General features: G+C 39.2%; 1 protein-coding gene and 2 long non-coding RNA genes across 4 annotated transcripts in view; 1 reads left to right on the forward strand and 2 right to left on the reverse strand.

Annotated features, from left to right (window-relative positions):
- Window positions 1–5119: 5119 nt before the first annotated feature.
- Window positions 5120–223626, reverse strand: LOC145980758 (transmembrane protein 151B-like). The gene is made up of 2 exons (XM_083113821.1): window positions 222807–223626; window positions 5120–11196 (listed from the first exon to the last, which is right to left on the reverse strand). The coding sequence occupies exons 1-2, from the start codon at window positions 222840–222842 to the stop codon at window positions 9547–9549; spliced, it is 1686 nt and encodes a 561-aa protein (XP_082969947.1). The 5' UTR covers window positions 222843–223626; the 3' UTR covers window positions 5120–9546.
- A 41422-nt stretch (window positions 223627–265048) lies between these two features.
- LOC145981104 (uncharacterized) overlaps window positions 265049–288358 on the forward strand; it is a 34505-nt gene continuing 11195 nt past the window's right edge. Inside the window, exons 1-3 of one of the 2 annotated variants that reach the window (XR_014440929.1) lie at window positions 265049–265093; window positions 284370–284462; window positions 285159–285465. This is a non-coding gene — a long non-coding RNA (uncharacterized LOC145981104). Of the gene's footprint in view, window positions 265094–284369; window positions 284463–285158; window positions 285466–288358 lie in introns of those variants that run through there. The other variant, XR_014440930.1, reaches the window with a different exon arrangement.
- Window positions 285360–288358, reverse strand: part of LOC145981103 (uncharacterized) — a 9953-nt gene continuing 6954 nt past the window's right edge. The window contains exon 3 of the long non-coding RNA XR_014440928.1: window positions 285360–288358. This exon is cut by the window's right edge and continues 461 nt beyond it. This is a non-coding gene — a long non-coding RNA (uncharacterized LOC145981103).

Genomic DNA, 288358 nt, shown 5'->3' on the forward strand with positions numbered 1-288358 from the left:
GTGTACATTTGGAATGTGTGACTTATGTCTCGACTAAATTTGTAATTTCATGCTTCATTACCATCCTTGTTTCATGTATTAATTGTAACACTAAACAAGTGTTGACGAATTACTAGGGGTTGCATCTGTGGTATTGCCTTCATTCTATTTGTGTATACATTTCAGGGGATCCCTTCCTTTGTTGGACCTTCCTTTAAAAATCACAGATTGAAATATTACAATTATTCGTTAGAATGTTATGTTCCATAGCCTACACTTCTTCTACGCATGAAAGAAGAAAATGACTTACTTAAATCATGAATATAGTATTCTTCACTCCCCCCCTTCCCCCGTCTCTCTCTCTGGTGGAGAGCTACATAAACCTATATAAACTCTGTTTTGAAATGTGCTCCAAAAAAGTACGTGTTGAAGGTACGTGTGTGCTATGTCGTTCAGAAACAAAGTTCGATTTATTTTGAGTTCTTTAATGTGTTCCCTAAGTGTATGATGGAATTGGTAGCATCAAAAGGGAATCTAATAATGTCTAAAAAAAACAGTCCTAGTAGAACGTACTTAGAGAACGTGGCTTAAGCATTTGATTGCAACAAGATTTAAACTAATTAGGTTATTTTCTTAACGGTTTGGATCATTTCTGTGGAGGCAGCGGCTCACATTTAATAATTTTGATTTGTGCAGTACATATCTAAATAGAATATAGATAAATGGGTGGACTGGAAATGCATTGAAGATGGAGATAAGAAAAAAAATCGTCACGATGGAAGAGAAGTAGATACGGGGAAAGGTTATGAGGATTAATTTAGAAGGTTGAAGAATCCTTGAAAATCTCAAAAGCGAGTAGATAGGCAATGTCGTACGACTTAAAGAATATTACAATGAATTCAGGGGCCGAGAAGAATAAATATAAGCTGTCTTGAATATACAGTTACACCGTTGTAGGAAATGAAATCACATGTACTATCACATCACAATATATTTGCGAATGAAGTAAGAAGTCTAAATTCCTCTTCGAATATTTCTGTATGCTACATGTGGCAACGTTGAAGGAGACATTCAAATAAGTTAGCTGATGTGATTGGCTACTGGAAATTAATGTCTAGATAAGGACTTACGAATAATGAACTATCAAAATCTTTAATAGCAAAAATCCAAGCAGTGAACTCTTTTAGCGTAACTGACCATCTAAAATGCAAGCTGAAGAAGTGGTCCATTTGGAGAAACGGATCCATCAAGAACATCGCATTGGATTGGAAACACATCCGTTCTGTCTCTCTTCTTACTGCTATTGGTAATCGCAGTCTACATTAATCATCGCGTTGTCAAGTGTGGGGAAAGGGAATCAGGATTTTCCCGTTTAATCTCTTTCCTGTCCATTTCACTTCGGACATCCAGGTTATCAATCAGTTGTAAAGGGGCAATCGGAACGTTCCTTCGGCGAGCAAATAAACTCACAAAGCAGCTGCGATTGGACCCCGGCAGAAGATTGGTGTGGTTAGGTCGTGTTTTTTAGTCACGTGGGTTAGTTTTTTTCACCTCGCAGAGATTCTACTGTATTAACAGTCAGTGAGGGAATGCCTTGTAATGTTGTACCAGTATTTTATGAGTATTTTACAACTGTTATACAAACGCGCGCTATCCTGCGCACGTGCTTGGGAAAAATGATACGGATATAACATTCTTTCCTTGCATGTTATAAAACAGTGTGATTTTTACTGTTGTGTGGGTTGAATAATAGTAGAAAGTAAAACGAAAGCTGCTGGTATGTGAATTCTCCGTACATAGACAAGCGATATCCTTAGTGCACACTCGCCGGCAATAAAATGGGACACACAGATCCTGAAATACTCGCTTTTCTGCAAGGCGTTATGTGTATTACCTAACTCTACTGCCGCTGACTGTACGTACAAAACAATGTGTGTTAGAGTAATTAGCTATGGTTGGCACCACTGCTTCGTTGTGTGGATCTTTGGAAGCAACCAAATAGGTGCATGTATCAGAAAACCCTACCTAAGTATAGATCGAGCCCTGTCTTAGACAACAAATTATGACGATTCAGGCTTTTTAAAAAGAAAGTTGTCAAAAAGACTTACACAATGTCTGTTATGTGATGAAGGAACGTAAGAGTCAGACATACTTCCCACCCTTATACTTTCTTTAACTTATTTCTCGCTAACAATTTGAGATAGGCATATTTATTTTGTACTCTTATTGAAATATAAAACTTCGAAGTAACAGGATTCCCTTTGATATATTGAGAACTTTCATTATCCCGTTTCCTCTTTTGTTGTTCGGTTTTAAGTCAGTTCCAGGTCGTTCTGGGCAATTTTCTCTTTCTTGCTTGTTTTTACTTTCAGGAGGAGCACGGAAGATTTTGATTTTCTCCGGTTATTTTGCTTCCGGGATCACTCTCCCTTCCCTTTTATTTTCTCAAACAATTTTCTTCCCAGCTATTCTGCTTGAAATGTAGATTTCCGTGCATTCCTCGCTGATGCAAAGTGCAGTTCTGGAGGGAAAGGAGCGGCTGGAAAGTTCCTCCTTCTACGGCGGACTCAAGGAGATTAGTTTCCCCTGGCAACCGTTCTCGTCCGCCAGTTGGCAGGACCCAGAAAGATTACGAGTTGTCGACATGGGAACTTGAAACAAGGGCAGCGTTTCCCCTCCACTAGGGACATATTTCCTTAGCTGAAGGGGAAATTTTTGCAGGACGGGAAAATCCCCTCTTTGGCGATGCATTTCCCTCATTCGGTAGAAAATTTCCCTCTGATGCTGAAATTTTCCCAAGAACGAGAAAATTACTTTGGCGGAACTGAAGGAAAAATTTCCCCCTTTACCGAAAGGGCTTCCCGAATGGTGTAGAGGTAACGATGTTGCCTTCTAATTAAAGGACATGTTTACCAGTGGTTCGGATTCAATTACAACTGTAGTTCCAGTCCCGATTAGCCTATCTGACCACAAGTAGACTTAAAACAAACTTTGTAATTTGTTCCTCTTTTATGGAAAATTGTACTCATCGGAGTAATATTTGGTAAAACATTCCTTGGACATTTGTCTGAGTATTTGTGAAGACTGACAAAGCACACTTCAAGAAGTGAAACGGTTGCTACGGATTTTACACAATAAACCTTACTTTTCGAAAATACTTCGCTTAAAAAAAGAGTTCGATATCCGGTGTAGGCACATTGAACAGTGGAACAGGTCTTACTTTAAACTGAAGGTCCAGTCCCGATTAGCCTATCTGACCATGATGTGGTATGAAAATCAATGTTGTCCTTTGCCGAAAATTTCCCCTATTGAAAGAAAGATCCTTAAGAAACGAAAAAGTCCTCTTCTATGGAGCAAAATTTCCCTCAGGAAATTAAAGTTCATTGGCATTTGTCTGATTTGTGAACACTGACAAAACACTGTGCTTCAAGGACTTTTAAGGCTGAACCTTACTTTCCGAGCACCCCTCACTTTTCTTAAAACCACCCGATGAAAGCTTTGCAGAGTGTCTGGGTCGTTGTTTTCGAAGAGGACCTAGGCCCGCTCCCTACTACGTCGTAAGTGATGGGCGCAGTTAAGTTTTTGCTTCACGATGGCAGGTGCTGGAAGAGCCTTTCATTAACCTGCCCATAATTTTGGGCCATTATGCACGTACCTCCACAGGACCACCTAAAGCAGAACATTAACCAGGAGTTTCTCCTCGCCTCTGGCCAGGTGATTCTCGTCACCAAACGAGGCGATCCATTTCACCTAGATTAACGGAGACAACTTAAAAGGGTGAGGTTTATTTCGACTGTTTGCTACGTTAATTTCTTCCACATGCCTTCTTGGAAGTCTCTTCTGTTTCAGAAGTACAGTATATGCAAGGAGCTGAGAAGATCAGTACAGGGGGATCTCAGCAGTGAAAGCGCAAGAAAAGTCGGAGGGAATCAGGGGGTTACTTCTGCGGGGTGGGAACCAGTGCCGGATCTACAAGCCGCAAAACCCCGCAGTGCGTGGGGGATGGGCGGAGACAGGTAAGCCTTTAGGGGGCCCTCAGTCATTGACATAGTAGAGAGTTCGTTTATGCGTATGTAAAAAATAAACTTAGTTATTCAGGGGTACAGATATGAATATACAATATACTGGAAAGGTAAAGTTAATGTTCCCTGTGCATATAGCACGGTGCCATGAAGGTACATTTGGGCATGTGGTCGTAGGGCCCCCAGATATTTTCTTTGTCGGCTATCTTGGAGGTGATGTGATCAGCACCACGCTGCCGCCGCCTTTGCCTTCCCCCTAGATACAATTTGATTTTAGACTGGGTGGGCTCCAGAGCCGCTTTATACGGGGACAAAGCCGGAGAAATTCCGACCTTAGGTCATCCAACCCAGGTTTCCTCCGTGGCAATCCGACTAGAATCAAATATGGCTAGAATTTTTCACAAAAAATGCAGTGGTGAAGGTTTCTTCCAACCTATCTTTAATCAGGAAAAGTAATGATTGCATGATTGTAACAAATGTATCATTTTCCAGGAGTGAGAAAACAGGATCATATATAATTATATATATATATATATATATATATATATATATATATATATATATATATATTTGTAGAGATATGGAGATTATTAAACCGAGAAAACATCGTCATGAGATTATAAAAGCAAGCTCCTACCCGGAGCTCGCTCTCTTTTGGATTTTGACACTCATCGACGTTACATGGATAATTAGTCTGATAACTTTACAACACATTACACTGCTGAACTACGACGATGGAACACGGAGTTACCGGTGCCTAGCATGCTACCAGTCGCAAGGGATCGCTCGGTTTGGTGAGCTGAGGGTCGAAGGATAGAACCTTGGCACCTGTCACGATTCGGTCTGCAAGAAGGATCAGGACAAGACACCACACACCTACCAGGTATGAACAAGCGTGAATAACCTTTACACCAACTTTCCATATCTCTACCCTCCTAATCGGAGCAGGTTCAGCCAACAGATATTATTAAGCTCTACCTAAATGTTTAAATGAAACTTCCCTGTGACCTCAGATCCCAGGTAAAACGGGATTACAACAATATATATATATATATATATATATATATATATATATATATATATATTATCACCCCTTCCCATTTCAAAATTTTAAATTTTGAGTTAAATTCAATATGGCGGACGTCCGGTTGGAGCACACCTATCTGTTTCTATCATGACCAATTGTACCTAGCCTAACTCCATTACTTTTTATAAGGGACTTTTGAATCATCCTGTAGGCCCTTATATGTGACTTTTTCAACACTAGATCAAGAATTACGCGCATACACACATACACATATACGTATTATATATGTGTCTGTGTGTGGTGTGTAAAGGTAGGTAGGTAGAATCCTTTGGTAATATTTTGCGGGGGGCGAGATTTGTAGATCCGTCACTGCTGGGTGTTACATTTAGTATACACCCTAATGCCATACAAAAATGCATATTTAGGCCAAAATAGCAAAAAAATTATATAGTTTTTCTTGTTTACTGGAGGACGGAATGGATTTGGCGCAAGGACGTTTCCATAACGTTGTGCAGAGAGACGTGTACTGCTGTCGGATTAAAAATTATGGATAGTCGAGTTCAGACTTAAATAACCAGTAGACCTATATAAAAAGGACTCACATCAAAATTTAGGTTATTCAATTCTTAGTTATTCTATGGCAACGATTTCTTTTCTCAATTATGCCGTCAATTTTTTTTATCGTAGTGAGATCAAAAAATGCCATTTTTTGGGGTATTCCAAACGACTGCTTTCTTTGAAATTCTATAAATAGAAAACATGTGCTCCGATCGTTATGAAATTTGTGTACGGTTCAGGTAGAAGGTTATAAATATAATTTTAATTTTTAGATTTTCTTAATCTGCAAAAAAAAGTTATTAATTTTGTGATACATTTTTTCTTAGTATTGGCGCTATCCGACTTGAAGTGACAGTCCCCACGGTTTAACGCACATCGCTGTTGAATCTGTACGACTTCTTACTGGTAAGAAGATTTATGAGGAGGCTTTTCGCCGAGTCCTCACTTGCTTGCTAGAAGTTTGTCGCAACGGTGGTCATGCTGAAATGAATTTCCAAGTACCTCAGAAATTGTAGTTAAATTTACAATAACTTTCAGTGCAAATTAGAGCTGCAAGATCTTTGATTTTGCGTGAGCAACCCTAGGTCAATAGCGCAAGGTTTGGTTATCCTGCAGCCGAAATATGACATACAGGGACCACTGCATAATTCGGACGCCACAGAAGTGCCCAGGCAGGAGGGAGGAGACCGCAATATTCCAGATAATATTGTACCATTTGCATGTCAAAGGCTCCCTCGCCTCCTAATTACATTTACCCTAGACGCACCACTGTATGCTTTGGCTTACAAGCTCTCGCTGCTCCACCTTCATGTTCCTTGCTCTAATGCTCGACCCTATTCAGCCGATTGAACAAGGGCCGGACTTTTGCTTCAGATTAATTGCTCCTTTGCTTCAGAGACCATTGTTGCGGCTGGAGTTCCTACGAAGGCGGAAATTCCTCCATGCTCTCATAACTAGAGTAGACAATTCCTAGTTATTAATTATTATCTGCAGTACCGCGGGAGATGAGCGACATTAAACTTAGTTGGTGAACAGACAACTAAAATGACAATGCGGTTTGCATGATATTTGATTCGAGAAAATAACACATATTATAGAATGGTCAAGGGAAGGAGAAAATGAGAGGAAGAAGAAGATACCAAATGATTGACGTCACGCTGCCATAAAGAGAAGGGCTCAAGATCGAACAGCATGGAGGTTGCAAGGGAAGACCTGCCCTGCCCTGCCCTGCCCTGTGTTTATCTCGTTCTTTGAGATAGTTACATGATGTTAGTTTTAGCCTTCCTCCTATTTCTCAATGGATAGTTCTTGTAAATAGTTTTTCAAATCTCTCTTAGACCAGACTTCATACGTTAAACCACACCTGCTAAAAGAGCAGAATATTCAATTTCATAACCTTATACCTACTTTTGTAAGCAAGTCTACTCAAGAGCATCACTTGTATCTTATTTAAAGAGTGAGAGCTAGTAAACTTGTAATTCCACGGGCATGTTTTAAATACCGTAACAGATAGATTATTAGAAAATAGTAGAAGATGAAGAAAATACAGGTGTGTTGCAAACAATGCAATATCTTGGAAACGGCAAGACGTACTGCAGCAATGAAACTACGTAGATTACATGCCAGTTCTCCCAAAACTGTAATAACAAGCTGCTTCTTGTTGGATAACTGTATCTAAAAGTACTTTATAATGTAAAAGTTGGAATGTTTTTATTAACGGAACTGCCAAATTGTTAGTAAGGGGTTTTCCCATACTTCTATTTTAAATCTAGATTGTGCAGATTATATAGTAATTTTCAGAAACTTCATATAATAAATATTGTAGAATTTGTATATACAGAAATGTCTACAAATTTACTACCCTAATCGGGATGATCATAGATTGTTAGCTAAATTTTCTCTGACGTTGGCATATATTCCAATAGTGGAAAACTTTTCCTAAGAATAATTATTACACTTCTTACATTACACCAATTTTATGTCACTGTCCCTTGCTTTCTGAATTGTGACTTGTGTATTCAGCTACTCTTCATATGAATTTTTTATGTGTTTTAGTTATGCTATATTTACTCTATGTATTCAGAAAAATAATTGTTTCTCAGTGCCTAGAAATACATGAATAAATAGGATGAATGAAGAAATGAATACTGTTAATAATATCACAACTGTGTATATTTTTAGGTTATCATTAAACAGTTGTTCCAAAGAATTGTTTCTAAAGGATAGCTTGTATTGATAAATTCGAAAATATAATATGGCAATTCCAATTGCGAGAAAGTGCTGACAAATACTTCAATCGAGACATTTAAAGAAGACGTGACAGTTCCTCAATTACATCAGTGGAAAAGCATGGCTAAAGTAAGTCAAGGTAGAAAGCCGACGACCTCACATTCTGGAAAGTAAAGCGCCATGGGGAACCCAAGTTATAGCTGCGAAAATTGAAAAGATAAGATGAATTCTGACGCGAGAACCATGCAAAGTAGCTTTCAGATGCAGGAGAAAAGTAGGGAGAAGAATCCGACCGTCTCTCCATGAGTTTCCAAAGACACGAGAAAGATTCGAATTCCTCTTTCTTCGCAGTCTTCTTCTTTCTTTACATTTCCTTCGCATATTGGGTGTTGCCAGTCGCTTTTAATAATGATATCAAAGGGAATGTCGGCACGGTTTTAATATCATCTCCCCCACTGACTCAAAGTGTTTTCTTTCAGCCGGAATTTCTGGCAGGTTAAGACGTCTCTGAGTAAGAGGCATTACAGAGAGAGAGAGAAAGGACGCGAGACATCTCTTTGGCAAATCTAGTAAAATTCAGTGTTGGCAGAGCTTATTGATTTTATGCCGAAAACAAGATATTATTGTTTGGAATCAGCTCTATTTATTTGTACTATTCTATTTTACATTTTCATTGAAAATTGACATTATTTCTTTATATTTAATATAGGTACTGTTTGGTAAAGCAACTAAAAAAATTGTATTAATTTCATTTCATGTTTTGATATAGCGCAAATATCGGTATACCTATTTTCACGGAAAGTAAACTCTCTGTTATATCGTTTATATGTTTCACATGCTATTGATTGATGATGGTGTATCATGTATGATGCGGATATACAAAATCATTTGTTTCATGTTGCGTTGGCATTCTGCGCAAACAATAATTTGATCGTGCCAACTGAGGAATTGGATTTCAGACTAAATCCGTGTACAGTGGAAAACATGCTAGCACTGGTATCGATTGAATAAGGTTGTATTGGTTGAATTAATTTTCGTTTATTAAAGGGCTTAAAGGGAATATTTGTGCCGTGCGAGATAGTCTTTGTGGCACAAGGTTTACCTTACTTTTAATTTCTTTGAGGTATTTTCCAAGTTCACACATGTTCAAAATACGTGTATGCATCATATTTCGCATCCTGTACGATGTTATTCATGTACTTCATATCTGTTGCATTACAACAGTTCAAAACCTAGACATACTTGCTGACTGTACTACATGAAAATAGATCAAATTATCGGCAACCTCATCTATGAAGTTAATGAAGTCAGAAAATTTATATTTGAGAATTGGAACTGACATAGTAACTGAAGATTATACCTGCACATTCTTTGTAATCTTTGTGCCTGGTTTCCCAAATGAAATGGCACATATCACTAAATTGGAAGTTAAACTATTGTCGGAAGGAGGACAAAGAGGATTTTCCGCAGCACTTTTTATAACCAAATCGTTGTTCTTTTTAAAAAAATTATATAGAAAATAATTTTAACTTGTCGAGTTCTCTGTGAGTCGAACATGCTTGAGCTGATTCTATTTGATGCGATTTTTTAAAACTATTTCGCTCACGACGTACAGAAAAATTTGTGCGTCCCGACTGAAGTGCGAAGTCCGTTTCTTCAATACTGAAACTAGATAATAATTCAGTTTCGGCACGACCTTTTCACTGTCCTGATGCACTAGCGAAGCCTTTGCTACAAACTCGTCTCTATCGCGATAACAGCGTGCCCCCTTCTGCTGGCGGTGACCGGAGGACTGTCCTCCTCCTGCAAGTCTTGGAACTGCGTGGTCTCTATGCACGATCTCCGCTGTTCCCTCAGGCGTCTGCAAATGTCCCTGTCCGTCAGGGAGCGTCGCAGCCTCGACAGCGCCGGGAACGGGGCGCTGGTTCTGAGGGCTTCCTCGTACGTGGGCGGATCTTCCGTCGGCGTCGTCACCGTTCGACCTTGGAAGGGATCCGCCGGAAACCTCTCCATGAGCGGCGTCGGGTAGTACAGGATGAGGCGGGTTTGGGTGGACGACCTCGATATCGGCGCCTGGCTCTGGCTGACCTGCGCCACGCTCCTGGACAGGGAGGACCTGCTGCTGAAGAACCCCCAGGAGCGGCGGTTGCTCTTGTTCTTGTTGCTGTGGAGGATGTGCGACCTTGTGGAACTTCCGCGGCAGAAGGCACTGGCCGACGTGCAGTCCTGTCGGATGCTGTACGACGAGCACGTCACTGGGATATGACCGTTGGGAATGTTCCCGTTGGGGTCGGGGGTCAAGGGCAACTGCCCGTTAGCACCACCACTGTCGTCTCTGTTCTCTGCGTTGATAAGACTCCTGTCTTCGCTGTCCATCAAGAGGGCTTCGGAGTAGCTGGGTACGATCGTGTAGTTATCGCCGATGCACCACTCGAGGTCGCCGCTGTCAATCGTGCTGCCGTGCGAGAGTTGCCCTCGGGATTGCGACAACCCCGGAGGAGTCATGTAATTGACACCGAAGAGCTTTGTCACCTGGTAGTGCACGTGCGCGGTGTTGTACTCGATGAGCACCCTCAGCGGCCAAGACAGGAGGAAGAAGCTGAAGATCCAGAACACCAAGTTGTTCGAGTACCAAGGCAAATGCTCGGGATCCGCGTAGGCGATCATGTACTCCTTGAAATTTACGTTAGACAGATCTAGACCCTCCCGCATCTCCATGTAGTCGTCGTAGCGTTCGTGCTCCTGGAAGAACCTGGAGCGCTGGTCCTCGAATTCCGTGGCCGCCTCCAGGTTCGCGAAGGCGAAACCTTTGCTGAACCTTATCTTGGTGGCCGGGTGCTTCCCGAGATCCACCAGGTTCTTGGAGATGTCCTTCACCCCGCAGTACGTGAACATGAAGCACGCCCCCGCCGCGTGCGAATTGATCCTCTCGTAGTACACCTGAGTCGTCGTGTAAGAGTCGCCGTTCCTGTACCGCGTCACCTGCCGCGACCTCCTGACGTAATGGTAGCAGATGGCCTTCCACCAGATGATCGGCTGGGCGTCCCTCATCTGCTGGATCTTCTCGTACACGGTGCTCACGTCCACCTTGTAGCTGAGCTCTATGCGGGTCGTGCAGTGCCAGCACTCGACCAGATACACCATGTACAACATTACCATGAAGGCCACTGGGATATAAATGTACCCGTCGTCGCACGGAGACATGAGTTTCTTGCTCGTGATGGGGTAGTTGGAGAAGTTGAGGATGACCTTGGTAACCTCCGTCGTCCGGCACCACGTGATGGCACCCAGGCACCCGTAGATCAGGAGGGTCAGAATGAGGCACTTCCAATTGGTTCCACGCTGCAGTGTTCCACATAGCGTCTGTTGAATTGGCCGTTGCTGGAACGACAAAGAACAAAACAATTGCATCAGTATTTTCAGTACCAGTAGCTTTTAGACCCAAGATTAAACTAGACAAGTAAGCGACAACATTTACAATTTTCCATCTGTTATAGTAAGAAGCACATTTTGATTCACTCCAATAGAGTGAGGTCTTAGTGATTCAGTTGGTAAGTGTTGGTGAGCCGGATTAGAATTTCGGGTAACCAGTAAAGAAACTCCGGTTAAGAAGAGTTTCTGCAAATTTGAACAATTTCGCACAACTTGACACGTATATGTGTGCGTTGTGTGCAGAATTAATAATATTAGACTGCTCAGCGGTGAATGATAAGACTTACTGAAGTACGCAGACTCCTCTCAGGTACTGGGATAGTGTTCAGGCACAGGCAATATTAAATGCACAGATAAATAAAAGGTGGATATTATGTGATTTGAATAACACCAAAGAATTCATTATCGTATGATATACGAGAAATGTACATACAGCTTAGGAAAGCAGGAATTAAAACTTACAGGAAGGGAGGAAGAAGCATCTTAGGAATAGCGAGGAATGCTAACAAGAAAAAGGAAAACAGAGAAGAGGAAGAAGAAGGGATTATCTACGAAGTAAAATGTAAAGAATGTCAGAGTGTGTACATAGGAGAAACGAAAAAAAGGCTGAAAGACAGGTTGAAACAACATAGGGATGATGTACGACTTAAGAGAGAGAGAAATGCAATATTTAAACACACGAGAGAAACAGGACATGACATAGAGTGGGATGAGGCTAAGCAGATAGGAAGGGAGAAGAGAATGCTAGTGAGAAAATGGAAGGAAGCCAAGGAAATAGAGAAGAAAGGCGAAGAAGACACAATGAACTGGAATGGGGGACTGAAGTTAAACAAAGAATGGAAGAAGATGTTGGAAAGAGTGGAAAGGACAAGAGAAAAAGAGGAGAGGAGAAGGAAGAAAAATGAAGGGAAAAGAGCGTGAGATTAAAAAGTCCAACCACATTCTATATGGAAGTGTTTTGCCTTTTAGGTGAAAGTAAAGTTGGAAAGTGAAAGTCATCTGCTAGAAAGTTCCAAACAACTTTCTAAATAGTCTGGAGGGAGTAATGTTTGTGTATATATATTACCCTTCTTGTTGTATCTGGTTACTTTTGTACTTGATACAGAGTCTGAAGAAGACCTTGCTAGAAGGTTGAAACGTTACGTTAGTTTATGTTTTTTAATAAAATAAATTACTGCCTTGGTCAGCATATTTAGTTTTTCATAATCATGGAAACAAGGCTTAATGGAGTTATAACATTACCATGTTTTTTAAGGTGCAAATTCAACTTTCGATATATATAAAAGAGATAGCAGAACTGTTGATTTAGTATATGTGGTCTTTTGTGTCTGCTTGATGTTTATCCATTAAAATATAAGCAAACTCAAGGTCCAGGGTATCACCATACAAGATTTCGAGCGATTAAACACATGTACTAGCACATATTACTCTTTATACACGTATACGTAATTTTTGAAGAATATGCAATACAACCAAGTTAATATTTTATAAGCAACTCATTGGAACTGCTTTTTCTGCTATATCCTGGTCATACGCGTATCTGCGACGTTCTGATAAGCTCGAGCGAAACCCGTTTTTTATACTGTTCAAGATTAAGTTGGATGTATTTATTCTGAACATAAAACGTACTCAAAACAAGTCTGATATCTACATAACTTTCAGTCCAAGAGATTGCATAAATTAGTAGAAAATTCTATTCTATTAATTCTATATTAAACGAAAGAAATTAAAATTAAATGCAAAAAATAAGACAACACGGAAAAGAATCAATTTGGTAACATTGTATACCAGTAGCAGGCAGGGGTGCGTCGATAGTAGCAAACTACGAATGACGACGTCATAGAAACATCCACGGCTTACCCAGATGTCTATCTTATCTTAGGATTCCCAATACATTAGCCTTTATTAACATATTGAGGACGGCTTTTGAGAAGAGTATTACACCTCTTTCTTTTCATTTTATGATACCATCTTATGAATTTTGTAATATATATATATATATATATATATATGATGAGTTGTTGTCTGCCTGAAGGCAGGTCTTTTGACCGGAAGGTTGCTGGGCTACGTGAACCCATGGGGGTTTGCCATTGCCTTCCATGGATGAGCAGGATTCGAACTCGGGACCCCTATCGTCGCAGCGCCATGTGCTAACCATATATATATATATATATATATATATATATATATATATATATATATATATATATATATATCACCGTTCAGTATAGTTATTTCCTACATTAATTCTTCTTAAAATTTTAAGATTTTTTCGGTAAAGATATGATTTGGATATCAAATCTACTCACATGTAGATAGAATGAAAAGAATAGCGATGTAAGAAAACTGAAAATCTCGCAACATATGTAAATGATACAAAACATTATGTAATAATATGTTGATGTTGCTTACATTTACTTTTTCATATCTGAATTAGTTTTGCTTTATTCGCCACAAATTGCCGTCAATGCTATCGGATATCCAACATGCAGCTGTCCTACCGTACGTGTCTGAAGTACCTTGGTGACGTGGAGTAGGTCTGAACCTCAAATATCGAATCGCTGGTGTTGTCTGGTCTGCCGACACACACTCCAGGGACTTGGAAGCGATTCAACTTCTCATCTGGAAACACATCTTCTGGCAACGGAGGGCCGTTACTGCAAGCTGGATGCAGCGGATCGTATTTCACTTCTTCCAGTTCGAAACTTTGTGTTTGATGACAATAAAATGAGGTCGCCTGGAATCGGTGGTGAGATGGCAACCTGCCAGTTATCTCCCCCTACTTCGACTCTCATTCGCAGCTTCGGCGTATCTTGGATTCCTTCATTTTGACAACACGATTCACAAGAATATCGGAGATGATGTTAGAGCCCGATACGAAGCAGCACATAGAACTGAAGTTTTGAAGCAGCCAAATATGATAGTAATAAGTAACAGCAACCATACCGAGGATAGATCTGTGTGCGTGGTCTAATGTAATATCACGTTGGCTCAAACTCGGGCCTGCCCTGTTGAACGGTAAATTTGGTAATGGGAATTTTTTATCGGCATCATTCGAATATGTAATCATCACCAGTATGAAGAAAGAGAACATTAGTCCGCCAACAACTCGTATTGTACCTTCACTTTGCACGTTGAAGATGGGCAAATTTTACTCTTCAAGTTTTATTTGAAGTACCAAGTCACAATTGCCATAATTGTTTAAAGGTCATTTTACGTCAAGAAAAATGCCGCCCGTTAATGCCATATTTTAACTGAGAATGCAAAGCTTCTTCCTGCCATGCGTGTAACACACAAATCAAATTTTTAAAAGGAGAGAGATTTAGGTTAGTTTACGTTTCTTTTTCTTCGTTGTTTTAGAAACTTTAACTTGATCTCGTGAATATTATTTTTATGCATTTTTCTATTTTCCCATAATTGTTCAACTGATCAACTCTACACTCTAAACAAATGAACATGAAGTGTTACTCACACTTGATTTAGTTGAACAAGCCATTTTATGTTAATGTGAAATTGGTGCTTTTCACTACCATCTTCATTACCATGTATTGTTAAACAATTGACTGTTAAACGACACCAATTTTGCATGCATTTAACAAGCAAATAGTGTCTGTCTTACAACAGTTATGGTGGCTACTCAGGACTGTATTACTTAGGTCGTTGTCTATTACAACATGAAGAAACCCCTAGTTTAAAAAAAATCATTTTTGCAATTGATCTTTGTACGAAACGATCTAGTCGGGATATCAGTTAATCGGGTTGTTGGAAATTCAGTTGGTAGGCTCATGCCTACTACTGAATCTACTTGAGTATCCGTGAGGACCTTTAGTTTAGTAGGCAGTCTCATATTCTCAGAGCCTAGTCATTTTTGAGTATTGTTCGTTCTACAAAAGTCTCAAAACTCGCATCAAAGACACATTGCTAACGAAGTGAACTGATCAACTGCACTACCTCCGTGAACTTGTTTAAACGAATAATTTTTGGAACTTTTGAGAGTCTCCTGTTGTAAGCGTCAAACGCAGTGTTTTGTTTGTGGAGAGAGACGTATGTAAATTTCACCGCAAACGTTGCACGCTTTTATCGAAAAACTATGAAGGAGAGTCTCGGTTCATGGATTCTCTAAAGTAATTCATAGCGTTTACTAGAGGGCTTGTAGAGCGTTCTGTTGGGAAAATTGTCCTTTGATGCTCCATTATCCTGATTCTTATGAAACCCACATTGCGTTGTGACAAAATGCTGGTTGCTAAAAGTAAGGGACACGTGAATACCTTTTCTCCCCTTCAAAAATGGACAACGAATATGCAATAAACTCCATGGAAAAAGGCCTGAATGTTATAATAAAAAGCGGGGACCTCTGCACAGTGTATTGAACTTAACTAAACCTGCATAAAAGCCGCTGAATACTTTTGAGGAAACGTTTAATTTGGGGTAACTTGCAGTACATCTGAGAAGCTTCAGAGCACTGGAAATGACATGGCACCGACCACTTCTTCAAGACTAAGAAAACGTGGCATTCCAACCCTAAAGTAGATCAGTCTCTAGCGTACGATTACGTTTCTCATTAATTAGTAGTAAGTCTCGAAAATACAATCCAAGTATTTCTCATCCATGATGCTTAATGTCAGCTCATTCTGTTCCATAGATTGTCTGCCCCTTGATTAGCCAATGACATTAATACATAGTAGAAATAGTATTCATTGAAAGGCAATGATTGTAAACATGTGACTGGGTCGAATAAACATTAAAAATTATAACGCACTCGTGTGCATGCGATGACCGACGCGAGGAGCTGCGAAGAGAAACTTGGAGGGTTCACTTTGATAGTGTGGCAAATCACACGAATTTTGGAGATAGCTTTAGCTCTACGTGTATCAGGATACACACACACACACACACACACACACACACACACACACACACACACACACACACACACACATATATATATATATACACAAAGTTTATGTAACTCTGGCCCCCAATACTATACCAGTTAGCAAAAGCTGCAAAAAATACCAAAATACATTTACGTGGCGTAGTGCCCGTACCCAATTACTGACATATTGACACTATTCGAACTTTAAAATTAGGCTAATAACACTAATACACAATATCTCAGTGTAACATCAATTATCTCAATTGGTCGTGACAGACAATGACCTCCTGTGGGACCGCCTTGACGCGGCAAGGGAGCTTAGTGGGGAGGTCCTTATCATCCTCCTTATGTTAGTTATAGGGAACCAAATATACGAAACGTACATTCGGTACTACTACAGGAGACAAACCTCAAAAGAAAAACCCTATTCCAAGGTAGTTCTTTCACGTGCCGATGGGACAGTGTTGGCTGCAGAGGCAGTTGTAGTCGCGAACGTGGCAGCAGTGCTTTCGGCTTGGACCTTGCGTAGCCTTATTTTTGGAGGTAGACCTTCCTCTGCATACAGGGCCTGTCGAGGCGACTTCTTATGGTCCCTGTTTAATAATATGTGTATGTATATAGGTACAAACAACATTTCGAACCAGGTGAATCCCCCCCGAAACGTTTGAAGGCCTTGAGCTCACCTAGCATGGAAGACAAGTAACGTCACATCAGTGCCACGTTATCTTGTGATTAGCATAGTAAAACGACTGACTGTAACAATCTATCTATTTACACAAAAAACAATGAAGCTGCTACACTGAACTGCAAGACGGAAGTCTCCTTATAAAGGCAAATACAGGTCGCCAGACACACAACCTTTTGAAGCTAAAATCTTTGGGCGACTTTCCTGTTCAGGTTGAACCCCACCGTCAACTGAACAGTTGTAAAAGTATAGTATCCCTCTGGGATCTGCTGAACGCCACAGAGGAAGATATTCTTCACCAGTTTTGCGACCAACATGTCATTGCAGTGCAGCGAACTAAGATGAAGAAGTCCGGATAACTTGTGGCCATGGTTTCACTCATTCTCATCTTCAGTACGACCTCTCTCTCCCGGGTAAACTACCAGCTGGATATTATAGCCTTAATGACAGACCGTACATTCCCCCCTCATGAGGTGCTTTAAGTGCCAACACTATGGACATACTCACCCGTCCTGCAAGGCCACACTACTGCCATCTGTGACAGGTGCAGTCAAACCGATCTGCTGATGGGATGGACACAATGGCACATACATGCCCGACCAGGTTCTAATCTGATTCTAATCTAATCTGGCTTCTTAGCGGGTTATGCTGATCATTCCGCCACGGAGGCCTGCAAAACTACTCGACATTTGCCTACAAAGATAACATTTATGTATTCGAAGATTTACCAAATACTAATTTATCTAAATTACTTGAGAATTATAGTTAATGTATTTGCTACTTTTTACTTAGATCGATCGAGCATGTTGATGTACACGATAAATAAACTCCAAAGTAATTTTTACTTTTGGGTACCTATCTACTTACTTAGAGAATATTTTAGAAGGCGGAATGAAAGTACGTATCCTACTAATACCAATATGCTTGAAGTGAATCAACATGATCCTAGAGAAAATAGTACATTGTTGTTAGCTGAACTTAAGCAAAAATAATATGTTTTTGCAAGACTTAAATTTCTTATCTAGAAAGGCTGAATATTTAGAAAGTGTAATGATGTGGTATTATCCTTCTTCTTTGGATTCTAGTTGTTATTTTGGCTGTGTATATGTTTCATTAGGATTCAGTGATTATCTTTCTTATACATTTTATTATCTTTTATGCAAATTTCAGGGTTTCCTTGTCTCTGTTCATTATCAATTTGATTAAATGTTTTATTCGCAGTTTCTAGTATGTCTGGCATCTTGTAATTGTATGCTACGTGTAGGGACATTGAATTTTCGCGATGCGCGAAATCGCGAAATGTGAAAAAAGATGAATTTTGAACATTCTGCACGTACCTACACCCACAATGATGAAATATGCATGAGTTTTATTCGCGAAGTAATGTGAAATGTGTACTTTTCCACGAAATGAACGCTTTTTCGCGAAATAACCGTGAAATATCATCAAATTAAGTAGAAAACACGCAAAAACTGGCAATCGAGGTTGTGCGCGCAAACTGTCGATTTGTAACGAAACGTTTAGTTTCCTACCCCTTGCAGCTGAAGAACGTTTTATCTTCGATCACACCAGGAAGACGCTGCAAATTGGGATTTCCCATGCACATAAACTCAGTTCGAAAACTTCGCTCCCTGTCAAGCTGCATTCCTTTCTTCCCCCAAATGTCTACTCAACTTCCAGTTTCATCGAACTTGCTAGCTGTGGCAGCGATAAGATTAGTCTGTTCCCGCACATCAAGGGAAACAATGGTGTCATTTGTGTTCAGTCATGAATGCATTTTGTTTATCATCATGTGATTTTCAACATGTGTTTGTGTATATGCAGTAGGACAGCAAGGATATCCTTTAAATACATACAATGAATAAATCACTTGAGATATGCAATTTAGAAATGAAGTGATTTTGTGTTGATGTTTTCTTTTTGGTTGGACAGCTAAGTACTTGTGTATGTGCACAGTATATAAAAATGAATTAGTTTATCAATTTATATCTGTTTTGTATGTTGTTTCCTCTCATAATGAAAAAAGTGTGTGCCAATTTTTTTTCCACCGCTGGTATATACCGCTGATCTAACATTTTATTTACCGCTCTCCTCAGTTTTTATTTACCATAAATTTGTCTCCCTAGCTATGTGTAATAAGGATTTACTGTTGTCAGCAGTAAACTCCTACAATAAAAGATAAAATAAGTAACAAATAATCATTCAAACAGTTCGATTTTGAAAGTTCGTTCTTTGTTACCGATAACTAATTGAAGATTTATACTCATCGGACCGTGCCTGGGCAAAACGAACTCAGATTTCTAGTCCAGCGTGCTAATTGCACCTAAACCCTAGTGGAAAATGCCGCATTGATCTGATAACAAAATTAGAATTGGAAGCTCATGGCGCTGCGGTTCTCTGATCAAGGATTCCTTTGGAAGCCGCCCAAGAGCCTAGTTTCACCTGGCAAGCCTCACTTGCCACCCCTCAAGGACCCTAGGTTTTCGGAGAATGGAATAAGTTATAGCGGAAGATGTAAGGGGATGGATAAATCAGATCACGTGTTGGTTTCTTCTTTGCAGAAACTCACTTTTATCATGCAAATTTTCTCATAGGAGGGAGCCTCCACAATCGACCCTACCGTAACGTGGAACTTCACTGTAGGATTAAAGGTATTTTAGGGAGAAGAGGCGCCGCATTTTATCTTCTTCTTAGAATAGTCTTGTACACCTTTCAAGCATTGTGAATCTCTTTGCAACGTAATATTATTTCAGCTGAATGTCTACCCTTGTATACACTAGAGTTTTTGTTTGGCGGGAAACCGTGAGATCTTTGATTATTTCGCATGGATATATAATATTGTATAAACTAAAGAAGGCTTGTTTGGAGAAATTTTTCAGATATTTGATCAAGCTGGACAAATAATCTTGTATGCCCAAAATACTGCTTTGGTAAACATATTCGAAATTTTGTTATTTCAGTTGAATCATGTCGCGAAAATCTTTTGGATCCTTCAATATTTCACCTGGATACGGATTGATTGATTGTTTTAGTTTATTTTACTTCGCTTTTGTGACACTTTTGGCTAATCGCGAAGATGAGGATCAGTGATGATATCGTCGGTCGGATGACATAAATACGTATCTCAACTTTTTAAAGTTTTCAGGAGAAGTAAAAAATGTTTTCGCACACACTGTGGTAGATAGTTACGAGAATACTATTTGCCCTCAAGAAATTTTATTTTGTCACAAAAGTGTTTCGGCAATCAAGTAATGTGGTTGAATGTTGCTGGTGTTGCTTTACATGTGTGAAATTTCATAATTTGTTGATATACGTCGGTATATCAGATCGTAATTATTAAACACTCAGAAATATCTTTGAGAAACGCCATGCAAATGAGTATCAAGTTGCAGCTGCACGATTTGACAAATCTTTTTTTTAATCAAAATGTGAACAGAATCATACATATAATATTCATGATGTTATTGTCTGTGAATTCTTTTTGTTTTTACATTTATTTTGAAAGTGAAGAGTTATTTTTATTTTGAAGTTTACAAAACTTTCACTAGTTAGTACAAGTAAAGAACAAAAAGTTGAAAATTACTTCATAACAATACCACAAAATTGAGAGATAATTTGTCTACATGACATTAGCTTCAAGAAAGAAAATGTGAAATGCGGTGGCCTGAAACACGTTGTTTCTGTAACAGATCAATTCAGTGGTTCTAATTTGCGTAATTTCCTTGCAGTCGCTATCGAACCACGGGAAAAGGACCATCACACAATGACAATAACTCCACACACTTCACAGGTCCTTTATTCAATGGAGGTGGCATATCTCTTCACTACGATTTTTGTGGGATCCTCTTACAGTAAACTTGTTTTCTTGTAGATACTGTTCGGCTTGCCTGAAATCGTAGTTGAGGAATATATTTCCAACTAAACATAAAACCGTCATTAGTCTTCTTAAGCTGGAAAAGCCTCAGATCTTCATCAAGGGTATGACATTTTCAAACGACGCTCTTTCCTCGGCTTACTGAATGACACGGTCGTGGTCATATATTTTTTAAAAAGGAACTGAAGAAAATTGTTTTATATTTCACATCATAAGTTACCTAAAAATTCAACTCAAAATTTATGCATCAACTTACTGTACAAATAACTGTATTAATTTTCGAAGTAAGAAAGAAAATTACCACATGTCAAGAATTAAAGAACAGTGTATTTTTGAAAAATAACAAGTACGAAATATACGTTCATACACTTCTTTCAGCATGCATTCATATTATGAAGCAAGATTATACATATCGTCATCATTTTTACATATTTTAGGTTTTTCTTCACGTTAATCACATCAAGTCAATTTATTACCACTTAGAAATACTTCCAATCCTGCGAAGATTTTTACGAGAAAATCGGCACGAAACGCTCGATTATCACCAGTAGAAACTAAGACAAATTAAGTATATTTATATGTTCAATAGACTTTCCACATTCAGAGTAGACACTTTTTTCATATTATCAAACTAGGCCTTTCATTTATGTAGCTACATACATGTCGACAATACTTATCTGAAATTCAGTTTCAAGAGAAGATGGCTGCCATTATTACGTGATTCCATCGGGTCACTATTTTAATGTCCTTTGGACCTTTCATGCACTTTACGACATTTTTTCAAGTTCGGATTACAAATAATATACTTATCTGCATTGCAATATCACTTTTCACGGACAAATCTTCATGTTATATTCAAATAGTTCCAATTTAAGTTTCCGAAAATTTTAGCGACTCCATAGTACTCGTCGGTGATCTTTTAGATGAAGCAGTGTATCCAAACTCACACTGTTACAACTTTACGCACAGAATACAAACTTGTTATAATTTTTCAAATGACATTTATAGAATTGTACAGATATAATACATGAAAATGCTTGTAAAAGAAATTAGATACAATAAAACAGATATTACAATACTCTATTACTTGTTTACGTATTTTCTTTTTACCATTTACAGTTATTTTAAGTTTTATAATTTTGGTGGGAAAAAGGTTATTTACGCACAACTTAGATTTTTCCCTTTAAGTGAGTTGGCTATGTTTCACAACTTTACAACTTTAGGATTACTCTTCAAGGCGCTCCTTGCAACTAATCGAATTTTATCGTCGAAATTCTACCAAAACTCATTTCAAATGGTTTGTACGTGTTAGTAATACATATTAAATACATGTTCGTACCCATATACTTATGAATGAGTAAGTAAAACCGGTTGAAACCAAACATATGTGCGATTTTGCATAAATTGGCAATCTACGGTAAGCACATTCTTGATACATCCCAAACCAAATTACATCGCTGAGATATTAAAATATTTTAAATGTTTGACGTTTACATATGTACTTCGATTAGAACAAAGCCAAAGTGATGCAAATTAATTTTATACAAATATAAACTACCAAATACGAACTTAAATCGTAGATTTCAAGTGACAGAATTATTTTATTTTTCACGTTATGATGGTACTCATTATGGTACCGTCATAAGGGCCTTAAAATTTATAAAATCTTCCATCTGCATTGTGTGCACGATGTAAGCAAGGTTTCTCTGTGCCAGAGATGTACGAGCTGAGATGGGACAAATATTTCTGCAACTTGCTTTAGTGATCTGGAGACGACACTGTGGTCAGAGTCTCCCTTGTATTGCTCATGATGTGGATCTAAGAAACTCAGCTAACAAATTTACTAACTAACTCTCAAGCCTTCTTAAACTCGAAGATTAATGGCTGCAGAAACACAAGCCTTCCATCTGTTCCTATCAAGAAACAGCAACAAGAGGCTAAAAAATCTCAGCACAATTTACTTTTTATTCTCGGCTGTTAATATTACACATCAATGCAGGCAATACAATCCTATTCTTGTTTTGGCCAACACGACTGTAGCTGAACTGACGTAATCATAGCCTTCATTACGTAACTTCCTACTCAGTTTTTCTACCCTCCTTTTCGAGAAGTCGTTCACCTTCTTTTCGTGAATCGTCGACATCAAAATGTTAAGGGATTTGTTGCAATGTGGTCTGTAGTGATGGCAATGCTCTCAGTATCAAAGAATTGTCATGCATTTTGTTTACCTCACATTTTGTATTGTCAATAAGCAACCGTTTCTTGTGAAACGTAAGGCCACTATCTTGAACGAAATTTATTTATTTATTTATTTCGTCTTCTTTTACATGGCGAAGTTAAGGCTGTGGAGCCTTTTCTTCCACTTGACCATGTTTACAAAAAAATTGAATATGAAATAATTAAAATATTGAAAAAAAAGGAAGAAAAAAAATATATAAAAAATTACAGAGAAATAAAAAATACAAAGAGAAATTACATATAAGAAAGGTAATCTAACCTATAGATACGGGCACACACACTCACACTCACACATACATATTTTTGCCCTTACACACGTATAAGCAAATACATTACACTACACTTACTTAAGCACAGTCCAATATTACACATACTTAAAACACAGTCCAAAAGGGTATACTTTGACGATAATTCATCTTAACTATTACTCTAATTCATTTTAGTGCCTTACGTCCTTCTATCATTCTCTGCACCCGCCATATTAATAGGGAAATCAAACATTTAATTTTCATTGTATAATATGTGTAACTTTAACAATTTTTTGAACGTCACAATTGAGGAAGAGACATGAATTTCAGGTGGCAACTTGTTCCAAAGGCCTGCTGAGGTAACACTAAAAGAATTTGCATAAAAGTTGGATTTGTGGAGTGGAATGGACAGCAGAGACCTTTCGCGCGATCTGGTGTTGTGGCTGTGAAAGTCGGAAAGATGTTGAAATCGGTTATAGAGATATTGCGAGTGTTTTATTTGGAGGATTTTGTACAGTAAAATTAACTTATGAAAATTACGTTTATCGCTTAATTTAAGGCACTCGACCTTCGCAAAGTACGATGTCAAATGGTCTGAATATTTTAGGTCGAAAACGAAACGAATGCAGGCATTTTGAATTCGCTGCAGTCGTTTAGCTTGCTCGTGATTGACATCCAAGAAAGCAATGTCGCAATAGTCAACAATGGGAAATACAAGAGACTGGACCAGTTTAATTTTTATGCGTTCAGGGAGGAAGTTTTTGAGCCGATAGAGTGAATGCAATGCACCGAAAGCTCTTCTAGATACAGAGTTAACTTGCTCTGCCCAGGTGAGATGTTGGTTGAGTATCACACCCAGATTCTTAACAGTAGTGCAGAAGGGCAGATGAATATCATTTATGTTGAGTCTAGGGAGGCTAGATTTATCTATTTTGCTCAAAATTCTAGGGGAACCTACAAGAATACACTGGGTTTTAGTCGGGTTTAGATGTAAGCCATGGTGTGCAGACCAAGTACTTATTTGTTTAAGGTCATTGTTCACAATTTCTATTGCATGCAGTATTTCTTGCGGGGGGAAAGAGAAATATAACTGAAAATCGTCAGCATAGATATGGTATTTACAGCCGTTAAGCACCGTCGGGAGGTCGTTTATATACAGAGCAAATAAGAGGGGGCCGAGTACGGTGCCTTGAGGGACACCACATGGAATGTTTTTCCACGACGATTTTCCATATAGGTCAACGACACATTGTCGACGTTCTTGTAGATAGGAGCAGAACCAATTAACCGCGGAGTCGGAAAAATTGAAAATCGATGATAATTTAGCGAGTAGAATTTCATGATCAATTGTCTGAAAAGCTTTTGTAAAGTCTAGAAGTACCAGAATCGTAAGTTGTTTATTGTCCATGGCTAGCCTCATGTCATCGGTTACGTTGACAAGAGCCGTGCAAGTGCTGTGGTTACTTCGAAAGCCAGACTGAAGAGGATCTATTAAATTATTTCGCGTTAGAAAGTCCCGGGTTTGATCGCTAACGAGATGCTCTAGGACTTTAGACAAGGCTGGGAGGATGCTGATTGGTCGGTAATCGTTGACGTTTATTATGTTGTTTGTTTTAGGTATAGGGCGTACCAGGGCGAGTTTCCAAGACGAGGGAAATGCGCCGATAATTAAAGAAAAATTAAAAATATGAGTGATAGGAGCAAGTACGTGGTAGAGAATTTTTTTAATCATGAGGATAGAAATTTCATCTACTCCTACGGCCGATGACTTTATCTTCTGAACGATTTTCTGACCTGTTCCGGCGAAAAATAAGAAAAACAAAATTTTGGAGCAATTGTGGAGCGTGTTTCAATGTTACGAATCGTTTCGTGTTTCACATTATCATCGACGATCGGAAGATCACAAAAGTGATCGTTCAATACTTCCGGTGGAAATTTATTCACGGATTCGTGGTTTCTCCGTTTCCCAACTCCCAGTATTTTCAATTTTTTCCAGAGGACGTCAGGTTTGCTTTCGTATGTTAGTAGTTCAGACGCGAATCGACGCTTTGATTTTCGTACTTCCTGGGTGCAACGGTTCCTCAGAATTCTGTAATTTTCAAAGATGGATGTGTTATAATCACCGACCTTGATCGCCTTCCTATATTTGGTGTACGCTTTGTCACGCATCGCCATAAGCCGGTGCAACTCGTCCGTCAGCCAGGGAGCAGGGGGACGCGAAACACGCTTCTTCCTGACTGGAGCATGTTTATTGTACAATTGGAGGATAAAGGTATTTAACAATAAGACTTGCTCATCCACTGTAGGTAACGTACTGATTAAATGCCATGGTACAAGGGCAGCGTCTTCATTTAGGCGGGCTTCGTTAATGTTTTTGAGGTCTCTATATGAAACTTGTTTTGCTTTGTATTTAGGAATGCGAAGATAATAGGACACGTAAATTAAATCGTGGTAGGAAATTCCAGGCACTGGTATTTGGCCATGGCGCGTTACACGATTTTCGTCAGAAACCAAGATGACGTCAAGCCACGAGTCGAAAGTGGCCGTGTGGTGGGTTGGATTTAAATGGCAAATGGAAAGATTTAAAGCAGAGAACGTATCACGGAAATCTATAACCTTTTCTTTTTTGCTACATAGGTCGGTATTCATATCTCCCAGAACGATCGTGTGTGAATATTTTGGTAGAAAGTTTGCAACGTCGTTCTCGAAGTTATCAAGGCGAGTGCAAGGTGGACGATAGACTACCGCCAGGAGGAGTTTTTGTTGAGAGATACTGATTTCGAGGATTATATATTCCGATGAACCTTCATAGGCATCGGGCGACTTTGAGAGAATTTTGGCAGGGACGTCCTCGCGCAAATAAATTGCCACTCCCCCTCCCCTCTTTCCGATTCTGTCTTTCCTAAATAAACGAAATCCCGGAAGATGCACCAGATCGTCCGAAAGACTCTCCTTCAACCACGTTTCCGAGACCAGTAAGGCATGTACGTCTTTGTTTATTTGAATTATATTTTCTACTTCTAGGAAATGAGCGAGAATACGTTGCGCGTTGATATGAATTGCGTTAAAGCTGCCGGGTGGAAGATTCAGCTGCGGCCCAGAATATGGATAAACCGTTTCCGTTTGTAGCGCTGCAGTTGAGTAGGAAAGGCCATTGTTGCTGTTTGTTGGAGAGGTACAAATGTTGCAAAGTTGGTTGAAAAAGTTTGACGTCGGCGTTGCCGAATTTACAGTACACAAATCGTCTCTATCAGCCATAATATTTCTTACGGTTTTTAAAAGTGCTGACAAATGGATGGAAAGCACTCATTTTAAACGAGATTACATATATAATTAGTTTAAAAAAGATTTGACTTACCATAAAAGTAGCGTTGATGAAAGGCAGGTGCAGTGAACACAGAAATAACACACTTCCATTAGATTTAAATTTAAAGACACTCAAATGGACGGAACGTATGCACAAGGAAGAAAAATTGATACGCAAAGAAAAAATAGTTCCACGCGCTTGTACACAATAAAAACGCATAACACACAACACACACACAATTGCATTATTTAAACATACACTCATGAATCCTTATTGCAAATTTACTTTTCATCCCGCATTTATTTCATGTTGTCAAGTGCCGCTAGTGTTGTGACGGATACTTTTCGGCCAGTCGGTAAGAGGATGATAATTCTTCCATCTTGGGTCCACACGTTCCGTTGGCCGTGGCGGTCTTTTGCCCTCCGCAACACATCTTGTCGCACGGACGTCAGGGATTCGGTAATGAGCAGCTTCGTCCCTTTCAGAGATTTCTTCCGCCTCCAAACTTCGTCCCTGGTGCGGTAGCTTGTCAGACGAAAGATGATGGGCCTCCTTCCTTCACGGACGGCATCGGCGGCGGTTCTTCTTTGAGGGCCAAGGCGGTGAGATCTTTCGATGTGCTCCAGGGTGATGTGTTGTAGGTTTAGATTCCGGTGGAGAACGTCAAGTACCAGGGAGTCTGTATTTTCGTTTGATCTTTCAGGAATTCCATGCAGGAGGAGGCAGTTTCTCCGAGAGTACGTTTCGAGGTCGTCGATTCTGATGGCATTTTCTGCCGCTTCCTTCCTTAAAATCTGCAGGTCGGACTTCACAACTTTGAACGTGTCTTCAACCTCCTCCTTGAATTTCTTGAAGGAAGCGCAGAGATCTTGCAACGGTGTAACGGCGCTGCTGTCCACGCTGTTAGGGGCTGGCTGCTGCTCGACGATCTCTTGCAGGCGGCTCTCGAAGTCCCGTAGCATCGACTCCACACCATCTACCCGAGTTGAAACTGTATTGATAGATGGCTTCGACATTGTAATCTTTGATTATTCAATTCCTGGTATCACAACACTTCACGACGCTTATGCAAATAGTTGCAAGTTGCCGGCGAGTGGAATATATAAAGTTCTAGATATAAATATCTCAATGAGCCAGGCTAAATTCGGGAGAAATTGCGGAGCTCCAACTACGCGTAGACCATACGGTCCGCCATCTTGAGGTCGCCCAGCAAAGCAGGATGTGACACCTGAAACACGAGGAGAACACTGCATCCTTACATCCTCTTGATTCACAATGTTGCGATTTTCCTGGCACATAATCGGGATCATTTGGATCACTGACATCTTAAAATAATTCACTGTCGATATCAAAGTCACTCTCGCCCTGTTCTTGCGTAGGGGATGATATACCTTCCATTTGCACAGCAGCTGAGACAGAGGTATATCTTCATTAGATGATACAGCAGATTCTTCATTAACTGTTTGAATAACAGTCTCTTTGTACATACCACTTCCTTTCTGGGGCAGTAAAATTTTACAGATATCCCGCCTTCAATGTTCTTTTTCTTTCCAAGAACAGGAGTTCTATTGATGAGACAATACTTCTTGAGCCATCTTCCCAGAGTACTAAGACATCCATCTTCTTCCTAAGGTGGCTGATCGCAAAATGATCGGGGCCAATTTGAAAGCTTTGATAATTTTTTGCCTCCATTGCCTAATAGAGCTTACAAACAAGTTTATTTAACATATAGCTTTGATGCTTCTTCGGAAAACTGTGCCGCTGTTGTTGAATTGTGATATTTGCAACTTATGAACAGTTCAGTATATGTGTGTGTTGGTAAACATCTGATATTTCTTCAACAAAACAAGGGCGATTCCTCCATGTAGGAAGTGAGGAACTTCCTACAGTTCATTTTTACTTATTTCCAGTTCTCTACTTTTTGTGTTATAAAATTATGAGTGCAATGTACGTACAATTGCCTAGGTTAGCTACTGTCAAGAGTTGACTGCTCTCGGTCGCTCCAGTAGAAGTCCAAACACGATGGACACGGGCTTTTCTGCCGCTCGCTGAGGAACTCGGCGGTCATCCTACAGACAGATGGGTGGGGAGTGAAGGGAGTGGGGAAAAGGTTACGAAGATCGGCGAGGATCGAGGAACCAGCAAGATTTTCCTCAATCAGCGATGCCAACTCCAACAAAATGTTACTAAACCAAGCACAATTTGATCTTTGTTGGCACTTAGGACCGTTTCTAGGATAATCTGCAAACGCCAATCCCTGGGAGAGGAAAATCGAATTCAAAGGAATATGTTTTCAGGAAATGAAAATAAAATTATGTCCAAATCTTATTTCTATTTCACCAGCGGACATGTTTCAAACGAAAGGGAGTATGCCGATCCAGCAGAAAGCTTTTATACAACCATGTTACAATCCATCCTCTATCTTTTCTTCATCGTGCCCCATTTAGTTCTTCAGGAGATTTTATGTTAGGAAATCGGTAGAAAGTTGGGGGTAAACAATTTTCTCAAACTTATTTATGTTCGATGTTGAACCCATGTCATTTGTTGCACCATTTTAAACAATTTGGGGGGGATATACACTATTACATAACTGTTAAAAACAAGTAACGCAAGTTCAAAACTCTAGAAAAGCATATGCAGAATTATAATTATCCGAAAAAAATAAGTAATTAATAACAAATCCTACCACAGTTTCGGAGCCTTTAGCATAATTTCGAAGTTTAAGCAACACTTTTTATTATCGTCAATTCACACGATAGGGAGGGGGAAGAAAATATATATTCTTGGAAAATCTGAAATATCGTCAATGTTATTTTCACCGATTTTTATAGGTTCACATTTAAATATTTCGTAGTTCAAAGTGAGGAGCAAGGGCCCCTTGCCACACCTTGAGCATGGGCCTGCAGCTGACATTCTAAATGCAATGGATAGTACAAGCAGAACATGTAAATGTGATTGAACCCATTTTTCAAACCTTCCTCGGTTTACCATAACTACTTCCTACACTCCGAAAAGGCCACGAGTTTCCACTGCAACAAAAGGTGCCAATGTTCATTTTACCTCTTGCTTTCATTAGCCCTTGTCAGACTGTGCTGCTATTGTTAGATTGTGACTTCGCCGATTTGATAACATTGAAATATACATTTCTCCGTGACTTTCTCTTTATTTTTTGTGTGTATTTTCTCCTATTGTCTCATTTTGCTACTGTAAACAAAACGAGATACGCCAAATTGTGATACAGTTTTGGATTTACTTTGTCTGACATAACGACGCTAACTCAAGATGCGCCACTATGTCGTACCAAATTCTTTAACAAACTGAGATACACCAAATTAAAAAAAATATCCATAACTTCTTTATTAGTTTGATTTGAGCTATGCCTCTTCGTCAGGTGATGCAAGGCACAGGTACGACAACAAATATGTCAATAACACAATTTCGAAAAAAAAATTAGATACGTCGTTATGTCATCCGACCGACGAATAATGAACTTGATGAAGGGACACTCATTCCAATGCCGGGATTCGAATCTTGAACCCCTGGCTTCGTAGCGTGCTGTTAACCATTATCCAACGCAGGTCGGTTTTAGATACGTTAATAAAAACTCCGATCTGCGGGCAAGCACTCAATGATCCTTGGTTTGAATACTGTGCAAGTAATGGGGAAATTTTAATTCGAGTAACTGAATTGTTCAAATAAGGAGATGCATCAGTGGTAGATAGGTTTGTAGTGTATCGACGCGCTAGCTACGTTAACGACCGGCTGGCTTTGAAGTCGCATTCAACGCAAAGTGTTGCCACACATCTACTCTACGCCACCTTGTCTCTCCGCGCACAAGAACCTTCCCACGGTCTCCACATTGAAGTTGCAAAGTACGGCAACAGCGTATCCGCAGTCATGTGACTGAGACTCCACGTGGAGTAGACGAGCAGAATGACAGCTGCGCCCATTGGCTCAAGGACTCCACGTGGAGTAGACGAGCAGAATGACAGTTGCGCCCATTGGCTGAAGGTTGAGTGTGATTGGACGAAAACAACTCGCCCGCTATTTATCCCCACCCACGTTTGTGGCGGCGGCTTTCTTTAGTTCTTCGACGTTAACGAAGTAAACTCATGGGCTATAACAACATGCTAAACAAATAATATTTCAGAAATATTGTCACAATCAAGTGTTCTTAATTGTTTGAGGTTTTCCGTTTTTCCTGAATAATTATTTGATGTATTTGAATGTGCTAGAATACTATATATATTACATATTTTTGCGTCTGCGCCATAGTGTAGTTGTTGCTAACTCAAGTTTTAATTGGGAGCCAAGTCTTGATTATCATCTTTGAACGTAAAGTGGACTTAAAATAATTTTATGATTAAAAAAATGCAATGAGTTTGAAATGGGAAAATGGGAAATTTAGCATATTCATTGCGATATTTTGCAATTTAAATGTTACAATATAATGCTTTATCGCTGTGAGGTATTTTAATTTCACACCCTTTCTTTGCTGTATCTTTCTAACCAGACAATAGAGCTCAAAAGTTGAACGTTCTAAAATTGCTTCTGCACGTGGCGCCCGTTAACCCTTTCATAGCTGGCTTTAAAGCAAAATAATTTACAAAATAGCCGCTTCATGGAGAGAGCGCCACCGTAGCAACACGCGTGTTTACCGAACGCGGTTCAATGCTCGCTCAATAATTGCGTTTCCTTGTCGCTCTCCGCCGGAGATGATGGGAGGCTGTGTCTGTAGCTTTCCCTGAAACGGAAATCACGTTTTGCTTTCCCCTTCCTTTGCAATATATCCTCCTCTCTTTCCTCTGACTGAGCGGGAAAAAAATGAGTGATCATTTGCTGCGTTTCTCCCTTTTTCACCCGCACACCCTTTTTCTTCTCTCCCTTGTTGAACCAGCGTTGCCATCCATGAATACATTGCTTTGCGCCTAGAGATTTTGCATCATATTTTGCTAGCTAGGGTAATGAATTTACTGAAAAAACATCGAATGTTAGTATGGAAGAATATCAATTTGTTATTATGCAAGAATCCGTGAGAGCTCAGAGTAATATTTTGAGATCCAATCTTATTATTGGAAGCGGAGTGGAGTTGGGGTCCTCGGTTCGAGCCCTGACTAAGGCACGTACGTTTCACTGTGTTTGTTTATTCATCTGCGTCACAAAATCATCACATATCCTCAATGTATACATGGTAGAGAACATGCAATACATGCAAGCGCAGCTGACTGTTTAGCGTATTTAGAATGGAAATCTTCAACAAATTTCCGAGGAGATTAGAACGCAGTCATTCAAGAACAATGAAGGCATATACATTCAGTTAGAATTCGATCCATACTAAAGTTACACAAGAAAAGCCTGTTTTAAATCAACAACAAGCATTTTTAGTAACTGAAAATGCAAGAAAGAAGCTTGTTTGTGTATTGTGAATGTTTTTTTTTCAGTATTTGGCATGTAAGAGGCCCCTCTTTTGATTCCAGAGTTTCTTCGGTGGACACGACAATTGCCCGGTCGAGGGATATTTTGTCATTGTAGGGACATTTATCATAACAGGCTGGCAACACTGTGTTGAGTTTGAGAGGCGTAAAAACAGCGACGTGGATGTAATTTTTGGAAAACTCGAGAGAGGGAGATGGAGATTTTGCGGTCGTTGCTTCTTTCTTTCGAGTAGCAGCTGTTTTATTCGCACGGTTTATTTGCAATCGACAGTTCGCGTATCCCACAACTTTCTCCCATACATGGCATGTTTTCGCGCGCACGAGTGTCAACCCAAGTGTTATGTCCCATAAAAACATACACGTATACGCGTGGATCATTTTGCGCCCGTAAAAGTAAGGGAGAAATGGCCCAACGAGAACCACTTGTTAATTTGAATCGTCGGTTGAATACTCTCATAAATTTCGGCACAAATTGGTTTCTCTGTCGTTATTTTTACATAGCACACTGGGACAGCTGGCTCCCACGTATTCTTTTACTATTTAGTAACGTGAACCAACATTTAAAGCGATAAAAGTTCGCGGTAAATTCAGTGACATTTACCAACTTTATGGTCATATATCTTCTGCTTCTCAGTTAGATTGTGGTTCCAGTACCATATCGCTTCCAGTTGCCTCGGTGGTCCAGCGAAGATTGTAGGTTCGTCTCCTGACCTCACCATGAGTGAATTGTCCCTCCATAAATTTCATGCCATCATCATTCGTTGCTATTAGTGGAGAGAAGCAACGTAAAATAAGAATAAAAAAGACCAATACATTCGATTTGTATTTACTATTGGTGAAATTCAAGATTTGGATAAAGTTATTATAGAATGATTTTGGTTCATTATATTTAACTCCATCTTTCTACTACTATTGGTTAAACTCGATGATGAGAATGAATTATAACAAGTTAAAGTGGATCCAAATCATGTGAAATGAATTAACCTGATTAAAGCATAAAAACATTCAAGTATGCAAAAATCCGCCCCTATTCATTCGAGTTGTCGTTCTTAGAAAGAAGACATACAAGAGCCAGTACAGAAATGATCACAAATTGTAAACGAGATTGTGTGTATGACACAAAGTGGACTCTCTTTTATTAAGGCGGGAAATGGTCGATGAAGGGAATTGCCCTCTTATGATTCTTTCTTTTTTGGGTTGCACATAGCTATTCCTGTCCCATAATTGGAGGAAATTTATAGTAATTCATGGAAATGATGGTAATCTAATTTTACATCCTTCATAACTCTTTTGAATCATTTTCCTATAGTATGAAGAAATTTGCAATTCATGATATTTATACCTGTCACTTTATGAATACTAAATCTCTCATTGATTAAGCAAATTTTGAACCTACCATTTGGCATCTGAAAATTTTATTATATTTTGTAAATCAATCGGACGAGTTATAAAGGGCAAAATGTAACACAAATTGATTTTGTCTTTTGTCACACGCAGTGAATAATGTGATTTAAAATTGGTCGAACACGTCTATAAACTTGTACAATTTCTGGAATTTGAGGGAAGAGTAGCTAAAGTCAATTAGGGGAAGCAAACATATAGTCATAGAAGGGTTTGTTTTAAACATTTATACATTGAAACCTATTTTCAATAAGCTCCAATTTATTAATCAGGACACGTAGTCTTCATAGGTAAATTGAGCATTGGTAACCAATGTAACCAATAGTTACACAGTGGTAGCAATAGTGACATAGGCAATGCGAATCCACCAATCCAACATTGAGAGCCGTTTCAATTTCTCCGCCAAATAGACTCTTCAAACTCAAACATCGAAACCCATTGGGCGTATAATTAAATTTTGATGAGATCGGTTGCACTGGAGAACTCTGGACACTTCTCCAGTGCTGCTTTTTTGATTGCTTCCGTTCAATGGACTCTTTGTAGAACATTATTGAGCCAGGAAAATAATTTCGCTCCAAGGTGTATTGTATGTTGTGGATTAGACTGTAACGGTTTTCAAGTGATGTCACCTTTCTCCAACCCTAGTGCTGTATGCATGGACGATCTAAGAACTAAGGACCACTCATCCCTTTATCAAATAACATGGAGCCGAACTTGGATTTAAAGCATCATATGCCTTGGTCTTTGACAATGATTGAGGCACATGACTAGTTTATTCAAGGCAGAACTACCGAACTTCAAATTCTAGTGTGCAACATCTTTCAAATTAAGCTTGTTCTGACTTCACTGCTGAAATTGTTTCATGGTTTCTAGCAATGCTTGTCAATGTTACTCATCCCTAAAACACTTTTAATTGTAATTAATGTAATTTAAATTAATTAACGATGATCACACAGTACCGGAGATGACTAACATTACTTTAACTTGCTCAGTTGTATCTGACATATTTCTAATCATGGCCGGCCTCCTTTAAATCATGAAAACCAATATATAATATTTGCCATGTAAAACTTTCTTAGGTGTATGATATAAATTTGTTAAAGCGATTACCTTTTCTGCAAGCCTGAATATGAAACCGGAATAGGTTAGGCCATCTACATAGCCTATTATTTCAATTCGTGATAAGTGTCCGGATTTAATCTGGATTCTGCTATAGCCTATTCAGCGACTTATCACGCAGATTGGAACAAGTACACCCTGTATAGCCAGGACTCATTATTTTTTTTTTGTTTAGACTTTGCAGCGTGTTCCATATCAAATTAAACGAAGTCAATTTTATTATTTTATTAGGTACGGTATGCGCCAAAATATACAGTACTGAAACTCGCGCATCTCGAACACGTGGTTGCGTTTGTCGACGGAGCATAGCTCCAGCTGCACGTGTTCGCAGTAGTGAAAAGGAAGTTGTGTTGTGCAGTTGTTTTTCGAAATGGGTCTCTCGACGGAGGAAAATGTATTCATAGTTGAGCATCATTTCCGCTCATACGGAAGCGGTCGTGAAGGTGGACCGAGTTTGAAAAAGGTGACTGGTCTATATGTAACCCAAATGACAATCGTCCACTTCACATGCCCTAACCTAACCTAACCTAACCTAACCTAACCTTAGGTTTCCTGACAGTTATGCAACCCAAAAGGCACGATTGTTATTTGGGTTGCATATAGACCAGTCACTATATTGTAACATGTCTTATGCTTTTGTTCATCTTTTCATTTCAGTACTGTATATTTTGGCGCATACTGTATCTTCCTTATTAATTTCATTCCTTAAAGTACTTTTTATCGCTTTCATCTCATCCTAAATGTATATGCTGGCTTACTTGCTTTTTTAGACGTCGAACAGGAGGCCAAGCAGGCGGACATGTTTCGACTTGCTGTGATTGGAATCCAGAGTGGCAATTTGAGAGGATCCAATCAATCTACTCGCTCGTGGCTCCCAGGAGGACAATCCCCACCCAACTTCCACCGGAGAGTTTCGGAATTTTAGTCTGGGCGGAGCCTAACGGACACGGAACAGAAGGAAAAGATGAATCCGTATGTAGTGATTTGCTCTCCCTTCCAAGTACCGTTTGACCGAGACTAGTCCTGTGAAAATCGTTTTTTCCCGGCTGCATTGACATTTGCAGACTGTTCGATTCGCACCCTTCCCCTTTTGCACCGGATTTCCATGTACCTGCTAGTAGGTGCAAATTCGAAAAAGCGAAAAAGAGAGAAAGGGAATTGAAAAAAAAATCTACTTGGATTTTCTGGCGCCTCAAGGTAGGGACGATGCTGCCGTCGACGGCCGTGAAGTGCATTTGAAACGAGCTTTGAAAAGCAGCTGTTTTCATTGAATTTCCTGTCACACGTCTGCTGTTTGAATAACGCGGTTTCTTGTTTAATATTAACGTCGCCCCGCGTGCAAGGCGGACCATTCTTTTTGATTCTATTACAATGCATTCACCTCACCCTCTGCCTCACGAGCTGGTGTGAAGTTATCACACAGAGTATTCTGTATGAAACCCTTGACGACCGATGTACCCGATGGATTTATTGATTTGAAGCTGGACGCGCACGATCGTTATCCTAATTGGCACAATTTTAAAATGAAATCCTAACCACTGTGTGGTTGGAAGGTTCAACGTTAACCACTACACCATCGGGAAAGTATCCTTTTACGTAAATAATAGGATACATACACTTCCTTAATTAATCTTCCCGTTGTCTATCTCTCCAAATTAACTTTCAAAATCTTGGGTATCAAACACCTGACGAATTCACACTATTTTTTCTATATCGCCCTATACATAATTAATTTTTATAATATTATGGTGGCCAAAGCGTTCCATTGGTCGACCCGAACCTTCTAACTACATTTATTGGCAATGGGTGTTCCTTTGAGTGACCTTCCATCAGTTCCACCCACTCATCGTTCATTATTATTCTCATCGTCACTATTAGCCAAAAGATGATCAAAGCAAAGCAAAATAAAAAAAATTAAAAAGTTCCTTGTTTCATCTTTGATATTCTGATATATACAGGGTGACTTGTAATTAGATGTATTCGCTGAAAGGGGTTAAAGTAGAGACAATTTGCAATAAATTTGACCATATGACACTCCGTCCGAAAATTAGTAGTTTTCGAGATAATCGAATTTCTATTGTTTTTTTTTTAAAAAATGACAATTTTCCACATAAAAATACGAATTCAGAAAAACAACCCATTGGAAAAAAGTTTGTCCCAAATAACAAACACTTGTAAGTAACGGGTGGGTCAAAACTTACAAGTGATGATAAAAAAATGCACTCTTAGTTTACTTGGCAACGTCTTAATAACAAAAATGGTATGACGCAAAGCGTACAAATTATATACTTATATTACTTCCTTGTGTCATCAGCTATCCAACAAGGTACAAATGTTGCTAACATTCACATTTGTGTACAAGAAATAATACTTCATTCATCTTAATGTGAATGGAATCAATGAACAATACAATTAAAGCACATTACACGTCTTGCTCAAAGTGGGCACCTCCGTTACGAATGCAGGCACGCAGGTTTTTACGGACATTTGGTCTCGTAACTCGTGATGTGATGGTGTCCTTGATGTGTTGACCAGCTGTTAAGATCCTCTCCCTGAGCTCTTCTTGCGAGTTTACCGGTGTCTTGTAAACTAAGTCTTTCATGTGGCTCCAAATGTAAGAGTCGCAAGGCGTCAAATCGATCGAGGGATCGAGCTGTGGGCAGTCATCATGCTGGTAAGTCATGTCACGTCTTGTACATCCTCCAACAACATTGCCATCCATTCCTCAAGAAATGTTCATAAGTGATGCCATTTAAGATTTGGGGCAGGAAAGATGGCTCGATCAAAAGATTGTTGATGACGCCCATCCATACTTCTGCCTGGGCGTACGACAGTGGCTGGATGAAAATTACCCAATTTACCTGATTCCCTGGCCGGCTCGATACCCTGATTTGAAGCTTTGCGCACCTTGAGCAAGACGTGTAATGTTCTTTAATTGTATTGTTCATTGATTCCATTCACATTAAGATGAATGAAGTATTATTTCTTGTACACAAATGTGAATGTTAGCAACATATGTACCTTGTTGGATAGCTGATGACACAAGGAAGTAATTTAAGTAATTTGTACGCTTCACGTCATACCATTTTTGTTATTAATACGTTGCCAAGTAAACTAAGAGTGCATTTTTTTATCATCACTTGTAAGTTTAGACCCACCCGTTACTTACATGTGTTTTTTCCAACCAACCACTTATTTGTTAGCTATCAGAAAACGCTGAAATATGTGCCATACAATGAGTTGTTTTTTTCTCAATTCGTATTTTTATGTGGAATATTGTCATTTTTTAAAAAAAAACAATAGAAATTCGATTATCTCGAAAACTACTAATTTTCGGACGGAGTATCATATGGTCAAATTTATTGCAAATTGTCTCTACTTTAACCCCTTTCAGGGAATACATCCAATTACAAGTCTGTATATAATCGAATTTACTTTGGGTTCAATATTTGGCAAATACATTTTAAATATTTACAATTTTATACAGGGAAAGTGTGGGAGATTTACAGTGTATTTTCCAGCGATTCATCATTCTTATGCACGCTATAAACTTTAGTGTCTGAAATGGAACGAATAATACATGAACAAACAAATTTTCCAATGAAAATACCGTCATTAGGATGTCAGGGGCACTGCTACACTATCCGCATTATTCAGTGCCCATTTAACATTTACCAACGCAAGATCAATGCAGTATTGCACCACATGCGGGTTTGATTGTGTTTCGCTTTTCGGTTAGCAAAAAATACATTAATTACTGGTTTCTGTTTGTATGCATCGCCTGGGGGATTTGTTGCTTCCGGGTGGACTTCACCATATCGATTAATACTAATACGCCATTGTTGGAATTTCCGCTTCCTATTTCCTCATTGTCTCATTGTTTGCCGGATCCTTGTTGTCGCGTTTGATAATAATTGATCAGAGTTACACAGAAAACAATGACTTGTTTGAATTAACAAAAAAATGTTCGGTAGGAGTTTTTAATAACCGTAGAAACCTTCTCTAAATTTGCTAATTTTGCCTATATTGGTGATTCCAACGAAACGGGTTAGATTTGGTCAGAATTACTAAAAAAATGGGCATTGATGAAGAATATTTTTTGTCGGCCATTTAAACAATTGCTCACTGTCAATTATATTTTAGTTATTCCAACTAAACATTTAATTGCGCGGGAATTTAGGGTATATAGCATACTCACCCGTACTGATCACAACGCTGTTGATCTGGGCAATGCATTTTCAAGCAGAAAGAGTTGCAGTTTTAGACCCAGACACAATTTGCAAATTACTTGCGAACATTTGCTGTAGGACAATTCGTAAACGAAAGCAGGTCAATGGATTCTTCTGAAGATGCCGACATTTGGCAACGTTTTGAAAGGGAGGAGTTACTCTTCTTCGCGTTGTGCACATTGCAGATTTTTGGCGACAAACTTATGTTTTTGTGCTTTCATGGAAAATTTCTAGAAATCATTATTCAAAAAGAAAAAAATGAAAATATGCGTATTTACGTAAACTAAAATTGGTGTTTCCAATATATTTATTTCAGTTTCATTCACGTTTATACAATGTTACATAATGTCTCAGGTACATAACATATACGTCATTGTTATGTTTCTGTGTCTTGTAAATCATGCTCTATACCAGCAGACACGATAGTAGACTTCTGAGCAGAAATGCACTGTTGCCACATATAAGAAAGGCAATGCGAAGGAGAATCAAGGATCGTTGGTTCTCGTACACCATGTGGCAACGTTCACCATGCAGCGTTGCCTAGTCCAAGCGTCAATCCTCCCTTCCAAAGGGAAAGAGACCGTTGCAATTTCGGATATTTCCAGCAAATGCTGATGCCCTTTTGCATCACAAAGACCGACTGCAGAAGAAGAAGATACATTGTCGTAAACTACCGTACATTTTTTATACGATTTAGTCAAAAACGAATACAAAATAATCTCTTTCCACGAAATCGAGTGTTCAAAAGTGACAACCAGCTTGTAGCCAATATTTTACTATCATCGTCTGTATCTTTCCATTATCACTACCAGATTATCGCCGTGGGATTGTTCCACAAAAATTATTTCCCACCTAACTCACTATTCGTTCCATCAAAAAACCTCCCGTTTTACAGCAAACAACACTTCATATCTTTGTATTTCACGTGTTTGAAAAATATAAATGCGAAAATATAATTATAAGAAAACGAGGAACTAGATATAATTAATTGAGAGAATCATCAAAATATTCCGAAACGAGTATTCGAATATGAGTAAATAGTGTGTGAATTTATAGATTTAGTCAACTTTGAGTGAGTAAGTCATTTTTAACAGCGTACAAATGTAGTTGTGCGCAGATGTGATAGCACCTATTTGATAACAGCGTAGATTGTATCAACAGTCTACTTTCATGTCCCTGACTTTACTTATCACATTCAGCATTTGCAACTTACTGTAGTTGCGAAATGCAGAAATTATTTCCCTAAATTAAATTCCAACCCCGAAATCTGAAGTTACCTTTTATACTGTACAGCTTTGCCAAATTTGATCCTATTGAAACAAGCGTTTCGTATAATTACCGTTATCGTTTAATGCTACACCCAACATCTCCTCTGCCTCCTTAAACCATTAACGTCATCTGTGGAAGAGGGCTGACATTGTTTCCTGCAGATGAGCCACTTTTTTTTATATCAAAGCGGAATACCTCGAAGCTGGAAGCCACCTCCCGTGCCGTGGCACATCTTTATCGATTGACCCAATGGTATTGACCTATCGTGGTTCTTTTTCTCGCTCTCCGTTGGAGGAAAAGGCGGTGGGAGCCTGTACCAAAAGCCTATTATATTCCAAGGCATTGACCTTTGTGCTCCGCGGAGTGGAAATGGGAAGACGCCTGCGTTCGAAACCGCTGGAAACCCATCGAGGCTTTTGTGGCATGGAAATGCGCCTCGCTGGAACGGAGCGGAAAAGACGCTGGAAAATGGCTGGAAGGATTCTCATAGACAACCCCTGTAGTAAGCTCCACAATGCATGTTCTTTCATCCCCCTCCCAGCTCTCCCTTTCTTAAAAGCAAGAGTAAATTTTCATTTCTGTCAGAGATATTTGTAGCATAAAAATATGAAATTCTCTCCCATGCACTGTACTATGTCAGGACCTAGAGGGTGTGGAGGTTGGTATGGCTCCAGACATTCTATATTTCGGCCATAGTGGAGGTAATGTAATCAATGTCTGCTTCTAGTGAGAGTCTGATATCCGATGGATACACATAAATTTTCGGATCCCGCTATAAACTGTAGGGTACTTAAAACAAAATTTCAAAAACAAAATGGTGAGAGGCTTGTACTACACGATAATTAACGGAAAATTCTTGAGCTCACCCACTACAGGAATCTAACCCAGATCTCTCGCGTGCCAGTCAGAAGCCACACAGACTGGACCACAGCTGATTCTCCATATTTGTGGGATAAACTTCGTAGGCTTCCACGATAGTGTGACGGTTAACGTCGTTCCCTTGCAACCACATAGTGATTCCAATTCCACTTTTAAAGTGATTGGTTGGTTGGTTGATTTAGTGTTTTAAGTCCACTTTATGCACATTAAGGCTAATCGGGATTGGACCTACAATTTAAAGTGGAATCCGAACTATTATGTGCCTCCACCGGGTATCGAACCCGGGACCCCTTGATTACAAGGCGACGACGCTACCACTGCGCCACCGGGGAGGCCTATTTTAAATTGATGTTCCATTCCAATTAGCATATGTGTTCATAAAGTTCACAAACTTTTAAACAAAAGTTCTTCAAACATTAAACGTTTCCTGATTTACTGATGAAAGGTGATATGATGAAATTGATGAAAGGACAATCACAAACACACATGGCCATGACACAATGTAAGCTCTACAGACGATTATGTTGATCGCGTCTACAGACACTAGAGCCTCGTTAGTCTGCAAGGGTCCATCGCTGCTGTTTCGAAGCCGCTAACTAATATATACCACTGCAAATACATCATTAGACGTCGTTAATAGATTGCCAGAAGGTTTTTCCAGTCAATGGAACATCGACGGCATGAGGAAAACCGCTACTGCCCCCTTCTTACCTTCGTAAAACGCCTCAGTTCGCTATGAAATTGCAATAGACACCGCATCAGTAACACATGAAACTTCTAATTCCGTGCCTAGATTGCATGATTCCATGAATACATCTAACACAAAAAGGAAATAAGATTGGATAGGAGAGAATAATGGAATTTCTAAATGGTTTTCTTTATTCGTTCAGAATCACTTTGCGATACCAAGAAGCGGAAAATTGAAATCAAGAGACTACAACATAAAAAGAAAGATTTATTCTATTTCTCGTTACTTTCCACCCGTCCGAATTTATAATGTTGGTGAAAAATCTGTGAGATGATCTCGATGTTTATCTGTTTATTCAGTTTGGTAAACAAAAAAGAGAGATTCTTGAAGAAAGTGAGGAACTAAGGAGAAATTGCGGGTAGAAAGAAAAGAACGAAGAAAGTGTGCTGGTAGACAGAAAGCAACTAAGAAGATATATGGGTAGAAAGTGAGAACGAAATAATAAATCGTTCATGAAATTGAAACAAGGAGAAATTATGGAAGAAAATGAAGAACTAATAAGAAGAGACTGGGGTATTAAGTAAGAAACAGCAATTACTTAACTTTCTAGAATGTCAGGTACAGCAGCAGTTATGAAGTTGGAACTAGTATTGATATTGATATTTATTGATATTGATACGAGCCCTTCGGCAGTCCGTATCCTACAATATTGTTATATAAACACCCCGCCTTAAACATACACACCATTGATCATACATTCAGAAACATTTATAAACAGAAACATTTGGAAAAGAATTACATACTATGTACAACATTTGAGATTGTTCATTATCACTACCTTCACAACACTGCACTACACGCTCCACCTATGCCTGAGCCCCTGCTGTTCCATACCCTTCACTTTCACTGACTCCTTGCAGCATTTTCCTGCGCTCCCTTCAAATCGCATGTAAATAAGAGCCCAGGGCTTTGATGTTTGCGTTCGTTATATCACTTCTATCCTCCCTACATACAGCCTGGATGGCCTGCTCAATGCTGTCCCTTGCACTGCCCGCCTTTTGCGTTGTCTGAGGGGTGCCGACCAAGCACACTCATGTAGGATGTGAGCCCGTCTCCTCTTCAGATGGCACGACCGTCCGGCACCTTGAGTTTGTGTTGCATCCACCCACTAGCAGGAACCAGGCGAATCCACTTCTTTGCTGGTACGTACACGTATCAATGTATCGTTTTCTCCCCCATTCCACCCACACCCCTGGCGGTTGTGCGGCGGCGAGCGTTACATCCTCCCTACATTCTGCCATGATGTCTTGCCTGCTACTGTCCACCAACCTTTCCCTTATAATTTGCAACATCCTCTCATGCCCCGTGGGAAAATCAGTTGTACGGCGACAGTAGATTGTGATCCATTCTTAGGAAAAGGCTTCTTCGAAGCCGTAGTGCAAACGTCGTCTCCTTGTAATCAAGTGGTTCCGGGTACTGTACGCAGTGCGATTTCAAAACTCAAAAACTCTGGTTCCATTATTAAGAAGTTCAATGGGTGATGACAACACTTCTAGCTGTCAACTCTAAGCTCGTTAGCTTCAGACATCTTCATGATGGTGTACTCTTAATTTTAGAAGCCATATGCAGAGTTGTGGCTTTCATATAGTTCTAAAAAGGTAATCACTGTATATTCTTAGGAAAACTGTACATTTACTGTTAGTTTTAGATTTTTGGGTAAGTTTTCAAAAGGGTATCAAGGAAAGGGGAAAATTATCAATAACACTCATATGTGTACAATATAGACTTATGGTTTAGTTTTAGAAATATTGAATGATCATCACTTATTGAACGACATTTACTCTACGTTAATTACCTTCCTGATAGCGTAATGGTATGTTGTCAACTTGTAATCAATGGGTCCTGGGTTCGTTACCCGGTGGAGGCTCACGGTACTTCGGGCACTACATGAAAACTGTAGATTAGCCTGTCTCGGAATAAAGTGGACTTCAAACACAACTAAAAAACAACAACCTCTATGCCAATTTATTCTAAATTTAGGATATTTCGATAGGTGCAATTGCTTCCTAAGACTTCACCCTTAAGTCTCCGGCTGCACCTTTGGCGAATGCAAGAACAGTTTTTTCAAAATTTTCTTCTCCTCTCGAAAAACTGCTATGATATTCCAAATTCCGAAGAATTACATATGTTTAGAATTTCTTTGGTAGCATTCACATAAATCTTCATGTGGTTTGTTTTTGTTATTGCCTAGATATTATCAATAGTTTCGGGGCTTCGTAAGACTATTAAACTATTAATAATATTATTACACCATTAAGCCTTGTTTCCATGATATAAAAGACTCAATATGCTGACCAAGGCAGTAATTTATTTTATTATAAAACATAAACTAAACGTAACGTTTCAACCTTCTAGCAAGGTCTTCTTCAGACTCTGCACCAAATACAAATGTAACAAGATACAAAAACAGACGAATATATATATATACACAAACATTACTCCCCTCCAGACTATTAGAAAGTTGTTCTGGAACATTCTAGCAAGTGGCTTTCCCTTGTCAACTGTACTTTCACCTAAAAGGCTAAAAATATTTACTTCCATCTAGAATGCGGTTGGACTCTTTATCTCACGCTCTTTTTCCTTCATTCTTCTTCCTTCTTCTCTCCTCTTTCTCTCTTGTCCTTTCCACTCTTTTTAACACCTTCTTCCATTCTTTGTTTAACTTCAGTTCCCCATTCCAGTTCATTATGTCTTCTTCACCTTTCTTCTCTATTTCCTTGGACTCCTTCCATTTTATCACTAGTATTCTCTTCTCCCTTCCTATCTGCTTAGCCTCATCCCACTCTATGTCTTTCTAATAGTCTGGAGGGGAGTAATGTTTGTGTATATATGTATATTCGTCCTGTTTTTGTATCTTGTTACATTTGTACTTGGTGCAGAGTCTGAAGAAGACCTTGCTAGGAGGTTGAAACATTACGTTTAGTTTATGTTTTATAATAAAATAAATTACTGCCTTGGTCAGCATATTGAGTTTTTTATATTAATAATATGTATACAAGATCGAAAGCAAACCACATGAAGAGTTGTGAATGCTCTAGGAAAAATTCTAAGCTGATGTAATTTTTCGAATTTTGGAGTATCGTAGCGATTTTTCGAAAGGAGAGGAAAATTAAAAAAAAAAAACTGCTCTTGCGTTGGCCAAAGGTTTAGCCGAGCCTTCATCTGACCACGGAAAGTTCCAATTCCATTTGAACAACCGATTCAGTAAGCTACAAAGCAACCGAAAAACAAATTTAACAAAATACAAGTCAAGGAAACCTCTCCAGCTGCTTCTGCAAAACGCAACGCATCGCATCGCGTCGCCATCGCTTACAGAGGAATTCGTCGAGAAGCCACACCCGCCCTGACGATCCCTCCATAACATTTACAAATTTCGGTCTAACTCGATTACGGGTGGAAACTAGGTTGGCGACGAGTCCAAATAGAATTAAGCAAGTTGCGTTAGTTATCCATTGCGCCACTTCGTTGTTAGAACTGTGCTCCTCAAGCATAGAGCCATGACGTACCACCCTAGCCACACCCGCACAATTTCCCGTCTGTTTTTCGTTCTGTGATGAACATCATGCAAAAATGTCTGAATGACATAGTCACGTACATATATTTTTTTAGTGTAACCGAAAAAGTTATGATGATCTGCTTGGTTATGTGTTTTGTTTCCAAGGACTTAATATTTTGTCAGCATATTTTACCAGCATGCATTATCTGACACCATTGAGGATTTATCGGTTTCGTTGCGAGAAGTTTAATTCTCCTCTTCTTGTAATAATTGTTCCTAACCTCGAAGAACATTATGAAACGCAGTGTACAGGGTGTACCAAACGTCCCATTCCCCCCTTTGAATTGTAGACAAACCTGCAAAATGTTATTTTAACAGCATGCGTATGATGAGAGGATGGTATACCATTAAATCAAACCCATGACCACCATTTACTCCAGAGGATCTGTGTGCATACCGTCATTTTCATGGCACAGTATTATTCGCCTCCAGGTGCGATGTGAAATCCTTCGTAACATGGCTGGCGTGAGGGAAGCAAACGCACTGCGAACAGCTTCTTGAAGTTCCCCAGTTGTCTGATAACGATTATATGGGCGACTTTCTGTTTGATGTGTCCCCATAGCGCATTATCACAAGATGTCAGATTTGGACTTTGGGGGTGGCCATTTTAGAGGTGCTGGTAAATTTGGCGATCCTCGTCCAATCCATTTGTCTCTGAACAGATCATTGAGGTATTCTCTTAAAATGGCCACCTGAAATCCAGATCTGACATCTTACGTTACGGATGGTGGTCATTGGTCTGATTTAATGGTATACCATCCTCTCATCATACGCATGCTCTTAAAATAACATTTCGCAGGTTTGTCTATAATTCAGAGGAGGGGCGGCGGGTAATGGGACTTTTGGTACACCCTGTATATAATGATCGCGGGTCTAACTGGTGGCTGACCTACTTTTTGCTACATAGCTCCATCTGTCCACCAATTGTCTTCATGGCTGTCAACAAACTCAGTAAAAGCTGTAGGGGTAACATCGCTCTTTTTACAACGTTTCCAAGCGTACGTCTGTTTTTGTCAGTTGTTTTCTTTAGCTTGTTTTGTACAGTGTTTGGGTATTTTGTGTACTAATTTTCCGTGCTTCGTGTACTATTGTACAACTTTTATCCAGTAACGGCGTTGTCCAACTCTCTCTCTCCCCCTTTTTACAGTACGTTTGACAACATGCTTTGTATCCGACGCTCATCTGTTTCGTCCCTCCAGGAACTTTCGGTGTCTTGTAACACTCAAGTATCCGATGTCAGTCGAAGAGAATTCAACTGATCGCTGATTCGTTGTTTCCCAGCCGCCAGCTGGAAATGCGAACAGTGGTTGCCCTTGAACGGCTCTCATTGCAGCTCTTACAAAGCATTCCAATTTTAGCTCATTGTCCTTCGGATTCCTGAACAAACCAAGAAGACCTAAAAACACACTACCACACATTCGAACCTCTTTCTACTAGTTCTAGTTCCTAAGTGTCTAGGATGGCATAAGCACGAAGGATCCTGAAGTGTTTACGACCCTTTAGAAGAGCATAATGGCTGTTGCTAGGAAACGATGCAAGTGAAACTTGATGAAACTAAAATTACCGCGAAACGTGGAGCGAAGTGTGCAGAGAAACGATAATATACATCAAAGAGAAACATCAAGTTCTTGTCGCAAATTATCCACGAGTGGAAGCTTCTCGTGTTGACGGAACGTTGGAACTTGCAGTGATCTACGTACATGATACACATGCTTTCCCTTTGATCCCGTTAACCGTTTCCGCCTCTGAGAGAAACGTCACTTGAAATGAAGCCCGGTGTCTTGCTTCTCACACGTGGCAACCGGGAGATGAGAATAGGTGTCACATAGCGTCTAAGAACTTCTGCTGTGAATTTGCTGATTACGGCTGTTATTTTTCATACTTCTGCACAGAGCACAGTATCTCGATTTGAAACAGTCCTGGATGCCGCCTCGTTGGCCGCACCTCATAAAATTCTGAGTCCCGGACATGTCATAGATGTTGTTTTGTCCTTGTCCTTTCATCTACTCCATAATCATTATTTATCCTAACTGTCTCTATGAACTTTTAAAGGGGGGGATCTATTTTTAAGTAAGTGAAACTAGAGCTGAGCCGATGTATCGGTACCGACCGGGTATCAGTGCTGGAAAGTATCGGTTTTGGTTATTTTTTACCGATACCAGCCGATACGTTGCAGTTTTTATCGTTCGAGGGGTCCGCAAAAATGAAGTGCCACACTCTCGCGGAGCATAATTATCCTGTACGTTTTGTAAAATTTGAAAGTTCCATTGATTTTGCCGGTGACTTCCCAGTTCACAGATTCCCAATTCACAGACTGCCTGAATTCCTTCCCGATCCACCGATCATGGCCTCCCGGCGCAGTGTGCATATTTTCTTGATTCTGTCCTCCATATGCAAACAAGAAAAAGGAAAAAAGAGAAGAGGAAGAGGAAGGGATCATCTACGAAGTGAAATATAAAGAATGTCAGAGTGTGTAGATAGGAGAAACGAAAAAGAGGCTGAAAGACAGGTTGAAACAACATAGGGACGACTTAAGACAGAGAGAGAAATGCGATATTTAAACACACGAGAGAAACAGGACATGACATAGAGTGGGATGAGGCTAAGCAGATAGGAAGGGAGAAGAGAATGCTAGTGAGAAAATGGAAGGAGGCCAAGGAAATAGAGAAGAAAGGTGAAGAAGACACAATGAACTGGAATGGGGGACTGAAGTTAAACAAAGAATGGGAGAAGGTGTTAGAAAGAGTGGAAAGGACAAGAGAGAAAGAGGAGAGAAGAAGGAAGAAGAATGAAAAAGAGCTTGAGATAAGAGTCCAACCACATTCTATATGGAAGTAAATATGTTTAGCCTTTTAGGTGAAAGTATAGTTGACAAGGGAAAGCCACCTGCTAGAATGTTCCAGAACAACTTTCTAATAGTCTGGAGGGGAGTAATGTTTGTGTATATATATCGTCCTGTTTTTGTACCTTGTTACATTTGTATTTGGTGCAGAGTCTGAAGAAGACCTTGCTAGAAGGTTCAAACGTTACGTTTAGTTTATGTAAATAAATTACTGCCTTGGTCAGCATATTTAGTTTTTCATAATCATGGAAACAAGGCTTAATGGTGTTATATATAGGACGTGGAAGTAACGCAGTTTACAATAAAACTTACCACCATCATTATTTCTTCCAGGGTTCATATCGCATAAACCAAACAACTTTCACTTGGATCACAAAATGTTCACATCGCACAACCACGTCCATTCGTGTGTGTTTATTGAATGTATCCGTGAATGTGCTTGTGGGGGAGTGGTAAGGCACTTCTCCGAGGAGGTGGGCGCGTATTGTGGACGGGGGAGGGGATAAATCTGTGAATCTGGAAGAGTTTCGATAATACTGCACGTGTCACACTCCGCCGGGGTCATGATCGTTGAATCGGGAAGGAATTCAGGCAGTCTGTGAATTGGGAATCTGTGAATTGGGCATGAATCGATTTTGCCACGGGACCTAAATACAAGAATATAAATTTTCAAAAAGAAAAAAATGTGAAATCATTCGTAGCCACCAAAATAAATGCGAAATTTAGGGCTGAGCCGATTCCACTTTGAACCTATACTCTTACCGGGTCATACCGATACCAATACCAATGCTTGGAAATGTAACAATTGAGAGTAATTAAAAATATTGATTAATATAATCGTATGTGAATATTGCAGTTAGCATCAATTTACCAGAATTTTGCGTTAAATTATTATAAAATTACATCAAAATTTAAGAATACGTGCTATGTAATCACAAAATACAGTTTTTTCAAATATATTAGTGCAAAATCACTACGAATATTTTTATGTATGCTTGATGGCTTATACGATGCGCATTTCGAAAAATACAGTAGTTGTTAACAACTGCAATCTTCAACAAATTTGTGAATACTATTTTTATGAATAATTTTACTTTTTCATAACAGGGTTTACTAACAATATTGCAATGTTCGTTACTCTTTCCCCCTTTTTTCAGGAGTATACATTAAAGCAGTAAACTTCTCAGTAACTTTCCAATAATTTACGTTTATGTTTGTAATGATTTGAAGCGTTTCTGCACGTTTATACGTTCTCGGGTCTTTCGTTGAACTCTTTGCATGCTTTCAAATTGTTTCTTTCTCCAGCAAAATCGAGATATTTCTTGTGCTTCCTACACGATATTATGATGCCATTCTATTTTCTGGCAAAATGATTGTAAATGACAACCCCAATACTTCGTGAAGTGCGTATATGGAAGTTTTATCTAATTTTTGGAAGCATCTACATCACATCTTGCAGCAAAAATATTTTTTAAAAAACGCTTCGGTCTGAAACCGGCCTAACGCTAAAGTACGTACGTGTCAGTGCTTACTGATAAAAGAACATAATGGAAATTGTCTTTCATTGTTTTTCCTATACCACTGCTGCTTTCAGTTTTAATTGGAAATGTCAATCAACGACGCTTTGTCGGATCAGATGTCGCACGGATCGGTGATCAACGCGACCTTCGGGTCAGGGGGCAGAACGGGGTGATCGCATGACCTGTGAAAGGTAATAACGTTACCAAACGTTTTGTTTTGTCCGAGTCTGTTTATAGTGTGTTTGTGCACCTCTAAGTTCATCAAGTCGTGTCGAATATGCACTTTCACATTCCTCATCACGATGTAATAAGCGAAAATAGCCAAGAGATAGATGAGAACAAGCACAGGATGATGTGTGTAAAATTACGTCGAGTGCTTGAAAATATGTAAAAACACAGTAGACACAAGCCAAATAAGTAATATCTCCCATTCACACCGTTGAGATGGCACTATACCTTCAAAAATAGTTTCTTGCAGTTCTTTGAATATGCTGCAAGGCATTGGACTGCCTTCAAAAAATGGTCATCTCACTCCGCTTCCCACCCACTGGCGTCATAGAAGAAAACTGCAACTCCAACAGTTCTCGCACACAGGTACACATACATGTCTTCGAAGACGTCAGAGAATATAGGCTTGATAATATGGCTTCGATCTCTCAACCGTGCTCAAGTAGTATTGGAAGAAAAAGCACCAAGCCAAACATTTTGGAGAGAGGACGAGAAAAATGCGCATTTTTTATTTTGAAATCGTTTTCCACATTCGGTCACCGCCCACCTCGAAGAGCACGCAGGGAGAGAGAGATTTTCTTGAATCCTTCATCCCGGAATACATACAAACATTATATTGACAAGGTGAGGCATCCCTCCTTCTCGGATGTTTTCCTTCTCCTCTTCCACAGAATCCATTATGCAGGATCCAATATCAACATCACGTTGACGTATGGGGGATCTGGTTCGAATGCTTGATGTATGTACAGACTATAAATATTCCATGGGTACACCGCATAAGAGCATCTTTCACAGTGCATCAACCGCCTGATGTATAGACAAGCAAAATACACCTTTGGGATGCCACTGTTTGGATATTGTTTGCTTCTGAAAAAAAGATAGAGTTCGGAAGATAGTGCCTGAACACAGCCAGGGAAAGATCTCTCGCTTCTTACGGTGAATTATTAATAGCGCTTTTTGCATATTCACGATCTTTTTTGTCAGTTTTATTCCTTCCGGAAAGGAAACATCCTACTGTTTCTTCCCTCCTGCGTAAAAACTTCCCCCACCTGGAATTCTCTTTAAATGGGGTGTCGAGAGAAGAGGAAATTCCCTGGGAAAGCGCTACGACAACTACAAAGTTTTCATCCATTTCTGAGTGAAATTTGAATCATACTCAAGTTTGTGCCACATGCATCTAATGTTTTTGGACTCATAATACGAACACATAAAGCGTAGAAAGTGCACATGATACCCATTTCACTTCCTCAGGAACGGTGTAGATCTGCAAATCTTGCAAGTCACCAGTAGTGCCTTTCCTTTAGAACATGTTGTGCATTCTTATTCTCAACTGTATATAGGCATTACTAAAACATTTCTTGAATATTATGCACCCACATTAATGTAATATGTCAAATAGGATTAAGAAAAAAAACAAATTCATTTTCCTTGCAAATTTCTGGAAAGGAACTTCATGGTAATAATTCTATGACTATATACACGTTAGAAAGAACTTTTAAGATTCTAATCGCTCACTTAACTTTAGTTTGCAATAGTCTTGTCGACTTCGAATAAATTTTGAGGGACAAGACTGACGTAAACAACAGTTTATGTTATATGCTCTTGTTGGGATATTTTCTTTTTCGGGGGAGGGGCAGACATTGTCTGCCCCCTCAAAGTTAGCGCCTATGTTTTGTAAAGATGTGCTGGATAATAAGAAGTCCAGAAGTCTAGCATGATCATGGCCACTTCCAAAACGTATCAGGTATAAATCCTGAAATTAAGAAACGTACAATCGACTCCATAAGTGTTCATAAAAGCAACAACAACAATAGTTTCGATTTCTCTTTTATAACGCATGAAAAGGTCCAAACTACAATTAATAAAATCAAATCCAATGCAACCGGAGCAGACGAAATTTCTATTAACATGTTAAAGTATATCGCTACCCACATCTCACCCGCAATTGCAGATATTTTCAACACATCCCTGTACACTGGCACATTCCCAAGCATTTGGAAACTCGCTCACATACGCCCCCTGGCTAAAAGCACCAACCCAGTAAGAGCTGAAGATTTTCGACCGATCAGTATTCTCCCAACTTTGTCAAAAATATTTGAAAACATCGTTCACGAGCAAATTTTTAACTATGTGCAATCGAAAAAATTGTTAAACCCCTTCCAGTCCGGTTTCCGCCCACATCACAGCACCAGCACAGCGCTCATTAAAGTGGTGGATGATGTAAGGTCGGCGATGGATAAAAGATATTTGACAATGCTAGTTCTCCTCGATTACAGCAAAGCCTTCCAAACCGTAGACCACGATATCCTTCTGGCGAAATTGTCATTTTATTTCAACTTTTCCCAACCCGCTGTTGACTGGGCTCGCTCATATTTAGCAACCAGACAGCAACGCACATTCGTTTCTGACAATAAGTCGTCGTGGCTGCCGACGAATTGCGGTGTACCCCAAGGTAGCGTCCTGTCTCCGCTGCTGTTCTCCATGTACGTAAATGATATATCTGGAAACTTTCAATCAACAAATTACCATCTGTACGCTGATGACGTCCAATGTTATTTGTCGTTCCCTAAAACAAGCATCAATATGGCCATCAAAGCCCTAAACGATGATATTATGAACGTCTGCAAGTGGTCTCAGGCAAACGGTCTGCGAGTAAATGCTGAGAAAACGAAATGTATTTTAATTGGCTCACGTCAGCTCATTTCCACAACAGAGAAGTCCTCCATCCCTGACATTCTTGTCGAAGGAAACCCCATTTCGTTGTCACTTTCGGTCAAAGATCTGGGAGTCGTTGTGGACGAAAACCTCACCTGGAGTGACCATGTGAAGGCCATATGTAAAAAATCCTACGCAGCATTACACTCGCTGTACCGCCTTAAAAATATTTTACCACAAGAAGTAAAAAAAACACTCGTGGAGTCCTTAGTTCTGTCTCATATAGACTACTGCGACTTGACATATATTGACCTCAACGGTGAACTAGCAAGACGTCTACAGCGAATACAAAATGCATGTGTGCGCTACATTTATAATATCAAATTTTTTGACCACCTGACCCCGGCTTTCAAGGACCTAGGCAGGTTCGACCTTTCCACTCGCCGTCGCTTTCACGCTCTTACAGCGCTCTACAAAATGGTAAACTCACGAGAGCCGTCCTACCTACTTTCTCGATTTCAACCCCTAAGTTCAGCACACACCTTTGCCACCCGTTCGAGAGACAACTCTCTGCTGGCCATCCCCTCCCACAAGACAACGTTTTATGGAAATTCCTTAACGGTCACTGCTACCAGAGTGTGGAACGACCTCCCCAACGACATAAGAAACTCTTCTTCTCTTCTCCAATTCAAATCAAAATTAACAAATTATCTTCTGGAGTCAACTTACCAGAACTGAAAACAGGGAAATAAAATTAAACCTTCGTGTAAATTGGTAGGACCAACACCCACCGACTTTTTCTGTCATTTGAGTATGTTTGTTGTGTGTGTGTTTATGTTTTACGTGTATTTTTTTTTTTACTTTTCTTAGTGTGTATGTATTTTTGTCTTTATTTTTTATGTTTTTTGCGTCTTTCTCTTTTATTTTTTCTTGTGTTTTTCTTTTTTTTTGGTATCTCAATGTTCTTAGTTTTTTATAGATTTCATTTCTTGGTATCTTAAATATTTAGTTTTTTATATATTTAACATACAGTTAGCTATAAATATAAATTTATAAAATGTAATGTAGAGATGGTTAAGTGGAAGAAAAGGCTTGTGCCTTAACTTCGCCATCCAAAACAAGGAATAAATAAAATAAATAAAATAAAATAAAATAATCGACGAAATTGCTAAAACTTAACTTGATGGCATGACAGTGCTTTGAGAGATAAGCCTATGCAGCAGGTTGGCTGATGTATGGTCAGATATCGAGTACAATCCGCGCTGTTATTTGTCGTTTTGGGTATTAGCTCTTAAATTACTATCACGATGCTTTGTTCACGCCTAAACTTTCGTCCCCCACCGGATCTGAATTTTCTGCAAATCCAAATTGTTTGAGGCGTGTCTTATTTTTGACCTTGCCTCCCAGCACAGTTGAACCAAGTGTAATAGGTTATGCTTGGCTGAACCACCTTCTTCTTCTCCTTCGTGACCCTCACCGCCGGGTATGTCTCAGTCTTGGTCAAGAATCTGTGGGTGTAGAACATTGGGGATTGGGGAGCACAATAAAATCAAAGTCGTAGCAGCAGTTGTGGGTGTAGAGATATCGTAACATTATACTTCTCTTCACTGTACTGTAACGCACTGATCACAAACTTGCATATACGTACACACAAAACTATCTAACATCCTCATTGTGCGAGGGGAAGGAGACGGTAAGAGGGAGGGTAGGGATACAGGAGATATTATCTTGGCTGAACCACCACAACATTCATGCATGGCGTAAGTTAGCGACGTGATTGGTCGTTACGTCAGCGTGTTTGCTGCACACGACATCAGGTTCTTCGAGTAGCCAATCGGATTCATTCAACGTTCTTGTACATGTCGAAAAAATATTCACCACTGCAGTATAGAAAGGAGATCCAAGCTTCGACAATTGAACTTGAGATTGTGTGGCACTATTTTTATGTTGGTTGGTTAAATTGGTGTATTTTATGTACAGTAAGGCTAATTGGGACTGGACCTACAGTTTAAAGTTGGATCCGAAGCACTATGTGCCTCCAGCGGGTATCGAACCCGGGACCCCTTACTATTTGTATGTAATCAAGGTCTGGACTGGCAATGAATTCCAGCGATCTCCAGTTATTCTTTATCAGCAACAATCACACAGCAACAGCTTGAGTTAGAACATCGCCATTGTTCGTATTGGCTTTGTTGTCCTGAGACAATGGCATCATCACCAATCCTTAATTGGAACGACTTGAAGTCGTTTTTTTGTTCTTATTCCTGTTGTCCATGGGTTGGCATCCATGAGCATCACCACGACGAATGCCTGTCACGTCTAATAAAGCTTAAGACTGTCAAGTTGGCAACTCTGGACGTCGCCTCGCTGTACCCATTTTGACGATGGCTTGGGATGGTAGAAGCTGTAAATCCTCTCTGAATAAAAGCCAGGGAGGCGCCACACAAGTTGATTACTCCACGCGGAATGGACTTAACATTTTACCACCCTCAGACGCGGGAGCGGTTTTGCAGATTATGGATGCGTTCCAGCCTTGAGACTTGCCAAAAACAATGGGATGTCAAATAATCCTCACGTAACCCAATTAGGAAAAGACATAGTTTGATCTCTTACAAATTTGTTTAGCTTTAAGTTCCTACGTGAGAGGAAAACATAACTTCTGTATATTAAAAGAATTTAACAACATTTGACTGCACGTTCATTTGTAAATCTAACGTATTACTAAAGAAACTGGATATTCTGAACAATTCAATAGTTGTGTGAGCTATATCGGCAACTTTTTTGGTTAAACCTATTCTTCTTTCGAAGAATAACGCTCATATTTTAAATGGATAAAATTCTGCAAAAAATTCCCCCACAATTCATTGCGCGAAATAGCGCCCGCTGTCATGAATCTGGCATGCGTTTCAGAGCGTGTTGTAGGTAATCACAGTTGGTAAGCATGGCAAATACAGTGTTTGTGACAGTGATTTAAGCTACAAATTTAACTATTAGGGCTAAACGTAGTACGTGTTGTCAATAGAAATTTTGTTATCCACAAGAAGTCGGTAAAGATCAAAGAATGTTAGCAACATTTGATACCAACACATGTTAACAGAGCCTCTTTGATGTTAGCAACATTCCCCCTGCACAATTAATGTAAGGGAACGGGAAGGCAAACAAATTATTTTTATTTAAAAAAAAAATCATTTTCAGGTTAATTTAGATAGGCCTTCCCACGTGATGGGTGTTAATTTAAAGATTTCCTTAAACGATTACTTACTTTCACGTTGCCCTTCAGCATATCTATCAAAGCCTCACGCACTTCTGGTACAAACAATGATATTGTGCATTTTAAAATTTTAAACAAATTACTTAGGCTTGGTTTTCTTTGATTGAATTGGTGTTTTAAGTCCACTTTATGCACAGTAAGGCTAATCGGGACTGGACCTACAGTTTAAAGTGGGATCCAAACCACTATGTGCCTCCACCTGGAATCGAACCCGGGACCCCTTGATTACAAGGCAACGACGCTAAACCTAGGATTGGGTATGAGTCTCCGCTTGCTAAAATACGCAATGTCACCGCAAGTTTTTCTTTCACTGGAATAGCTTTTCTTCAATTACTGACACGTTTGCCAATTTAATGTCCTATCATTGTTAGTAAATATTCGAAGTTACAACTAGTCGTTCTCAATAAGTTTTTAAAACTTCCATCACATCCCAGTTCGCCTCACAAAAGACAAAATCCCGCAATAGGTCACTTCCGCTAGAATTAGCTCTTGACCGCAGATTTACCACATTATAAATATTTTTGCCTGCCTATTTTAACGAAAAAATGCCTGAACTTCCGGGCTCTAGATATCATTCGGTGTAAACGCGACTTATGATTGAAAATTGTGATCAGTTTATATTTATTTTCCACTCAGCTCTTTACATTGTCCAATCGAGCAGTCAATTGTAGAATTCCATCCAGTACTTTTCTTCCGACGTGCCAAATCTAAGACATATTTTAACAAAGCCGAGAAAAGCTTGCTAACAGCAGGAGCAGTCTGTTACTTTATTCACTTGGGCCTATATTACGTTTTACCACAGCGTGCCTCGAAGTTTGTAGTCTGGGGAGCGCAAGGAACCCAATTACGCATTTGTCTCTATTTGCTCTGACCTTCACCTTAGCTGCGAACAAGACTGGGTGAACTGAATTTAGCCAATCTGCTCCTTCCCGTAGGTAGTTCGCACTCCAAGCTCGTACTCTCCATCTTTTGGAGGACGTGCAGGCATTTTCTAATAGTCTCCTATCGATCCCTTTACTTCGAGGGCGTTTCTTTTACTCGTCTTTCATTGTCCACTTCCTCTCTTCATAATATTTACGTTCCACATTTGTTTTTCTTCCTTTCTTCCGTCATTTTTTAAATCTCTTTATTGCCTTCTATTTCAATTCATTCTTCAATTTGTCTTCTCCTTGATTGAAATGTACCAAACATCAGTTTTCCTTCCTTTATTCAGTATCTTAGGGGATGATCCCCTAATTCCTTTCATATCTTCCACCACAATTTCGCTTCTTCATTCCTTCTTTTCCTTGTTGTTCTCTCTCATCTTCAGTTCTCTGGATAATACACCTCTTTCTTCTTCAGTTCTCTCTTTTCCTTCAGCACTTAAGTACAGCACAATTCTAGTGGTAATTCCTTCACTCCATACCCTTCTTTGCTATGTTTTCGTCATCGAATTTTTCCATTATCTTATTTGCATTTAACAATTCCATTTCTTCATCGTTTCATTTCTATGACTATTCTACTCCTCACATGTGGTTTATTGTTTCCTTAGTTAATATGTAACTTTTATTTCACAATCACCTCACTGTTCCTTCTTTGTCCTATTACTTTCCATCGTACGCGTTATTTTTACTGTCTTGTGCTTCTCTAATTCTGAGTCACTTTCGAAATTGTCTGTTCTTTTATATTTCGCTTTCGTTTCTCATTTCATTTTAGACACAGGAGTACTATAATCGATATGAAGTAGTCTTCTCTTAAAATTGTAGGTATTTCAGACATACACACAAGGTTTACTTTCTTTTTCAACAATATTCGTCTTGTAAGGGACATTAAGAAATTGAGAGTCGAGAGATTGAGAGAGAGAGAGAGAAGAAATAAGATATAAATAGACTAGAATATAGTAAGATAATTATGATCGTGCGGAAGAGTGAGAACAGAACGCAGAGAAATGTGTGTGTGTGAGTGAGTGAGAGAGAGTGGAGAGGGAAAGAAAATTAAAAAAGACTGAAATAAAGAAAGAGTGCAAGAAAAACCGACAAAAAAACCATAATAATCTTGCAGTGCAATATTCCTGACTGTTCATACCAAGCTCTGGCAATGCGGACTTCCATTTGAGAAGAGAATTAGTGGTGGTGATGTTGGTGGTGTGGGGGGTTATATCAGCAATGAACCTTCTCTGCTTTATCGCTTTGGCGACATTTGGATCGCGGCTGACGGGCACGACTGGCCCTCTTTAATGGATGCCTATTTTCTGTTTTAGGACTCATAACCTGCCCATGTCAGCTTGGCGCCTCCATCATTGCATTTCTCTTACACCCTTTCGCCATCGTTTAGTCTTTAAAACCCAAAATAATTGGTTTACCCTCAAGAGGAGCGTTTGGGCGCGTGGAAACTTTAGGAGAAAACAAAACCCAAACATTTAATTGAATTTTAGGAAACATTTGATTAGTTTCATTAGGTCCATGATACATGCGATACGAGTGCAACATAGGTTTCGAAGTGCGTATATCTAAGCTTCTGACATTTTGCCTAACATCATGGAGGAATGATGGCTCGACGTAGAAATCTGTGACTGATGAGAAAAGTTTAAGTCCTTAGAATGTTAAGGTGTCCGTCGGATGTGAGAGTGAGAGTGTTGTTGTTCGAAATGAGTACAGTGTAGAAGGTCAAGGGGATTTCATGCTTACAGATTTACAAAAATGCTATAATCGACCGAACGGAAGTCATTTCAAAATCTGTTGTAAAGCCGGCTCTAGACGAAAGCATTTCCTTTAACATTTTTGCTAGCATAAATGCTATGTAAATGCTTCCAAAAATCTTATAGCAGATAGCACTTTACACGAAAGCATTTCATGGAACATTTCGGTTAGCTGTTGAGGTTACATTGTATGATACATACAGCACGATAGGCACGTCTTACACCATATATGGCGAGTGCACGGTGTTTACAATTGAAAAAACTAAAATATTCTTCCATACGTGTACAGTAAACGTTGTAAAGTATATATTTAATCAGTGCCATGCTTCTCTACCTTAAACCATTTAATACGAAGCGTAATTCCTCTCGGTTGAACAATTATCTTGTTTTAAAAATGTGAAGTGATACGTTGTTTACATCTCACGCGGCCGCCATTACAACTGCGCTCGTGACCTAGAGGTCGCTTCTGATTGGTTATGCTACGGAAATAGGACGGATCCTATCCTTGAGAAATGCCATGAAATACGCCATAAGATTTTTCACTTTACACGGTAGCATTTTGGTCATGGCACAAATGTTAAGAAAAATGCCAAGGAAAATGTTTTCGACTAAAGCGGCTATTACAATGAAAATAGCAAGGAAGTGCATTGATTGATTCTATTTTATGTCGCCATTCTTCTACAGTTTTGATAATTGCGATGATGAGCATGAATGATGATTAGTTGGGCAGCATACGTCAGTTCCTTCATCCTCACCGCAGAAATTCATCATGGAGTGAACCACTTGTCTATTCACATTGTGACTTTCATTCTTTATGTAACACTCACAACCTTATTCTAATGATAAAACGCTTTGATAAGAAGAGGAAAATGATGTTATCACTGTAATTGTTATAAAAGGCAGTATTATTGGATATGGTGGAATGTACGAATGAAAGTCATAAGTTGATTTGTGTGTTTTATTTATCACAAATTTATAGATTTTTTGTTTGTAAAAAGACAGAAAAGCAACAGTATGGAACCTTTACCCTAACATTTCATCTCTTTTCTGCAAGCCGGCCCCTGTGGCGGAGTGGTTAGCACATGTCCCGGCATGGGCATGGATGTTTGTGAGTGTCCATTCATCAATTTCATCATATCACCACTCATCCCCATCTTCGCAAATTAGCCAAAATTGGCACAAGGAGCGAAGTAAAACAAAGCAAATCAATCAATAAATCTTTTCTGCAATTCCTACGTTCACCAAGCAAGCCCAGTAAACGTTGCTAAGAACAACTTGAAAGATTATTTTAGTCGAAAAATGTGTTTTACTTTCTTAAACTCGGTTCAAGAATGCGATGAACAGTGAAGCCCATGGAGATCGAAGAGACTTTTCGATGGAAGTCGTCAAGAGGTGATCTGTTTGACGGTTGTTTGCAGATGTGAGAGCTCTTGTTGATGTCGGTTGGAGCTGGACACGCCCAAACAATTCACTTAGAGTTGAAAGCACGCAGGCTAAATCACAAAATCAATAAGCCACGGAAATGCGGTAATAGATAAGTGAAAGGCTCTGGACGTGTGTGTGTGTGTGTGTGTTTGTAAATCTACTAGGAACGTGTTTCTGTAGAAACTCAAGTTGTTTATCAGAATACACCCATAAACAGGAAGTAGATATATTGTATAATGGAATAATTGTGTGAGAGTCATTCCCTAAACCTTTTATTCCCTCCATTCAAGTTCTGCTGAAGGTTGTGAAGACATAGATTGGTCTTCTTTTTGTTTCTGTTCCAGTTCACTGACAATTAGGGAAAGCTGATGCACTCTGAATATATACACATCGTCGTACGAGAACAAGAGAAACGTAACTCCAAAAATGCTCTTCTGAAGAGCTCTGTTTGGAGTCAGTTCGACAAATCTTCACTTCTAGTCCTTAGCTGTAAGTTGCGGTCACATATCTCCAATTAACTGACTCTTTTTAAGAGTCAGAAATATTCCTAGGAATGCATTGTTTCTTCTCTCACGTACATTTGATAAATTGGAGTTACGTCCCCTCTCGATGTCACGCGTTGATATGTCATATCCAGTATTGGAAAAGTTCGACCTCCTCGATGGGGTAGTTGTAGCAACGATCTGTACCTGTGTTACTTGTAATTGTCAGATCTTGTAATAATTAACTAAAATTACTGTGATTGAAGTGGAACTATATCTGTGGAATTTATAATTTAGGCTGACATTGATATAAACCCCCTACAACTCTGGACATCCTCTCTGCTCTTGACAATGTGTATTTTCTAAAGTCTCGAACGAGACGAGATGCTCGTTGGGTCTCATTCTCGCCTCAGTTTTCAAAGAGGTGGTCTCGGTTTTGTCCCCCCCCCCGACATTTTCTTCTAATCGAACAATGGAATAATGCGAACTATTCAGATAGCAACGCAGCCGCCTTCCTGCAGAACAACGCATGGAAATGCCATCAATGTGCAACAGCATGCACACGTACCGTGCTCGTTAAATGCATTTACCATAAATCAATTTTCATTAGCATGAAATGTAATGTAATTATTCGAATTTATTAGCCACCGGTGAATGTAGTTTGAATTTGAAAGCCAGTGCAGATGATCGCATTGACGAGAGGACATGTTGCATGATGGTTAAAATGAGGAGTTTAAAATTTCACGTTCTACTTGTTAAAGTGTAGTCCGGTATGTGACGTGCAAACATTGCCACTACATATGAGCAATGAAAATTTATATTAATGAAATTCAGTCTCTAGTCACCAAAGAATCTAGGCTAGATTTCTAGTCCTGGCATGTGTGTCCAATCATCAGTTTTATGTCATCATCATTCATCCTCATCATCGCGATTATCATAAAGAAGCAGATAAGCGACATAAAATAAGAACAATAGATGTACGAGATATCATCTCTAGGGTGTTTTTTTTTTTTGCATTTTTCTTATTTTGCATTGTTTTTCTTCCATCGCCAATTTGTAGTTCTTCTAGTTTACATTCTTGCTTAACGTACACAAACAGTACCATCTTCCCCTCAGCTATGGCTCTGATTCCATTATAAATTTTGCTGATCTCAGTGGCGGAGTGGTTCACACACCGAACTACGACGCTACGGGCCTCGGGTTCGAATCCAATCCTGTTTCAAGATTAGCAAAAATATGTAAGGTAATGGATGTGTAAGGGGAGAGATGCCAAATTTTTGCGGAAGGCGTCAGATTTTATTCTCGCCAAGGGCTCTGAAATCTCTAGCCACGGTTCTGAAAGTGACACACTTACAAAGGAACACACACCCCCAGGCTGCGTCTCTAAGCCAGAACCTTTCCTACGGAAATCGTTTAGTCAAAAACCCTACGGCCTCTAGTGCTCAACAGCATGCAAGGCGTGAACTCCAAAGACGCCTGGAGTTATTTTTAAAAAATATCCATTCGTTTCTAGTTCCGTGCGAAGACCTACTATTTACTTATCTCCATACTACGGCGCATCCAAAATGCATTAATTTCCAGGAGAACATATACATTATATGAAAAAAAATATATCCAAACTTTGATTCGTAATTGACATATCAATTTAATTTCCATTCTAAAGTAATTATTCTAAAATAACCTTTATTAAAGATTGCTAATTAGAGTATAGTTATCAACAAAGGGTCTGGGCTCCAGCTACGAGAAGCGCGCAGGTTGGAGTCTCCTGGGAGAAGCGTAACAACTTTTCTCCTGCGATTTCGATCTTTGTATGCAACCGGTGGCCACCCACCATAATGAGGAAATTAGGGAGCTACGAATGACTAGCGCAACACGGTCATAAAATCCTACAACAATGACTGGATGTTCGTCGTGCTGACCACACGTCACTCCGTAATTTGTTGAATGATCTCCAACCTCTCGTAAGAGTGAGACCGGAAGTCGGTAGGTAGGACCTGGTCCTCTCGAGTAGTTACGCCACGGGTAACCATCAAAGGATTCCAAAAGCTAAACCCTTAGTTGTTTCAAGTTTTAGTAACATAGGCGATTGCTTTGAAGATAAAGAGTATGGTATTTAACGCTGCGTGTGTGTCCTAATTAAGAACGTTCGGCTCACTCCAAGTGAATGTTGGGATGGTAACTTTAACAACAAATGCAAGCACTTTGTTCCTCTTCTTGGTTTTTTTTGTTACCATTTTTCGTCATCTCAGTTTCTTATTTGTGTTAACTTAACGATGAAACAAGCAACGTTTAGAAAAACAAAAACATGCTTGCTTAGTGCCTTTTTTACAAGGGGAAAACATTTGAAATTTAATATGTGCATTTCTTCCACATCAGGTAAAATGTGCCTTTCACTAAACGTAAAAGTATTCAATTTACTTGACGACCTAGTTTGAATCCAAAAATTGATAAATAAAACCCTTCAACAATTTAATGTAACTCGTATCAGTAAGTAAAAGAAACATATTTCAGCCTTCATGGCTCTATTTATGTTAGTTTCACGCCTTGTTCGTAAGAGCGCGAAATGCCTTAATTCCGTTACGGATATGAGTTATGAGTTAACAGCCCTTGTGACGCTCAGATGTGCAATTCGACTGGCACTTCATAACTTGCGACCCGACGTTAACAGTCTGCTTGAAATTCAAAATGGGTTCTCTGTTGTAAACCTCCATGTTTTATGGATTTCTTCGTCGCTCCATTTCTGTCTTACAAGATCGCCGGAACAACGAGTTCAGTGTTGTGTTGAGCGTTATGCTTCGGCAAGTTGATCTGTGACATGTTAATTGAATTTTCCGAAAGGGTGAACTGAAAACACAAAATTTACCTTACCTTACACAAGCATTTCTCTATTTCTTCTTCTTTCATCTGATGTTGTCATGTGTACCTACGAAGTTCTTGGTTCTTAAGATAAATTCCTAAAGTTCCTGGACGGAAATGTCATGAGGTGCTAGGGCATATTTTCTGTTCGCGTGTAAGGTTCAGAATTCGAGCTTTTCATCTTAGAGATATCGAATTTCAGTATGACTAAGACGAATACTATGATAATGATATTGAAGAAGCATCGACTTCTGTCAGCTGAATGAGAAAATGATCACTTTTTGTTCTATTTCGCGCAATTGAAATATCTTAGAAAGTAATAGGTGCAAAATTTGTGTATTTATTTCACCATTATGTATTTATATATTATGTATTTATTTCATCATTGCGTATTTATGTATTATGTACTTATTTCACCATTACGTCTCCAAATTGCCAACACTCGTATCATTTTCTTGGGTTCCCGCGTAAAGGTATGGTCCTGAAGATTTACCAAGAATCGTGAGGACTATTTTGGAAGCTATTCGAAGAGCTCCTGTCCAGAAAGCAACATGTGACCTGATTCACTGACCACGCTTCACTAATGAAGAGCGACTTGGGAGGACATTAGCCCTAAAGGAACTGTTGATACCATGAAGTTTAATCTTCCACATTGTCTTCTTGCTGACAGTATCCCTGTGAGTCCAACTCGGAGAGATACATTTACGATCACTCGCACAGTGGAACTTTTCTCATAGCTACTCCTTGTAAAATAAAACTTCGAAGTTTCATCGAGCTGCGATACTTTCTCTCAAGTTTTGCCAACACAAACCCATGTCTACTAACTTTATGCACGTAATTTCTTTAGAATTTCTGCTAGATGCTATATCTTTTGCTTTTAATTTCATTGGCAGATTTGGGTGGCCAACGCATGTGGTGAGTACGACAACCATGTTCAAGGTGGAGGTAGATGTGTTACAAGAGCAAGAGGTGGATTAATATCAAAGTGCACTTAGAAGAAGTTAGCAAGAAGAAAGGTGACTGCCTTGTTTGCTAAAGATCACATCCCACCAACATCACAAAAAAGGTATGAATAGATTTATATTCAAAGTTTAGTAACATGTTGCTATGTTGACTTAAAATTTCCGCTAATAATATTGGATAAGTTTTCACGATTGCTTTGACAGGCTGTATAACTGACTACCGAAATGTGGTCTCTTTTACTGGAAATGATCACTTGAAATTTTTCCGTTTATATTCACTGATGACGTTAGTGTTTGAAACAACTGAGCGTTCAGGGAGAACGACTTGATCTTCTCGGTCACCGATTAAGGATTCTTGTGTATGGCTGTGTGCGAAGGGTCGTTCTCATGTTTCAATAACTAATCGCCAATGCCAGGATATCCGTTATTCTTAAAATATCAGCGCTTAGTATCGCGAAATGGAATAATAAATATGAAATTCTTCATGTATAAATAGCGCTCGTGGATTCAGACTTGTAACCGGATATTTTGTTGTTCATAGCAAGGGGTGATCTAAAGATAGTGGTGACGGACATTCCGTACCATTATCAATTCGGTATTTATATATTTTTTCACTTTTCGGCAACTTTTGGTTAATCAGGACGATGAGCATTGGGTGAAATTGATGCAGGGATTCTCCAGAACACCCGTGTCCAAGCCGGATAAGAACACGGACGTTGCGACGTCACTCCACCGCTTAATACACTCGGCAACCGAAGTGAGGGACAGGTTTGGTAGAAACCGCACTTTGCTAGAAGAGAACTTTACATAATGGTGCTCTTGGTCGCTATATATGGTCATCTTGTGTGATATTTTGAAGTTTCAACGCGGTAAACGGTTCAAGGAAGGGAGTTTTTTGAGTGTCGCTAAATGGTTTTGATTTTGAACTTGAAGTCCACTTCATGCATCATAGCTTAATCGAGGCTTGACCTACAGTTTAAAATGGCATGTGAACCACTAGTGTCTCCACCGGGTATCAAACATTGAACCCTTTGAATACAATGCGACGACGCTACAACTAAGCCATCGGAGACACAACATAGTCAAATGAACATCATAATATACAACAATTGAAATAGGAGTCACCAGTTTACGGATCATGTATATTTTGAACAGTCCTGTTCAAATAAAGTAGCCCGTTCACCAACTATTCAACCTTATACGTGCCACTTTATGTGAACAAGAGTGAACATACGAGCTTGTTGTGTTGAACTGCTGAACAATCGGATAAGATAATGTATTGTTTTCTGTTCTTTACAAATTCTAGAAATATCGGAAACAAAATTGTGGAAATTCAATTATCTCCCATTCCGAAATCACTATATGTTTCCCCTTCAAATGCATAATCCCATGAGCGTTATTTTTTTTTTCCAGCGCATATGAGCTACGAAGGTATCAGATTACAAATTTAAACCGGTTAATAGCACGGAAATGATAGAAGAGTTTGTAGGAAGAATATCCCCTTACGGTGCATTGTCCTTCCAGCCGACAGGGTAATGCCGAGCTGATTAAAGTGTGGATGGTTACGGAAAAGGAGTTGGGAGGGGTGGTTGCGATCGCAAATCCAATCTCGCGCTGTGCAAGCTTCCCCTTCCCCCCTTAGCCACCGTGGATTCGTTAGTTCGGGAACAAAGCAATGGAAACGTTAGGAATAATGGGAGTATCCGGAAGGCGTGCAGCTATATCCCACGGAAAGAACACCTGGGAGATGGGATAACGAAGCGTCATGTCGGTGGAATGGAACGGAACGATCACCTCTTTTCAGAGAATCGTCAGAATTGTAAGAGATGGGCAGACTTCTTGAGCTCCACACTATTGCGTGCAATATCGTTTTTGGTGGCGTTTTCTCAGCCACGTTGGGTGAAATTGTTTGGTGTTACCAGTAGACTGGCTGTCTACGATCCGTGTGTTCATTCAGTCCACTGCAGACTGTTCTATTTATTTTTCTCAGTGAGGTGTTCTTCAGTTTGATGTGGCAGCAGATAAAGGACTTTTTTTTTTGGTAAAGGTGGATTGGGGAAATACTTTCAGAACCTTTTATATTTTTTGTGTGTTTATCTGCTTCCCATACTAACTTGTAGGTTCAGGGTCGCGGACATCAAAATTTTTAAAGAGTGATTGGGCAAGACTGGCAAAATATGCAGGGGGTCTGAAAGAGAACTCCGGGGTTTTGAATTCAAGTTATTTTATTACATTCTGATATTAAGGAAGCAAAATTTTCAAAGTTTCATTACCTTTAGTGTAATTCAATATGCGCACCATTTACAACTCTACAGATATCAAACCGACACTCCACTTCAGTCCGCACTCGGGTGAGCATATCTATATCTATGTGTGGTTATTCTTTGGCGCAGATGGTAAAATGGTCCCGCACCGTGGCCGTGTTGTTAGGCGCCATGCTTTGGGCTCCGGCTACGGGACGCGCGCAGGTTCGAGTCTCCTGGGGGAAGCGTAGCAAATTTCTCTTGATATTTCGGTCAGTGGCCATCCACCATCATGAGGAAATTGGGGAGCTACGAATGAGTGGCGTAACCCGGTCATGGAAACATACAATAACGACTGGGGGTTCGTCGGGCTGACCACACGACACCCCGTAACTGGTTGGATGACGTTCCACCTCGGGTGAGTGAATGAGTAGGATCAGGTGGGAGTGCTTTGGCTATCCATTTTCTTTGGAATCTGTTGCACGGCTTCTATGAACAGCTTAGCGCTTAGCCTGTATAGCTATGTGACATTGTAGGCTCAAAATATCATTGTATGCTGCAACAAAAATAATGTACTCGTGTTTTAAATCAGGAGTTCTTCTTCGAACATGATAACTTTCTTTTTGGAGAAACCTCGCTCTCGCTCTCGTGCGTGTGTACGAGTGTGTATATTTTTAAAATGTTTAAAATGGTTGTAACGATCCCATTGGAAGCAAAATCGTTACAACCTAGAAGTGCCCTTGACTGAAGCAGGTAGCTCTTCCTTGCTCAGTGTCCCAGGAAATTTATTTTTATTTTCTTGATTACTCCCAACTCTTTCCAGTACAGCTTTCTCTCCGACTTTGTCCATTTCACATGCTTCAGTATTGGTCATAGCCACGTTTATAAATCTTCCTGGAAATGTTCTTCATGTCTTTGGTGAAGTTTCTTCTCACTTCTTCGTAGCGTCCACTCTTCTGAAACATACAAAGGCTACACTCCGCACAAAACATTTCATTAAGCTCTACCTCAGTTCTTTATTTTTTTCAAAGGCCAACAAACACATTTCATCTTTTGTTGAAGGTTTTCTTAGTCATTCCTATTCCCATTTTGATTTCCTGACTGCAGTTCATGTCACAGACAGCTTATGACATTGCAGCAGGATGGCATTCGAACAGGGGAAATTCTTTCCACTGTTTTTTCCTAATGTCTTCCTCTGGTTGCTAAATTTTTACTCGGAGAAACTACATGTACAATTATATAATATTCCGATGCTTTAAGAGCAAAACATCGCATGTGCCTCTCCGATGGCGCAGTGGTAGCGTCATCGCCTTGTAATCAAGGGGTCCCGGGCTCGATACTCAGTGGAGGCAAATAGTGGTTCGGATCCCACTTTAAACTGTACGTCCAGTTCCGATTAGCCTTTCTGTGCATTAAGTGGACTTAAAACAACCACACCCAGCGTCGAATAACATGGGTACCTGGGGGAAACCCTGGGGGGTAAAGGCGGTCAGGGGCGTGATGCTGATCACATCACCCCCACTCACGACCGGATCAAGAAAGTGTGGGGCGTTACCCCCACACCCCCTATACGCCTTCATGGCGTGGTGCTATGCACAGGGGAACACTTTACTTCTTCTTATTTTTTTTTACAGTTCAATTCAATAAATCGCATGATAATCTAAGCAGAAACAACTAACTGTACGTAAATTGAAGATTTATTATTAGTTTTATTCATCTAGGCCAACAATCTTCCAACGTTGTTCATGCAGATGTATCATGACATGTTTCATTATACGTGGTGACTTGGACATTCTATCTCCTTCAATATTTTTGGAAAGAGGAATTTACGGAACCTACTTTGCGCGGGGAAAGAAGAATCATCTTCGGTAAACAGAAATATATTCCTCTTCGCTCTTCCTCACCGAACGTTACTATCTTCCCGACTCATCCATCTTCATCAATCTTTGTCTTATGTGAGGAATCGAAGGGGTGAACGCCGTCCACAATGGAAGAAACCTCCGACGTTTGATTAGATCCGAGAAGAGGGATGGAAATAGACTGCCAACACCGAAGGGGGCGAATCCGTAATGATTTTTAAATCCCTTTGAAACCCTGCAACGAACTCTTTCGAGGGAATTACCTCCCAGAGTTTCAGAATTCATTCATGCTGATTCAATGAATACAGCCCGGCGGGGGTGCTAGGTTGGTATGCCTTTGTAGCGTTTTATTGCTGTTCTGTGTGTTACTCTGGTGGTGGTTTATCTACAAATTTTGTTTGGGGGAGTGTACCCGGTGCTACATACATGGAAACTGCATTGTTCTTTTCAGTAGCACCTTCTGCCGCGAACTTTTCCCTTGTCCATCATTTTACACTTTGTTTCTTTTTGTTGATACCCCTACTTCATTTTGAATTTATGTTTTAATCACGTATCGGCTAAAGGGGAATGGACCTACAGTTTAAAATGGAATCGGAAGTACTGTGCATTGTGCACTCCTTCTTCATAATCGCCCGCAAGGAGGGTCAAGGAAAATTCATTAATTTGGTTTATTTTACTTTGCTTTTCAGCCACTTTTGGATAATCGCGAAGATGAAAGTGATGAAGGGGCAGTCACAAAGAACACCTATGCCCAAGCCGGAATTCGAACACGGATCCTCTGACGTGGTAGCGCGCTTTGGTAACTATTCCGCTACGGAGAGATCGGCGACTCCTCTAGAATAATGAAACACTGTCCACTTATTCTTTACATGACTGATGGCCAGTAGCGTATACCGACTTCAAGATTTGGGCTATCTCACTATGTCACGTAGTCCTAGGCTATGAATAGAAAAAAGTTTACCAACTCCTAAGAAATCAGGTTGCCAACTCATAAGAAATTAGGTTGCCAACTGATAGGAAATCAGGTTGAGAACTCATAGGAAATCAGGTTGCCAACTCATAGGAAATATGGTTGCCAACTCATAAGAAATCAGGTTGCCAACTCATAGGAAATCAGGTTGCCAACTCATAGGAAATCAGGTTGCCAACTCATAGGAAATATGGTTATCAACTCATAAGAAATCAGGTTGCCAACTCATAAGAAATTAGGTTGCCAACTCATAAGAAATCAGGTTGCCAACTCTTAGGAAATCAGGTTGCCAACTCATAGGAAATCAGGTTGCCAACTCATAAGTAATCAGGTTGCCAACTCCAGAATCACCATCATCATCTCATTGATATGGTAATTTTACAATCTCTGATCGATTTTTCTCCTGTATTTTATTCTCTACGCTTCAGGCTTCGCAGATAGCCTAGGTAGCCTATAATATACGCTCCTGCTGAGGGCCTATCTCCAAGTCTCGAATCCTTCCAGATATTCGACTCTGGAGGGAGGAAGTGAAAATCACAGCGACATCGTAGACCTGTACTTGGCTGGCCACGCACTGTGCGGGAGGTCCCGGGTTCCATACCCGGTGGAGGCACATTGCACTGTGGTTCGGATTCCTCTTTAAACCGTAGGCCTATATTCGCACTTATTTTATTTTACTACATTTCTATGACAGCTTCTATTTAATTGTACAGTCACCGGCAATAAAAAAGAGCCACTTAGGTCCTGAGTAGCTTGCTTGCAAAGAGTTCTGTACGTTGCCTAACTCGACGGCGCTAAGTGGATTTTAATAGCAAATTTTCAATGACAACTTCTACCACCGCCGTAGAGTTATGCAACACACATAACGCCTTGCAGGGAAGCGAGTATTTCAGGATGTACGTGTCCCGTTTTTATTGCCGGTGAGTGTACACATTCCTCTACAACTCTTAGGAATGTTCCACCAATTTTAGCCAAAGATTTCTTGGTACGTTTTATGGGAGTTCATATTTCACTTTATCGCATGTAAACTCCATATTAGATTAGATAGACTCTACTAAAAATTATGAAAAGATGGTCAAATTTCTTAAAATACTTTTGATGTCGCATATAAGTTAAAAATACGGTACTTTTGTTCTTGTTTTCAGTGCATAGATTGTTCTAAACCACTGGTGAAATAAGTTGGTTCTTGAAAATTGCTTGTTCAGAACCTTTCCCTTTGTCTACTTAAGCAACTCTTAGTATGGGAACTTTAGGCAGTGAGAAACAATGAGTTACGGAAGAGAGACTTATGCAAGAAACTAAATTACAAACTATATTATTAACTCGTTTCCTAGCACTTTAGAAGCCGCACTTCCTAATGAGTTTCGCTAATACGATGAACATTTCTCGCCTGTACGACAAGTTGATTTATGCTTGAGAACGAAGGCATAGAAAAGCGAATTTATTTTGTGCTGGGTTATTCTACATAACTGTTATGTATTTGCTGTTATTCACAAATTGGATGAGAGATCACTCAGAAAGAAGCAAACAGCATTCGAACCCAAATCCTTTGTTTCGCAGCGCGGCATGCTTACAACTGCCCCATGGGAAGAGGTTAGTGTAGCAATGTCAAGAGTTCGAATCAAGAGTAAGTAAGGCGTAAATGCTTACCTGTGCTTGTTCTTTTATCTAATTCATGAAATCACAATTCGTCTTCTACTTCGCGATTAATCCAGATAACTTTCGCGACCACTGCTAATTGTTATTATTTATGTAAGAATGAAAAAATCACTTTTATGGTTTCCAGAACGAAACTTTATCAGAATACCGATGCTAGTTAATATCGTGGCCATTTTGTTTCCTAAATGACAGACAAATGGAATCAAATCCTCTGTATATCTTCGTAATTTACTTTTCAGCAGGAAGAATTCTGTTAATTTCACTAAAGATAAAATACGAAATAATCCGTTTCATATCTGATCAGGCGAATGACCCCAATTAAGAAAAATTGCCATTGGCTCACTGCAAGAAATTTACATCATAATTCTGTTCCCAAACTTATGTTGTAAAAGCGCAAAGAGATCAAAATTGTAGAAATCATAAATTTATTGTGAAGGCATTGTACATCTTTTTCATCTCTTCACAGGTAATTCCTTAAAAAAATACGATTTGATAACTCTTCCATGTAAATTATGTCTTGGTGAATATGGAAATATGTCACATGATTCTCTTCTTGAACACTACGTCGTAGTATCGTATTAAATAACTACGCATATATAGATTTTATTTTGGGAATTAATTTAGATATCTATAATTTTTCCGCGTAATAAGATAAAAGAAATAGATTTTGCTGTCATAAACAGGTTTTGATTTCGGAAAATAGATCATCTGACTTAAACGTGAAATTGTTTATAAAAGGATTTCCACCTTTATTAGGTCGGAAATTGCATTTGTAATTAATCCCTATCCGATTGGCTTTTTGCGAGGTATAATCATAAGCGCATTTGCTGTCGCTAAGTCCATTTTGTCCGTGAGCCATTCTCTCTCTCTCTCGTTTCTCTCTATAAAAAAGCTATTTTTACCTATACGCTACATATTAACGAATCCATTAGCTGACCCGAAAAATCAATTTTCCATTAGCGTGATCATATTGACAGATCTCTGGCGTCACAGTTAATTTTGATTTTTTTTAAAAAAATCTTCATTATCAATTTACATATCAGTCATATTGAATTCCACTCTTTTGTCCGAGTTTAGCTCACTGAATATTTTCGAAGGGGATTAATAAGGTCGTGCTTATCGGTCTCTCTATGATTTCCTCTCGGGAATTTCATTCTCCTAGCCAATATTCGTCTGTGCTGAGACGTATCTCAGTTCCATTGTATTCTCCTGAAAGCATTACAAAATGGGACCTTCTTTCCGTTGGAAAATATTACCATGGCAATATAATTGCATCGTGACGACAAACCTGAAAGTTGAAGTAGGGTTGGATTACAGAGACCAGACGAAACAACATTTGTCACGATCTTGTCTTGAACGCTCTTGTTTCCGTCTAGAAAGAAAATGTCAATGACGTTGTGGTCTATAGTGTAGGAGGCCTTAGAAAGAGCGTTTCGCGGGCTAACAACAGACGTCGCTCGCACACTATTGCCGATACTCTCGTGTCGTCTGCTCCTCAGCCGAACAAACAGGCCGAGGTAGCAAGAGGCAGAGGTCATTCACCCTTCTAGAAGGATGCAGCGAGCTACGTGTGGCAACCGGGTTGGCTCATTCGCGAACCTGATTCGTTCTCGAAGACGAAGCGATCTTTCTAGGGATCCCGGGTTCGAATCCCGGCCTGGGCATGGATGTTTGTGAGTGTCCATTCATCTATTTAATCATGTCATCACTCATCCCAATCTTCGCAACTTAGCCAAAAGTGGCACAAAAAGCGAAGTAAAATAAAGCAAGTCAATCAAACAATCGAATTCGAATCCGGGATCCCTGGGGTCGTAGCTAGCTGCACGAAGTACTCCGTCCCGGAGATCGGCTCGAACGATAGTCTACGGCCAGAATGCTTCGGAAACCAAAGTACAGTCACGGACATTTCTGGGTTGTAACGATCCCATTGACTTCCCATGAGACGGAGCACCTTGAGAAGTACCATAAGCGAGTATTAGGCGTGAATTAAGTACTCGCAAGACCGCCTAAAGAGGGATCTCACGGCTAATCCGCCCAGGAACGGATATTACCCGCGTCCGGTTTCTGATCGCAGGCGATTCGTAATTTTCCCGAAAGTGCAGTCCGGAATGGGTTACCATGGCGACGGGCGTCCACATAGCCTCCGCATCCTGTCCCCTCGAAGACCTTTGGTAGTTCGGAATCGCTCTGCAGTAATTAGCTGCGGTTTCCAGAAGTTCTCCCCCCCGCCACATTTCCTCCTTCAGGGGGTCATTTCGCCAAGGAATATTTCTCGCATCCACTTCGACCTTATTTCTTTTACCATTGCTTCTGTACTGGCTTCTGCTTGTTGTATACCTGCATCCCTTAGATATTTTAAGTATTTATTTTGTTGAAGGGTACTCATTAAAGTTCTCCTGGTTCAGATGAAACATTTTCGTTCGAAAAACTAGTCTTTTTTTTAAAAAAAAAAATGATGTTCGAGTTTCTGTACAAGTTCTGCCGGAGTCTTTCTGTGGTTTGCATTTATTGCTGGCTGTTTTTCTACTTTGTGAATGTTCTGTGCGTGAGGGGGAGGGGTAAAGGGGGATACAAGTATAATAGTTTACCAATATCTTTGACAACTACCAGTATCGTGTCCTAATGGAGGAATATGACCGTATGGCCGTATAGCTCCTTTTTAGCATTCAGTATTACATTTTGCACTTTTCCTGCTTCTTACTGTTTTATTAGGAGAGTTGGGGCAAAGAATGTAAGCCTTGTTTTGTTGTGTGTGTGTTCTAATCTATACATGCACAAGACAAACAAACACGTAGGTTCAAATTAACAACATAACTTTAATGCCTGGAAGCCATTCACGTACATCTTACACACGGTTACTATAACAACCAATCAATAACATGCCGTAGAATACAACTTCTTCTTCTTCCTCTTATCATGCGTCTATCATCTCCTCCTGGAGTCTCTTTTTTTTGTTTTAAGTGCTGGTCTCACCGTATCTATCAGGAGGTCTCCTAAGTCTATTCGATCTTCTGATTGGGGTGTGCCCAGCGTCTGTATATGGTTGGTTTTGGTTATCTCTTCCCTCTGCATCCTCCGGCTGTCCTTCTGGTATCGATTCATGGTTTGGATCAGGTAGATCTGTTGATGAGGGGTTTGGTTCACACTCACGTTTTCGTAGCCACCTGACGTGTACTGTTCGTGTCGATCCGTCGAACAACTGCACTTTATATATCAGGCTGTTGCCAACTCTAGACAATACCATCCCTGGTACATGCTTCGGAGAATTTACTTTCGGGGTCTGCACCCAGACTGGATCATTCGGAAGATATGCAAGATAAGTTTTGTCAAGTCTCTTCCTCTCTACTCGGCCCCGCCGTGATCCAAGAAATGGTGGGCGATCCACTCGCCTTTCCCGTTCAGTCATATCTGTTACCATCCACCAGAGTCTTGGTTGAAATCGCAACACGGAAGCAGAAGGCAAACTTTGAGTTTCTCCTAATCTGGAATTTCTCAAAAACAGAAGAACTTCCGCGATCCTAGCGTCCATTTGTAATGAACTTAAATTGGGGTGTTCCAATACCAATTTTCTCAAGTGGTCTTTAACGGTCCGAATATATCTCTCGGCCATTCCGTTACTCGGACTATGGTACGGAGGTATGGTTATGTGCCTTATTCCGTATTGTGAACAAAAGTTCTGGAAAGTTAGGCTACTGAACGCAGGACCATTATCTGACACAATATTGTCTGGTAGACCTAAGTAAGAACAAGATTGTAATATCCAACGTATGGTTTCCGCCGAATCTAGAGAATGAACTGGCCATATGTCAACCCATTTACTGAATGCGTCGACTAGAATAAGAAATTTCTTTCCTCCGAAGAAAAAGTGGTCTACGTGTATTCTCTCTGCTACGCGTGAAGCTTCTGGCCACTTATTTGTAGGGCCTTTTCTTACTTTCCTCCGTTCCGATTGACAAATAAAGAGAATTTAGGATCTCCACTTGCCCTCCGTAGAGGCATTTAGATCTATATTTTCATAATTACAGAATGGCCATAGCAGCGCGGTAACGCGTGTTTTTTTTTCGAAACAAATATTCTGATACAATAAAGTTGTGTGAATAGCCTTGTCAATGTCATAGTGGCCAACGCTATCGCCTTGCATATAACGAGTATCAACTACGATTCCCTATGGAGGCACATTACAAAGTGGCACTTTTAATTACATTTCTAATTTCTAATTCCAATGTCTGAACATAAAATTAACTTCAAACTCTTTTGTTGTTGCTGAATGAAGTCGATTTCGTACGGGCCTGAAAGTGTAGTGTTTGTTTCAGAGCATTTGAAACCATATCACACTATTAAAGTTCGGCGAGTTGCTATGACTTCTGAATGCAAATGCTTCAAACTATTTCTGTCTCCGGCCAACTTCGCATGCTAAACATGGGTGCTACTGGCAGGAGCTTCAGAGACAACGCGTGCTTTGTTCTGTGGAAACCAGAGAAATGTTATTTTGCTTTGCAAAAATACCCAGCAGAAGTAACTGTAGGAAAAACTCAGTTAATTTTCATTGTTGATTTATTGATTTAGTTTATTTTACTTCGCTTTCCTGCCACTTTTTAGCTAATCGCGAAGATGAGGATGAATGATATGATGAAATTGATGCAAGGACACTCAAAAGAACACCCATGTTCAGTCCTGGATTCGAACCTGGAACCCCTGGCGTCGTAGCACGCTGTGCTAACTACTCCGCCACGGAGGCCGGCTCATAGTTACTTTTCAATTACCAGTAACTTACTTTTTACAACTGACTTACTTTTTAAACCAAGTAACTGTAACTCATTTAGTTTCCAAATGTAAACTGTCACAGTTGGCAACAAGCATAAAGGAAAAATCTTCAGTGAGTGTGCTGCTGACATAAAAATAAAGTCATCCGCTAAAGAAGGTCGTTGAACTGTCACTCGAAAACTGGAATCATGTCGAAACGTTGAAGCTATTTCAAATGTATGGGAAAAAATCAGTGACACGGGAATCTGTATGTTTAGAGACTTCATCGTATGACGAAAGAATTTCTAAAGTGTCGAACAAAAGAAAAAAAAACATATTGATTCCTGTCAATTCCGGCGTTGCATCATCTAAATGGATCGGGTTGAGAGATGGGGTATTCAAAAGGCAAATCTGCAAATACTTGCTTTTTCGGCCAATTGAACCTCCATTCGCGTAGCCGAACTGTTCCTCCAGGCCTTCTCTCACCCTCAACGGATTCCAGCAGATCCCCTCCCTTCGCCCCTCAAAGTTTGCTTTCCAATTTCCCAGGTCACCACCCGAGTGAGATATAGTGGAAGGGGGTGAACGAGGGAGGATGGGGGAGGAATAAGCCCTCCCGCTTCCGAAATCGAATCAGTCTCTCGGGGGTTTTATTGCCTCGCGGAGTGCGGCTCCGATCCCGGAGAATTGCCGAGGAGTTTTGATGGAGAAAGCTTTGCTGAATTGTCTGGCGTAAAATCTACACGTGACGATTTATGTTGTCCTCCCTCCATCCGCAACGTGGATTGTTTCTGAGGAGTGTTATTTTGTATGGGAACCCATTCCGTCTCTTTAAGCAATGAAAGTTTACGAAACGGACGTTTTTGTACGATCTGGAGGATTTCCAAGAGTGTCTTCTTCTTTTCCCTCTTCATACTGGAGAAGAAGTGGTAACCATCCGCGCTCATCTTCATTCCTTTTGGGCGAAACATCAGAACAAGTTGATGGCATGTCGAGGGTATACGGCGTGTATACCTTCTGGTTAACCTTACTTGTTAACGTGCACCTTCTTCTACAATACGTATACCTTCTAGTTTATTCTTGTTTATACAGGTTTAGACAAAATTACGTTAACAATTAAATGGGACAAACCATGTATTCCCAAAACATACACCATATGCGCAAGATGATTTACAGGACGTTCTCCATTGTGATCAACACACATAAACAAGCGTGCAACAGTAGAATTTAAAGCCCTAACACAGAAATCGCTGTGAATATTAGGTCCTTGAGGCCAAAAAATGGAAGAAAAACCAATCCAGTAGTGTTAACATAATTTTAACTAACCCTGTATTTATTTATTTATGTTATCTGACTTTTACTCTAATGATTTTATTGCGGCAAAATACTTCTGGTTTCACGTGATCGGGAACATGCTGTTGAGAAAGAGAGAGGGTATGCATACATGATGCATAGCATTTTATCGCCGGCATTGGACTACTACAATAATTTTGTAGAAATGCGTACAATGTATACAGTTAATTTTAGCAAAACTTTTGCTAGCTTGGTCTCTTTGTGAAGATGTGCCTCTTATTATCAGAACCAAATTATTTTTTTCCAAGGTTTTCATTTTTAGTGTTATTAGCAGGATTATTAAAGTTATTTTACAGTATACAAACTGATAATTCGCAAAAGCAATATCAACAACACGATGTACTGTAGCCTATAGGTTTAACTAATTAAAATACACGTTTCATTTTTTTATTTTAAAAATTCCTTCTCCAATGCCTCTTTTATGCGAATTATGGATGTAATATCATCAACATCAGTATTCTACCATCAATGATTTTTTTTGTAGAAGGTAAATGATTTAATCCGTATATTTAATGGAAATATAATGCAAAGTTAATGTAAACAAGGTCCCCACTGAACGTTTCACGAAGCTTAGCGTATACCTTGGGACTACAGGATTGTTTAATGGGGAGGGGTTACAATATGTAAACACCAGGGCAGCGTCTGTTCTGACACACGGCCTCCTTTATCGTTCGCCAGCGCATGAAATATACAATTTAACTAATAGAAGTTAATTACTTATCCCCCAATATTATGCCTTGTGCAGGCACCCCCCCCCCTTGATTCCTTGTGTTTGCTCAGACAGCGGAATGAAGATGCTGCGAATCTCTTCCTCTCTAGAGATCTCCACATTGATAAACCAGGGCTGAGTGATGAGAATCTTGGCAAACAACGGGATGGAAGTGGAGTGAGGGTTTTTGTGCTATGTTAGCAATTGTCAAGCGGCGTTCTGAATTAACTACGGCCTCTTCCCACGTCAGTCGTTGTACAATTACATCCTAGGTGGATGGATTCTGCTCTCCTTGCTTGCTCTGGGAATTCGAAGGGAAGCATGTGGAAGGAAGTGAAGAATTGTCGACGGATGAGGTAGAACGCAAATACTGAATGTAGCGGCTGGAGTTTTCTTGTATATTAAACTCTTGGGAACCGCCCTCATTGCTTGAAGGAACGCGTCTCCACCCAGGAACAAGGAATATATGCGGTGTTGCCACATTGGTACTCGTTGAGTCTTCTCATAAGGAGATTTCTTTGGAGGTTTACTGCAATTTGTTCTCGTTTTGAAATCCGTATTTGTAATGTACGTGTTGCAAATGTCGACGTTGACAACAGCCTACCGTATTTCCTTTCGGAGAGAGAGAATTAGCGCTTGCAGTGTTTGGTGTCATATTATGCGAGGAAGCCAGCGATTCTTTGCCTTCGACCGGTTTTCCCTTCCCACATGTGACAAGACAAATTTCTGCCAGACACCTATTTTCCTTCAGATTGATAGATTGCAAGGACCAGTAACCTTTGTGACATTGCCCATCAGGATTATTTATTATTTATTAATTTATTCCTTGTTTTGGATGGCGAAGTTAAGGCACGAGCCTTTTCTTCCACTTAACCATCTCTACATTACATTTTATAAATTGATTTTTATAGCTAACTGTATGTTAATTATATAAAAAACGAAATATTTAAGATACCAATAAATGAAATCTATAAAACTAAGAACATTGAGATACCAAAAAAAGAAAAACACAAGAAAAAATAAAAGAGAAAGACGCAAATAACTACTAAGACATGGAGATGAGCGGAATGTGACTGCTAAAATGCCAAATTGTAGTTAAATCTACATGCAAAAAGGTCTTGAAGCTTTTTGGTGGGGTGAGAAATAGAAGTTATGGTTCATCAGAAGAGAATGAGTAGAATATGAAAAGAACTGTATAGTTTTCATGGACTTTGTTGACTAAATGAATAAGTGCACAGCAACCGAAAAGCGAATTTCTCCATGAGAGAGAATTTAGGAATAATGTGTGCAGTTTTAATTGAAATGAGAGATGGTGTGGTTGAAACTATGCCAATGAAAACGAGCACAAATTTACGATTAACATTCTTTGCAATGAACGCAGGTTTAGATTTGTCATGAAAATGAGACCATAGAAAGAAATGCATCGTATGAAGGATGCAGAGCTCCATGGAAATGGACCAGTTTCTCTTATGCTATTGCTGTAATGACCAAGAATTGAAAGCAACTACAGACATGCCAATGTGCTTACTTGTTTTCATTTCGTGTTATATCATTCTTTCTGTCCTTTCCCTTACCCTTATTATGATTTTGTTTAACATTATTACACTACCATCAGTGATTTCCATCGTGTGGTGCTTCTAGAATGTGGATTTTGGGATTAAAGTTTCAAACTAGAGAGGTTCTTCAGTTTCAACAGATAAAGAATTAATTGAGATATTATAAATTTCAGCGTGGTCCAAGGTCAGCCCATCAGCTTTAAGCTCGGTGACTCGTCGTCATCACATCCAGCCCCACTGTGCAGTTATTTAACATTCTAGACCGCAACCTGGTCCTTCTTCTTTTCAAAGCAAGTCTCCATTGTCCTCAGGATAAAGAGTCACCACACATAAGCATTTGCGCTTCACAACGAGTATCGAACCTGAACCAAACGTGGGAGAGTAATCCATTTGACTACACGAATAATTCTTTGCCACAGTTTCTTTGCAGACGCAATCTGATCTTTCCGTGCAAACACAATTCTGTCACAGTGCCGGATTGCAGATGCGCTGCACATCTTCACCAAGTCGAGGAGAAACCTTCGGAGTGCGAGATGCGGGAAATAAAAGGACCAAGAGAAGAAGCGTCTCTTTGAAGCGACGGTCTGAAACCTCCGGCGATCGATGCTCAGCCATATGTGTTATTCGATTTCCCCGTGCATTCAGCAAATGTCAATCTCTCCATTGTTGTTCCTCTTGCACTCACTGAAATTAGATTCCTCCTTGACACCTGAGCGGATAGAGGGTTCAATTACAGCCTGTCGCAGACGAGAAGCGTGCAAGAAAGACGTGTCTGTCTGGTATCGGGAACCGAACGTTAGTTTTCGCTAGACTCTTCCTTTGTTACGTAAGAAAATGCTATTTCCTTCTGCTTTACAGTCGATACATTTCTGAAGATTCAATTTCCTCTTTTGTGCAGGAACGAAGTTGACACGTGCGTCAAGAACTGGAAGGATGGGAAAGGCTACATTCGGTCTTCGTGGTGTAGCGGTTCATTACGAATCTAGAGATAATTCTTCCTAATCCTGCTTAATCGACGTTTGCTTGTCGAAAGTTGCTCAGATAGGCTAATGTGGAATACAAACAACCGTTCAATGTGCCTCCATCAAGAGGATTATTTGTATTTTTCTTATTTTAGGTATCTCCTCTGTCTCTTTACCTAATCGTAACGATGAGAATGAATAATGACCAGTTGAAACTGATGAAAGGACACAACCAAAGAAACATTCATGGCCAGGCAGAGATGCGGATCTCATAGCTGATTTGCTTTCCCATCTACGTTTCCTCTACTATTCTCATCGGCGCGACTAACTTAAGTATAGCAAAAGAAACTGGACGTAGATTGTAAACAATTCTCGTATTCCAGTGCTGACTATTATATTAATTTTATTTAAAGGAGGATTAGTGATCATGAGAGTTGATGGAGAATTTATGGTGAAATTAGTCACGAAGAGCCACCCATATCTGTGTGAGGCTTCGTGAACATGGGGTCCTGGGAGAAGGTACGTACATTGCATAGTGGTTCAGAACCCACTTTAAACTGTAGGTACATTCTCGAATAGTCTACATGGACATAAAGTGGACTTAAAAAATGAACTGACAAACGTCATAGACTAATATTGCAATACGCTAACCATTACATCATAAAGGTCGGCTTATCGATAAATTCATCCATTGAAACTATCATTTAGTATCTACTCAAAGCTATTTTATCCGGTTTTGCCTAGGTTTGCAGTGCGTTGAGTAATCCACAATATCATTGCGGTCGGGCATTCATTATTTTCATAAAGAAATTAGCTTGGACTATGGCTAAATAGGAAATGCTTGATAAAAGGTGAGATGAGTAAGGAGCAAAACCAGAAGCTGTGAAAAGCGTGCTCATTGTGCAGAAAACAGTGAATAAATGCATTATTCATATTGCAATTCTGATGTTTGGGATGATATAATTTTCTTTCTTTCATCAGCCTGTTTCCCTTTTCTTGTTTCATTATTTCCTTCCAACATTACCATTCCGAGAAAGATAACGGAAACCACTGGGAACGAATGTTTTCGTTTCAGAGCTTTTTCTAAAATGAAAAATAAAAATTAAAGACAAAACCGAAAAGGGCACTCCTAATTCGGTTACGCTGTCGAAAGTTATGTTGTGACCGAAGAAACATTTTGTTTGGGTTCTTTTATACAAACCTACCTCATGTTATTACTTTCAACAAAATAAACAAGGGTGTCACAATCTTCCTTGTCTCGTGTTCGAGACAAACATCAATATTGGCATAGGACGTTCTGTATTGAGTCATTTTGTGGATGTTATCCCTTGAATCTCTCTCTCTCTCTCTCAGGGATGACGAGGATGTTGGAGGAAAAGAACAAGAGAAGGTATTGAAATACTGAGAAGAGGTAGGATTTTATGCGATAATGTCGCTCCTTTGTGTGGTTAGGTTGATCGGGACAGACAGAAAAGAGGAATGGACAACCACTCTGGCATTCGCTTGGAGCATCTGAGAAACACTACTGAAGACACCTAACCAGGATAACCATAGATTGACTGATTTGGTTCACTTTTCTTAACTTTTTGCGACGTTTGGCTAATATCCAAGATGAGGATAAGTGACGATACGAAGAAATTAAAGAAGACGCACTCGCAATGAACACCCATTCCCACGCTGGTATTCGAACTGGACCCCTGGTGTCGTAGCGCTCTGTGCTAACCACTCCGGAACGGAGGTCGGCGTCAGGATAACCATAAGAAGGAAGATGTGAACTGCTTAGTTATATTTCTTCAGGCAAAGGAAAAAACGGTTATGTAGTCGTCGAGACATTTGTGAAAAGAAATGTCAAGAAGCAAATTAAAATTCGCATCTAAAAGTCGTGATAAGATTTCCGATGATACAAAGAGCTATAAAGGGCAAACAGCAGAAGAAACAGTAAAGTGCAGAGAAGTGAAAAGTTTTAGAAACATCGAGTCTCCGGTAACTAGAAGATGAAGACGACAAAAGAAGATTGGGCCTCCCCGATGGCGCAGTGGTAGCGTCGTCGCCTTGTAATCAAGGGGTCCCGGTGGAGTCACATAGTGGTTCGGATCCCACTTTAAACTCTAGGTCCAGTCTCAATTAGCCTTACTGTGCATCAAGTGGACTTAAAACAGCAACTCAACAACAACTCGACAACAACAACTCAACAACGACACGTGTGAGTAAGAGAGGGAAGGGACTAGAGAAAATTAAGGTATGATCATCTGCACCATGAAACAAAATGCCTGGACGTTTCCAAGAAGAAAAAAAAAGAAAGGTTGCCTAATATCAGATACAAACACGGGACCATGAACTAAAAGTTGAGAAAAATTGAAGAGTATGCAGATGAGCTATACACTGGGGATAGCCGGAGCATTACTCTTCGGATATTTTCGGAACTGGGCGAATCCAATATGATAATTTCTGAGATGAAGCGATTTTGAATTTTATTTTTCAGGCATTTGTCCAGTGCTGCTCTAGAAATGCCGCAAGAAAACTTGGAAAACTGTTCCTAATGTTTCTTCCGGCTACTAAGTCAAACGTAAGGACATGTTTGACACATTCCATGTTTTGAAGAAACAGATCCAGAGCAATTTATATCAAGCGCTCCCTTCACAACACGATATTACCTAAAGTACTGAGAAAAGTAGTCACAAAGGCAACATTGCCTTTGAAATTACGGGTATGTTTTTCCATTGTGCTTTCATTCTTTCCTTTTCTCCTATATTCAAATTAGAAAACTTCCTGCAAGTTTTTTTCGATGGAGAGAAATTGAAAGAAAGTGTAACTTTCTCAAGTTAGTTTCCTCCCTAAGGTGCTCTTCCAGAAGTAAAGTGAACTGCTGACTCCCGGAACTCCAGGAAAACTTCTTCCTTTCTCTCTTTCACAAGGCAAACGGGCAAATGCAACAAGTTATTTTGTTGAAACTCTTTCTTTTCTCCTCTTGCAACTTCCTTTGTCCTTCATATCCTCCAACGCAGAGGGCAACAATATTATTCTTTCTTCACTTATAATGTTTACTTCATTGTGATTTGCTTTACTTTTTTAGGGTCATTCAATAATTATCCGCACTTTTGCTGTAATTTTCTTTAACTTGCCTGTACTGCCTTCTGCGCGCAATATGGTGTGTATTTGTCGTTGCTTTAGGAAATATCTGAGCGTAGTATATCTTCTTCTGTTTTCTTGTTGTCGCGCTCTCCGTTTGCACCAAAGCACGGCAACAAGCAGTGATCCTTTTTTTGGTCAGAAGGGTGTACCAGGGCCGAAATCCACCATAGGCTTGCATCACCATCACAGTATGGAGAACTAATGTACAGATGACTTGTAGTTTCATTAATAGTCGCTCTCGGGATTGTCAGAATCGTGGCACGGATTTGCTCAGTGTTGTTAAACTGATCGCATTTCCAGCTGGCGGCTGGGAAACAACAAATCAGCGATCGCTTGAATTCTCTTCGCCCGACATCGGGCATTTCCGTGTCACAAGACAGAACGATGCTGGCGGGGCAAAACAAATGAGCGTCGGGTACACCGCATGTTGCCAAACGTACTGTAAAACGGCAGGGGGAGAGAGAGATTTGATTAGCGCCGGTACTGGATAACAGTTGTACAATAGTACACAAAGAACGGAGAAATACAGTAGTACACAAAACACCCAAACATTGTACAAACAAGCTAAACAAAACAGCTGACGAAATCAGACATACACTTGGTAAAGGGAGAGCGATGTTACTCCTACATCTTTTACCGCGGAACTTAGTTTGTTGACACTCATCGAAGCACACACACCGAAGAAGAATGGTGTAGGTCAGCCGCCAGTTGGGCCTGGGATCAGTTGTAGTCGCCGTGCTATTCGCGATTAAAATTAACCGATATGCCATCTGGTGGGACTTTCAGGAACTAGTCTAAGTAGGATACGTTGTGTTGAAGTCGTCTAAAGCATGGGGAATATGCGAAAGATTAAGGTCTACTGTTCAGGTTTTCTTGTGCTATCGTTTTATGGGTCAGGACAAATGAAAATTTTAAATTTTACTTTATAAACAAAACTTTTTTCTTTTTCTAAAAGTCATGAAGCGTCTTACCACGGGCGTGGTCTTACCCAATGCATCCATGTATTATGTATGTGTGAAATTTGAAACAGGTGCAAGTCGAGGGAAGATGAAAATAGTTTGAGAATGAATTAATATCAAATGTAACCAGAAAATGAAAATTGACATGCTAATGTTGCTCTTTCATTCAGTACGATGTCTTTTTTTAGTGAGAGTAGCCTGGTCATGTAATCGTGAATATTATCGAGAAAGAACTGCAAAGATATGTTCGCAATTTTCTCCTGCCAGCTTTTCAAGTATAGGTCAATTTCAATTTATTTATTTTCAAATAATTTCCGAGAACCCCAGTTCCAACATGAGGTGCAGATGATGCAGCACAACTTTGAACAACCAGTGCGTATACATTAGTTTCGTCTGCGTTTTCCGTGATATTTTTGCCTGTCATAATTAAATGCTTCGTTCCCATCACAGCTTCACCTTCGTTATAGTTTCTAGAATTCACATCGCATTCGCAATATTTAAAAATATCGTGTAATTTAAACATTTTTACCATACCAGCCATGAAAACATGCTGCTGTTTCGTACTACTGCTGAATGTAAACAAAGATTTATCCTACATAGAGCGGCCATATTGGAAGCGACACTAGCACTCAGGTGGTAATTTGAATCGCGAATAGCACTTTCCTCATACCGTGATGCAAGCCTTGGGTAGGTTTCGGGCCTGGTACATCTTCAGACCACAAGAAAACAATCACTGCTGGCGTTTTTTTTTTTTTTTTGGCACAAATGAAGAGTGTACAGTCATGTATACCCTGCAACAACAAGACTAGAAAAGATGAAGGTCAAATATTTGTTTAAAAAACGATACTTATATTGAAAGCAATACGGTGAACTAATAGAAAATTACCTCAAAACTGTGGGTAATTATTAACTGACCCTGGTACTATACCAGAAGTGATGGCTGTACACACCGTATGCTTTTCACGTGTGAGGTGCCATAGTTCTACTTGGTAACAAATAACAGAATTCAAAGGTTCGAATCGTTAGACATTACTGTTGCTTCAATTACCAAGGACTATTGTACTCTACAGTATGCTACATGTTCGGCTGTGTTCAGTTTTAAACAAGACCTCGGAGTGTGCAAGGAGACAAGCATACGACGTGTACAAAGAATCAAGTCAGTGGTGGATATAGTAACCTTACATTCGCAATTATTTCGCAAATGATGACTCACAATCTCGATTCCACTGGTTCTGGGTTCGAGTCACAGCCTCGGCATGTAAGTGTCCCTCCGTTAATTTCAACTAATTATCATTAAGCCTGCAGATGCAGAAAAGCGACGTTAAATTAGGAAACTACATTGTCATTTACTATAATATATACTTGATTTCGTGTTAGACTCGTGCAGTTTATTAAGATTTAATTTTTCGCTCGTTTATTTCTTTTACCGTTTCATATCTTCATACATTTTCCCTTCCTGCTTCAGTCTTACATCCCACATTGTACTTTTAGATTCATAAACGAGATTTTGACTTTGAGATTTTCCCCCCGTAACATTTTTTTTCTGCCTCACAATCTCTCTTTTTATAGAAACTATTCCTTCCCATAATTCATTTCGTCGTTTTATAAGCGAGAAAATTAACTAGATCGATATCGAACATTGTCCAGGTAAATTTATATTTAAGGCTCGCGATAGAGCTGGCAATTTCATATCCACCCTTCCTTTTTCAATTTTCCGGCGAATAATTCTTACGCGGCATTAAAATTTAAATTAAAAAAATTCGGAGACCTCCCTTCCCCCGCCGTTAACGCCGGCTGAAGATAAATCTTACGCTCTGGGTGAGAACTTCATTAAGTGAAAGTTGTTAAATCCCTTCGAGAAGTTCAGCATCCGCCTTCGTTCGAGAGCAAACAAAGATCTCTTCAGATTACATCTCCCTACCCTTGGGTTTTCTTAGGTAGGCCTTTCACCAAGGCTGCTGGTAATCGATAAAGACTTTGTGAACAATTGGATTTTGCGTGACACTGATTTAATTCGATCTTTATTGATCTAATTGCAAGGTAAGTGGGGTAATGAGTTTAACACGAGGAATTTTGTTGTCGAGGTTGTGTCTGTGTTCGACGATGCTAGGCGTTTAAGCGTTAAGACGGCTGCTTAACTTCGTGTTGTTCCATACAACAAACCATAATTAGATGTTCGGTTGTTTGTTTGGTAAATACGCTATAGTTCAGACCCTTGGGATAGAATCTGTGCTCTGAGACTCGTTTTATGCATGGATCTCGAGTTACAGAATACGTATAGGGGAGAGTCGTACAGTACCGGCCGTCCTACAGTATCGGTCAATTGCTAGTTCGGACATTTGACGCTACATAGCAGTAGTTCACGGGAGTAGGAGGGAAGGGTATGTATTCGTGTGCGCTATAGTTCTGTGTCACCAGCTTTTACGAAGTATTGTGAGAGCTGTGCCTGTGTTACTGTGAAGAGTCAAGTGGCTGCGTGAGAGAAGTTATTTCTGGGTCCCTGGTATTCATGTTCGAGGTAAGTGTTTAATGTTATTTCAGATTCAGTTTATCGGTATTCTATAAGGATACGAAAACCTGTAAATAGTTTAGCAAATTGATTATAAACAAAGTGTAATCGGAACTTTTGTTGCCACCTAATGATCGTACAGTATCGGCCAGCGAAGTGTCGTCCAGTATCGGCCACACAGAATTTCGTACGCACCTACTGCAGTCCTGCTTACTTTTGTTTTCAGAGTAAGATGGCAGACGAGGAGGGCAACAAGAGAGGTAAATGGACTGAAGAGGCGGTAAATGAGGTAATGACAAACAAAATGACAGCAAGACAAGCAGCTGGTATATATTGTTTACGAAAAAGCACGCTATCAGATAGATTGAGAGGAATTCAATGTGGTATGGATGTGGACCTGACACCTCAGATGGCTAGATTTAAGAAGACGTGTGATGACGAAATGGAAAAACAATTACTTTCGTATATGAAAGACTTGGAAAATAAGTTTATGCCCCTCAGTAAATAAGAAGACAACTATAGAAACTGCACAATGCATAATTTGTCTAGAGTCCTTTGAGAAAGATTGGGTTCAGTGTACCGAATGTGGAGTTTGGCACATGTTGAATGCGTAGACCAAGAAAATATTTTGTATTTTTGTGACTATTGTAAAAATTTGATTTCAACTCTGCTTTAACGGACTTTATTTCCACATTTGTTAACTACCATACCTTTGTACACATAGTTCACAGTTTATTCATAAAACTGAAACATTTATCAATAGTTGTCACCACCTAAAATTAAGGTATCATCTTACTATGTTCAATCCGACTATCTCCTAATCCTTTATCAGTTATAAGCTTAAGGTGGCCGGTACTGTACGACTCTTCCCTACAGATGCTAAAAATGCCCTAAGTAACTGTAAGAATACTTCTTTGGTTGATTGATTGACTGATGTAGTTTATTTTACTTCGCGTTTTGTGCCTCTTGGCTAATTGGCGAAGATGGGGATGAGTGATGAAATGATGAAATTGATGAATGGACATTCACAAACATCCAATCCCGAGCGGGATTCGAACCCGGGACTCTTGGCGTCGCAGTATACTTCTTTGGATGTGCCTAGAAATAGATCCCCGGTTGGTGTTGTCGGAAGTTAGTAGGAAAGTTCTGTACGTTTTCCAATAGTCATCTTTCAAATCTTCGTTGGGCGAGAATTAATTCTTCCCTGGGTTTTGTGGCTGTTACATTCGGCCTTGGAATGTTAAACATTGTGGTTAAACTACACAACTAAAATGAAATTATATCATTACTGAAAGAGGGAAAATATGCTGTGAGCAAGTCCTCCAGCGATACTCAGGTTCTTAAGAAGCAGGCATCTGCGCTTTCTTCGTTTAAAGTTTTCCTAGCAGCTTATGAAATAGTATGAATTTTTGTTATCACGTTGTTGTTGATTTGTTGTTTTAAGTCCACTTTATGCACAGTAAAGCTAAACCTACAGTTTAAAGTGTGATCCGAACCACTATGTGCCTCCACCGGATATCGAACCCGGGACACCTTGATTACAAGGCTTCTGTTATCACGTTTTACTTGTCAAATATCTGTGAATCTACGCGTTGAGTAGAAAAATGGTTTCTACAAAAGTTGTTTATTTTTTAAGGGGATAAAAATATTAAACAAAAGAATTAGGTTTCTATTTTAAAAAAATTGAGTGACTTTCCAACGATCTTGAAAATGTCCCCCTACTAAAACACAAAATGACATTCGCTTTCTCTCTTAAAGTCAATTAACTTTCTTTCTAAAAAACCCTCGTTTGTGAGATATTCCGCACTATCAACTTTAATGGTCCACCCTGTATATGTTCACAAGTAACTTCTCTATTTCGGAGAACGTGCTCTTTGTTTACCCACATCAGAATGTGCGTTCATACTCATCACTGGAGCAGGCATTCACTGCTGGGGAAGGCACTTCTCGTATCAACAGGTTCAGCCAAAGGGGGTTGAAATGTTGAGATTGAGAATGAACCCAACGCCTTAATGAATGTTACACCTCGGAAAGATGCATTGTGCCTATTGGGTAATTCCTTCCTGACGGAATTCCTCTACAGTTTCTCTTCTGCTCTCTGCATGCGGCGTTCAACCAGCGGAAATCAAGATGCGCGTTTCGATTAAAGCCTGCTTTGTGTCGCACGTACCGTATGACCCACATATATGCTGCTTTTCGGTTGGTGCCTCTTTCTTTGATCTCGCCTCCAGGGATCAGGGCTCCCTTGGGATGGTGAGGGATTGGAGACAAAGTGGAAGGGAGAGGAGAAACTAATATTTTCCCAAAGTACAATGACAAAACGAATTACGCAAGAACAAAGAAGGCACAAGAGAGAAAGGATTATGCATGAACTGATCCAAATACGAAATAAATAAACGCGAAGCAGAATAACCGCGAAAAGGACTCCCACGAACAGGATTAAGGGGGGATATTTCCAACGTTTCCCATGATATTTTCCCGTGTCTATGTAATGAACTAATTTATGCATTTGAAAGCTTCTCCCGAAAGGTTAGTTCTTGCCATATCACACCAATGTAACCCTGAAATAGTGTTGTTTTAGGGCCAACGCCTGTACCTACAGGGTACACTCCCGGTACAAGGACACTGCAGCGCACACCATGGAAATGTTGATGACCAATAGTTATCAGGCCAAGGGGGAACCACATTGACGCCACCCGCGTGGTCGGCGGCCATCTTGGTGTCCGCCATCTTGAATTCAACTTCAGAATTTTAAATGGGAAGGGGGTGATATGATATACCAAATCAAGCTAGAATTTCGCGAGAAATGCAATGGTGAAGGTTTTTTCGACGTATCTTTAATCAGTAAAAGGTTATGACTGAATTCTTGTTCCAATTTGCTCCTTTTCGAGGTGTTGGAAAAATGCCTTAAAATTTGTTTAGCGCATCGGTAATGCATCGAGATACAAGTGAGTCTAGGGAGAGAAGTTCACATGCCATTGCACAAGATTTTAATCGGATACATCCACGAAGAGCTGCGCATTATGAATGGTTGTCGCTAACAATTTACAGTGTGACACTTCCATTGAATTAAAATTCCTTCACAGTGACAAGGCTAATGTTTATGTTCATAAGGAAGTTCATAAACAGAATATGCAACCCTTATCATCTGATAAAATAACTTTGGACAGAAACTGCTTCACAACGTTCCCATAATGTTCTGGTGTTCCTCCCTATTGAAAAAAAAAACTCTGTTAGAGTACCTTCTTCCATAAGCAAGGATGCAAAAACCTGTTTATTTAACAAATCCAAGTAGCCCTAAGCATTTAAGGTTCCGTTGATGGAAAATTGACTAACCAATCGTGTTCCACACAGCACGCCACACCATTAACTAACCAGCACTAACCATTCAGCTTTGATCTGTCGAAATTGAATTATCAGATAAAACATCGAATATTCTGTTTACGAACTTCCTTATGAACATAAACATTAGCCTTGTCACTGTGAACGACTTTTCATTTAATGGAAGCGTCACACTGCAATTGTTCGCGACAACCATTCATAATGCACAGCTCTTCATGGATGCATCCGATTAAAATCTTGTGCAATGGCATGCAAACTTCTCTCCCTAGACGTCACTTTGATCTCGATGCATTACCGATGCGCTAAACAAATTTTAAGGCATTTTTCCAACACCTCGAAAAGGAGCAAATTGGTACAAAAATTCAGTCATAACTTTTTACTGGTTAAAGATACATCATACGCAAATACATGAGAATTTCCATAAGAAATATATTTTTTTCCTTTCTTGTCTCCACCTAAGAAGCTATCCATTTCACTTTCCTACAGGATTAAACGCGGTTGCCAGGCGTTAAGGATTTTGAGGGACAGTACCTTATTTCAGTAATATGTCCCGCGTCCCGTGACGACTTTTCCCGGAACGTATACTGTTCCGCATCTGAATATTACTTTTGTGCGACCGTGTCCATGTTTCTGAATACCTAGATTATCCAACTTTCTTTCACCGATGGCAGTTCATTGTGGGACAGATATCAATTCCAGTTGCGCTTCCCCGCCTGTTTGTGACCGCTACCTTCTCCTTTCTTCTTTCTTCCCAGCAACCGTGGTGCGTGGGTGCTGTTCTAGATTCTGCCCAATGTGTTTCAACACATAAACTGTCTTCTAATAGAATGAAAAGGAGACGACTATGTATAGCCTATTTCGTAAGTCACGTTTGGAGGATAAAGATTTCCACCTATGGTTGAAGAATAGCAGTAAATATAATTTGGGTTGCAAACACTGGAACAAGGATTTTTCAATAGCATGTGGCGAACTGAGTGATGTAATGCAGCATGCTCGGGGATTGGAACACAATAATAACAATAACAAAGTGGCTTCTTTATCTACACCGTCTATTGGAAGTCTCTCCACAAGATGAACTGTTCTGAAGATGAAGTAGAAGAGATTAGCAGTAATGTTTATTAGGGCTATACGCTGTGTTTTTGTATTTTCTTACTTATTTTCAACTTCAGATTGGCATTTTGTCCCTTATTTTCATCCCAACCAGAATGGAATAGCCGCAAAAGAAGAAATTGTAAACGATAAGCGTGAAATGTTTGTAGTCCCCAAGTCTAACTCTATATTCTTCGCGCCAAAGCAGGAAACTGACGCTGATTGGATATTTGAGTCACGTGCATGCTTTGTCTGTGCTGTTACGTCAAACGTTTGTAGCTAGTGGAGACTCGTAGAAGCAAGAATTTATCTTCTTTAGCTTCAAACCAATCCGTGGCAGCGACCCGATTCATGGTTGGTGGAAAGTTCCACTTGACACGCAAGGTCATCGATCCGGACCTTAAAGGGTCGCGCTAACAAACCAGAGGTCAAAACTCGACCCAGATATTACGCAGCAGGAGAAAGTTTGCAGAGGTGCACCAGAGGATTTGCAAGATTGACAAAACGAGCCACGTTCAGTTAGACGGGCAGTGTAAATAGAACGACCTCCAGAAGGACAGTTATATATCAGGGTTGAGTTCAAAGTTTTGAGTGGTGTAGTGGTAACGTTGTCGCCTTGTAATCGGGTCCCGGGTTCGATACGTGGTCGAGGCACATTGTACATTGTTCGGATCCCACTTTAAACCAGTTCCGATTAGCCTATCTGTGCATGAAGTGGACTTGAAACAATAATTAAAACAGTTCAAAGTTTTGAGTTGGCTGGACTTCTTGCTGGTAAAGACAGGAGCGTCATTAGTGTAACAGTGCATCAACTATCAAAATTAAAGTGAAATCTTGACCTGCTGGTAATGATAGGAAGAGGAAACTGTTACGGAATGGATCTCAAGGCTTCTTGATCGACCTCCACGCTATAATCTTGATATCCAGAGAAAAAACTATATTTTCGTACTTGTTATTGTTCCATTTTGCGTCGCATTCCCCTCCTTCTAGCTAATCGTGACGATGAGGATGGGACTTGGGAACAGCGCATACAATGATGTCCGTTGAACCGTGGAAACTGCGGGTTGCCGGTGCGTGCGGTGTCGCCACATTCAACACACATCTTTACTCCGCTGAATAAAAATCTGTATAAAATCGGTTTCGCAATGTGCCTCATCGCCCAGTGACTTGTTCACTGCAGTTAGTCAACCAACAGAATGAAATGGTCAACATTTTGCTGTCTTGGGATTTACAGAGCTGTCCTGTCATGGCTCTATGAGCGTCCCACAATCGGCAGAAGTGGGGTATGGTTGGTGGACTACAATGTGATCCTCCCAGCTAGATCCGAGGGATCCGCTGACCAACGACAGGTGCGGTCCTCCATTCATATTGGGGGTTAGGCGTAGAGCTGACAACTCTAACTCTGCACTGTAAAAAGACATGTCAAGAAACAGCAATATGAGGCCATGGATGTTCCCAACGTAAAATATTCCGGAGGTAAAATAGTCCCCCATTCGGATCTCCGGGTGGGGACTACTTTGGGAGGTCCCTGGACTAAGGATAAGATCTACATTAGGAATAAGGATATTAAATTAGACTCCTGGAATGTTCTGAGCCTTAACCGGCCTGGGGCATTTCAGTGTACAGCTAATGAGATAGTTAAGTATAAATTAGATGTAGTAGCTGTCCTGGAAGTTAGGTGGCCAGGAGAAGGGAATTGTAAAACTAAAAATTATACTTTTTTCTATGGTGGTACTGAAAATCATAATTTTGGAACAGGCTTTTTCATAAATAATAGAATTATCTCTGCTCTTAAAACAGTAGAATTTATTAATGATAGGATATCATATGCAGTTTTACAGGGTAGGTGGTGTAAAATTATTTTAATAAACATACATGCTCCAACGGAAGATAAAGATGATAATACTAAAGATGATTTTTATGCAGAGTTAGATCAGGTCTTTGATAAATTTTCTCAGTATGATATGAAAATTCTGTTAGGTGACTGTAATGCACAGATTGGCAAAGAAGAGACATTTAAACCCACGATTGGTAAAGAAAGTCTTCATGAATTAAGTAATGATAATGGTATAAGATTGATTACTTTTACAACCTCAAAGAATTTAATTGTGCAAAGTACCACTTTTAAACATATAGATATCCATAAATATACCTGGTCTTCTCCAGATGGTAAAACTCATAATCAGATAGATCATATTCTCATTGATAAGAGAAGGCATACTAGTATAATTGACGTTAGTACACATAGAGGTGCTGACTGTGCCAGTGACCATTATTTAGTAATTGCTAAATTAAGAGAAAGACTCGCAGTGATAAATCATAAGCAACAAAATCTAAAAGTTCTAAAATTTAATACAGGAAAATTTGCTGATGAAAGTATTAAGAAAAATTACCAAATTAAACTGTCAAACAGATTTGATGTTTTGCAGGATTTAAATGATGATGAAAATATAAATGAAACAGACGTAAATAAGAATTGGGAGCACATACGTAATGCAATAGAATCAGCAGCTAAAGAAAGTATAGGATACCATAAACCGAGAAAAAGTAAGCTATGGTTTGATAATGAATGTCATAAACTAATAGAAATAAGAAATCAGGCTAGACTTAGGTGGTTAAATAACTCCGATGATACAAATCTAAACAATTATAGTAGAATAAAGCGAGAAGTTAACCGCATGTCTAGAAGTAAAAAAAGAGATTACTTGAGAAGCAAAATTAACGAAATTGAAACAAACAGCAAAAACAAAAATATCAGAGATTTATATAAAGGTGTAAATGAGTTTAGAAAGGGGTGGCAACCTAAAGTAAACTTGATAAAGGATAAAGACGGTGATTTTCTAGCTGACCCAAGCGATATTCTAAATAGATGGAAGAACTACTTTAATGACCTTTTAAATGTCCATGTAGGAGATAAATCAGAAGTAAATGAAGTCCACACACCAGAACCGTTAGTTCCAGAACCTAACTTGACTGAAGTTAAAGATGCTATTAAATGGCTAAAGAATAACAAAGCACCTGGCATTGATTTAATACCAGCTGAGTTAATTAAATATGATGGAAATTCGTTAATATGTCAAATTCATAAATTAATTTGTTTAATATGGAAAAAAAGAAGAAATCCCTCAACAGTGGAAAGAATCCATAATTGTTCCTGCGTTTAAAAAAGGTGATAAAATGAACTGCAATAATTACCGTGGAATTTCTCTACTCTCAACAACATATAAAATATTATCTAACATTATTATAACAAGACTAATCACATATGCTAATGAAATTATAGGTGATTATCAATGTGGATTTAAACGTAACAGATCAACTACAGATCAAATTTTTCACATCAGACAGACACTTGAAAAAAAGTGGGAATATAATCAAAATGTCCATCAGCTATTCATTGATTTCAAAAAAGCATATGATTCGGTCAAAAGAGATAAATTGTATAATATATTAGTCGAGTTTGGAATACCTAAGAAGCTTGTTAGTATGATAAAAGTATGCACCAGTGAAACAGAAAGTAAAATTCGTGTGGGTATTAATGTGTCTGACAAATTTACAATTCATGATGGGTTAAAACAAGGAGATGCATTAACTCCATTGCTCTTTAATTTTGCCGTAGAATATGCTGTTAGGAAGGTAAAAGAAACTAACGAAGGACTAAAATTAAATGGTATGACTCAGTTATTAGCATATGCAGATGATGTAGACTTATTAGGGGATGATATAAATACAATTAAGAATAATACTAAAATATTTTTCAAAACTGCTAAAGAGATAGGTTTGGAAGTTAACAAAGAGAAAACTAAATAAATGCTTACAGGCCGAAACCAAGTGTTAGGTAATAATCAAAATCTAATTATTGATAACAACTCGTTTGAACCAGTTTCCAAATTCAAATACTTAGTAGTAATATTAAGAAATGAAAATTATATTAAAGAGGAAATAAAAAGTAGGCTTAATTCAGGAAATGCATGTTATTTTTCTCTTCATAAACTTTTGTCTTCTCGTTTAATATCTAAGAAACTAAAAGTTAAAATATACAAAACAGTAATATTGCCTGTAGTATTATATGGGTGTGAAACTTGGTCCCTTACATTGAAAGGGGAACACAAATTGAGAGTATTTGAAAATAAGATTCTTAGGAAAATATTTGGACCTAAAAGGGATGAGCAGACTGGTGAGTGGAGAAGGTTACATAATTTAGAACTACATAATTTGTATTCATGTCCAGATATTATTAGAATAATTAAATCAAGAAGACTTAGGTGGGCAGGCCATGTGGCACAAATGGGAGATGAAAGAGGAGTTCACAGGATTCTTGTTGGGAAACCTGATGGTAAGAGACCTATAGGAAGGCCAAGACGAAGATGGAGGGACAACGTTGAGATGAACATAAAGGAAATCGGTAGAGATGGAAAAGAGTATATAGATCTTGCTCAAGATAGGGACAGGTGGAAGGCCTGTGTTGCTGCAGCCATGAACCTTCGGGTTTAAGAAGGCTAGAGAGTTAGTTAGTTAGTTAATGTGAATTGACAATGATAATAGATTTTGAAAACAGATGCAAAGAGCTTCAAAACTTCACTAATATTGTATTTATAGGTCTAACCAATACAAAGAAATATGTTGTTTCACAAAATTGATAAGTATGTTTTTTTTAACCAATTTCAAAACTCAGAAAATTAAGAATCGCGTTTAGAACCTTTCTGCCTGCATTATACTAAAATTTCATCACGATCTGACCACCCGTAATTTAATTATAACTTTTTTGTTCTCACGACCGTACCGTAGCTTAATGCAGAATTGAATAAGCTAAATTTTGATGTAACTCTTTTTCATATAGGTCTACTGGTTAATTTCTAATTAGAGTCCAAGCTCGAGTATCCATGATATTTAATCCGATAGTGGATCCTGGCTTCCGAAGTATTGCATATCAGGTAAAAATATGGAAATAGGAAACTTAAGTTTGAACTCTTGGTGTAGCGGCAAGTTCCTTCAAGTTGTTTACAAATTTAGCCTCAAACTAGTTAGCAAGAGGGGAGACAAGAAGACATAAATTAATTAAAAGATTACTTGCCGTCAAAGTGATGTGTAAATCGCCATAATGTCTTGAAGAGCGGAGAAAACTTCTCCTGTCAGGAGCAATCGATCACCTCCTTTAGCATCAGCACTCGCTTCTTCTCTGGCCACATGAGTGAGCGATCGCATTGAGGAGGTCGGCGGGCTTTGATGTAAGGGAATCAACTAGCAAATAGCTTCCTATCTAAAAGATTAAGTGAAGAATATTTCTTCTCTTCTTCAGCATCTTCACGGGATCACGCGAACAATAGCTTTAGAGCTCGCCTCCTATTTCTGAGACTTGTAGAGCGAAAGGGAGCAAGTAAAGGTTAGGCATATCACTGAAGACGATTTATCTCAGAAACTAAATCTCTCCCAATAGCCGTCGGCAGTTTCAGACAAGACAGCTTTTAGAAAAGAGACTATAAAAGGGTGCCTTAGGTAAAATACTGGCTATATTTTCTTATCGGACAGGTACTCTAAACAAAGCAATATCCTTGTGACACCCGTGCAAACATTTACCCAGAACCACCCAGCATTTACAAGAGAAAATACATACAGTTCTAGCTTATGTATGGATGTTGACTCAGAAGGGCCAATGTCAAGGTGGGTAAGCCATGTGGCACGAATGGGAGAGGAAAGAAGAGTTTACAGGATTCTTGTTGGGAAACCTGATGGTAAGAGACCTGTAGGAAGGCCAAGATGAAGATGGAGGGATAACGCTGTATGGACCTAAAAGTAAGGATGGAAAAGATTGGATTGATCTGATATGATCCATATTTTTATGTGACGTCACCAGTAGAAAATATGTCACTAATATATTTATTTTTGTGAAAGAGAGCGTAATTTTCTTGTTATTATATGTAATAATGCACCTTGTTAGTAATGTATATCTTTTGTTTATTGTATTTTATGCTCTATTATGAGTAGTTTAATGTATCTTTATGTTTGCGAGAGTGCACTATACGAATTTGTATTTCTAAACATGTATAGATGTCAGTTTTGTTGGTAGCATCTATTTGTAAATAGTGAGTGATTCATCTGTACTTGAATCTGTGTTCTCGAAATAGTATAAAAGCGAGGATGTAGCGTAAGAAATATCACACTTTCGCCACGGATCGACGAAACTTTTAAACTTAAAAATAACTCCTCGGTAGGGATGGCCAAACGGATCCGGATCCGAAAAATCCGGATCCGGGTCTGAAAGTTTCGGATCTGGATCCGGATCCCATTGTTCCGGATCCGAAAATCCGGATCCGGATCCGAGAGTTTCGTATCTCAATCCCATTATAATATTACCACACCTTAAAAGGTATTATGATCTTCGATTACAAAGAAATTTTTCGTTAGTCCTACAAGAATTTTTTTCAAGTGTTGTGCCTAAAATACTTTGCTACGCATCGGCTAACACACTCGTGCACAAATGTCCGAGGTGATTTTGTAAATGCCATTGAAACGAATATGTATTCATTCGAATACACACATAAATGTGAGACATTCCATTCCAGGATGAAACCTTTAACACATATAACAAGATAGAAATGTTATACAAAAATTATACAATTGTTCTACAGTTACAGTTTTACAAATTAAAATAAAACATTATAATATATGCAGTGTTAAATAATTACAAAGTGTAAGACTAACAAGGGAAGTTATCTAAGTGTCCCCCTCCGATTTCCATGAAACTTGGCAGTATAGTGGGGCCCAAAGGAAGAATTAGGTGTTTTTTTGTTTCAGCTAAAAAGCGGTTTTAGGGGGCAAAATCCCCTCAAATGTCAAGATGAGGACAAATTGAAGTGAGGATCTGACCCCTGTGTCCCTCCCATTTCCATGAAACTTGCAGGTGTATAGTGGGGCCCACTGGAAGAAATACGTGTTTTTTTTTGTTTCAGATAAAAATACCGTTTTAGGGGGCAAAACCCCCTCAAATGTCAAAATGAGGACAAATTGAAGCGAGGATCTGACCCTGTGTCCCCCTCCGATTTCCATGATACTTGGCAGGTGTGTGTATAAACGAGCCCAAATGAAGAAATACGTGTTTTTTTGTTTCAGCTAAAAAACGGTTTTAGGGGGCAAAACCCCCTCAAATGTCAAGATGAGGACAAATTGAAGTGAGGATCGGACCCCTGTGTCCCCCTCCGATTTCCATGATACTTGGTAGGTGTGTGTATAAACGGGCCCAAATGAAGAAATACGTGTTTTTTTTTGTTTCGGCTAAAAAACTGTTTTAGGGGGCAACCCCCCCCCCTCAAATGTCAATATGAGGACAAATTTAAGTGGGCATTTGATTTATGTGTCCCCCTCCGATTTCCATGAAACTTGGCAGGCGTATAGTTGGACCCAATGGAAGAAATACGTGTTTTTTTGTTTCAGCTAAAAAACGGTTTTACAGGGCGAAACTCACTGAATTGTCAAGATGAGGACAAATTGAAGTGGGGATCTGACCCCTGTGTTCCCCTCCGATTTCCATGAAACGTGGCAGGTGTATAGAGGGGCCCGAAGGAAGAATTTCGTGTTTTTTTGTTTCAGCTAAAAACTGTTTCAGGGGGCAAAATCCCCTCAAATGTCAAGATGAGGACAAATTGAAGTAAGGATCTGATCCCTGTGTCCCCCTCCGATTTTCATGAAACTTGGCAGGTCTATAGAGGGGCTCAAAGGAAGAAATGCGTGTTTTTTTGTTTCGGCTAAAATACTGTTTTAGGGGGCAAAACCCACCTCAAATGTCAAGATGAGGACAAATTGACGTGGGAATCATCTGACTCCTGTGTCCCCCTCCGATGCCCATGACATTTGAAGGTGTATAGAGAGGCCCTATGCCCCCTGTTTCTTCCTATGCCATATTTACGTGGTTTCGGGGTCAGATCCCCACTTCAATTTCTCCTCATCTTGACATTTGAGGGGGAGGGGGGCTCTATACACCTGCCAAGTTTCATGGAAATCGCAGGGAGAGACTTAGACCTCCCTAGTAAGTGTATTAATTAATTACAAATCGCGCACGCACACACACACACACACACACTATATATATATATATATATATATATATATATATATATATATATATATATATATATATATATATATATATATATATATATATATATGTATATGTATATGTATATGTATATTATATATATATATGTATATTAGCAGGTAACATTATGTTATAAGCACATTCTTACTTTCCAAAGAAGCGCATGTGCAATGGCAAAACGGATCCGGATCCGAAAATTCCGGATCCGGATCCGAAAGTACCTTATCCGGATCTGAAAGTACCGGATCCGAAAGTTTTGGATCCGGATCCGAAAGTTCTGGATCCGGATCTGAAAATTCCGGATCCGAAAAATTTTAGGATCCGGATCCTAAGGATCCGGAACCAACCGGATCCGGATTTCGGATCCGCCAGGATCCGGATCTGGCCATCCCTACTCCTCGGTGTTGTGCATACATCTTGGTATGGTAGTTCGGGGCGCAAGCTAGGCCTATGCGATCATAGGTTCGCCGATAGCCATGCATTGATGATATGCACAATACTGCAACCATTCTACGTTAAATAATAAAGCTAGCCTAAGGATTAATTTGGAAATAAAAGGCTAAAGAGCAAATATTGGCTCAGTTATCATTGCATATCTCTTGGTGTGGTAGTTCGGGGCGCAAGCTAGGTCTATGTGATCATAGGCTTGCCGATAGCCACGCATTGAGTTTATGCGTTTTAGTTGAGTCAATTCATCGACAAAGCGAAATCCTCGCATTCGTTTCAAGTATATTCGCATTATAATTGCCATAAATAAAGAACAAAACCTTTTAGTGTATCTACTGCAGCAATGTGGTTTTATTTCTCTGTGCAGTGAATATTGTCTTTGCCTAACACTATCCCTGTACCTGAGAGGAATCTGTGTACTTCACCGAGTCTCATCGTTCACCGCTGAGTATTATTAAGTTATTAATACATATAATAATACCTTTAATAGTATAATAATACAGGCTCTTGAACGTATCAGATCTTGCCCAGGGCAGGGACGGATGGAAGGCTTGTGTTGCTGCAGCCATAAACCTTCAGGTTTGAGAAGGCCAGAGAGTAAGTAACTAATCTACAGTACACCTTTCTTTGCCATTCTCCCGACATCGGCAAGAAGGATTTACTACCTGTATCTGTACTAAAGCATCATGAGGTTACGCTTCATGAGCACTCAAACCAACGACATTAGGAGCCAAGTGTTGCACTCGACATTCCCCACCAGCGGGTTTACCGCAGAGAGCAGGAAAGAAAGAGAAAGAAAACAATCAATCGGTATTGAGTAATGAAGCTCTCCATTAACTTTCTTCAGGACTAAAAATTCGAGCACACACACGCGGGAAAACGATAAATCGAATACAGATTGATGCGAATTATATTCTACAACTTAAATAGGGATTGTTGAGTAACAATAGAAAGTGACGAACGATGGACCAAAATGTAATTCTAGGAAGAAGAAAAAATTACCAACGAAATTCGCAATCCGACCTCCTTTTATCTGGAGTTTGTGCCAAATGCAGTTTACATGCATCAAAATCTGTCTCCCGGCCTCCGTGGTGGGGTGGTTATCACAACGCGCTACGGCGCCAGAGGTCCGAGGTTCGAAATCCAGATTGAGCATGGGTATTGTTTGTGAGTGTCCCTTCATATCTTCAGTCATCCTCATCTTCATGGTAAGCCAAAAGTGGCAGAAATGCGAAGTAAAATTTACCAAATCAATCAATCAATCAAAATGTATCTGAGGATCAAAATACAAAAGGTGGCAATGAGACCAAATTTGGAGTAGTCTTGTCTCGTTTATCTATAACGAATATTGTCTTCGGTTTTGACGTGTGACTTGATTCACATTTCTAAAGTTTGGCGAAGTCCACTTTATGCTGATAAGCTAATACGGACAGGACCTACAGTTTAAAATATAATCCGAAGGACCTCTTGGAATCGAACTTGGCCAATTACACTATCAAGAAAGCACAGGTGTCACGGTATCTAGTGACATGTGAAACGCAGTTCGATATAAATTATTTTTGTTTATCGATTCGTTTTATGTTCGAATATAAAAGTGTGAGGTTTGATTTATTTTGTGGATAAATTTGTATCCGAGCCAGACGTCGGGAGTTGGGAGACGGGTTTTTCCTGAGTAACAGCCGCGGCTTACAAAATGACATATTTGCACCAACACGGAGAAAAGGAAGGATTATTTTCGTCGAAACCGGGCTAGAAGTCACAGCGGGTGGACGAACCCATTTTCACGGATGACCAGGAAAATCAGCTGGAGCCCAAGCCTGAAAGGATCGAGGACGCGTTGGTGACCGCGTTTCAAGACAATGGACAGAGGTCATTTCCATCTCCTCGGAAACCGAAGCCAAGCCACGTTAGCGTGCTTCTCAACGGACGAATTCGAAAGTGATATAAAAACCAGTACTACGATTCCAGACACAGTTTTTTACCCGGATTTCATAGAGAGAGCAAATCCGCGTTACACTCTCGCGTGATTATTGCTTTGTGTCCGTGGACTTCGTCTTCTTACGTACTGTGAGCGAATTGCAGATAGAGAGTTACCAGTGTGCCCCTTATTTTGGTGAAGTATTACGCGCTGATTTGTTTTTGCCAAGAGTGGACTACATAATAATGGAAGGCTAAAGGAGATAGAGAAGGGGGGCCGTCGCCTCCCCGGCACCCGCAACGATGCGCCGCTACCATCCGGTGAAGCCAGCCAGCCAGCGCCAAAGACGACAACAAAGCCAACCACTGCCCAAAACCCGAAGGACGTTTCCAGATCGACGTTCCAACCGAAGCCCGTTACCAGAGAGAGAGAGAGAGAGAGAGAGAGAGAGAGAGAGAGAGAGAGAAGGACGACTCCAGAACGACGTCCAATCGAAGCCCGTTACCAGAGAGAGAGAGAGAGAGAGAGAGAGAGAGAGAGAGAGAGAAGGACGACTCCAGAACGACGTCCAATCGAAGCCCGTTACCAGAGAGAGATGATTCCAGATCGACGTCCAATTGATGCCCGACACTAGAGACATTCCGGACCGGCGCGTGACCACGTACACCCGACGCTAGTGACAAGAGGATCGCCCGAAGTGCTAAGGAGGTGCAAGTTCACCATATCGTCGCAAATCGCCCTTCGTCGCGATCGACCTCGGAGAACAATTTCGCCACAAAGGAATTGTGTGCAAGTCCCGCGTCCAGGAGAGATGAATGACCACGCAATGTAGCAGAGTCCGGTAGAGTATTCTTCAGATGGTCTATGTCCATGTAAACGTGCATTGTTAGTATCAACACCGTACTGTTAACGCCGAAGTCTTACTTATTTGCAAAGTGACTCAGGAACCCCGAACGTAACTTCCGTGTCTGCTAATTTTTTGATATTGTTATAAAAAAGGGTCATTTCATGTTCAGATGTTCTAATTTAATTGTCTGCATTCAGAGTTAGAAGCTCCATTTCATTACTTTAATATTTAGTGTAAATTGTCAAAGTGTGCTCCATTTTTTGTGTAACCGACCGCCTCGTCGCGCCATTTGATTTGTCAATAGTTGACTGATGAGTCCTTTTTAATTGTGGAAAGCGTATTTTATATTGCAAGGTCGTGCGCGTGAAGTAGTATTATTTGTTGCATAGTGGTTTTTTATGTAATTTTTGCTCGCGCCGACGATTGATTTGTGTATTCCGGCAGCTGGAGCCGATTAAGTGTTGCATCACAATGTAATGGTGTAGTTGTTCTCAATGGACGAGAGAGGCTTATGTGTATAACCCCCGTCCGAGAAACTTGTTAAATGTCGTGCTTACGACTGGATGCATACGTTCATTCGAACGAAAGATTTAACCACGCCGACCCAATTGTCTTAGTTAGCCGCTTTCTGAGGACTGGCACATAAATTAATTTAAAAGAGCACAGGAGCTGGCAGACAAATACCCTAAATTCACATAAAGGTTTAAAACTAAAAAGGAATGATATGTTAATGAGATCCATGATTTGTATCTATACTTCACATGTAAAAATACCTCATAGGTGTGAAAGAGTGATAGAGCGAATGAGTGAGAGATTGAAGAGGCTATGTAAACAGTTGTTGATTGCCATATTTTTTTGTTGTTACAATATATATATCCACTTTTTTACCGTTCGTCAGTGTTGTTATTTGACGTTTTTCAGGTACCGGATATTATGCTATTAGTGTGTTATGATTGTTCGAATCTACATATCAAAGGTAAACAAAACAGTGTAACATTTCAAGGTATTTATCCCCGCCTCGCAATAGTACGACAATAAACGACCGTCTCAGTACCGAACTTGAAAACCTGGACTGTAAGAGTCACGACCGGTTTCCCGTACACATAACGACGTTTGGCCCCGTGCCGGGGTATGATTGACACGTCATTTCGGGGACCGTGAGTGTACTCGTTACACAGGCTCGTTTTCGGTTTCGCCTGGAAACAACAAATAGAAAGTAAAGCATTTTTTGAAAGTGTAAAAGCTCAAATACAACTCACATTCTAATTTCCTAAATTCGAACGAAACTAGCTCGGATACGTGTTTCGTTCTTGGCATCGTCTCTACAAGTCTCAATCCCCCATCTTAAAGAAGAGACCGTGATTTTAAGGTTAAAGTGAAGAATCCAATTACCACAAGAGGGCTTAGAACGTAAATGTCATCCGTAATATCTCCTTCCTTGTCTCCCTCTCACTGAGAGTGCTTCCCAGAAAAGATCAGTTAAAAATTCCAGTTCCCTTCTTTCCTTGCTTCCGCTAAAACCACGATTGTTCTAAACCCATCTTCTCCACCGCCTCGGGGACGTACTCCCATCTGATTGGCCGGGATCAATGTTATAAATAATACATGCTTAAAAAGGAATTTATATCAGTGCACGGGATTACGTAAGAGGGTTCATCTAGAGGCGTGCATAAAAAGGGGTAACGGCTCTGTTTTACTGCAAGTACCTATGAAAAACTAGACGATGAGAGAGAATTTTCTTTCTAACCCAAGAAGAGTAAGGTTACAACGAGCTTCGTGAGAACTAAAAGAGATCAAATATCTGGTCATGAATTGTGATCCGTTGTTCAGAATGACATGCTGCCTCCAGTGTAAAAATGCCACACTTTTCGCACATAATGTGTTTGCGAAACTGCTGTGAATTATGAACGAGACTGAACCTCTCGATGGCGACGTGGTTGTAGAGTCATCGCATTGTAATCAAGTGGTCGCGGGTTCGATTCCCGGTGGTACGGATTGCACTTTAAACTTTGGGCTCAGTCTCGATTAGCCTATATATGTGCACTTAAATTCAAAGAATCAATATTGAACTTCTATTATTAATTTATAGTAACAATACTAGTGTTGATTTCATTATAGGTACTATTTAATCAACTTTCTATCACAAACCTGATCCACCTTTAAACATTTCTGCCGTAGAAAGAACACTCTATTCCCTCTTATGAAAATCGATTGATTGAATTTACGTTTTAAGTCCACTTTATGCACAGGACGGCTAATGGGGACTGGACCTACAGTTTATTGATTAATTGATTGGTTTTCTTTATTTAACTTCGCTTTTTGTGCCACCTTTTGGCAAATTTGCGAAGATGGCACTTAAATGATGAAATTGATGAATGGACACTCACAAACATTCATGCCCATGCCGGGATTCGAAGCCGGGACCCCTGGCGTCATAGCGCGATGTGCCCACAACTCCGCTCCGGGGGCCGGCTGTATCTACAGTTTAAAGTGGGATTCGGACCACTTGTGCCTCAACCGGGTTTATGAAAATCGATTCTTGCTTTTTCCTCAAAAAAGCTCTAATTACAACCACTTTCAATACTAGCAGATAGACGTGTAGCATTTCCTTGAAACTTTCTTAGAGAGTTTGTTGTTAACATTGCCACAGAACGTTCCAGTTATAGAAAGCGCCGGACGCACTTCCTATGTAATGTGTAATCCTGCGTAGCCGTGAAGCATATAATCCACCTCTAGTGGATATTCACATTGCAATTTAAGAGGGGAAGATCAAAATGCGCTTTCACCTAAGTCGAATATACCGCAGAGTGGAATATAATCCACTCCATTTACATTTTGGGCAAGCTTGTTTGGACCTTAAGCTATATCCCGAATGAGCACATATAATCTGATTACAGCTCGAATTTCCCTTCGCAAGCGCCAGGTCTATTTACGCGGTGCGATTGGGTTTGCTGTCCCTGCTAGATCCACAGCTTTTACGCAACGCGCTTTGAAACGTTTTTGCACCTCAAAGGTTTTAACAGAAAAAAACATGCTGTGCTCAATACTTATTCATTTGTTTGATGGAAGATTAAGTTTGTCGGGTTTTCTTCCCAGCCAAGCGAAAACGTAAATCCGCTTCCCGAAGGAAAAATATTTCCTAATTGAAGGAAATACTCATCTCTGGATTATAGCAGAGCCGGCGTTATTTCCGACCACCAATAGCATAACGACTCAGGCCAATTTCAAGAATATGTTCGTCTGATTCGTTGTTACATCCACCCGCTGTGACGTGTAGAAAACGCGCCTCTCCGAGAGCCAATCAGATTGGCTGTTACGCCCACTTGCTGTGACGTGCAGAAAACGCGCGCCTCTGAGAGCCAATCACGAGAATCCTTTACCTTATCAGTACATCAGTGGCGTGACACCCTACTATAGAGCGACCACATGGAAAATATTTTGATTTACTTTATTTTACTTCGCTTTTTGTACCACTTTGACTAATTTGCGAAGATGGGGATGAGTGATGACATGATGAAATTGATGAATGGACACTCACAAACATCCATGCACAGGCCGGGATCCGAATCTGGGACCTCTGGCGTCGTACCACTCCGCCAAGGGGGCCGGACACAAACATGGAAAAGAACAGAGGACTCCGAGAACTTTCCGCTCCATCGGATCAACTCGGCCCATACGGAAGCATGGGTCTCCCTTATCGCACTCGAGGACAACCTTGCATTCTGACGTCACTTTCATCGTTAGGCTAAATGCCTAAGTTGCTAGGTTTGGCTTGTTAGGTTTAGTTCTCTTAGCATCAGTGGCGTATGCTGAGTCTCAGACCTGGACTAGCTCACTATGACACCTGGTTCTAGGCTACGGAGGAAGGGAGAAGATTAGGCTCATTCATGAGGTCTTCAAGGAAGCCACGTTGCCATTCCAACGGTTGTCAGGTTGCAAACTTATAAAAATTCAGGTTGCCAACTCCTAAGAATTCAGGTTGCCAACTCCTAAGAATTCACGTTGCCAACTTCTAAGAATTCACGTTGCCAACTCCTAAGAATTCAGGTTGCCAACTCCTAACAATTCAGGTTGCCAACTCTTAAGAATTCAAGTTGACAACTTCAGAATCGCCATTATCTACTCTCTGAAATTAGGTAAATCCACAGTTTCTAATAGATATTTCTACAGTATTTTACTTTCTAAACTTCAGGCTTCGCAGATAGCGAAGCTAGCCTGGAATATACGCTCCTGCTTAGCATAAATAATACATTTGCTGTGTATTTATGCTTAGGGAACCAAACCTAACAACGTAGGCATTCCTCGTCTGACGCCAGAACACAAGGTTGTCCTGTGCGATAAGGGAGACCCCCTCACCTGCACGCAGGCTCTTTTGCCCGCGCTTTTTTTTTTGTATTAATTTTCAGTTTACACACTTCTTAATGTCTGCCCATTTAGTACTAAAGGGCTCCCACCAACCCTCTACCATTGTCTCTGCTGAAAACACGTTCCAGATACTGCCGTATAACATCAAAGAGCACCGACCCGACAACACGCGAGCTGCATCATTCTTCATGATTACAAGAGCAACCGAAAAAGGATCCTGGTACCAGCGGCAGTATCCCACCCGTCGTTGGTGGAGATTTCCTTCCACAATGGAGGCCCGTAATGAGCGAGATAAGACGACCATGCCCCGCTACGTACCAAGAATAGGCGTCTAATTTCAAACCCTTGCTGCGACTTCCAAGTGGCCCCCTGGACGCTCGTAATAAAGCTGCCGCCCCTCTCTGCGATTCCAAATCGCATTTCTCCTCCCCCGTTTTCTCCTCTCCAAGTCTCCCCTTTCCTTTTCCTAACGACCGCAAATCCGACGCGGTGCGACTTTCATTTTTTCCCCTCCATCTTTTCTCTTCCCTCGTCCTTGCAGAAGGCTCGACGAGGCAACAAAACAAGGCGCATATTAGAATCTCCTGAGGGTCATTACTGCCGCATTAGCATTCGCCTTTCGTTGAAAGCTCGACCAATTTAACTCAGGCAAGCATTGAAAATGGCTGCATTGTTTTTCAGTTTAACTGTTGCGAAAGGCGTGAAACGAGACGAAACAAGCGAGTTTGCTACAGCACGAGTTCACAATGTTACGGGCTTTTACTATTTTCAGCTACAAACACGTCATTATATTGCAAAATAATATCTCAATCACACGAGACTAGATTTCCTGCTGGATTTTCCAGTTGCACTTGGACTATACCGCGTTTGTTAGAACCTGTCCCTTTTCCCGCGCTAGGGATCGCTCGACAGTTTCGGTGCCAATGAGAAACGAGGAAAAATCATCTGCTGGACAGCGAGGAGCGAATGGAAGCCAGAAGAGAGGCGCTTACGTAGACGCTGTTGCCACGTTGCGTATTTTAATTGGCTGCCTGGCTTTGACTTTCTCCAGCACCGAGAAAAGCCAACCATCAGCTAGCGCGGGAACCGGGACAGGTTGTAACAAACGCGGTATAGTTATGGCGCTGGCTCACGTGCTATTCGCAATTAAAATTAACCGATATGCCATCTGGTGGGACTTTCAGGAACTAGTCTAAGTAGGATACGTTGTGTTGAAGTCGTTTAAAGCATGGGGAATATGCGAAAGAGTAAGGTCTATTCAGGTTTTTTTGTGCTCTAAATCGTTTTATGGGTCAGAACAAATTAAAAGTTTTCATGTATTTCCACCCCCTGGAATCAACAAAATGAAATTTGTAAATAAATCAGGGGAAACCTAATTGATTGACAGAAGATTGACATGGGGAATAACAGTGTAATTCGGCAAGGAAATTACGAAGAATGCACAGTCTATTCATGTTATTTTTCGAGAGATTGCCATGAAAGTAAAGTTTTAAATTGTACTTTATAAAAAATAACCTTTCTTTTTCGAAAAGTCATGAAGCGTCTTACCCAATGCATTCATGTATTATGTATGTGCGAAATTTGGAACAGGTGCAAGGCAAGTCGATTAAGAGAGAAGATGAAAATAGTTTGAGAATGAATTAATGTCAAATGTAACCAGAAAAAGAAAATGGAAATGCTAATGTTGCTGCTTCATTCAGTACGATGTTCTTTTTCAGTGAGGATATCCTGGTCATGAAATCGTGAATATTATCGAGAAAGAAATGCAACGATATGTTCGCAATTTTCTCCTGCCAGCTTTTCAATATGCCAATTTCAGTTTTTATTTTGAAATAATTTCTGAGAATACAACATGCAGATGATACAGCAGTGCTTTGAAGAACCAGTGCGTGAACATTATTTTCGTCTGCGTTTTCCCTGTTATTTTGCCTATCATAATTAAATGTTTCGTTCTCATCACAGCTTCACCTTCGTTAGAGTTCCTGGAATTCACATTCGTTTCGGTATACTTTTTTCCACACAACAAGGCATTGTGCAGAGCAGACAAGCTAAATTGATGGACGAGCGATTTGAAGAACGTTGTACAAGAGTAGCTACTGCTGCTATTAAAAATTAAAATCAAAAGATTTAAAATAAATTGGCTCAAAAGAGAATATTGCAATCAAGGAGTACTCCACAAGCTTTTTAATGAACTCGGGTATGTATATCCATCATGAGATCCGAAAAATTAATTCATTTAGAAAAATATTTAGTGCAACTAAATATGTCAAACATTTAATACACTGGTAATAATAAGGATTTTCATTATCGACTAATCACGTTTGTCATTTACAAATCTCGTCGCTTTGAATAAATTCCTAAATAATGAAATGAACACGTCATCTCCGTTCTTTTTCTTTCATCAAGCAGCGAAGATAAACAACCAACGCTCGGAAACCACACACAAAAAAGTTTCGCTTGCGAAACCCACAGATTATCTTCAGATGACCAAACTTTCGCTCTGATTGGCTGTTCTACAGTTCCTAGCAGAGAGAGCCAGTTGGAATTAGAACACAGTTTAGTCGTCGAAGCCAGTCTAGCATCCATCCAGGTAGCCAGTCCAGCGCCAACTAGGGCAATCCTGTTGGAAATCTAGTTTCGTGTGATTAAGAGAAAGCCAATTCGCTATTTTTGGGATATAATGAGGAAATAAATGACGTTTGCTTCTGTTTGCAACCGCCACGAGGTTGTGTTTACTCGGAAGACCTTGAAGAGCCTTATCGGCATTGCGAGCTCACGGTTGAGCAGAGAATCAAACGCCAGGTAGATTGGAAAAGTCTTGTGCAGACCGAGAAAGCACGTAATGAAAATCTTGTCGAGAAATTCAGGTTCGATAAGCAATTGGAATAAGTGTTCAAATCCGATTCTGAACTATCGCAGTCGAATTCCAGTTGGATTCCGCCCATGCTTTCACCATTGTATAAGTTGTCCTGTGGGGGTTCAAACGAGAAACTGCACCATCGCTGCTGATTCGCCGTTTCTCTTTATCAGCAAAAGAATCCATCCTGTTAAGGTCACAAATATATTATTATGTACTGTAGAATGTTAACTAAAAGGTAAAAGCATTGCTTATTGTTCATTCTGGAAGTGAATTCCGTGCATTACTGGGAGTTCACCGTTCTTGTGCGCTATAGGGCCAACCGCGCCTGCCAGATATGCGTATATACATATCCATCCAGAATTATTGTAATTGGAAATTCTCTATCCCCTGCCTCACAGTCCATTGGTCAACAGAACAAACACTATACTGCTCGCATTTCCAGCTGGCGGCTGAACGAATCAGCGATCAGTTTAATTCTCAGTTTAATAGCTTGGCAACGTTGTATCGGGAGAGGGATATCACCCCTACAGCTTTTACTTCGCAACTGAGGTTGGTGACACTCATTGATCGAGCCACGTACCCCGAAGACGATTGGTGGACAGATGGAGCTATGTAGCAAAAAGTAGGTCAGCCGCCAGTTGGACCCGCGAACAGCATGGAACAGAGGGTGAAATCCGCTTACCAAGGAACCAACCATAGTTCATAACTGTATCAACCCATCTACACCAGCAGCCTATAGTAATTAGTAAAATGTAGTGTTGCCTTCATCACATTATTAATGTAGTAGAGTGCGCTTGTATTGTCGTGTTACCGCAAAAGAACTAAGCAGATATAGCCTAAATATGCTGCAATTTCTATGACTAACGAAACTGGATACGGAAATGCCATGCACAGCTCACCGCTCAGGAGATGATCCCCAACGGAAGTGCAGTGCAGACGTCCTGTTTTACCTGGGCTAATCCTCTTTTTCGAGTCCTAAAATGGTCCGGGCAAATTTTTAGGAAAATTTAGCAATGTTCTCTTTTCTGTTATTTAATAATAATTGTTAATATTATATCCGTCTTCAATTTCAAAGTAAAGAAATACAAGACTCTCAGTTGCAAGCAAAAAGGCAAGAAATTTTTCTTCCAACAAAGAAAAAATGTTGGACTTTTGCGTCTCTTCTATTGTCGCCGCTCGTTGCGTAAGGTTTTGATTTCAAAGCATTTGTGATATCTACCGCGGCTCATGGTGATCAATCAGCAAGTTTCTAACAATAGGCAAGAATATGCGATACGCCGCCGCTTTCTTTGATTTGAGTTTCACGACATCAGAATTCAGAAATATACAATAGTTTTTAACTCCTGTTCTCTTAGTTATTACATGGCAGTGGAGAAGTGAAGTTCTGTGAATCAGCGATCTGAACCATGCCGAAACGCAAATGTGATTTTAGTAACGACTTACCTTATAAAAACGGTTTCCTGACTTTAGGCCTGGAAGAAACAACTCAAAGGCAGAATATCTTGCAGAATGTAAATTATGTTATTATTTTAAAGTAAGAGACCGAGTTTCACAACCGTATAATATTACGGACATAGTGAATAAATATTAGAATATTCAGACATATGCCTATAATGAGGCCTATTATTAGTTATACGTAGAGGCACATATTTTTGGTAAATAAAAAAGCAAAATTTCGGTACAAAAACGGAGCCAATTTCGGGTTCAAAAGCGGTAAATAAAATAAAATATCGGTGTTATAGCGGTGAAAAAAATGGATGAAAAGTGGTATATAAAAAGACGTATTGGTTTTAAGTTTGTGAATATAATCCTAAATTTGATTTAAAAACTACACTTATTCCACAGAATTAACATTTCACTTCTAATAGCACATTTATGTAGTTATCAGAGTTTTAAGTTTATTTCTGTGTAAAGGAGTCCATTTTTGCTTCTCCAATATTAACAGCAGAATTAATTAATTTTCCGGGAATTGCATAACTCTCAGGATAATTCAGACCTCGAAAGCTGTCGCGTCGGTGAATAAACCCTGAATTTCGTGTTTAAGAGTTAATTTCGCTTTTTGCAGTTCATTTCGCATTATTTCGTGACAAAATATGGTCACAAAATGCATCTCTCACCTTTCAAAAACATGAAAAATTAACACTACAATGTGTTTTTTCAAATTTCGTTTTTTCGTTTCCTAGTTATACGGAAACTGTGAAATTGTTTTACAGGGGTGTGTGATCTATAAGCTCACCAAATGCCGTATATTCTTTTTAAAATTATTTGAAATGCAGTCTAAATAATGTACAGGATAAGCAAGACAAAAGTGTTCTGACCACTGAAAGAAAAGCAGTAAACTGTTGCTGTGGACCACTCTGCATGATTGACGCAAATCAACTCCCACGCACTTCGAAAAGGATACTAGACCGCAGCGGAAGGCTTTCTGCTACCCCTAAAATTTGCAAATGAACCGGTCCTTCCCTTCACCCCCGCTCCCCGTCTCCCCTCGTTTGGGGATCTTCTCGTGAGCGGTGAGCTGTATTGGGTGATTTTCTTGCAGTGACTGTGGTAAGGGGCAGCGTTATTCAGTTAGGCTTGCAAGAAAATTCGATCAGAAACATACCTTAGTTATAACTTGCTGGGTTCACTACATGTACTGTGGATTTTGTTCTACACCTGTTTCCTGAAGTTTTCTTACCTGCAAAACAGAAAAAAGAAATTCCCTTGTAATAATTGTGAATCGATTTTAAATTAAATCATGCTTATACACACTAGCTTTTGCAAGAAATCGAGAACAATGTAAAGTCACTTATGCGAGATAACTGGAGATTTCCATTTCGCTCAAATTATTTTTTCCAATTTCCTACTTTATTACTTTTAGTTACTCGGTTTAGTGTCAAAAGGTAAAGCTGCCCCTGTGCATCGAACAGTACCACGGAGAAACCTAGTGTATGAAGGTACAGTCCGACACATTCTCGTCATAAGGGAGGTAATGTGATCAGCACCACGCTCCGGTTACTTTCACCTTCCAGGGTTGTCCCCAGTTACACATGCATTCAATATGGTTGAAGGAGAGCGCAGATCCGCTTTAGGCAGGGATGTTGCAGGGAAAATGCTTCCCTTGATTGCATGGTAACAGTGCCAACATTCTATTCTCTCTCATTTATATTAGAAAATTCTGTATTGGGTTTTGATTTCGCTCTTAGTTCGCGTTTTACTTGGTCCTTGTTCCTTAGTCTTGTGGTGAGCTCTGCTTTTGCTCTTGGGGCATTCCATGTAAAAGTGGCCCTGAATCTCAATTTTTAAATTAAATGCAATGGTGTAACTTTATCCTATCTTGTGAGTGAACAATTTAAAATTGTCATTTGCATAAACATTCAAGTATTTTACATAATTAAGTTAGAAGGTAGAATATATTTTACATATTGTTGCTTTATTTTAACTTTTTGAATTACTTTTGTGTTGTATTGTGTCCTATCCGTGACACAAAAAGACAATTATTTTCACCTTTTCTCTTTGTCTTAAATAATTTATTTTTCATCATTTGACAATCCACAGAAATGTAAATACATTTCTTGTTAAGTAATGAGACAGTGTTTTGTCTGTCCCACCCGTGACAAAAAAATGTTCACTTATAATTATAAATCTGGGAAAGTATTTGGACCTAAAAGGGATGTGAGGACAGGTGAGTGGAGAAGGTTACATAATTTAGAACTACATAATTTGTATTCATGTCCAGATATTATTAGAATAATTAAATCAAGAAGACTTAGGTGGGCAGGCCATGTTCCACGAATGGGAGAGGAAAGAGGAATTTACAGGATTCTTGTTGGGAAACCTGATGGTAAGAGACCTGTAGGAAGGCCAAGACGAAGATGGAGGGACAACGTTGAGATGGACCTAACGGAAATCGGTAGGGATGGAATAGAGTATACAGATATTGCTCAAGATAGGGACAGATGGAAGGTCTGTGTTGCTGCAGCCATGAACCTTCGGGTTTAAGAAGGCTAGGAAGTTAGTTAGTTAGTTAGTTGGGAAAGTATTTTAATGGTAGTTATGTTTACAATCAACGGTGAAAAGTTTCATATTTCATTACAAAGAAACTGTAAAAAAATGTTAACTATCAGTATAATAGTTACTTTAATATCAAAACTGTAGTCCGCTTGTCCAACCCGTGACAATAGAATTTTCCACATTATTCCGGCGTTGATATTTGATCTTAAGCTTATTGTATGCGACGTTTTCAATTGGAGCTTATTTTTCGGGTTGAGTTTTGAATTTGAGCTTATTTCATATTGCGTTTTCTCCTGACTTTTGAATTTGATACTTTTTTATATTGAATTTATTCGAGAGTTTTCAATTTAAGCTTATTTTATATCGCGTATATTTCGGGTTGAGCCTGTTTAAAATGGCGTTTATTCCATACTTTGGAATTTAAATTTATTTTACATTGCGTGTATTCCGTGTTGAGTTTTGAATTTGGAGTTATTTTATATCACTTATATTTCAGATTGATTTTTGTACTTGAGCTGATTTTACATCGCGTTTATTTCGAGATTGAGTTTTAGTTTCACGTCTAATCCGTATTGCGATTGTTCGGCTACCCATAAAGCCTAGCATGTCTCACAACATCCATTGCATTATTGACATAATGTCGCTTCATTCGCACGTAGGAAATGAATGAGAGAAGAGAAAGGCCAATTCATGGAAAACGAGCCAGCCTCCGCAATCGCTCCATTGTCGCGGTTTAATTTGCCCTTTCCCCACGCACCTGTATCCTTCTGCTCAAAAAACCTTCTCTTTGTGTAGTTTCCCGCAACCATGCTAAATGCAGTTAGCATCGCAACAATGCGCCGTCCCCAGCGGACCATGCTCTCGCGTCCGGGTCATTTAGCACGGCTCGCACCGTCAAATGAGGGCCTCGGTTGGCGCCCTGCCAATCCTTGCTGAAGGAGGGGCGTTCTGGAGGGAGCTAATTTGAAGTCGCGGGAGATATTATCTTCCAATTTGGTTAGTTGGTAAGTGGACCTGCTTTTCTAACATATCTTTGTAGGCCATGCGATATGCAGCAAGGGATGTTCAAAAAGTTCTGGCACTGATTTTTCTTATCCTTCTGGCCTTGTTTTCTTCCGCAACGGTGGTTGTGGCGCTCGAGATTTGTGGTGGCGAATCTTGCTTTTTCGCGAGGACAATATTTACAAACTGAAGTCGTGTCAACGGTGCTTCGTAGCTGGGTTCTTGAGGCAGAGCAATAAAACTCCATTATGACTGCCCAGAATTCAGAGGAAGGGTGGGAGGCATAAATATTACGAGGTAAATTGCCCACTATCAGTAAAATCAGTAAAACAAATGACACCTTTACACCAACCTCGGTACAATTCCAATTCTTAAGAGAAGAGTGAATGAAAATAGTATTGGACAATTTGCCTTACAATACTTGTGCATCCCAATGTACGTCCCTGTAATTTCGTGGTTTGCGGGGAAAATGCTTTCAAATGCAAGATCCCTCAAGATTTTTTCCACGGATGCACCGCAGACTTTAGGAAAGAGGTCATCGGCCGCAACCTTTCGATGCCTTCGCCAGACCCACTGAAAAGTAAAACCTACAACTTCATTAGCCCTTGAACCAATCAGGTTGGTCCAGTTGCCATAGTGACGGAAAATGCTTGTGGTATACAGTGGCGGATTAAGCTTCCTCGCCGCCCCTAGGCACAAACTTAATGTGCGCCCTTTTCAAAAGAAAAGTAGTAATTTATTTGCAGTATTTTGACAGGCTAACATAAAAATTAGTGAACATACTGAAATAAAAAACAAAGGATACAAATCAATAACAAACAATTCATTTTCTGTATGTGCTATACCTAAAATTATGTAATGTATTGAGAAATTAAATTCACCACTTACCAGTCATAAATGAAGCCGCTTCCGCCTCACTTTGGTTGCTGGAAACTCGTGTATAAGTTCTAAGACAGCGAAAACTCTACTTAAGACACTGACCCAGTACGTAAGTTCCGTCTGAATATGTGGTCGATCGAAAATGGTTTTCCAAGGTCCAAACAGATTTCTATTTTTATTTTTATTTTTTATTTATTTTAATTGAAACACAACAGGCGCATGCCCAATTACAGTGTTCAATATGGGATGACACCATTACATAAACAAGAACATAACTAAGAAAATTAACAAGAAATATGAATGACGCAATATACATTTTACATTTAAAAACAATTGTGAGAAGAAATTAATTATTAGATTATAGAAGCAAAGGGAACACAGAGACAATACAATAATAAATGAAGCTAAACTGTTGGATATAACCTTACAAGCTGAATGAAAACCAAAATTCAATGAACAAAACAAAACAAAACATACAGAAATTCAGCGATTAGATCTTATGTTACAATTACATTTAAATAGGTCTACGCTTGGATTATTCTTAGAAACTGAATTAAATAACTTGCACATTCTCCTCATGGGTTCAGCTTCGGTCATTTTGGTTCTTCCAAGGGGGATTTGAAAGAGATCAGTTCTGGGCCTTAACATACAGTTTGGCACATAAAAATTTAAATTCGACAACAGATTAAAAGAATCTATTTTACCATTGATAAGCTTGGAGAGAAAAGTTATTTGACTTGTTTGCCTCCTTTCGTCGAGTGACGGAATATTAAAGATTTCGCGTAATATGTTGCTAGGAGTGAGTTTTGGATATGTACCATCAAGTTTAAATAGTAGATATCTGAGAAATTTATTTTGAAGCTTTTCTAATTTTTCGATATCTTTCTTGAATTGCGGGTTCCAAACAAGAGAAGCATATTCGAGTTTAGATCTGACGAGCGTATAATATAGCAAGAGAAATGTTTCCTTTTTTCTAAATTGATGACCCATTCTCATTATAAATCCCAAATTTCTGTGAGCTTCGCTTAAAATGCGGGCAATATGTGATTGGAATGTTAACTTTTGGTCAAAAGTGACCCCTAGGTCGGTAACTATATTCTCACTTTGTACTAACACATTAGAAATAGTGTATGAATGTTGAATAGGGTGTCTGTTGTGGGTGAATGATACAAGTTTACATTTCTTTAGGTTCAGGCTGACTTTATTAATTTCACACCACTGAAGCAAGTTATTCAGCTCTTCATGTAATATTGTACAGTCATCAGCGTTTTCGATATTTTTGTATATTTTAACATCATCAGCAAAGATTAATGTCTCACATTTTGTGAGTAGTTCTGGCAAATCGTTTATAAAAATTAAATATAGCAAGGGACCAAGGTTCGACCCCTGTGGAACTCCCGAACTGGCCACGAATTCGGTTGATCTGCAGCCTTGATACACGACATATTGTCGGCGGTTCTGCAGATAGGAAGAAAGAAGGGTAATAAGTGGAGGAGAAAGGCTATTGTTGGCAAATTTCTGTATTAATATATCGTGGTGAACTGTATCAAATGCCTTTGAAAAGTCTGTATATAAAACGTCAACTTGCCCTTTATTAGCTATACTGGGTGCAATGTAGCTTGTCAGTTCGACAAGATTGGTTACGGTTGAGCGTTTTTGGACAAATCCGTGCTGTTTGGGGGAAAGAATGGGTTTAATATGAAAATATATATGTTTGTATATTATCTGCTCGAAGAGTTTTGCTGGTACTGACAATTTTGCAATAGGCCTGTAGTTACATATGTCAGCCTTATCAGCGGCTTTGGGAATCGGACAGATTTCTGTTGTTTTCCACATTGCTGGAAATCTCGAATTTCTGACAGCCAAGTTGAAAAGGGTGTGAAGAGGGTACTTAAGAATTTCCGAACATCCTTTAATTACATAAGGGGGGATTGAATCAGGGCCGGCGGATTTTTTAGGTTTCAGTTTTTTAATGGCTTCCTCAATTTCATTTAGTGATATTTCAGAGATATTTAAGATAATAGGAAGTGAGTTCATGTTTACATTAGGATGCGGATCTTTGTAGATAGATGGTTGTTTGGAATATACGGATTCAAAATACTTTGCAAAGAGATCTTGGATACTTTCATTATCGTCAATGGTTTTATCATTATACTTAGTTGGCTGCACGGGTGGATTTTTTCTTTGATTTTTAATGAAGGACCAAAACTGGTTAGTATCATGAGCAAGATTGATTTCGGAAGTTTCAATATAGTTTTGGTAAGCTTTACTGATCTCCCATTTTAATTTCGTTCTTAAGGTTTTATACTTAATTTCGTGATGCGTTACGTTTCCCATTCTTTGTTTCCATTTTTTGTGGTGACGTGATTTTGCTTTCAGATTTTTAATAATTTCCCGCGTGAACCAACATGGGTAAGATTTTTTTACAGAGGAGCGAGAGCGTGGAACACATTCATTAAAAATGCTTTCGATTATTTCATAAAATTTATCAACGGCAATATCTACGTCTTCGCATTCTTTTATTTGGTCCCAGTCAGCTAATTCGAGTTTCCGATACAAATTAATGAAGTCTGCTTTCTTGAAATTATATCGTTGGATGTTTGGATTTAAAGCTCTTTGTTTAGGCATGGTTTGTGTTAAAGTTATTCCTAGAGCCGGATGGTGTTTATCTTCGCTTACCAGAGGCTCTTGGCGAAATATTTTAGTATTTTCAATATTTGTTAAGACTAGGTCGAGAGTTCTACTATTGGCGTTCTGGATGAAATTTTTGCTTTTGAGGTCGTTGAAATCGAGGAAATATTTCAGTTCCCGACATTGTGCGCCTAACGTGAGCAACTCAGTGTTGGAATTTTTAATTTCAGGGATGTTGAAATCACCTGCAATGACAAACGGGCTCCCCAGAGGATAATGTGCAGTTATATGACTAAAGAAGTTCTCGTATACGTCCACGGGAGATGCAGGTTGAATATACACTACACACATGTAACAATCGCGACCAGATTCTGTTTTAAACTTTGTAATTAAACTGCCAATGCTTTGTTCGTGTAAAAGAGCATCGACCATTACAGGATTAAATTTTCTCTTTATGGCGATGAGGACACCGCCACCTAGTGTTTTGCCAGTTTCTAACGTGTTGCGATCTGACCTGAACACGCTATATCTATCGTCGAGTAGTTCGGAATCTGAAACTGAAGAATTTAGCCACGTTTCCGTGCACAAGACCACGTCGTAATTGTTACTCAATACACTTAAAAAGAACTGTTTGGTTTTTGATCGAACTCCTCTCAGATTCTGATAAATTATGTTCATGCTAATTATGTTTTTTTCATTGTCGCACAGAGTTTTGGAAGGGTCAGTTCTAGCAAGATTGATTGACGTCTCCACAAAAGCAGGGACACGAACAGGTGAAATAAACTTCTTACCTGACAAGTTGCGCTGGGCGTGGCTACCTTGACGTCCTCAAAGAGCTCGGAGACCGCTACCTCTTGCCCACTTGCTCCCCCTTCCATCCTGCATTCCTAGATTTCCTGGACGAACGAGGGGTGAGGGTTCTTGACCTCCGCTTTCACTTTGCTCCAGGCGGGGACCAACACTTTGGGCATCGGAAGGGTTGCCAGGGTCAGCTTGCAGATCGCGCAGGGAATATCTTATGTTGTCGACCACAAGATGGCGATAACTAATGTACGCACGGTGACCAGCGTTCCGGGCTCGGTGCATATGCTCGAGTAATCCTTGGCGTTCTTTGCGAGTGGAATAACAGAAGTCTTGGTCCAGAAATATCTTCGTTCCCTTCAGTTTGTTGCGGCATCCAATAACTTTTTCTTTTTCCTTGTATCGCAAAAAGCGACAGACGATGGGACGAGGACCTCGGTTACTGTTTGTGTTGATCCGATGCGCTCTCTGGATGGAATCCTCTTGCAGATCGATGTTTAATTTGTCCTTAATTATCGTTCGCACTTTCGTCTCCGTCTGGCTCCAGTCTTCTCCCGAGTCCCCTTCTTCAACACCGTATAACACCAAGTTATCGCGTCGGCTTCTGTCTTCTTGGTCGTCCAGTCTTTGTTCCAGCCAGTTATTTTGTTGAGACAGTTCCTCCACACGTTTCGTAAGGGAGCCAACATCTCTCTGCAGAACGTCCACTCTAGTGACGAGGGTTTTGAGTGAGGTGCCGAATTGCCGAACTTCGGAAACTAAGGAGTCGTTCGAAGCCTTGAGTTCTTGCAGCATTGCTTTGATCTCTCCCATTTCATCACTGGGCCCAGGATTTTGTTCCACACCACCTATCACTAGTAGCACTAAAATCACTAAACCATATGCACAATAACATTGCTTCGATTCAGAGCTACATTCCGCAGACACCTGACATTTCAGGCCTGATTTCACCACGAACATTCCAATCCTGCAACGCCAGGTCTCGGTCGAAACCCCCATTGCTTACCACGAGCTTAGAACGGAGCGGCTAGAAAACACGTCCTTCCTCTTCAACTTCTGCCTTGTTAAGAGTGCCAACTCATCACTCCAGTCTGAAATGCCGTGAGTTGAGATGTTTGTCTTGCCCTTGAACAACCTGCATGATGCACAATAAACGGCACCAGTGCCGCACGAATATACCAAATAATTCCGCAAAATTGATTCGTCATTTACAAGTTTACGAAAAGAAAAACTATTATTTAAAAATCTTGTCTTACCTGCTATGAGTCTTTGCGATTTAGAAAACTCGTTTTCAGCATTCTGATTAATTTCACGTCTTAGAAGAATGTCAATTGTAGACTCATTCAGACACCACTCGGCAGGATCGCCAATAACGAAATTTGCACTCTCACTGTCACAATCAGTAACTCCTACGAACTGAGGGGACACTACCTAAGGTGCACTTTCTTCCACCACTAAACCCACAATATTTTCGACATTTTGCGTTCCACAGAGATCACTCGATGTAGCCACTTCCACTTCAATTTTTGAACTGCTTTCGGAAATCACTTGTTCCTTTCGCCTAAAAAACGTATCCACTGTACCAAGCTTTTTCTTTAAGGTTGCTTCTCTTTCACGCTTTTCGTTTGCAAGTTTACTTAACTTTGTTCGCTTCATGTTGCCTGCTGCATAAAAAAAACACCAAATCGCAAACGCACTAGCAACAAACTGAATGCACCAGCCAGAGAATACACTAAGACAAAAACTAGATGCGGTCCACGCGAAAGCTGCACTCACTCACTCACTTATCAGCAGTGTTTATTTTTTTAAGACTGGCATTGTTACAGATGCGAGTTTTAAACAATCAGTCTTCTTTCCTGCCTGGCCATTAACAAGCGCTTAGTGGAAGATGGAGTGGTATGTATTTACAAAAACAAACCAACAAAGGCTGGGCGGTTTGCATTGTCATTGTGAGCGATAAAAGCCACAGCACGGGTTAAAACAAATTGATTGGCGCCTGAGGAGGCAGATCAGACGAAACATTTCTTGATAACACATAGGAAATCCGATACATCAAGGTTTCTTTCGTATGAAACGAAAGTGTTGAATCCGTTGATTTGAAACATTGGTTTCATAGGTCTAAATTGTAACTGTGCACGTAAGACACTTTTTATTATTCTTGATATTCTGGAAAAAAGATTTGCCGCCCCCAAGAGTTGCCGCCCCTAGGCACGTGCCTAGTGGGCCTATTTGGTAATCCGCCACTGGTGGTATACAGCCTTGCCAACCTTATATCTCAGAGCAACAGTTGGGGTTCCAAGGTCCTGATAAACCTAGCGTTCGCCCCGGTTATCAAATGAAGGGTCTCCAAACTCTCTTTCTCTACATGAGGAGCGAGAGAATGGTGCATCTTGACAGTGTCACGGTATCTAGTGACATGTGAAACGCAGTTCGATATAAATTATTTTTGTTTATTGATTCATTTTATGTTCAAATATAAAAGTGTGAGGTTTGATTTTATTTTGTGGATAAATTTGTATCCGAACCAGACGTCGGGAGTTGGGAGACGGGTTTTTCCTGAGTGACAGCCGAACTGTCATTGCTTAGAACATGACATATTTGCACCAACGCGGAGAAAAGGAAGGATTATTTTCGCCGGGACCGGGCTAGAAGTCACAGCGGGTGGGCGAACCTATTTTTCACAGATGACCAGGAAAATCAGCTGGAGCCCAAGCCTGCAAGGATCGAGGACGCGCTTGTGACCGCGTTTGAAGAAAATAGAGAGAGGTCATTTCCATCTCCTCGGAAACCGAAGCCAAGCCACCTTAGCGTGCTTTCCTACGGACAAATTCGAAAGTAACATAAAATCACGAGTACCACGATTCCAGACACAGTTTTTACCCGGATTTCATAGAGAGAGCATCTCCGCTCTACACTCTTGCGTGATTATTATTTTGTGTCCGTGGACTTTGCTTTCTTACGTACCGTGAGCGAATTGCAGATAGAGAGTTACCAGTGTGCGCCTTATTTTGGTAAAGTATTACGCGGTGATTTGTTTTTGCCAAGCGTGGACTACATAATAATGGGCGGCTAAAGGAGATAGAGAAGGAAGTCCGTCGACTTCCCTGACGCCGCAACGATGCACCGCCGTCATCCGGTGAAGCCAGCCAGCCAGCGCAAAAAACGACGCCAAAGCCAACCACTGCCCAAAGCCAGAAGGACGTTCCAACCGAAGCCCGTTACCAGAGAGAGAGAGAGAGAGAGAGAGAGAGAGAGAGAGAGAGAGAGAGAGAAGGACGACTCCAGATCGACGTCCAATCGAAGCCCGTTACCATAGAGAGATGATTCCATATCGACGCCCAATTGGTGCCCGACACAAGAGAGATTCCGGACCGGCGCGTGACCACGTACACCCGACGCTAGTGACAAGAGGGACGCCCTAAGTGCTAAGGAGGTGCAAGTCCACCATATCGTCGCAATCATCCTTCGTCGCGATCGACCTCGGATAACAATTTCGCCACAAAGGAACCGTGTGCAAGTCCCGCGTCCAGGAGAGATGAATGACCACGCAATGTAGCAGAGTCCGGTAGAGTATTCTTCAGATGGTCTATGTCCATGTAAACGTGCATTGTTAGTATCAACACCGTACTGTTAACGCCGAAGTCTTACTTATTTGCAAAGTGACTCAGGAACCCCGAACCTAACTTCCGTGTCTGATAAATTTTTGGTATTGTTATAAAAAAAGGGTCGTTTCATGTCAGATGTTCTAATTTAATTGTCTGCATTCAGAGTTAGAAGCTCCATTTCATTACTTTAATATTTAGTGTAAATTGTCAAAGTGTGCTCCATTTTTTGTGTAACCGACAGCCCTGTCGCGCCATTTGATTTGTCAATAGTTGACTGATGAGTCCTTTTAATTGTGGAAAGCGTATTTTATATTGCAAGGTCGTGCGCGTGAAGTAGTATTATTTGTTGCATAGTGGTTTTTGATGTAATTTTTGCTCGCGCCGACGATTGATTTGTGTATTCCGGCAGCTGGAGCCGATTAAGTTTTGCATCACAATGTAATGGTGTAGTTGTTCTCATTGGACGAGAGAGGCTTATGTGTATAACCCCCGTCCGAGAAACTTGTTAAATGTCGTGCTTACGACTGGATGCATACGTTCATTCGAACGAAAGATTTAACCACGCCGACCCAATTGTCTTAGTTAGCCGCTTTCTGAGGACTGGCACATAAATTAATTTAAAAGAGCACAGGAGCTGGCAGACAAATATCCTAAATTCACATAAAGGTTTAAAAACTAAAAAGGAATGATATGTTAATGAGATCCATGATTTGTATCTATATTTCACATGTAAAAACACATCAGATGTGTGAAAGAGAGAGAGAGTGAATGAGTGATAGATTGAAGAGGCTACGTAAACAGTTGTTGATTGGAATATTTCTTTTGTTGTTACAATATATATATCCACTTTTTTACCGTTCGTCAGTGTTGTTATTTGACGTTTTTCAGGTACCGGATATTATGCTATTAGTGTGTTATGATTGTTCGAATCTACATATCAAAGGTAAACAAAACAGTGTATCATTTCAAGGTATTTATCTCCGCCTCGCAATAGTACGACAATAAACGACCGTCTCAGTACCGAACTTGAAAACCTGGACCGTAAGAGTCACAACCGGTTTCCCGTACACATAACGACGTTTGGCCCCGTGCCGGGGTATGAATGACACGTCATTTCGGGAACCGTGAGTGCACTCGTTACAACAGCAAAAGGGGTCATTTACGACTGAGCAAAAATCATGCGTGTGGCAACACCGCTTTTTGCACTTCGAATCTCCCACACCCAGAGACGAAAATTCTGTGTAGGTTCTTTGATCGTGCGGGCTTTAACAGCAACATTATTTTGTTTCTAAAACTGAAGGACATAGGGAGGCGGTCAATTTTCGGTGTGAAGGGGGCTGGGGGCCATTGTCTAACCACGCCACATCTCCACAAAAGAGAACTCACCACTCTGTATACTCGCAGAACAGAAGGACAAACTAACTTGGCTTCCTGATTTAAAACCAACTTCTCCCGTTCCTTGTCCCGTAGATAAAGCTAACGGACATTCGCACCCATCTCTTTGACGCTGGCGGACTCCGTTTTCCGCAAACACGAAATTTAACTTTGATCCCTGCAGAGAGGAAGAGCGGGCGCTTGTTGCCTTGTTTCTCTGTGTGTGGAGGAGTCGAGGTTTGAAATGCAAACACGAGTGCGAGGCTTAGTTCAGTCTCCTCTCCAGACCTTTAGCGGTTGAAGTGAGAACTACCGGCGACAACGGCTGAAGAGGGTCGTAAAGGTGAACGGACCCAATTCAATATCCCGGCGTTACCATCTGCGCTTTATTTCCACCGGATGATCTGTCTTTGCATCCCCAAATGTTCGACTTGAGCGACATCCGGAAATATATATTTCGGCTTTGTTTTGGACTACACCCAGAAAAGTAAAGTCAGTCATGAATTCAATGGGTGGCCCTGGGGATAAATACCTCCCCGGAAAATTTCAGTAACCTGGCAGAGCATTCGACATGCAACGTTCTCGGGAGAGAGAAGCGGAGTCGATTGCGGTCACAACGGTAAGGGAAACAGAAACTTATTTCCAAAGCCAGACTTAACTTTGTTTATTAGTTCAGTCTCTTTATGTACAGGCGTAGAGTCCATCCTATTTTTCTTTTTTCTTTTGTGTTATTTACTAATTACTGTCATTACATCTATATATCATCGTTTTTAAATGTAAGGTGAAGTACATATGTTTTTTCCTTGGTTATTTTCTTGGTTATCATGTGTAAGTTCTAACCCAAACTGTCAGGTTAATACTTTATACTTCTCTTTCATATCTAATCTTATATTAATTTTTATATTACTGTAACACATATTATCATATTATTGTACTTTTTGAATTCTTCTGATTGCATATTTTGTGTACCAAACAGTGCTATAATTTCATACCAACAAGACACTCTAAATGGGCATTTGCCTGTAGTGTCATGTCTTTAAATAAATAAATAACTAGTCGGGCTAGGCAAAGCTCGACTTCCTCAATAAACTACCCACTTCAGCGGCGTCATGAGAACCTGTTGCTCTCACGGTTCGGGTGCTACGAGTAAGAGCGTCCACCGAAAGTTTTAGAGGTAAGGGGCCCGATAACACTAGTTCAACAGAAAACACAGCTGGAAGGACTTTTATGTCTGTTTTATTCTAACAAAATAATGTGTATATATATATATAAAATATAATATATATATAAAAACCTAGAACAGATCTTTAAGAGTTACAGTAAGATTGTACTCAAACACATTACTCTTACTGACTATTATCCGTATCTGGTTAACAATTTCCAGTACAGAACTTTGAACACATCAAAACTATTACCTGAATTTACACCCACCTGCAACATAGCTAGCTATCAATACTAGTATAATAAGTTCCTAGTTTAAGATTTTTATGCAGAAGTTAAGTTTTAACTGCATGAAGTGGGAATGTTTATAGGCAACCTTGAGAACGTGGTTTTTCCCAATGTCGGAGTGACGGGGTACCACGCGGAATAGATTCTATGAAGCAAATTTGCCGACATCGATAGGATGGGGTTTCGCCGTTACGGTCCTAACATCCAGAAGACGGGGGTCATAAGTGAAAAACATTGCGGTTTCTCTCGTCAAATAGACGGAGTGCAGCTTCTCTCGTTAACAAGCAGAGTGGGTCCTCTCAACCCGGAGGTGGAGTGCAACTCGGCTGCTATTACAGCCAAGCGCTCGCCTTTATAAAGGGTCGGCGACGCTAGCGTAAGCGAGTGGAGGAAATACGAACTATAGGAAGTATATCCATTCTTAAATATTAACGATAAACAATATAAAAGTTAAATTACTCATTAGTGTTGCCCACGAGACGAGACTTTGGCCTGTCTCGTCTCGTGGAGTCTCCTGGAAATGCTGTCTCGTCTCGAAAATATTCGTTTGTCTTATGACACATGGTCAATCTCGTCTCGTCTCGAATTTTTAAAAGCCTGTCCCGTCTCGTCCCATGGGCAACACTATTACTCATATAATGTAGGAACTTATGAACATAGAGATGGATCCGTCTTAACTTGTGACGAGCGGGGGTCGTTACAGACAATAGCAAAGAAATTTGGCAACCTTCATCATTTTGTCTTCCTTTCATTCACTTTAACGTAAAACGTACTCATTCTAGTTTTTTCCCATAGTAATTAGCATTGCTTCAGTTCCCTTTAAAGAATGAATTTAAATTATGTCCGTTTTGATAACTGTGAAATTCAGGATACGCTTGAAGCTCCTGTGAAGGTATCAACTGCGAGGAACCCACAGGAAGTTTTATTGATGATGTCATCCACAGATATGCTATAGAAAGCCTAGACGCCGTAAATGTAAATTATTGCATGCTACAATATTATTTTATTGATTCTCATAATTTCATTCTTAAAATGATAGTTAATTATACATAGTTATAATTAATTTAATAACATGTCAGAAGCAAAGGTCAATTTTTAAATATTAGTATTGTTTAATTGGTAATATAATTTGATATGATGTTTCCCCTCCCGTCAAGTTTGATGGCCCCCCCTCCCCTCGGAGGAAAGTAGCTGGATTCAACACAGCATAAAGTCTAGCTCACACCAAATGTTTAAGTGCAGGAGAAAGATGTAGGAAATATGAAAAATGCATCAATCGATGCATTAATGCACACAATAAAACCAGTGCATAACAAATAAGGCCAATAAATATAGCTAAGATGGAAACAGGAAAGTAAAGCACATAAGAAAATTAAATACATTTAAACAGAAATACAACAGAGGGGAACAATAAGATACTAACTTTGTGAACAGATGAAAAGAAGCTGAAAGTGTGTTTTAAGTCACTGATATGCTCTGATACGTTGAATAGGATACCAACAGTTCAAACTTCTGCACTATAACCCCACTACACTAAAACCATTCTCAGGCCACTAGGTTGCAATACACTGCACAGTGTCAGCCACCACACCAATGGAGAAAGTAATAACAAATCAAATATCAAAGCGATAACCAAGAAGATAGAAAATATAGTAAATAAAAAGTATAAGGAGAGCGATGTGTCTTTGTCGCTAGATTTTTGTACTTCAAAATTTGAAAATAGCAACAATGATGATGATTTTACAGTGTCTGAAAATTAGTTCTTGGTAACAATGTATTATTTCCTTGTCAGAGTATTGGAAAATGCATGCAAAATGCGAAACCATATAATTTTAACTAAATATGAAGGGATGAAATGTGCGTGTGTTGCAACGATACGTGGAACGCCTAATTAAGGTTCAGAGATAGCGAAATGTCGAGAACCTCTACCTCATGTTAATTCCAAAGCACAAACGATACCAAAGCTAAAATAATTTCTCTCTTTTCTATATACGTAATTATGTGTGTTATTAATCTTGTAAATTCGTGTGTGTGTTCGTTGTGGTAAATGTGCCATGGGCAGCCTATTACCGACAGCTTTCACGTTGTGCAGAAATTTTCTCTCAACTCTCGTCTACAATTTAATTAAATTGTTTGATGTACGTACATCATAATGTTGAGAGAGAAATGATAATCAGGCCTCTGGCATTGCAAGCAGTACCGCCAAGGCGACCCTGACCCGTCCTTCGAATAGGGGCCGTGGGCTAGTTAGGGAGAAGGGAGGGGAGGCTGTTTTTGACAAGCACTGGGAAAAAACGCGAAAAAGAGGTATTGATTCAATGTCGGTTGAAGGATGAAAAAGGAAAGTTTTTTTTTTATAGTGCAGGAATTTTCGTTGACACCGAGCGATAGGAAATAGGACATTCACGATCTGAATGTATCCTGAGAGTCTTTTCCAACTTGTTTCCTTGGCCTGAAAGTGTTTCCACCTTTGAGTTAAGTAAGGTTGCCAACCTTAGAAAGAAGTTACTAAATCCATGGCGGAGTCGTTAGCATAGCGCCGGGTTTGAATCCCGGTCGGCTTGTAATCAAGGGGTTCGATACCCGGTGGAGGCACAAGTGGTTCGGATCCCACTTTAAACTGTAGGGCCAGTCCCGATTAGCCTTACTGTGCATAAAGTGGACTTAAAACACCAAATCAAACCCGGCCTGGGCACGGGTGTGCATTGTGAGTGTTCTTTCATTAATTTCATCAAATCGTCACTCATGCATATCTTCGCGATTAGCCACAAGTGGCAGAAATGACAAGTAAAATAAACGAAATCAAATTAAATCAAATCTATTTATTACCTAGTCGTCGAATCGACGACCTGACTGGAAGTTCGCTTGCTATAACTAGTAGTCATTTCGACAGATTCCAGATTAATGTCTCGTAATTTCTTCTTTTGCCGATAGATGGCCTGTAAGTTTGTGCTGCTAAGTTTTTCATACCGATTCAGACTTTTGTTCTTGTAATTTCTCACAAAACAAACCATCTTTTGTTACGTCTTGCAAACATGTCTGGAAGAAGAGTTGTAGAAGATTCGTTGATAGAAGAGTTTCATTTTTATAGTGACGAAGATGAAAATTTGAATTTGAGAACGTGAATGAAGAGAGTGATTTGATTCATCTTGCTTTAGTGGAAGTGGAAGTGAAGCATCTGGTGAATGCAGTGAAAGTGAGGGAGAAATTGTTGGGAGTGTGAAAATTGTAGCACTGCACCTGCCGGAATGCTTCAACCTGTATCATACAAAGCAGAACTATTAGGTGAGTTTATATTAGTTTTACAGTGTATGTTAACATATACGAGGTCTTCCACTGTAACTATCTAAAATTTCATGAATTAGTTGAATAGTTTTTAAGAATTTTAAAGTTCCATACAGCCCTGCAATCTTCGCAGCCGAAGGCCAGGATTAAAAATTATTTCAAAATAAAAACATTGAAGTTAAAAGTTATTGGGATGGGTACTGTGAGCTTTCGTCGTGAGGACGGGGTGAACGAAACAGCTTTTCACTAGGTGGCGCGTTGTGAAAGGGTCGTATCGTTGCTGTTTCCTGGCTTTCTAGCTATGAGCCCACAACTTTTTTCAGGTAGCTCTGCTTGTCCTCGCGATGCTGGGTCAACACTGAAGTTTTGGTGGCTCCAAGTGGGAATCGAACCCGGAACCGTTCATACCAAAGGCGGGAGTCCGTAATCTATTCCTTGCCACCGTGACGCCACCACTTGCGATGGAAACAAAACCAACATTTGCCCTTGAAACCCAGTGACAATTTTCCTTGTCGCTCCTGAATAATCAACGTGTTGTCATATCGCAACTTGCAGCTTTGTGTGTGAGAAAATAATAACATGCAGTGACACGCAGCTTTATACATTAACGACTTCGCTCATCCCAAGAGTCGAGGGGCAAGTTAAGTTATTCATCGGCTCCATGTTATGAGATATGGGACGTGCGCTGACACTGCAGTACCTGGTCTTCTGCAAGTCCGTAAGGGAAGGGGGTGATGTAATAGGATGTGCAAGGCTTAATTAAAGAAATTGGAAGCTTTCAGTCCATCGTCTAAACAGGCCTGTAGCCGTCTTTCGTATTTACGCTGCCTTGAAGAGATGAAGGAGAAAAGTGTGTATCAATAGATTACCGATGTTCAGGTGATGATGATGTCTCATCTTGATTAAGGGATACTCAAAGAAAGCTCTGAATGGAAGTGTATAGTATAGCATTTACTTGTAAATATGTCTCTACTCCGTGGGCGAATTTCATTAACGTTTTCTTTGAAGTCAAAGTCTATTTCGTCTCACTCTGTACCTTAGAGGAAGATCATACAGTCTTGAAGTAAATGCAAGACGCACTAATTAGCAGAACGATCTCATTTGAGCATCTCGACATGTTTTCCCCTTCAGGTGCTCTATGGTAATGCAACTGCTGCAGGTAATTCTGAACGTTTCTATCTTCATTTCATGGCCTGAACATGACAAACCGCCAAACTTTCACAGCGTATAGAGGACATAAACACCACCATTTTTTCTTGTTAGTAATGTTTTGTTCGTTACGGCCTCGTTTCAACGCTACGAGCTCTTAAAAAAGTATTTTATCATTCTGCACATCGTAAAAAATCGCTGTTTTCATTAACGTTTGGGGAAATTTTAGTACATTAGGAAAGGCAGGGTATATCATTCAAGCTGACTTGATAGCAGCACCGTAAGTACTTCTGGACAAAACATATGAAACTCTTTTCTAATGAAAAAGCGTAGAGGAGGATATACAATATCTCTTATGACTTGACTTTGTGATTTCACCCTGCCACAGTACGTGCTTTGTGGATGCACGATGGAAAACGCGGAGGCGGGGGGGATCGAACAGGTCAGTTGACCTCTCTGGATATTATCTCGTTCATTTCAAACTAGAAAAAAGCAAAAAGTATACTATTTTTATAGTCAATAAAAAATTAAGTCAGTCAATTAATATCTCAACATTATAACCGGAGTAAAAAATAGTTATATCGAAAATGTGAATTTGAAATTACAAAACCAGCGAAGAACTTAATCGAAAGAATGAATAATAATTACAGTTATATGATTTTTCAAAACACCGAAGGATTTTATATCTAGACGTGAGCTTTATGACGAAAATTTACACCCTTAACTTTTTCATGAACGAGATGTGTAAAAGTCAGCTAACTAAATGAAGTAAGTGTTTATTTTCATTAACTGTACGAAATGTACAACAATAATTGTGGTGGATAATAATCACGGGAGACTGAACCCGGGATCGAACCCATGCCGTCCCGGAGCCGCTGTCCAAAGCAAGGTACCTTAGACCGCACGGCTACGGAGGAGGACGATACTACTGTAAAATATATAATTATACAGATAATACGACTGTATTGTAATTTGATTACTATTAATATTTCTGCTATTGAATTTTATGTCAACGACCTGACCCGCATACAGAATTTCTGGCGACGCCGATGCACATGCGTGTATTAATTTAAACAATATTTTAAGTACCCAGTGCTTATATTAATAAGTCAAAGATTGCATGCATGTAGAGTAATTTAGTTTAGTTTCAGCAATGTTTACACATCTGGAATAATTGTTTAGTCATAGGCATTTATATGGCAATCGCTGGAACGTTGACACTTCTCAGGATAAGACATCCTACACTGCACATAATTTTGAGTTTACAGAACAATGATAACGTATTCCTATATGTTTATTTATGAAGTGTCCAGTACTTACATTTGTTTCTGCGTAGTGTACACATTCACATGTATAAATTTATGCTAGTTTCAGCAATTTTAACACTGCCCTTGTTTATATTTGATGTTGCAAAATTTACACACGCATGTTATTCTATTTACGAATGATACTTTGAGCAGAATGTTTGTTTTCACTTGATATATGTTGTTAAAATAATTGTGCACGCTCTTATCTATTTATATTTGTTTCCTTAATATTTAGTTTGTTCCGTATTTATAGTTCAAAACGAATTGTTTATACACTCATAATTCGAGTATTTACAATTATTATTGTGGTGCTTCCGACATCGTAACTAGATATTGTAAAAATATCAATAATGCATATAATATCGGGAATAGCGATTGGATCATAATAATATCAATATTCTTCTTCTTCATCATCTTAAGTGGCTCCGAGATTGATTTGTTCTTATTTTATTTTTAAATATATTTTTTAACCTTTCGAAAATTTTACTCGCCTATCATTTCCCTGCACATTTCATATTTTCTTTTGCTGTTTTCAGCGCCAATGGCTGTGGAACTTATTTCCATTATGTCCCTCACTTTGTTGTTTTCACCAATATGGATAAATCGAGAATCATATTACCTTTGGCCGACGCCAGCCAAACCTTTTTCGACAATTCCGCTCCGATCGAAAAGCCGCTGTGATATTCCAAATTCTGAACATTTGCATCTGCTTAGAATTCCTTCTAAGAGCATTCGCGTGCATATTCGTGAGGTTTGTTTGCGCTGTCTAGATATTCGCAGTGAGTGGCTACGTGAATCCATTTTCATCACAGATACCTAGACAACAGCAAGCCATGCGAAAATTAACGTGAATGATATCGACACTTTGACATTGACATCACACGGGTCTGTGATCAAACAAGGTCAACTCACGTTCTTGTTACCGAAGGTCCCGGGCTCCCTTGTCAGTGTTCTTTGATCACATTATTATTCATCCTCGTCGTTGCGATCAGCCAGAAGGAAAAGCGACGCAAAATTACAAATCATTCTTCCTGAACCACATCTGAAGTGTACGAATCCCTTCGGAAACTATGCTAGGGACCGACGCAAACAAACATGGCATATTGTGAATCGAGGTTGCTTCTGCAGGCGATTAGGCTGCTGCTACCTTCATTTGGTGCAAAGGTACATAAACCTTAATCTTAAAACTCAGCTAGCTTATCTACAGGGTAGGGTTCTTTGTAGACAACGAAACCAGACAGGATGCCTTCCAATGGAGACGTTTAAGCGAATATATTATTTAAACACAGGATACATGGAGTAAGAATTTTACATGATAAGCTACATTCTTCTATAATTTTCTCGTTTACAGTCAATTTTCATCTCAATCTTCTTCCTCCATTGTAATGGGCAGATCTGGATCGAAACTTCCTTCTCAATGGACAGTCTGGACTTCCCTCTTAATGGACGTTCTGGGTTGGGACTTCCTTCTTGATGGACGGCCTGGATCGGAACTTCCTTCTCAATGGACGGTCTGGATCTAGACTTCCTTCTTAATATGGAGGATATGGACTTCCTTCTCAATGGACGTTCTGGATAGGGACTTCCTTCTTATCTTCTTTGTAAACTTTCCTCAGGATTTCAATTTATTTAGGTTTTGACTATTTAACGAATTCCTTTATCCTTTTCCAACTTTTTCCTCCAAGCTTTGGGAATAATACTAATATCCTCCCTTGGGGCGTCGATCAGAACGCGCCACCACTAACTAGGTACAACAAAGTGTATACTTGGTGCAGCCGATTGACATGCGCATCCAAGTAGGTGCTACAGTTAAACTGCGCAACCAAAAAGTGCTGTGGGGCGTCGATCGGAACGCGCTCGCCACTGATGTAAACAAAAATTTCCCCTATAGGAATGGTAAATCAATCATACAGATGCAATATCTGTTCAAAGCCACAAACTTGTATCAGTGCTTTGACTTCCTTAATTTTCATATTAACTTACATGTGATCATTGATTTGATTTATAAGATATATATATTAATTTACTTCTTTCATATTTATTCTTTGTCTTCTTATGATATATTCTATTCTTTCTCATCTTTCCAATTTGCTTTGTTCTTATTTATAAAGTTATTCACATATATTATGCCAATTCTTAACCTTGCACGCCTGGTGCTGCCATCTCTATTCGTCTTTGGCAAACTATTCACATTACTTGGTCCTATTGGGTACGTAACACAATATTCCCCCCGTTGGCCATAAAAAAAATTGTCGTAATATATATATATATATATGCAGATACATTTTTTTTCAAATTATATATGTACAAGTCTATTATTTCTTCTTGACGCTTTCTTTCTTCTCTTCTGTACAATTATATCTTCTAATGTTATCTAAATTCTCTCTCCTTTCTACATCTGTTTTTATGTGCTTTAGAAGAACTGTATTTCTAAAAGTACTTATCACTTCGTATGGGCCTTTATTTCTACTGCTTACATTGCTTTTCACTTTCAGTGTGAAATTATATATCCTTGCATGCAGCATTTTTCCTCATCTCTCGATTTATCTCTTCTTTCTATTTTCGTTCCTAGATATCTTTTCACCGTTCCGGAAATATTCGTGACATCTTAAGTTATTTCTAGATACAAAATATAATTCTTCAATAATTCATCTCCCGCAAGTCTGCTCGTCTGTTCTCTCCAAGATATTCTTTACTTGACGATGTCCTGCAAAAATAGTAATTTTCGTTTCACCCTTTTCTTCTTTCAGCAATCTCTCTACAGATTATCAGTTAGCTCAGATTTTTCCGTTTCAGAGAACTCTCTCTCTTCTCTAAGTTGACCATCTAAGTGTTTCTATCAGCTACAACAATTCTTCACATCAGCCTTAATTTCATATCAGCATGTATCTAGATATATTTATTTTCTGTAATTACAACCCATTCTCGGAATACAACCGATTCTTCTTTAACTTCTGGGATTACAACCCGTTTCATTTGCACTTTTCTAAATACACGATGACTTTTAATCGTCTAAGCTTACAAAGAATATGTTTTACTGATACTATTCGATCTTCTTTCATATTTTCTTCTCCTTTTCCTGAGAGTTTTCTTCGTAATTAACTTCCTTCTATGCCTAACTGTTCTATCTTCTTCGTTCTTCTGTTCGTACAATTGAAAAGTTCACATCCATTTTCCATATTACTTTCTTTGGCATCTCTTCTTTTACAGGTTTGATCTTTCACTATCAGTCTCATTGTTCAATCGAGTGGTGACATAAATTAGCAGTTATCATTCTTTCTTAAGATATCACTTGCAGAATAGATTTTCCTTAAACGATGGGTATTATATATCCTTTTACATGAACTAACATTAAAGAACTAAAATTTTCTTCTTCCAAATAGATCATTAATATTTGCCCAAACTAATAATTCCACGAATTTTTCTTTTGGTGAACTGGAAACTTTTCATACACTTTATTAATTCTAGAAACGCTTGCCAGTCTGTAAACCAAAACATCTCCTTACTTTGCACTAGTCAGTTTTATTTGTTCCTTCCGATTCTTTCAGATACCCGTTGCTTGTCACTATCTTGTTTTCTTTTTCTCTTCCTCTATTTCTTCTCTTTCTTCTTTTTTTTCTATTCTTCTCAAGATCCTTCTTCCTCCTCTTCCAACTTTCTTCTAATAAAGAAATTACTTTCATTTCTCTCTTCTTCCAATCTAGTTTCTGCCAAAACTTCTTCTGTTCTGGATCTTCATCAAATGCATGCTCTCCTTGTCTTTTCCGTCTCGTCTTCTTCTTCCTTCTCTTTGGCGAAGTGGAATCAAAATCCGTTTGATCTATATCGACCCTTCTTAGCATATTATTAACTTTCTTCAGGTTCTTTTCTATTTTTAATTTCTTTCTCTTCTTCTTCTTCCATGTCTTTACGTGAATATATCTAAATCTCATTTTACTTTTCTTCCTTCTTTGTTTACATCTTCGGTTATGTGTATGCTTCTTTTCTTCCTCCGTCATAGACTCGTCACTGGAACTTTCTTCTTTCATCTTCATTTCGACATGGATTTCTTCATCATTACATTGACAAGTAAATTTTTCATCCCTTGCTATTCCTCTTTCTTCTTCTTCTATTTTCTTATCTGTCTCTTCTTTGTTTACTTCGCTTAACTTTATAGCTTCTTCGTCTATCTTGCTGTCATGCTCGTCATTGGAACTTTCCTCTTTCATCGTCAAACTTCTATCTTCTATCAGAATCTTTGCTTCTTCTATCTTGTCTTCATTTTCTTCTATTCTGGAAACATCTACTTCTGTCTTGCTGTCATTTTCTTCTGTTCTTGAAACGGCTAATTCTATCTTGTTTTCATTTTCTTCTATTCTGGAAGATACTGCTTCTATTTGCGATTTATTTTGAACAATTTTTCTTTCCATACTGTTGGTTCTGTGTATATTCTCCTCTCTAAGTTTTGAAACTTCTTCCTCGATCGTCCTATTTATATCCACGCTTTTGTTTTCGATTAGCAGTGTTGTTTCTTCAATCTTCTTTTCCGATGATCTTCTATTTTCTTCACATGTCTCGGTTATTATCTCGTACATTTTCTTGCTTTCATTTCTTACTTCTTCTAATTTTCTACTATTTTCATCGAGCCTTTCTTTCACTTCCTTGTTATTTTCTTCCAACTTTTCTTTTACTTCTTCAATCTTCTTCAGTTCTCTGTTATTTTCATTTATCTGCATTGACAGCTTTTGGAACATTTCCATCAAGTTTATTTCTTCTGTCTTCTTCTGCTTTTCTTTTAGCTTTTCCTTCTTGCATTCCTTACATGTATAATCTTCTTCCCTTTTACTTATTGCTATGTATTTCTCCTTTCTTATTCCCTCGCACGTCCAATGTTTCATTTCTTTACATGTGACACAGAAAATAATTTCTTCCTTGTTTCCTTCCTCTCCGCAACAAATGAAAGTTTCCCTTTTTTCTCCGTCTTCCTTCATTGTAGCTTCTCCATTCTCATTTCCATCTTTATCCTTTTCCTCCATTTTCAATTATTCTTTCTCTCTTCACTGTCTGGTTCCTAATTCTCTAGCCCCAAAAGTTGGTCGCCATTTATTTAATGCTACCTTCATTTGGTGCAAAGGTACATAAACCTTAATCTTAAAACTCAGCTAGCTTATCTACAGGGTAGGGTTCTTTGTAGACAACGAAACCAGACAGGATGCCTTCCAATGGAGACGTTTAAGCGAATATATTATTTAAACACAGGATACATGGAGTAAGAATTTTACATGATAAGCTACATTCTTCTATAATTTTCTCGTTTACAGTCAATTTTCATCTCAATCTTCTTCCTCCATTGTAATGGGCAGATCTGGATCGAAACTTCCTTCTCAATGGACAGTCTGGACTTCCCTCTTAATGGACGTTCTGGGTTGGGACTTCCTTCTTGATGGACGGCCTGGATCGGAACTTCCTTCTCAATGGACGGTCTGGATCTAGACTTCCTTCTTAATATGGAGGATATGGACTTCCTTCTCAATGGACGTTCTGGATAGGGACTTCCTTCTTATCTTCTTTGTAAACTTTCCTCAGGATTTCAATTTATTTAGGTTTTGACTATTTAACGAATTCCTTTATCCTTTTCCAACTTTTTCCTCCAAGCTTTGGGAATAATACTAATATCCTCCCTTGGGGCGTCGATCAGAACGCGCCACCACTAACTAGGTACAACAAAGTGTATACTTGGTGCAGCCGATTGACATGCGCATCCAAGTAGGTGCTACAGTTAAACTGCGCAACCAAAAAGTGCTGTGGGGCGTCGATCGGAACGCGCTCGCCACTGATGTAAACAAAAATTTCCCCTATAGGAATGGTAAATCAATCATACAGATGCAATATCTGTTCAAAGCCACAAACTTGTATCAGTGCTTTGACTTCCTTAATTTTCATATTAACTTACATGTGATCATTGATTTGATTTATAAGATATATATATTAATTTACTTCTTTCATATTTATTCTTTGTCTTCTTATGATATATTCTATTCTTTCTCATCTTTCCAATTTGCTTTGTTCTTATTTATAAAGTTATTCACATATATTATGCCAATTCTTAACCTTGCACGCCTGGTGCTGCCATCTCTATTCGTCTTTGGCAAACTATTCACATTACTTGGTCCTATTGGGTACGTAACACTGCTCAATTATTGTCTGTGGATTCCTTTGAGGAACAAACGAACACCACCATGCGTTGCTTCTGGGAAAGGGTTAGCTCAACGTACGCATTCTTTTTTTGGCCATTTTGGCGGGCGTGTGGTGGCTAATGGATGTTTATCCGGAAAGCAAACATTCAGCAAGGCAAGTCCCTTTGAAGTCGCCGTTGCCATAGCAGCACGTCTCATGCGTCAGTCGCCGCACATACGGAGTATAGCGTTATAATTAGCCATTTTTCTCTCTTTGTGCTGCATGGGCTGACAACTGGAGGCGAGAATGCAGATAGAAGATAGGGGAGAAAAGAACAGTTGCATCTATCGAATGGTTGCTCCGCCTCTACATAATGCTCGATCCACAATCGCCCTAGGTCTTTCTGGTTTGCGAAAAACATATTTTGCTTCTAGACATGCTTTCCGCAACCGGAAAGTTCACAACCAAACATAGAGACAAATACAATGGCCCAGTTTGTATAATTTGCTTCTAGACATTCTTTTCGCAACCGAAAATTACACAAGAACCATAGAGAAAGACACATGAGCCCCTTTTTTATAATGTGATTCCAGACTTGATTTCTACAACCGGAAATTTTACAGCCAATGATAAAGAAAGGTTCCATGAACATTTGTATAATTTGCTTCTAGACATGCTTTCCGCCACACAGAAACTACTTGGCCAAACAGAGAGCAAGGTGCAATGTGACCTGTTAAGATAATTTCTTGTATTGGGTTTTTGCAATGGTTGCATATATTGTCTTTCATATCTAATTGCAATTGAACATAATGTATTAAAATAAAAGAGGCCTACAGTTTTCTTACTGGAAGTATGTTTTTCCTCATAAACACCCGGTAGCCTCTTCTGGAAAACCCTATAAATATGATTTATCATTTTCAGTGTTTAATATGTTAAATGTCTATGACGTCATAATTTGTTTATTTGTTTTGTTCAATGGGGTAGTCTGTTATGGTTATGGACTAACCTTAAGATTTTTGAGTGTGGGTTGCTAGGTGAGATATATTATGAATGTTAAAGGTTGATCACGTGCAAAGTCTTTTACCTTCCAACATCCTTTAATTTATCAATTAGACATACCCTTATATACCCAATGCAATATCCATTTCAGGGATTTAGGAAGACATATCATGTATAAAGAGAAATGGCCAACACACCTAATCATATATACTGATGGATCCAAAGACCGCCTAGGTGTGGGTTGTGCTTATTTCATTCCAGATCAAAATATAAACAAACAATTCCGTTTACCACCTGACACTTCTATTTTCACTGCAGAAAGTTATGCAATATATAAAGCTCTCACATACGCTATCCATAATAATTACACAAAAATTCTCATCATAACAGATGCTTTAAGCGTATTAATGGCGCTGAGTTCCTCATATCCTCAGATTTGTAAACATCCTTTATTCATCATACTTATAATCCAACAAACTCAGTATGCTAATGGAAGAAATATCAACGTCCAGTTTAGTTACGTAAAGGCTCACCAAGTAAACACGGGAAATGAACGTGTGGACACATATGCCAAAGCCGCTCGATCATCGGAAACTACCTCACTTGCGAGACTTCCATACACGGACCTTCTTCCAAGAGTTAAATATAAACTTCAAGAAAAATGGAAACAGTGGTGTATAGAACAATTTCAATCCACGGGCAACACATATAAATGGTTTGCAGAACATTCACAAAACAAACCTTGGTACTACCCATATAATTTTCCAAGATCAGTTATTACTTTTATAATACGTCTACGTACAGGTCATGTTCGCACTAATGATCATTTATCACGACTACATATTACAACAAAACAAGCCTGCGCATGTGGAGAAGATAATCAAGATGCTACACATCTCTTTTTACAATGTCCCAATTTCGACAGAGAACGAGATAAATTATATAGTGGTTTACGTCGAAATAGAATTCCATTCCCTACATCTCTTACTGCCCTGCTCACGGACCCTACTCCTCCCACCATATGGCTTCTTTATGGATATGCAAGAAGATGTAATTTGACGATCTAACAAACAGTATAAATAAATATCAATAGATGTTTTTTTTTCATTCTTGTGAAATATAAGTGAATAGCGAACTAAATACATAAAAAAAAAAAAAAAAAAAAAACTCAGGAAGATGACTAAAATCGACTACCAGTTGATAGGGTCAGAAAAAGAAGAAGAAGAAGTAAAGGTTGATGTACGTGATTTTGAAACGTAAATGTGTTAATTTGTGTACTCGAAGAACAATTTTGATCCTAATACAGTTTTCTTTGTAACAAGAGGTTTAATTTCGAGTGCATGTGTGGGATTTTAACATCAAATGACATTTACAGGTATTTTAGTGTGTGAGAGTTAGCAAATTTTACGTAAACATACCCGTACTTGTTTCCCTCATCCTGAGGGCTTCATAGTAGGCTGATTAGTCTCATGTTCGCCGTAGTGGATTAATAGTGAGTAGATCCACTGAGTATAAAACGGGAACGTAACAATTTCCACAATCGGAAAGTGTACAGCCATTCCGAAAGCAAGATGCCAAGTGTCACGTTAGCATTACCTCCAGCAACCAGCAAGAATACGATAGAAATAATATTCCTTTGTGTTCTCATATTATTACGATGTGCAACTCAAGTAAAAAGAAACACATTATATGTATTGATCATACTTGTGTAACTTAACACCAATTAGCACAATTACCGATTGCGGTGGACGCCGTACATGCAGGTATGGTATTACAGAGGCTCTAAAATGGTAAAGATTTAGAGACGATTCTATGTTTAGAGAACGTGTTTAATCCTCTTTGCGGCGGATTTACTGACGGTTGAAATGACTTGTGGAGAGACATTTCTCCGGCCTAGCGCAACAACATAGACCAGAGTCTCTCAAACTCAACAAACTATTATTACCGGTCTCTGTGAAGAGGCACGATTCGCGATGTTATCTCATCAAAGTGTTCATTCCTTCCTACACCAGAGTTTCCGCACTCCAGCTTCGGAAGCTCAATGCGAGGCCAATACATACAGAGTTGGTAACAAACGATGGAATAATACTAAAGCCCTAATCACACTGAACTGGATATCTAGTAGGAATGTCCTAGTTGGTGCTGGACTGGCTACCCATTTGCTAGTTTTCATACTTGTTACCGTACTTGTCGATAGACTTGTTCCCATAAGACATTCCGCAGAGCAAACAATCTGCAAAGATGGACGAGCAATTTGAAGAATGTTGTAGGAGAATTACTGCTTTGTGCTTTTATTAAAAATTAAAAAAAGAAAAGTATGGACTACAAATTGGCTCGAAAAAAAAAGTATGGTAATCAGTGCGTACCGAACAAGCTTTTTAATGAACTCGGGTACGCATATTCATACATGAGATTCGCAGGATTCATTTACGAATTTTTAAAAAATCAAACATTTAATTTAATACACTAATAAGGATTTTCATTTTCGGCTAATTTTATTTGTCACGTACACATCTCATCGCCTTTCATAAATACCTAAATATTAATGAACTGAACACGAATGCACTGCACGTCATCTCGTTGCTTTTTTTTAATCGAGAAACTAACAAAAACAGCCAACACTCAGAAACCACTGACAAAAAACTCTCCTTTGCAAACTCACAGATTATCTTCACATGGCCAAACTTTACTCTGATTGGCTGTTCGACAGGAGGAAAGCCAGTAGCAATTAGAACATGGCCTATTCCTCAAAACCAGTCAAGCAGCCAGCCAGGCAGCCATCACTTCCAGTCAGGTAGCCAGTTTCTCGTCAACTATCTGGATTTCCAGTTCCGTGTAATTCGGCCTTTATTTAAGGATTTGGTTGGGGGGATGGGGAAAGGTTAAAAGGTTCACTCGTTCCTCACTGGAATACACGGCTCTAGATTGAGATCCACAATATGATATAGATGTATCCATCATCTAGTTGAGTCGTCATTACACCCATTGACGTGATTACACTTGATGAGTGAAGAAGACTTAAAATAGATTGTTTCCTTAATGGTTCGACAGCCGTTATCCTATGCTGGAAGTATCAGGAGATTTTAATGAAAGAATAACAAGACCCATTTTTCAATTACATTTGGGCTATCTCTGACCAGTTAATGACCCCGAATAGACACCACTGACCTCAAGGACATATCTTTGGGAAAATACTTTTCGAAAGTAACGAATTTACAGTTATTTTTTTAGTTACTTTATTCTAAATTATCTATAACTCGTATAGAACGGGCGCATGTATGCACTGCAACTAGACTGTTCTTCTGTTTGCTGATGGCCATCTAAAATAAATATTTTCCTTAATTTCTTAATTTTCTTTAATTAAAATGAAACTCTTGTGTTTAAATATGAAAATATAGGGGCAAATAACATTCTAAGTAAACCCTTATACTTTCAAATATTTGCTTTTAATACATGCATATGTAGTTTGAAATTAAAAGGGAGAACGAGACAGCTTTGTAAAAATAAAAAAATAAAAAAAAACGGAAACGAAACATATATCCAGGATAATATTAATTTTTTTGTGATTCGGAGCGTCAAAACGAGACGTGAAACAGAAAAAAAAATATTATGAAACCTTAAAGATCTCTATATGTGGACATTATGTTATTTATTATCGTATATTTCGAAGCTCGAGTAGAGACCGAAGTATAATTTTTAAAACTTTTAAAATGAAAAGTTCAGAGGAGACAGATTTCATTTCATTTTTGTTATTTAACGTTGATGTTCTGCCACGTTTGACAAATCGAAAAGATTAGAATGACTGATATTATGAAATTGATGAAGGGATACTCACAAAGATCAACCATGCTCAAACTGGAATTCCAATCTGGGACCCCTGGTGTCGTAACCCCCTGTGCTATCCAATCCGCCAAGGAGACAGAGAACGAGACATGCATTTACAACTCGACACGAGTCTACACTGATCGCAGACCCAGCTGGTGGCTGGCCTACATAGCTCTATCTGTCCACCAATCGTCTTTGGAGGTGTGTGCTTCGATGAGTATCAAAGACCTCAGTTGCGAAGTAAAAGCTGTAGGGGTATCATCGCTCTCTAAGCGTACGTTTGTAACTGCCAGTTGTTTATAATTGCTTGTTTGTACAGTTTAGGTGCTTTGTGTAGTATGGTATAAGTTTTATCCAGTAACAGCGTTGATCAACTCTCTCTTCCCCGTTTTACAGTACGTTTGGCAATATGCTGTGTATCCGACGCTCATTTGTTTCGTCCCGCCAGCAACGTTCGTGTGTCTCGTGACACGAAAATGCCCGATGTCAATCGAAGATAATTCAACTGATCGCTGATTCGTTGTTTCCCAGCCGCCAGCTGGAAATGCGAGCAGTATAGACATTACCAAGTCTCGTTTCGATGTCGTCCGTAGCTCGCCATCTTAACGGCACTTTGTCGACGATAGTTTTGCATCGTTTGGAGCTTGATATTAATTTCTCTTCGGTCGTTCCTGGTTTCATCAGAAGAACGCCTTAGATCGTTCATCGCGATATTTATGTGTCAGCACTCTCTTACGCAGTAGAAATGCAAGATGAAAAACATCGGAACAGCACGTTAGAAAATTGGCCGTAAACGGAACAGGTAGCCGGTCGCACAGCCGCCATATATCAATCTTCTTCTTCCCTTAGAGAGAGAAGAAGAAGAGGCAGAAGAAGAAAAAATAAATCTTGGGAAGAGAAACGGCTTAACTAACTTTTGCCTCCCGAAGGGAAACAACTTTTTCGGTTTCGGAAAGATATTAAGTGGGAGGGGGGGAGCAGGACCAAGTTAACATGCTACCCTTCTCCGTCGTCATGGCAACCCCATCTTCTCGATGTTGGAGATTACGGAGATCCGTCCGTCGACGAGAGCATCCACCGGAGGTGCGCTCGAGTTCCTCGGAACGATTGAGTGCGATTTTTCTTTTTTCCTAAAGAGGAAAGCGATGAACATGAATCGAAAGTGGATGCGCGGTAATCTTCTGGATGAAGCAAATGGTTTAAGAAATATGCTCGTAAAAGCAGCTTTTCTTCCAACCCATTTTCCTCTTTCGAACGGTCGCTGTGGGGCTCGCGCTTAAACGCTAGGTGGAGATTGAAGAGAATCGCTGTGCTGTGAGTTTTGCACGTTTTTACGGAAGCTCGGCTTAAGTAAATCTTTCTTGTCTCAATCTCGCTCAACAGTAGGGATGGTACCGGGGCGATACTATTCTCGGTCTCGGCTCTGCGAAGGAGGAAAACCTATGTAAAATCGTGACGAAACCGAGACTTAGCGTCTGAGACGTAAATTTACTTTTCTAAGCGACTTTTTCAGACATACGAACCGGATATTTCCTATTAGGCAAAGTCAAATATTGTGTTCATGACAAGTTCAAAGTTAATCAATGAATGGCATCTTGTGAATTTGTGCTGCGTAGTTGCATATATTGAGGATAAAAGTAGGTTTTCGAGGATTCGTGGCATCGAAACGAGACGTCAAAGAGGAAACTTTATCAATGTTTTTTTCTGTGCACATCAGAGAAAGAAGCCGAAGACAATGGAAAGTAACCATATAGCCTATGTTCTGTTCGTTGTAAATTCCTGTCTCGTCTCGATTGTTAAGCATCTTCTCTCGTAGTCTAAAGGCAAGCTTCAGTCTCGTAATACGTATTAAAACAAAGTTAAAACGTAACTTTGCGCAAGTTAAATAGTACTTTTAATCCATCTTATATTAATCAGCCATCCAATCCTAATCTCTGTACCTTTAAAGAAGTCCCATGATGAAGCATAATTGATTTGGGATTGTTAATGGGATTGTTAATGGTAAGAGACCTGTAGGAAGGCCCAGACGAAGATGGAGGGACAACGTTGAGATGGACCTAAAGGAAATCGGTAGGCATGGAAAAGATCATATAGATCTTGCTCAAGATAGGGACAGATGGAAGGCCTGTGTTGCTGCAGCCATGAACCTTCGGGTTTAAGAAGGCTAGAGAGTTAGTTAGTAGTTAGTTAGATTGTTAATTTGTGGACAACTCTTTCATTGAATTTGAAAGTAGATTGATTGATATCAGTAAGTCAACAAATGGCAATCATTGCTTTGCACAAGAAAAGTATTCAGGTAGCTGTTTACCATTTTGAGACTTGCTTCCCTAGAAGTTACTGCTAGGAGCTGTCAGTACAGATGCTCAGAAAGTTAAGTGCGATATATACTGGACCTATGTACATTGGGATCCAAACCCAAACCATTGAGTAACGCGCCTCCGCCGAAGATCGAACCAGGGACCCTTGATTGCAATGCGACACTACTACGCCATGGCGAAGATCCGGAGGGAGAGAAGATCAACAAGATAATGGAAGGAGTAATGAAGAAGAGATACGAAAAAGAGGGAGCTAGGAAGTACCTGGAGAGGAAACATAGAAAACAAAATGTTCAAAAATAGGGACGGTAAACCAGAAGAGAGATAGAAAAAAAACACCGAGAATAAAAAGCCCGAAGGCTAGAAACCAAACATACGAAAATAAAAACAGAGTGATACAGACAAAAAGAGGAAAAATAAGTAGACAATTTTTCCTTATTCCATAGGAAGGGGGTTAAGTGGCGCGCATGTTTCCGTTCCTTTCGCAGCATCCGCAGAGGAGCACTCTACGTTTTATCTTCCTTTCATCTCTCTTCGAAGGCCATTGTTCTCGTAGAAACAAGATGCGCGCGTATCGGATGCAACACAGAGGAAATTGAATCCTTGTCTCTTTCTCTTCCTTCCCAATATTGCCTGGCAGAAGAGGTCTTGGAGGCGCATCTTTCTCTCCTATTTTTCTCTTCTCTAAAGATCGCTGGAGTCAATGACGTCAGCGTGCTTTCAAAAGTCGCGAGCTCTCGCTTCTTTTGCGGACGGGATCCAAAGCACGAGAGCGAAATGTGCGTTGGAAAATGCTCCAGGTAATCGTCCTGGAGTTAAAAGCTAGCAGACGATCATAATAAGGATGAAATGGGCTGGAAAAGAGGAGAGAGCAAGATGTGCAGAGATGGAGAGGGAAAAATAGAGGAAGGGGTGGGGTGTATCCAAAGCAGCTAAGGGGAATATTCTGCGTGAAATATCGTAGGTAGATAAGACCTGAAGTATGCTTTTCTGTATGAGGAATCGTGGTTTTGTTTAGTTTAGTTATCGGATTATTGATATGGAATATTACTGGAGCAGAACAAACATAGAATTTTAATTTTGGAAGAATTAGACAATTGGGAAAATTTACTAAAACATGTCTATTTCAGAGAAATACCTACCTATGAGGCCTGTAAAGTATACACATTAAATGCAATCGTGGATAATATTATTAACTTGTTATACGGTTTTCTGAGCAGAAAGATCTGGTCGCCCCGAATAGGTTTTCTGTTGCAATGACATTTGAGTGCTGCCTGCGCAGTACAACAATCTGACGGAGAAAACCTGACACCCTATTACACGTATCAGCTTGCAGCGTGGCCTCAGAAAATATCAATCAAGTCCGATGTTAGAGCTGCAATCTGGTGGTGACTTTCTGAGTAAATTGATCCGGTCAATTTAGTTGGGCAGCAGTTTTCATTAACAAATATACTGAAGCGGAAATACTCTGATTAATTGGAATTTTCTGGTGTCCAAAATAGAATATGCCAATGAAATTAAACACTTAAGTTAATTTAAAGCTACTGGCCAAAGGAAACTAAAGGATTCCATTAGATCCAGTCGTTGTCAACTAATTCAAACCAAATTTTATATTTGTGAACAAGCCTACACATAATCGAACTAATGTTCACTATGATAATGCCATAATTTATTTATTAATATTAAATTTCAAAGGTACATATTAATTAGCGTGTAAAGTTTAAATAAATGAAATAGCTATTTACGAGTAAAATTAGGGCATAGGCTTTTAAAACCACGAATTTTTCCGAGCCCCGGCTCACGAAGGTTGAGAACCACTGATTTAGAGGATAGAAGTTATCATTATCAAGTGCTCATACCATTTAAACAAGACTTGAACGAGTGAAAAGTTAGTAAGTTGTTAGTCTTTATGTTCTCTACATGCTGCCAAAGTTCACAACACCATGTATGTATATTTTTACTGTAAAAATATTGAAAATAATATGCATGAGCCTTATGTACATGTTCGTGACGAATTATTGCTTTTAATTTATGTGAATTCTGAGATTAATTTTTTGATGTTTCGTAAACTCGATACAGTATATAATCATTTCATTAAGACGTCCAACACGAATTTCCAATTTTCAGTGTATCCAATTTTTAAAAATCTCCCACACGTACTATTTCTCATTACTTCGTACATAATCATTAACAAATCACATTTTTAATAACTGCTGTGAGTAATAAGTGTAAACCTGAGGTAACCCTTGTAGAACCGTTTATACTGTTACCAGCGGAACGAGGAAGAAATATATTGCCAAATATATTTCAAATCTACAACAATATTAATCTTTTTCATATTGTGTTGCATCGTTTATTTTTTCCCTTTTTATTATTTTTATTTTTCATTATGCTCATTCAGTGCCCTCTTGTGTCAGCGACCGTGGCGTCCCCAGCTTTGGTTTCGTATTATTGGAACATATTTTATGCACCACAAAGAAGGCCATGCGTCTCTTAGGTTTACTCTACCGTTTCACTGAAATTAGTAATATCTCAGCCCTCACTTTGTACTTCAAATCATTCATCTCCCCAATAATAGAATACTGCTCTCCCGTCTGGTCCATGGCATGTCCCACTCACCTCTCCAGAATCGATTCAGTCTTCCACTTCTTCCTAGCTATAGTCCGTCACAGGGTTCCCTCATTACGCAATTTTTCATCTCCGCATCTCTTGTCTTTTCTAAACTTACAAACTGCTTATCAGCGACGTTTGCAGAATGATTTCAGTTACTTATACAAAATTGTGAATGGCAAAATCCGCTGCAACACACTCCTTGAGGAATTCCACTTTAGAGTACCTATGCGCACAACTCGCAATACAAGGTTATTTTATACAAAAAAACCTAGACTAGAAATTCAAAAAAGATCTCTCTTTTATAGACTTGCAGCACAATACAATGATCTCCCCTCAAGTATTGATATATTTTCCTCCGATTTTGCCTTTCGGTCTTCTATCAGAAGAAAGACTTGTAATTAATATCACATAGTGCCATCTCTTACTTATTTTTTTGTTCATTTGCTATTCACTTTTATGTTGTTTTGTTACTCTTAATTATTTCTTATTTATTTTTTATTTATTTATTTTATTTTATTTTTTCTATTTTTTTACTTTTATGCTTATTATAATTATTGCTTTCTCATTGTTGACAATTTCAGTGTAAAATGGCCACCTGTGCTGTATCTGAAATTTTCTCAATAAATAAATAAATAAATAAATATTGGGCTGAGCCGATAGCATCTTCATCCGATAGCAATACTCTCAACGATTCCCACCGATACCGATACCGATGCTTGAAAATTGTAATAACTAAAAGATATTCAAAATTTGATTAACGTTAGTGTGTAAGTATTCCACTCTTGTTACATGCAACAATTTACCAAGATTATTGCTTTAAAATGTTCAAGAATTATATTAGAATCTTAAATAACATGTTATGTTATCAGAAAAATAATTTCTTTTGCACAAAAGTGGTGCAAAATAAAGAGAAACTTCGAATTTTGTATAAATTTCAGGATATTTAGACCTTACAAAAGTGTCGCGCGGCATTTTTGTAGACCCCGTGAAAGACCAAAATGCCGGGAAAGTATCGACTGGTATCGTTAAACAAATTCGAACCGATACAATTAAATATTTATACTTCCGCTATCTTACTGCGTCCCGTTGCGCTGAGTGGAGCTTTCAAATTCACTTGGCGCGCGACAAGCGACACACTGGTATATGAAACAGCTTCTCCCTCGGGGACTGGCTGTACATCTCTATGTTAACTCTAACGTAAGCACTGCTTCCACTTCCCTCCCTGCTAGGCCCTTGTCAATGCTAAAGCGCGGACTGCATTCAATGCAGCCCAATGTACGGTGGAGCTGCCAAGTGGTAGAAATCAAAAGCTCTCACACTGATATGGTGACACCGCGCATAAACATGCGATTACCGAGAGAAACAGTGGCCTGCCATGTAACGCGTCCGTTTCGCTTGTCAGTAAGTGCGTGATAGTTTAAGTTTTCGAATCGATTCAAAGTGTTATTTGTTTCTGGCAGTAAGTTATATAATCTGGTGTTCTGAATGGTAAATCGTACAAGTAAAAATAAATAATTCAATGAAAGACCGCCACATGGAGTCGATCTTCAAATTCAAATAGTCAAGTAAGTTGTTTTTATATATATATATGTTTTAATTTTTTTTATGAATGCAGCCCTCCTAACAATAAGTAGCATGAGCCGCCAGTGGGCTCAGCCCTAAAAAAATATGAATGTTATTGAATATCTTGGAACAGGATTTTTCCTGCTGTGTCCCTCCTTTGAACCCCCTGTATAGCGCCACCACTGGCTATACTGAAAAAATCTCAATAGAGCAATCAGTTAAGACTTGGATGACCATCACGTTCCATTTGCGTGCACTTAATAAGCCGAAGCCGTCATAACTCGGAACGATGCGACTGTCAGATTCTGAATTGGATTCGACCTCTAGCACCGTCTGCATCAGAAGCTGTCGATTGGAATTAAACAAACCGTCGCCGCTCTGGAAATAATGAAAGAAATTGTTTACACAGTTCTCCTCCTCATAAAGTGATTTCCATTCCCGTTATGCTCCGATCCAAATTACTTCGGCTTGAAAAGTTTTCCAGTTCTTATTGGGATTGAGCATTGCTTTACACACATACCACATCGCTTTCCAATAGCGTTGAGTAAGCGTTCCTCTGGTGGTGTCCGCCATTTTTCCAATATGGCGGCATTACAGTGTGAATAATCAGCGAAACATTTAATATGTCGTTCTTTGTTGTTACTAGTTTTATAGTACAGATATAGGCGTACATCAAAATCTAATCTGCCAATAAGCACTGTCATTTCTCGAAAACTTTAATTTGTGTAGCATTTTTTCAATATGGTGGACTTACCGGGAAGAAGATCGCTGTATACTTTTGATATGTTATCATCACTGTTATAAAGTTTTTATGAATTTGTTCCTTTATTTCGATAACATTCGTCTAATATGACTGCACTTTTGGACTTTTCGTTGGTCAAGAGAATCAGTCTTTGTAGTTGGAGATGCGGGAGGCATTTTTTTAAAAATAAATTTATAATGCTGAAGTGGAAGTTGACGAGCTAATGGTAATTGAGCTTTTTAGTACATGAGAATTTCTTCCTGATTTTTACTCCTTTTCTATTTATTTTTCCTCCGAGATTTCTCACAGAATGATCACTCGAAGCTCCAGAAGAACATTTCCAAGAATTTTCCCCTTGTTATGCAAATTATTGAAGGTAAAGAAAATAAAGGTAGAAAATGAACAAGTGAAGAATTTTCTTCTACACTGAGCTACATTCAAACTGATAAATTATGTACTAACGAGACCATCAATAAAGTAGATTTTTCTCAAATTTTGAATTCGTACTCAAGCTCTTTTTCTTAACAGAAAGAGAAACCTACGTCGACGTTACAGGTGAATCGCAGATATTGGAGGTTATACAGATGAATCGCTTCGTCGAATGTTGGATACGTTGATGATCCGGACAACAGATGGCACTGACAAGCTGACACTGTTTTTTAAGATAAATTAACCGTTCGTTTTGTTCTTCTGTTGCCAGATATGATCCCCTTTTCACTCTAATTTAGCTTCTACACTTAACATTCCCAAGATTTTTTAGCTCCACAAGAACTAGCTCCAAATCTAGTCACATCATATTTCTATCATTGTTAATAAACCATTTTCAATTCACATATACGCATTGAATGGTAGACGCACGACCTAAACAACGAAGTTTCCGGCTCGACTACCGGCCTTTTTTCTTCTTTTTTGTTGTAAGTGTCCCATTTCATAAATTTCATTCTCTCATCATCGCCGGCGCGACTAGTATAAACAGGCAGACAAATGGCGTAAAATGAGAAAAATACAAACAAAATGCAATGCTTTTCTTCCACAGTGTCTCCCTCACTTTGTACACTGCCACCCTCTTCATACATCGTCCCCAGTGTCAAAAGTATCATTGCAAATACTTGCTATTCGTCGGGAAGGGATTGAATTGCTTTGTAGCTCTGTATTTCGATTAGTGTTAGAACCCAGTGTCCGTCATTAGGTAGCAATTTGTGATAATCCTTTGGTCGTGGAGATAGGTTTCTACTCTTATTAGCTCGAAAGTTATATTAGCCCCATTTAAATCCAGATTTTTATTTATTTATTTATTAACGACTTTGTTTACATGGCGAAGTTAAGGCATTAATGCCTTCTCTTTCACTTAACCATTAATTACAGTGGTCAATTTTTCTTTACAGTTAATTGGATACAATTAAAAAATGAAAAAAGATAAATGGAAAATGAAGTAATAAAATAAAAATAAAGTAATGAAAGTAAAATGAAAATAAAATGAAAGCAATACAGTTTGAAATTCGAGCAGTCAAGCGTGGATTAACCATCAATTACATTGCTCATTATTTTTACAAACACAATGAAAAAATATAACTTAAAAGAAATTAAAAATAAAAACAATACAGTTTCTACATGCACACACACACACACACACAGACACACACACACGCACATATTCACACACAAATACATACATAGAAAGCAGATTTCGTGAGCTAAATGTATAACGCATTGCTTTCTGGGAATTTAATCTAGATCCAATTGTTTAGCATTGTTTAACTCTTTTTTGATAATCTGTTTTGGCAACATTGGTTTTGACGTATCAATGCACCCGCTTGGATACGGATCATGTGTGAGGATGACGTTTCTTATCCAATCATTGCGATTGTTCCTGTCATCTTTTTGCAATTACCAATCAGTTCTATTTTTAGAAAGTGAATATATTTAGAACGTTTTTCCTAACGAAAGCTGCTTATTCATTTTTTGCTTTACAGAAAGTATCCTAGGACAGACGAATCATGCATTGAAGTTATATTGTTCAATAGTATGGAGTTCTGTGGATACATGAGGACTTGTGGCAATCACGAAACTTAATGGGTTTTGGAAAATATCCATAACTTGTGTTTAAGGTGACCGAAGTTCAAAGCAAAGATAGGAAATCATTTTTGTTTTACTTTTATTATTTCGATTGTTCAGACAACAACGTCGCGATGCGTAGCTTTATGCGAAAGCAACGATCACCAACGACTTGCACATCCAGAACTTCTACACCAACGTAAGGCAATATTTTTATGTGGGCAAAATATAGATCTGGATTGGTTCAGCCTGGGGGCACAATTCAAACGCACAAGGAAAGAGAGGGAAGTAAAGAAAAAGTATATTAGAGACATAAATGAATCTAAAATTGAGAGAATAATGAAGATCTTTAGAGGAGGGAGGGGCAGTGGAGAGAAACAGCGTAAAAAAGGGTATCTGGGAACTTTCTTATAACCTATTAATATTATGTCTAGGCAAAGAGGTTGAGAAGGAACATTGAAGAGGAACATATAAAAAATACTAACAGCAAATAATATTAATGCATTAGTGATAATACGCAGTAGAAGTATAGTGAAAAAGAGGAATAGGAAGACTCGTTGTGGACCCGTACTAAATGAAGGAAGGAAAGATACAGAAAGATGCGCTATTACTGTAAGACAGCAATCGCCAAACTTCCCTAGCCATTGAGCTAATGCCCACAATGCATACAATGAATTTTTTGTGTTATTTTCTTGGTTCATAAAATCTTTAAAATGTAACGAAACTATGTATGTCCCGTGTATTAAATTTATATTCACAATATCGACAAAATTTTAGATATTCACATTTACTATAGTGCAGGAGGCCTTAGAAAGAGCGTTTCGCGGGCTAACAGCAGACGTCGCTCGCACAGTATTGCCGATACTCTAGTGTCGTCTGGTCCTCAGCCGAACAAACAGGCCGAGGTAGCAAGAGGCAGAGGTCGCTCACCCTTCCAGAAGGGTGCAGCGAGCTAGCTGTGGCAACGGGGCTCGCTCATTCGCGGACCTGATTGGTTCTCGCAGACACACCACCATATTGTCGTATGCTGTAAGCCCGCGAAGCGATCTTTCTAAGGCCTCCTGCACTATATGTTCTCAGAGTTTGATAAATCGATTTAGATTGATTGTTTCTCTTCCTTGGACAGAGAAATCGGTTGTGTTTTATTATTGTAATTTTTGGTTGTTATATGGTAGGTCTACCAGTCTACCATTTTTTATAAAAATATACTGAAATACTGGTGTTGTGGCCTTCTTGTTGAAATTTATGCTGGTCATGTCTACGACCCTCATTAGTTGATTGACCGTATTGTGGTTGGGTCGGAATCCGTGCTGGAAGTCAGGTAACAGCTGGTCAGTATCTTGCGCATGATGGTCATAATGAGACAGAGTGACTCTAGTGTATTGAAAGATTATTGTGTAAATATTGAGGGGACTGTTGGCCGCCTATGCTCGGATGCAGTCAGCATGAAGATGCGATGCTGCACAACAGTATGTTGCCAACGAGCTATTGAAAACATTTCCCCAAGTTACCGGTAGCTCGCGGTCGATTTACTAAAATCTCGAACGAGACAAGATTCTCGGATCAGAACGTCTCGATCTTCTCGGTCGCTTCAAAAAAACGCATGTTCTCGTTCTTTACAGACGAGACTGAGATTTCTCTCGGCTATAAATAGTTTGTTCTTTACAACATAATCCTGCTGCTTTTCGGAATTACGAGTATATATATTTGTAACAACACATTAAACTCCTCCAGACAAGCTTATACCTACACCAGAATTGTTTGAGCTAGACGTCGAAGAAAGGCAAGGTAATTAATTCGCCGTATAGCTACAGGATAATATTAGTTTTGCAGTGGAGCTTTAGAAGAGGATTATTTCAATCTCCACATAGATCTAATAAATAATTTGTTTAGTACCGCAGCCCTTTAATGTCTTTTTAGAGTCGATGTCCTGATCCCAACCGTTTTACCCGTAAATACGTTTCTATTTTTCTAACTGTACACATTAATTGAAATTAAATATTAATAAATTATGTCATGATCATAAAGAGTATTGGTTCAATTTTGTCTAGGTTGGCATCCTTAAAATTAGGATTAAAATCGTCAACCATTTGATCGAATGAAATCTTGTAATTTCCTCAGACCAACATTATTAACTAATTTAGTATGTGTTGATTGTCATTGACAAGCTGCATTTTGAACACCAAAAATTTCCAGTTAAACAGAACAGTTCCACAATGATGGCAAGCTTCAGAACCTTTCCCAGCCCGGCATAATTGATGCAAAGAAACATTGTATTGAAGTTCTGTATGCGAAGAGCCCTTTTCTGATGCCTAGAAGATGAACATAAGAGAGTGGCACATGTAGATATATACAGGATCTGCGCTTAACCAGGAAAAGAGAGCCTGTGTGAGGCAGGGAGAAGAGATGAGTTAGGTAGACAGCAAAAGCGAGAAAGAGAGTATAAGAGTCAGAGGGAGAACGAGAGAGAGAAGAAAATAATGTGAAGTAGAGAGAGAGGCGGGTGGAGGTGAGACTGAATAAGAGAGGCAGAAAAGGAAGAAGAGATAAAATAGATAATAAGACAGTAATGTGTGACATATGGAGAAAGTGAAAGAGAGAGAAATGAGTAGAAACAAGAAAGAGAGTGATAAATTGAAAGAGATAAGACACAAGTATACAATACCAGAAAGATAGCAACAAAGGGAGAGACAGGAAAGAGAGACAAGAAAATAGAAAGAGGGAAAATGAGATAGATTTAGATGCAGAAAGGTTAAGACAGTGACATACAGAACAAGGAGAGAAAGAAGAAAAGAGAAAGCGAGAAAAGGAAAGAGAAATAGAAAGAGTGAAATGGAGACCCTGAATAGAGAAGAGAGAGAGAGAGAAAAGAAAAGGGACAGATAGAAAAAGAAATAGAAAGAAAGGAAATTAAATAGAAACAGAGAGATTAAGACATTGACATATAGAGAGAGAGAAAAAGGAAAGAGAAATAGAAACAGAGAGATTAAGACACTGGCGTTCAGAACAGAGACAGAGAGAGAGAGAGAGGGAGAGTGAAAAGAAAAGGGAAAGATAGAAAATGAAAGAGAAATAGAAAGAGAGAAAAGGAAACAGAAATAGAAAGAGAGAGAGATTAAGACACTGGCATATAGAACAGAGAGATAGAGAGAGAGAGTAGAAAAGAGAAAGAGAGAAAAGGAAAAAGAAATAGAAACAGAGATTAAGACACTGGCATACAGAACAGAGAGAGAGAGAGACAGAGAGAGAGACAGAGAGAGAGATTGAGAGAGAGAGAGAGACAGAGAGAGACAGAGACAGATAGAAGAAATGAGAAAGAGAGAAAAGGAAAGAGAAACAGAGAATAACACACTGGCGTTCAGAACAGAGACAGAGAGAGAGAGGGCGAGAGAAAAGAAGAGAGAAAGATAGAAAATGAAAGAGAAATAGAGAGAAAAGGAAAGAGAAATAGAAAGAGAGAGAGATTAAGACACTGGCATATAGAACAGAGAGAGAGAGAGAGAGAGAGAGAGAGAGTGTAAAAGAGAAACAGAGAAAAGGAAAAATAAATAGAAACAGAGATTAAGACACTGGCATACAGAACAGAGTGAGAGAGAGAGACAGAGACAGAAAGAAGAAATGAGAAAGAGAGAAAAGGAAAGAGAAATACAAACAGAGAGATTAAGACACTGAATAGAGAAGAGAGAGAGAGAGAGAGGAAAAAGGAAAGAAAAATAGAAACAGGGAGATTAAGACACTGACATACAGAGCAGGAAGAGAGATAGAGAAAAGACAGAACAGCTGTTAACTTCTACGGCTAGATTTCCTCTCACATGTCGTTCTGTCTCCTTCTCGCCGTGACCTTAGGAGCTGCCCACGGACTGCAATGCATCTGCAGGATATAACCAGGCCATTTCTCTCGCCTCCGTCGTTGGGAGACTGCTCCCTGGAGGTCGCTGAAATTATTCATAAAATTCCTTCCGTGAGGGGAGTTAGTTGTTTTCCCGCACGGAAATAGCACGCGAGCTCCTTCGTTTCTACCTCCAGATTAGGGAAGAAAAAAAAACAACCGCAGGGAATTTTTTAGGGAAAAGAATTTGCTAATGAAATATGCTGTTTTATCACGAAAATAGTCGCGGATTCTTGTCTCTTTCCCAGTCCGGGGACTTGCGGATCACGTGATAGGTGATCCAAGCACGCTTCTAACGGTGTAGCTTGTAAAATTGTTCAGACTTGTAAAGTCCCAGTCCTCATTATAACGCCACTTTACTTCAAAGAAAGTTCCGAATGATTTGTTTCCCTCTGACAAACATGTGTCGCGTCCACGTGGAGCTCAGTGAATCTCCCCTCAGACCTGTCCCACCAATATCATCCGTTTTAGGAACTTAGGAACTGACAGTACTTGTCAAGTCCACGTGGAGTAAATGAGATGTTGCCAATTCAGTTTGTTTAGAGATTTCATAACGTGAGGTTCCGGTTATCTTTGCTAGGTTGTGTTATTGTGTTGTGCTATTTTTGTATACATATATGTGCAATGTGGAGACCTTGGGAGTGTAACATCGTCGCAGTTCGTGTTGGATGTGTAAACACTGCAGGAAAAAGTGACAAGAGCGCTTATCAGAAAAACAGTTGCTGGCTCTAAACCAAATACGCGTCCGGTCGACTTCCTCTCGAGCTATGTCAAAAATACAGAACTGACGTTTGAATCAGGACTTGAACCATAGCTCAGCATGGATAATATAAGGCCTATGCAAGACTGTAGACAAGCGAAATATACTACTCAATCTGAAATCTCTCAAAATTATATGTTATTATGAACGAGCCCTATCCACCCCTCTTTCCTATCTTGTTAACTCAAAAGATGAACAACATCGGGCTTGAATCTGTTCAAAAAATCTACGAACCAAATATTTATTGTTTGGTTTAATTCCACCTTAAAAACGGTTGAATGGGACTGAACGCCCAGTTTAAAGTTGAATGCGAACAACCGTGTAATGTACACTTAGCAACGTATTTGTCAGCCTTGAAAAATTCACTTAAATTCTTAAATTTGGCAACATAACACTTCAGAGCCTAACAATAAAGTAAACAGGATTGAGCTGGATTTGAACCTACGATATTTCGTCCTCGATGCAAAATAAAGTTAACCGTTCATCCGTTTTACCAGCTACGCTATAAGATTACTAGCGAGAATCTCTAAAACACGTTGATCTTTGTGGTAACAACCATCTGTTGGTGTTCCGAAACATTTTTCGCCATAGATCAAGGAAAAGACTCACTTTGCAGAATTGTTAGTTATTATGAAAGCTTTCGTAACTGAAATTTCGCCTAAAATCGTGAGAAATTTGCCTCTTTGTGTTCAATTGTAACTGCGATTCTCTGACGGTGGAGTAAAACATGTTCAATGTTTCAAATCCTGGTAAACATTCTTAATTCTACGCATGGTTCCGTTTGGTCGTGCATCATGTTACCGGTTCATAGTTTGTAACTTCATAGAATATTTGAGAATGAAAAGTTGTCACGACCCGTTTATTATTTAGCAGGAGGATCTGTCAGCTACTCGCTGATGGCTCTGAAGTGTTATGTTGCCAAATTTATAATTCAAGACTGCATTTTTTCATGGCGGACAAGTAAGAAGTTACGAAGTGTATCTCCAATCAGAAACCCTTTGGTTACAAGGCGACAGCGTTAGCCACTATGCTATGTTTTCCGATTTTTCTTTCTGGAAATGCACTGTTTCAGAGGCTCACAAGGTTGGATCTGAAACTGGGGACCATAACTTGAGCTACACAATAGTACAATACGAGCTTGAAAACATTGATTGGATCCAGATTTGTGAGCAACGAAGCATCCTACTTTTTCTAGCCGTTCAGTCCCTATGAGGTACTTGAGCACGTCAACTATTGTACTTTTTTTTCAAACGTTAAGTACCTTTGATGTACTATTTATGAGAAATCAATCAATGGGTACTAAGATGACGAAGAAAAATCTGAATTTTCCAATTCTTATTTGATTGATTGAGTTGGTGTTTTAAGTCCACTTTATGCGCAGTGAGGCTAATTGGGACTGAACCTACAGTTTAAAGTGAGATCCGAACCACTATGTGCCTCCACTGGGTATCGAACCCGTGGACCCTTGATTACAAGGCGACAACGCTACCACTACGCCGTCGGGGAGGCCAATTCTTATTTGAAAGTAGCGTGGTATGTGTATCTGGGTATAGAAACCGAAATAAGATTTATTGGAAAATGTACAGGTTTTTGAATCCGTAGAAATTATTGACCCCATTCTCAACCTCTGAAAAACATCGCGTTCATTTTTCTTTCATTTTTTTTTTGTTAGATAATTTCCCCCTTTGTTCTTTCCGCTCTCCAACCTTGGCCAGAAATTCCTCGTCGCATTGAACACAGGACAATCCTGTTAGGAATTGCTTTCGAAGTCAAAATTTAATAACGCTGCGGTTATGTCACTCATACCGCCTCTCCCCATTCCCGAGCCCCCTCCCCTTCTGGTGCAGTGCCAATTTCGTTTCTCGCATTCTTCCCCCTCCAATATCCATGCACACACACAAAAATAATAATCGATTGACTCTAGAGCTAATATCGGGCCTATGCTGTCCCCCTTCTTTGTGTTAACGTGATGATGCTTAATTAAAACATATATGTCACAACGCGAGAGGTTGAACGTCATTGTCACTCCGGGGGACACTTGTTCCAGCTCGGCGTCCCCATTCCGTTTCAATGACGAGCCTCCGTCGAATGACTGGCTACAAGTGTTTTGATGCACGCCCTGATGTATTGCTTGTCGACAGAAACAGATATGTTTTTTTAGCGTATATGAATGGTGCAAAGTGATGGGCAATGTTCCACGTCAAACCGGCTAGAAGCTTAGTGAAATTTATTATGCGGATGGCAGTAAACAGCAATCGGTGGAAGCTTGCTGTGTTTTTTTGTTCTGATTTATGTTGCGTTCTTGTGACTTTAGTTTAATCTCGACACCAGGAGGATTGGAGTAATTTCAGAAAGCATCGTATTACCTAGGTATATGTTTTTAGTTTGTTGTTTCATACTACACCCTTTCCACTGTAGTCTATTTGCATTTAAATACCTTTCTTTAAAGCAGAATAACTCAGAGTATGTTTTGGTATCATATTGGCTGACATGTGGATGGATTGAATTAGGTTATTTTACGTCGCTTTCTGCCACTTTTGGCTAATCGCGACGATAAGGATGAGAAATTATATGATGAACATCCATGCCCAGGCCAGAATTCAAACCTGGGACCTCTGGCGTCGTAGTGCGCAGTGATAATCACTTCACTACGTAAGTGGCCAACAGTTTTGTTTAATTTTATGAAAATTAATGAGCTTGAGATCTTAGTAGCTCCATTTCTGTATTTTTGCGTTGTGCCCAAAAACATTTACACTTTCTAAAATTCAAAGACAGAACCCAAATGATTACTTTATGGATGGGTAATGTCACTTTTGTGTAACTCAAGTTACCACACATTTTTCAATGTTTAAATATATATTTCTTTAGTGGAAATGTTTATATATTTCTTCTGCGACAGTCCTGTGGAGTAAGAGCGCTGCTAGGAACAACAGCTGTTAAAGAAGGGGCTGATACCAAAGCAGGAAACAGACTTCGAACTATCAAAATGTAAAATAAGTGATCATGGAATTACAAAGGAGCACCAACCCTCAGGCCAGGACTTGGCCCCTTAACCTTCGTTTGTCGAAATCGTGAGGGTTTACTTTTGACACAGCTGTTGAATATCCATCTTTTCATAAATTTCATCTTATCATCATTCTTCTCGTTGTGGCAATTACCCAAAAGTGGATGAAGAGCGACGTAAAATAAGACAAATACACAGTAATTGGTAGTAGCATTGGTTGGCACCCGTGGGGTCATAACTCACGACCTCCTCCACTCTCAAAACTCTCAAATGCAGGCAAACTTTAGCATTGTTATGATCCCGTCTCGCCTCACTCACTCCGTTATAGCGCCTAGTTTCTCAACAGAGAGAGAAGGCTAAAAAAAAACACATTGAAACGTAGGCTGGTTCCATCCGTAACGGCACGGCCGTTTGGAGCGCCATCTATAGACGGAGAGAGAAAACACTTTTCCAGAAGCAGGTGCATTAAAGCATTACTATTCAACATAATTTATTTGGTGGAAATAATTTGGCGGAAAAGAACTAAAAACAACGGGAAAACGAGCAAAAATTAAAGCCACTGGGTGATACTCAGTAATATTAGCGGTAAAAATGTAATTGCTCTGATGTGTGGCCAACCTCTGTGCTGTAATGACTAGCCCTGCATTCTACGAAGTCATAGGTCGTAAGTGTTGCATTAATTAACCATCCATCTTCATGCCAGTAACTAACCAATTAACAAAAATTCAAATCTTATATAGTAGTGATGATTGATGGTGAGGGCCACGAAATTTGATTTATCTCTCTGCATGTACAAGTATTAGTGCTTGGATGCCTCTATGCTTTGATCAGAAAATAAAAAGCTACCGATAATTTTTATTTTCAAAGGTAAATATTCTCCACACATGAGAAGCAGAAAATTCCTTGCATCAATATTATGGGATGACCTACGCTTTTCAAATACGAGTACTGTAGAGTTCAAAGAATTTTTAACAACAAGTTTTCAAGGCATAACTAAATGTAAGTTTAGCTACACGAAATCAAGAATAATAATGATACTGTAGTCGTTTTAAGTGTATCTATATTGAAAACAGGCAACCAATGTGAATAGCAAGAATATATACTTTCTTCGTTCCTATATAGGTCATTCACATTTGCACATTTCATCCACTTGAATTGTTCAAGTAATTTGGTTTCTATTTTTGCTCTTTTTTACAGTTTTTCCCGCCAAATTATTTCCACCAAATAAATTCTGTGGAAGAGTAATGCTTTAATGCACCTGCTCATATAAAAATGGTTCTCTCTTTCCCCATCGATGGCGCTCCAAGTAGCCGTGCCGTTACGAATGAAACCAGTCTACGTTTCAATGTCTTTCTTTAGCTTTCTCGCTCTGTTGGCCGCAATAACGGAGCTAGTGAGCCGAGGCAGGATCATGAAACTGCTAAATGATGTTTGTCACGTGCAAGAAGTGTGAATTGTAGACCAAGTAAACTGGGAATGAACTTTAGAACTCTGTTATTATAGCTTGTCTCTGTTGGTTCAGTAGAATTTATTTCCCATGGTGGCTTGTGATTTTCATTGTTTTCTCTTATCATTCAAAAAGGAGTTTTACCTCTTCTCGTATGAAAACTAAACTGATGCTCGTTAAAAGCTGAGAAAATGAGTAACCACATATCTAGAATTTCTATCAGCTTACCTTTTGGATTCAATTTTTTAGGAATCGGGGATTTTTTTCTGTACACTGCTTGCATCTCATCACGTAGGAAGCAGGTAGTTTGCCAAATGCACAACGATATTCCGATGTGAAGAGATTAACTCACCTATAACAAGAAATAGAAGAGTAAAGTTAAATATTTTAATGAAGATGTTAAAACTTACACCAATTAAAATATAAAATTATCTTTTATTTAAAGGACAGTTTCTATTATAATTAATATCGAACAGAAGTGTGTGTATGTGTACATGCATGCGTGCTTGTGTGTATGTGTATATGTGTAGGGGAACGTGGAGCAAGACTGGGTACCGATGTTTTTTCCAACACGTTGCGATACACAACAATTTTTTTTAATGTTATCAGTAGAATCTAACCACTGCTGCTAACTTCATTATTTGGAACTGTTTTGTACCACTATCATGTGGCATGGTCTCCCGAGTTGCCAAAACAGTCGATGCTTTATTTGTCAAGGCATACATTTCACATTATTATGAGGACATAACCTGAAAATGTACCTTCGGGGCAAGCAAGCAGTATATACAGATATTGCCACACATACAATACACGTATACACACACAAATATGTACAGACACATTGTACACGTGTCTCTCATTTCGGACATATTCGGGTAAGAATTGCAATTTAAAATTAATGACAAATAGTTGACGAATTTCAGTATATTTTTCTGTGCAGTTGGACAAGAAGAAAACTATACTTCAAGTTGTAATCTGCATGAGCTTGAATATATTTTGTGAACCAGATATCTTGAAATATCCCTGTATCTTTTTATATTTTCCATGAAATTTCTCTTTTTGCTTTCTTACCCAAAATTCTGTTTGAATTTCCCTAAGAAAATCTCTCCAGTGAAATTTTTCGTCCTACGGGGATACCAGTTCGATATTTGTCTAGGGGGGGAGGGGTGGCATCGTTCCCTTTCAACCTCGCCGCTGTTATTTTTATGAAACAAACTGATAAACTTGAAGATAAGATTACAAAATGATGTTATAAAACGATGCTATAAGCTGTGATAACAAGCAGTTAAAATTCGATTTGAAATGTGTACACTTTATTACGGCGCGATGCGAGAGTTTGTTGCTTCGAACCCCTTTCGTGTTTGCATTCATATCGTTCCTTCGGCAAACAAACTTCCAATGTTTAACAAGATTCGAGATAAAAGACTATTAATCTGATCACGTAATTAGTTTGCAAATGAATTCGTAAAATATTTATCGACGCCGACACGGAAAATGCACAGCGATTGTTCCAATTAAAATTTCAGCTTGGTGGGGAAAGAAGTCTTGAGAAGGAATGAAGTAAGCAAATAAGGCAGCCGAGTTCGACATTGTGGACGTAACAGGATGATCATGTCCCTATTGTTCCCGAGGAAGCCCGAGTTCCCGGAGAACTTTTGCTTCGATTTTCTTTCCTGTTTTCCCTTCTCCGCTCTGGAAGAAGAGGAGGGGGGGGGACTTTGCATTTAGTGCGACTTTAATCAGTTTGTGGACCGAGGGTTCCGAGAAATGGAATGCAAATGCTAGAGCTGTGTCGCTTGAGAAATGCTTCGTAGAGCTGATGTTAGTCCCACCATTTTCCAACGGGGTATATTTCTAGAGCTCACTCAAGTTTAAAACATCTGCTGAATTGATCCCGAAGCCAGTCAGCCAATCATAATAGACTAAACAACTTATCAGGTTTATTGTTAAAAGAATATCTGAAACACGACAATGAGAAAATCTTCAAATTTTGTTTTCATGCGCAATACGTTTTAAAACACGGTCATTCTGGCGCTGGTGTAGTGTTAAAGAAAATGGCAACTTTCACAGGTCCCCAGACCTTACAACCCTAGACTTCTGAGTTTGAGGCTTTGTGAAAGACAAAGTCTATGTGCCACCTATGCCACAGAATGTTCAACAACTAAAGCAGAGAATAAGACATTTCCTTGCTTTGGTGGAAGAGGAGTTCTTGGGAAAAGTGTGGCAAGAACTCGAATTTCGATGGGATGGGATGTGTCGCATAACTGGTGGGAGCAACATTGAACATTTGTAGACCTTGAAGTGTTACTGATTGATACACAACAAAGATCATTGTTGTATTTTATACAGTCTAGTCGAAATAAATACGCAAAGTTGTTTACTCTTTTATGATACACCCTGTACTTATAGCAATCTACTTACTCTGCGTATAACGTTGAACTTGCTGTACCATGTGCGCACGTGACGGGAATTGAGTGGGTGTGACTTTCTGTGACACGTGAGAGTTTAGACTCATTTCGGACATGCGTGTACGTTTCGACGGGGATGTTACACAACTAATCCAGCTCTACTTGGGAACACATCACTTCCAGTACTGTCATGAAGTTATTCCACAGTCTCCAATAATGTACAGATTATGCTCATTCTTGAAATTTAAATAACTTTTCCTCCACTCTATTCCCCTTCCTCGTATGAATTTCCCTTCTCTATTTTCTTCCACTTTTGTTTTCCTTTCTTCCTCCTTCCATCTCCCCCACTTCGAGAAAGGAATATACATAGATGCGAAGGGTCTCCCCGATAGCATAGTGGTAAGCTGCTCTTGCAATCAAGTGGTTCCAGGTTGGATCTCCTAAGCACGTCTCATAGTGGTACAGATCCAACCGTAAATTATACTTTTAACCCGGACTAGATAAATCCACAAAAGTTATAAAGGATGTCCTAGATAGTGTTTCTGTGGCCTCACCCTACTTATATCATCTTCGTTGTTATCAACATTCTCTTCCTACACGTGTCTGTGTTCTTTTGTTGCGACTATTTCTGTAAGGTCTTACCCGCTTCAATACCGACCCGCTTTCACTCGCGCCCTTCTGGTTTCCAAGGTTCTTTTTTTTTTTAATTCTACATTCTCTTCAATTATGAGAGTTCAAGACAAATATTGGTGTTTTAATATCTCTTCTTTGGTCTTTGATTGCTCTAACTACCGTGTGCAAGGAAATTGTCGACAAGAAGTTCGACTTGATTGTCTGCTGCAGTCCCGTTCAAGGCACATCGCTGAAGACAATGACATCTTGCTTCAGATTAAGGTTGCAGCAAGACAAAGCTCCTCCTCACTACAAGATTACTACCGCTGCGGAACTTCTGCGCAACAGCCGAAAACTCCCGTTAAACTTTGGGCGTTTTGTGTCCAGTTTCCCTCCGTTTTCCGGGACCAGATGCGGAGGAAGTGGAAGTCCGTTTACTGAAATCTCTCAACGGAGACATCTACCGGGCGAAATTTCCTCTAGTTGTACAGCTCCTAAGAGCTTTAATGCAAAAGTTACGCTGCATGGATATTTTTCCAGTGTCACTGTAAAAGTTTGCAAACGAGAAAGAAAGACAGAGCGAGAGAAAGAAATGGAAAGAGGTTTAGCGAGTGAGAGAGAGAGAGAGAGAGAGAGAGAGAGAGAAAGAAGGACGAGAGGGAAAGGAAGGGAAAGGAAAAGACTGAGTAACAGAGAGAGAGAGAGAGAGAGAGAGAGAGAGAGAGAGAGAGAGAATAAAGAGGAAGAGAAAAGAGAGTGAGATGAAGAAATATAAAGAGTTTTAGTCTGAGAGAAAGAGACGGAGAAAGGAAGAAGAGACGAGAGGAAAAGAAAAGAGATAAATGGAAATGCTGAGTATTTATTTATTTATTTACGACTTTGTTCACATGGCGAAGTTAAGGCATTAATCCCTTCTCTTCCACTTAATCATTAATTACAGTGATAATTGTTTTTCTTTACAATTAATTAGGTACAATTAAAAATGACAAAAGATAAATTAAAAATAAAGTCATGCCGTGGATAAACCATTAATTACAGTGGTCATTATTTTTTACTAATACAATGAAAAAGATAACGAGTAAAATTAAAAATAAAAGCAATGCCGTTTCTGTACGTGGACACACACACTCACGCACACATACGTACAGAAAAAGCAAATTACGTGAGGTAAAACCTTATGCATTGTTTTCTGGGAATTTAATCCAGGTCCATGTGCAATTAATTGTCTTTTGAATGTTACAAATGCGGTTGAGGCTTGGATTTCGGGGGGACTGCAGAGGAAACGGCAAACAAATTAGCGTGGAAGTTAGGTCTGTAGAGAGGAATTGCTAGCAGAGATTTTTCACGTGATCTGGTGTTGCTGTAGTGAACGGAAAGATGTTGAAACCGCCTGGAGAGGTATTTTGGATCTTTTATTTGTAGGTTTTGTACGTACAGTAGTACAAGGTTGTGGTAAATCCGTTTATCACTTAATTTAAGACACTCGATCTTCGCATATACGAGTATGGAAAGTGATGGGAATACAGGCGGTCAATACAGAATGTCAGAGTGTGTACATAGGAGAAACGAAAAAGAGGCTGAAAGACAGGTTGAAACAACATAGGGATGATGTACAACTTAAGAGAGAGAGAAATGCGATATTTAAACACACGAGAGAAACAGGACATGACATAGAGTGGGATCAGGCTAAGCAGATAGGAAGGGAGAAGAGAATGCTATTGAGAAAATGATAGGAGGCCAAGGAAATAGAGAAGAAAGGTGAAGACATAATGAACTGGAATGGGGGACTGAAGTTAAACAAGGAATGGGAGAAGATGTTAGAAAGAGTGGAAAGGACAAGAGAGAAAGAGGAGAGAAGAAGGAAGAAGAATGAAGGAGAAAGAACGTGAGATAAAGAGTCCAGAGACATTCTCTTTCAAGTTGACAAGGGAAAGCCACCTGCTAGATTGTTACAGAACTACTTTCTAATAGTCTGGAGGGGAGTATTTTTGTGTATATATATATCGTCCTGTTGTGTACCTGGTTACATTTGTACTTGGTACAGAGTCTGAAGAAGACCTTGATAGGAGGTTGAAACATTACGTTTAGTTTATATTTTATAATAAAATAAATTTCTGCCTTGGTCAGCATATTTAATTTTTATATCATGGAAACAAGGCGGTTTGCATTCTTTGCGGGCGTCTAGCTTGCTGGTACCGCGGAGAGAGAGAAAGATAGACAGAATAAAGAGTGAGAAAAGGTGACGGAGAAAGAAGAAAGAGAGGAGGGGGAAAGAAAAACAGAGAAAAGGAAATTCGGAGTAACAGAGACGGCGGGAGAGAGAAAGAATAACGAGGGAGAGCGAGAAGAGAAAATAGACAGAGGGAGAAAGAAAGAGGGCGAGAGAAAGAAATAAAAATTGGAGAAAAGAGAGAGGGGGAAGAAATAAGAAGAGTCAAAATGGGAGAGGAATGGAAGAGAGAAGGAATGTCAACAGCCAGATCACCCTTAGTGAAGCCACTCTTCCACACTTGAGAGCACCCGAGCAGAATTCTCTGACTTCCCCCGCGTGGCTAATCCAATGATACATACAAGCGACGTTCATCTAATGGAGCAACCAACCAAGACTAACTACCCAACGCATCACGGAGACCTGACTATTGAGAGAAAATATTACGCCAATTTCACGCTAAATTCAGCACGGGTATTATCTTAATCACTTCCTTCATAGCCTTTTTAGCCGGCCAGCAAACACGATCTTCCTTCCTCTGCGGGCGCTGGTAATCCATCACCAATCCCCCCTTTCCCCTGCTCTTTCCACAAGAATATTAATTTCGAGAATCATAACCTCCATCGACTGAGAGTAGCTATCCCGCTGAGGTAATTATTTTAGGAGCAATGCGGTTTCCTCGCTGTTAGAATCGCTGGAAACGGTTCCATGCGGGGATGCTGGACTCTCTGCAGGGATTAACTTCCGTAAAGCACGTGACCCACGGCGCGCCTCCTCAAGCAATGTACACACACAGCTGGTGTTAATTTGACCCAAGAAGTGAGAAAATGCCCCGTTTGCAACACATACTGTATCGTGTGCTCACTAGCAAATGCTATATTTTTCTTATTTTACATCGCTTTGATGTCTCCTTGACGATTAGGTGATTGACATGTCCTTCCCGGACGTATGAACACCCTGTTGAAGTACACCATCCCGCCTGATAGATATTAATCTTGTAGCTGGAAGTTACGGGATTAATTGAAGTGCATGAGAGAAAAATTGTGCTGTTACTGTGATTTTTTTTAGTTTCGTTATGATGTACAACTTTGGTTCTTTTTAAATTGCATAATCAAGATAAATAGATTCTGAATTCATATGCTAAAACGTAAGTTCTGTGTTTTTGTTTCTATTTACTGCAAATCTTAATGTTTTCCCGTGCCCTGAGAGGTATCATGCGTATACCAATATACAGTCTCATGTTGCTCATTCTCAATTTGTATTGAGATAAATATATTCTTATGACTATTAATATCCTATGGTTGAACCTTGCACGACCGTGTCATGATATTGATGAAGGAACGCTCACAAAGAACACGCATGCTCATGCCAGAACTCGAACCTGAAACCATCGGTATATTTATTGCATGTTTATATATAACATATGAAAGTGGTGCGTCAGATATAGTGGAGCTGATCTCTTCGGCGGAGTAGTTAGCACAGCGCGCTACAACGCCAGCCAGGGGTCCCAGGTTCGAATTCCGGCCTGAGCATGGGTGTTCTTTGTGAGTGTAACTTCATCAATTGCATCATTTCATCACTCATCCACTTCATCGCGATTAGTCAAAAGTAGCAGAAATCAAATCAAGATGGAGTGAAGATGCGGCTAGTGTATATTAACTGTGCAAAGCGTGTTTTAGTAATTCTGTGTGTAGCTGTTTTATCGATAATCATCACGTTATCATGAAGAAATTGTTGGAATTATTGTCGCAAAATTATTTATTACAATACTAAATTATTATAGCACTTAGATTTACAAAGATATTGAGAAATCTGCTAGCTCTGGACGTCTCGAATCTACACTGGATTAATTTTAATGATTATACGAACTCGTAATGTAACACCAAATTAAGCTGGTAGTACTGAGTGACGTTGCACCTCATCCTGATTTGTTGGTACGGTCGGGGCATCGGAGAGGAAACGAACAGGTAGTTTTGAGGTATCGTCACGGAGAAAAACACACACCGAAGCAACGTGAATGGTGAGCATGCCTGTAGGATTTGGAAGGTTTGTTAGATAGGATTGGTTTGCATTAGTGTCCTTTTAGTAATTAATTTGTCATTATTTAAGACTTATTCTAAATTTAAATATTGTGTATTTGCTTACTTGCAGGGAACCCCTTTCATTACTTGTGTTTTTATTGACTTACTCACTATTCACACCCACGATTAGGTACTGGCCCACTTAAATTTATAACAAAGGGGATTATAGTTACGTATTACTAATGAAATTGATTTTAATTCTGGATTTATAGTTAATTGTAAATGAGAGGATAATAGATTTGTTAATTGATTTAAGTTCTTGTTAATTGTTGATTATATCTTAAATTGTTAAATTAGTCTGAAAGAGACTTATTTTTAAGGCTTTGTATCTGTAAGCCTCTGGAATAATGGACTCTATCCTCTGTACGTTTCCACAAACGCTCCGATTTTAGTAGATCTACTTTGCTTTGTGATAGATATACAGATGAATATTGAGCGTGTAATTCCTCTAAAAATTGGGCCGTTGAGACAGTAGCAGAGTTACACATGATACATGTGAATTTGAGATGAAAAGTATTCATTTTTTGAAGTTTGATTTGTGAAAATCTCAGACACAACTGTCCCTTTATTTTTCAGAAAAGAAAATTTAGGGAGATATTTTGTTGATTGATTTGCGAAGCTAGGTTACTTGATAAACAAGTAGAGAACTGACTGTACAGTGGCGGATAGAAATACTTCCCCCGTACGTAGTTAATAGCAGACCTATGGTTGAAGGTTGGAGCATTTCTTTCCATCACTGTACACAGAACCGTTACAGATTCTTCCCTAAGAAACTGGGCACAGGCTGACCAAATGGTAGCCAGTCGTCTTCATCTGAGCGAAGTTTACGTCCCGCTAGGTAATAGATTTACTGTGAAGGGCTTCAGCTCAGCACCCTCAGAAAGGTAACAAAGGTTTCCAGGTACTTTGTGGGGGAACATGGAGCAGTCAACAGACTGTGCATAATATATATGGAGGGTCAATTACAAAGGCACCCCTTCACTACTTCCCTTCTGGGGGAAGTCATTGAGCACAGTTTGCAGGTTGTTTCACGGTAGAGCTCTTGGGGAGTTCACGTTTGATCCTCTTCGACGCACGTGAGATTAACTTCAGCGTGCATGCTAGTTCCATCAAGAAGCCTCGTCAACTGGATCGAAATGCACTTGATAAGGGCTTCGTTCTATTTTAGGTAGGACAATGGAATAGGGATATTAACGTTTGTGTGTGTGCAATCCTCTTAGATGCTCAGTACAAGGATAAGTGAAAAATGGGCCTCCTGGTAGAGTTCTGTCTTGCAATCAATTGATACCGTGTTCGATTCATGGTACATTGAACAGTGATTTGGGTCTTGCTTCGAACTGTACGTCAACGAGAATTAGGCGATATGAACATTTTCCTTGTCAGAGTGAATTGAACGCTGGTGTACATCTCAGAATAAATATTAATTTGTAATTGTTTTTTTTTCCAATTGATGATTATAAGGCTCCTATACTCTATATTAATATCTTTATACTAAATAAATATTTTTATGTATGGAACTACACTGCATCATTAAGTATGATTTACTCGACATTTCGTTATGGCTAAAATTTACTTTAAAAAGACATCTATTTGTTTCCAAGAAATTTATTTCATTTCGAATTGTAAGTACACACAAAACAATGACTAGTCTTACTCTATTTATCGAGTCATTGGTCTGAGGTTTTGATTTATTTTCGATGTAGTAACAAACCAAAGACGACGGAATATTTCTTGACCAGTTCTGTTCTTTATTGTTTGACACGACTGCCACTTTACCGCAACATACTAAGTTTTTGTTTTCTACCTGTAATCTTCACTGTAGAAAGGAGAAACAATCATAAGCGGTATGAGTCATGAGTCAAATTGCCCCTCGCAGCGCTACTCGACCGCAGTGTAAGTACTCTAATTTGTATATGCGTGTTTTAAAATTACAAAATGCACAAAGGTAACATGTAGCAAATTCTGTGTGAGTTCTCTTAGGTGTGTGACGAAATTGTATTTTCCATAAGGTTTCCTGGAATTCACCAGAGATGACGTTTCTTATGGGATGTAAGGTATATTTATGCGACCTCGTTATAAGTCTCTCGTGTAGTGGAAACCACTTGAAATTTGGAAGAAGCTAAAGATCCCCTCTTCTAGCTCGTACTTGAATTGAGGGGTGGATAATAAGCTGAGTTTGCCTCTAGTTTTCATTTTTTTATATCCAGTTGATTTATTAGTACCGATCATGTTTTTCCTTTTCCGATTTGTTGGAAATACGGAATGAAAAGATTAGCTACAGTAATCTAAAGAAAATTCTAATCAGATCCGAGTTTTTGAAACTTTTAAAAATCAGGGTTACTCAAGAGGAGACACATAAAAATAACTCGTTGGTAACATTCATGATGATCTATTCTGAAGCACTATATTATGACAAGTGCTTTATAGTTGACATTATATAATTGGAACTGCTTTATCGAAACATACCCCGTAATGTCCAGCTCGAAAAAAATTAAGTATTACCTTAAAGGAGAAACTCTCGTTGAGTTATCACTTACGACGAAGAAAGTGGCCGACATTGCTGTTTTTTTCATTCACTTGCATAATTTCTGATATCTCCATAATGCAACAGTAGCTACTGTTGTATGGATAAATTCACCTTACGCACAGATTACATCAAACACAAGATACACTGCACGTTGGTCAACGTTGTAGTGTTAATAATAATAGATAAGTGGTTCCAAACAACACCATTTTAACCTATTTTTACCACGCTCTATGTGGTTGACTTTGCACAATTTTTCACAGTGCGCTATTAGTCTAATCTTTATTTCTATTAGTATTTGAGAAGAAGGTTGTAACATTCCTGCATCAACATTCACATGTTCCGTGATCACAGCAGACGTATGGAAATCGCAGTTGTCAACCTTGCGCTGCTAGAGAAAAGAGAGCTTTTGTATGTTGCTACCCTTTCAGAGAAACGTACAAATTATGCTCATTTGCATAATGGCGCAGCTAGTAAATTCCCAGGCGTTTCCCTCTAACGTCGTACCCCTTCGCATTTTTTTCCACAGCGCACAATAACTTGTGTTCACGAGAGGAAGGGACTGGGAGATATAAACATTTTGGTTTTAAAAAGCCACTCGTGACTTTTACCCTGCATTACCATGAATATTTTATCGAGAGGCTGGAGTTGGAATTCTGTTTTGAACATTTTATGCACAGAAAGGCTCATCGGGAATGGGACTACAGTTTTAAGTGGAATCAGAACTACTGTGTAATGTGTCTGCACCGGGAATCGAACTCTGGAACACTGATTACAAGGCAACGACGTATTAGTGTCTAATGCTTCAGTTTTAATTAATGCTCTGGTTCTCGACTAGTGTTGCCCACGGGACGAGACGGGACAGGCTTTTAAAAATTCGAGACGAGACGAGATTGATCATGTGTCCCGAGACAAACGAATATTTTCGAGACGAGACAGCATTTCACAGCATTTCCACGAGACGAGACATGCCAAAGTCTCGTCTCGTGGGCAACACTATTCTCGACTAGATTTATAAATTGTTTGTTTCTCTCACGTTTGCGAATAAATATCGATATTGCTTGGTGTCAGAAAATGTTATGTGAAATACAGAATTTGTTAGGAATTATAGCTTTTCTGGTGACGTGATTCGAACCACGTCTCGGTTTACCAGTCAGGATCAAACGATGTTAGCTTCCAACGTTTCGAGCGCATACATTCCCGTCATCACCATTGTTCGAAGCGTTGGAAGCTAACTCCGATTTAACCTGGCTGGTAACTCGAGAATACTTCACAGAATTTGTTATTAACTCAGGTATTTTATGTATATGTGTGTGGGTTGGGAATTGAAATTTTGCTTTGAGGGGAAGGGATGCAAGGATATCGGCTCTCGTTTTGCAGAATATTAATACAGTTATTATTCTTATTTATATTAGTAGTGGTAGTAGCAGTAATACTGTGTGTAGTTAGTTATTATTCTTATTAACAAGAACCAGAGGAAAACATTAAAATAACTGCATAATTTCACCAACACTCCTGAACATTCTGATTTTGCTGAACATTTATTTTTCATCCATTTCTCCATTTTGCAGAACTTAATAGCCTATATCTCTTGTTATATATAGTTAACTCTTTCTATGCAACTAATTTTAAAATCAATTTAATATATACTCGAACTCTGTATATAAACTTTTGAAGACAGTTCATAAATTGTATATAAACTTTTGAAGACAGTTCATAAACTGCTTATTGTCCAAACATTGTGTATGATTAGACGAAACGGCAAGCCTTTCCTTACATTCATACTTCTTACTTCTTATTAAATCAATTAAACAATAACACAAGATAATTTAAGTATTTATTAATAATAAGTTGGATACAGTATGCACCGTCAGTTTTGCCATAGCTGGATGTAATTTCAAATGTACTTATAATGGCACGATTGCTTCGTGAACAAATGAATATCTGGGATATATTTGTTTTATTACTGCAACTATTATATTGTTTTGGAGGTATAGAATCGTTCCTGACAGGCATGAAAATTTACCTTTGTTGGGTCTAGTGGGGAGGAAATCCATTCTACGCCGTTAATTTGCATCTCGAGATATTACGCGCCGAAATGACAGCATAAAACCAAATAAGGTTCGAATCTCTATAACATAAATATCCTAGGTTCGAGGCACATAGTGGTTCGGATCCCACTTTAAACTGTAGGTCCAGTTCCGATAAGCCTTATTTTGTATCATAAAATTGACTTAAAACACCAACTCAAGCAACCAACTATAACATAAATACCACAACATGCTTCACATTTGAATATTGAATGGATTACTTATGGTTAGCTGTATAGCTCGCTCAATTACATAACAGCTTTATGTTTGATGGAGAGGATATTCAGCGAGCCGCATCAAATCTCTGCGCATGCGCCTGATGAACAAGAAGCGACGAATGGAAGGAGCCTTCTCTATGACGTCAGAGGCTAGATTCGCTTCGAAGCTCCACATAAGATGTCACCAGAGACGCTGCGAATATAATCCAGCTATAACAGCAGTCAGCGAGTATTAAACGTGACAGGTAATATGCAAGGGAAAATGATTGACAAGCGATGGAAATTGCTATTTTTTTCCGCACACCGAGCAAAAATCCCCGCACCAGGAAAAAAATCACAAGGATTATGGGAAACAGATGCTAGAGGCGGAAACCATGTCCAGAATATTCCTCTCTCTATAATTATCGACGCTGATGCGAGAGTAATTTCTGATTACTTGCTAACCGACATTCCTCCTGGCACCCTGCCCGAGGCGAGGACCGTATCGGTTCATGCTAACAGCCACGGGCTTACCGGACAATACTTAACGAACTAAAATTGGAATTCCACCGCCCACGGTTTAATTTATGGAATATGGTCGCACTTCCGTTACTCGTTGCTTCGGCGTGTTCCCGTTGTGGACCAAGAAATGCTATTTTTGGTATTCTCCCAGCTCATGTACGAACTTACAAGTCTGAGAAAAAACTTTAGATTTTTAAAGGATTTGCCGAGTAATATTTAATGCATCGACACTGTTTATTAGCATGCTTCATAATTTTTACCATTTGCTGCCTTCATATTCAGGATAATAACCACAAGAAACTAGGCACAATTCGAAACAAAAGCTCCAAAACTACAACTTGTGCCTATTTCTAAAAATATGTGGACAAAATGTGTGTTGGGAAATTCAAGAGAATTCTCGGATGGTATCTTTAGCGAAGTATACATGCGCTTGTTTCATTTTCTTGCCTGCACTTTCCATCCTTCTTTCACTCATCTTCCCAGTCAAGCAACCGTACTAGCATTATCAACCGTAAGAATGAAATACAATTTGCTTGTAACAACAGCTCTTTACAACTGTAGGCACTAAATTCAGTTGAACACCTGTAGACCCTCTCACTGGAGGGATGTGTGAAATTTCGTTTCGTCTCTTGCACCTACCCTTCAGGAGGAAAAAACACAATTCAAGATTTGTCATTTGTCACACATGAGTTCACATATTTCCTCTGCTCATTCCACATATTTTATTGCTGATGTATAAGCCATGTTCTCTGCATATTCTGCAGGAATTGTATACTTCCAGACTTCATCCAAGCCGCCACGTAATACACCATCGCCTGCACACCAGTTGTCCCCCTTACTTCCTAAGCTCTACGTTATATGGGCAATTCCTTCTTTAATTTATTACCCACTGTCGTTCATTTTTACCACATATTCGAGACGATAAACTAAGCCTTTCTTTAATAAAAATCCTTTTTCCATCGTCTGAAAGTAGTCCTATAAGTCTATGGGAAAAAACCGAGAAATCAAAATGCAGAACTAATAAAGCTATTTTCTTGCAATAACTAAGCCTCTTTAATATTCAACATCTCGGCACATTTCACATATATATATTTTTCAAGAGTTATATAAAGAATGCAATATAATGTTAGTTTCAACATACAATTAGTACCAGTTAATTAAGTACTTGACGCTTACATTTACAAGCTACCTATTAAAGACAAATGTTCAAAACTGTTACAGCGTTACATTTGAATTTACTGTATTTCATTATTGAAAACAAACTTGAATCATATGTAATATCTTCCACTTCTATTGTGCGATAAAAGTCAGGGAGTGTCTTATGCATATGGGATTTAACAATGTTTCACCATTCATCTTTAATATCAACATCTAATCATTTACATTTGTCAACTGTTTCTTAAAAGGTGCAATAAATGGGGTTTCAGTTTATCATCTCTTGCAATGTTTAAAAACTTCCATTCATCAATTTGTGTGTTCTCATAACAGTGTAGGTTCATGTATTCCTGTTTGTGGTCCACCTTGTCGAATAGCGTCCACATATTCCTTAAACCTCATCCTAATAGATTAAATAAAAAATTGAATATCCAGGTGTAGGTCAAGGTCATACATTCTTCCCGTGCCTGCATCTGAGAAGGAAACATAGTTTTGGCGTGACTTGAGGAATTCGAAGGCGATTGGCAGGTGATTTGTCATATCGCGAGCAAGAATACATTCAAACAACTGCGGTTATTGGAGGAGTGTACATTCATATCGATTTGATGCTAATTTTGGTGTTTGTTCCCAAGCTGTTATTAGGTTACGATCACGCAGTCCAACACGAAAAAACCAAAAAGGTACTTGTGTGTGACTACATTTAGTGCCATTGTTGGATAAACGTAGCATGAAGCAAATGTGAATCTTTTTTTAAATTTTCTATACCCATGTAACAACGTTAGTTACAGTAAGGCTCGTATCATTCCGTTTAGCTTATTATGTCTTCAAAGGGACTAAGCAGTTTAACAATTTCATTCAACCATATCTTTATGTAAGACTTCTATTTGTATAAGAAATACTGTTTTCTCCTCCATAGAGGCAGTGGCGGATGATGATTCTGGATTTGTGGGTGTGCATCTCCGTCTCGCTTGCATAAGAAGTGCTATCACCCCTCCAAATTACTCACATTTGCTTTGTATACATTATGATGCTAATTGTATTAACAATCCAAGTTTTGAGGCACCTTTAAATGATAGTGAGACTATTGCAGAATGTTGTATTTCATGTATTTCTTTGAAAAAAAAAGAAGTTTTACAAAGTTGAAATACTCGGTGATTTGTTCCGTCGATCACGAGAAGAGGAATGGTACTGGATCACAACTCTAGTGATAAACTTCAGTGTCTTATAAGGTACAATTATGTAAATGATCCGATCACTATTATTCAGTGTTAACTCTACACCCACTATCTTTAATACATGGTCGTCATTTTGGAAAACGTGATTCTAAATTCAGTTCCTATGCGTCTGATGACAAAATATAGAGATACCGAAAGTGTAGAGCTTACTGTTTTCTCTGGTATTGTACACTTTGAGGGAAAATCGTGGTACATGCAATTGACCGCACCATCCCCACTGTTATGTACGAATTGTGCACGATCAAGTTAATGAGAATAATGCAACTATTAATCCTGCATTGGGCGCGCATGGTCTCTAGTTCCGGGTGTGTAGATTTAACGTCTCCATTTATCAATGATTGTTTTGTCAACACCCTCTGTCTGTCTAGCTGAGTTTCTGACCTTCCTCTTTTACACCACGACTTTGTTTTGAGTGTTGGTCAGATCTTCTAGCCACTAGGGGGGTTCGTTGAATACCCCCGGTCTAAGAATCAGTGCGCGACTATCGGCGTACCTAGTCTTTACTGAAAATCTGGTCTGACGTTCCGTGACCGAGTAATGAATAGTGCCATTTTTTGTTTATTTGTGTGTTTGTGATTACTATTAAACTTTGATACTTACGCAATAACTGAACAGTTAGTGAAGGAAGAAGTGCGGATAGAACAGCTATTCCTGGAAATTCCTAGGTAAAGTTACTAAATACGTAGATTGCCAGCAGGAGCGTATATTCTAGGCTATCTGCGAAGCCTGAAGTCTGGAGAATAAAATACAGGAGAAAAATCGATCAGAAATTGTAAATATTATTATTCGTATCAGTGAGATGATCATGCTGATTCTGGAGTTGGCAACCTGATTTCTTATGAGTTGGTAACCTGATTTCCTATGAGTTGGCAACCTGATTTCTTATGAGTTGGCAACCTGATTACTTACGAGTTGGCAACCTGATTTCTTACGAGTTGGCAACCTGATTACTTACGAGTTGGCAAGCTGATTTCTTTGGAGTTGGTAAATTTATTTCTATTCATAGCCACGTGACATAGTGAGATAGCTCAGATCTTGGACTCAGAATACGCCACTGATGGACAGTTTGATTCAGATAACCATTGAGACCCATCAGAGTAATATTTGTAAGAGTGTCGTGAAAAAATGAAAAAGTTTTTCAATCACCAGTTATTTTATTTGCAAAAGAAGCTAATTTTTTGATTTGGCTCCCGATATCGAGGGGTAACGACAACACATTGTAATCAAGAGGTCCCGAGTTTGATAACCTGTGGGGCATATACTGGTTTTACTTACTTTAAACTGTAGGTTCAGCCCGACCCTGTGGCCGAGTGGTTCAGTTCCGCGGAAGTGCCCGTGCGAGCAACATCGCCGTGCCTCTGCTCGTGAACCGGTGAGTCATCGGGACTCTGGCGTGCTAGACGACGCGAAACGCGTAAATTTTCAAGTCACGTAAAGTTGTTAAATTGAAGGAAAATGGAAATCCGTCGTGTAAATACGCTTAAGTTATGGTTTTCAAGTGTGAAGAAGTGCCCATCATCGCTGATGCTTCATCGTTGGATACGGGATACTCTTGCCTTGACTGAAGACCAGGTATTAAGTATTGAACTGGACCAATACCGTAAGTGCGTATATATTAAGCTAGTGACGCGTCTATTAGGCGAACAGTTAATGAATAAATTTGAAGGGAAGTTAGTGTATTGTGATGAGGATGATGAACATGAAATTAGATTAGATTGGGCTGATAGGACAACTACACTAGTGAGACTACATGTTATACCAATGGAAATAACCGATAGCCATATCCGTACAGTGCTTGCGCAGTATGGTGAAATTAAGACCCCTCCGGTGGACGAGCGATATTCGGATGAGCATATTTATAAAACTCGTACAGGCATTAAGTTGGTGAGAATGGTTCTGAATAAGCCAATCCCGTCCTATGTATCAATACAGGGCATGCAATATTGGGTAACATATTATGGACAGAAACCTACCTGTAAAATATGTGAAGACACTCAACACACAGTACGGTTTTGTCCACAACGACGTGGTGCTATGGGTGAGCGAGTGATCCAAGATAATACTGGAGCATGTGCTACTCCTGTAGAAATCCAGCCTAAGCAGTCATATGCAGCTAGGGTACATGGACCACCTATCCAACGTTCAGCGCACGAGACGGAGATAAAGGCTGACACACAATTTACAGTGTTGCCAATTCCAATGCAGTTGCAAGAAAAAAATGTGAACAATGAACGCGATAAAAATCTGCAAATAGAGCCGAAAAAAGCTGATGTTTTAGAACACAAAATGGACCCTACGAAGGAAACACCTCTACGTGCGTCTATCCACAGCACATCGTGGGCGGAAGAGGTGGCATCTTTAGACAACCTCCACAGTGACGTACGGGATAACGTGTTGGTGTCTGACAATCTGGAAACAACTGATCAAGCAATGCGCGAGTCTGACACTACGAGTAATCTTCAAATGGAGACTGACATGTACGAAGCAGGAGGATCCCATACACTGGAAGATCAACAAAACAAGGTTCAGCTTGGTGAAAACACAACAGGAACTAAGGACAATGCCAAAAGAAAATCAAATGTGAAGAGACTCCAGGAACAGAAGCAGTTGAAGAAGAAAAAAGTACAACAAAATGTGGCACCTAACCCCCACCACAAGAAGAACGTGAAGCAGCAGGCAATAGCCCCCTCCCCGGGCGTTACCCCCACACCCCCTATACGCCTTCATGGCGTGGTGCTATGCACAGGGAAACACTTTACTTTACTTTTTACCAGTGCGTATAACCAGATCCCAAAGTGTGACAAATTTGGCCCCGAGTGTTGATTTACAACCTGTGATCGGATTCAAATTCAGTGTTTCCCCTAGTGTGTCTAGTGAATGTGTGGGTGCAAGTAAAAATGAAAGTCAGAAATAGCATGTGTAAAATGAGTAACGGCATATGATGCTTGGTCACGTGTTTGCACGAGGTACCGTGCACATATGCAAGGTTTACGTTTCGTGTGCATGGAAGTAAGTGGAAAAACAGTATACGAATATTAGTGTCCTCTGGGCAAAATGTATAATTCACAGTGTTGGGTAACCCTAGTTCTTAAATTTCTGTTAATTGTATATATGATGACTACTCTCCGTTTAGCTACGATCAATATTAACAAAATGCGATCTTTTACTAAACAGGAGGCGCTAGGAGATTTTTTCCTACAATCATCTTTAGATATAGCACTTCTTCAAGAATGTGGAATAACAGCATTTAACCTCCCCCCAAACATATTAGTCTATAATAATGCGACCTTTCAAGCGACAGGAACAGCCCTGTTAGTACGTAACACCGTACCGATTACAAATGTGATGTGCCATCCCAATGGTAGAATTATCTCAGCAAAAATAGCTAATGTTTGGGTATATAATTTATATGCACCTTCAGGAACACAATTTAGGAAACAGAGGGATGCGTTTTTTGCGACGGATGTCGCTACTGAAATGCAGGGTACAAGAGAACATGTATAATTTGCGCGGGCGATTTCAATTGTGTCCTGCATCCGCAGGACCAAAGACCTGGCTTTAATACCTCCAATACTTTGCAAAAATTAGTAAATGGGTTTAATTTTACAGATGTATGGAATGACAAATATTTTGGACAGAAAGGGTACACGTACATTCGTAATAATTGTGCTTCCCGTTTAGATCGATTTTATGTAACACCACATTTACGCCAACAAATCAAGTCACTTAGTATAACACCCACCTGTTTTTCAGACCACAGTGCCGTAATCATGGCGATAAATGTGGATATACCAATAGTACCTAGAGGGTATGGCTACTGGAAATTAAATGCTTCTATCCTTACAGATGCAAATTTCCAACGTGCCTTTCAGGACCAATGGAATGTATGGGAAGCACACCGTACCAGACAAAGTGATATAATTCGCTGGTGGGATGAAATTCTTAAACCGGGCATAAAACGGTTTTGTCTTAGTTATTGTAAGGAACGTTCTAGTGACTGGAATAATAAATATAATTTTTATTACCGTGTGCTGCGTGAACTTATACATGAAGCCACTGAAGGAAAACAAGTGCAAACAGAGGTAAAACGTGTACAAGCTGTACTGCTGAGGATGACAGCTGAAAGACGACAAGGTGTAAAAATTCGCAGCAGACTCCCCCACTTTGATAAAGAAGAGGTTGCATCGATAAGCCATGTACTGCAAGAAAGACACAATGCAAAAAGACAATTTATTAGCGAAATAAACGATAATTCTGGAATTAAAATAAAAACAGCCCCGGAAATACGTAACAGATTTTACAACTATTTTGAGAATCAATTTTCCCAACCAATAACACAAAATGTAGATTTGACGTATAACTTGGAATCCTTGTCCGAGGTCCTTGACGATGAGGAAAGTGAGCAATTAAATAACGACTACACAAGCGAAGAAGTATTCCGTGCGGTTAAGTCGGGGCAGCCGTTTTCTGCACCTGGTCTGGATGGGATACCAAACAAACTCTACCAAACATTTTGGACGTTGATGGGAAAAACACTAACTGAATGGATAAATGCAGTGTTCCGAAGGTATAAAATGGGAAAATCCTCAACTACTGGGATTATAGTTTTAATACCAAAATGTGTGAAACCCATTGAAGTTGGTCAATATAGACCCATTACCCTCTTATGTACTGATTATAAAATATTCTCTCGCTGTATGCTAGGCAGACTTATGCCCTATGTAGAAAAACTAGTTGGAGATACACAATATGTTTTTGGTATGAACAAGAAAATTACAAATGTCTTACAAACGCTTCGTGAAGTGCTTACCTGTTATAGAGTCAATAGAAATAACCATGATAATGCTATATTAACAATAGATTTTGAACGAGCATTTGACTCGGTACACCATGATTACATATTTAATGTGCTTCAAAAATACGGTATACGTGGACATTTTTTGTCAGCATTTAAAAGCCTTTATAGTAACGCAACATCCAAAATACAAATAAATGGATTTATGACAAGAGAACTTCCTATTCACAAGGGAGTAAGACAAGGTGATCCATTATCGATGATAGCTTTCTGTATCTCATTGAGACCTCTTCTTTCTGCATTAGAAAAGCAAGTACAAGGCATCACCATACAATCTATAAACACAAAGGTGTTGGCCTATGCTGATGATGTTAATGTATTAATAAATACGCAGACTGATATTGCTGCAACGTCTAAAGTATTACAGGAATTTGGTCCCCTTTCAGGGCTCACAGTAAATCAGAAAAAATCAACTCTTATGTATTTAAACCCGGATATAACTTACCCTCAGAGCGGAGAATTTCATGTTGTTCCATCGATAAAAATACTTGGAATCATTTTCGCGCGCTCCCTTCAACGAATGATCCAGTTAAACTATGACAGAGTGATAAATGGTGTTAAAGCAGTTCTAGAAATGAATAAATTTCGAATACTTAGCATACAGTCAAGAGTGACGTTTGTACAGGTGTACGCTCTCTCCAAGGTGTGGTATGTAGCAAAAATCCTCCCGTTGCGGCAACTGGATATTTTTAAGCTCAAGAGTGCTGTGAGCTGGTTTGTCTGGAACGGTCAAATCTTGCGTGTAAATCACGCAACGCTTTGTTTACCCTATGCAGAAGGGGGAATGAACCTTGTAAACGTGGAATATAAAAGCCAGGCTCTACGTATTCAAGCTGATGTAACGACACTGATTCAACACCCAAACAGCATCACTAGTAAAGTTCTGAGACACGCCTTGGACAACATTCAATTGGAGGCCCCCATTGATGTTACAAGACTTCCAGACAGATTATGGTATTTTAAGAATACAATAGTGGATATCAGTTACGCTTTAATACAATCTCCAATCCTTCCAACGCAAGAGACGTCAAAAATATATAGAAGAATGTGTTCACTATCACAAAAACAGTGTAAAATTGTAGATCGGAATCCAAGAGTCAAGTGGCGGGAAGTATGGAATAATATACAGGCCCGCCACCTTACGTTAAGAGTCAGATCAGCGTGGTATATAATTGTACACCAAATATTCATTACTGGAGCTAAACTTTATGATATAAAATTAGTAAATACTCCAATATGTGCTACATGTAATGTACAAGATAATTTAGTGCATAAGCTTAGTGAATGTCAAATAATCCAAAAATCATGGTTATATATCAAAAAACTTGTGAGTACAATTTGTCGTACATCAGAACGTAACATTTCAGTAGATATTCTTTTGTATCCTTCCTTTGCATATTATCCAAGAACAAAACGTCACAGTGTACAATGGCTCTTAGGCCAATATGCCCTTTTTGTATCCATATATAGGCAACAAGATTTTCACACCCAATTTATCAATCACCTGCACCAGGAATACCAAATGATCCCTCGTTGTAAAAGAGATATGTTATATGCAAATTTCCTAAATGTAATGTTAACTTTATAATGACCTAAAATGTATAACATGCACAATAATATGTAATAGTTTCAAATAAAAAAAAAAAAAGTGGTTAGTGTCGTATGTGTGACGCTTATTGCGTAAATAGTCTGTATGGTTTATAAGACCTTGGAAGTTGTCAAAATGTGGGTAAAAACAGATTGTGTTTTGTCTTGTATAAATGGAGTTAAAAAAAAAAAAAAAAAAAAAAAAGTGGTTAGCACATCGCGCTGCGACGCCAAGGGTCCCGGGTTCGAATCCCGGTCGGGCTTGGTTGTTTGTGAATGTCCATTCATCAATTTCATCATTTCATCACTCATCCCCATCTTCGCAAATTAGCCAAGAGGCACAAAACGCGAAGTAAAATAAACTAAATCAATCAATCAATTAAACTGTAGGTTCAGTCCCGATTAGCTTTTCCCTGCATAAAATGGACTTAAAAAAACGTATAAAACTATTTTCTTCAATTTTATGGTCGAACTTGCAACATTGAAATTTTCATTTTTTTAATTCATTAACTAAAATGCACATAACATAGTTTTATAGAATCTCAATTGTTTGCAAAAAAAATAATCATAATGATTGAGGGTTTCGCGTTTTAGACCTGCAATTGAACATATTTAAGGAACCCGGTCTCTGGCACCGTGCACGGCAATCTGGCACGTCCTTTTTCTCGCGCGACCCACGATTAAGGCAGTGGGCAGCTTTGATGAGCTCGAAAAAAAAAGGTACAGCGACACCTCCGCATTGACGTCATCAAACTGGGACAATTTTCAGAGAGATGAGGTTCCACGGCAAGAGAGGCATCTCATACTCAGGGAGCACGATAACATTTTATATTTTCTCGAAAAGCCCGGAGCCATTTCGGCTGCCTTTCACGCCCTCATGATCTTCAGGTAGCTCCATATTGCTGTACCCTTCGAGCGAACGCGAAACATCGTATCATGTCATCTACCGGACAAGCCGACCGTGAACGGCAATGCATGCCGTAGCATCGCGTCCGATCCTTTGCAAGGAATTCAGGCAATTTTCCGGAAAATGCAGCGGACCAATATTGTGAGAATATAACGCTTCAGTGTGACATTGGGGAATGTGAAAATGTTTAGATATTCTTTTTTAAAGAAAAAATAATATGATATCATGTCTGAGATACAAATTCTCATGTCTCCTCGCGACAGGGTTGAGTGGTCGACTCGTGAGTTCCGGGTTCGAATCCTAGTACAGAAGGCGCAAATAAAAATCTCGTCAACTTACATACTCATTTCAAGATGTCTAAAGTTGAATTTTTCACATATAAACATCTTTAGAAACAAATTAACAAATCAACTATAACGTAATGCAATTCAAACATTTTCCACACTTAACAAAACCATACCCAAATATTCACTATTTTCTAATGTAATTACATGTTCTTAATAGTGTTCCAAATTAGCCAGAAGTGGCAGAAAAGCGAAGTAAAATAAATCAATTCAATTCTTACATGTATTTAATTTTAAAATAGGGTAAAATTTGTGTAATTTTGTTAATATGTTTATTGCTCTTAAGAAAAATTTGCGGGATGATTTTGAAACACGACTGACGAATGAAGATAGGAAGCACGACGTAATTAAAATAATAATTTTGACTTGTACGAGGAAAGGCAAATTTGCTATTTCGTTGTCAAATTCAAGTGTGTTGTTATTCCGTATGAAGAGATTTAAGTTTGAATCTGTGCATAGTTTCTATACTCTCAGATACTGTACCAGTTTTGAATAACACTGAAGTTCTGTAACAGCAAAATCTGCGAAATAATTTTTCGCAACATTGAAGAAAAAAACTGGTTGAATTGTTCTAGAAGATCAAGTTTCCAGGTAGAGCATCATGTGTTAACAAATCCAAGAAGTTAAACGAAACTTTTCTCTGTCGTAAAATAAAAGTACGACAGATCAAACAGACCGGAACTAGCTTTTCAAATTATCCATGTAGAGATAGAGTCAACACAAATTGGTAATAGCACGAAATAGTGCTGACTAAATTCATTTTAGAGCATTATGTGTTCTTTACCTTGTAACGATTCTGAAATCCATGTCTTCTCAAGGACCTCTCCGATGGTGCTGTCGCCTAGAAATAAAGTGGCCGACTTTCATGGTGGAGTGGTTATCGGGTTTGAATCCCGGCCTGGGGATGGTGTTCTTTATGAGTGTCCTTTCATCAATTTCATAATATCATCACTCATCCTTATTTACATGATTTGTTGAAAGTGGCAGAAAAGCGAAGTGAAATAAACCAACGCAATCATTCAATCAACCAATCAAAATTAAGATGTTCTGGGTTCGAATCCCGGTAGAGGCGCCTTGAGCAGTGATTCGTACCCCAAATCAAGCCATAGGTCCTGTCCTTATTAGCGTATATAAAATTTAATCTGCGAAATGTCGTCGTCTTGTAATCAAGGGAATGATTTCTTGTTACGTGGCAATGACATTACCACTACGGTATCGGATAGGCCCCCAGTCTCGATATGTTACGGAGGCTAGAACGAAAGGAATGTTAATGTATCGAAACGAGACCGAGAACGAGACTGGAATTTACAACAGTAGGCTCGACATTTCATCTCGCTACGATCTTAGTCAACGAGATTGTCTCTTCAGAAAAAATGCTTTGAAGAAAGGATTAATATGCTTCTATGCTGCTGCCACCGGTTTTATCTATATTTCTTTAATTCTTGAGAATATTTCCCCTTTACTCTAAATTCCTTCAAAATTTCCCTATGCTGTGGAAATTTACCACCAGTGATCTGAGCACAAAGGATGCTGCTTTTCTTTTATGGAGAAGGGAGCACTGTGCGAATTGAGGACTAAAAGTGGTAAACGTTGTAAGTGCCAAAAGCGAAAAAAGTGTTGGGAACATCAGCCCGTAAGAACGTGCACACTAGTGACCTCTTCACACGCCCTTTGAACTACTTAGAGGGCTACCAGCCACATTTCACGTTTACCACATTATAAAGCTTGGCACATTTCACAGTTTAACGTGGAAAACGGTGTTTGATTTATTGTGGCACTTACAGCGTTTACCAATCTTAGTCTTCAATTAACCTTTTATTTTGGGTGGGGATGCCCACTCAGTGGCGTATTTGTCATCTCGTTTTGGGAGGTCTGTTTCTTTGGGTATACCAATGTGTATACGTATATGTTACCAGTCAGTAAACTAAGCTATTGCCTTTTGGTTCCAAGAACCTAGAATATTTAAGTATTAAAACTTATGTTACTATATTTTCTGAGCCATAATTTAACCCAAAGTTAAAAAAAGAAAAAGAAAAGACTTCATTGTTCTAAGTATGGGATTGTAATTTAACCTTACTTTGCAACGTCAGAAATTAGGTGACATACGTAACCTCATATTGACCAAAACGAGTTGAATCTAAAAGTTGAGATTTTTACTGTGAGTTAGGATTATGAAGGGCTTCCTATGTGCCAAATTTCAGAATTTTTAAAGGGGACCCATCTGAGATATTTAACCCCGAAAACTGTCAAAGTTCAATGAACGGCCATGTTTGAGTCCATGCTGTAAAAAAGGTGCATTTCTAAGCACTGATATTTTATTTACAGACACCCTGCAGGTAGGTCTACACATGAAAAAAATCAAGCCTTAGACTAAACCCCTTCATTAAAAAAATCGGGCTTAAAAATGCAATTTCTTAACTATTGTTACCCCATTTTCCACCATAATTTTCGTACTTACGATGCAATTTCAAGCAAAACATACCTGAATATCATAGGAAGTATGCTTCATTAGCTACAAAATGAATTTTGTTTCAGGTCTCTAGCTTTAATGATTTTTGAGATATTAAGGTTACTGCTACATGAGCAAAAAAAGCCATGCGCCATGTTGGAAAAATGGCTGCCCCGGAACTGAAGACAATAATTTTTTTTGAACATTGGTTTTGATATCTAGAAACATGTACAAACGTATGTACTAAAAATGATTTTTTTCTAAAATGGTCATGCAACCATTTTTTTAAAAAAAATGGTTGATTTGATATGGAATGACCCAGTCAGTAAACTAAGCTATTGCCTTGTGGTTCCAAGAACCTAGAATATTGGTTATAACTTAGATCATTTAATCTTATGATAATATTTACACGTAATTTAGAAACACTTAGGGTATATACATTTTAAGGAAACCCAAACCCATGCAGAAAAAGAGCTATCGAACTAATAACACCAAAAAATTGACTTCTAACTTAACGTCTATCTAACCTACATACGTGGGTCGTTCAATATATAAGTTTCCGTATGCTGTACAAAATTTTATTTTTAAGATACATTAGAAAACTATACATACATGTGTAGGAGGATCCTTCCTCACTTCTCCACATAATCCCCATAGAGATTCAGGCATTTGTCCCACCATTGCACCAATTTGTCCATACCCTTTGCAAGAAAATCAGGGCTCTGGCTATTGAGCGCTACTGTCACATTACACTTCACTTCTTCATCTGTTTCGAAACGGTAACCTTGCAATTCAGACTTTAACACCGGAAAAAGATGGAAATCACTCGGCGCTAAATCGGGGCTGTATGGAGGGTGGGGCAGCCGTTCCCACCCCAATTCTTCAATTTCGTGTTGTGTTTGCACTGCTGAGTGGGGGCGAGCGTCATCGTCAAGAAGAATGACACCAGCTGACAGGAGACCTGGTGGCTTATGTCGAATTGCGTTTTTCAGTTTATCCAATGTTTGACAGTAACGGTGAGCATTAATTGTTCTTCCTCGTTCCAAAAAGTCTATAAGCAGAACGCCCTTAGCATCAATGCTTCTGAACTCCTTATGACGCGAGCCCACGTTTTCCGAACAAGCATTTACTTTTCGCCCTTGAGCGCATGCGCCTTCACGTCTGATAACGAATCGATTGTTGTTCCTTGTAGACGAAGGATGGCGCTTGTCAACCATGTGCTTCTTTTTAATGGCATTGCTTTATACAATATTTTATAGCACAGGGAAACTTATATATTGAACGTCCCTAGTACAAACTTCTTGTGAAAACTTTTAACACAGCGCCATGAATAATTAAGTCTTCCGTTGTCTCGGCTCCACTGTCAATTGTTAAAAATAATTTTCTTTTGCCGGCAATAAAATTTTGGAGGAGCAAAATCCCCAGCGTCCCCCCGTTAATTCGCACCTTGGAGAAGGGAAGGAAGATCTTGCGAGAGAATCGAGTTAAACCGTACCAAAGGAGGCGTTCTCCGTGGGCGAGATCTCATTACCAATTCGTACCCCGTTGCGTGCGGTTGTTATCGATCATGCTCATGTCCGCTGCAGCATTCGGCTGGGGGTATTAATAGAGGAATCGGTGTACACTGCGGTTTTATTCCGCGGCCGTAATTCGGAGCTTTAAATTCGAATTCGGTCGACGGGAATGAAATTTCTGTCACCGGGTTCGAGCGGCCGTTCGGTTGGGAGGTTGGCTTCATGCTGCGGCGGCGGCATCGGGTTTCATTGCTTGGTTTCACGTGTGACAGCCCCGTCGGATCGTCCGGTGCTGATTGTGACAGGAAATCGTGGTTCCATCCCTGCGGGTTGACGGCGAACTGTTGCAGATTAAAGGACATGTCTCGTTTTGAGGTCGGATGGCCCCTTTTTTTCTAGTTGTCGCCCGCGAGGTTAATCGAAGGTTACGTCTCTATGTTGGGGGATGCGGTGGTGATCAGTGGCGTAGCATGGACATTTCGGGTGGGAACGCCAAGTCCGAAGGAAGGGTCTGCCCTTTTTTGCTTAATAATTTACTTATGGAATTAGTCGCCATAGGTATTGTTTATTTGCCTGAAGTCAGCGGGTTTTCAATAAAACATAATCCATGCATGTTTTAGCTAGAAAATGAGATGCCTCACTCAGCAACAAATGTTTTGAACTCTGGTGTTTTTATACCTTTTTTATATACCTTTCGGCATGTCGCAAGTCATTAAAAAACCTACCTGAATCACAAGCGCCTCTGCACAACAGTAGACGTCATTGTTGTGGAGGATCCAACTACTGATTAATTTGGTTTATTTTACTTCGCTTTTCTACCACTTTTGGTTAATCGCGAATATGAATATGAGTGATGATATTGATGAAGGAACACTCACAAAGAACACCCGTGCTCACGCCGAGATTCGAACCAGGGACCTCTGTCGTCTTGGCGCGCTGTGCAAAATGCTCTGACACGAAGGTGGGTGGATGATCCAACTATCGTACACTCTACTGACGTAACAGTGCCGATTGGTATTTCAGACCACTGTTTATTGCATCTTGAGAATGCTGAAAAACATTTTAAAATAATTTTGTCCAGAGGCCATTCGATGCTAAGAGTTTTCAAATGAATGCTAAACATTTCTATTGACACAATATTAAGCACTTAGATACTAACGAAAATAATAATAATAATAATAAAAAATAATAGTTTTTCATGCACAACGCTGTTCGTGCGATAAATTATACAATGCAGTGGTCATTAAGAAGTGGTATATTTGAGTTTGGTAAAGTTACGTCAGTCAATATTGCATATTGTAGCATTGCACAGCACGAGCGCCAAGAAACGAGTAGGTATTCTGCTTCTGTCGTCTGCGACGGAAGGCAGGAAGGGTCACATGAGCCCTAGAACCAATCACGTAGCTCTCTGCTCCGTACGCCAGCGTTCAAAAGAGCATTGCGTTCTCTTTGCACCCTGCGTGCCGTTGACATGGCAATGTGGCTTCCTTGAAGACGCCGTGAACGAGCAAGATAGGTGTCTAACCACTTGTACATCGCGTTTACAAGAGACTCCACAGCCTAGGATCACATGTCATAGCGAGATAATCCAGATCTTAGACCCAGGATACGCCACTGGTAGCAAGTATACACAGGGTCTATCATAACATATTTATTCCTTGTGTGACAGAAGGAGTGAGAGAGTTAGGCTCTGATAGGACATCTACTCCATTAAAATACAATAGGCTATTATTTACAAAAATAAGTATACTTCTCCTGAAGAACAACAAAACTGATTCTTGAACCACGGAATTAAAAGAACAAATATCTTGGCTATCACGACTTTTGTGAAGTTGAAATTCTTATCAAGATCAAAGTGCAACTCGTCTTCTAAGTTGCAGGCCAACGAGGCTCTGGCGTCTAGACCTACAGTTTGTCTAAATCCTCTGTAGAGTCGCATGCTGTCCTGTGTTTTGTCATTATCTGTGTTGAGTGCCCCTTCACAGTCTCCTCTTTTAACTAGGTAAGGATATTTTAGTCATGAGAGAGACAGATTGATTTTACCTATGGTAAGGGGCTTGGCTACATATAATGTGTTAGCCCAAGTTCTGACGCACCCCTAAGTTGCAATGCAATCAATCAATTAACTTTCGGGTAAGGATTTCTACATAAGGGAATATTACCTCGTATACTTGGAAAGGTGCGAAATTGTCATATGTGCCGACACACCAAAAAAGTTAAACTTATTCATTCCTTAGAAAATAAATGCGCCTTTGGTAAAAGCTGGGGCTGTGTAGGTGCCGCTGTGGGGTATACATGTGGACAAGACACTGGATAACTCACACCCCCTGGAGGATTGTACTGGCTGTGGGTCCAGGAGCTAGAGACTCGTTAGCCTAAGGGAATATATTTCCGTTAGCGTACTAGGTGGAAGAATGCTTCGAAACAGTTTACTATCCAACCTTCGTGGTGTAGTGGCTTCGTACCTTAACACGAAGGCAAAGGTCTTACATTCGAACCCAGGCTTCATTATGATTGTTAATTCATATTACATTAATTCACCATTCTCTCTCGGCCCGCCATGGGCATGAGTGTTCTTGGAGTGTCCCTTCATGAACTTCATTTTATCATCAATCATCCTCATCGTTACGATTAGCAGAAAAAGAGACGCTAAATAATAAAAATCAAATGAAAAGAAATCATTCATTCTCACGGTCACGATTAATCTATAGAGAGAGAAAAATGGGACGTGAAATATCCAAAAATATATCTCTCCCACATAAATGAAAGAGTATGTTCAATTATGCATTTCCTTTCGTTCCCAAGAGCAAATATTTTAATCTGCGCATGGCACGTATCATTTCCCTTCTTTAGGATACAAATGAAAAATGCAGGGAGGAGACGAGAAGAATCAGAATCTATGGAGCTTTGTCTCGTCAGTTTCCACACGAGGTGACATTTACGTAACATCATGCAACCATTGTCCCTTTTCTCCTGTCTCGTCCTCTGTCAAGATTCCCCCATGCGTTAGGGTTTCTTCTCTCGGCAGCGAAGGAGGGCTTTGTGATCGCATGTCATCTCGGCCGGCTCCACCTCCCTGGCTGTCCGCCAGAGTCCCAGTTACACGCCCCGCTTGTCAGAAGCCTGAGAGACACTTGGCCGAATCGCATCTGGCAAGAGGGTTGACTTAAGGTCGCTCGGGGATGGAGAGGGTTGGATATCAAGGGACATTAGAGTTACAGGGCGAGCGGGTTATTCTCCAGACGCGGCCTCTCCACGTTCCTTATCTCTCCGGCTACGTTGAGGGTCCACGTGTCTCTTTGCCCAGCGTTATGAAGTTCCTTACTCTCCTCTGAGGACACCTCGTCGGACAAACACCGGAGATAAACACAAGTGGAAGATGCAATTCGTAGATTGTGAGCCCAGGAAACCAGACAGATATTCAACGTATACGTTGTCGTTATTCGGGCTCCTTTAGCGTAATTGGCTTCTAGACATTATTTCCGTAACCAACCTGTAAGGTAATATCAAGGCAGAGAGAAAATGTCATGTATCTCGCTAGCATCATTCGCTTTCAAACATTATTTCCGCGAACGTTTTCAAAAAGGTGTTTGATATAGGATAGCATAATTGACTTTAAAGCTAATTATGCTAACGAGATACATGACATTTCTCTTTCTGGTTGGATATTTTCTTGCCGGTTGCGGAAATAATGTCTAGAAGCCAATTATGCTATCGGGTAATACTGTCATAAGAAAGGACATGGGGCATCATAACGAAGCGAAATCCTAACGAAATCGATGAACAGGAAGGGTTCGCACACTATCACAATTTTTTGTGTGTTAACAATGATATTGTGAGTGACTATACCACAAAAGTTCATGGACATCATAGTTAATGATGAGATTCACAGCCGATGCTTAATCATCACGGAAGAACCAAAATTACAACACCTGAATTTCACAATACTATTTTAAGAGAAAGAAAAGAAGCAACAATAATGAGGAACAATTAAGCAACAAATGTCGAGTACAATGCATCGACAAGTACTGGAATCGTTACCAACGGGCCTCTCATCTTCCCGAGGAAATGGAGTTAGCTATGGGATAAGACGACGCATCGTCGCATTCCGTACCTCTGGCAGAACCGATGCCCAAGCGGGATAAAGTTAATTCGAAACTCACAAGTCCATAAATACGTTCCACATCGACGTTTATTCTGGTATAGAAAACACGGAATTATAGAGGGAAGCCATACGTTAACTCACTCGCTTTCCCTAACTGGACTGCCTTGTAATGTGGTCTTCAGTCTATTCATCACTACTCATTCCAGCTACATGTCCTAAATGCTGGGAGGATTAAATAGAGATCCGTAATACCTCAACGAGCTTATACCAGGAAAGTACATGACCTCAACAGGAAGTTGAGGTCATAATTTGACGCAGAGCTTGGATGGACATGAGACAAGGTTCGCGCGTGGCTTGCACTCAACCGTCTGCAGTAAAAACCTCACATACAAATAAACTGCCATTATCATATGAAATCAAAAAATTCACAATGTCTCGCACATTCTTCGCAGCATATTTCCGATACTGAGAAACTTGTAATGTCACTAGGCAGTCATGAACACCCAGAGTAATCAAAGAATTCTGAGTTCGACTCCTGGTTATGGCAAATTAGTCTATCTGAACATGAAATGGACTTAAAAGATTTTTTAAAACACAGCATCGAACAGACTACAAGAAACAGAACAAAAATAAGTCATGATGAAAGGAAAATTACTAACTTTACCAGTAACTCTGCATCAACTTCTACAGGCATTTGCTCCTGCGGTTAACTCTAAGGATACTAAAGTCAGACTTCCCAAAAATATCACACACATACACACACACACACGAACGGCCAGGAAAATGTACCCTAAAAAAATAGCATACGTGGCTTAGCGTATGCCATGTAGATGCTGCTTCAGCATTCCTTGTCACGTATAGATTTCAACGGAGTCGCATCCTCATAACCCTCGTCACGTTGCGCCATTACCCTCGTTTCGTAGCATAAAAATGCATATTTGATCGTAAACCTTACGTCACGTATTCCTGTGTGACATGTTCTTCCGGGAGCAGAAGAACCACTGGGCGTTTATGGCAACCGCAACATGGCGAAGGCTCCGAGATTACAAATTTACCGGAAACCGCACAGCAGAGTTCTGTGAAACTTTTACTTCTTAATGAATATTGCATCGCGACTCTCAAGGTCTTCTGTGGATGCGGTGTGTTGGCGTTTATAATGAGAGAAGGTTCTTCATACAGCATGTCCTTTTCTGTTTCTCTATCTCCATTATTTTACGCCACTTTTCTGGACTAGTTGGTTGCGCGCCAGATTTCTAGTAAATTCACAGGTCTGTCGTGGGTTCGATCCCCAACATCGGAAAAAATAGATTTGTTCACATGAAGACTAACAGTGTCAGAATAAATATTGCATACCAAAAAGCAGCTAAACGCAGGGCCATGGAAATAGGTAGAATTAGGCAGAATTGCGCTGGTGCCCAGCAAAGTGAGAGCGAGAAAATAATTCGCAGCCAGGTTACGGTGCCTCGTTTGAGAGTCAGCCCGACATCTCTCAGGGACATTTTCGAGTCCCATTCGATACAGAGCTGGTGATCGTGTGAATTGAAAGTTCGTCACAGGTGCTTCGGACTGCTCTTAAAACTCCGAACGCATCAACATGCGCACAGAACGCGTTCGCGTTCTCTTACTCCAGAGAATCCGGGAAAGGAATATAAGTTTCACTTCTCATCACAACCAATAGAAGGGAACCTTAAGGAAACTAAATGCTGTGCACACAGGATGAACTGGGAGAAGCAAGTTGCCTACTTTATGCCCCAGTTAAAACCATAGCATTGAGCTACTAGATTGTAGTATATATAAAGGTGTCAAAAAAGGTTTGTTTGAAGTACAGTTTGAACCTTCAGTTTAACGTGAGATCCGAACCACTGTCGCCTTGTAGTCTAGGTATCCTAGGTTTCATCAGGTGGAGACACATTGCATAGTTGCTCGAACCCTACTAAAAATTGTCCCGATTAGCTTATCGAGTACACAGTGGACTTTAAAAATACCTATAGCGTAGTGGTTAAACTTACATTTTTTAATCGAGGCCATCTAGTACATATAAACGGTTCAGGTCCACTGTAGGGCCAATCCTGAGCAATGTTAATTGGACATAATCCTTTGTTTTCATCTATACTTATTCTACGTTTGGAGAGAGCATGTTCTCTCGTCTTCAGATGAACAAATTTCTTTTTACCTGTGATTTTACTACAAAGCCGGTGCGCTAACCAATTACTCTATCTCGTTCACAAACCTCAAGCAATATCTGCTGGAAAAGCAACGGGATCAAAACTAGACAAGCGACCAGAAGAGAAAAAAATTATCTTCTTTTGGTTATCATTATTATTTTTTCTCTTTAATATTATCATTGTTATTTTACCATAAAATATTTCCACTAGTAGTATTACATGTAAGTTTCTTTGTGTTTATATTATTAACACTTTTATATTAATTCTGTATTTTTATGTATTATCATTTTCATGTATTTTTTATTAATTTTATTTCATTTCTCGTATTTTATTCCTCTTTAATGTTATCATTATTATTTTTCCTTAAAAATATCATTACTAGTATGAACGTAACGTTCTTTGTGTTTATTAATTCCGTATATTATATACATATAAAATGTATTATCCAGGAAACGGAACTTTATGTAAAGGCTGCGGCACGTAAAACCAGCCCGCTGTAATCCCGATGTAATTGCTTTGCTAATGAACATGTAAAACATCTAAATGAACATGTCAACAGAAGATGGCGTTGCATGAGTTACTAATTCTGTTTCTCACCAACAGGTGGCTTGTGAACCCGTGGTCGAGTGAAAGCAGTTGAGAATCAGGCCTTGTTGGGTGAAGCCGTGATAATGCCGTATTTGATTCCTGAGCGTGTTGCAATTGTTGAAGCTTTTGTGCAAACAAGGAAGTTGTTTCAGGAGAAATTTCCAGGACGTCCTGTCCCAGCAAAACGCACAATACAGGATTTGATTGGGAAATGGAGGCGTACAGGATCTGTTGCAAACGCTCCCAGGGACAGACGACAATCTGTCTGCACACCTGAATTACGAAGGCAGGTGCAGAACATAATGGCGAGAAGTCCTCGTAAATCAACGAGGATATTAAGTCAACAGTTTCCAGCTAGTGAGCGAAGTTGTAGACGTGTGTTAAGGGCGCTGAAGTTAAAACCTTACCGGATAAGTGTAGTGCAACAACTGAGGGAGCTTGACCCGGGGAAGAGGGTGGATTTTTGTTCATGGCTATTGACGAATGTGGGGAATGTTAAAGGGGAAAGTATTCGAAACAAATCCACATACAATTGAAGAACTCAAGACCTCCATCCAGAATGTCATGAACAGCATCACCACTCAAGAATTAACAAAGGTGTACATGAATCTCCTGAAACGTGCTCAGACGTGTGTTGAAGTGGGTGGAGGACACTTTCAGCATCTATTGTGAAGGTGAGAAATCTTAACACACTACATTAAATTTCATTTGGTGTATTGCTTTTGTTTGATTTTGTTTTAATTTCACTTAATCATTCAAATTGTTCATATAATGATATCTTATGAAGGGACGGGCTGGTTTTAAGTGCCGCACCCTGTACTAAAAAATCAGAAATATTTATTTTTTTATGTGTCATAAATATTGAAAATATGTGATAAAAACAGGAAAATATGTGACAAAAATAATAAACATTTGGTAACCAAAACAAAATATTACATGCATTTTAAACACCTGAAACCAGTTTCTAAATGCTTACCTCTTAGCGAGCTATTTTTTTTTGGAAGAGTTGCAGTGGATCACCATACTTTGTTTTTTTCTTCCAAATTCTCCATTTTAAATCTTTGACGATTATCTCTTAAAAGCATCTTATATTGTGAGAAAGATCGCTCCACGTCACAAGAAAGAATTCTTGCATAATTGAAGCACAAAATGTCCCTAACGCTGAAGTTTTCCAAAGCTTCCTCTTCCTCTACTTCACCTTCCAAAACATGCGCAATTTGGCACAAAGTTTGAAAACCTTGTTTTTTCCCAAAAATGTCTGTACATTTATACATTAGCACTTATGCGTTAGATCCGGTGAGTTCTTTCAGTTTCGTTTCTACTATACGGACTTCACCCACGGAAGCTGCCCCAGTGTTCGCAGACGATTCAAGCTTTCGTATGGAATTTGAGGGAGAGGACAGGGTTGTTGAGATGTATGCCAATTCGACTCTTAAGGAGGGATCCTTCAACAGTTTGCAGAATTTCTTTTTTGTCAAGATCATTTATAACAGATACAAATTTTTCAAAGTTCTGGGCATAATATACAGCTGCATCCAACCAAGTGCCCCATCGCGTAACTACAGGTGTAGGAGGAAGGGGAACATCAGGACTAAACATGTCTATTCATCTAGGCGGCTTGATAAAAACTTTCTTCCCATTTGAAACCAGTTTATCGACATTGAGATAAAGAGCTCTTATCTTTTCACATATTCTATGCGACGCATGACCCACACATGCAACGTGCACCATTTTGGGGTAGCTAACGGCAAGGCCTACTGCAGATTTTTTTCATGTAAGCTGCAGCAGCTGTCACGAGGAGAAGAACATTGTCAAATGTTATGCCTTCCGGCCACAATAGCTGCATTGCTTCGTTAAAAAGCCTTGCTGTCGTTACATGTGTAGACCCAGCTAGCTCTTCACACTAGCAAATAATTTTTCATTGAGACAGTTTCGTCATTATTTAGCTCTCCCACAATCACATTTCCCACTTTTCTACCGGTGGAGTCTGTAGTTTCGTCATTACATACCCAAATATTTTGATGCGTACATTGTGAGCGAATATGTTGTAAGGTTTGCTCGTAACACCTGTGCAGATACGTTTTTCGCAACGTTGATTCGTCAGGTGGTTCGAAGTTCGTATATTTTGCAAGAAAGTTTCGTAAAACAGGGTTCTTTAATTTGGAGTTCCGACATTTCCGACACCGTCATTTGCGACACTAAGGCAAAAACTGTTTTTCCCCGTCATAAGCGACACTGCTTGGATTTTCCCCTACGATTTCTAATTTGTTTACCAGAATTAGCGACATTTGCGTACGTGCAGCAGCAATAGCGTCTCGGGAGAAAGTATTTCCCGAGGCTCAGATGAGTGGTTGTAATTATCACTTTAACCAATGTTTGTGGCGAAAGGTGCACGAGTTGGGACTGACGAACGATTACAAAACAGATCCAGACGTGCGGCTGTGTATAAGAATGTGTTCAGCTCTGGCTTACCTCCCTGTGGCTGACGTCGATGATGGATGGCTGTGTGTGATGGAAGATGCGCCAAACCACGACATATTGAGAAAATTTTTGGATTATTTCGTTGAACAGTGGATGAACAACTCTGATTTCAACATTTCCATGTGGAACTGCTCCCAACAGCGGCACGGGACTAACAATGCAGTCGATGGATTGAATCATACAGTTAATGTATTGACGGAAAAGTCAAGTCCTAACGTGTGCCAATTAGTGAAGACTTTAAGGTTAGAAGCTGTGTACAACGACTACTTATGTGAGAGGAGGAGGGCCTTGAATCTTAAAGGGAAACGTAGACGATGTCAGTACATTACATTAGATGAGAGAATACAAAGAGCGTTTGCCGACTGTGAAATGCATAAAGATCTTAAGAGCTTTTTGAGGAGAATGACGTACGTTCAGAAATTAAAATGAAAATAGTAAGATGTTGGTTCAACTAAAAGAGAAACGAAGCATTCTACATGTTTACATTGACAAGAGATTGCAGTCTGCTCCTATACTGACAAGGTATCTAAAAAAATCCGTCATTGACAAAGGATAAATACATCCAGCTTTTAAACACCCAGCTTCCATGATGCCAGTGTGAAGGAAAACTAATAAAGGTTTTAAGAAACACACCAGCTTCCATGATGCTGCCAGTCCTAAGCCTGGATAAAGTGACGGGAAGCTATTTACACTTTGTGTCGCAGATGACGGTGTCGCAACTGTCATGGAATATATTTTCCACACAGTGTCGCATATGACGGCAAAAATGCCGGTGTCGCACACGACGGTGTCGCAAACGTCGTGGATTCCTTTAATTTGAACAGTGGGATATCTGTGGACACAAAAGTTCTGCAAAAGTCCATTGAAAAAGCGGACAATTTTGACGGTTCCCCAGAAGTAGATGGAGTTTATTGCCCGATAAGTGCCTGTCTGCCACTCAAACGTGAAGAAGCAACAACATGCTTGTTTCTACCTAAATGCTGCGTAATTTGCGAATTTGTTGGTCAGCTGCGATAGATTTACCACACGGTTGGCAAAATAACACTTTGCCATCAGTTGAAAACACATCCTTATATTCTTTACAGAACTGTTGCAAACGAGATGAAACACTTGCCTTAACTTTTGGCATATAGCACGAGGAAACACACACTGCTGCACAAGGACCGAATCAGAACATGACGAAAGCACAAACACTCTCGAAGCTCTGCATTACGTTGTATGCTTGCCTCATCTGGGTAATATTATCCCCCAATAGGATCGTAGGCGAGGCGCCAGAAGTCTGCCAACGAGCGTGTTCAAAGACAAAAAAACCTAGCACTCTCGATATGAAAGAGGTGCGGAGAATAAACATTTTTCCTTCGAGGTAGCTGAAGTCAATAAGAGATTGATTGTTTTTAAAATGAAAATTCACAAAATATGTATTTACATACGGAAAACTGGAAAATATGTGTTTATTATGTAAAATAAAATTTGCTGTGTTGACACATAAGGCTATGATCAGAATTTTGGTAAAAGCGATGGTGTCTATCTTATCGCAGAAAAAAACATTTATTTACCTAAAGTTCCGTTCCGTAATTATCATTCTTCATGTTTCTTTGGTTTTTCAAAAAATTATCTTTGTCACTTTCCTATGGACAAGAGCGTGGTTGTAAGAGCAGCCCAAGAGGCCGAAACAAGCCTGCTTTAATATTATTATTATTATTATTGTCACTAACATTCAGAGAATTGTCATTCCCGATAAGCCTACCCGTGCAAAAAGTGTAACGGGCGGTTCTAAGGAAGGTCATATCTCTTCAACGTATGCAATCTTTCCGTCACCTTAGACGTTCGATATGCAAATAGCTCCATAAACGCTGCACCCCCTTCTCCAAGCATTGAAGCGTGGTAAGGGGGGGAGTTTTGCTAATGCCTCTTGACTCGTTGCGGGGCCTTCACCTTTTCCGCTCCCGGTAATAAATTGCCGCTGTATAGACGACACAAGACAAGGAGGTCGCGTGACCGCCTTTTTAAACATTCGCTGTTTTATGGATGTGTCAGAACGAGGCTAAGCCTGTGTATACGAGGATCGATCCGCCGCGTGCAACCCCGGCGCGAGATTTCATTATCAGGGAACCTAAGCTTCTTTTCGCAACTCACGAGAACTGAAGGTACCTGCGGGAAGCTAACTGCCCATTTGTTTTCCCGGCCGGGTTGATAGTCGATAAATATGTGCACGTTTTATGCGGTCTGCGAAATATACTTACTGCTTCTTTGAATGGAGAAGCTAAGGCGTTGCTCCCATTGTGTGTTAGCAGGCAGTGACCGAGTTGAAGAAAATGCATAGGGAAGGGGTGGGTGAAGAGAAATGTACATATGTGTGTGTGTAGAATACTGCATGGGACCACTTGCGCTCGATCATATTTGTTCGAGTCTCTCGTGCTCGAGCTTGATGCGCTCAAGGATCATTCCATGTCAATTCATCCAGGCCATGTCACCCACCACCCTCGATTTTGATGAAATTCGGTATACTTATAGAACTTTTAATGCTAGTTACGAAAATGACATTTCTTTTTAGATTGGTCAAGGGGTTCAGTCAGGGGCCGCCACTTGCGGCTCCACTTTGAATGACACGCATTAGGTTATATATGATAGTATCTTCCTTCAGGTTTGCCGTAGAAACTTCAAGTTTGATTTCTTTTCTTCAGAATGGTGTAAGCTTTCATTTAAATAGGGTTTCAGATGAGTGTATCAATAACCATGTATTTTTATGTATAGTTTCATGTATTTTTTTAGAAAAAGTGTATGGAATCTAATATAATTTCAATGTGATAATAATCTTAGACATATATGTGTAAAAATCCGCCCTGGTAGTTTCAGTCCATAATCATCTATTTCACTTTCATATATCGCTATGTATTAGTAAGTTAGAATAAACTATATATAAAGATGACAATGTTATGATGACAATGTTCACCTAATTCCATTTCACTGGGACTTTCACTTCACGATCCACCATGACAGCAAAATACGATTTTACGAGTACTACTGGGCTTCGAACGTATACCGATCGTTTTGCCCGTTCGAGCGTTATCCGCTCGAGCGAAGAAGGTGTCAATTCCGTACGCTGCCTAGCGTCGTCCGTGCGAACTATTAGACGCTCTAGCAAAAAGCTCTCGATGGAGCACTCTAGTGTGCATGCATAGGATTTTTATGCAAATGATTTATTTCTCCTTTGCATGTTGCAAAATAAAGATGGCACATACAGATGAATTACGTTGAAAGAAACGCCGATCTCCGTGCACAGTGCGCTACAAAGCCAAGGGTACCGGGTTTGGATCCCGACCTTTGCATTGGTGTTCTTTGAGAGTGTGTCTTAATCAGTTTCATCATATCATCACTTATCCTCATCTTCGCGATTAGCCAAAGTGGCACAAAAGCGCCGTAAAATATTGTAATTCTATCAATCGATCGTTACAACCCAGAACTGTCCGTAACTGTCCATGTCGTTCAGGCCTGGACATTTAAACAATTTGTACAATTTCTTCAATTTCTTATAACTTTTGGCCAAGCCAGATTAGTAACCACATTTCAAATATATATTTTATTATTCTGTTGCCTCTTTTCAAAACAGTTTTCCCTAGTTTAAACCATATGCAGGAGAGGCCAGGAGCCACAGATCTCCCTAAATCCGGAACTGGCGTGCTTTGATATATGCTACTTCATATGCGTGCTGTATTAAACATTGCAAAGCATGTGGATTTAGCGGAAGATGGTATTAGACGTACTCGACCAAGGGGCAAGGCTGAAGGTTCCCTATTCAGTATGTTTGGGGCGGTGGGTGGAAGGCAGGGCCTGAGGGCAGGTAGCACATGTATCCGTGATGAAAATCGATACGCGAGGTGAAAACGCGATGTGGTGCGGTTGTTGCGAGGGAAGGGGATTAACTTGCACCTCTAACCCGACCACGGCGAAACATATCCCACCCACGCTGTTGTTCCCGTGTAGGCATCGTCAGTGTGAAGCCTGATGACCGAACGAATTAGGTGGGTTGCGGTGGAGAGCTCGTAGTCTGGAGTTTGCTGGTTCGATACTCGTGGCCGACCACACAGAATGTGTTTCCCCCCCCCCCCCTTGGTTAACGAAAAGAGAAAGCCTCATTCGTCGACTCACGATTTTGCCACTAATGTTCCCGGTTCCGACTACCAGCTTGGATATTGGTGTTCCTTGTGAAAGTCCCTTCATCATTCATGCATATCGTTAGGTTTAGCATAATTATAAAAGAGGGACTCAAAATAAATACAAACCAACAAATGCGTAAAGAAAAGTTACAATTGCGCAGACGGAAATAAAATGCACAGTATATATGACGAAAAATTTTGTTTTGCAATTTTTTTAACTTTGTCCTTTTTGACTCGGTTCTTTTCATTTCATCTTTTTAAAATCTTTCTGAAGTTTCTTAACTGCATTTTGCGCTTAACTGCATTCTTAACTGCATGGTTCTTTCGAGCCTTTTATTCGCGTTTGCTTCTCCATTGTTCTACTATAAAAATCATCTTTTACTTCAGCCGAAGTGCAAAGAGATGAGAGTGAGAGATAGAGCAGACGTCATCCTACTGCCTCCTCACAGATAAAATAACAGATATAGGAAAGAATCGAACACTTTAACTTCTGAAATAGCGGCAAATACAAAGATTTAACCACCAAACATCTCGTTCTGCCAGTATTTTCACAAGAACATGTCTCTTTTGCTATTTATCAATTTGCGTGCTCCACTTATGAGCATATTCGAAGCGAGTCAAGAATCTGACGTTTCAGAGAAAGCCTCGCCTACTGAACGTTATTCGCTGTTCGGTCACGTGCGCAGAAGGTCACGGAGCACCTAGCTGCGCATCTTTATATCTCCGTAAGCAATGTATGCCCGCCGACTAGCTTCCAGATTGAATCCACAGATGTTTAGAACCTGAGCAAGTTCTGTAAGCGTACGCGACGCATATGTTATGCAAATCGATGACGTGTTTCGAATGCAAACGTCACATTTCCAAGGGGAACCAGCGAGATAATGCAACCTCTGACATTTGGGGTTACTTCAGGATCAAGTTTCCTTTGAATGGGAAGTACCACGCGCTCAACTTCTGTCTGTGAGTGTTGTACGTGCAAGTAAAAGGCATGTACTTTCTTTATTCGCCAAGGATCGATATCTTAACATATCTGCACTACACCAACAGCAAACCATTTTTTCTTCATCTTTGTTTCTTCACAAAATGAATCTGGATAACGCCTTAATAATATCGTTTGGATACTGGAAACCTTCCCCTTTTGCAAGAATAGATGGTGGAGTCAAGTATAGGGCGTTTCGAAAGTGTCAAACAACCTCCATCGAGTAAAAGAAGAAAATGCACAAACATAGTCATGGAAATAGTAAAGAGACGATTTCATGGGCTAATTAAAGTGTAAGAGATGAAAGAATAATGCGACATAAGGAACTAAAGTATACAATTTCTTACATATGGCCTCCCACGAAGTGAATACATAAAAATACTTTGATACCATTAGAAACGTAAATTATACGATGAATAGAAAATATCATAGTATAGTATAAACTTTCGGAAGTCGCATGTAATATATTTTCCTTGCCTAAGTTGTATTTATCTCTCCAGCAGAAGTAGGGCATACATTTAGATTGCAATCACTTTTGTCTTACAATAAGCACTATAAACAATATATATTTAATTTTTTTATATAACAGGCCTGTAACCTCTCAAATGGCTGTGGTTACAAGTTTTGAAATTGTCACTCAGCCTGTACAGTCAGTTCGATTGAACTTGAGCTTTTGCCAATGAGCTTTACATGTTCCGTGGCTTGTCCAGTGGAATTTAGGTAGTGATATAAACGTCTGAAATCTTTGTTGGGGGTTGGGGGGCGCTAGGGTCAACCTTTTTTTTAAGAACGCCATTGTATGTGTCTCTCTGTATATTCACATACAACATACATAAAGGGAATTTAATGTTACGAACATTACTATGGATTTAACATTATTATCTCTCTCATATATATATATATATATATCAATATATATATTTATATATTTTATATATTTACTGAATATATATATATATATATATATATATATATATATATATACATATATTGATTTATTGATTTGATTAATTTTACTTCACTTTTCTGCCACTTTTGGCAGAAATAATTGTGTTTAAAGAGTTGCCACACAGAGGGACGTGGACGTCATATTTGATGAGAAACTTTCCTTTTCTAAGCATATTTCCGCAATCACTAAGGGTTCCATGCGTATGTCGGGTCTACTCTATATCGTTTTACCGAAATAAACAACCTGTCTGTCTCAGCACTTTTTACAAATCTTTTTTTTCACCAAAAATGTAATACTGTTCTCCGATCTGGTGTATGGCATGCCCCTCAAACTTAGATAGACTACATTCCGTTCTAAATTTCTTCCTGGTCATTGTTTGACACCGAATTCCGTCCACAAAACACTTGCAAAAGTCCATCCTTCTGCAAAAATGTTAAATATCCAAACTCCTCACGAGACATAGACTGGCAGATCATATATTCCTGCATAACATAGTGAATGGTAACATCAGAAGTGACCGACTTCTTCAGGAAATTCACTTACGAGTGTCCGCCCGCTCAACAAGAAACACTCAACTTTTCGCTTCTCAGAAGCCAAGATTGTGCCTCATCCAGCGTTCACTGGTCCATAGCCTGCCCAGTCAATATAATAATCTAAGCCAAATAGACAATTTTTAAAATGTGGCACGTTTTAGAAGACTGTTAACTAAAAGTATGCAAGTTTCTTAACCACATGTAATTTTATATTATGTTGTTATCTTTCTTTGTTTTATCTTCTTATTTTTTGTCATTATTTTGTGTTGTTAATACGTTCGAATATAAAATGGCTAACGTTGTATTTGGAATCTTCTGTTAAATAAATAAATAAATAATTGCGATGTGATGAGTATGAATGCTGATGATGTGAGATGTGGATGAAGGGACAATGAAAAACTCATACGAGTAGGTTTCAACAAAAGTCCCACTGGTTGAGTCCAGACGCCAGGGCCTCGTTAATCTGTAAAATGCAGTCCAGGGTGTACTACGTGTAAAAGAGGTTGATATTAGGGTGCCTTCCGAAAAGGTTGCTCCTTTCCCAGATCTTGAGATGAAATCATCTCGAACGTCTTGCAACTCTAGAAGTGTAACCTTATTGAGATAATTTACTGAATAAACAGGGCCTTGCCAATGTTTTTGATACAATATCTACCCATTTACAACAAAAATCATTAATTGAAATTGAATATTTTGTGGGCAGTGTATATATATATATATATATATATATATATATATATATATATATATATATATACAGTATATATATACAGTATATATATATATATATATATATATATATATTGCTTTCCCTACTCCTCCATCTATGCTTGCGATACTTAATTTATATATAATTTACGAACGATTTTTCAAGAGCGGATTCCATCTAGCCTTGAAACCGCAGCAGATGGGGAAAAGGGCAAACGGCACATTTCTATTCCCCGCAGCTCCTTTTGAGGTTGAAACACCCCTCCGGGCCAAGGAAAGCGGGTTGTCTGGAGACCCAGATAGACGATTGTGCTTGCGTCATCAGAAAATCTGTCAATCCATCCTATATCCCCTGCTATAAATTTCTCATCATTCTCCGGATCCTGGCGTAGCTGCTTAAACACGTGTGGGCAACGCTGGAAGGCCGGGTAATGAGAATGTTTGTTGCTGCCTGTACAGCAGCTTGCACTCCTTCTACTGAACATTTCGATTGCTATATTTCTGCCCTCATGGAAAGAACATTGCAATCTTGCAAATGATTTATACATGCACCTGAAATAGCTTTAAGTTATTATTAGAGCCCGGAAGTTCAGGCATTTATTTTCGTTAAAATAGGCAGGCAAAAAGGCATTATAATGTGGAAAATAGGCACTAAAAATGAAAAAAGGCAAAATAAACCGAAAAAAAGGCACATTTGGAAGTCGCTTACTTTTATCTATAATTTCAGGCAAAATGTTAAAATCTACATTGGGAAGAGCATTTCAATTTTCACCAAATTCACGCACGTAACCGTGTAACTTACCACTTAATGGCACACTAAATTTCGGCATGATGACAACTACACGATCCTTTCCCTCCAAAGTGCAGAACGAAACTATAGATAGAGAACTTGATTTTGGAATCCATGCAAAGGTCCTTGGGCATTAGTGCTGTTTCTTGTCAATAACGTCCTGACACGAATGCTGGACGTGATGACGTAATTGTGCAGATGTTCTGCAACAGGTTTTCAGCAGTCAATCATGCACAAGGAAATGTTAACCGAAAGCCAATATCCTAACTCAGCATGAAATACTTTTTTCTCACACTTTTCTCCTTCAGCAATGTTGAAACATGCGTGAGTTCAATATTACTTAAATAAGGCGAAAATTATTCACATAATAAACGGAAAAATAAATGCCAACAACGTTTTTTGGGAGAAAAATAATTTATATACACACTTTTTTTTAAAAAAAATGGTCCAATTTAATTGAAAAAGGCAAAAAAAGGCATTATAATTAAAAATAGGCAGTGGGGTCTCAAATAGGCAAAATAGGCAAAATGAAAAGGCTTCTAAAACATTCGAAACAACATAAAAAACGTATATCCGGAAAAATTTTATCAATATATCCAGTAGATAAAAAAGAGGCATTTTGCCAAACTTCCGGGCTCTAGTTATTATCTTAATATCGAACTTTAGAAATTCTTACCTAACCGGGTAAAACGTCTTCCTGATATGTGGTGTAGTAACATATACAGAGTTAACGAATTTAGTAATATTTTATTTTATAAAGCACAATCGTAATATACTCATTATTCAGGCTTTGTCAACACGATTAGACATGTTTCCACCTTAATTGAGAAGACTGAAAGATATATGGCATGAAAGGGTATAAAATATGTTTCATTAGCAATCAATGATGTATGTTGAATTGTATCTCTCCCAAAGATCCTGCATAAGGAAATGAACTGACATTACTACGGGCAGTGAATATACAGAATGGGAGAAATATGTCATAAAGAAGTTTTGTAGAGAAACAATCGAAAATTATTTTCTCTACACTTTAGCCCATATTTGTGACGTCTTTGTTTACTTAGATACCAAAAAATATTTAAAATGTGATAGTTTGATATCTTTTTCAGAGCAATTTACTTCTTTTACAAATGTACTCACATTCTGATATTATATTTAAATCCTTCGAGTAAAACTAATTCTCATCAACACTACTCAAGTCTAGGCACCTGGCAAACCGTTGGGTGAGATTGATACATGGGAGTAGATTTCTGCTTCTCTCTCCCTCCAAAATGACCAAGTACAAGTTACTGGAGTACTAGCTTGTAAATTGATTCTTTACATTTCTTCATAGTTTCTGGAAATTCTTTAATCTACTTGGAAGTACAAAAATAATTAAATTCCAAAGCCTTGCAAATGGTGCGCTTTCGGCAACTAGACTCATCGAATAAGAAGGAGCTCAAATCGAATCTATTTAAATTATTGGGAAATAACGTGTTTCAAAGACTACATAATAGCGTAGCAAGTTTTTAATTGAAATTATATTGATTTGCAGCCGTAATCATTCCAATAGCCAAACTTATAAGCTTCAGTATAAGAAATGAAAAATATCGAATGAAGGAAAAGTTAAGGTATTCTCGACATGAAGACCAAAATAACTAGGTAACTTTTGGAGCTGGAAATTACCTTCAAACATTGAACTCTAATTTATTTGCACACGTCATAACTGTAGAAACGCAGTTCCTTGATTCAAAGTCCATAATACGAATCATGCACCCATTTGTTGCACCTAATACTATGCTGCTTCTACAGTTTCTCCGCTTATAAAACTTGCAACTTGCGTTGGTTGCAAAACTACAATTCCTTAGACCTAATAGTAGGTTCGAGATCTTGAAATAGAGATGGAAGGTTAACTGGGGATTAGCTTTAAAAATCTTAAAGGCTAACTGCATAACACCTGTTGGAATTAGCCCAAACAGGCAAACTCTTCCATTAACTGCAATATTCAAACCACAATCCAAGCTCTGAAAAATTCTCGAGAATTTCATACTTTCCACAACATGCATTTAATCCGATGTTGCCGTCCTTTTATCGAAAGAAGTGCCTTTCATGTTCCATTTACCCCACACCCTTTGGGCCTTCTCCCCTATCTTCTCGTCCTCCATTGCACCTAACTCTAGAAAAAATGATATAGAAATATTGCGCTTACCCAAGTCGCACGATGTGTGGTACGATTGAAGAGTTACCGCTTTTTTTAAATAAAATAATTTCTACTGCCTCACTGCGTAAGCATATCACAATGCTAATGTAGTAAAAACACTCTAATACGATTGACAAACATTGCATATAACTAAAGCGAAATAAATTGAACTCATTTGTCTGCTATATAATTTCCCAAAGCTGCAAAAAATGGCATGAAGGGTAAGTGTTTTATTCAACACATCACGTACCACTTCAACGGATACAACTGACATGCGGTGTGTTTGGGCATGCCGGAGGTTCCAAATACAGCCATTAAATTGAACCAATGTTCAGTACATTAATTTTTAGATCACTGTTGTGATTTGGGAAGTGACACGTCTTAGACGACTTCCCCACACGTAGAGCAAATAAAACTTGAACCTTATAAATGTATTGCTATTATTATTATTATTGTATACAATTCCTGCACCTATACTACGCCTGCAAATATTTAAATACTTGTTCAGAGTAACTGTAAGTTTTTATGTATTGTTTTTATTGCATCATCTCACCATAGTAATGTCCTAATATATGCATTATCTCTTTCAGGGCATCATACTAGTATAACATTAGGTGTGTATCTGTATCCTTATGGAGAACTTGACAACCATGAGGAGGCGTTTTATGTCATCTTTACCAGTGCAAGGTCAGTGTTACCATGCGATGTACCAAAGGATATTTATAATTAGAAATGTATTTCAAATGGGAGGAAATGTCATTTCTCACTTCGACAATTTGTAAAGAATATTCAAGAGGAGTTGGAATTCTTCGGCTGCCCCTTCATTCATTTCGAACTGTATTTCGGCGAAGCTTACATTTGTCAGAACTTGATATTGACGTCATTTCGGCATTCTTCTCATTTTACGTGTAGACAATTCTTTCCTTGTACTGATTGTTCTGCTACTCTCTCTCTCTCCGACAATACAGCGAGGACCAGTGACACTCAAGAGCTTCTATGTGAGTAAATTCACTCTAGAGATCTTCTGAACAAACACCAATTTTCATTAGATTCCGATGCAAGTCCCCGTCCTTCGGTCTGAATATGCTTTTGTTTTTCTTTTTTTCAAAGGCTTTCCAATTAGGCTTTGTTAATCATTAAAACGCGGCCTACTTCATGGATTGAAGATGTTGACGAGGGAGAGCGGAGACAAATGCTAAACAAAGCAATCCTCGACGCGGGATACTTGATGACAACAGAGGGATTAGCTCCGTTGCCATGGAAACGGCACGCCACGAAAGCCCCTTGAAAGCCACGACATAGTACCTTCTCGCACAATTGTGCACGCGAGAGGGTTCCCGGATAGCAAAAAGGGGGCTTCACAGGCGCCAAAAGGCAGTCGTGCGAAAGGGTACGTTTAGTTCGTACTGATAAAACAAGCTCCTTCGAACTTTTCCGGGTTTCACTGCATCTGGAAGACAAGTTGTAGTGCTACTTCTCTTCCATGTTACTGGCAACGTTGATAAGTTGAATTCCACCATAAATCCATCATGTCTCGAGTGACTAAAGACTTTGCGAGTGTTTCTCTTTTTGGGAAAGGGAGGATCATTTTGGCTCGGCTGGTTCAGGGCAGCTGTTTTCGAATTCTCCGTCTTCGAAAAACTCCTGTAATATTCCAAAAACTGAAAAATTACATATGCTTAGAATTACTTCTGGAAACATTCATGTAAATCTACGTCTAGTTTTCTTTGGCTGTTGCCTACATATTCTCAATATAGTTTCGTGGCTACGTAGGTCTATTAAACTATTGATAATATCTAGACAACGAATGCAAACTACACAAAGATTCACTTTCTCTTGCTCTTACATTTCCATACTAGAAACGCATTGGGAAAATACATTATCCGGGTCTATGTGCAGCATCGTATCATGTCGTCTCCCCTTCTATCTTTTTAGTGCAATGGATAAACACATGACGTGGCAAATGCGGTGAGAGGTTGAAAGAGCTGCCGTTGAGAGCTCAGAATATCCGTTCCCCTCCAGGTTCCCACCCGAACACGGCCAGAAATGAAAATCTAATAGCAACAGCCATTCTGATCGATTTCTCAATTAGCCAAGTGCCCCTTCGGTCCCAGCAGCTGTCTAGTTTCGCGTCCAATAAATGCCGAGGCTACATCCACGCGGAGCTAAGGGAATCTCGTAGGGCCTCTTAATTTGTGCGAGTGCAGGAGCTTCCAGACTAGGAGGGACCCTGCTTTAACCCAGCAACTTGTACTTTACCGTGTAAGATAGAAACAATACACGTTCTCCGTTTCAACGGGGTGACTAGCGTAAATATTTACCCCGAAGTGAGACCAAGTAGTCTCATGGATTGGTTATGCAGGAAGCGGGGATGTCAAACACAGTGAAGCACATCGCTCATCGCACATCGCCAGAAACTCGCAGGGACAAGTTCCCGGTAATTCAAAACCATGGAGTTAAACGAGGGAAAACATAGTGGAGCCCCGCTCATCGTGAAAGGTTCCCAGGAACAAACACGGATTGATCTTGGGTCCCTTGTTTCAAGTAGAAGGCTCCGTGATTGGTCCACTCAAGGTCACTTCTCCCTTTTTAGGAAGACACCCTCCTTTTTCCCCACTTTTTTTTGACAGAGTTGTCGTTTGCAAGCTTGTTAGATGGCGGTCAATGTGCCTGTCCGACAGCCGGTTCATTCATTATATCCTGACATTTTTATGGCTTCACCGGACTCCGTGTGATGAGCAAGGGTCCCTGTGCTTCACCGTGTTTTTACCATGTGCTACCGAAGTTGCTAACAATTTTTTTTAGGAGAAAGTGGTGACTTACGTACACACGCCAGAACAAACATACATACATACATGTAACACGAGTGAGTATGTATATGGGAAAAGGGTGTTTGTGTAAGCACATTTTCCCTACAATCTTTGCAAGTTTTCCTGAGAGAGAATCACCAACCTGCAGAGTTTTTACAGACAAAATTTTGGTGGGCTTTCGGTTTTCTTCACTTTATTTTCATCCAGGAATGCATTTACACAAGACACAAATACACACACACACACACACACACACACACACATATTCATGTACAAACGCATACAGTAACATGATCTGCGTTATGTGTATGTGTTTGTTTGTACGTGTGTGTACATCTGTCTGTCTGTGTGCCTTTGAGCAAAAGCAACAGTATTACATGTGAAGGTTATTCTGCATCGATACATAGAGGCCCACCTTATACATATATAAGCAGTAAAGTTCATAAAATTTTCTTAAACCATTTTCGCAATAATTAAATAATGTAGCATATATTATCGGAACAATAGTTGTAATTTTTTATGCAAAAACTCCAATTATCAACTTAGATTTCCATCACGTTCCTCCTCACTGGATCTACTCATCTCGTTCCAACACGCACCCTGTCCACACCACACTCCACCGTATGCCACCAGGCACCTCCTAGAATGTATCCTCCAGCGGCCGTCTGTTGCGTAGCGCCTACGTATCGATTGTGTTGGGGCTTTCAGGGTCGTTTCAACTACGGGAAGTGGCCGCAAATTGTCAACACGTCGCATATCTCTTCGTTGTTACGTTTGGGCGTGGCTGGTACACGCTCGTGTGAGGTTGGGGGGGGGTAGTGTCATGTCACTCTTTCCTCTTCTTCTTTTCTTTTGCATCTAACAGCGAACATTCATAGGCATGTTTCTGTTGATGTTCACATTAATTCCAATTGTATACAAGAGTACAGCAGCATTCAAGGCTATTGTACCCTTGTAATTTATTCAAATCATCAAGATACCGGCAATTAAACTGTTAACGACGCAGCAGTAAATATTTCGGGTTTGAACCCCGAATTATGCAAGTCTTTGTCCCTTCATCAATTTCATTATCGTTACGGGTACAGTCGCGAGCAAGTGTTCGTTGGTATTCTAAAATAAAACGATGTAGATTGAACCATGAAATTCTCGATGTCAGGCAACCCACAAGACACAACGAATAGGCACGTTGCATATCGTCCTAGGGAGAATGTATTTCGCTAACGAGAGGATTGTTTTGTGTTTGTATTTGTCGCTTTTCAGCCACTTTTGGCCTGTCGTGGCCATGAGAATTAATGACGATTGGGTGAAATTGATGATGGGACATACACAAAAACAGTCACGGTAATGCCGAGATTCGGATACGGAACTTTAGGTGCCGAGATGGTGAATTAACCGCTCAACGCAACATGTAGACTTGTGTTATTGTTTACCTACACATTTTCGGCTTCCCATAGCGCAATCAATCAGTGGATCTAGTGTTCGATTCAGGTGGAGGCACGCTACACAGATCCTACTTCAAGCATACGTTCTGTCCCGATTAACCTTCTGGGCACAAAGCTAGGCTAAAACAAACTTTTGCGTTTGCGTATACATACACACATGAACGGCTACTTTCTATGAAATAGTTTTGTTTTACTGAACAGTATGGAAATTTGTCTCCGTTGTATTAAAAAATGGGGCTACGGTAAAACTATTATCTAGGACAGAAGGAATATCCTAAAAACTGGCCTTATTGTTCCGGACACTTAAGTTCTCATGGGAGGCGTACTTTTTGCTCGGTACACAAGGGTAATGCCACGTGCGTCCTTGTGAAGCCATATGTTTAAATTTGCAGCGGCATTCCCCCGACTGCGACCTCCAGCGAAACCCGATTAGCGGAGCAAAAAAAATCTTCCTCCTCTGGACAACCTCGAGAGTGCGTCAAGATCCATCTCTGTTTTCTGCAAATCGGATGTAACGGGCTATGTAGAATCCGGGACCAGCTTCTGTTCATGAAAGAAAGAAGGTTCTCTTTTACATGGTCTGCTGCAAGAGTGGAGTTAAGGCCACGGGTGAATCCTCGATTTTTCTCCACTAACTTCATTCTCAAATGAACAGTAGTGTGAGGTTTCTATCTTTTAAGTCTGAGTGTCGGGCATTGACGCTTAGTTAGTATGACGTTTTAGGTGGAGCAACTTTGACAAACTTTCTATATCTACAGTATTTTTTTATATCCACAGTACATAATTTATTGTCTTATGTATACATTCTATTCAAGGCTAACCGACTGTTAATTATTTAACATTAGAATTGATGTACTTGACTAGAAAATCAATGAACAGTAGATCATTGCAAATTATTTCTCATTGTTTGCGTTCACTACTTCCTTTCTTGGGGGGGGGGGCTCCCCGATGGCGTAGTGGTCCCGGGTTCGAACCTTGGCGGAGACACATTGCACAGTGGTTCCGAACCAAATTTAAACTGCAGGTCCAGTTCAGATAGCCAATCTGTGTATAAAATGAAGTTAAAACAAAAACTCAGAAAACTGCTTCCTTTTATTTTATTTCAGTTTTTCTTTCACATCCATCTTATTCTCCCTTTTAAATCTTTTCAAATTTTACTGTTTCTACTCTCTAATATATTTTCAACATTTTCTACTTTAAAATCTCTCAATTTCTTCCAAATTTTCGTTCTACATAATATTATCTACATTGGTTTCGATTTGAAGTCTTAAAGGTTTTCTTCTATATTTCATTACTATTCTTCCTATTTTATCAATGTTAAAGGAATAATTCTCCCCTGTTCATCGCATCGTGCAGTAAGGAAACATAAGTGGTATCTACACTGTAGATATCGCTCCAGGTATGATCGGCAACACGCTCCAACCTCCTTTAGCCGCAGGTACCTACTGACGAGAGGCTGAGTGATTCCCACACCCGCTCATGCAGGAACATCAATAGAAAAATCCCTTGCTGAGACCTTCCATTTCAGAAGTCGAAACCTGGTGTCTTATTTTCATCCTTGCTCTTTTCCAACTCTTGCTCTTTTGCTACTGACTTTCGCACCTTCCTCCTCGTCTCGATGTGAGAAATGTCGATTTGGTTGCAAGGTAATGCTGCCCACGTCACCTGGCTCATAGACTGGAGCGTATCTAACATTAATTTCGCTCCACGGTCGTCCCCAACTAGAATATTTCCCAAAAGGCTGCCTGCTCGACAACTGTTGGACTGAATTTTAACGCGAGGAAGCTCAACATGGATGACAGAGAGAAACTTGGGTCATGGTTCGCCATGATTCTCCAGAGATCTCATCGGAGAGCGATTGCAGCGAGCTCTGCAGGGCCGCTATGGTTGGCTGTTAAGCCGTCCTCCATCAGCGACGAAACCCCTGAGGTTGCATCCAGAGAGCTCAGCAGTTCGGAGAATGACTTACTCTTTTTCCGTCTCATGTTTCACTTCTTGCTCGCATGGATTTTCCTCCTTTCACCGAGCCATTGTGTTTTCTGTTATGTTCCCATCCCGTTCTCTATCTTGTGAAGATCGGGATTGATCTATTTAATTAACAGTTAGCTAGCAATTACATATAAGCGATAATTAATATGTTTTAATATTTGAATGTAAATATTTGTAAAAGGTAAGGTAAAGTTCCCCGTGCGTATAGCACCGTCCTATGAAGGCACATTTAGGGGATGTAGGTCACTGAACTCGGGAATCGAACCCTGGCCTCCCGCGTGGCAGTCAAACGCCATACCGACTTCCTTTTTTATTTAAAGGAAAGCCCGTGAGCGGTAGCTTCTCCAGTCACTCCTTTTCTCTGTTTTCAAAGGTATTACTTTTTCCCAATTGCCATTTTTTCTCATTAAGAACACACATGAACATCCATGTTTTACATGGGATTCGAACCCGGGACTCCTGGCATCGCAGCGCTCTGTGATAACCACCTCGCCACGGAGGTCGACAAACCGACTAGACCACCGCGGCTCCACTAATTAGGTTAATTCATTAATGTTTTTTATATGCAAATGCAAATATATTCTTATTTGACTGTTATTAGATTTCCTTAAATTAAGCTACGCGGTTGGAGAGCTCTCGTTTAAAAAAGAGCCGTTGCAGTGGAAAATTCCAGGTCTGCGAGGGGAAACTTCCACTACAAACCTGGCTCCTATTCAAGCGTCGGTTTTGCGTAACCGAGGGAGCAAATCACCCTGATTTTACGAGGACAAAGAGAATCTTCGTGGACGAGAGCAATCGCTGCTCAATGGACGGAGTTTGTCTCTCGAATATTCATTGTTTAGACCGTTCACGGCGGTCTAAACTGATTGATATGAGATTTAAAAGGAGCATTTCGTGTTGAAATTTCCCATTTTTCTTTTGAAAAGAATTTTGCACATGCGAAATATTCCGAGGATGCATCATAATTCCTAGCGGACTAAAGATAAAGATGCTGCAGCTTATGGAAGCGGCCCCGGCACCCACCCAGCGTCGAATAACATGGGTGCCTGGGGGAAACCCTGGGGGGTAAAGGCGGTCAGGGGCGTGATGCTGATCACATCACCCCCACTCACGACCGGATCAAGAAAGTGTGGGGCGTTACCCCCACACCCCCTATACGCCTTCATGGCGTTGTGCTATGCACAGGGGAACACTTTACCTTTACCTTTGCAGCTTATAGAGGCGCGTTAGAACACTTCGCTTACTTCTGCTAGAAGTTGCAGCTTGGTTCCGGAATATTATAAGTTTATAAGCAGAGATAGCTACGCTAAATCTGCGTACATGAAAGTGCCAATGATGTAAGCCGTAGGTGCATGAATCAGAGATTTGATTGATTTTGAGAAATTCACTTATGGATCAAATGGCTCTTTTTTTGGACCTACCTAGATATGATCTTTATTCCACAACCCCATGTGTCTTCATGGTGCAATAGATAAGCGATAACTTAATAATTTTATTTGCGTGTGTGTGCATGTAGCGTAGCACAAAGTAAACTCCTTTTGAACAACAGTACTTTGAGGGAAGTGCCTGCAAAATGGTTTTTCATTGGTTGACTAGTGGTCGGCGCATCGATTATCATCGCTCCTGTTATCAGATATTCTTGGCCAGAAGATTCGCCTTCTTTTTTTCAAATATCTCCCCAAATGCTATTATGATGCTCGATCAAACTATTGGATCTTCGGTTGGGTATCGAATCCGTGATCACTTGCATCGGAGGGGTTAGCGTTAACCCATCTATCTACTCAGAGGGTGGTTCACCAAATATGTGTACCAAAATAATGAACATAACTGGAAACTTATTTGTAAGAATTTATACAGTATAGAGTTTTTGTGATCTCTTATTATTCACATTATGCAATCTGACCGTTCCATATAAAATGATTTTGTACAACGGCAACAATACACCATAGACCTTAAACGTTGTCGTGCCGTTTAATCCACTTAGAAGGTGCAAGTCATTTTTGGTTGAAAGCAGTAAAAACAAAAATGTTTGCAAAAAACGTTAGTGGACAATCTCAAAACTCGATGCTTCGAATCCTCACTTCAAAGGGAAGGCAGAGTAGGAGGGGGCACGGGGGAAGAGGGGCCTTGGTTCACCGCAGGGAAATATAGTTTCGCTTAAAATTTTACAGAAAAGGTCAAACGTTATGTAGAGAGGGTCGATCTGGAGTTCATTCTATTACGGTGTAGTCTCAAGTTTTGTTCGTTTCATTTTATTTATCCCGCGTTGAACGAATATTGATGCAGTTAATCGGATATAGTCTTTCTTTCCGTTGCGGTCAATGAACGCCGCTTTTTAATTGGGTTAATCACGACTATGAGGATGGAAACTCAACTAACGAGATTGAAGTTGGGACAAACATCATGCCTGGTATACTAATTCGAACCTGGGACCTCTGCCTTCATAGTGTGTTACACAAACCACTCCGTCACAGAGACCGGCCGAAAATCGTTTACAGAACCCATTTCCAAAGAACTATGTGGGTACTCTAACCTAGTGTTCAAATCCCGCACAACGTCAATCTCCGTGGCGGTGCGGTTAGCATATTGCGTTACGATTCTAGAGGTCCCGGATTAGAATCCCGGCCTGAACGTTCCTTGTAAGTATCCCTTCATCAATTTCATCATCATCACCCATCCTCAGTTTCGCAATTAGCCACAAGTGACAGAAAGTGAAGTAAGATAACCCAAATCAATAAACCAATCAGTCAAATCCCGCACAACGAATGGATGGTTTAAATTGTTCTTGCCCGCATGTCAATATTATCATCTTTCATCTGGTTAAGTTCTGGGAGAAACATACGACGTACAACTTGTTGCCACACAATCACTCGATGGGTTATTGTATAGTATAGTTGAGCTATTTTTAATTTCTTTATAACTTTTTAGTGCCTTCCCGTTGGCGTAGGGGTATCGCCGTCGCCTTGTATTCAAGGGTGGAGGCACATAGTGGTTCGGATCCCACTTAAACTGTAGGTCCAGTCCCAATTAGCTTATCTGTGCACAAAAGTGGACTTAAAACGAAACTCAAACAAACTTTACATATTTTCTTTTCAGTTTAATTGCAACCACAAGACTGAATGACAATCTCATGAAATTGATGGAAGGGAACTGCAAAGAAGCATTCAGGGATCATAGACGACTTCGAACTTCTCAATGCGTTACGTCAGCATTCCGCTCGGCATGAGGGCTGGGACAGATTCTCTTTGTTCAAATCCTAATTATAGCATGGATTTGCAGTATTTTATCATGTGTACGTTAACATGCATTATAACACATTCGTGCTGCGTAAAATAACTACAGAACAAACAAAACTGGTCTTCCCCCGCGAGATCTTAAAAGCACGGTAAAAATTATATGTTTAAGTAAATTTAGATATGCAGTGTTGTTATAAAATTTCCGACTATAAACACTATAGTGTTCTGTTTACTTCCTTTTGAACTAAACTTTTATTTTCCACATTCGACAACCCAACACCATTTACTTGCAATTAGAACGTTTTGATACAGATGGGTCAACAGAACAGAACAGGGTTTCGGTTACCTTTTCCTCAATTTGGCTAAGGATTCGTGTGAATCGTGTTCTCCTATTCCCATCTTCTTTCGGGATAACCGACAATACCGCCAGGACCTTAGCTTTGTTCCATCCGCTCCATCCTGCAACTTCTTCTCGTCGGACTCCCGCCTGTTCCTGACGCTGAGTGACAAGACGTCCAATTGCTACAACTCGTTAAGGAAGGGAACTTTTTCACCGAAGGCTCTGTCGTTGGTAGAACTTAACGGCTCATAGACGTTCGGATGTTCTGGGGGTAATTTTCTTGGGTTCACTAATTTGAACTGACTGCTTGATTGATTTGGTATATTTTACTTCGTATTTCTGCCACTTTTGGCTAATCGCGAAGATGAAGAAGAGTGACGATATGATGAAATTGATGAAGGGACAGTCATAAAGTACACCCATGCCCAGGCCGGTATTCCAACCCGAGACCCCTGGTGTCGTAGACTAACCACTCCGTCATGAAGGCGGGCTTAAACTGGCTGCGTAAACATGTACGATATATTTTTTTATTGAGAAAATTCCATATCTAGTATATAATAGCCATTACAAACAGAAATCATCACAATTGAAAACAAAAATAATAAACAAATAACACAAATAAGTCCAAGATATATATATAATTTACATTATTTAGAAACAATTATTTTGATGGATGACCAAAAGGCATACGTTGAAAAAGATATGTCCATTTGTAAATGGAAGTTATTATATTGAGTGGGAAGTCTGTAGAAAAAAATGTCGTTTTAGGATTTCAAGTCTTTGTTTGTGTCACATGTTGTGCGCATAGACACACGAAATAGAAGTTGCAGTTTTTTTTGGCCCATTAACTCATTCAGCGAATGTCGTTGCTTCCTCATGACAACGCTAGGTCACACACGTCTGAGAAACGTATCTGGGAGACGATTATACAAACGCCGTTCCATCCTGACATGGCCTCAACAACAGATTTTTCACCCGTTTTGTGCTCCCTTGAACGCCCAGTAAAGAATCATCGTCAGGTTCTGCGCTAGGAACTTTACTGAGCTACTTATTCGCTGCTAAACCTGTGGATCGAGGAAAATATATAGTTGGTTAAGATTCAAATGTTTCCTTTTACATTTCATCATCATCCAGCGTTAACGTCAGAGGCACGAGTAGTTCCAAAAGTTAGCAAAGAAAGGAACGCGTTACAGTAAAGTGTTAAAGTTATCGTTACTTGGCTTCCAGAAGTAACGCGTTACAGTTACTTTGCTTCCAAAGTAACGCTTTTCACTTACCGTTACCTTTCTTACAAACGTAACGCGTTACAAACTTTGTCACACAATAAGAACATTTAACTCTTTATGATCTCCATTTCTGCGTGTCAATCTTCCCCTTATTTTCGGTACACATTGTCCCTTCTTCCTTCATAGTCATCAATTTTGGCCAGTACTGAGCATTCATCAACTTTCTAAATTTTCCCATCTGTTTAAGCGCAGTCCAAAAGTCCGATTACTTCGTAAGGGATGTTTCTTTTAATTTTCTGAAGGTTTTTGGTTCAGTTGATCAGCAGTTGAATTTTGTAAGGAAATGGACGACCTCCTTGATGGAGTGGTTAGCACGGCGCACAACACGAGTGGGTCCCGGGTTTGATTCCAAGCCTGGGTATTCTTTGTGAGTATTCCTTCATCAATTTCATCGCATCATTACTCATCCTCATCGTCGCGATTAGCAAACAGTGACAGAAAAGCGACGCTAAGTAACAAAAAACAATCAATAGAAATGATTTGGAAACAAAGACCCCCGCAACGCTATCGACTAGGGGTGGCTTAAAACCCGGGCGCGCCAAACCGGGGCCCAAAACCTTATTGATTATGTAAGCGTGACTATTTATTTGAGTTTCTTCTTAAGTCTGCAAGTTTGCTTGTAAGACTAATCTGAACAGGACGTAGAGTTTAAAGTGGGTTCCCAACAGCTATGTGCCTCCACCGGGTTCGTGGCTATTTGTTTTAAAGACGTTGGATTTATTGATGACAAAAATTAATTGAAATTACTGCTGCAAAACATAAGTTACAAAATTATGTAGTAATTTAAACTTAAGACATCTTATTTTGATGTCATTATGTATATATTAAAAATAAACACATACCTACAGTTAACCTGTTCCTTGACAGTAGCACTAAAGGTACTTTAAGAGTAAGGCTACGTCATGTTTTTTTTATTGGTGGAAGTTGCAAAGTAGGAGGATCAGGTTAGAAAGATGGAGGACAAGGTGGAAAGGGGTGAGGATGTTCCTATTAAAAAGTAAAAAAGCAACACTCAGAACAAAGAGAAGGTCATTAATCCGCCACTGTTCAGCAGCGCACTCTTTTCTCACGCATGGACTGACGCCGCAAATTGCTACCCGAGACGACAGGCTCCGGCAACTTGTTTTTGTTGTAGGAGCCAATTCGTCCCGTGACATCGATAATGACGTCACTTCCAGCTGACGTATGGGAGCGCCGGGTTCCCGGTGATTTACAGCCGTGTTTTGCGTCGGGGAAGTCTCGCTAGTTATCGGTGCTAAATTCCGTCATCTTTGTTGGCACTCCTCCGTGTAGAGGGTACATGTCGTCGAGGTCATTAGTTGCATGGAGTCGATATGCTTTACGCGTTGTTTGGTAATGCTTCTCTAAAACGCTTCCTACGTTTTATTTCTTCCGTTTCATTCGCAAGCCCTTTAGTTCACTCTGTAGAGTATCACCTAAGCTTTTCTTTGTATTGAGAAACCAGGTGGCCCAGCCGGAAGGGCGTCTGACTGACACGCGGGAGACTGAGTTTTGATTTCTCAAGTGGCAGCTCTCGGGTGGAAATTTGTCCGGGAATGTTCATGGAACGGCTCTGGGGTTCACCCATTCTCTATAGCAACCTGGGGAAAGAGGTCAAAGCCGACAAGGCTTGGTGCTGTATACATCACCTCCATCAAGGTCGAGATCGAGGGTGTGCAGGTATATTCTAAAATGTACATCTCCCTAACACTATCTAAGCATCTCTCTTTTTTTCAGATTCTACTTTATGGTTAATATACTACACACACCTACGAAGATTTTACATCTCTAGTATAATATTGTTTGTTTGTTTGAATTGTTGTTTTCAGTCCACTTTATGCACAGAAAGGCTAATCAGGACTGGACCTACAATTTAAAGTGTGATCCGAAGCACTGTGTTATGTGCCTCAACCGGGTATCGAACCCGAAACCCTTTGATTACAAGGCGACGACGTTACCACTACGCCATTTGAGAAGCCCATACATACACCTATTATTACCCAACATATTATAGCTTTCATATTAATGCGAATATTAATATTCGTTGTAATAAGATAAATTTACCTTTAATTTCAAGGCTGTTTTCAGCCATATTTCAATTTCCTTTTTGCAATATTTTGTGTCACAATTTTGATTTAAATTTATTCTTGTCGTGTTCTCGATGCTGTATTCATTGCTTCAATCTTTCAGTGCTTCATTTCCAGTAGTTTCCCGCGCTTGTTTCCATATTTGTATGCTACATTAATTTAATTTATTTTTTCTGTATTTCATTTAAACTTTAATTAATTAGCTTAATCAATACATTTCATTCCTCTGTTTCGTTGAAGATTTGAAATGTTTAGTTCGAAGGACTTTTCTTTGCATCTTCCATAACTTTTCTTACTTCTTTCTTATTTGGCAATTTCATCACACCCATTTCTTTCATGTTCTAACTTACGTGTTAATTCTTATATATAGTATAAAGATATTCCCTTTCGTAGATATTTTATTTGTTATAATTTGCTTTATAATCTGTCTTTCTTGAATTCTGAAAATGATTTAAGTTTCAGATATATGTAGTATTTTCCATATCCCATTGTGTCATTGATGTTTGGAAACGTTACCACGGTGCCATCTGCGACTAATGTGGCACGCGATGTATTTCCAATTTTGCACTTGTTTATTTACCGATATATTTCACAACACAGATATTTCTTTATTTAATTTTTTGAACGTCGTTTTTCCACATATCTCGGTTAAACGTAACGGCGAGAATGAACGAAGATTAAATGAAACAGGATGCTACTTCGTGGAATAGGGATAGCGTTTCAATTTGAGACAATATGATATGCACAAATGATTACCGTGAAATATGCACGCAACGCAAACATAAGTTATCGAGCGTGCAAGTGGAATTTACAACGCCCGAGGGAGTTTTGCAACGTAGTTTGCATGTTTTGTATACAAACTGGAATTGATGATTTGTTTGTGAAGGCACGAATTGATGTAGCACATAAATTCAGTAGCAACGAAGATATATTGAAAGCGCTGGAGATCCCATATGTCCTCTAGGTTGAATAGATATGCTAAGTGAGAACGCGGTGCTTTGGAAATGAATGCGGTAGCGTAGATGACTCCGAAAGAATAGTAAATTGACGTGTATACATGTATTTGTGTGTGTGTGTGTGTGTGTGTGTGTGTATATATGTGTGTGTGTGTGTGTGTGTGTCTGTGTCTGTATGTATGACCTCCCCGAAGGCGCAGTGGTAGCGTCGTCGCCTTGTAATCAAGGGGTCCCGGGTTCAATACCCGGTGGAGGCATATATAGGTTTGGATTCAACTTTAAACTGTAGGTCCAGTCCCGATTAGTCTTACTGTGCATAAAGTGGACTTAAAACACCAAATCAATCAATAATCCAAAATGTGTAAATTAACACATATGCTTACTCTTTTGACTCCAATGACAGATTACTGTTAATGAATCACTTTTAGTGCATCAAATACACAACCAATCCACGGTCACTGATAATTAGGAAACTGTTATAGTTATATAATAGTTATAGTTATATAGATAACAGTTTAAGTTACAGTGCTGTTTGTTCTTGTTGGAAAAAAATCTCATGTTATTCCAATTTAATTATAATATTCGGTAACCAACTCAAGAAGAGAATAGTAAATTTTTGTGGCTTCACATTAATGTAGTGGAAGACGTGTAATTTCAAAGAACAATAGAATGGTTCTCTTTTTATGAGTTCAGAGGAAACTGAAGTTAGAGGTACAATACTGCCTTGTTTTGAATGCATTTGCTCAATTACCATAATTGGGAAAGGAGCATTGGGAATATCATGTTCAGTGTGTTTCCTTTGACTTCATTAAAATCCCAAAGGAGCTTACAAGTTGATAGTCGGTAATCTTACTTCCCGAAGGGATATAAAATATAACGTAGGCAATGCTTTAGTGTGCGCTAATGTTACAAAGTCAGACAAAAGACTTTCATGCAAAGCTTCTATGTAATAATGGAATCTTATTCCAAGACTTTTCCAATTAGCGAAAACTGTTATGAGGTACGCGTGGGCATCTGTATTATAATTTCTTAAATGTGCGTAAATGCTTCGGATAATAACTTTATAATTATTTTTATCTTTGAAGATTATCCCATTCCCAAAAAACACGAGTGTGGAAGTTTTGTAGATGCTACGATTTCTCCAAGTAATAATTCTCTGAAAGTTCTGGATTCGAGTCCCGACTAGGACATATGTATTTATTCCATTGTGTTTATTTTTCATCTGTTTCATCGTTATCATCCTCATCGTGCCGATTTCTAACAAAGATGTGGAAAATCAAATTTCAGTCATTAAATACTGACCTCCCTTATATGTAATGGTTAACGCTTTCGTCTTATAATGAATTCGCATCGGGTTCATTTCTTTTGGGGTGATTAGGACCCCATTTTAAACTACGCCTAGTCCCGTTTAGATTATATGAACATAAAAGTCTTTTACAAATAATCAAATACGAAAATAAAAGGATTATCTTCGAAGAACCTGTAAATTCGCGTAGAGGCTGATGGGTTTGGTTTACACCTCATGGAGAATTAAGACTTTGGGGATATAATGTTTAGAGGAGCACTTGGGACAGGATGTTCCCATCTAAAGAGACAATCAAGTGCAAGCGACACTACATCAATCTGGTAACAAGGCTCTGATAACTGAAACAGGAAGCATCTTCAAGCTGCTTCCTGTTTGGTGCCATACATTTTCTGGTCCTCATTTTTTAACTTTTTATCGGAGACATGATAACCAGTGTATTTTAATACTCTTCAAGGGGTAATTTTGATATGCATGTTCTGTGTTACGTTGAAATACCTATTAAAAGTGTGATCATATTTGGTAAAATTACAATACAAACTCACCTCCTCTCCTTCCTCCTCTAGAAGATTAGCACTCATCTTCAGCACACCATGCCAACAATTAGATGAACGTTTGGTAGTCCAAACTTCTCACCACGTGTGTCTATCCTCTGCAACGATTCCTACTTGAGCCATGTCCAAACGAAGACGATCTGAAGCAACTATCGCAAACAAACTTTTGTACAGTCTTCGACCTACTTGCCGTCCTCAGAATCTTTCGTCCACGGTCCGCCCTTGTCTTCTCCCAAATCCTTGAGACTGCGGTGCGCGAGCTGGGATTCAGAACATGATTGCGTTCACACTGTACCGTTTTGGTCAGGAAGCTAACTGAAGGTGGCAACACTGATGAAGTTGTGAACACGTTTCTGTCATTGTTGCCAACGGATGCGTGTCAGAGGTGGAGAAAACGTAATGGTTGGGAATTTTCTCCGACAATGCACAAGAGACGTCAACGGGCACATTGTTGAGTATTCTTTCCTTGTGAACGTTTGAAAGTAACGACACTGGACACAAACACAAAGTGTGACTCTCAAATTACTGTAGAAGTTAGTAATGATGTTACACTCTCGCTCTTGCACTCACGGGGCTAAGAATCAAAGAGGATTAAGTATCGCCACATTTTTCACGCTCTGCACAGAACCACGGACGTTTCTCCTGAAGTGTTTCCTAACAGCAACACACGACGGCCTTGCCAGGTTGCATAACTCTCATGAGGCTCCCCCTTGCTTGCTGTTGTCCGCTCGATCGCAGCCCTCTTCCGGAACGTGGTGCAAGAACCTTGTCATCGGCTCGATGCATGCGCGCGACTCGCACCGATCGTCCGCCTGGCGCGTATTCCACCCAACTGACGGCTGCGAGTTGGGGGTTGCGTGGTTGCTAGGCGCGCGGAAACCGTCCATTCTACACGATGAGGGGAAGGGCGAACACGCGAAATGATGTTTTCCAGAGGCACTCGGGACGTGGTGTGGTTGCGCATCCTTCCCCTCTCTCTCTCTCTCTCTCTCTCTCTCTATATATATATATATATATATATATATATATATATATATTTCGCGGAGCTTCATTTTACACCATTTACTAAACAAAATTTAAGTAACATCGTTTGCTTTGGACTCACAGTACAACCAGCGGCAATAATAATGGGACATCTAGATCCTGAAATACTCACTTCTCTACTAGGCGTTATGTGTGTTGCCTAATTCTACGGCGATAAGTGGATTTTAAAAGCAAATTTTCAATGACTGCTTCTACCACCGCCGCAGAGTTAGGCAACACACATTACACCTTGCACGGAAGCAAATATTTCAGGATCTACGTGTACAATTTTTTTTGTCGGTGAGTGTACTTAAAGTGAATTTGCTCGTACAATCACAGAACCTACGAGTGTGAAGAAGCAAATGTGTCTTCTTTTCGTAGTAACTGAACACTCTTTACCGTGGTGTAGAGGCTAAATAAATGCGCTGAGAACCAGTCCGTTCTGAGTTCGAATCTCAAGGTAAATTTTTGATACCCCTTTTCTGGTTGTTCTTGCAGAGATATTGAAGCTATCATCTCTGTGTTTGTTTTTAATTTTACACTGTTCTTCTGTCTTGATCGATTTTGTTTATTTTGCTTCGCTTATCTGCAACGTTTTTAGCTAATCACCAAGATGAGAATGAGTGATATGATGAAATTGGTCAAGGGACACTTACAAAGAACACTAATGCCCAGGATAGGATTCGAACCCAAGACCCCTGGAGTCGTAGCTCGTTCTGCTAACCTCTCCGCCACCGCAACGATGATTAGATGAAATTGATGAAGGGACGCTCATGAGTTCAACACTCAATGCGCTTCATCGTGACGACTGCCTTGAGCATTCCATCGAGAAATATCACATTTAGTAATACAGGGTGTATCATAAGTATTGGCGCAAACTAACACAGTTGAAAGTACACAATAATAGAAGCAAAAAAGTCTCAGTAAACATAGGTCTGCAAACAAGCCGTTTTCGAGATAATTGCGAATGTGTGGTTACAAGCCGCCACTGACTTCATTGTTTGTAAACGTCGTCCTAGTTGGTAAAATGCTAATAATGTGTGCGAATGTGTGGTTAGAAGCCGTCACTGATTGCATTTTGTAAAACCCGAGTGCTTTACTCCTTGCGAATTCCGAGGTTTGCTCTTTGTTGACAAAACAGAACATTTCCGAGAGGTGGCGTTGTAATCACACGGGATGGATACAATCAGTACAGAGAATTGTACATGCTTGTGACCAATTCCGAAGTGAACCGGGGGGGGGGGGGGGGTTCGAAATAATTCGAAACTCAATGCGGGATCGCGTACAGTATTGCATCCAGATGCAAGGACGACACTTTGAACACCTCCTTTAACAGGTACGAGTGTACACTTATTGATATATATATATATATATATATATATATAGAAGGGAAAATCAACAACGACCATGGGAGCAAAATAAATACAAACCAGAATTATATGTTAGGACATACATTTATTACCTTATCAATGTTGAAAGTTTTATTTTTTTTACAGAACAACAGTGATGAATTACTGGCAACTGTGGTAGTATTGACGTATGCTAATATCTATACATGTGCTGATGCTTTGGTTTGGTAGTATCATATCTGAAGAGTATATTCTTTTTTAAAAAGCATTCAGCATTGACAGAAAACAGAAAACTAAGGTGCAAGAGATATTGTAGATATGTGTGACCTCTATTATTCTTTATGTAAGCTGCATTACCTCTTTTCTTTACCCTTTTCTTTTCATACTTATTGTTAGTTCTAACGTCGGGGCAGGACTGACGTTTGTTAAAGTAAGTAGAATGTTCAATTGAAATCTCCATTGACTTTTCTTATAGTATTACTATCATTTTACCAACTAGGACGACGTTTACAAACATGAAGTCAGTGGCGGCTTGTAACCACACATTCGCAATTATCTCGAAAACGGCTCGTTTGCAGACCCGTGTCTACTGAGACTTCTTTGCTTCTATTATCGTGTACTTTCAACTGTGGCAGTTTGCGCCATTACTTGATACACCCTGCATATTATTTGAAGATATGCAAGGCTTGTCTTCCAACAGATAATACGTACGTCTGGCTTTCATGTCGTAGTACGGTACATCTAATTTCAATTACCGATATCTGTCAGATATGAGAATCAAGACTTTGTGTGGCTGGGAGACGAGTGTCGCATTCAACCTGCTCGAACAGTTAACGTACATCTCTCCTTCGTTGTAACCGGACTGTCAATCGTAAATAGATTTTGGTCGTAAGAAGATCAAATCTTGCATGACTAAAACTAGTTCCTCAACATTGACGTAGAGTTTTATGCAAGCGATTGCCGTGCCCTTAAGGGTAGGAGACCATACTCCAAAATAAATGCGAAACGCACTAAATTTTAACATTCTTAAGTGATCTCTCTTGTAAAAACTTACATATTACCAAACAAAAATCCAATAAGTTCATGAAAAAATACATAATATCACGTGCCGAAAAAGTCAGTTATGGCATGGAGACATTCTGTAGTTCACACAGAATTGGAGTTTGAGGTTTGTCTTATGTTCACTGCATAAACTAGGATAATTGGGATTGGACCTACAGTTTAAAGTGGTATCCGAACCACTATGTTCCTCTACCGGGTATCGAACATGAGACCCCATCATTACAAGGTGATAACGTTACCACTACGCTCTCGGAGACCCACGTATAGTTGGAACATTGTAAATAATTGCGTGCTAGGTCTTACTTTGGTTTTGATTTGCGTATCCTCTCCGAGCACTTTCGCTCAGGTTCAAATCCGGTTTAATTCGCCTCACTATAATAGTGATGATGATGGATGTAGTTGTAGCTGTGCGTTACACACATAAGCATACAGTCCGGCCAAGGGTAACGAAACTAGCTGGAAAATTACGATTCCAAACGCGAGAGGGGAAGCAGGTAGAACGCTCACCAAACCACCCTGTGGCATTTTGCTTCTATGGGTTCGCTTGTTATGTTTATTACTGCTTGCTGTGTTGTGTTCGTGATGTCTCTTACAATTCGTAACAAACCGTTTCGAAGTGGAACAAAGAAAACTGTGTCGTTTTGATCCCTGTTGCACTTTCTACAAAACACCCTCGACATAATACACAATGTCACAAACCATTCAGTTACTACATTTTCCTTATTATATTTGTAATAGTCTACTATGTATAATAATAGTAATACTATTATTAGTAAATACTATCCTGATTACTGATGTGCACATTTGTGCTAATTATAATATTTACTAAGGAGATCAATTTAATTGAATGATCAAAAAAAGTTACTGGTTTACAAACAAGTTTTTCTACTAATGTGACGTGATGAATACTTTCCTGATATATTCTGCTTATATAGTATATGGATGGCTATTTTTTCATTCTGCACCCTTACATAATTCGTAAACATCTCTACGTATTTTAGAGGCGATATTACTGCGTTGGAAACTTCATTGTTGTTTCCACACACGGATCCCGCTTCTTGACCAAAGTCCCGTCACCCCTATTTTTCCAATGAACACGTCCAGTTGGCGCATGCGCACTTCCGTCCATGGTCTCAGCTAAGGCAGCCAGACAGTATTGCTTACTTCAGATCTATTTGTACCTTTTTAGGGCAATCGTTACGATACGTATGGAGAATGATGACGTGTAGATGAAATTTAGGAATAAAATGCAAAGAAACGCCTTTGTCAAGGGCGGCAATTGAAACCAGATCATTAATCTGAACCTTCTTGTAATTTACGAGTGGATCCGAAGGACGTGCCATACTGGGAATCGAAGCAGTGGTTCCTCGCAAAACTGGCGGTGGCTGCGGCAGTGGATGGGGGAAATCCCCAAATAGAGCCTACCTCCACCTGCATACTTTCAGGGTTGTGTGCTCAGGGGTATGCTCTTTCTCGCTGATACCTAAACACTATAAACTTTGTTTGTCGAAAAATGGTTGCCCCATTTTTGTTGCTCTTCTTCATAGCCTATACATTTGCAGTTAGAGTACCTTTCCTATTCTGGCAAAGTTTACAATTTATTCGCAAATGTTCTAACGTCTTTATTTATATATACAGGGGGTGGACAAATATATTGAAACACCACATCGGAACGGGTGATATCGACGCAATTTTTCCACTTGAAATCGGATGCGGTGCGACATTCTTTTGTTTTGCGCCGTGAGATAGGACCCTGTCGGACTGGTAGGAGTCTACAGTTGCACTGTAGATAGCGTGCAGTGCAGTTGATACTGAATCATGTCCGAGCTGACAGTGTTTCAAAGAGGGCAAATTGTTGGTGCCCACCTTGCAGGCGCCTCTGGTACCAAAGTAGCCTCGTTATTTGGCGTATCGAGAGGGACTCTACCCGAGATCATGACGACATAATAGTGTGTCCAGAAAGACATCATCAGATAAACACCTGCGTAGACAAAAATGTACACTGAGTGACAGAGACAGAAGGACACCGAGGAGGACTGTGACCATGTTTTGCATGGAGAATGGTGCAGGATCCAGGACTTGTGGACTTGTGGCCGCGGTGGCTCAGTCGGTAACGCGTCTGACCACCATGATGAAGGTTCCGGGTTCGATCCCCGGCCGGTTCAAATCCGGGAACTTTTCTAACGTTGGAAGCGGCCCCGGCGCCCACCCAGCGTCGAATAACTCTGGGGGGTAAAGGCGGTCAGGGGCGTGATGCTGATCACATCACCCCCACTCACGACCGGATCAAGAAAGTGTGGGGCGTTACCCCCCACACCCCCTATACGCCTTCATGGCGTGGTGCTAAGCACAGGGGAGCACTTTACCTTTTTACCAGGACTTGTATGTGTCCATTCCTCGGAGACTGCAGGCTGTTTTGGAAGCTAAAGGTGGTCCTGCACCTTAGCTACAGCATCCCGGCTTTTCTTCGCAGGTGTTTCCATATTTTTGTCCATCCCCTGTACGTGTATTCACATATTTCTATGCATGTTTGTGTTAACGTACAATAGACATAACAGACAATTATGTCACATATTGCATGATTAATAATAGTCAACGTTTTACGTGACCATGTTACCAGACCAAGAACATATCTGTAATTCATTTACCGAATATAACTGGGGTTTTTAAATGACACGGTTTCATTATTAATATTACCAGGCAGTGGATATATCGGAAAATCTCAATAGGGAGTTGGTGTCAACTCCGTGGCTCTATTACCTCTCACTCGCTCCGTGTGGCTCTATTGTCCACGCAGACGTGCAAAGCCCATTCACGGGTGGCGAAGGTTCGGAAGGGTCGTCCACAGCTGTCTCGCCAGGTGATATATGATCCACTTATTCCGCGACGACGATCGGAAACTCCCAAACATCCCATTCATCTGGTCGTCATTTCCTGTCGGTTTCCCTCGGGACTCCCTCCCGTAAACAAGTGGGGAAGGACGGTAATTGACCGGAAAGATATTCGAGAAATCGCCCCGAGAGGGGGAGGGGGAGCTTTCGAAGTGGGTGGATCTGTTCTTTCTCTCTCTCGTCTCTACGGGAAACAATCCCGGAACGAAATGATTCGGAGAATTTAACCGAGAAACGCCCACCGACAGACTTGTCAGCCAACCCAAAGATTTCGAAAAGATACAGGGTCTCCACGTGAAAAGTATAAAAAATGAAAGTATTACAGTGCGATCCATTTAGGTAGGGATAATGTGAAATCTGTGTCATGGTCATCTCATTAACAGCACGAAGCTCAAATTCAGCCAGAACAGGCGAAGAAGGATGGGATCTTAAACTGTACACAGTACACTTTCATCGCACACACTATACAGTGTGTACACAAAATCCGGTTCACTACCAGACACTCTAAGTTAAGTGATTATTATTAGAAAGTATTTAATTCAAATATAATTCGGAGACAAGAACCTGTTACCTCAAGATACGTTTTATTAAGAACAGTGAATGAATTCTGAAAAAGAATATCTAAAGTACAAACGAGAACGAAAAGAAACACAAAAAGTAATATTTTAAGAAATTGAAAAATTGTTCCCTGTGCCACAAAGGCATCTCGTTAGCTCGTTTGTAGGTCGAATACCTAAAGTCAATGTTTCTGAAAACCTAAAATCTTGTACAAGTCATTAGTCTTAACTTTGACACTGTCTTTCAACGTTCACACATAACTTACGCGTATGTGCCGTATGCTTTTTTCTCGGCATTACACGCACGAATTTTCATTGAAAGACTCGATGAAAATTATGAATTTTTATTTGTTCTTAATTATTTTCACTAAAGTTCATTTACTTAGTCATGTTCATAGTAGGAATGTAATCTTGATTTTTAGTTATTTCTTCTTTTGACTGTTCGTCATATCTTTTCAATTTGCATTTCTGTGCGTTTATTTTTGTTTCTTCAACAAGTTCCGTTCATGCTTCTGATTTCTTCTGCAAGAACTGATGTGAGGATCTCATCTAGTTAGTCTCCTGAATGGGTCATAGCTATGGGAGCGATCTCGTCAATAATTTTCCTGAATTCAGAGCATGTGGTGGTTGAGTTGTAATCGCTGGTGATGAAAGAAGTGCTTTTCTTGTTCTACTCATTTCCAGCATGTGAATTAAATGGTGTGACTCAGTTGTTAGCATATGCAGATGATGTATACTTACTGGGGGATGATGTGAATACAATTAAGAATAATGCTAAAATATTTTTCAAAACTGCTAAAGAGATAGGTTTGGAAGTTAACAAAGAAAAAACTAAATATATGCTTACAGGCCGAAAGCAAGTGTTAGGTAATAATCAAAATCTAATTATTGATAACAACTCGTTTGAACCAGTTTCCAAATTCAAATACTTAGGAGTAATATTAAGAAATGAAATTTATATTAAAGAGGAAATAAAAAGTAGGCTTAATTCAGGAAATGCATGTTACTTCTCTCTTCATAAACTTTTGTCTTCTCGTTTAATATCTAAGAAACTAAAAGTTAAAATATACAAAACAGTAATTTTGCCTGTAGTATTATATGGGTGTGAAACTTGGTCCCTTACATTGAAAGAGGAACATAAATTGAGAGTATTTGAAAATAAGATCCTTAGGAAAATCTTTGGACCTAAAAGGGATGAGGAGACAGGTGAGTGGAGAAGGTTACATAATTTAGAAGTACATAATTTGTATTCATGTCCAGATATTATTAGAATAATTAAATCAAGAAGACTTAGGTGGGAAGGCCATGTGGCACGAATGGGAGAGGAAAGAGGAGTTTACAGGATTCTTGTTGGGAAACCTGATGGTAAGAGACCTGTAGGAAGGCCAAGACGAAGATGGAGGGACAACGTTGAGATGGACCTAAGGGAAATCGGTAGGGATGGAAAAGAGTATATAGAACTTGCTCAAGATAGGGAAAGATGGAAGGCCTGTGTTGCTGCAGCCATGAACCTTCGGGTTTAAGAAGGCTAGGGAGTTAGTTAGTTAGTTAGTTAGAATTCAGAGTATGTGGTGATTTTGTTGTAATCGCTGGTGATGAAAGAAGTGCTTTTCTTGTTCTTCTCATTTCCAGCATGTGAACACGAAAGGAAATAAATAGGCTAATTAATTAATTTTTAAACCTCCTTTTGTCGTTGTTTGGAAAGTTGCTTTCTAAAAGTTAGAACTCAGTTTCAGTTACAGTTAATGTTACTTTAAAAAGTAATATCTTCAGAGTTACTTTATTCCGTGCAGGTTATGACTCACCTAACATTTTTCATGCATACATTGCAATTGCAATCAGGCTGTTCGTTAATCAATAATGATCGGAAAAATAATATTAATTTCGTCGCATTAGATGTGTGTGTGTGTGTGTGTGTGTATGTGTGGAGAGAGGAAGAGAGAGAAAAAGAGAGAGAGAGAGAGAGAGAGAGAGAGAGAGAGAGAGAGAGAGAGAGAGAGAGAGAGAGAGGTCACGTGATGCCATGAACACGAACTAGTATCCCCAGTCTCACAGCCAACCACTACACTACTAAAACGTCTCGACCAACTTTTAAATCACTCTGTACACCGTCTGTTGTGACAAACAATTCTGTTTAGCACGAACAACAAAGCATATACTATAAACCTGAGATTTTTTTAATAATGTTGAATGATAAATATTTCTAAGAAAGGTTTTTTTTTCGTATTTGTTAGAACGACTCTGGTAAGAATGTATTTTCATATCAAGACTCCTCTTTTCCTCGCCCGAGAGGCCGAGAATGACATCGTTTCGCTCCTTCCACCGCAACTCTGTCTTCTTCCTTTCCTCGGGCAGACGTCAAATGCACAGACTCTGACGTTGAAGTACACAAGATTCCCATTAGATGTCAGCAGCGTTTAGAAGAAGCTATTGCCCGGCGACAGTCCACTGGAGCGGTAAACACAATCCGCAAAGGTCAAGGTTACGCTCTCAGGCAAAACTTGTTGCGAATAGACATTTCATGCCTAGATTTTTGTGTCTTCAAACTCTTTTATTATTCTTATTAATGACCACCGAATAGATGGAAATGTGAAGAAAATACGACTCAATGGTAGCCTACACGTGTGTTTTCCCGACAAAGCTCTGTGATTATGATGCACAATTCATTAGAAAGCATGGGTGTATACAGAGGAGGACAAGGAGGGGCATTTGCCCCACCATGGAAGCAAGTGTTTAAAGTTTTCTTTGTGTTCGTTGTGCTTCTTTACGTGCAAAGTTAACTAAATGTTTGTCCCCCTGGAAAAAAATGTTTGTTAGCCTTTCTCGGAAAATATCAGGGTACACCCCATGCTATAAAAAGCAGTGTTTTCCAAGAACGAGGGACATCACCGTGTTTTAAAATATGCTACGGTTATAATATCTTATAATATATGGTTAAGATTTTTTATGTACGTGAAGTCCGATTATTTATACGACTATGTAGAAATTAAAGTTTAATACTTAAATGATAAACGAAAAATTGAAACTTTAGAGAAACCTGCAAACTTGAAATTTATACTTGCAAATATATCGTAATTACAATCAAGGGCTGACAGACTCTTGATCTACATACTTATATTTGACATGCGTGTCATAAACATAGACCGAATTACTTATGATTTTTTTTATGTTACCTAGATATTCGTTGCAGTTTCGTTTATAATAAGTCGATTTTCTATTAGAGATACGGTATCTGGGCAACAGCAAAAATAACCATATGAGGATTCTTTGAGTGCTCTAGATGGAATTCCAAGCAAATATAAGTTTTTGGAATTGGGAACATCAGTGGCTATACGAAAGAAGAAGGATTTCCGAAAATGAATTTACTGCAGCAGGCCAAAGATACATTGCTAACTTAAATGCGCTTCGCTCTATTTCCCCGTTTTCTCTTATTCACGATTTATTCTTAATTGCTGATGATTCGGAGTAGAACGGTGCTTTTCTCCACCCTTCCCGTCATTCAACCATGTAATGAATACACAGAAAGCACCTTAATTCTCATTTATCCATTGCGCAGACTCCAATTTTTTACATCGTCATCTTTTCATCTCCCGGCCATTACCCCGCAACAATGGAGGAACTCCCATTCGTCCTCATCTTATAAGACAGGAGATGACTCGCATTGTTTGTCACCAATTGCCAGACGTCATCTCCTCCCCTGCGAAGACGCCATCATCGCCATTGGCATTCGAGGCACGTGGTTCGAAGAACGACCTCATTGTTCTGGAGATAAGAAGGGTCCGGACGCTATTTGGAGGAAAGGGAAAATCCAAAGGCCTTTCGGACCCCATTTGGACTTTACAGGTTGCAGAAATCGGGTGAAATTTCCAGTGCCAGTGTTGCAAACGTCATTACTCGGGAATTCCCTCGAGGAAAGCGAAATATCCCTTCTCTGAGGAAATATAATTTTTTTCCCCCATGTCGAAGGAAGGAAAGCATCTCGATGGACTCACGATCTCGCTATCGAAGCTTCTGCTTTCGATTCTCGCCACAGCATGCATGAGCATTGTGTTTGATCTTTCGTCGTGTTTCAGCTCATCATAATTTGTCTTCATTATCGTAGAAGACGTAATAAAGCGACGTAAGAATATAGAAATAAAACAATAACCTTCTCCTGGAATCTTGGGAGCACGGCTGTGCATAACGTTAGAGAAGAGAAGAGCGAGGGGGCAGTACGTGCTGCTGTAAAAGGCTGGTTACTGCAGTCGTTTTTGCCCTGTCACACAAACCCGCTTCCTCTCGTGCGTTCATTGGTCGAGTCCTCTCGAGTGACTACTTGCGCAGAGACTTGCTTTCGTTCGCTCACTCCAGACTTTCCCGGGACAGAGTATAGAAATAAATTTTTCTGAGAGTTATCTTTGATCAGATGAAAATTTCCTTGTTCCAAGAGGTATTCCTATATGAATAAGGCTATTTACTTACGCAGCATAATATTTTTCTCATGCGAAAAAGAAATCCGGTTAAAAATTTAACCTTATTTTCTACGGCAATGAAAATGTTCTACTCTCAGGAAATCTTTATACAAAGAAGGGAATTTTCTACATCGATGGATACCAGCGTACGCAGGCTTTTTCTCGGAAACGGCTGGAATTGTAAAAATAGATATTACTAGCTACGTTCTAGGAGGCGCTGGAATTGCAAAGGTACTACTAGCTACGTTCTATGAAAGGGTAGGATACACAACAAAATATTTTTAAACTATCCCTTTAACATTCGTTTTAAAAGTTGTTCAAAGACAAAAAAGGTAATTTGGCATCATTTTACACCAGTCTTTACAGCTTTCCATTTAATTTTTTTTCAAAGTTTCGTGACGAGCTGCAGCTACATAGATTCTCCTACGTATGCCAGTGTCGATGAACATTTTATACATCTACGCCAATTTCCATACGTAGGAAAATATTCTACATCTATTGAAGTTTTCTTCTCTGGGTGAATATGTTACAGCTAGGGGAAATTTTCCATTCTAAGGGTATTTTTTGCACTCTGCATTGAGGGAAATTTTCACACCGGAGGGAAATTTCTTGTGCTTCACCATCGTTGCAGCAGTGAACACAAAGCCTAAGGGACAGATAAGAAAAATCACATGAGCGGGGAAGATAAAAAAAAGAAGGTTAGGAGGGGAACGAACGGTCGTTTTGGAAACAAGGGTAAACGAGGAGGAGGTAAAGAAATGGACACCAAAATAAAATGGATGATAAGATAAAGATAGAAACAGATTGGCGGGGTTTATATTGGAGTTTCTACCCCACGAATAGAGATCCGCAGCTTCGAAATAAATATTGTTTGAATCCAGACGTTTCTTTTTCACCAAAATAGTTACTATAGGACAGTTTTGTTGGGAGAGGGTCTTATATTTCTCTCTTATGTAAAGTTAGTAGAAAATTCAACGAAATAAAACATATCCTTTCTTCCAGACTTAGCTAGGCAAGGAGGTTTTTCTAACTGATATATGCGTACACATATAGCCTTCAAATTTCACACATTTCTGTATGTTTACATTGTGTTTGCACTATGTATCATGTGAAAAAAATAAGTTAATGTTTAGAATACGGTATTCATTTTCAGTGTGAAAGTTTCCTGTATACTTTTGTCAGTCCATTAATGTTATAGTTGCATGTAAAATAAGATTTCAAAAACCATTTGACAAGTTTCTCATATCAACTTTTTAAACTTCTTTGGAACGCTGATGACTTTTTAGAAATGTTCTTTACTGTTTAATGGCCAAAGAGCAATTCGTTGATGATTAACAATATATACAAAATAAAAAGTTTTGTAGTATGAAATGCTAATCTATTAATAATATTTGATCACGTGAAGACTTGAGAATGCAAAAGGCCAACTCAAAAACGACATGTTTGGAGAAATATGAGTCAAAGCGCTCAAAATCATAGCTTGGGTATCTTCAACCCTGTTTCAGAAGGAAAGAAGAGCTAACTCAACAAAATAATATACCTCACTCTTGTTCTCTATGGCTCATAGTTTAACCCGATGTTGAATAGAATGGAAAAAAAATATTCATAATTAACTTCGCCCTTTGTATTGTTAACGCCTCATGTAAACTTATCACATCCCTTTCTCCTATTATGAATGAAGGGTTGTGAGATTCAAATAAATTTGACAAAACCTAATTATCGTCTAACGAGGTTTTACCCTCAATTTTCAGCTAAATTGGAATAAAGGCACTAACGACTTAAGACCATTTGCGACACAGCCTAAATATTTACCCACGGCTAGAGCTTCTTTTCAATAGACGAGTTTGTATTCTTGGTTGTCTTTTCGCCCCAAACTCTGTCGGTTTAAATCTCACAGAGATATATTTATACCCACAGAGCTGGTTTAGAAACCTCGACATCAAGCCAACAAAGTTGAAAAATCAATAACGTGCACAAACACACAAATTGTGCTGGTATATACAAAGCAATTAGGGGATTAATTTTCAATCAAATAATAACTTTTTAATCGAATGCTCCAGATTTAATGTATTTTGAACCAATATGGAAAAATTAAATTCACAGTATATGCTCTCGAAAGAGTCTTTCCAAATGTCTCATCCAACAAATAATCTAATCCAGAACGACGTAAATGACATAATATTCATCTACAGAAACAATTTGTTACTATACATTTTTTGCATTCTTGAACATTCTTTAACCTAACTTTATTTTTACAAAAATATTACTGTATAAAGTAGATTATTCTGTTTATCATGTTGAGCCACGTGATGTTGTTATGCAAGCTCAGAAATCATTTAGAAATGTATCTATTGTTTGCCAGGAAAGATGTGTCGACAATGTTGCTAAGAAACATTAACCTCTTTCTGATCGGAAATAATGCATAATCAAGAAATTGTATTGTTTTTAGTTTATAGTTCTTAAGTTTTTTTTTGGGTATAGGCGGAGGTATGAACAGCTGCTCAGTCTTGGTGACATTCCTCTGTATAAGTTGTACACTTGCAAGCAAAAGTACTTTGTTCTTGGCCAGAAGAAGAGTTTTTCTCCTAGCTTGATAATATTGGACTGAGAAAGCTTAATAATAAAAACATGCTAAGTTCCCAAGAATAGCACCTATTTTTATTTCATTAACTGTAAAGCCAGAAAGTTCAAATATATTAACTTTGGACTTACTCTAATATAGCTTTGAATGTGCAAGCCACTTACGCTTCTGGCTGAAGAAATAAGCTGCATCGATGATGAAGCGCATTACCTAGTCGACTCATCACGCCGAAGGTTCTGGGTTCGAGTATCGGCCTAGGAATCTCCTAATTATGCATCACTACAGTAGTTTACTTAACAAAATAACACATGAGACCACTATTATTTTGTACATGGGTGTTCGTTTGTGAGAGTCATTTAATCAGTTAACAACACAAACCTTCCATCTGTTCCTATCCGGGGCAAGATCAATCCAATCCTTACAGATTTCCTTTAGGACCATCTCAACGTTTTCCCTCCACCTTCGTCTTGGCATTCCTACAGATCTCTTACAATCAAGTTCCCCAACGAGAAACCTGAAAACTCTTCTTTCCTCTCCCATTCTTGCCACATGGCCTGCCCATCTAAGTCTTCTTGATTCAATTTTTCTAATATCTGGACATGAACAGTCAATCCTCCCTTTACACGCTGCTGAAGTACGAAATATGATCCAGCAAAAGCAAGTTTGACGGAGCACAATATGTCTTGTAATTTGCTTGAACTTCCATGTTCTTATCTCATTGTGTACATTTTAAGACATATATTTTTTCTAGTCTTAAGAAATATGGAGAATACAGATATAAATACAGTACCACAGAGTCTCTTGCATGAAATAAGTCTAAGTTAGGTGACGCCATGACAAATAATCCGAAAATAACACAAGAAGCGCAAACGCAGTGGGCGAACACAAGAGATGGAAATTCTCCGAGTGAGGAATTCTCTGTTTTGCGTGCTTTCGCTGGCAGTTTCCCGGCAACGGTGTGTAAATCCTCGGTTGTTACGGGGGAATATTCTTCTCCATTTTCTCCTTTGCTCCGCGTCGTGTAAGTTATTTATCTCGGAACCTGAGACATCAGTTACACTTAGCTGCCACCGTCCTTGCATATAAAGCATGTGCGCTGGGCTTGTTTCTGTGGAAAAATACAGAGAAATGCAACGACTAAATTTTCCTACTTTTTTTCCAACTTTCTCCGACTCTCTTCCTGCGCCTCATGCTAGATTTATCGAAGGTTACTTCCTCAATGGAAAGAAAGGAAATTCTCTCTCCCGCTATAGGTCTCCTCATTTTTCTGCCGAGAGAACTTTTTCTCTCTAAGAAGAGACATCGACCAAACCGTATTGACATTTCTAGCTCTGAAGTCGAACCGAGGAGAATAATAGTTCATAAAATATTATGCACAGCGTTACGGGCATGTATATTTATTTATGTTCCTACGCAGTTCGAAAGTTACGAGATAATGCAAGAAATAACCTACAAAACCACTGTTTCTTTATTGATTCATCCCGTAAGTCTTTTACAACGAGGAAGTTGACTTATACCAGAGGATTCACTAGCTTGGTTCTAACAGTCTGCACCTGCTACTATAGAATTTTGTAGCAATTGTTTTCTTTCTTTCAGAGCGAGATTAATTTAGTATGGAACCAATAGGGTGGTATGGATTAGTTCAGCCTTTCTCACAAAATAAAATTCTGCTTATTCTTAAATGCACATGTCGAGCATTATTTGAATATCATATTGTACTCAGAAAGGCTAATTGGGACCTGTCTGTTGTGCAACGTGACTCCACCGAGGATCGGATGCCAGAGCGTTCTTAATGGTAACGGTGCTAGCGCCAAGGTGTTAATCGCGAATTGTTCTTGCGTATAACTTCACTATAGCTCTCTTGAATACGGTTAATTCATTTCGACCATAAGTATTTTATAACGATTTGATTTACTTTAGTTCCTTTTCTACCACTTTTGTCTATACTGCTTTCATTTCCAAACTGCGCTTCAAGGTCACGGCATCGTCTCCCCACGCAGTCGCCTGTTCCCCTCCAAACACACGCCTTCTGCCTGTTCATTGGGTGCTGCACGAGGAATGCATAGGAGTGGGAGAGAAAGAGGGAAGCGCGGAGCTGGGTGGATGTCCTTGAACCGCACATTTCAACTGAAAAAAAAATAATTGCGAATGCCGATCAGATCAAATTGCTGAAAGGACAATCACAAACACAAATTGATAGAGGTAGCGTTATACTAGCTGTGAGTCCAGATGCCAGAGCCTCGTTAGTCTTCAAAAAGAGTCACCCCTTACAGCCTGTTCTTTCTATAACGAGAACGTAGGATCAAGACTTTTTTTATCCACCACGTGGCGATATTAATCGTATGTTTAAAAACCTTGACAGTGGAAAGTAGCCGTTGCTTCGACAGCTGCTTACGTCATTCCAAGGCGTCGTTTCGTCATTTCAACCAGTCGAACGCAGTTCGTGCATGGTTCCGAAGACCGTCGATGTTTTTGTTGTCAATACACAAGTTTCGGATTGTTCTTACAAGACCTAAAATGTCTCTTCCGGGCAAGACTGAGTACTACCTCATTCTGCATCCCATTATATTTGGACAATATACTACTCTGGGTGTTGGCACCGAGTTCAATATTATGCTCAGTGTTGTGGTTAGGTACATTATGGAAACTATTGTGCGCTTGCTTCATCGACACTCTACGATGCCGACAAACGGCCGCGAGTACCTCGCTTACCGATAGCGCAAACACCGACGTGGCGGTCTACACTTCAATGGATAACATTGTACAACAACATATTGTGATCTTGTTCTTCGGATTCGTTGTTCCGCTTGTGAGCAATGGGCAAGAGACCTTTACTCAGGTTTAGAGTTAGTTTACACTGAAGATTAGACACTGTTCATGTCCGCGTTTTATGTAAGAACATATGGAAGATTTTTCCATTGACTTAACTATCACTACATCTTCCACTTCTTGATTTTGACTTTTCAGTGTTAAAATTAAACTTTCAGGGGGCATAAATGGAGGTACGCCGTCTTGCCTCTCCTGTGGGTCAAAATGGTGCAAGAAACATTTCTTCAAATATTGGTTTCTAAACCAAGTATGTTTGTTAGTTTCTATCTTTTTATTTGAATTTGAATTTAAAATTTTGGGAGCGTCAGCACTTAGGCTATTTTGCTCCCATCACATTATACGGGGACCAGCCCCTTGCCATGACAAATAACAACTCTAACGTTGCATAACTAAAAATCTTAAAATCTTCTGACTTCTGTTAAAAGCTGAGGCTGTAAACGGGCACTCAGCACACACAAAGACAAAAAAACAGGACAACACACACAAAATTATACTGGCCATAGTGCCAGTCGCCAGAGCCTCGTTAGTCCTTAGTTCAGGGTGCACTACGTGGAAGTGAGGTTGACTTTTGGGCGCCTACGTGGAAGGTACCCCTTACACCCCCTATCTTTATATGTAAGGAAAGGTTCAAGAATGGGATAGGTGTTAAAAAATGGACATTTGTTTATATTTTGTAGTCATTCTATTGGAGGTAAGAGTGTGGTGCTCGAAAATGTCCTAGAACCACTTTACCTTATGCTATTAATTTCTTTTAGTTGATCGAACGCACTTCAGCTCAAGGTTGTTCAAGAGGCTGTAATGGCAAGGTCTATTGGCTTAGTCCTCGAACCAACGAGATTTATGGCTACGGAATCTGTGGACAGTTTCTTCTCTGCGGCAGGAGGGAAGGTGACTAAAGAGAGCCAAAGGTTCTCTGAGTGAAAGAAGAGAGAAAGGGCACGTAGAGAAGAAGATTATCTCTGGCTCGTGGGAAGCTTTCAGCATTTATGTTGCCTTCACCCCTAAAGAGAAGAGATCAGGTGGGTGAATGGCTCTCCTTTAGAAAAGAGTAGGAGTTTGTTCACCCCAGAGACGTGCAGTAGAAACAAGTTCGAGGAGCGTAACTTCTTTTCCCTGTATTTTCATATCAATTGTCTCATTGCAAACTTCTCTTTAGCTTTATCTTTTCACCAATATGTTTATTGGAGATATATTAGACATCCGTCTCTAGTTCGGTTAGTTTACGTAAGTTTTCTATCTCTTGGGTTTTTCGACGATAGTGTTGAAATGGATGAAAGAACAAACACATTGATACATCCATGTTTTATCCCAGGAATCTCTGAATACACTGACCACTTCGCCACTGACGAGGGGATAAAATGTAGATGGCCCTCTCTACATCTTCATACCTTAATTGGCAATTTGTTACTTATATCAAATTGCCAATGATATATTATGAGCATTGATATATTTCGTAGCCATAGATTATATTTGGACTTCAAATGAGGAAGAGATAACTTTTAACACTTAATGTTAGTTGATGATTCATTATACATTTTGGACGTTTTAGAAGGGGGATCCCTACCCATAATCCTTCCGTGATTAAGGAACATTTCTCTTAGGGTAAAGACGCAAAATCTGTAATAAAACACGAGAGAACGGGCAACTTCACAGAGGATTATCCTAGCTGTGGATCTAGGCGTCAGAGCCTCGTGAACTTGCGAAAGTGTCAGGTCGTGCTTCATGGAAGTTAGGTTGACATTTCAGGGCCTAGCGAGATGACCATCCATTACACTGCACGTAGTGATCATTGACTTCCCTGTGCGACACATTGCATTTTAGTACACTGACCAGATAAAGAGCCAGTAACTGCTTGAGTAATTGCTTCATTAACCCTGAAGAAATCATGTTGAAATTAAAATTGAGAGGATTTTTGTATATTCTAAGCGGGTCACATAAAATGTCATGGCGGATCGGTAGTGTCCCTCGTGGCGTAGTTTGGCCAGTCTTGTTTTCGAATGTAATTTTACGTCCATATTAGTGATGGAGAATGACAAGATTCGAAACTCGTATCTTTTGTCTACGCTAAGCTAGGCATGGATATCGCAGGAACCCACCCCGCACCTTATTCTGAAGATTGATAACGTTGATTTAATTGTTATAAGATTCGATAATCAGAATTCCAGGAGAGTTAAGCCTGTGAAACCCAGAAATCAGGGAAGAATTTATAAATTTCAAAATTCCATAAACTTCCTAAATATTTCCCCTAATCTTCGAAAACCATCCTTGATTAAGGTGGGGTAAAATTTTAACAAAATTTGGAACGATTCTGTATTTCACTGTATTATGATTTGAAGTAGGGATGTGCCGAAGCCGATTACACATGTATGAAAATCGGCCGAAATTGACACATCGGCATCGGTATCGGAATCGGCAAAAATCCGATATTTAAACCGGTACAGATTATACTAGAGTTTTTACCTTCTAAGTTTTATATTCTAGTTTTGTAAGATTTATTGAAAATTTGGTTATGATTCGTCATTATTGTAGAGTTTTTGTAATAAATTATTGCAAACTCATTCAGAGGATCAACCTAACTATAAATCGGAAATAAAACGGTACATTGCTGGACCAGGATCTGCTGTTGTATTGGAAATTCAAAAATGAATATTCAAACCTGAAGCAAGTCCTGAGAAAATACTTGGGCATACCTGCTGCATCAGTATTCAGTGATTGAGTGTTCAGTGTTGCTGAACAGATTTGAGATAAGAGAAGAAGTAGGTTACTTCCTGAAGTGCTTCCAAATCTCGTATTTCTGAAGTTGAATCTGGCAGAACAGGAATTCATTTTGCATTTCAAAGAACTGCTTGTGTACTAATTGTAAAATATGCAAATGTACATTCGCATCTCTTGAGAATATATATGTATACATATGATATGCAATAGAAATGTACATAGAAAATTTATTTTTGTCATGCTGAAAATAACATCCCATTTCTGTTGAATAATCTTATGTATCGGAATCGGTTAAATATCGGCATCGGTATCGGTTCCAAAAATTATCGGCGAGTACAGTCATGGAAAAAAGTTCTTCCCCATAAGGCTTTAATAGGAGCAAGTAATGCAGGAGGGTAGGCAACACATATTGCACCCTTCGATGATCGGGTGATTTTGCCTGTCTTAACACCGAGAAATGTGTTCCACGCGAAGGTCAACATGACAGGAAAGCAAAGAGGGTCACGTGACTATTGGTTATGTGGAGTGTTGTGCTTCTCCACGTCCCCAGTTCTTGATCCACATTGCAGAAAAAGTAGAGCTGCATGCAATATATGAAAATAGGTTGTTTTCAACTACACGCTTAATTATGATTTTCCCAATTGTAAATCTATCAGACGTGTCTCCCGATTTAGTCGGGACAGTCTTTTACTTTGAATTCCTGTTTGTCATAGGCGTAACTTGACGGGAGCAGAAAGGGCATTTGTAACCCCCCCCCCCCAAAAAAATCAGGTTTCTTAAAGCTGCTAAAACAGGAATTAAATACTATGATTTGACGCGTCCAAAAAAAGTATTATATTGAAAGATTTTTCCCAAATACGTAGATAGAAATTTAATACTTTGAAAGTGTCTCAGATTTGTTTATTGTCACAACTTAGTGTGGCACAGGTCTACTACAAAAGTGGAATTTCGTAACAGAAATATGAACCCACTCCTTTTATTTCGTAGCCGATTTCATCTTGAAACTGAAATTAAGAATGTTAGTTAATAATGTCATTGGTAAACAATAAAAAAATGTGTTAGACCCAATTCTTTAATACCTTATCATAATCTTTATCGCAAGTTGAAATTTTGTTGAAAGTCCACTGTATGCAAAAAAAAAAAGGTAAAGTTCTCACCTGTGCTTGGCGCTACGCCATGAAGGCGTATAGGGGGTGTGGGGGTAACGCCCCACACTTTCTTGATTCGTTCGTGAGTGGGGGTGATGTGATCAGCATCACGCCGCCCCACACTTTCTTGATTCGTTCGTGAGTGGGGGTGATGTGATCAGCATCACGCCCCTGACCGCCTTTACCACCAGGGTTTCCCCCAGGTACCCATGTCATTCGACGCTGGGTGGGCGCTGGGGCCGCTTCCAACGTTAGAAAAGTTCCCGGGCTTGAACCGGCCGGGAATCGAACCCGGGACCTATAGCATGGTAGTGAGACGCGTTACCGACTGAGTCACCGGCAGAGATAGACTAATCTGAAGTGCATACAGTTTAAAGTGGGATCCGAACCACTATGTGCGATCACCTGGTATCGTACCCCAGACCCCTTGATTACAAGGCCTTACCACTATACGCCATCAGTGAGGCGCACACAATCTTTGTATTTTGACCTTTTTAAACCTATATGTATCATATAAGAGGTTGTTTAACGTTGCTATGCCTCTATGGATTATATTTAGCCAATATTCGAGCACATAGCGTCAGGTTTCATAGAATATAAGCTTCTCTTCCATGTTTATGGTTTCCTGTCTGCAGTAGAAAAACTGGCAGGTTCCCATAGCTTTTCTTTCAATAGTCTTCCAATGGTTGCATATCATATCACTCAAATTTGATTCATTCGTTTCGAACACAATCCCCGATGGCGCAGTAGGATCGTGGGAGCCTTGTATAGATCCACCAAGCTTTCTGAAACCTCGGAAAATATGCGAACTAACCGGCCTCCCCCACCCCCTTCTTTCACACCCGGTGTTTGCTCTGGCGCTGGTCAGGCAAGGACCTTCCCACTTCCGCTGACACAGTGTTGCTAATTTTACTCTCTTCAAGAATTCGAGGAGTGTTGTTGATGTGCGTAGACGTGTTTTTGAGTAGGCTAAGTGTAAAGTGTCGAAAGTTGTGCACAGCAGTGAGCGAAATTTGCTACTACGAATCATCGAGAAGGGTGGAATTATCCTCGCGATCAATCCCTAAAGAGAGCAGTATATCTAACGGGCGCTACGACGCCAAGGGTCCCGGGTTCGAATCTCGTTCGGGCTTGGTTGTTTGTGAATGTCCTTTCATCAATTTCATCATTTCATCACTCATCCCCATCTTCGCAAATTAGCCAAGAGGCACAAAACGTGAAGTAAAACAAAATAAATCAAATCAAATCAAAATATCTAACGGGACGGTTGGAGTCATTGCTTAAAAAACTGAAAAGAGAGAAAAAAGATTTACAAACCCCTGACAAGAAATTGTTTGTTATAATATAATTGAAATTACTTAAATTTAATAATTGACAATTATTTCCATTGCTGCTGTTGTGATCAACATTAGTGCTGTCGCAAAGACACGTTGTTATCGTTTACATTACTGTCGACATTAATACTGAAATGAAGATCACCTTTCAGTTTCCAACATACACATAAATTCATAGACACCATATTAACCTTTGAAAGGCTTTCCAACACGTGACAAAATATGGGGCTTCAAGATAGAAATATGACATGCCTTGCTTGAGTCATTCACGTCTTATCAGTTCACGTGGGCCATAACTCATTTGTTTGTTTGGGTTGCAACTTAATCTAACCCATGTGCCAGGTTCCCTTTACTTGAGTGAGAGATCTGCTTTGGTATGTTTAGACTTTTTCCCTCTCCCGAAAAAGTGTTTTCTGTTGTGTGAGCTCTCAGTGATTTTTACTTTTTTAAGTGATTTCTGAAGTGTCATATTCGTGCATTACACTCGCGTGTGTAGTGATCGCAATGGATCATAGTAAAAAGGGTAACTGTAACGTTCACAGTATAATATTAATATTAATAATTACATATGATTATCATTATATATACAAAATATGTAACACTTTCATTGTGAAGGAAGGTCATCATTTCCCGGCGACATGAGCTAGCGCTGTATTGGCAACACTGTGCGGTTTCTCCATAAGCGCCGTTGTGTCTTCTGAACGTGAAAACGACTCTAGCTGAGAAGCCTTTACGTAGGAGTGCCCTGAGGGAACTTCAAGGCCACGACGATAAAGTGTTCTAGTGCAATGACGGGACCAAAACATACGTCAGATAGCTGTGTTCCTCCTTATTTCGTACGCCATTGATAACTGGAACACGTGACCTCGTCTTTGGTAGAGCAGAAGCCTGCTTGCTTGCCACCACCCTTTAGTTCAGTGACCTTCGCCCGTAGTCAGCAAGAGTGAATGACTCACCATATACTTGTCTGTGAGGCTACACAAGAATAGATATTTCGTTAGTGGCTGTAAGTATTGTTTCATCTGCAGTTATATCAGTTACCATTTCAATAGTTTCCTTCCTAATGGTTACTTTAGTGATAAACATGTAAATTAGTTCTCGAGAGTGAACGTTTTATCTATTTGAACGGGGGATTTTTATACAGCCTGCATGTATTATTTTTTCCTGAAACAAGAAGAAATTCGAAGACGCAAAAAGAGTTGTATAAGAGTAGTTAACAAAAGGAAAAAAGAAGAAGAAATCGAAAATGTAAATGCTGAAATAAATTATGGTAGAGATCGAGTGAATAACATTTTGTCATGGGGCCTCCTCGATGGCGTAGTGATAACGTCGTCGCCTTGTAATCAGTGGATCCCGGGTTTGATACACGGTGGATGCACATAGTGGTTAGTATCACACTTTAAACTGAAGGTCGAGTCCAGATTAGCATATCTGTGCACCAAACCAAAACTAAGAAAGAAATTGTCACAGTGTAAGAAAATTTCATGTTCAACCACATACGAAACACAAGGGAATAATATATTGCAGTTTGGAGTTCACATCTGTAGCATCTAACCAGCACAATTATGAATCGCAACATATCGTATCAGATCCATTTTTATTATACATGTATGATAATATAAGAGAAGTAGAGGAAAGAGAAAACCAAGCGAAACACGGACGCCTTCTCCAGAATTTCAAATCTCGTTACATAAGGTTCTGGGTAGGAGTCCCGAACAGGCATGACTTTCTTGTTCTTGCCCTTTTATCTGCTTCATTTCATCATAATTCATCGTTATGGTTTACCTGCAGGGGAAGAATACTGGCAATAATTGCCAATACAAAGCCAATGACAAACAGAACAACTCGATTACGGAGGTGCCAAGAAGAAACGAGACTTGACAGTTTCTCCGTCTCTCGGTTTGTCGAATTGAAAATTGCTCTCCCGTTCTCGGTCTCGATTAGTTAAATATAGAAATCGAAAATGTATGTGAATGAATATACATGTATTTTATATATTCCGGTTTTGTAGGAGATTTCGTGAGAGATGAAATAAGTACTCTTCCATCGTATTTATTTTTATAATTTTTATTCCCTGTTCGATGATCGCGACGATAAGGACGAGTGACCATTACATGAAATTGATGACGAAATAGTCAAACACCCCCGACAAGGACGGTACTCAAACCCGGGAACTTTGGCGACGATATCGAATGTCAATCACTTAATGAGCTTGACCACCGAGCCTGCTTAATGTTGTTTCTGTCAGGTAATTCGTAATAATATCCCACATTCACTATCATTTGCTTCATAATTTATCTTATTGTTGTGATTAACCTGAATTCAAAGAATTAGTTGAAAGGCAAAAATGCAAGATTGAATGTCTCTGATGTTACTTCGTGCCGAATAATATGACGTGGTATTATGATATGAATTTATTAATCATATAATATGCCTATTCATTCCATTGATTGATCCCAATTGAGCACACAAAATATGCTATAATGTCCACTTCATGGAGGAGTGGTCAGCACAGCGCGCTACGATGCCATGGGTCCCTGGTTAGAATCTCGACTTGGGCGTGGGTGTCCTTGGTAAGTGTCCCTTCATCAATTTCATCATAGCATCACTCATCTTCATCGTCGCTATTTGCCAAAAGTGAAAGAATAGCAAATCTAAATAACAAACATCCAATCAAATCGAACATCTCTACCGATTTAATTCTATACGGTACCGAATTCCCACTTTATTACTGCATCTTAAGTCATTTTACAGCATCTCAATTGTTTTCCGATTCGAAAACATTTGGAATGTTGTTTTGTGCAGTTGATTGTGCATTGTTTCGTTGTTTGGATTGTTTAATTAACGTCGCATTAATTAGTTTTAGACCAATCGTGACGGGGGAAGCAAGAGCACAAAGAAAGCAAAAAAGACAAGGAAGAGACCACGGCTTTCTTTAAAGATAGCATCCCGTGAATACAATTCAAGTGACTGCAGAATATTATGAATAAAATTTATTTCGCTTTTTCCTTTTATTTCTGTTTCAGTTATTTTACTTCGCTTTTCTTCTACCACTCGCGTTACTCGTGTCGGTGAGGAAGAATTATAAACTCGTGAAATGGACGATGGTACAAAAAAATATATGCCTCTCCCACGGTTCGAAACTGTCAGTACAAAATATTGTCTTATTTTTAAAATTTACGGGCAAATATGGTTTGTCAAGTAGCAATTTTCGCTTATCTCTTTCTCAAGGGGTTCCATTGCCTCTCTGATGTCGTAGTGGTAACGTCTTCGCCATGTAATGAAAGGCTTCCGAATTCAATACCAAATAGAGAGGCATTTGGTTCGGATCCCATTTTAATCTGTAGGTCCAGTGCATGAACTGGACTTAAACAATTAACGTGTGGCATGTGGTCTGTGATGAGAACCATCATTTCAGCGAACCTCTTGACAATGACTCTAATATCACTTGAAAGAATAGTATTTCTTTACGAGTAGGTCTTGTCAAGAAACCAGTTCCTGAAATTTTCTTCTGGAGGCATCGTAGCACCCAGCTGTTTGTTGTGGCTGGGGCACGAGTCATGTGACTCATGCTATCAAAGCTCAATCCTTCCCGAGAACTCAGAATCACCAGGCAAACTTAAGCGAATATTTTGTTATTTGGGTTGCATAAACAACAGGCTTTAAGACGTTACGAAATTCTACGTCCCGTGGCCCAGGTATTTTTTTCTAAGACTGTACATCGGCATCGGTAAATTTTCAGCTTCGTCACATCTCTAATTTGAAGTCTGGAAAACAAATGGAGAAAATTGTGTCCGAAATTCGCTCATCTGTTGCATCGAGTAAGAACTCTTCAATAATATTATAACAATAATGTACGTGCTATTAAATATTATTATTTCTATTATGATTATTACAGCTTCGTCAATTTTATATCAACGACCTCACCTCCACAGCATTTTCTGTCGACTCCTGTACAGTATTTTCCAGCCTCTAGTCCTCCCTTATATTTACCTCCACATATTGGTAGAATAGGTCGTTCGGAGTGAATACAAGCAGGATCATTTTCCTTGCAGCCTCCTTATTCAACGTCATTTCACAGGCCGTGCCTCACCTTCATCATAGAGGGTTATGAATAGAAACTAAGCTTTAAGCGATTTGCTCAGCCAATGACGCAACAAACGACCTCGATTGTTATCTCAAGAATTACTGAGGGTAGCGCCTGTCATTAGAGAAGCTTATCGGCTATGAAACCTTGCTCCTAGAGCGAGAGATTAGGATTAGTGGCCCATATTCTCCGCGATATCTCCTATCTATTTCCAGGAGATTAACTGTCTTAGCTCCCAGAAGTGTGTATTGCTTTGAAGATATGGGGGAAGATGTTAGGTTGACGTTGTAAAGTAAACAGAGGAGAGAGATGCTTGGTTGGTTATATTAATGTCGTTTATTTGTACATTTAGATTAACCGTGACAAGAAAGTGTGAAAGAAAGGGGGATTATATTCACACACAAACACTTCCACCCGTTAAATAGCCCTATAACGTTCAACGAATTTTTTCTCAGAAATGTACCTTTAAAATATTAGCAAAATAACTACTTTCAAATACTTTTCTCTTCAGATAGTCATTTCGTGAATATTCGTCTGCTAAATTTTGGTTTCGCAGTTTTTTTTTCTCTTGGGCTTGTTTTCACATTTTCCTTCCTGATAGTTCAGCTGTTATCCCTTTCCTTGTAATCAAGGAGCAACTTTGTTCGATTTCCTGTTGCGCATGAAATTGTTCATTATTTAGTATTTTTCTTAATTTTTCTGACACCGTTGGCTAATCGCAACAGTGAGGATGAGCTGAAATTGAAGGGACACTCATAACGGAACACAAATTCCCAAATCAGGATTCGACCACGGAACCTTCGATGTTAGTACCATCAAAATCGTCTACACAACTTTTCAGAGTTTCAGATCCCAATCTAAAACACGGCAGGGCCAGTCCCGATTAGTCTACCTGTGCAAAAATGAGTCTCAAACTTTATTTTCCCCGACAAGTTAGTTTTGGTTTCGTGGCAGTTCGGTTCAGCTACCCACGGGACCGAGGAGAATATTGAGCTACCGGAAGTGACGTCACTCCACCGTGTAATCCGGATCGAAGGCGAAAGGCCAATTGCTTCGCGGAATTGGGATTAGAGCGACCACGCGGAAGCGGTAAGTTGTTGGCTGAAGCAGGAGGATAACTTGGTTGGATAAATAACCATGTTCATATGGCATCGCCTTAAAGAGGAAGTACACGAGAATAAATATAGCGTTTATTCGTTCCCATTTAGCATAAAGGAGAAGGAATTTTTTTGCACACGTGTTCCTTCAATTATATCATCCTCAACGTCGCGATTAGCCAAAAGTAGCAGAAAAGCGACGTTAATAACAACAATCAATCAATCATCCGAAATTTCCGGATATCTGAATGTGTGCATTATCCGGACATTTTTATCGTTTATCCTTGATGAAATCTGTACTATCTGGATTTTTGAATTATCCAAATATTTGGATTATTCGGATATCCGTACTATCCGTATATTCAAATTACCCGGATACAGGGGTGCCCACAGGGGGGGATTATGGCGCAGGTTGCGCCACCGAGAATTTTTTGGGGGGGCTTCAAATAATATAAAATTCAACATTAATATATTTTTCCAAAATATGTAAAACTTTTACACCTTAAATGCACCATATTTAATCCATTAAATGAAGGAAAGAAGGTGTTTAAGGGTATTGTCGAAGGGAGGGGGTGGGTAAAATATCCACCTCCAAAATATTTTACACGTGGGTTCTGGGGGGGGGGATTCTGAATTAAACGTTGGGGGGACAGTATCCAACTCTAGGTCTTAGATTATGACGGGTGTTAAATCTTAGGTTGTCAAGGGATTTCTGTAGTGGAGAGAGAGTTCGAATATTAAATTTTGGAGACTGTATTTAGCGACGTTTAGACCCCGAACGTGCCAAAAGAGAAGCTGGAGAAGACTAATTATCTCGGAATCCTAAGAAAGTATTGACACCCCATAATATTAATATTCTTGAAAGCAGCAAAAAAAATTGATGCAAAAATTTTCTTGCTCGCTTCGCTCCCAATTTTCTGTTGCAAGGATGCATGTTTGGCGCTTTAATGAGGTGACTGAAGTTTTTATACTATAGCTACATTACAAGACATTTCTCGATATTCATTATTAACATCACTTTTTCAATTATAATTATTGGTGTTGGTATAGTCCTTAATTTAAAGCAGGTGCATCATTTGCAAGGAAAATATATCCGCATTTCTAACTTCTTATCACAGGAAAATTTTACTTTAACAAGTTAAATTTGCACTGAAGATAAAATCCACGTAATTATTGTTATGAGTTACTAAAATAATTGGTAAATATGCCATAACGCCCGGACCCCTTTCACTCATTTATTTCCTTAATTTTATCACTGGTACTTACCTATTTTGCCTTGGGGGACATTCTTTAAGGTGAAGCTATGCCTTTTTCCATAAAATAGTGTCAACTTTTCATATTACGATTGATTATTTGTCTTACTTGTTCCGCTTCTGTAATAGACAATATGGCGTGCACTCGTCATGGACCATCAGCGCGTCGTGCTTGTGTTTTGTCGATTTGGAATGGGTATGCAGTGTTTCAATCTTCTTCACCGAAAAATACCTAATTTCGTGTTTATTATGTCATCACAAACCATTGACGGATAGCCCCAAAAAACATTCACGATAGCCCCCAAAACCATTGACGGATGGCCCCAAAAAACATTCACGATAGCCCCCAAAAAAAAACATTCACGATAGCCCCACGGACCATTTCCGGCAGGGTTAGGTTAGGCTGGGTTGGGTTAGGTAAGCATAGTTAAAAAAAATTCTCTTAAGAAAAAGGCACGTTTGGAAACACTGCAGAGATCACGTGACTTTCAACGCTCTCGCCATCTGCACGCACACAATGGAAACAACGACATAATGTGGCAGGCAATGCCAATTTCTTACGTAAAAAGTGATTAATTCTTGTTCGGCAGCATTCAAAAACGATGTTTTTACTTTCCGTGAAAGAAAATACCTCCAAGAACGTCCAGAATGCTAAAGAAACTCATTTCAGTAAGTACTTTCTCCTGTAAATTTGAAGAAATCCGTCCGGGCGATATCGCATATTTACCAAATAATTATATTTACCCCAAGAAAATGGGGGGGGATGAGTTCTTTGAAAGAGGAACCGTATTATATTTTCGCCCTGAGCTTTACTTTCTGGGGATTACTATATAGTGTGAGTGTGCGTATAATAAAATTATGGGGGGATTGCACCATTGGCCTTGGGGGGGATGGGCACCACTGCCCGGATATCTAAATTATCCAGATTATTCGTTGCATCCGAAACGGATATCAGATCATTTGAAATCCAAATATCCGTCTTCAGGATTTTGTGGCCATACTTGCTTCACAATTTGTGGTGCGGGAGATCTTCATGCCTTCGCTTCGCCGCTTGTTTATTTGTTATGTTACGTAGCGCCACCTGGCAAGCTTTACACGCAACGGTAGGATTCTTAGTGCTGCAGTGCCCGACTTTCGCTCCCCATCCAGTCAACCTCGCAATGTGGGGCAGTGCCTGGGAAGAGTATTCGTCGAGTTCGAGAAATGACTGTATTTTAGGAATTCTTCACTCAATTGTGTGATTGTCCCTGTGTTTTATATGGAATTCATCAATGATTGCTGCTGTCCACGGTAGATAGAAGACTGAAGGCCAGGGCAGGCAGGGCACATTTTTCTTTTGGGTGGGGAGGGGGGAGCAGATATCCTCCAAATTTCTCTTTAAGGTTTTTGAGAAGAGTTCCTTGAAATAGAGTAAATAAATTGTTCGAACAATGGGTCACTATTTGGAATGAAATGTAACAAATTCCGATCTAATATCAATAACTTAGGAAAATGATGCACCGTTAAGTTCAGTTACAACACTTTTTATTGGCCATGTACCCCCAAAAAGTTAGTTTATACTTACGAAGAAAATCTGCATGTCAAGTTGTCTGGAACACAGACACAAGCACTGAAATAAATACACACGTACAGTAACTATAAACTCTTTCACTCGCAAGAAAAACATCTAATTATTTCATAAGCGATCAATACGCACACAGATGGAACGCAACGCAAACTCACACACTAACTCAAATCCAAATCCGTATGCATGCAATGGAAAGGAAGGAGGATCTTTTTGAAAATACCGAGGGACTGGTTTGTGCAATAAAAAGTGTTGTCAACTTTTCAGGTCGCCGGAACAAGCGCGAATAAAAGCATTCGAGGGATTTTTTATTCCTAGCTTATTAATGCATCTTACTGCGGAAGGTGAAAGTACGAAGGCTGGAAGAACGAATGAAGTGGCTGCCAAGAGTTGGAAACATTTAACGAGGCAAACATGAATGGGCAGGGCACCTCGTCCAATGCCCAAAGACGGCTACGAATTTTGCGCTTTTCCATTGTGAGGGGGTACCGTCCCTTGCCTATGCTGTAAAGCTTCGGATCAGTCAGTGACGTCACGTCCCAGGGCAGAGCTGAGATCGGACTCTCTCCAACAGGACGCAGAAATATATTCGCCTCGCACAGGATGCACACACAACCTGTACGTCTGGTGGCAGCAACGTAGGAGGGGAGGGGGGAAAATAGCTATATACCGATCGTCTCTTCAGATGAACTTTTTATGTTAAAATTGTTGTGGGGCAGTGCCCTAGTTGCCCTTTATCTAGCATCGCCACTGCTGAAGGCTTCCCCATCTGCGTTGATAGTAGTCAAATTGGAAATCTTCACATTGCTCGTCCTAGACGGATTGACACCTCCAGAATAGAGAACTTCAGAGTGCGATACTCTGATCCAGCCCTGATCGCCGAGAGTGATTACCCTCTGCGGTTTCGTCGCAACTACCCTTGGTGCAGAAATGGACGCGGAACTTTCCACCCGATCAGGTTACTGGACTGAAGAGCTGGACTACACCTAGACTTCGAGGAAATCAAATGGGTAGAGGAGTCTTGGAATAGGCCGCAGAATCAGATTCCAGGTATTTTTCTTCAGTTGAACTCAATGTAATTTGCGGGAAGTACAAAAAAGTCGAGCGGATGGTACTCTTCTAAGTGGATGGGTGCCCCTTTATTTGGTGAAGTTCCATTGGAAAATACCACTTTCTTGGAACCATCGCCTTTTTGGCTGTGCACTTTTGAAGTTCTATATACATACTCAAGAACACGTTTGTTGAAATTTAGATTGTTTAAATTGACATAACTTGGCATAACTTAACAAAAAATAGAGAGAGCAGGAGACCAATATATTACGCATTTTCTTGGAGTGTTACAATAAGCCCTACTGTTTGTGAGAAAATAATTTGCTTGCGAGGGATATCTTGCTACATAAAGTTAGTTTGGTTTTGTTAAATGTTATGTTTAGGTCTTTGAAGTTAATACCACACTCACAGTGAACGGAAATTAAATTACATTGTAAATCAAACCCATGTGCTATTCATTATTTTATTATTTATGCAAAAAGGGAATGCCACGGCCCCAGGGATGGCCCTAGATATTCGAACGAGTGGAACGATTTAAGATGACCGGACCCCTCTTCGATTTTCTTCATATTTGGCATACTCGCTAATTAAGGCCTCCTAATCACGAATCTGAAGTTAAAAGTTGTTGGAAATGTTTAGAAATTGCAAAATAGGCGAATATAAGGCGTTAGTTTTCGAAATGGAAACCGTCGATTTTCGCGAAATTTTTTGTTTCACAAGGAAATATACAATATTCCCGATACTACCACGACATCAAATTTTAACTATGTTTGCCTAACCTAACCACACGTCAATGGTTCGTGGGGCTAGCGTCAATGGTTCGCAATTATTTTGCAATTTCTAGACATTTCCGACAAATTTTAACTTCAGATTTGTCATTAGCAGGCCTCAATTAGTAAGTATGTCAAATATGAAGAAAATCGGGGGTGTAAGGGGTGACCTTCCACGTAGTACACCCAAATGTCAACCTCACTTCCACGTTAGTGAACCCTGGACTGAAGACTAACGAGGCTCTGGCGACTGGCCCCACGGCCAGTATAATTTTGTTTGTGTTGTCCTGTGTTTTGTCCTTATTTGTGCTGAGTGTTCTTTGCAGCCTCGGCTTTTAACGAAAGTCAGAACATTTTAATATTTTATGATTTTATTTAAGCAACGTTAGAGTTGTTATGTGTAATGGTAAGGGGCTGGACCCCGTATAGTGTGACGGGTGCAAAATAGCCTTAGTGCTGACGCACCCAAAATTTTAAAATCAAATCAAATGAAGAAAATCGGAGAGGAGTCGGTTCATCTTAAGTCATACCCCTAACTGAAACTAACCTAACCACACGTCAATGGTTCGCAATTATTTTGCAAATTCTATACGTTTCCGACAAATTTTAACTTCAGATTCGTCATTAGCAGACCTCAGTTAGTAAGTATGTCAAATATGAAGAAAATCGGAGAGGGGTCCGGTCATCTTAAGTGATACCGAACGAGTTAATTAGCTTTCTGTCCTCACCCTTCTTGTAGTCAAATTGGTAGTGTGTGATTTTGAGTGGGGAGGGGTATTGGTGAACCCGCGTGAATTGAGTGCTCCCTCGGTAAATGATCGTGTGTATTACGATTTGTTAATTGTCCTAGAGATTGTCCGTGTTATCCGTAACACTTTGACAATCCAACCCCATTTTTTTGCCTTTTTCTGGCTTTAGACCCCTTGAAAATTTTGTTGTTTGGCTTCACTACCCTGGAAACAGAAGCGTTACAAAGCGAAGATGAACAACATTCAGTAGCGCCTTCGCCTATGTACCTCTATTCGAGTTCCTTTAATACGCAACCATTCAAAATGTTAAAATTTTCGAGATCTCGAAAAGAGAGGAGTTATTTTCCAAAGTCTGCATCCCAACCCTTATAAATCACCATCAATAAATGTTTTTGAACATAGCTACAGCAACATCGCATATAATTGTAAAGATGAGCGAGAATTCCGGGTAGGAATGTTCTATCTTTTTCACAGGGAGGGCTGAGAAGGGTCTCATGGGGCTGGTGCCTTCTGCTCCCTCTAGCTAGGGATATGTTCGTCCCCTTTTCTTTAACTTTCAGGTAGGGATTTTAGATAAGGTGTTCTTCCTCGTCAATTTGAAGGGTGTAAAATGTCAATATGTACCATACCATCTAAAATTTTTAATTAAGGCCGAGTCTGCTGCCACGCACGTGTCAGCAGTAAGAATAAGCATCAAATTTGCTGCTGCCACGTAATTCGTCTGCTAAGAGGATGTTACAAATCTTATGAACATATTAAGACGAGAGAAATGCAAGTTTATGATTAGTGGGAATGAATGTATAGGTAATTTAGAACCTTTTTCTTTAGAAAGCATTTAGCGATATTATTTTAATGCTAATAGACCTTTAAGAGAGCATTTAGGTTTATTATTAGAAGAATGCTGAGGGACCTAATCTTAAAACATTTTTGTGAAAGTAATCGCTACAACTTTACAGTATGTGTTACAGACGTAATTGCATACATAGCATGATGAAATCACGATAAAACAAAGACCGATGCCCGGTTCGCTCAACGCGCGTTAAATTTTAAAGAAGCGTTAAATCAAGTTAACGCTACATTAGCACATTGAGGCATTTCTCCAACCTTCGTTAAGGCTAACAGACCTCTAATGTCGTCGTTAAATCTAAAGGCACTCTATTGCTTCATTAAAGTGCTTAACAGCGCGTTGTGTTGTGTCGGAAATAAGATGATGAAATTGCGTATGCCAGCTGTTGTGTTGAAAGGTTATCCCAAACCGATTTGAACACATTATTTGCATACCATCGCAAAACATACACTAGTTCGATTTCTTTCTACAGCAAAAATAATTCTCCCATTTCGTATTTCATATTATAAATTCGTACTGCAAATCAGAAATCACATGTAAGTTAAATGAGAAATATTGTATCAATGTACTTTTTAAAGTTTTGTCAATAATGGTATCGTGATCATCACACATTATTCAAATTTTATTAATTTTGCCTGTCGAGCCAAAAATATATGCTTATAGTTAATTATACGAACTTGATGTTTTTAAAATGCATATTGGGCTTCCACCTTCAATGCACTGTAACCATAAACACAAAATATCGCATGACTTTTTAAAATAATGTAACCTCCTTTTACATATTTCAATTTGTATAAGGTGAAGTTATTCACCAAAATATTCGGTGTCGTCGTCCACGTCGTTTTCCAGTGGATCACGTAGGAACTGGAGAAAGTCGTGGTTTCTTGTGTTTATGCTTATGTCTGCTTATAACTACCATTCCAATTTTATGTTGTTTTTAAACTGAAAAATGTCGGAAAACGTAAGAGATAAAATTAAAATGAAGCAACTGTCCTAGAAATAGGCAATACACGTCCTGTACTCTCATTTAATGTAAAATAAATTTGTGACATTACACAATGTAGCCTGCAATCTTTGAAAGTAATAGGGAATTGTTCTTTCGAACTTTTCAAATTATTATCCACCTACTCTAATTAACATAATGGAAAAAAAATATTTTGCAGTGACGAGAATGCTTGACACAAAAGTTCATCATTCTATATTCTGAATCACAAGCGGCTAGGGATAGCTGTAGCAAACTGGAGATTCTAAAAGCACCAAACCTGACCTGCCTAACCTAACCAAGTACAGAAATAAAGAAAACCTGCCTAACCTATTTACTTATTTAGCTCGTAGCTGTACGTAAGTACTGTAGAAAAAAAAATGTTGTTTAATATAACGTGAGTCTTAATATAATCACAAAATCAAAAAATTATTATGCAGTATATTGAAAATGGGCTGACATATAACGGTGCAAATGGAAATTAAATCGTATTCATAACAAACTGAAAAAGCACTTAAAAATTGAAAAAATAATGAACTGTTACATGTACAAGGTACATTTACGAACGACTACCATCTCATCACGTAATATAGCTTACATATGTTGTTTCATTAAGAAAAAAAGCTTGAGGTCCTAAGCAGTTTCAGGTATATAGTTTCGTGCATGGACATTGTAACATTTTGACATTGTGCAGTGACATAAAACACACTACCATCCATTCGGAAATTATTCCTTGTACATACGTACAAGTGGTAATGATATTGTCTGAGTGCACTTGTTATATTTTTTACCAGTTATGATAAATTAAATGTAAAATATCATATTAATCAACAGTTCCATGTACAAGGTACATTTTCTGAATGACTACAATTTCATCACATAATGAATAACCAAACATATTGTAAAGAACCGTACTACACATGTATGTTTCATTAAGGAAAAAAGCTTCAGGTCCTAAGCAGTTTAAAGGTGGTGTCGTTTCCTGCATGGACATTGTAAGAGTATACATATTTGTTTGAAAAACACACCACCATCCATTCGGAAATTTTTCCTTGTACGTACAAGTGGTAATGGTACTGTCTAACAGTGCACTTGGTTTTTTTTTTTACCAGTTATGATAAATCAAATGTAAAATATCATATTAATCAACCGTTCCATGTACAAGGTACATTTTCTGAATGACTACAATTTCATCACATAATGAATAACCAAACATAATGTAAAGTACCGTACTATACATGTATGTTTCACTAAGAAAAAAACTTAATCCTAAGCTGTTTCTGGTAATGTAGTTTCGTGCATGGACATTGTAAAAGTATGCATATTTGTTTGTAAAACACACTACCACGCATTCGGAAATTATTCTTTGCACGGTACGTTCGTACAAGTGGTTAGGATACTGTCTAACAGTGTACTTGTCCTTTTTACCATTTATGATAAATCAAATATAAAATATCGTATTGTATTATATATATTTTTCCTTTGAAAAATATTTGTACGAAACAAAAACACAACCATTCAGAAACGTCCCTTGTACATATGCATCAACGGTAATCATACTGGTAAACATTTTACGTGCCTTCTTTTTTTGTCAGTGATTATTTGGAAACAGTAGATTTCTTGTTTGCAATGCCACATACACATCAATGCCAATAGAAGTGACTTGCAATAGTTACATATTATTTAATTGCCATGGCACAGTAAGTTAAGTTATGCATGGTGTACATTTCGTGGAATGTTCTCTTTTGTTGAGGAAAATTATTATAGCAAACACACGTTCATTTCCACCTTTAGGCCTCTTTTGCAATGCCATTTTAATATAATAAAATTTATCAAACTTCAAACAGATTACACTAACCTAGAACAGTAGTTTTTATTTATATATTTATGATCTTGTATTGGCAGTCGGTAGGCACTCATTTAAATCTAACTTACGAAATTACAATGTAACCGTTAATCCTAATACATAACATTTTCGGTGTGCGGACGTAAATACCTAACTAACATTCATTTCTTAAACATATATGTATGTGTTACACATTACTTTATTTTTTTTTCTTGGGATTTCATACAAAAAAAAGCCCAAACCCAAATCCGCTTACGCACAGTCTACTGTCCACGGTGCAACCAATGAAAACGTTGCATTTCTCGTATCAAGGTATGAGAATAGCAAGGCATCAAAGCAAAACGTCTCTAACATGTCGTTAGTTAACGGGCCTATAAAATCGCTTGAGCGAACATTAAAAGTTTAACAGGCTGCTAAGATTTTAGTGATGCGTTAACTATCAACTCGTTAAGAACGTTTTAAAGATGGTTGAGCGAACCGGGCACGAGTCTACTGCCACGCGCATCTTTTTTGAGGTTCCAGCAGAAAAAGAACGTGGCAGCAGACACTGCCTTTAATGAATTAATTGTAATGAAAACCACTCCTAGAACAAGTGAGTAGCGTTTGGCGAATTTTACAGTGCAAACAGCACTTTTCGTAACGAGCAGTTGGCAACGCTGGTAGTGGTAATTTGCCGGTCTTTTTGTCTGAGTGGCAAAAACAAATCGACCATCACAGTACAGAAGTCTGTCAATGATACCACAGATTAACGATACTCATCATAGTCTGGAAGTGCAACCATTCATTCTAAGTACAGTGAGTTGACTACAAGAAACACTTTACACTTCGCGATTCGAGACAGTGTCATGGAATCAAATCTATATACTCTTTCAATGGAATTATCCAAATATGATTCAACTCGACAGGCGAAAGTAATTCTGCTAGTGAACGGTAGATAGGTTATTCACACGTATTTCGTATGTGTAATTAAGCTGCTTCTATGAGATGTAATGTTTTTGCTGCGTTTGTGTTCACCTTGATGTTCAAGGTTAATTGGATCTTTAAATTTCCTTTTGTACATTTTCAACCACATGTAAGCATTGGAACACCGAATTCATTTTTGGTTCAGTTTATTCATTAATTTCACCTGGGTTTGAATTATGCAGAACACCTTCTGTGCAGTAGCTGACAAACGGTATCAGTTTCATAGATCGGAGACACATTAAAATCGCATAGTTTGTGTTTCGAATGGTTCGCATTTAACAATTGTGTATTGCCGAACATAGTGAAGGTGACAGTATGCTTTTTACACCAAAACAAACACAATTTTTCACATTCTGAGTGCTTTTTTTTTATTACTTTCTTTGCTTCCGGAACACACAATATGGCGGGCACATCTTGACTCAAGTTGTGGGTATGCAGTGTTTCAACCTTCTTTACCGAAAAATACCTACTATCGTGTTAGTCACCGGTGCAAATTATACATTATGCACGGATAGCCCCACGAACCATTCACTGATAGCTCCACGAACCATTCACGGATACCCCCACGAACCATTTCCGATAAGGTTAGGTTTGGTTAGGTTAGGCAAGCATAGTTAAAAAAAAAAGTATTGGAAACACTGACATGATTTCCCGGTCAAATAAATACCACGATGAAAGAAAATACCTCGACTAACGTTGGAAACCTTAGAGAAGCTCATTTCCATAAATAGTTTCTTCTGTAAAAATGAAGAAATGTGTCTCCGATGTATGAAACTGTTACCCACTATACAAAGCACGAAGTTGAAACTTTTTTGAAAACATTGAGGATAGTAAAATGGCAGGGCTGGTACCCTACTCCCCTATTGTATTCTAATTCATTCTTTTTATTGTCCTTCACTGTGAAACCACAAAACTTTAAATTTAGATCATCTCCATAACTGAAGTAAACATTCAAAAGAAAGGAAATCTTTATTTTCAATACAAGTTATGGTAACAGTATGGTATAGTGAAAACACATTTCTTCAAATTTACAGGAGAAACTACTTACTGAACTGAGTTTCTGTAGACTTTTGGAAGCTCGTGGAAGTGTTTTCTCCCTTCGTTCAACTTATTCGGCCGGTAAATCATGTATTTTTTGACATTAATGTATCTCCGATGCATGATAGCTCTTGCCACCATTACCGTCGACTACGTGAATCAAATGTTCCATGCGTTCGATTATGTAACCCCCTATTAGTGTAGCAACCACGCGGTAGTTTAACAAGCTGACGTGTGAGCGTTTTTTTTTTTCAATTTAATTTTGTTTGCTAACCTAACTGAACCTAACCGAAAATTCCGTGAATGGTTTGTGGATCACTTTTCAGTGAAAAAAGCATAATCCCACGTTAAAAAATGTTCCGCTATACATAAGAGGTAAGTACAAATATAAATAATTAGGAAATAAATGAGTGAAATGTGTTTTCACTATACCATATTGTTCCCTTACCCTTAGATATGAAGAAAACATGCAATTGATCTGCAGCTGATTATGCCTCGTCATCAGTGCATCCGGTATATGAGAATCCTCCTCAAATATTTGTAAAAATTCAGTGCTTTTAAGGCGATACGATGTAAGAAGCATATTTGTGGATTTACAGATGTAATTTTTCCAAAATGTTAAATTTTCTCCACTCTTATGTTACATTTAAACATAGTTTTAATGTTATTACACAGATTTGTGACTTGTATCACTTGCGTGGAATGATAAAGAATGAAACAACATGGGTGAAAGATTTAAGTGCCAAATCTAACAACCAGCATTGTAAAATATAGCGTTTATGTTAAATTGGCACATAGACAATCTGCGAAAGGGGAAGAATCCGTTTAACAACATTCATTCTAGTATAAATGTCGAAAAGTTGGTAAAACATAAGTAGGGGGGCTAAGACTACTATATTCTAGCCTAAATTTAAGTTTAAAATTTCTTCTCATGGCTCCTTTGCTGAATTTGCACTCAATTTCAATTTTATGGGTACTTCCATACATTAAATAAATTATATACCTTTCGTTAGTCATGCTAGGTAAGTCAGCTGAAACAAATTGAACATTTATGTGCCACAGTTTTGTGAAGTTAGTACCCTAGCACTGTGATAAAGAGTAAGGCTTTTATGTATATTGTCACCTCAATTTCTTGAAATGGCACATCACAAGGATATCTATGTGAATCAAATGCCATTTTGCCTTTCATAGGAGAGTGGTGCTTGCGGTGATCTCTCATTTTTGCCACCATAGGTTGTGGATATGCTTTTCTTTCTTTGTGTGTGTGTGTCACAAATATCCTCATTTTTACATAGCTGATAATCCCAAGGCAGAGACAAAGCAATGTGAAATAAGAGAAAAAAACCCACTAAATCTGTTAATTTTTGTTTCACAGCACAACCAGCAGGGGCTTGCAACCCCCCGACTGTCCCATATGGAGAGCAGGAAAATCCACTTTCTATTTTAAATATTTTTGGGGTTTTATTGATTTGGTTTATTTTACTTCGCTTTTTGTGCCAATTTTGGCTAATTTGCAAAGATTGGGATGAGTGATGATATGATGAAATTGATGAATGGACACTCAAACATCCATGCTTAGGCTGGGATTCGAACATGGGACCCCTGGCTTCATATCACGATGTGCTAACCACTCTGCCAAGAGGGCCGGCTAAAGATTTTTGGGATTTGTTAATAGACATATTCATAAATAAACTGTACATTGCAGAATCTTCAATCCTATAACCTCCCTTCAACAATAAATTCTTAATGCTTTTGTAGTATTTGTTCATTAGTGTACAAGACCAGACATTTTCTTTGAAATAAGTTCTGGTATTTTCAAATTTTGTGTAATTTTTTTCTAAACTGCGATTGTTTTACATAGCTTTGAAATTCCCATCGTCTAAGGATGGACGGTTCAAATAATGGCAATGTTGAGCATTTTCTCATGCAAAAGGTTCATGATCGTGAGTTGGTAAGTGCAATTAAATAGTTGTAAGGTTAGGTTTATTGACATTTGGCCCCTTTTACCTGTCTGTTGAATTTCAAATTTCATTCTTGCTTGAAATCACTTTTATTTTTCGGGGTAAAGGTAAAGGGGTATGAGGAAAATTTGAACATTTTGTGTGCTATATGTGTACATTGAGAAAGTGGCACCCATTGTACTGTGAAACAGTCATAAATAAGATACTAGCATATTCAGACATAGAAATTAAAGCAGATTCATGAAATTATTTTCAGTCAATACAGGATGATGTCCTTTTTTTTCAACAATGTGAATGTGTTCGATTTCGTAGGAACATTTATCAATGGATTCTTGTTTAGTTTCTTTATATTGGAGTTGCATATATACAGTTGCCCTTACACACACACACACATAATTTCACCAACCTCTCAATGAGTTGTTAAAATTCCTGTCCTAAGTTATTCTGCAGTTTGCAACTGTACCTTGTATGCAAACTTTGTGCCTAAAGGATAGTAATAAACAGAACAGAGAACTGATTTATATACAGTAAAAATTTTCACCAAGTATGGAGTTAAATATGGACTTAAAATTGTAAAAATTTACCTTTTTAATAATAAAGGCACTGCACGAGCTACATAAAATACAGTCTCTCCCTTGTAACCATTATTGTGACTGTCTGGAAGAGAAACCAAAGCGAATCCCATACGTGTACCACAGAATCATTGCTTCTGGCAAAGCTGTCGGGTGCGCAACTACTAGTGACAGTGGGGGTTAGCAATAGACTTGCGACTCTGACCCAGTGTTGCCAAATAATGTTTGTAACAATCAGGAGCCGATGCTTGAGCCCTCATTCTTTATTGTTGACAACAATTGTAAATAAACAGGAATATCAAGTGCTTTACAATAGCAAAAGAAAGCAGCTGGGAGGTGTAAAGTTGAGAAGAAAAAATAACATTATGGTTCGGATGAGAGAAAACTTGTAATTAATGCAATTTGAGGGTATAAAAAGGGTCGTAAATTTTCGTTTGTCACTTCAGACTTTGTCAGTTATTTGCAAGAAATTCACCCAAATCTTTTGGGACATGCTATGTTGAGAAATGTTCTGAAATATGGAAATAATATGTAAAAATACCTAAAATATGTACTCCCTCTGTCCCATAATTATTGTCCGGTATGCCAAAATGGTAACTTTTTATTTAGGTTCTTTTGGATACTTGATCGGCCAATTTGTTCTGATCCTTCAGTAATAACGTTGTATGACACATTCCCGTGTTTCGTTTACTTCTTCTGTATACACCATTGTCACAGTTTGAATATCGTACAATTATTATGGGACAACAAACAAAAGTGTACCGGACAATAATTATGGGGCAGAGGGAGTAAAATACAAGCCAAAACCTAATATATGTACAAGTATGGAAAATAAAGATGAATTTTTCGAATCTACCTGCCATGATGTGCAAAGATAATACAAAAGACAATTGATTTTAGCTTCATACGTAAATATGTATTTACATATAAATCATTTACCTGGCAATAAATAATTTGTAGCAGGGGTAAACAAATACAGGTTGCCAAGGTGCCTCAGTTTTTGAATCCAGTTCTAAAAAAAATATTTTTTAGTAGTTCCCATACAGAAGTATCATGACATCAGAATAATAACATGCCGTCGGCCATAGATTAGAATGTATTGCATAGTTATTCATACTGTTCTGGGAGAGCCATGTGTTTGGCATGCTTTAGGAAGGCCACTCCAACACAATAATTACTTTTAATTCAGTGTGTGTAGCTCAGTTGGGTTCATGGTTTTTCTCAGCCTATATATGGGGAACAAAAGAAATTCTCCAGAAGAAAGGGGTTCTGGCTCCTGAATTGATTTTAAGTTTTATCTACCCCTGATTTGTAGGCATGAACAGAATTGCTTGCTTGTACTTTCTCTTGCCATCAATTTGAGTATAGAAATTATGCTATGGATAAATGTGTAGGCATTATTTTTGTTTTAATATGCTGAATATTCATGTGTAATTGAGTGTAACTCTGAAGTTTCTAACACACTTTTACATGCACCTTTCAGAAGATGTGTGCCACTGCATGTGTATGTCTTAACATGGAAACTCTCGAAATGAAAACAGCACTAGGACCTCATGAAGGTATGTATGGCAACATGACCATTTAACATCCTTGAAAATCTCTCTAATCACAAATATTTACTAGATTGTATCAAATCCCAATACTTTAAAAAGTTTATTTCTTTCTCCTGAAGTATAACCCACAAAACAATATATAGTAAAACCTCATTAATTCAGACTAATGAGAGGGGATAAGTTGACCGGTTTAACAAAAGTCCGGATTAACTGAAATAACCAAAGCACAGTAGAAAGTGCATTTAAACTCTGTTTATTGCAACAAAACATGTTCATTATGGTGTGTTTAAAGGGCATAGACCTAAATACACTATACAGTACAGTAAAATGTAAAGCAATACGACAATGCAGTACGTACATATGCGATACCCATATTATGACTATGTGCCCAACGGACTTAAAACCTTGCATTCTGCTTTTTTTCCTTTTGCCTGTCTGGATTAAGAGAAGTCCGGATTAACGAGGTTTTACTGTATATATATATTTCATGTCATTAACAGGATCAACTTGATTGCATGGGTAGCAATACAACTTGTAACTGTCATTCCTCATACAACACTCTGGTTATCTTTCAAAATAACTTTTTTATCTTCTTTAATGGCTATGTAACTATCCCAATTTTGAAGAAACAAGTAGTTTTCATACAGGAAAAATTTGATCAATCATATATTTTTATGCCAGTAAATCTGTAGTTAAATTACTGTAAGTCATATAAAAAGCGTGCACACACACACACACACACACACAAATGATTACATGTGTGTAGTGTTTTTGCTGACATTTTTTTTATAGTGGGTATGGAAATTATTTTGTCTTATGCTACGTAAAATTCCATTAAGCAAGCTGTTCTTGTAGCATTTTTTTTAGGCATTTTTTCAGTTGATTTGTCATCACTGACTATTACAAATGGTCTGTTTTTATTAACTCAGGATTGTACTGGAGTAATATTTGATACAGTAGCGTGCAAATATTTACAGAAATTTTAATACTGTATGTATAGGCATTAATATTCTTTCTGGGCATAGAAGAGGAATTCACGCTGGACTTGACGTGAACTGGAATGGAGGAGGAGTGGGGTTTGGGGGAAGTGCCCGACCTCGTGCTCTACGAGGAAACATTGGAGTATTGCAGTACACGCGGACCGTGGCTATTCACAGTTTTAAAGTTTTAACATTCCAAGGAGCAGTTTCTAATCGGGGAAACAGCATGGTAGTATGACGTGCACCTGTAATGGGTTTTAGATTTTTATTGTTTTTTAACCACACACCTTTTACCAATCCTATAACCTTTACCTATGGAGAGTTCGATGTGGTTATGATTTATACATAACCTAAACGTGAGCAGCCTGACGAAGGGAGCAGTTACATCCCAAAACATTGCAGGAGTTACCTATATACTCGCAAAACTTAAGTTATTAAATATATATATATATTAAATTTGTGAGTATTTCACACAACTTTCATCATGAATTTCCGGGCAGAATGAGGGAAGAATATCATGTGAACCAACATAAATGTTTTGCAAATAAAATTGCCATTTATGTGAAATTATTTTTTAAATATTCCTCTAAAATAGGAAACTTGCAAATTTTCCATGCTTACGAGGGAAAGTTAAAAATTATCTGTACTCTTATTAAAACAAAACCAGGTGTCGAACAATTGCATCATTTTTCTACATAGTCTCCGTGCTTTTCGATGCACTTGTTCCAACCACCCACAAGCTTGTTTATTCCATCGGAGAAGGTTTTTGGTTGGCTGTGCAGCCATTTATGCACCACTTCCTGCACTTCTTTGTCTGTAGCAAATAGAGTTGCAAGAAAGCTGGCTTTTTTGGGTAAACAATGGAAATTTTGGCATTTTTTGGGTTTTTACCAATTACAGCTAATCTATTTCACTTGAAGTTATGGTTATGAGTTTGCAGGTTTTAGTAGTGACATATTTTACAACTAACTAAAAAAAATATGAGGCAAAATACACTTGGTGTGTTTATCAGGTGCCATCTTTGAATGCGTCGTCTCAACTAGACACTCATGACAGTGACAGTGTACAATTGGTTGGTAATGATGGTAATTATTGTAATTATTATATTTAATAAACAACTGCACCTCTACAAACAAAAAAGCATTAATAAATTTTTTTATGGATTTTATTTTAGTGAATAATAAAATATATGTGAGACACTCTTGTAATAATTGGTTATTATTTTTTATTAATGATAGTAATTTTTGTAATTATTATAATTAATAAATAACTGCACATATATCATTGTCACAGTCAGATTTATCGTCGACCTGCCTCATTATTATTATTATTCTAATCCTTAGCCGCGGTGGCTCAGTCGGTAACGTGTCTGACTACCATGCTAAAGGTCGCAGGTTCGATCCCCGGCCGGTTCATATCCGGGAACTTTTCTAACGATGGAAGTGGCCCCGGCACCCACCCAGCATCGAATAAAATGGGTACCTGGGGGAAACCCTGGGGGGTAAAGGGGGTCAGGGGCATGATGCTGATCACATCACCCCCACTCACGACCGGATCAAGAAAGTGTGGGGCGTAATCCCCACACCCCCTATACGCCTTCATGGCGTAGTGCTATGCACAGGGGAGCACTTTACCTTTTTTTTTAATCCTTAGCCGTGCAAAATGTGTTTTATCAAGGTGTTGAGTGTTTTTATTTGTGTGTGTGTGTGTGTGTCATATATATATATATATATATATATATATATATATATATATATATATATATATATATTTGATCTGCCAAGCCTAAGGGAGGAAGTCGCGAGTCTTATGAGCAAGCACCAGAAAGGTCACGTTTTGCATCTGAAACTTAGGAAATTCGACCTTAATGACATCCATTCAAATATCTCGGGTTCCAGCAGCCGACGACGCCCATGAACGACTGCCCAGATACGGCGTCCGAATGATGCCTTACCACAGAGATGCTCACCGACCCCGAGAGGAAGAGATGCCGAGGCCCCTGACATTTCCCGAGAGACGCTGACGACCCGTCGTCACTGATCCGCCGAGGAACCAGATGCATGAATGCTCTTCATCTTCTCGTTGTTGCGATCGTGGAAGAATAGGAAAATCTTTTGTGTGCATACTAAGTGATTTCAAACGCCCGCGAAGATGCCAGTATGCGCCGTGGAACCAGAGAGATGGTAACGTATTCATCTGTATGAATGTCAACACGTACCGGCTCGATTGATATTTAGAGAATGCCCTAGAAATTCGTCTATGTTTTGAAAACGCCCACACAACTCGAAACTTCGTATCAGACTCCTGTTGCGCTTAATATTTGTATTTAATTGTCTCAGGTCAATTTTACTCATTTCTTGTGATTATTGATGTTCTTAAGTTCACTGTTGTTTGTGCTCCTTTTGTATTGATTTAAGTGCGTACTGCTAGAGTAAAGCGCCGCCCACTTAATTGTTTGATCAATTTGAGGTTTGTTCATTTTAGTATGTGTCAGCGCTGTGTTGCTGCTAGCTACATCAGGTTGCGTATGTGATTATTGTTAAATCTTTGCCTGGTAAGATTAATTGCTCGTCGCGGCGAAGTGTTGTAGTCCCCCTTGCTTGAGAGTATATGTTTGCGCCACTCAATGGAGGTTATTGTTATGTTTAGGGCCACGTGAGGTCGAGTAAATGGAAAAACGTCCGCCCCCGTGAGCGTAATTGCTGTTGAGACCTATTTTTAAAGGTAAACTCAAGGAAGGGCTGGCTAGTGATTTGAAGTAGCACTGGAGCAATTCATAAATGACCTGATTAAACAAAAGTCAATGTAAAAGTAAATGTGAATGCAATAATTAGGGCTTGTCGTCAAAAACCTGTGCATTTTATGTATTATTTTTGTTGATGTGCCCCGTGAGTCTGAATGTGTGAGTGAATGCAAAGGGGGGGGGGGGGGGCGAGCTGTATTGAATTGATTTTTTTTTGTTATGAATAGAATATACTTTTTATTTTTTATGTTAATTTGGGCAATATCATTTCATACGTATGTCGCTACCCGAGATTTTCAGGTATGCAGATAGCCGCTTCCCGGCTACAGGTAAAAGTCTGGTAATTGAACGTATATGTCTTTTTCTGATATGGCTAATCGCTATGCACTGTTGGTCACCGTCCCTATACACGAACTCAACCCGGACCGTTAAGCACTTTTACTTGTCCAGGGAGATTTTGCCGCCTCTATCTAGGTAGTGGTAGTTTTTTTTTGTTTTCCCGGGCAAGGGAGGGCGCTTACATCATCAGCAAATGAAGCAGTGATTCAATAATAAAATGGTTTCTTGAATTTTAGTGATAAAAAAAAATGTAGGCCTGCGAGTCTCCCCCCGGTATGTAATTTTCTTGTACAGCATGGGTAAGCTAGGGTTAAAACTAAACGTGTATTCCTGATGAGCACATCTGACCATGAAATTGACTTAAAACAACCTTTTACATGTTTGTCTCGCAATTTAAATGTTGATGTCATAAAATATGAAAGAAATGTTAATGTCAAAATATCTGATGTTTTGGAACAATTAAAAAATCTCTACTGTTCACAACACACATGCAGAAGTATATGTGTTACGTGAATGTGTGTATATATCCTGTTTAATGGAGCTTTGAGACTGAAGCGACACGTGTCTCCTGGAAACCAACCTTTAAAAGTAAATTCAACATTTCAAACCGAAGCAACATAAGTTGCAAGTGTCACTTGGCCTGTACCCAGAGGCATGGCGTGCATGTAGCCACTGTTACCGCAGGTAACACCAAAATATAAATAATTGAAGAACCTGTCTTAAAATATTATTACGTACATAAGCTGGTAATATTGTCGTAAAGTAAACATTGCAGACCGACATTTTTTCTGACACTGGCAAAAGCGAAGAGGAGGACTGATCTGGTACCCTCCACAGGCAACATGAGGAAAGGGCCCTGAGCCCACCCAATGAAGACTTCGCGTTGAGGCAAAGACTGACCGTGGGAGGAAGAGGATGAGGTGGGTTTTTGGCATGCCTGTTTAGCCGGTGCAGTTGCCGGTTTTCCTTACCGAAAACAGACCAGTGTTGCCATATTCAATTGACAGAAAAGAGCTAAGTCGCCTAATCGGGTCTATCTTACTCTGAAGGTGTCCAGTCACCCTGGGGAACGATGGCGCAGCGCCTTATAATCGAGGGATCCCGGGTCCGATACCCGGTGGAGGCACAAGTGGTTCAGATCCAACTTTAAACTGTCCCGATTAGCATTACTGTGCATGAAGTGGACTTAAATCGCCAAATCAAAATTTAAAAAAAATCAAATCACACTGGGGAAAAGTACCAAGTGATATTTTGTATTTACACTAAATATCAGCGATTATGAAAGTCCTCTTTGTCCTTCGACATCATGGGCGAGAAGGAGAGGAGAGGGATGGGTATGGTCAAGGGGTCCGCTGTCCTTCTAAAAATGTCAACCTAAAATTCTATATTTCACACATATATTATTATTTCCGTTACAGGAATTTGTGATAATTCTTGAAAGGGCCGATTAAGATTGACATACGTTGTCGCAGGAATGCGATAATTTCGGATTGAAGCAATGTTTTTGAGGTGGTAGAACTGTTTTTGGGTGAAAACATTACTTACAAGCATAATTTCCCGATTGTTATCTTAGCATGCTCTGAAGTGTCAGGTGTCGCAGGTTCGAATCCTCAGCAATATATGGTTATTTCAATGTTCGTTGTTATTATTTTACTTACATAATTATAAAAATTAATAATTACATACACAAAGAAATAATAATTTTATTTAAATAATTCACCGTGCATCCTCATAGTCACGATTACGATTATCCTATAAAGCGAAAGCCTTAAAGGTAGCAAGGATCGTAAAATATACGAAATAGTAGTGGTGTCAGAAATGAGATTTCTGTGATTTAGCGAAACATGGGAGTGGGAGTAGTTAGGAAACAGATGAAGACTACATCTACTCTACATACGTCTTATTTGAAACGAAAAGTTTCCCTATTTGGGCAAATCTGGTTTCAAAAGAACTAAGATGGCAACAGTAGTAGAACTGGACTTCTTGCAGGTTCCGAAGGAAATATTGGGGAAGGGCCGATGCTGAGAGGGGAGGGGGCAAGGAGGGTGCTTCACGTGTTACAAAAGTAAACAACGGTTTGCGGGAGGGACTGTGCAGTGTGAGTTTTGTGAGTGGTGTCTTTCGTCTTTATGTTGTTTTCGGGCATTGTCAATTAATTAATAGAGCTTGCTCCGAGTTCCGAGGTGGCGGGTTCATCCTATCTGAACAGTGTGTGTAATCGTGCGATAGAAGATATTTTGAAGCAACTTTTGGTTCGTTCTTTTGCAGAAAAAAATTGAAATTGTGGCGAAAGGGAGGCCAAAGCCTATGTTTTTGAACGATTTAGAAACCAAGTCGTCTGCTGGATATGACCGACATTTCAATGTTTCGTGGTATAACGAGTATCTGTGGTTATGTGGATGTGCGCAGTTGTCGAAACTCTTCTGTTGGCCATGTACTCTATTTTCGGGTGGAAAAAAAAACGTGTGGAATTCAGATGTGGATAACATGTACCATGACCATGATGCACCCAAAAATTCAAATTCAAATTAAAAACTTCACTTTATGACAGCATCATAGAACTTTTTTGATTTGATTTGATTGATTTTGCTTCGCTTGTGCCACTTTTGGCTAATTTGTGAGGATGGGGATGAGTGATGATATGATGAAATTGATGAATAGACATCACAAACGTCCATGGCCAAGCCAGGATTCGAACCCGGGTCCCCAGCATCATACAATTATTTTCAAAGAAGAGTCGTCGGATTGATCTGCTCTATAAGTAGCCTTCGATGTTTCTGTAAGTATCAAATTACGTATTATTGTGTAAACAACCAATGTTTGCAATTTCACTTCAGTCCTTATGTCAAAATTTTTTTCCCTGATTAATAACTTTACCATAATCTAGTATTGAATTGCAGACGTACCAGATTAATATTATATGAACTTCTTGGAAGACATTTGGGGGGGGGGGGCATGAGGTGGGGAGGCACCCAAGTCTCCCTTAAATGTCCTACTGATAACCGGTAAAATTTTTAAAAATCCCACGCCACGCCACTGCCTGTACAGTTTTCTCAGGGAACTTTCAGACCGAAGCAACAAGTGATATGTCGCTTGGAAGCAGACCCTCAGTAATCCATTCAACCTTTTGAACCAAAGTGCAACAATGAGCTTGTAATGATGCGATCATTACTTGATCCTTTTTATTTTACATGTTTATTAATTAATTTAATTGGGTCGGTCGGTTTTTAGTTTCATGCGTTTTGATAATGTTTTGTATATCTATGTATTCCTGTGCATCTATATTCTTGGCTGTTGGGGTAGGTAGGTGTGTCGCTGGACAACCGACCAGCGGAAAGTTTTCAGTAATGGCTTAGGTCATTAGCAGGGCCTATAAATAGGAAGGGCAGGGGAGCAGTGGGCCTCAGATGTTTGCTCCCTCTAAGGGGAGCAGCTGGGCAAGATTTCTTTCCTTACTATGTGAAACGATGGGGATGTTATCTTTCTTTCTTCTAATGCATACACTTGCTCTTTTCACATTATTGCAATAGTACTTTTCATGTGGGAAACCGGGTACACATACCTTCAGCCGCCTTTTTTGGTACTGAAGGGTTATTTTTTTTACTCTTGAAGCCAGTGGCTACGCGAGTCTACACTCTCTTTGGGAAGGCGGGATAGGGCACACTGAAATGTTGATTTTGTGAATAACGGCCAAGATTTAAGTTATGTAAATAAGATGATATGAAAAAACCTACACTAGCGGCAGAAAGTTTACTCACCTGTAAAAATTTGTAATTCACTGAAAGTAAAGTTTAAAATGTGACAACAGGTGACACTACTGTGCTGGAATTTCACTTGATATTTATAGAATGTTTTTAAAGCTGTTTTGATATGTCTTGGAAATTTTAATCTATTTATCAAATGATGTTTATGTAATATCAGTGTGCAGTCCTCTTCTTTAAACTTTTTCCTCTGTTATCGGTATACTCTTAACAAGTTCTCACTGTCTTTTAATACATTCTCGCTGTTAATCTTCAACGTTGCAATGATTTTTAATACATTCTCGCTATGTTAATCTTCAACGTTGCAATGATATTACTCACTGTGAGTGGTTGCATCAGCCTACTGATGATTTTTTGTGGGGTCAGTGGTACTTATACCAGAAGTGATTGTGTGTAATTTTAACCTACAGTACTTGCTATTGTCGTGCTATTTGTATTTGAACCTTGTGAAGTATTAGTGCCCAATTGGAAGTAAAGGTGGGAACAAGTTCGCATTTACCAGCAACTATGGGGAAAAAGGCTAATGTAAGCCAAGAAATTAGGGCCAAGGCATGTGCATATAAGGAAATTGGATGGTCAAACCGACAAATATCAAAAAAATTATACATTTCCAAATGCAGTGTCCGTAGAGCAGTTGTACGAAGAGAGTAAACTGGCAGTCATGAGGATCGGCCATGCTGTGGGCATCGAAGGAAGACTTCTATCATCGAGGACAACCACATTGTCATCCTCAGTAAGCGTGACAGAAGGCGTTCAGCAGTGGACATATGTGCATAAATAAATAAAACAAGAGAGCAACCAGTGTCTGTTACAACAGTGAAAAGTCGTCTGCGTGCGGCTGGATTATTTGGTCGAGTAGCAGTGCGTAAACCATTGTTGAAAGCCGAACACAAGCATAAAAGGCTGAAGTGGGCCAAATATCATGCTAACTGGACCATCGAGCAATGGAAACAAGTACTTTGGACGGATGAATCAAAATATGAAGAATTTGGTTCTAACCGCCACCAATACGTTCGTCGCTGCCCTGGAGAAAGAGTTTTGGAAGCTTGTATTATTCCAACAGTGAAGCAAGGAGGAGGAAGTGTCATGGTATGGGGATGTTTTGGTAACAATATGGTTGGTGATTTAGTGAGAGTGCAAGGAACACTGGAACAGAAACAGTATCATCATATTCTTTCACGCAATGCTGTACCATCCGGGACAAGATTAATTGGTCGAGGATTTGTTCTACAACAGGATAATGATCCTAAACACACATCAAAATTGTGTAAGCAATATGTTGCAGGAAAGGAACCTGAAGGAGCATTGCAGTCAATGATTTGGCCTTCCCAATCACCTGATTTGTCACCAATTGAGCTATTGTGGGAGGAACTTGACAGGAAGGCAAAAGCAAGGACCCCAAGCTCTGTGAAGGAGCTGTGGCAGTGTCTACTGGAAGCCTAGGAAGGTATGAAAACAGACACATTAGATAAACTCACGGCAAGAATGCCATGAGACCAAGCAAGACATCAGTAAAGTAAGTACAAACAGTTCCAAATGCACAGCAACCGGTTATGATTTCTCAGTATTTCAAATCTGCTACCAGAACGTTCGCGGACTTAGAACTAAAACAAATGAATTTTACAAGAGCTTACTTTCGAACAACTATAGTGCAATATTGATAACAGAAAGCTGGTTAACCGAATCGCACATGGACAGTGAACTTTTTGATGATCGTTATGTGGTTTATAGGTCAGATCGAAACGCAAAAACAACAGGAAAAGAAAAAGGGGGAGGGGTAGCTGTAGCGATAAAATGTAAATTTAAGAGTGTGTTAGTCGACTCTCCGCGTTTGGATCCAAACATAGACTGCATCCTCGTTAAAGTGTTAATTCAAGGCATTGGGATGTTGTATATTTGTGTAGTGTACATAGCACCAGGTAGCAACTGCAATACTTACTGCGAATTCTTTAGGTTCATAGAAATGCACTGTCAACCTGGTAAAGTTAAACTCCTCTTGGCCGGCGACTTTAATCTCCCTGACATAACTGATTCCAATTATGACTTAACGACTTCGACTGGACCTTATTTAGAATTGCACAATTTTATAAACTTCTCTGACTTAATAAGCCTAAATGACGTAAAGAATAATAACGGAAAGACACTCGATTTGATTTTGACAAATGGACAGGGAATAACAGTGACACGGAGCACACAGCCACTAGTTCCTGAAGACACACACCATCCCTCGCTGCTAGTAGATGTTAATCATGTCAAAGAAACCTACTATAAAACTTGTCGAAATCTACAGTACAATTTCAGTAAGGCCGACTTTCCATCTATCTATCACAAACTGCTTAACACGAACTGGGATGTATTGAAAACAAATAATGACGTTGATCAGGCTACAGACGTGTTTTATGAAATTATATATAAAATATTCAATGAATGTGTCCCCTTAAAAAAAAGCCGCAAAAGACAGTACCCGTGTTGGTTTACGAGCAGCATTATTAAAAGTATAAGTAGGAAACATTACCACCACAAGAAGTGGAAAAAACGGGTGGGAGACTTTCAATACCACTACAATAAATTTAGCGAATTTCGAACAATAGTTAGTAAGGAAATTATTGATGCATACAATAGTTATGTTGCCAATTCGGAAATAAATATTGCAAAAGATAGCACCCAGTTTTGGTCGTTTGTTGCAAATAAACGTAAGAAAAGCAACAAAGATCCTGTACTGTTCAAGGATAAAGTGTTGTCAGACCAACGTTCAGTAGTCGAAGCTTTTGCACAGCATTTTCAGTCGGTGTATAAAAAAGATCCCCCTAGATACGACATGAAAGTATTGCCTAACCATAAACAATATGAAACTTTGGATAATCTTAATATTACAGAGATAGCAATTGAAGACGTAGAAAAAGCCATTAAAAATTTAAAACCTAAGAAATCAGCCGGACCGGACAAGATACCTCCCTATGTAGTTAAAGGTTGCAGTGATGTGTTGAAATACCCATTGTATCTAATTTTCAATTTAATTCTTGCAAAGCACAAATTCCCTGAAAAATGGAAAGCCACGGCAATTTGTCCACTTCCCAAAACCAATAACACTAATGACGTACAAGACTACCGACCAATAAGTATATTATCAGCCCCAGCAAAAATATTCGAAAAAATCATGCACTGTTACATATTTACTCACGTAAAACCTGTAATATCATCGTTTCAGCATGGCTTTGTACCACGTAGATCAGTGTTGACCAATCTCTCCGATATTACCAATTTTATAAGTTCAACCTTGGACGAAGGAGGTCAAGTTGACGCAATATATACAGACTTCTGCAAAGCATTCGACTTGGTTAACCACGATATCTTATTAAGTAAATTAGCATGCTTCAATATTTCTGAACCACTGCGCCAATTGTTCGCTTCCTATTTGCAGAACCGTAAGCAGTACGTGACGTATAAAGGCCACACATCTTCAAAGATAAGAGTCACCTCTGGAGTACCCCAGGGGTCTAACCTTGGGCCACTTCTTTTCACGTTACTTATTAACGATTTGCCTGATTCATTTGAAAATTCACACAAATTGCTTTTCGCAGATGACCTGAAATTCTACAGGAAAATAAGCAAACAAGATGATAGTGTTCAACTTCAAAATGATATTACAAATTTAGAAACGTGGACGATAAACAATGATTTAACACTAAATATCAATAAATGCCATTTTGTATCATATACTCGAAAGAAAAACCCAGTTGAATTTCAGTATCAAATATACAACCATACTCTAGCAAGAAATTTTTTAGTCAAGGATTTAGGGGTTATTTTTGATTCAAATCTTACTTTTAATAAACACGTAGAACAAATAATTAGTGAAGCGTTCAAGAGCCTTGGGTTCATTCTTAGAATGGGGAGGGATTTCAAGAATATAGAGACACTAAAAGTTTTGTATTATTCGTATGTAAGACCAAAACTCGAATATGCATCTGTTATATGGAATACAGACACAGCAAAGTACAGTGAAGCAATTGAAAGAGTCCAATCACGATTTCTAAGATTTTTAAAATACAAATTTCAGAAAGTTTACCCCACATTTGAACACTACGACAACCTAATATATGAAAGTCGGTTTACAAAGCTGTGCCATAGAAGAACGTTACAGGAAATAGTATTCTTGTGGAAGTTGTTAAATAACGAGGTAGATGCTGAACATCTACTCTGCCAGATAAATGTTCGAATCCCGTCGTCGAAAACTAGACTCAAGAACGAAATTTTTCTTATAAAGAAGGCTAGATCGGAAATTAAAAAGAAATCTCCATTGTGGAGAATGTGCACCAGTTACAATAAATTGCTAATCAAGAATAACACCATTGACATCTTTTCTATGAACCTAAGGGACCTCAGTAAAGCCACTATTAACACAATAACCTAAGCTTAAACACATAATTTCCTAATGAAATAGAAATAATATGTGATCAAGTGTGTGTGTGTATATATATATATAGGAAATAATTTTAATGTATTTTATGTAGGTGTGTGTGTGTGTGTGTGTGTATATATATATATATATATATATATATATATATATATATATATATATTACAGAAATATATGTAATTGTATTCACTATGTATCCTTCACATGGGCTCTGTAATTAGGTATGGACCTGTTGAGTTCGATAAATAAATAAATATGTAAAGCTGTCATCAAATCAAGGGGAGGACACATTGACGAACAGGCAGTGTGATGAAAATGCATTTTGATGCCTTTTTTTTTAACTTTTTGTGAAAAATTGGTGTCTTCTATACAGTGTTATATGTAGGTTGGTGTGTAACATACCCATACAAGTTCAAATATATGCACTATGATGGCTGGTTTCAACTAATAGCATTTTATTTTCATTTAAACAATAAATTTCATAGAGTCTAAACTTTCTGCTGCTAGTGTGTATGTATATCAAAATGGAAATGGGCGTTAAGTTATAATTTGAAGAAATGCCTGTCTATTGCCAATAGTTATATCCACAGAACTTCAGATACTGCATGTTTTGAACCTAGGGACAAGCTTTTGAAATGTATGGGTGTGTGTGTGTTGAAGGCACGAGCTGTGAGTCGCCTAAGAGCACAAATACACCTTTACAAGCTAAACATGTCACTTGTATGTTGCAAGGACTACTGTTTTCTCAAAGTCATGCATCGTGACGCTTCGGTCTGTTCTTACATGCACGGCGAATATTTTGCTTTATACTGAAGGAAACTGTGTCGCTTGTCATCTGTGACTTCAGTCTGAAAGCTCCTTCAATGGAGCATCGTGCTACTTCATCAGACATTAAGATTTAATTTAGCCTGTAAATCATGGAGAACAAATTGCAAGGACTGTTTTTGGAGAAAGGCTGGCTTTTTGATAGAAGGTTCCTTTTATAATCATAAATGGGCCTCTGGAGTGGAATAAAGTAATGCTGTTGCCTTGTAATGAGAAAGGGTTTGAGGTTCAATCCTCAGTGGAGGCAGAGTGCTTCGGATATCATTTCAATCTGTAGGTCCAGTCCAGATTTCTTAAGTAGGATTTTTTTTTCGACTAGTCTTATTTACTTCTGCTTCAGTTTTAGTGCCAGTGTTTTTCAACCGCTGGGCCGCAAAAGGTCCATTGCACCCATGGGTTGACGACTAATTTAAATCTAATTTTATATTTGACAGCACATCTATACATAATTGAACTATGATTATGCCATAGTTGATATATTAATATGAATTAAGGGTGCATATTAATTTCCATGTACACTTTAAAGAGCAGAAATGTATTTGAGTGAAATTGACGGGATCAGGGCATCGACTTGTGAGAAATAAATTTACTGGGCTGTGGTATCGCAAATATTGAGAACCACTGCAACAAGCAGCCAGGTTTAGCAGCCATTTAACCAAATTATACTTGATGTACTGGATAGCCAGAATACAAAAATACATATTTTATTGAACACAAAATTTAATGTAAAGAGATTTGATACTAGATTTTCAAAAGATAGAGCAGAATTTTCTTTTTTGCTTCATGTGTTCGTATAGCAAATTCAAACATCGAAAATTGTATCATAGTATTAGGTTCTATTAAAAACACATACAAAACTACTCTAGTTATGTGAATATGTTTATACTACATAGATATATTTAATAAGTCTACCGAAATGTGAAGATAACACACTGAAAGAACAGCCCATTCATAAAAGCCAGCTTTTTTGAAAATGTTGTTTATGTCTAGCTACGAATTTCATATTGTAAATTGTATTTTATATTTTGAAATGAGTCTATTTTGTAGTAGGGAGATAAACGAAAACCGTGGAACAGGAAAAATACTGCCGTGGGAAAAAAACTCATTTTTCCAAAAAAGCCATTTTTTCCCGACCACTTCCAACTCTAGTCGCAAAATGACAATCTCTTCGAGAACCAAGGAGGTAATAGTCGGAAGGGGCCAGATGTGGACTGTATGCAGGGTGTTTCAGCAGTATGTAGGCGTGCATTGTCGTGTTACAATAACACTTGCTTCGACAAGCCCTCAGCATTTGGAGTGATTTGCTGATTTGTTTGTTGGCCAGCATGTCACTGTAGCCTACACGGGTAACTGTAGATCCTTTTCTAGGTAATCAATCCCCCAGTCCCAAAAAATGGTTAGCATCACTTTTCCTGCGGAAGGTTGAGTCTTGAATTTCTTCTTCATTGGTGATCCCTGGTGTTTGCACTCCATACTCTGCCTTTGGATTTTGGCTCAAAGTGATGTATCCAGGTCTTATCTCCTGTGACAATTCTCTTCAAAAAGATTCACCTTCATCGTTGTAGTGGTAGAGTAAGCATTGACACGATTGTGCTCATACACTTCGGTAAGTTCTCTCGGCACCCATCTCGCACAGACTTTATGGAAACTAAGCTTGTCATGGATGTTTTTGTGTGGAGAATCATGACTAATTTGCAGAGAACATGCCACCTCATCAAAGGTAACCTTTCGGTTCGTCAGAATCATCTCTCGAGCTTGTTGAATCTTCCATTGATGGGGCTCCTGCTTCGTATTTGTCCGTCCATTTTGAAACCTCTCGATCCACTCATTGACTATTCTACATGGTAGAGTGCTGTTTTCCATATTGTACTGAAACCCTGTGATAAATTTCAACCCCTGTCACAGCTTGAGACCAGAGAAATTGGATCACTGATCTGTTCTTCCTTGGTGCACACTGCCAACAGAGCAGTCATGTTTACTCTTTGTAACAAAAGAAAGAGCGATTAAGATCAAACCTCATCCATGTAACCACATGAGTACCACCTTGTGCCGAAGGCAGTGCTGCAACCTCAAGAAAGTTGTGGCAAAAGTGCAGATAATTTTTTTTACTTCCCCTCGTATGTTATGTTTTGACACACACTCAAGATGTACTTTTTAGAAATCTTGGCATTAAAGAAGAAGAAAAAAATTACCAGGACTCAAACTTGGGTCTGTGGCAGTATGTACCATTACCCTGTCACTGGTAGACTTTAATATCACTAAAATTTGTAAGCTTTGTGAATTATAAAATTCTTATGTTAAAAAATTGAGGACCTGACACATTAGATATTCATCAAACTAAAAGTTGGGAAAGTATTTTGTAACTTTAAGCTGCTAATTTCAAAATCCTGTAAAATATAACTTCTTGTAGAAGTATACCATCTTTCCCTCATAGGTTACTGAACTAGTGTTATTGACTAGTCTGGACAATTAGAACTTATTTGTCAATGCTGGTTAGGGTAGTCATATTTCTTCCTCAAATAATGTACATATTCACATGCACACAATAACAAGAAATAGTAATATAACTTTTAAAAGTTTAGTGCTGATAGTAACATATGAATGAATATGCTAGGGACATGAATATTTAGCACCCTTGCCTTTGGAAAGAATGGTTCCGGGTTCAATCCCTATTGAAAGACCTAACATTTTAGGTGTTGACCCAGCATTGCAAGAACAATTGGGGAACTTTGTGGAAGATAATTTTGGACTCCAGGGCAGCAAAATTTGAAGACAAGAAAAAAAAATAAGCCTATTGAAAACTTGAAAGCTATTATATTATATAACTTGGAAGTTAATATATGCCAACCCACAGTTTTGAAGGAACATGTCGGTAGTCTCACTTGAAAACCAGACTTCCACAAGGTGGGAAAGCAGATTCGATGCCTTCAAATAATTGACTACAATAAAACTGTCCGAATGGTCGCACATGAGGCTCAGTGTGTGGTTTACATTCCTTTATCTCACTAGTTACCTGGTATGACTTTTTACTCCACATAATGTAATGAGCAAATGTCTTCAAAACATTAATCTATGATGTGTTAGATGCTGATACATGATTTCTTGCAAACATATCAGCGCTTTGAAAAAAGCAGGAGTGATGAAAAATTTCAAAGTTTCTTGGACGTCACTTGGCAGCCTGGCAGGGCCTGCCTCCCTTCACTCGTGGAGGAGTCGGGGGTGGCGACCTGTGAGTCCAGGTTGATGAGAAAGAATTGGCATCGAATTTAGATATAGATGATCCAAAGATAGGCAACACTGTACAGGGCCGAAATTGAAAGAAGAGGCCGTTTCAGTATGACTAAACTATTGAAGATCCACAAAAATGGTACAAAGTTGATTTTTATTACCAGGTCCTGGACTATTATTTTAGCTCCAAGAGAAAGATTTTTAGCAGCTCAATTTCTTTTATGATATTAGGAAGCATAAAGACATGCTATCTGATCTTTTGTCTGAAAAGTGTAGAAAACTTGCCGGAATGTTAACACATGAAGGCTACTGAAATAAATGATGAACTAGAAGTGCTTTCGGCTATAATAAAACAATTACACCAAAGGAGACCTTAAACTGATAAAAGGTCATGATTTTGCACCTAATGTGAGTGTAGAACTTTGAATTTATTAACTTTGTCTGTAACCGTGGCAAGTGGCGAACAAAGTTTCCTTGTTTCCATTTTATGCAAGATAGCATTATACGAAAAAGAATATTACATGTAAAGGTAAATTTCCCGTGCTTATAGTACCATGTCATGTAGACACATTTAGAAGATGTAGGGCCACACGCATTCTCGATCTCGGCTATTTTGGAGGTGACGTGATCAGCACCTCTCTCCAGCCACCTTTACCTCCCAGGGTTGCCCCAGGTATTCAATAATTTGAGGCTGGGTGAACCCCACAGCCACTTTATATGAGGACGACGTAGCAAAGAATCGAGACCTTAGATCACCCATGCGGGAGATACAGGAATATTGCATGGAATTCTTTTAAAAACCCAATCATATATCACAGACCTACAACGGTAAACATATGAAGTCAAGCCTTCATTTTTTTTTCTAATATTTGTTACTTTTAAGATACGGTTGAGAGAGAGAGAGTGTTTTCATAAAGTATAATAATAATATAAAAGTAGTGATGCATTGTTTAATGTTTAACTGTCACCGAGCAAGATATCCTTTTGTGCTTAATAGTATTGAAGTAGCGTAACAAGTCTCATTATTTATTTTATAGTTTGATGTTTTACTTAGGAATATATTGATTTTCAATTTCCCGTTGCTGCGTAATGACAGCATTCAAAAGGGAGTGGCATCTGCCGGCCCTGAGGACAACCAGGTGGATGTACTTAGCTGGCCTGCTCAAAGCCCCGACTGGAAACCCCATAGAATATATTTTGGATGAACTGGAGTGTTTGTTACATGCCAGACCCACTTGGCCGAAAAAGCACCCATGAACTATTCACGAGGCTACAGAACGAATGGAAAAAATTCCACCAGCAATGTACCAGAACTTAGTGGAAAGCCTGCCCTGAAGAGAAAATGCTGTAATAATAGCAAAGAGAGGTCTGACTTCTTATTGGTTACCTGCCTGGTGTCTTACGAATGAACAGCACTGGGTGGCTATATAGTGTATAACTCACGTGGCATGCAGTGTATAATTGATCCTAGCGCCGCATGAGTTACATATGACTCGTGCACATAAAATAATCAAAAATAACAATTTTTCATCTAATCAAGAAACATATTACTTTCAACGTTTTTATTATATTGTAATAAAACATCGTGGCCCCAGGGAAACATTTTTTCTTCTATTGTGGCAGCCAACATTCTAACTGCATGCCACCCAATGCAGCAATTCCTCAGAAAGTGAGTCTAAAGTGTAAATCACCATCCCTGAAAGGTTCTGTAAACAAACCGTCTCACTGATTCGATGTATCACTCCGTGTCAGTTGATTCATGACCGCAATCATCTGCTGTTAAACTCATAGTTTGCCGCACCTATTCATTTTATATAAGAGCCTCTGAATGTGAGAACCTGCTTTCAAAACATCAGACGAATATGCAGCTGCACACATTGTTACTTTCCCGGTCATTCTCTCTTTCATAACCCTTAAAACTGCAGACACTGACACTTATTTTTTAGAAAATAACCAATGTAAAATATCATTATGTACACAAATCTCTAAGCTCATTGAAAGTTACAATGCATATTCCTACAAAATGTTCACACTTATCTTGGCTTGCCATGTCACCAAGTTATTTTACGAAGTGCACTATATTTGGCGGAACATAAATCTTTATTAGGATGCTTGTCAAAGTTTCCAACCGCAATAAATTTACGAACTTTCTTTGTCCTGTTTTGATCATCATCATCATCAATATATTTATTGGACTTACAGCATTGCATATGGCTGTTTATGCCCATGATATATTTTATTTACATAAGATACAATTTACATAAAATCTACAAACAAATTTCAAATACACTCCTATCTTTATCAACCTTAGAAATATACATTACCATGTTATATCATTTTGTCTAAGAAAATGCAAGTAAAATATATTCAATTCACATGCAAGAAAGAAGCCAAATTTATGGGAAATGATTACTGGTGCAAAGAGTTAACCGTGGTGAAGCAATAAGTAACAAAGAAAGAGCATTGGGTTTAAAGTGAGATGTCATTTGCGGCAGCGTATCCCATACTACAAATTGGCTGTTATTTTACCTTACGTAATGAATCCTGTAACAACGTGTGGATTATTTTACTTCTATAAGTTTGCAATGCTTTCTGCATGCACGTGGTTTTGTTTACAGAAGGTTTCAGGGTTGGTGATTTCAACTTTAGACCATAAGAATTCTTTCAAGGATTCTCTGTTGGTTACCACTTCAAAGTGAAATTGCTAAAACACATTTCCAGACTGCTGACAGTACTACATGATATGCTTGATTAATTTTTATCATGCTGAATGTATGAAGAGAATTGGGTTTCTTTGCACTGCTATGGTCGGAACATCTAGGCTCGCTGTCTGTGGAATGATCCAATACATTGCACTTCAGAGGCTCTGGTTATAAAATGTCTTTTGTCAGTTTTTAATCTTTTTTGTAGTATAACTTGATTGTGATTTCTTACAATTCAAAGTTTTGATTGTAGGTTTTTTTTCATGAAAACCTTTTTTGTTTCAGTTTCTGTGAATGGAACACAGGATGGAATTCTGTGATGAAACTATTTTTTGGGTGACTGTTGCAGTTTACAATTCTTGGAGGAGAGAGAATTTGGTAAGAAGTTTTTGGTTTTTGTACATTTACTTAATGCATTTATAAATTTCAGGGGTGAGTTTTTATGTGATACTTGACTTGATCATTGACTAATGATTAACAAAGAATACTTTTTTTTAAAAAAAAAATCGTAAAGGTCTGCATAAATAACACAAGTATAGTACAATTTAATAACACACGTATTGTTTCCAATTACTATCAAACGGACACTAAACAAGCAACAAGAAATGGTAAATAGTACATTTCTACAGTTCAAATTTTAGTGTAAGAACTGGTAGTGATCAGTATTTAACTGATTGTGAACAAGTTTCAAATTTCTTGCTTGTCCTTTATGCCTTTCTATATTCAAGAACCTACTTGTTGACTTTTTCCATACAGTAAATTTCCCTGACTTTTCCAGAAAAAATAAATTCTCTGACTTTCAGGTTTTCCAGACACAGACACCCTAAACCAATATTTTGAAAACCTGATTGTTAAATTTTCAAGTACAGTGCCAGTGAAAATTTTGAAGTGTGTTAGCATTAGTTCAAGTGGGTATCAGAGCAGTCCCCAAATTTCCAATGATCCTCTCAATGACTAAAATATTATTTTCATCATTTGCACAACTACTTTTAAGAAAACTACAGAAAAATTACAAACTATTTCTACTTAAGTGCCTATGTTATAAAAATAACATTGCTCACTCTGTTGTTTCAGGCAAACTTCTGTTGTGCAAGATTCCACCAGGAGATATGAAGGACAGTTAATTTCAAAACTTGATATTCTACAATCCAAGCAAGAAACAAACAATTCAGGTTCATCAGTTTCTGTTTTTCGGAATGCACAGTTTTCATCTAATGCAAGACTCATAACTGATTCATTGAATGTATAATACAGGGTGTCCAAAATGGGACTGACAGTTTTTAAAAGTATGTGGTTTTAATATGGATAGAAGTAGATAAAAGAAAAGCAAGCATTTTGAAGATAAACTCACCAAGTTTTATTGGTAGTGGTTACAACTCAGCACAGCTCAATATAGCTCCACACGAGCTCCTTTTGTGATATGGAGGATGCCAAACCTGAATTCAAATTTTCTCCACGTATTCTGTAGCATCAGAGGCATGACAGTAGCAATCACATTCCTAATTCTGTCCTGCAGTTCTTGTAGGTTTCGTACCTTTGGGCCAGAATACACAATGTCTTTTCCATAACCCCAGAGAAAAAAAAGTCCAGAGGGGTAACATCAGGCGAGCATGGTGGCCAGGAAATTGGCCCATCACGGCCTATCCAACGATCAGGAATGTGGCGGGGCACTATCTAGTTGGAATATCACTGTAGGTTGTAAATGACGTAATTAGGGAACTGCAAAGTTTTCGAGCATATGTAGGAACACATTTTCTGTTATTGTTTGCTCCACAAAAAAGAATTTGCCTATGACTTCATTATGCGTTAAAACACACCAAACATTCAATTTGGGACTGTCTCGGACATGTTCCACATACGCATGAGGCAGTGGCGTGCGGTGACATTTAGACCAGTGTACACAACATGGGTGCACTGAAGGAGGGGTTAAAGGGGTCAGACCCCCCAGTCCATCGTGTTAAACAGAAAATTACTTTTTTCAAAATTTTGTAATCAAAAATTTATCATCCTTGCATCATTTTTAAATAACAGGAATCAATTTTTGGAACGATATAGCAGCATTTATCACTCCTTGCACCCTTTTGTAAGACCTTCATTCATCCTGCACAAAAGTTCTTGCTTGAGAATAAAGAATCATACCATATTTTAATTGTTTTTTTTTACGAGGAACATGTCCTGAAGATTAAGGGGAGCAGAAGATATTTAAAGCTTGCTTTGTGCACACAGATACTAATTGAAGCTACTTTAAAATAGGATGTCAATTATTGAAGCATTAACGAGGAAACTAAGGAATTTCTGATATAATCTTAAACGCTACCAGAGATATCCAAATGTGACAAAGTAAGATATATGTATGATCTTTTATATTTATATTCGCAAATCTATTCTGATGTAGCTACGTACAGTCCAACAATTGACTTCGATTAATTCCTTCATGCTGCGCAATGAACATTGAACGCAAACGAACTGGCAGTGATTTTTCGTGCTTTCGTATAGCATGTGATAAATTTGATAAATGGTAGTATCTTCCGTATCCTCTACTATTTGACACACCTTTCTCAGAGGAAACCAACGAAACAAGGCCAACAATAAAGTTTCCGCTTTTTCTACTGCTAGTCAAACTGTATAGTTCTATTTTTTTTAATTCTTTTTTCTGAAAATGCGTAACATACTGCTTACCATCATTCATAACTCCTGCTTGAAACAAGTCCTGCAAATCAGGAACACACACACCTACCATTTTGGATTGTTTGCACTTTTATTATTATTATGCCGAAAATCCCATCTTCAGAATGTCATCAATAACTCCCGAATCCTCTCCCCCCTCCCCATTCCCTAAACCGACAAACAAGCAAATAATATGAACGAAACACTTGCTGCAAATTTCACACCACAGAAGAAAGCAAAAGTCAATCTCCCACGGTAACAAACAAGTGTCTGCCGCCCTTAAAACAGCACGTTCTTGTGGATGAATGGCTCGGAGTTGCCAGTCGATGAAATATTTTGTAGAAAAAAGATAATAAAGGTCACGAGAAAAATGCGTCAGCATACAATGGTATTCATCCCAGCACAGTTCAAAAGCTAAAAAAGAAATGTTGGGCACAATATACCATCCATTATCCATATACACCACATTTTGTCTTGGAAAGGGGGGGGGGTTCGTTATCAAATCCCATAGTAGCATTGTGTTTACTTATGTTTTTCTATTCATTCATATTGTCGGGTCAACGGTCAACTCAACACCCATCCTCATCAACTTATAGGCTGAAATGCAAATGAACTTAAATAAAATGTTGATCTCTGGAATGGGATAAACAGATACTCTCCTACTCTGATGATTGTGTGAAACTTGCAAATTGTTCACATAATTTCCCCCTGAGACAGTGACGATGCCAAAAAGGGGTTCACGTGCAAAACTCAATCCTCAGTTGGTCAGTCCATTCTGCTATCCTCGCCTCCCTAACACAAAAACCTTGCTAGTGTAATTTTAACCTCGCATATATATTTTATATCTGATAGTTTACGCGTATATTCTACCACAAAAAAATCCTTGCCCTCCTCTTAGCAATCATTTATTTTATTATTGCAATCGAGCACAGTGATCTATCTACGCGTGACTGCTAAATGTGAGTAAGCTAAACATTTCAGAAATAAATATATGTTGACTACTGCCAACACTGCAAACGCTGCCAAAATCCTTGGTACCCTGACTTCCCAGACCTCTGTGCGTTGAACAGGGAAATGCAGGATGAGGCAAGCATGGGCAGACCCAAACATGTGGTCGGGGCTGATCTGAGCCAATGGGGTTGCCTTCCGAAATTCTAGGGTACTCAAGAGAAGCGGCTGTGTTTGCTCGTGGAAATCGGCAGAAACGGGGATCGGGTGGGCCACCAAAGGCACATCGGGATAATTCAGGACTGCATCCAGGAAAGCTAGATGGTGCAGACGACACAAGGCAGTCAGTAGCGTGTTCGTGCAGAAATCTGAATTTCTTGAAGTGGAAGTTCGGAACGATAATTGTCGAATTTTCATGTTCAGGGAAGGCGAGTAAAATATTTATTATTTTCTTATTTTGTTGTGGGTACGCATTGTGTACCTTGCATACCCAGAATGCACGGCGCTGACATGAGGATTCTCAGAACCCCATATTCTAACATTGTGTCTGTTAACAACCAGGCAAGTGAAAAGTTGCTTAATCTGAGAAAACAATGGTCGATAGAAAAGTTGGGTCATTATCAATCTTGAGCAGAATGTAAATTGCAAAATTTTGTCTT

This window comes from Lepisma saccharinum, chromosome 28, assembly GCF_977018435.1.
Source record: "Lepisma saccharinum chromosome 28, izLepSacc3.1, whole genome shotgun sequence".
NCBI lineage: Eukaryota > Metazoa > Arthropoda > Insecta > Zygentoma > Lepismatidae > Lepisma > Lepisma saccharinum.

Coding starts and splice junctions, on each gene's coding strand:
- LOC145980758 (XM_083113821.1), bottom strand. CDS start 222,842: ATGAGTGCTAATCTTCTAGAGGAGGAAGGAGAGGAG. Junction 11,197..222,806: donor TAGAGGAGGAAGGAGAGGAG/GTGAGTTTGTAT, acceptor TTGTCGTTCCAG/CAACGGCCAATTCAACAGAC.